Source organism: Mustela nivalis (assembly GCF_964662115.1).
Source record: "Mustela nivalis genome assembly, chromosome: 4".
Lineage (NCBI taxonomy): Eukaryota > Metazoa > Chordata > Mammalia > Carnivora > Mustelidae > Mustela > Mustela nivalis.
This window is the reverse complement of record NC_139023.1, coordinates 44,958,811-45,247,168: the sequence shown is the minus strand read 5'-3', so window position 1 is coordinate 45,247,168 and position 288,358 is coordinate 44,958,811. Positions and strand designations below refer to the sequence as shown.

Sequence of the window (288,358 nt, the reverse complement as noted above, 5' to 3'; positions counted from 1 at the left end):
ATATATATATATAATTCACTGAAGAGATCTATAGCGAGTAATTTCCACAATTAAGAAGTCATTGTCATCTCTGATAAAAGACCTAAGAGAGAGGCTCAAATAAATAATCTTAGTAGGGTAAAAAGCATTGCTTTCTCACCTGGCATCAGAATTTTCTTAGATAAAAAAGTTTTTTGTTTTTTTGTTTTTTTTTTTAAGTAAAATGTCTTGCCATTTCACTTTGAGTCTAGATATTGATGTTTAAAAGATATTATCTGGGGGCGTCTGGGTGGCTCAGTGGGTTAAAGCCTCCACCTTCAGCTCAAGTCATGATCCCAGGATCCTGGGACTGAGCCCCACATCTGGCTGTCTGCTCCGCAGGGAGCCTGGTTCCTCCTCTCTCTCTCTCTGCCTCTCTGCCTACTTGTGATCTCTGTCTGTCAAATACATAAATAAAATCTTAAAAAAAATAAAAAGAATAAAAGATATTATCTGGAAATAAGTAGTAAAATAAAAGTATAGTCTAAAGACCATAAATTTGACGTTGGAAGATATGGAGAATGAGGAAAGGAAATTGAATTTGACAAATGGAAACCATAGACTATTACTGGAATTTGGAGTCTAGAATGATGGGAACATGGTCAAAAAAGAAATATTCATTAGTAAATTGGTGTATGCCTTTAGAAATGGGAATTTTTAAATATTGCATTTAAATCTATTTTGTTTTAATGCAATCTTGCCCTTCTGTCAATTTTTCTTTTCTTTTTTTTTTTTTTTTTTTTTAGATTTTATTTATTTATTTGACACAGAGAGAGAGATCACAAGTAGGCAGAGAGAGAAGAGGAAACAGGCTCCCCACTGAGCAGAGAGCCAGATGTGGGGCTCAATCCCAGGACCCTGGGATCATGACCTGAGCCAAAGGCAGAGGCTCAACCCACTGAGCCACCCAGGCGCTCCCCTCTGTCAATTTCTTAAACAGTATTAAATTCCATGTGCATGAATTTCAGGTGTGCACATTTTTATCTTTTTTTTTAAATTTTTTAAATTAAAAAATTTAAAAAGTGGAGGTAATCAAAGTAAACGATATTCCGCTTCTAAAACTGAAACTAGAGAAACAAGACTATCTGCAGAATTAGAGATATGTATGAAGTCAAGTATTTGGTGGTTAAGTGAAAAAGGCATGTTTATTCTAACAGGGTGATTTAAGTCGACTTTGTTTAAATAGGAAATAAATGTATAACCTCACCTGGCATTTGAATTTTATTACTGAAACATGAGGAACAATATAAATACCATCAAAGAGGTAAAAAAAAAAAAATTCTATGAGATCCAGTGAACAGAAAATTGAATTCAGAATAGTTCAAGCACTTGGTCATATTCAAGAGAGTATTTGAAGATGATTTAGCATGCTTCAAAGTGAAGGAAAACATTCCAGAAAGAAAATCACGTTAAAAAGATTATTGAATTCCTTTGGCCTTCAATACATTGTGTCTGGGAGAAGTAATCTAAATACCACACTAAGAAGGGGTGTCTGAGTGGCTCAGTTGGTTAAGCATATGCCTTTGGCTCAGGCCCTGATCTCAGGTTCCCGGGACTGGTTATATCATAGAGCTCCCTGCTCAGCAGGGAGTCCGCTTCTCCCTTTCCCTTTGCCCCTTCCCCCACTCATGTGTTCTCTCTTTCTCAGTCTCTCTTAATCTTAAATATATATTAAAAAACAAACAAACAAACAAAACAAAACAGAAGAAACCCTACACTGAAAAGATGGAAGATGCTTTGAATAGGGATATTCAATAGAGACAATCCATATCAGTGTGCAGAACAGATCCTGAAATTGTGGGAGAAATATCCACTTTATGAATATATCACCTTTATCAAGATTTGTTAGGGCCTTAAATAAGAGATCCTTCAATCATTTGATATTCCCTATTACCTAGATAATTGTTTGGATTGGTAATATATTTTTGAAAAAGGAATAGTAGCTAGTTTATAAAATCTATGCATTTATCTTATCAAAAGAGACCATCAAAATATTTGTAGAAGTGTTCATGATTTTTGCAAAGAAGGATACATTTGAAAGTCCCCAGGAAGTAGTAGTAGGTAATATTAGTCTCTGTGGCTTGAAGAGGTCACAAAGATCATAGTGCTACAGATAAAAAATAAAAGAGGTCATGGAAATAAGCCTGAGAGACTTCAAAATTTAAAGATAAGAAAGAGGAAGAGAATCTAGTAAAGGAGATTGAAGTTCTCTCCTGTAGGTTACAGTTATTTAAATTTACTGAGACTTAAGTTCCTTATGTATAAAATATAACCTACTTCAAACAGATATTAAGATAATTCAATTATTTAGCTTTTGAAAAAGTGACTGTAATATAGTAAGCAGTCAATAAATGTAAGTTAACTTGAATGAGCCCCAGAAGTCTGTAATCTTATATTATTATATAGTTTCTTAAGTGATTTTGATGAATAGCTAGCCATGCACTGTATCAAATATCACACCACACACTTATATCAAATATGGCTACTTTAAAAAATGCATTTTGAGCAATTTAGATAATTGACTAGTTTTCCATTCTGATATTCGGGAAACACAAGTGTGGAATAGTGTTTCACAAAAATTACTTAACTCCATTTATTTTGTATCAAATTCATGAGTGTCTTATATGTTCTTTCATTTAAATTTCCCTATCTCTGTCCCACCCTATTTTTATTGTATTCTCCTAATTCTGGTTTACACCTAAGTACACTACTCATTTCAAACCCAATTTTGTGGGGATTTACCTTTGTATGTATAAATCTGTAAATTTTCCACAAAGTAAAAAAAAGGTTAAGACAACCCAAAATTGACTTAATGTTGAGTGGATGAGATATTTCTAAATTTTTCTTCAAGTTCAAATTTACAGTATGTAGAACAGAGATTTAAGTATTATAAGCATTGCTGTGGACAATAATTAGCTATTTCTGTTCCTCTGGATAAAAAATATATGTACATAAGTAAATCATAGAAAAAAAATCCATACATCAATTAGCAAATAATATATTTTTTTTAATCTTCCATAATGTTTCTAGCTCATTGGTAATAAAAGGCAACAGATTGTTCTTACAATGTTTATGAAAACTTTAAGTCAAATATAAATTTGATTTAACTTCTTATTCCTGTATGTAGAAAAGTAACCTTATAATAGGTAATTTTATAATAGAAAATACTGATATGAATGTGAAGAGTGGCATTGACATCGCTACAATAAAATTCATTATTATTATTCTTATGCAAATTACTTTGAGTTGTAGAGTTTTTCATATGAAATTCTTTCACTATTTATAGATACAGATCATGAAGTTGTTTTTTTTTTTTTTTTAAGATTTTATTTATTTATTTGACAGAGATCATAGGTAGGCAGAGAGGCAGGCAGAGAGGAGGAAGCAGGACCCAAGCTGAAGGCAGAGGCTTAACCCCCTGAGCCACCCAGGCGCCCCCAGATCATGAAGTTTAACAAATTACATTGTGTTTTATTTTCACATTATTATAGCTGTGAATTCTCTCTCTTCTTGCAGATTTTATGCTTATCAAGGGCAGGGAAATTTTCATACTACTTTTATATTTCTCACTAAATATGTGATAATGTTCTGTGCACAACAAACCATTTAAAAATAATTGATTAGATCATTTTAAATTATCATATGTACCTGAAATTTTATTCTTCATTTTATATGAGTGTTTGGGAGAAATATTAGAAGACCATGATTATGAACAAAATAAGAATTTGAAAGTCAAAATAGATATTTGATTAATTTTAAAATCCAGTCTATTCAAACAAATCATAAATGTAATTACTTTTATTTGCTCAGTGTAACAAGAGTGTATGTATATATCTGCATTTAATAATTATTTGGAGAGAAAAGAAAGAATGTGATCAAATTGAAAATTCAAATCAATTCAGTGGCCAATGACATTTTTAGATCGTATTATATACATTATGGAAGAAATATGAAAAAAAATCTTGTAATTTTCAACACATACATTTAGTTAATATTATTTGACATTACTTTTGGTAGATTAAAAAACATATGAAGCATTATGTTAACCATTTAGAGCAAATTATTTAACAGAGAACAAGGCAGATGCAGGCATCTAAATAGTAACCAAATTCATCTCAGATTATTTAAAACCAGATGTACCTATAATAACATGACCATAGATACAACCAGGATAATAATTATGGTTTAAAATATTTTAATGATTACAGAAGTAAAATTAAAGTACTGAGTTACCAAATAAGTAAATAAATAAATAAGGCAAGGTCAATTTTGTGAGAGAAAAGTTGAAATAGGAAAAACTTTTGTCAAGTGCTAAGCTTAAATTAGCTTTTGAGTGATGACAATTGTACACAGCTGAACAAACAGTTCAGGGAGAAGAAGTATTCTAGACAGAGATGGTCTAGGCTAGAAACATGACAAAATAGTGCATGATGAGCATGATGAGCGAGAGGATTGTCAATGTAGTCTGGTCATCTGAAATTTTCTGAGCTGAGAAAACACATATAGCAAATAGTATTGTTGTTGTTCTTGTTTTTCTTTTTATTTCTCTTTTTCCTACTCAGAATAGATGTAGGATATGACTAAATCAGTGCCTGATCATATCTCAAACCCACTACTTACATTGAGCTTCAACTTTTTTTTCATTTTTCTGTGTGTGGGTTTTTTTTTTTTTTTAATCATTCCTAATCTTCTCTCTAACTATTCATAATGGTATATTTTTTGGGTCATCTGTCCAGCTTTTGATTCGTAAGGGTCCTATCACCTCCTTGGCTCCAAGTACTACAGTCCTTTGGGACTCTACACTTATGCCTCGTCTAGCCTTAAAGTTAGAGCAGTCAGGGAAAGGATAAATACCAAGATGCTGTTGAAAATATAATTTTGAGTTCATAGAATAGATGATAGAACTGATACCTTACATAATTTATAATTTATTTGCCCCATAAATTTAATGGGGATCCCAATTTCAATATTTATCATTGTTTCAATTCTTCATAAAAATATCCAGGAAAATCTAATTTCTGAACCATAGAATACATATTTAGAATTACTCATATCTCAATTAGCATAAAATTTCTTACAGGAGCAATAAGCAATGAGTGAATATTTGTTTAGAAGGGTGAGATAAGACAATTTTGATGCCATACAATTATAAATATGCTTCATAATTATAAATTTTAAATATAAAAATAATAAAGAAATAAAATTTAAACTTCTTCATAATACTTTCATTTTATTTTTATTTAGAAATTTAGCATTTTGCTAGAAGATAAAGTTCTTTGTTCTAGTTTTGAAATTAAGAACTTTGTGATTTATATATTACATGTATGTAGAGGTGAGTTCCTTTAAAGTTTGTCCATCATGTATATAAAATCTCTTTGGTTTAGGAAGCAGAAAACAAGGCCAAATGTTTAAAAAAATAACTTTTTTTTTGTTGTTAAATAGCTAAATTCAAAGTTTGAAGCTGAAAATCCAGTAAATTGAGAATTCAGTGGGGTTGTTCTGGGCATAACAGCACATTAGACAAGGCCAAAATTTGATCTGAAAGAGGAAAAACCAAATGGTCACATAGAAAAATGTTTAAGATTAGAGTTTCAGTAAAGAAAGAGAGTGAAAGAGGGACTTTTTTTGTTTGGTTGGTTCAAGTTTTTATTCACATTCCAGTTAGTTAACATATAGTGTAATACTAGTTTCAGGTATAGAATTTGGTGACTCATCACTTACATATAAAGGAGGGACACTTATTTTTTCTTTTAGATTTTATTTATTTGAGAGTGAGGGAAAAAGAGCAAGAGCAAGGGGTGGAAGATGGGGAAACAGACTCCCTGGGAGTCTGATGTAGGACTTGATCCCAGGACCCTGAGCCACCCAGGTTCCCCAAGGAGGCCATTTACAAGAGATACTGACAAATCAAAACCAAAATGAGATACTAACTCACACCTGTCAGAATGGCTAAAATTCACAGCACAGGAAATAACAGGTATTGGTGAGAATGCAGAGAAAGAGGAACTTTCTTACACTATTGATGGGAGTAGTGCAGCAACTCTGGAGAAGAGCATGGAGTTTCCTCAAAAAGTTAAAAGGTTTACAAACACCCTGATGTTATAGCATTATCAATGATAGCCAAATTACTGAAAGAATCCAAAAATCCATAAAATAATGAATTGATAAAGAAAATGTGGTATAGGGATGCCTGGATGGCTCAGTCGGTTAAGTGTCTGCCTTCGGCTCAGGTCATGATCCCAGGATCGTGGGATAGAGTCCCACATTGGGATCCTTGATCAGCAGGACCATGCTTCTCCCTCGGCCTGCTGCTCCTCCTGTTTGTGCTCTCTCTTTCTCTCTCTTTGAAAAATAAATGAATAAAATATTTTTAAAAAGATGTGGTATAGATCCACAATGTAATATTATTCAGCCATCAAAAATGAAATCTTACCTGCAATGATGCGAATGGAGCTAGACAGTATTATGCTTAGCAAAGTCAGTCAAAGAAAGACAAATACTATATGATTTCACTTATATGTAGAATTTAAGAAACAAAATAGATGAACATAGGGGAAAGAAAAAAAAAAGAAGAAAAAGAGAGAGAGAAGGCAGCAAGCTTATAGTTAAGAGAGATTCTGAACTATAGAGAACAAACCAAGGGTTGCTGGAGGGGAGGTGCTAAATGGGTGATGGGGATTAAGGAGGGTACTTTTGATGAACACTTGGTGTTATATATAAGTGATAAATCATTAAATTTTACACCTGAAACTATATGTTAACTAACTGGAATTTAAATAAAAATTTGAAACAGAAAACTTAAAATATACTGACAAAAATTTTTCAAAGCTGATTAAACTTTCAGCTACACATTCAAGATTATTTATACTATGTAAGATAAATGCAAAGAAAATGTACCATAACATGCTATAATAAAAGTGATAACCTGGGGCACCTGGGTGGTGCTGTCAGTTAAGCATCAGGCTCCTGGTTTTGGCACAGGTCATGATCTCAGGGTCATGAGATCAAACTCTACATTGGGTTCCATGCTTAGAGTCTGCATAAGTCTTTCTCTCCCTCTGCCTATTCATGCTCCCTCTGTCTCTGTCTCTCTCTCTCTCAAATAAATAAATAAATAAATAAATCTTAAAATTAAAAAAAAAAAAAAGGTCATAGCCATTCTCCCAAGGGGGGGAAGAAAAAAGAAAAAATTAAAAAAAAATAAAAACTGATTACTTTTAAAAACACAATAATACACCTACAGAAGACATTAAAATAAACAGTAGAGGCCAGTAGAAAATTGAATGACTCCTTCAAGAAGCTACAGGAAAACAAAAACAAAAAATAGTTGCTGCCAACTCAGAATCCTACCCCAAAATAAATTCTTCATAAACACTATAATTAAAACATTTTTAGAAAAAAGAAAGAATTTGTTACCATCACTTAAGGAAATTATTTTATTTGTGAAAAAGAAAGTAAAGCCAGATGAAAACTCAGAGAGGTAAGAATGAAGAAGGAAAAAAATATAAAAATATGAATTGAATATTCATTAAAGGTAATAATGGCTATATAAAAATAGCAATAATAATATTGTGTGGGTCTATAACACATATATGTTATTATATATATTATATATAGTTATTGCATTATATATATTTATTGCATATACATAATTATATATATTTATTGCATTAAAGTAGCAAGGTAAGTTGAGCTAAAATATTTTAATGAGAAGTATTTAAATTATTAACTTATATTAAACTTTTGATAAGTAAAGAATTCTGTTATAATGTCTGGGATTGCCATTAAAATAACAGTTAATAAGAAATAATAAAAGCATAATTTATTAAGGAGAAAAATAACTGAACATATTCGTGTATAAGCCAAAGTTTTGCAAAGCAGCAGGAAGAAAAACCAAACAAACAAACCAGATTATAGATATAGGTAGGTATACATAAGATATAGATCTACCTTCCTCCTCTATTATAGGTGAGAGCAGAAATGTGAGAGAGAGACGTTGTCATTTATAGATTACAGATCACAGAGAACTGGCTTTTGTCATGATGCTGAGAAACCATACAATCTGCTATCTGTGAACTGGAGGCAAGCAGAAAAGTCAATGATACAGTTCTAGTCTACGTCCAAAAGCTTGAGAATCAGGGAAATGACTGGTGTACTTCCCAGTCTAAGTGCAGGATAAGACTGAATCTCAAATCAAGCATTGAGGTAGAATGTGAATTCACTGTTTCTGTTCTATCCAGGCCCTCAACAGTTGTGATAACGCTCATCCACTTCGAGGACAGCAGTCTGCTTTACTTGGTCCATTGATTCAAATACAAATCTATTCCTGAAACACCCTGTTGCAAACACCCCAAAATCATGTTCAACTAGATATTTGGACATCCTGTGGCCCAATGAAGTTGGTCCATAAAAGTAACCATCACAATTTTTAACTGAAATAACTATGATGGTGAAACTGGGAAAGATTATTGAGTGAGGGAGATGAGGAGAGCAAAGCAGTGTCCAAAAGGATGGAACTTCATTTCTTTAGTTTAGAGAAACTATGGTTGTGTGTAGATCTCCTTTTTATGGAAATTATTTTTAAATATTTTGTTCTGCTTCTGCCAACATGAGTTTTCTGAAGTGAATTGCATAGGTCTTGGGTCTGGGCATGGCATCCTTGAGCGATTTCAAGTCACTTAACAGGAGATGATTGGAGTGCTCTGTATCATCTTTTATTTTATTAGTGCTTTTATTTTTTCTCGTGTCTTTAAATCAATTGTGAAATGGATTTCAGAATGTGAAATTCTAGAATTGTAAAAGACAGAGAAGGGGTAAGTATAAGACATGGTTTTCACCTACAGCATCTTCTAGGTTTGTTGCTTCATATAATGTATGCAGACTTATGACATGTAATAAACTGTATACATTTGTGCATTTCTGTTTGAATGGTTAATTTATAGAAGCCTTTGGAAAAGATGTTGACACTATGCAAAATGAACTTTAACTGGACTTCTAACCACTAGAAATGGTAACTTCACTTTTAACACACATTCCCTTAAGAAAACAAATACAATTTTTTTTTATAAATACAATTTTGAAATATGAAACATGCATTCTATTATGGCCAGTACAGATTTATAATAGAAATGGTGTTAAAATCACCTAAATGCCTAAGTATACTTGAATACTTAGTGTTTCAATAAAATATTATGAAGTCTTTTAATGTGATTTTTAAAATATGGCATAATAATATGAAAATGCTTATGCTAGGTGAAATTAAGAAAGCAGCATATAAAATTTCCCAGGTGGTATGGTCATCGCTATGTACATATTGTATGAGATTAGAAGAAAAATCAACACATAATAGTGTCTTTATATAGGCATTCTTAAAATGGTTGATTTTATTTCTCTTTCTGATGTTTAGTATTTTACATTTATTATCCTTTTATGGAAAAATATATATCGAGTTATTCAATCTTAAATCCTCCGAGGAGAAACACAGATTAAAAAATGTATTTAGACATTTTGATAAATGAATAAAAATCAGGACTCTGATGTGAGGTCTGGTTTTGAACCTGACTTCTCCCTTCAAACACTCTGAGACTTAGGGAAAATTATTTTACCTGCTGAATGTTAAGTTTCCTCATCTAAAAATGTCTGTTAGAATAATGTCTAATTTATAGGATTATTGAAAGAACTAGATGGGATAATGTATGTAAATCCCAGAGCACAGTATTAAATTGCCTCAAAACAAAAACCTGGCTGTAATGTAACCAATGACGCTAATAAATATTCATAATTATGCTTCCAACTGGATGAAAAACATAAATTCCCTGAATCCAATTTGTAACTTATAAAAAAACAAATATGTAATTTCTTACATATTAGACCTAGTGAAAAGTAAGTAAACAAAGGGGCAAACATTTTTGAAAAATCTAAGGATCCATCTTGGTTTAAAAAATGAATAATGGAAAAACAGTAAGTGAAAATAACTCAAAGTTTTCCATTCTAGATAAGGTAAGCAACTACAATGTGTTCTACCATGAAATGTTGCTCAAATAACCCTACAACAGTTCTAGTCCACAGATTTCTAATCCTGCAGGTAGTTTTGAGAACTGGCTTAAGAATTCCAAGTAGAATTCAATAGAGAAATGCAAGTTCTTTGAACTATATGTTTAAAGTTGTAGCTCCATATCTGGTCATTTAAACATTTATGCTTTAGAAAGAGTCCTTTGATCTGATTATGCCTTTATCTGATTATGCCTACATGGATAAAATCTTTTATGAACCATTGAAGTTGGTTCATGGTTCTTCCCTTACTGAGCAAAGAGGACCTCAAGGGGAAGAGGGTGGTACCTAAGGGAGATGGTCAGGTGAATTGGACAGAAATTCAAGAATCCAGACAGAGCAACCTAACTCTATTTGTTGTTAAAATTGAACTTTCATGTAACAATTTCCTTTGAAGGGATGTTCTTGTATCAAAATTGCTTTAAAACCACAACTTAAACCAATGGCCCCCACTCTGTGCATTAGAGACACTAGGGAGCAGACTTATTTCTAGGAGTTTGAAATCCATGAACATACTAAGGGTTGCCTGAAGACTAAAATAAAACTCATGTGGTCTACGTATGTGTAATATATTTTAAAAAATTATTGAGATATAACTGACAAAATAAGATATTTAAAGTGTACATGTAATGATTTGATATACATACACATAGTGAAAAATCTCCTTACATCTGGTCAGTTTACACATCTGCCATTATACATATGTGTGTCTATATATATGAATATATTTGTCAAATGTCTCTAGATGATACTATTTAGTAAAACATTTATTTATATAGATTTTGGTCAATAGATATTTTTATAATTAATTGTAACAAAGCATAACTATTGTAAAGTAAAGGTTGTAAAATATATTTTTTAAAATTTTATTTATTTGACAGAGAGAGAGATCACAAGTAGGCAGAGAAGCAGGCAGAGAGAGAACAGGAAGCATGCTTCCCACTGAGCAGAGGGCCTGATGTGGTGCTCAATTCCATGACCCTGAGATCATGACATGAGCCAAAAGCAGAGGCTTAACCCACTGAGCCACCCGGGCACCCCATGTGAAACAATTTTTTGTAAGGGGAAGATCTATATATACACTCTTATACTATATTCCAAAATCAGTATATATTTTTAAATTAAATTTTATTTTTTTAGTGTTCCAAGATTCATTGTTTATGTATGCATGTTTATGCTACAGGCAGTATGTCCCCTCCTTCATACCTACCACCAGGCTCACCCATCCCTCCACTCCTCTTCCCTCTAAAACCCTCAGTTTGTTTCTCAGAGTCCAGTCTCTCATGTTTCACCTCCCCCTTAAATTTCCCCCTATTCACTTTTCCTTTCCTTCTCTTAATGTCCTCCATGTTATTCCTTATGCTCCACAAGTAAGTGAAACCGTATGATAATTGACTTTCTTTGCTTGACTTACTTCACTCAGCATAATCTCTTCTAGTCCTGTCCATGTTGATACAAAAGTTGGGTATTCATCCTTTCTGATGGCTGAGAAATATCCCATTATATATATGGATCATATCTTCTTTACCCATTCATCTGTGGAAAGGCATCTTGGCTCTTTCTACAGGTTGGTGATTGTGGTCATTGCTGCTATGAACATTGGGGTACAAATGGCCCTTATTTTCACTACATCTCTATCTTTGTGGTAAATACCGAGTAGTGCAATTGCAGGGTCATAAGGTAGCTCTATTTTTAATTCCTTGAGGAATCTCCACACTGTTTTCCAAAGTGGCTGCACCAACTTTCATTCCCACCAACAGTGTAAGAGGGTTCCCCTTTCTCCACATACTCTCCAACATTTGTTGTTTCCTGTCTTGTTAATCTTTGCCATTCTAACTGGTGTAAGTTGGTATCTCAATGTGGTTTTGATTTGAATTTCCCTGATGGCTAATGATGGTGAACACTTTTTCATGTGTTTGCTACACATTTGTATGTCTTCTTTGGAGAAGTGTCTGTTCAAGTCTTCTGTCCACTTTTTGACATGATTATCTTTTTTTGGAGTGTTGAATTTGAGGAGTTTTTTTTATTGTTGTTTTGTTGTTTTTTAAAAATAGGTCTTGGATATCAGCCCTTTGTTTGTAGTGTTGTTTGCAAATATCTTCTTCTATTCTGTGTATGGAACCAGAAAAGACTCCAAATCGCTAAGGAAATTTTGAAAAAGAAAAACAACACTAGGGGCATCACATTGCCTGACTTAAAGCTTTATTACAAAGCTGTGATCACCAAGACAGCATGGTACTGGCACAAAAACAGACATATAGACCAATGGAACAAAGTGAAGAGCCTAGATATAGATCTTCAGCTCTATGGTCAAATAATCTTTGACAAAGCAGGACAAAATATCCAGTGGAAAAAAGACAGTCTGTTCAATAAATGGTGTTGGGAAAATTGGACAGCTATGTATAAAAGAATGAAACTTGACCATTCTCTTACACCATACACAAAGATAAACTCAATATGAACAAAAGACCGCAATGTGAGACAGGAATCAATCAAAATCCTAGAGGAAAATATAGGCAGTAACCTCTTTGACATAGGCAGTAACCTCTTTGACATTGGCCACAGCAACGTCTTTCAAATCATGTCTCCAAAATCAATATATTCTAATGTGTTTTTATCTGAAGATGGTCTTTGTTTCTTATTGATAATGCTATTTTATCTTGGTCATAGGGAGAGGGCAGAGTTGGGATGTCTGTAAGTGATACATCTGGAAGAAGGAATGGCAGTTCTCTTGTTTCAGGTTTCAAGTTATTGACTTACATTAGTTTATATTCCTATTCACCTTACCTTTTCTAATACATGCACAAAACCACACATATATTTATGTACCAAACTCTCCCATGAATTTCAGTATCTATCAATGTGTCCCAAGGTCATAAATATATATTAACCAAACTAGTTTCTAACCAAACTAGTTAGAAAACTTAAAGTATTAAAAAAAATTAATTGGATAAAAAGAGAATAAAGGAAAAACTTCTGACCCGATTTGGTCTATAACTTAAGTTATGAAAAATGGACATTGAGACAGGGACCAAATGAAAAGTTAGTCTTTTTATCCAGAAGGCTCACTTCCACTTTCTTGCCAGTCAATGCTTTCTCAAGGACTTGGTCCTCTATGCGCTTTACTGCAGTCTTTTTTCATATGATTTAAATCATAATCTGGGCCATAGCTTCTAAGGTAATAGTTAAATCCCATATTTAAGACTATAAAAAGTTTTTTGGCATTGGATAATCCCTCACAAATCTATAGCAGGATGCATTAAAAATGAGACAAATAGCTAAAACAATCTCTTAGCCTTGAGATCATTCTAAATGTACATGTTTTATGATCCAGCTTTTAGCAAATATAGCCAGGGGACATTTCCTTGGCATTTTAAGAGCTTGCAGTCAGAGAGGCAATCAAGCCAGTTTCTATCTGGTGGATAATTTGAAGGTATGAAACTTGATGGTAGACTATAGTAACACACCTTTGTTTTCCTGCCTGGCATAGTTATTTTAAAACTAACAACCGTGCCCAATATTTTGTTTAGCAGGGGAATTTAGAAGGTCCATCCTTCATTAGTGTCAATACTAGAAGTCCTAATGACTCCTAGCTTTTTAAAAGTTAAGAATATGAATGATATTTGGTTGTTTTTTCTAACTTTTAAAATTCCAACCTGGATATACCTTGGGCACTTTTGTTAAGAAGCAAACTTTAAGCAAAATAAATAGTTTTAACTCACATTTCTAAAACAAACAAACAAACAAACAACAACAACAACAAAAAACCTCTGTAAAAAGTTCCATTAAAAAAAAAATTCAAGTAGTTTCTTTTAAAAGTGACTCAATGAAAACATTAGAAAATAAAATAATGAGATTTTATAATAGATGGAAAATGTCCCTAATTGATATACTAATTAATCATACCAGTTCACAATGTAAAATACTTTATTTTTCTTTCAGAAAAACAATTATTTTATCAACCATAATTTCTGTTCTTTTATCTAATTATAATTCATCAGCAAAATATGCTTATTTCTAAGTCAGCTGAAATAAAAAATATTGGAAAATATGTTTGAAAAAGAACTGGTATCCAGAGGTAAACACATTTGATGGCTCTGTGAAAATAATTGATTTATTATGCTCATTTTTTTTCAAATTATTATTATTACTATTATTTTTTAGTTGTGCACTCTGGTGCTTTAACAGACACTGAAAATAATTGCTATATATCTGTCCTTAAGAAGAGTTATTTTTTTGTAAGAAACATCTTTTTTTATCTCTACTTTCTTATGCATGTAAAATATTAAATACCTATATACTATTTATTAAAATTCAGAAAGAAAGCAGAGAATAAGATAGACTATATTCATCTCCCATTGCAGCTATAATGAATCACTACAAACACAGTTACTGAAAAAGCACATGAATTTACGTTTTTACATTTCTGGAGTTTAGAAGTCTAAAATGGATCTTTTGAGACTAAATTCAAGGTGTCAACAGGGTGGAGTCTCTGCATCTCTGCAAGAGAATCTGTTTTCTTTGTTGTTGTTGCTGTTATTGTTGTTTTGTGTTTTCCATATCCTAAAAGAGCCTGCATTCATTCCTTGACTGGGGAGCCAGATTCAGCAATCACATTCCTCAGACTTCTGCTTTTATTGTCACATCTTCCCTGACTCTGTGTCTCTTCCCTCCTTTCACTTATAATAACCCCTGATTACACTGATGAAGCTCAGATAATATAGAGTAACATATATTTCAAAATCCTGGACTTAATCCACAACATTTACTTTTCCTGTTAAGGTAAATAAATATTGACAGGTCTTGGCAATTAGAACATCAGCATATTTGGGGAGGGCCATTATTTGCCCTACAAAGTGATAGGGAAAAAAAATATTTGAGAAATAGCTGAAAACATCTAAAATTTCATTAAGGACATTAATCTTCACCCCCCAGAAACTTAACAAAGTCCAAGAAGGATAAATACAAAGAGATCTATATCTAGACATTGTAAGGGCCTACTTAGCCAGAGGGAGTCATTTTGTTGTTTATGCAGTAAACTTAGATTGATCCTGCCCCTCCCAGTGGAACTTACTTAAAAACAAGTCTGGGAAACCAGTGCCAGGTAGCAAAGCCCAGATACAAGGGCGGATCAGGCCAGATGGAGCCATTCAACAGTGGGGCATGCATACTGTCTCCCTAGCTACCAAGGAGAGTGGGCCCTGCCTTTTGGGTGCCAATTCTGATCAAGATGATAGGCTAGTTCAAATATCTACTAGGGTAAATTGTTATTCAATTGGCCACCTGGGTATGACCTAGCATGACTGTGCAGCTTTCTCTGTGTGTTACAATCTCATTGGCCACCTGTGTGTGGCCAGGCCCAACCACATGGCCTTTGCTCTATAAAAGTTAGACTGTTAGGCTGGGAGGGGTCACTTCTTTGTAAGAGATGGCCCCCGCTGGTCGGTTTGATTCTCAATGCTTGGTGCGAAATAAAGCTTTGCTTGACCTTCACTTTGCATCAGCCTCGCTCCTGTGATCACGGACCCATTATTGGGAGACCTAACAGACATCCCACTATGAAAATGCTGAAAGACAGACAGAAAGCTTGAAAGGAATGAGAGAAGAATAATCAGACTGGATTTACTTATTTCTTTTTCCTTTTCTTTCTTTAAAAAAAAAAAGATTTATTTATTCATTTTAGAGAGAAAGAGAGCACACAAGCAGGGGGAGAGCCAAGGAATCTCAAACAGACTCCCTGCTGAACATGGAGCCCAGAGAGGGACTCCATCTCACCACCCTGAGATCACGACCTGAACTGAAATGAAGAGTAAGCTGTTTAACCAACTGAACCACCCAGGTGACCCTATCAGATTGGATTTAAAAAAGAAAAAGAAAAAGAAAATTTCTGGATGCCTGGGTGGCTCAGTCTGTTGTCTGCCTTCAGCTCTGAGGTCATGATCTGAGTCCCACATCAGGGACTCAGCAGGGAGCCTGTTTCTCCCTCTGCCTGCTGTTCCCCCTGCTTGTGCTCTCTCTTTCTGTCTCTCTCTGACAAATAAATCAATAAAATCTTAAAAATAAAAGTTCCAACTATATTCTGTCTTCAGGAGACACACCTTATATTCAAAGAAATAAGTTTAAAGTAAAACAAAATGAAACAAAAAGACAGAAAAAGATGTAACATACAAACAGCAGACATTAGAAAGTTAGACTGGCTATACTAATTTAAAAGAGAATAGGTTTCAAAGAAAACAATGTTGCTAGAAATAAGGAGGGACATTTGATAATGATAAAAAGTTAATCCATCAGGTAGCTATAGCAATTACAAGCATGTATCACTTAACACCACAGTCCCAAAATATATGAAACAAAAACTGAAAAACCTGAAGAAAAAAATAGGCAATTCAACAATAGTAGAGACTTCAATATTCAGTTCTCAATTATGCATAGAAACATGGACAGAAATGATAATAAGATTTCAATGATATTAATCAATATCCTAACAGATTAATAGAATATTCCATCAACAAAGACTTGATGTATATTTTTCCAAGTGCACATCAATCTTCTGTAAGTTATACCATGTGCAAGACCACAATTTTTCATAAAATAAATTTATTAAAATTATACTTAGTGTATCCTCTCAACAAAATGAAATGAAATTTAAAAATCAATACAGAAAATGGGAAATGAACAAATATGTGGAAATAAACAATTTATGAATAAATAACCATTGAGTTAAATTATAAATTACTAGGGAAATTAAAAATTACCTTCAGATGAGTTAAAAAATACAGATGTGTATAAGGGATACAAAATAAGGCAGCGCTTAGTTGGAAATTCATAACTATAAAAGCTGCACTAAAATCGTCTTAAATAACAAGTTTTCACCTCAATTCACTAGTGGAAAAAAGTTAGAGAAAATTAAATCTAAAGCAAGCAGAAGAAAAGAAATTATCAAGGTCAGAGCAGAAATCATTTAAATTAGAGAAAAGAAAAACAATGATGAATACTGACAAAACCAAAGTTGATTATCCCTCAACTCTACAGTCAACTAATCTTTGACAAAGCAGGAAAGAATGTCCAATGGAAAAAAGACAGCCTCTTCAATAAATGGTGCTGGGAAAATTGGACAGCCACATGCAGAAAAATAAAATTGGACCATTTCCTTAACCACACACAAAAATAGACTCAAAATGGATGAAGGACCTCAATGTGCAAAAGGAATCCATCAAAATCCTTGAGGAGAACACAGGCAGCAACCTCTTCAACCTCAGCCGCAGCAACATCTTCCTAGGAACAACACCAAAGGCAAGGGAAGCAAGGGAAAAAAATGAACTATTGGGATTTCATCAAGATCAAAAGCTTTTGCACAGCAAAGGAAACAGTTAACAAAATCAAAAGACAACTGACAGAATGGGAGAAGATATTTGCAAACGACATATCAGATAAAGGACTAGTGTCCAGAATCTATAAAGAACTTAGCAAACTCAACACCAAAAGAACACATAATCCAATCAAGAAATGGGCAGAGGACATGAACAGACATTTCTGCAAAGAAGACATCCAGATGGCCAACAGACAGATGAAAAAGTGCTCCATATCAGTCGGCATCAGGGAAATACAAATCAAAACCACAATGAGATATCACCTCACACCAGTCAGAATGGCTAAAATCAACAAGTCAGGAAATGACAGATGCTGGCAAGGATGCGGAGAAAGGGGAACCCTCCTACACTGTTGGTGGGAATGCAAGCTGGTGCAACCACTCTGGAAAACAGCATGGAGGTTCCTCAAAATGTTGAAAATAGAACTGCCCTATGACCCAGCAATTGCACTATTGGGTATTTACCCTAAAGATACAAACGTAGTGATCCAAAGGGGCACGTGCACCCGAATGTTTATAGCAGCAATGTCCACAATAGCCAAACTATGGAAAGAACCTAGATGTCCATCAACAGATGAATGGATCAAGAAGATGTGGTATATATACACAATGGAATACTATGCAGCAATCAAAAGAAATGAAATCTTGCCATTTGCAACAACATGGATGGAACTAGAGTGTATCATGCTTAGCGAAATAAGTCAAGCAGAGAAAGACAACTATCATATGATCTCCCTGATATGAGGAAGTGGTGATGCAACATGGGGGCTTAAATGGGTAGGAGTAGAATCAATGAAACAAGATGGGATTGGGAGGGAGACAAACCATAAGTGACTCTTAATCTCACAAAACAAACTGAGGGTTGCTGGGGGGAGGGGGGTTGGGAGAAGGGGGGTGGGGTTTTGGACTTTGGGTAGGGTATGTGCTTTGGTGAGTGCTGTGAAGTGTGTAAACCTGGCGATTCACAGACCTGTACCCCTGAGGATAAAAATATATGTTTATTAAAAATTAAAAATTAAAACCAAAGTTGATTAGAATGGTTTTAAATAGAAGTGGCAAGTTCACTTCTATTCACAACAATTGGTTGAAAATATGGGTCAGATATATTGCATTTGTGTAGTATCTTCTTCTTCCAAAACAAAATATATGAAGGGTAAAATGTTTATCATAGTTCTCATCTTAAAGATGAAAAGACTGAGATTTGGGCAAATTAATATACTGAAGTTCCTGAAAGAATATATCTGTAGGTTCTAATATTCATTTAACATGATTTTAACTATTATGTATTTCTACATAAAAATCTATGCCGATTAAAATTCATTGGTGCTCTTTCATTTATATGCCTCTAATCTTAATGTTTCACTCTGACTTTCATAACTTTTTTAATGGAAAACTAAAAGCCGGGGTCAGAAAAATTGAAAAGGAGCATGGTGAAGTGCATTTAATTGCAAATAAGTGTCCTATACTGATAGATGATCAATTAATAGCTAAGTGATCAATCATTCCTTTTCCTCTTGAGATATAATTGATACATAACATATTAGTTTCAGGTGTACAAGGCAAAGATTCAGAATTTGTATGCACTGCAAAATGATTAGCACAATAAGTATAGTTTCCATCCATCTCCACACAAAGTTATAATTTTTTTCTTATGTTGAGAACTTTTAATGTTTACTTTTTAAGCAACTTCCAAATATGCGAATCCTTATTACTGACTACAGTTACTGTGTTATACATTATATCCCATGACCTACTAATTTTATAACTGGAAGTTTGTTTCTTTTGACCCCCTTTACCCACCCCAACCTCCCTCTCTTCTGGCACCACCAATTTGTTCTTTGTATCTAATGAGTTTTGTTTTGTTATGTTTAGTTTGTTCATTTGTTTGTTTAGATTCCGCATATAAGTGAAATCATATGTTAGTTGTCTTTCTCTGATTTATCACTCAGAAGATCCTCAAGGTTCATACATGTTAAAGATGGCAAAGATTTCATTCATTTTTATGACCAAGTGGTAGTCCATTCCACCTATATAATACATTTTTTCTTTTCTTAGTTGGGAGGTTTTTGGTTACAGATTCAATTTCCTTACTAGTAATTGTTCTATTCAGATATTCTGTTTCTTCATGATTTAGTAGTAGAAGATTTTATGTTCCTAGAAGTTTATTCATTTTTTTCTAGGTTGTCCAATTTGTTGGCATATAACTGGTTAACATACATGACCTTTATCTTACGACTTCTGCAGTATTAGTTGTGACTTCTTTTATTTCTGTTTTTATTTTTTAATTTTCTCTTTTTTTCCTAATGAGTCTAGATAAAAGTTTGTCAGGTTTTTTTTATCCTTTTAAAGAACTAGCTCTTAGTTTCATTATCTTCTTTATTGTTTTTTGAAGTCTATTTTTTTTTAATTTCTACTCCTAACTTCATTATTTCTTCTACTAATCTTGAGCTTCATTTTTTTTTCTAGTTCCTGTAGATGCAAAGTTAGATAGTTTACCTAGGATTTTTCTTGTTTCTTGAGGTAGTTCTGTAATACTATGAACTTTCCTCTTAGAATTGTAGCTAAATCTCATGGATTTTGGTATACTGTATTTCCATTTTCTTTATTTACTCATTAGTTGCTCAGTGGCATGTTGTTTAATCTCTACACATTAGTGATTTTTTTCCTGTTTTCTCCTTATAACTGATTTCTGGTTTCACATAATTATGGTCAAAAAAGATAATATAATTTCAATCTTCCTAAATTTATTGTGACTTGTTTTGTGGCCTAACATATGATCTATTCTGGAAAATATTTTATGTGTACTTGAGAAAAATATGTACTCTGCTATTTTAGAATGGAATGTTTTATATGTATCTATTAATTCCATCTGTTCTCATTTTTCATTTAAGGTCAATGTTTCCTTTTTGACTTTCTGTCAGGATGGTCTATCCATTGATGTAGTTAGCGTATTAAAGTCTCCTACTATTACCATATTATTGTCAATTTCTTCATTTAAGTATGTTAATATTTGGTTTATATATTTAGCTGTATCTATGTTTGGTTCATAAATTTTTTTTGGTTCATAAATATTATGATCTTCTTGTTATATATCTCCTTGTTGGATTGACCCTTTTGTCGTTATGTAATGACTATTTTTGTCTTTTATTACAGTCTTTATTCTAACTTCTATTTTGTCTGATATGAGCATGGCTACCCCACCTTTCTTTTGGTTTCTGTTTGTGTGAAAAACTTTTTTCATTCTCCCACTTTCAGTCCATGTGTCCTTATCTGAAATAAATCTCTTGTAGGTGGCATCTAGATGTTTATTATTATCATTATGGTCATCAACATTATTATTTTATCTGTTCAGTCACTCTATGTCTTTTGAATGGTGAATATAGTCCACTTGTATTTAAATAATAATTGATAGATGCGTACTAATTAGCATTTGTTCATTATTTTCTGACTGTTTTGTAGTTCTTCTCTATTCCTTTCTTATTCTCTCCCTTTCTTCCCTTCTGGTTTAATGATTTTCTTTGGTGTTATGCTCAGATTCTTTTCTCATTATCTTTTTGTGTCTACTATAGGTTTTTGCTTTGTGATTTCCAAGAGTCTCACATGTAAAAGACTTTTATACGTCGATAGCCAGTTAAATTTGAGTGTATTCTGCATTTTTATAACTTGAATGTATTCCGTATTTTTACTCTTCCCACATTTTATATTTTTCATGTCATACATATTTTACATGTTTTTTTATTTTGTGTTTTCCTTATCTAATTACTATATATACAATTATTTTTTGCTACTTTTATATTTTAACCTTTATAATAGCTCTAACAGTGATTAATCCACTCCATAATATATTTACCTTATTTTAGTGAGATTTTTATTTTCATATGTTTTCTTCTTACTAATCAGTAAGAAGGCCTGGTTACTAACCAGTTTAAGGCCTGGTTAGTGGTGATGAATTGCTTTAGCTTTTGCTTGTATGGAAAGCTTTATCTCTCAATTCTTTTTTATTTTTTTTAAGATTTTATTTGTTTATTTGACAGAGAAAGACACAATGAAAGAGGGAACACAGCAGGGAGAGTGGGAGAGGGAGAAGCAGGTCTCCCACAGAGCAGGGAGCCAATGCAGGGCTCAATCCTGGGACCCTAGGACTATGACCTGAGCCGAAGGCAGACACTTAATGACTGAGCCACCCCGGTGCCTCTCTCCTTCAATTCTTAATAATAGCCATGCTGGGTAGAGTATATTAGTTGAAATATTTTTCCTTTAGTACTTTGAATATATCATGCCACTTCCTTCTGAACGTTTAGTACTTTGGATATATCATGCCACTTTCTTCTGACCTGCAATGTTTTTGCTTAAAAATCTGCTTATAGACTTCGGGGGAGGGGGCTAACAAGCTGCTTTTCTCTTGCTGCTTTTAAGGTTCTTTATTTTTGACATTTTAATTATAATATATCTTTGTGTGGATTTCTTTTTTTTTTTTTAAGATTTATGTATTTGACAGACAAACATCATAAGTAGGCAGAGAGAGGGGAAGGGAAGCAGGCTCCCTGCTGAGCAGGAAGCTGGATGCAGGGCTCAATCACAGGACCCTGAGATCATGACCTGAGTGGAAGGAGAGGCTTTTAACCCATTGAGCCCCCCCAGGGGCTTCTTGGTGTGGATTTCTTTGAGGTCATCTTATTTAGAAGTATCTGAGCTTCCTGGATCTAGATGTGTTTCTTCTCCCAGGTAAGGGAAATTTTCAGCTATTATTTTTCCAAATAACTTTTCTACCTTTTTCTCCCTCTTCTTCTTTGGGGACTCCTTTCAGTAAATGTCAACCACTTGAAACCCATATAGGCTCTTTAAGTTATCTTTACTTTTTTATTTATTGTTGTTTTGTTTGGTTTGGTCCCTGCTCTGTCTAGGTGAGTTTCCTTGCTTTGTCTTCCAGCTTGCTGGTCTGTTTTCCTGCTTCATCAAATCTGCTGTTGAAACTGTCTAGTGTATTTTTCAGTTCAGTTATTATATTCTGCAGCTCTATGACTACTGTTTGCTGTTTGGCACTTCCTTATATTTTCTTTCTCTTTGTTGAAGTTCTCACTGTGTTCACCCATTCTTCTCCTGAGTTTGGTGAACATCTTTATGACCTTTACCTTGAACTCTTTAATAGGTAAATTAATTATAATCATTTTATTAAGGTATTTTTTTCTGAGGTTTTATCTTGCTCTTTCAGTTGGAACATATTCCTTTGCTCCCTCATTTTACTTAAGTCTGTGTTTATTTCAATGTATCAGGCAAAACAGCTACTTTTCCTTGCACTGAATGAGTGGCCTTTTGTAGGAAATGAAATTTCATACTTTGCCTTTCCTTCTGGTTGTCCTTGAAACTCTGTGATTGTCTAAGCAATCTGATTTATTCTTGATAGGTCCCAGTTGTTGCTGGTGTGCCAAGACCAGCCAGTATTCTAAAGTCAGAGATCTCAGTCAGCACCTAGATTGAGGTGCTTAGAAACCAGACCTGTGGGTAACAGCTTTTAAAGTATGCTTATATATGTCATTCTCTCCAGACTGCAATTCTAAAACCCTGCTTGACCCCAGACCCGTAATATGAACTGTCCTCTTGGCAACAGTTGCAGAATCAGGTCTCCAGGTAAGTGTACATACTCCTTTTTGGAAGTACCAGGGAGTTGTAGCAAGGCCAAGAGAGAGAACAAAGATAGCCTACATTTCCTGGGAGCACCTCCATGGCCTATGGATTTGTAGCGAAACTGAAGCTTGCCCTTCAGGCTAAAGGTCCGGATAAATGGCCTTTTTCATAGGTGGACTAGAGGTATGTTTCAACACAGTGTGGGCTGTGTCCTTTGGCCTGAAAACTACTAATGTTTGTCACTCTGATTGTTTCAATTCCTTGAGGTCTGGAAATGCAAACCTCACTATCAGAGCCAGGTGCTCAATGGTTACCCCTGTATAAAGTGCACACCAGTCAGCATTAGCAAGGTAGCAGGGGAGTGTAGGGCCAATACATGCCGATAGGTTTCAGAAGGGGAGTGGGAGGGTACAGGACATGCCATTTTAATGGAACAGGTTTAGTGGAACAAGGGAGAGGATTGAGATGCATGTACCTGTCTGTGCTTGAACGTAAGGGTAGAGTGAAAAAAAAAAAAGAGAGAGAGAGAGAGAAAGATAGTGTCCAACACCTCTACCTTTGGGCAGAGTTCCAACAAGCCCTGGCCCCTTGGGCAGATGCTTTAAGATTAGTCAACAAATCCCTTTCATGTATGGTACTTTTCAAACTGCTGGTTTTTTGCTGGGATCCTGAAGTGAATGAATCTGTGTCCAAGCCCTTTAAGAATGAAATTTCAGTTCCCTACAGCTCTTTGGGTCTCCTAGACATAAGCCCTATTTATTTTTCAAAGTCAGAGCTTTAGGTACTCATTTCCCTGGTGCAAGTGCCAAGGCTTATACCTGATGTGAGACTCAAACTGCTCATTCAGAAACTATTTCTGAGATCCCTCTAGATTGTTAATTGCAATGCTGGAGGAGGAGTTCTGATGAGACTGTGTCTCTGTCTCTCCTACCTATCTTGATATGACCTTTTTATTTTTTACTGTGGCAGGAATTGTTTCATAGGTAGCTATATATTTGATGTGTCTGTGGGAGGAGGTGAATGAAGCCTCTTCTATGCCACCACCTTGAAATGCCACCACCTTGAAACCACATGTCCAATTATATGATAGTTTATGTAGAAAATCCCTATGCATTATCTTATTTCACTTTAAACAAAATGATATCAGAAATTTTATTTTGATCCTTTGTGTCATACAACATCAAAAAGATCATTTGTAATTATTTTTGTACTGAATTGCTTATTATTGCTATAACTGTAACACATGCATGGGATTATGATAAGGCTCAAAAACAAAGAAAAGCATTATAAATAAGTGTTAAAGTGTAAGGTAGAAGAACAAGTGGGGAACAATTTTGCAAAGCATGAAGACAAAAAATTTAAAATGACCATCTCCAATAAGAAAGTAATAAGTTGGAAGAATGGCCAGAAACACGGATAATGATGAGTCCTTATTTTAGTTATTCACATTTTATGTAAATTCATGACTAATCAACAAAATGTAAATGTTGGAAATCTTTCTGATTTTTAGGAGAACACTTTTCTTTTAAAATATTTATGCATCCATTTAGCAAATATTTATTGCACTCCTATGGCTCATGTATTCTTTCATTCAACAAATATGTACTGATCAACTATTATGTGTTAAGTATTATGCTAGACATAAAAAAAGAAAGCATTAAAAAAACCTGTATTGGGGCGCCTGGGTGGCTCAGTGGGTTGGGTCTCTGCCTTCAGCTCAGGTCATGATCTCAGGGTCCTGGGATCGAGTCCCGCGTCGGGCTCTCTGCTTGGCGGGGAGCCTGCTTCCTCCTTTCTCTCTCTGCCTGCCTCTCTGCCCGCTTAGTCTCCCTCTGTCAAATAGATAAATAAAATCTTTAAAAAACAAACAAACAAACAAAAACCCTGTCTTCTGCTGTGGAATTTAAACCATAGTGAGGAATAGAGACATTGAAGTATCTAGTTATAGAAAAAAGAATGATGAACTTTAGTGCAATGAATTGAAGTTTAGTGCACTAATCCAAACTGAGTTCTGTTTTTTGTCTCTTCATTAATAGGTATATTTATTATTCCAGGAAACCTGGAAGAAGTAGGTGAAAGTGAAAAGAACTCACAAGGTGGTGTGCATTGTTAAATTGGTAGAGTGACACAAAGAGCATAGGTCTTCCATTTTCTTTTTGTAAAACTTTAACTCCTTAACTCAGGGCTGACTTAACAACAGTTGAGAGATTGGGCATGATTCAGTCCTAGATTTTTGTCATTTATCATTTGTCACAGGCCTATTTTAAAGCATCTGTTTACCTGTTAGTAAGTAACTGACTATTTGTCAGAAGATTAGGAACAGTTGACACTAATCATATGTTGCCTGGTAAATGCCTTTGCATTTGTTAGAAGCATAGCTCATTCTATAAGTTTTTATTTTAAATACACCTATAGAGTCATACAAAAAGGTTGAGATTGGTGTAGAAAATTTATCACAGCAATGGAGTTAACTAAATAAACTAAACTGAACCATAAGGAGATAAATGGATTCAAATAAATGCACACTCAGTATAATTGACTCTGTGATAACATATCACTCTGAATATTGGATTAAGGATTTAATTCTGTAGCCATATTGTATGGGATTACATACCAATGCTATCATTTACTACCAATATCTGGTATTTATTACCACATCTGGAAACTACTACTCAACCTCTGTGTCACTCATTTTCCTCTTCTTCAAATGGACCACTAGTATGAACTACATATGAGGTAGTTGTGAGGATAAAATGTGATTGTATCTAACAGATAGTTGCTGTTGTTTTGCTTCTGCAATTTTTGCTTTAAAGAAGGTAGCTTTAATGATGCAGCCACAATACTACCTTCTGAATAGGCATTTCCAGTCCTGGGGCATATTTGTTTTTTTCACTGGCTTAAGCCTGAAAAACCCATCTCCTGTGAAATACAAGTGGAGAATAATCCTTAACAGGTTCCTAAACTTGGTCTGTTATTGATGATCCTGAAAACCGTGACCTTAATTGCCTGGTGAGGACCAGTGTATCTGCCATTTGTCCCACAAACATTGATTATTTCCTCAGCTGTTAAAGGTTCAAGATCTTGAGCACCATTTGTTTTTGAGTTTATATATATATTTATATTATATTATATATATATAAATATGTAATATATAAATATATAGTATGTAAATATATAAATATATATCAATGAAATTTATATATATATTTGAGAATATATATTATATATATAAAATATAAACAAATGAAATTTTTTTACACATATGTATAAACATTAGATAACATATATTTCTCATACTTAACTTATCTCTAGTGTTCTATACTTTTGGGAAGATTGAATTGATTTTTTTTAAACAGTTGTACTTTTTTTTTTTTTTTTTAAATTAAGTCCTTTCCAACTCTACCACATGCAAGCATAGTATTGTTTGCTGGAACTGTTTGCTTTTCTTCTTTTAAATTTTTTCTCTACTTTCTCAGCCTTTTCTATATCTAACATTATTCTCTAGATATTGTCTAGATAATTTTCTCATAGTGAGTTGTATGGAATCTATGGTCTTTGAATCAAGTGAACCCATTTAATCCTTAAATTTAAGAATAAAACTGAGGTAAGACATTTAGATATGTGATTTTAAAATATAACACCAGTATCTTCAAATGAAAGTTTGAACTTATAAGGAGGCAAAAATCACCTCAGCATCCTAAAACAGAACACAATTTGAACAATTTGAAGGTGATAAACTGGACATAAAAGGAGAGGAAACCAAGATTTTAACTATACAAAGAAGAGAGTTGGAAATTAGCACTTTTAATTAACCAGGCTAAGATTCTACCCTTTCAGGGAAAAAAAGGAAACAGAAAAAAATAGTAAAAACTGTCTACAAACAAAATAAGACAGCAAAGAATCTAGTCCACCTCATTCTGGGCCCTGAATGGAACTCTGCCCTTCTGAGACTTAGTATGTTCAAGCATTTCTATCTCTCCCCTTTCTCCCATCCCCTTCTTCATGGCTGCCTTGCCACCTCTTCCTGCTGCATTTGTCTCCATTGCTTCTGATTACATGTACATACAACTTGGAATTTATGTGGGGTTTTTTTGTTTTTTTTTTTTTAATATATAATTTTTTTATTTTTTATAAACATATATTTTTATCCCCAGGGGTACACGGTCTGTGAATCACCAGGTTTACACACTTCACAGCACTCACCAAAGCACATACCCTACCCAATGTCCATAACCCTACCCCCCTTCTCCCAACCCCCCTCCCCCCAGCAACCCTCAGTTTGTTTTGTGAGATTAAGAGTCACTTATGGTTTGTCTCCCTCCCAATCCCATCTTGTTTCATTGATTCTTCTCCTACCCAATTAAGCCCCCATGTTGCATCACCACTTCCTCATATCAGGGAGATCATATGATAGTTGTCTTTCTCTGCTTGACTTATTTCGCTAAGCATGATACACTCTAGTTCCATCCATGTTGTTGCAAATGGCAAGATTTCATTTCTTTTGATGGCTGCATAGTATTCCATTGTGTATATATACCACATCTTCTTGATCCATTCATCTGTTGATGGACATCTACGTTCTTTCCATAGTTTGGCTATTGTGGACATTGCTGCTATAAACATTGTCTCCCAGCTAGCTCCAGAAGTTTTATTCTCCTTATCCTTCTGACTATGTTCCTGGAAAAAAGGTGAGAAGAAGCAAAACTAAGCTGCTGACATGTGCCTATCAGAATAAGACACTAACCAGGATCTTCAGTGATAAAGAGCCCAACCTAGCCAGAAATCAAATCCTTCTCTAATCGTATCTGCAGTTTCTTCCTGCCACTCTAGCATTTTCTCCTTCTTTAGACTCCATTGTGTATGTGTGTGTATGTGTATATGTGTATGTGTTTGCCTAGCTTTGTTGTCTCTCAACCACATTTTGAGGTTTCTTTTGCCTCCATATTTGGAAGCCAGGCCAGTGCCTTGGATTAGGTTGTAATGTCATAATCTATGTAAAAGGCCCAGTGCCCCACTTGTCAAAGTGAAGATTTGGGGGACTAAATACTTAAAAAAATGATCAAAAGTTTGCTTCTTGGGACATCTTAGAACAACTCATGCCAGATGTACCTCATTTCCCTTATTAATAATGGTAGTAGACTATCATTTACTAGTGCTCCCTAACCTTTTAAATTCAGATAAAAATGACAAGAGTTGTTCATCCATGCCAGGATGCACTTTGGGCTGAGTTAAGTTGCATCCACCACACATTTTTTTTTCCCCCTTGGGAGTACACTGGAAATAGACAGAAAAAAAAAAAAGTTTGGGGAAACTCTGTCACAGAATAAATGAATCTGAAGTTCAGTAAGGAGTTTGCAGAATAGTTATACAATAAATTGTTTTAATTAGTTGGTGTATTCGAAATGTCTTGAATAAGTGACTTAAGATCATCCTTTAAAACTTTCAGTTTTGACCTAACCATTTATTTCTTCTGTGAACAAATAGTTCATAAAGGAAAAAATAATTTTTTGTAAGAATTTGAAGGTTAGGGTGAGATAGTTTCACAAAAAGAGATTTTTTTTAAGTCTCTGAGAATAAAACTTAGAAAATAATCTGCACTGAGAATAAAGCAAGTGAGAATATAGATATGTAAATTATGCCATTCAGTATACATTTGCTAATCATTAAGAGACTGGCAAGTTCACTCCCTCATAGAATTTGCTTGCTAATGAGGGAGAAGAGAAAATGTTCAGATAAAAACGATTTATAAGTAAACACAATTTATAAGTACCAAATAATAACCTCTACTCTGCACCTCATATTACTCAAAATTTATTTTATAATGTCTGAGAACATTTTACATTTTCACATTAATAATACTTTCTGTTAGTTATTTTTCTACTTTGTTTTTAATTTTGGTCTTTTCAGTGATTAAATGAGTTGACTTTATCTAACAAAACTTAGAATGAGAGAAATTTTACTTCCAGCTTATATCCAAAGTAGTTATTTTTTGTTCTGATATTTGTTGTTTTCTTTTCTTTCTCTTCTCTTTTCTTCTTTTCTTTTCTTTTTTTAAGAGTAGTTTTAGGTGTTCAAGTCCTGTTTCTTGCATCTACTTGCTAGGTAGGCCCATCTTATCTCTTATATACCTAATTCAAGATAAGCAAAGAACCATTTTCCAGAGATTTTCCCTGGAAAAACCCTGAATTGACCCTTAGACATTACATCTAATTTTAGAAGTTCTGACTTTCTTGAAAAAAAGATTAAGTCGTATACAATTAATTCTTAGAATATTTTCATACTGATCATATGAAAATATAGATATGAGATTCATAGTCATTTGTTCTTCAACCAGAAACTTTACAGTACAAGAATGCAGCCATGAATAAGATTACATATTGCTTTCACCTTCTAGAAGCAAGGAAGACCCAGTTTTATATGATATCCAATTTAATCTAAAAGAAAAAAAATAACTCTAAAGTTTGATACCTTTAATAGTGTAGTAATTATAAATTAGTAGACTTATGAAGAACTTAGAGGATAGCTATTTATGAAGAACTCCTTAATAGCTTGCAGATTCTAGAATGATTTCTAAGAAACATGGAAGCTGGAAATCTATTACCAAGGGCAGTTTCTCCCTTTAACCTCAGCTCACTTGACACACACTCACACACACACACACACACACACACACCCCTGCAGGCACACAACACACATGAACTCATGCTGAAATAAATAGTATATAGAGACATGAAAAGAAAAAAAAATGAAAGAACAGATTTCCTTGCTGAGAAAAGAAAAAGTTACTCTTAAATTATTATTTTTATATTTTGAATGAACTTTTAATGCTCTCTTATAAAATTAGTATATATTTATTATAGAAATTCAAGTAATGCAGAAAATTTCACTGAAGAAATTAAAGTGAGTTTATAATCAAAACAGGAAGTATAAATTAGAAGACTTGTCTCTGGTATATGCATATCCACATGTATAAACACATGAATATGAATTTAAATTAGACACTGCCAAATTTACCAATATTTAGAGGTATTTTTCATGTTCATGATTAAATATTCTCTGCATTTTACACTTATGTCTACCAGTTTATCCTATAGATAATCACATTTTTTAAAATTATTTATTTATTTATTTGACAGAGAGAGATCACAGCAGACAGAGAGAGAGAGAGAGGGAAGCAGGATCCCCGCCAAGCAGAGAGCCCGATGCGGAACTCGATTCCAGGACCCTGAGATCACGACCCGAGCCGAAGGCAGCAGCTCAATCCACTGAGCCACCCAGGTGCCCCTAGATAATCACATTTTTAAGCACTTTTTTATTGCCAAATTTTAAATTCTTTCTAATACTTGTCCTATTTAAATAACCTTGTTGTAATTATGTTTGTATCTTTATGGTTACTATGAAATAAAAAAATCCTAAATGTAGAATAAATGGGAAAAAGACTCTTTCCTTAATGTAAACTGGAAAGTTTATTTGAAGGGATCCTGAAATATTACCCCATTCTGCACTAGCTGTAGCAGCAGAGAAAGAACTGCTGATTTTTCCTTGCACTTGCTATTATTGGAACTTATGACTGTTTTTATTTTTGCAAATGGGATAGGAAATATCTGTTGGCATCTGTATATCCACTTTGTAAATTGTCTGTTAATTTTTTTTGCCCAAATTTATCAGTGTCTTTGTCTCTTTTTGATTTCTAATTCTCCTTACTATTAGGTATATTAAGCATGATATGCATAAGTGAAGTAAATGCTCAATTTTGAAAACTTGCTTTCATACTCTCTCTATACTATTTCTTAATATGCACACTTAAATATCAACATGACCAAATGTTGCAGAATGTTCTTTTAGGCATTGTGCAAAAAGTCTCCCCTGTTATATAAGATAAATGCACAACTCTATTTTGGGCTAGTTTTTTAATTATAGTTTTGTTCTTTTTAAAATTTTTTGTTATTTTAATCACTTGGTGATATCAGGGAAAGTGCACTTCTTAGTCTCCATCTCCTATTTCACCCATGTCCCCATCCATCTCCCCTCTAGTAAACTTCAGTTTCTTCTGTACAGTTAAGAGTTGGCTTCTTGGAGCGCCTGGGTGGCTCAGTGGGTTAAGCCGCTGCCTTCGGCTCAGGTCAGGATCTCAGGGTCCTGGGATCGAGTCCCGCATCGGCTCTCTGCTCAGCGGGAAGCCTGCTTCCCTCTCTCTCTCTGCCTGCCTCTCTGACTACTTGTGATTTCTCTCTGTCAAATAAATAAAAAAAAATCTTAAAAAAAAAAAAAAAGAGTTGGCTTCTTGGTTTATTTCTTTCTCTCTTTTTTATTCCTTTGTTTATTTGTTTGTTTCTTAAATTTAAGTGAAATCATGGTATTTGTTTTCCTCTGACTTATTTCACTTAGCATTATGTATATGTATATAGATGCACATGTATGTATATGTACATATGTGCATATATGTATATGTGCCTGTGTGTGTGTGTGTGTATCACTTCTTTATCCATGCATCAGTAGATGGACTCTTGCTTTGCTTCCTATCTTGGCTATTGTAAATAATGCTGCTGTAAACATAGGGGTGCATATATCCCTTTGAATTAGTGTTTTGTGTTTTGAGGGTAAATAGCCAGTAGTGCAACTGCTGGATCATATGAGAGTCCTATTTTTAAGTTTTTGAGGAACTTCCATACTGTTTTTCACAGTAACTGCTCCAGTTTGCATTTCTACCAACAGTACAAGATGGTTCCTTTTTCTCTATATCCTTCCTAGCACCTGTTGTTTCTTGTATTTTTTATTTTAGCCATTGTGACAGGTTTGAGGTAATAGATCATTGTAATTTTGATTTGCATTTTCCTGATCATGAGTGATGAACATCTTTTCAAGTGTCTGTGGACCATCTGCATATCTTCTTGGGAGAAATGTCTGTTCATGCCTTCTGCCCATTTTTATTTATTTTTTTTAAGGATGTTAAGTATTATAAGTTCTTTATATATTTTAAGTATTAACTTTTTATCAGATATGTTATTTGTAAATATCTTCTCCCATTCCATAGGTTGCCTTTCAGTTTTCTTGACTATTTCCTTTGCTATGCAGAAGGTTTTTATTTTGATGTAGCCCCAATAGTCTATTTTTTGTTGTTGTTTGCCTTAGGGAACCTATGTAGAAAAAAGTTGCTATGGCCAGTGTCAGAGAATGTAATGTTATTCTTTTACATTTGAAAAGTTTGCTTCTGAAGGGTAAATTTTTACTAAATTTTATATGAAAAAACAAGCCAAATGTCCACATGTCATTTGGTTAATTTCTACGTTTTCACACAATTTTGAAACACCATTATTTTCTGTACAAATAAACACATATAAACAAAGTTATATACACATTCTTTCATACACAATCTTTTTATGTTTAGTTTTATTTTATTAACATATAATGTATTATTTGTCCCAGGGATACAGGTCTGTGAATCATCAGACTTACACATTTCATAGCACTCACCATATCACATACCCTCCCCAATGTCTATAAACCAACAACCCTCTCCATATCACCCCTCCTTCCAGAAACCTTCAGTTTGTTTTGTGAGATTAAGAGTCTCTTATGGTTTTCTCCCTCCTGATCCTTTCTTGTTTCTTTTTTCTTTTCCTATTCCCCAAGCCCCTCACTCTGCCTCTCAAATTCCTCATATCAGTGAGATCATATGATAATTATCTTTCTCTGAGTGACTTATTTCGCTAAGCATAATACCCTCTAGTACCATCCACATCGTTGCAAATGACAAGATTTCATTTTTTGATGGCTGCATAGTATTCCATTATGCACACACACACACACACACACACACACACATATACATACCACATCATCTTTATCATTCATCTGTTGATGGACATCTAGATTCTTTCCATTATTTGGTCATTGTGGACATTGCTGCTATAAACATTCAGGTGCATGTGCCCCTTTGGATCACTATGTTTGTATCTTTAGGGTAAATACCCAGTAGTGCAATTGCTGCATCGTAGGGTAGCTCTATTTTCAACTTTTTGAGGAACCTCCACACTGTTTTCCAGAGTGGTTGCACCAGCTTATAATTCCCACCAACAGTGTAAGAGGGTTCCACTTTCTCTGTATCCTTACCACCATCTGTCATTTCCTGACTTGTTAATTTTAGCCACCTGGTGTGAGGTGGTATCTCATTGTGGTTTTGATTTGTTTTTCCCTGATGCTGAATGATGTGGAGCATTTTTTCATGTGTCTGTTGGCCATCTGGATGTCTTCTTTGCAGAAATGTCTGTTCATGTCCTCTTCTGCCCATTTCTTCATTGGATTATTTGTTCATTGGGTGTTGAGTTTGATAAGCTCTTTATAGATTTTGGATACTAGTCCTTTATCTGACATGTAATGTGCAAATATCTTCTCCGATTCTGTCAGTTGTCTTTTGGTTTTGTTAACTGTTTCCTTTGCTGTGCAAAATCTTTTGATCTTGATGAAGACCCAACAGATCATTCTTGCCCTTGCTTCCTTGCCTTTGGCGATGTTTCTAGGAAGAAGTTACACAGCTGAGGTCGGAGAGGTTGCTGCCTGTGTTCTCCTCAAGGATTTTAATAGATTCCTGTCTCACATTGAGGTCTTTCATCCATTTTGAGTGTATTTTTGTGTGTGGTGTAAGCAAGTGGTCTGGTTTCATTCTTCTGAAACTGGTTGTCCAATTTTCCCAACACCATTTGTTGAAGGGACTGTCTTTTTTCCATTGGGAAGTCCTTCCTGCTTTTTTGAGGATTAATTGACCGTAGAGTTGAGGGTCTATTTCTGGGCTCTCTGTTCTGTTCCATTGATCATGTGTCTGTTTTTGTGCCAGTACCATACTGTCTTAATGATTACAGCTTTGTAATAGAACTTGAAGTCTAGAACTATGATGCCACCAACTTTGGCCTTTATTTCAACATTCCTCCTACTGTTCAGGGTGTTTCCTGGTTCCATATAAATTTTAAGATTATTTGTTCTATTTCTTTGAAAAAAGTGAATGGGATTTTGATAGGGATTGCATTAAATGTGCAGATTGCTTTGTTAGCATAGACATTTTCACAATATTTGTTCTTCTGATCCATGAGTATGGAACGTTTTTCCATTTCTTTGTGTCTTCCTCAATTTCTTTCATGAGTACTTTGTAGTTTTCTGAGTAAAGATTCTTTGCCTCTCTGATTAGGTTTATTCCTAATCTTATAGTTTTGGGTGCAATTTTAAATGGAATTGACTCCTTAATTTCTCTTTCTTCTGTTTTGCTGGTGGTGTATAGAAATGCAACTGATTTCTGTGCATTGATTTTTTATATCCTGACACTTTACTAAATTCCTATACAAATTCTAGCAGTTTTGGAGTGGAGTCTTTTGGGTTTTCCACATAAAGTATCATATCACCTGCAAAGAGTGAGAGTTTGACTTTTCTTTGCTGATTTGGATGCCTTTAATTTCTTTTTGTTGTCTAATTGCTGAGGCTAGCACTTCTAGTACAATGTTGAATAGCAGTGTTGATAGTGGACATCCTTGCCATGTTCCTGACCTTAGGGGAAAAGCTTTCCCCCATTGATAATGAAATTTACTGTGGATTTTTCATAGATGTCTTTGTTGATATTGAGGTATGTACCCTCTATCCCTACACTTTGAAGAGTTTTGATCAAATAAGAATGCTATACTTTGTCAAATGCTTTTTCAGCATCTATTGAGATTATCATATAGTTCTTGTTCTTTCTTTTCTTAGTGTGTTGTATGACATTGATTGCTTTGCAGATGTTGGACCAACCTTGAAGCCCAGGAATAAATCCCACTTGGTTGTGGAGAATAATCCTTTTAATGTATTGTTGGATCCTATTGGCTAGTATTTTGGTGAGAATTTTTGCATCTGTGTTCATCAAGGATATATAATTCTTTCTGATGGGGTCCTTGTCTGGTTTTAGGATCAAGGTAATGCTGGCCTCATAAAATTAGTTTGGAAGTTTTCCTTCCATTTCTACTTTTTGGAACAGTTTCAGGAGAATAGCTATTAATTCTTCTTTAAATGCTTGGTAGAATTCCCCTGGGAAGCTGTGTGGTCATGGGCTCTTGTTTTTTTGGAGATTATTGATTACTGCTTCAATCTCCTTACTGGTTATGGGTCTGTTCAGGTTTTCTATTTCTGCCTGGTTCAGTTGTGGTAGTTTATACATCTCTAGGAATGTATCCCCTTTTTCCAGATTATCAAATTTGCTGGCATGTAGTTGCTCATAATATGTTCCTATAATTGTTTGTATTTCTTTGGTGTCGGTTGTGATCTCTCCTTTTTCATTCATGATTTTATTTTTGGGGGTCCTTTCTCTTTTCCTTTTGATAAGTCTGGCCAGGGGTTTATCAAACTTACTAATTCTTTCAAAGAACCAGCTCCTAGTTTCGTTGATTTGTTCTAATGTTATTTTGGTTTCCATTTCATTGATTTCTGCTCTGATCTTTATTACTTCTCTTCTCCTGCTGGGTTTGGGCTTTCTTTGCTGTTCTTTCCCCAGCTTCTTTAGGTGTAGCGTTAGGTTGTAACTTGAGACTTTTCTTTTTTCGTGAGAACAACTTGTATCACTATATACATTCCTCTCAGGACTGCCTTTGCTGTGTCCCACAGATTTTGAACAGTTGTGTTTTCATTTTCATTTTTTTCCATGATTTTTTTCAATTCTTTTTTAACTTCCTGGTTGACCCATTCATTCTTTAGTATGATGTTCTTTAGCCTCCATGTATTTGTATTCTTTCCTAATTTCCTCTTGTGATTGAGTTCTAGCTTCAGATCATTGTGGTCTGAAAATATGCAGGGAATGATCCCAGTCTTTTGGTACCAGTTGAGACCTGATTTGTGACTCAGAATGTGATCTATTCTGGAGAGTGGTTCATGTGCACTAGAAAAAAATATGTACTCTGTTGCTTTGGGATGGAATGTTCTGAACATATCTGTGGTGTCCATCTGGTCCAGTGTGTCATTTAAGGCCTTAATTTCCTTGTTGATCTTTTGCTTCAATGATCTGTGCATTTCAGTGAGGGGTTGTTAAAGTCACCTACTAATATTGTATTATTGTCAATGTGTTTCTTTGATTTTGTTATTAATTAGTTTTGATAATTGTCTGCCCAAGGTGGAATTGCATCACCCTTGCCAGGGGCCAGTCTAAGTAATCTGCTCAGGATTGCTCTTGGTAGCTTTTGTTCCCTGAATGCTTTCCATAGAGCTCTTTCAGAAAGTGGTTGATTTTCTGTTCCTAGAATTGCTGCTCTTCTTTTCTTCTATCTCTTGGTGAGTTTGTGCGTGTTCAGAATGGTTTGATAACTATCTAGCTAAACTCCTGGGACCCGATGCCATTTCAGTCTGCTACTCGTCCACCATCTTCACACATAATCTTTTAAGAATCTTGCCATTCTATTTAAAAATCTACTTATGTATTCTTCACCATGTAATGTAGTTTAATATGCTATTATATCCAGATCATACAAATCCCTTCTCACTGTTGTTCACTTTTATAGTTTTCTTGAAAATTGTGATGGAAATATTTTCTCACATTAATTCAAATGTCACTTAGCTTAGTTACAATAGGATATTGGGGTATTTAATTAGACTATATTAAATTTAGATATTAGTCTGTGGACAACTCATATCTTATAGATGTTTCCTAGAACAGTTTACCACAATGACTTATGAATCAGAAAATAGGTCTCAAATGCCATTGAAGATTCTTTGGTATCTATATGGATGATCTATTTTTTTCTCTTTTACCTTCACCTACTGATATAATGAATATCATTGTTCATATTATCTAACATACCTAAGTTAAATACTGTAATAATGTAAATAATGTAATATTTATAATATTTTATTATAAATAATGTAATATTTGGAAATTATATATATTATTTTTAAATATATATACATATATATGTATATATATACTATGTATTACTATATATAGTCTATATACTATATATATAGTAATATATATATAGTAAAATAAGGAAGGATGTGGTTGTCTTCCTTACTAGACAAAATCTAGGTTTCAATTTTGGTTTTTTTTTGGCAATATTTGTCTGTACATGAGACCCTCCCAATCAGTCTTTAATCCTCACAACTCCACAAAAATAGCTTTCATGATATTATAAATAATACCAAGAGCCAAATCCTTCAGAACTCATATGACAATTTTATGTCCTTATTTTAACATCTTAGCTGCATTTTAGAGAAAATTACATTTCCATTATGCTCCACTTAATTGGACTTCAATCACATTGGCTTCCCATTATCTGTCTTTTCTTACTATCTTTCTTCTTCAACTAGAATTCTAATTATTAAAGTGCTAAAGGTTTCTATTCTTCCTTTCACTGTTCTGTTTTCAGTGATTTTATGCAGTCTCAAGATTTCATATACTTATGTCTTTCCAGTTTACTTCCCAAGCCCTGAACTTCACCCTTAGTTTTAGAAGCACATAATGCTATACTATCTAAGATACTATTGTATTTTGTTTATCACATGTTTTATTTAGGAATTTCAAAATCTCTGTATCCTTAGTATCAGTTTCTGAGTCTTCCCATGTTATATTTAGCATGTTTGTTATTGGGAATGTATTAACTTACTGAAAAAAAGTTATTTCTTTTATGCTCTGAAGAAGTAGAAGGATTATGGGATTTAGCTGTTAAATAAAGCTAGTATATTTTTAATAAATAAGTAACTGTCCAGAAAATATGAATTGGTAAAATTTTCTTAAGGGAAGGATAAAATATGAAAATAGCATTTAATTATGGGATAAAGTATGATGAAAATTTCTTTCCAAAAAATTTTCATCAAATTTTAAGAATTAAATATTAAAATTTAAAATTTTAATATTTAATTATAATGTATTAGCCTACCCATATTATTTTATCCACTTTAATCTGTGATTGCTTTCTAAAAGATCTGGCTAACAGGTATGGAAAAGTTTACAAGGCAATTTGAACAATGTCAAGGAGATGAACCATTATCTTGTTGGTTTTAAGAAGTCCGTGAAAATTATTTAGTGTCAGAATGATAAACAGATCTGCACATTACAAATTCTCCCTCACTCCACAGTGAGTTTAAGGGTGGACTACTACAAAAAATAATAATCTTTTCAGGTGAAAGTTAGAATTGTCTGTACATTGGCATTGGGTAGGTAAGGAGAATTTTAATTTCAGAAATAATAATATATACAATTTAGTAAAAACAACTTTGTGCTAGGCACTGCTTAAAGTGCTTTATCTCTATTATCTCACTTAGTCCACCTGAATGGCTGCTTTATTATTGTTTCCAATTCGTAGATGAACAGAGGAAAGCAGAGGCATTTAGGTCATATTTCTCAGACCACATAGTTTTTAGATAGTGCATACAGTATTTGAATCCAATCAACTTGCCCCTGAGACATTGGTATGAGAGCTCTAAAATTACAGCTTTCCAATATATCTAACCTGGAGATGTAGGAGGATATGCAAGCCATAAATGTAGGAGTGGGGAATATTTAATCATTAAGAAATATTGAGTATTTTTGTCATGTTAATGCAGTCTAGAATTTCAAGCTTATTCTTCTTGCAAGATGGAGGAACGAACCTTCAAAGTCATAGAATTTAATAAGAGAAGACTCATTATTGGTGTCTGGGTGGCTCAGTGGGTTAAAGCCTCTGTCTTAGGCCCAGGTCATGATCCCAGGATCCTGGGATTGAGCCCTGCATTGGACTCTCTGCTAAGCAGGGAGCCTGCCTCTCCCTCTCTCTCTGCCTGCCTCTCTGCTTACTTGTGATTTCTGTCTGTCAAATAAATAAATAAAATCTTTTAAAAAAAGAGAGAGAGAGAGAGAGAGAAGACTCATTACATTTTCAGTTGTGGATCTTGGGTTATTTGGGAAAAGTGTCCATCAGGCTATTAGGTATACTACTCTGATTTTAGGAGAGAAACTCATCCAGGGTATATAATTTATGGAGGTGTTATGATTTAAAGTGATAGCTGAATTTGTGGAAACATATGAATTCCCATGAGAAAGAATTTAGTCTTATATGAAAAAATAACTGTAAATTGCTTTCCTAGCAAAGAGAGACACGTAAAAAGGATTGTAGAAATGCAACCTACTAGGTATAACATTATGAGAAAACTAAAAGATCTTGATAAATTATATAGAAGAATAACGAGGAAGAAAGATATACAGTAGTACAGCTGAGAGGAGTATTCTAAGGCCAGAACTAAAAAAGTATACATTAAACAAGGAAAACAGAAAATTTGTCCTGACCTTGAAAAGAGAAGTTCAAAGGAAACAAAACAAAACTAAACTAAAACTAAAGCCATTTAATTATTATAAGAAATAAATAATATTAAGAGAAGTCTTTATTTGTAGAAGACATGATTTTATATCTATATCTATCTAATATCTAGAAAACACTAAAAACTTTATAGAAAAACTGTTGGAACTAATAAATGAATGAAACTTACAATTTAAAAAATCAGCATACAAATATCAGTTGTATTTTGTATGCTAACCAACTATTTGAAAAGAAACTCAAGAAAACAATCTCATTTAGAAAAGCACTCAAAAGAATAAATTACTGAGTAATAAACTTAACTTTGGGAATGAAAAGTTCCAAACTATGTTTTGCTAACTGAACAGAATATAAATAAATAAATATCACAAAATGTTGATGAAAAGAATTAAAGAAGACACAAATAAAAGAAAACACATTTAAGTTTATGGATTGGAAGGGTTAATATTGTTAAAATATTAATATTTCTCAAAGTGATCTACAGATGCAATGCCATCCCTGCCAAAATCCCAACAGCATTTTCTCCAGGAATAGAAAAAAAAAAAAAAAGAAAAGAAAAAACAGTTCACAATTCATATAAAAGACAATAGACCATGAATAGTCAAAGGCGGGGGGGATAAATAACAAAGCTGGAAACATTACATTTTATGAATTCAAATTGTATTATAAATCTATATTAATCAAAGCAGTATGGCATTGGCATAAAGAAAAACCTATAGAGCAATGAAGCAGAGCAGAGCCTGAAAATAAATCCACGCATATACAATAGACTGATTTTAACAATGATTTCTTGGATACTACATCAAAGCCTAGCAGAAAAATCCAAAAATCATCATGTAGGACTACATCAAACTAAAAACTTCAGCATAGCAAAGGAAATAATCAATAGAGTGAAAGGCAACAACAAAATGAGAGAGCATACTGGTGAGCCATATATCTGACAAACAGTTAATCTGTGAAATATGCTAGGAACTCCTACAACTCATTAGCAATAAATCCAGTATCCCAACTAAAATTGGATAAGGACTTGAAGAGGCATTTCTCCAAATAAGATATACAAATAGCCACCATGTATATGAAAAGATGCTCTTCATTGACTAAGGAAATGAGTTCAAAATCATGAGATTTCATCTAATACTTGTCAGGAGGACTGTTACTTAAAAAAAAAAAAAAAAAAGAAGAAGAAGAACATGTGGGGGACAAGATGGCAGGGAAGTAGGAGGAGGCGCCTTTTTAACTGGTACCCCAAAGTGCGCTGATTACCTACCAAGGAACTCTGATCACCCATGAAATCAGCCCGAGATCAGAATTATACATGTCTGGATCTCTACAGAGGCAGAAGACGCCAGTGGGCAGGGACCTCGAATCTGAACGTGCTCTGCCAGCTGCAAAGGGGGAACTCATCTGGGCTCTGCAGCCAGACTGAGGCTTCTCTCTGAGAGGGAGGTCAGGGTGCAGTCTGTTTTCCTCTAAAACTACAAAAACCATCCAAAGCCGTCAAGGTGAGAGGAAAAAAAAAAAAAGTGAACAAACATAAAAACCGCCAGAGAACAAAAGCCTGAAAACAAAACAAAACAAAACAAAAAAACAGTTTCCTCAGAGCCCACCCCTTGAGGGGGGCGGGGGGACTTAAGTCAGGGAACATCACTGACTGAAAACCCACGTGGCAGGCCCCTCCCCCAGAAAACAAACCAAGGAAGAAGGAAAAAAAAAAAAAAGACTGCAAGAGAATAACCACCACTACTTCATAGGACAACTTTTATTTTCAACTCGTTCCCACTATTCTGGTTCATTTTTTTTTTTTAACCTTCTAACCTGAACTTTTTGATATATACACCTGTGTTTTTCTTTTACATTTCTATTTTTTGAATTTCTTTTTTTAATTTTAGTTTAGTTTAGTCTAGTTTATTCCTTTTTATTTTTATTTTCTAATATTCATAGAGAGTTAAACTTCAAAGTAATCCCTTTTCCCCAATCAATATTACTCCTATAGGTAAACCAATTTTTATCTTAGGAAAGTTGAGTCCTTTAACAAAGATATCAAGATATATCCAGGAAGAATCAAAATAACCTTCCTCACTCACACTGAGAATTTATAACCACTCTCCCATCTTTTTCTTCCACCACTGTTTCTGTGTTTTTGTGTTTGTCCTGATAGTATATAAATCTTATACTTGGGGTTCTTTTTGATGAGGTTCTTCCTTTATTTGTATATATATATATATTTTCGTGGCATATGCTTTTATCAGTCTTTTTGTTTGTCTGTTTTTGTTTATATACTTCATAAATCGTACATTGGAGCCCATTTGGGCTGAACCTTCTCTTTCATCTTCCCTTTCTTTCCTGTCTCTCTCTCTCTCTTTTTTTTTTCTTTCCTTTTGTCTCTCGTTCAGGTGGGGAATCCTGATTGCTCAGAAGTGTTCCAGGGTGCACCTTGACTGCACCACGGTCGATACATCCAGCTACATCTGTTCAGTCATCTCTCACCAAAATGACTAGGAGGAGGAATGCCCAACAGAAGAAAAACACAGAGGATGGAACTTCTGGAACAGAGCTAATGGCTATCAACATAGACAATATGTCAGAAAGAGAATTCAGGCCAACAATTATCCAGGCAATAACTAGGTTGGAGAAAGCCATGGATGACCAAACAGAATTGATTAGGGCCTAACTGAAAGCGACCAGACAGGATGTTCACAATGTTAGGGCTGAGCTGAAAGCTACCAGGGATGAACTTCACAATGCTCTCAATGAGTTCCAATCTAATATAAATTCTCTCAAAGCTAGGGTAACTGAGACAAAAGATAGAATTAGTGATCTAGAGGACAAACAGATAGAGAGAAAAAGGATCAGGAGGAAGCCTGGAACAAACAGCTTAGAAACCACGAAAACAGAATCAGGGAAATAAATGATGCCATGAAACATTCCAATGTCAGAATTATTGGAATCCCTGAAGGGGAAGAGAAAGAAAGAAGTCTAGAGGATATAGTCGAACAAGTTCTTCATGAAAATTTTCCCAATCTTGCGAATGGAATGAGCATTCATGTTCTAGAGGCTGAAAGGTCTCCACCCAAAATTATACATTCCAAAAAAAAAAAAAAAAAAAGGCACCTGATAGTCAAATTAAGGAATCATAATTGTAGGTATAATCTCTTGAAAGCCGCTAGGACAAAGAGGCTCCTTACTTACAGAGGAAAGCCCATCAGAATAACGTCAGACCTGTCCACAGAGACCTAGCAAACCAGAAAGGGCTGGCAAGACATATTCAGGGCATAAAATGAGAAGAACTTGCAGCCAAGAATACTTTATCCAGCAAGACTGACATTCAAAATGGATGGAGAGATAAAGAGTTTCCAAGACCAGCAAGGCTTAAAAGACTATACAAACACCAAGCCGACACTGTGGGAAATATTAAGGAGGGTTCTATGAAAGAGGAAATACTAAGAATAGCATTGAACAGAAATATAGAGACAATCCACAGAAAGAAAGACTTCAAAGGTAACACGATGTCAATATAAACGTATCTATCAATAATCACTCTCAATGTGAATAACCTAAATGCGCCCATAAAATGGCACAGAATTGCAGATTGGATAAAACGACAGGACCCATCCATATGTGGTCTACAAGAGACTTATTTTGAATCTAAGATACACCCAGACTGAAAGTGAAGCGATGGAGAAGCATCTTTCATGCCAATGGGCCTCAAAAGAAGGCTGGGGTAGCGATTCTCATATCAGATAAATTAGATTTTAAACTAAAGACTGTATTCAGAGATACAGAAGGACACTACATCATTCTTAAAGGGACTATCCACCAAGATGATCTAACAATTGTAAATATCTATGCCCCCAACATAGGAGCAGCCAACTACATAAGAAAATTGTTAATCAAGATAAAGAATCATATTGATATGAATACACTAATAGTAGGAGATCTTAACAAGCCTCTCAGAAATAGACAGATCATCGAAGCAGAAAATCAATAAAGAAACAAGAGCATTGAATGACACACTGGACCAGATGGACCTCATAGATATATACAGAACATTCCACCCTAAAACAACAGAATACTCATTCTTCTCAAGTGCACATGGAACCTTCCCAAGAATAGACCACATACTGGGTCACAAATCAGGACTCAACTGATACCAAAAGACTGAAATGATTCCCTACATATTCTCAGATCACAATGCTTTGAGACTGGAGCTCAATCACAAGGAAAAGTTCCAAAGGAACTGAAACACCTGGAAGCTAAAGACAACCTTGCTTAAGAATGCTCGGATCAACCAGGAGATCAAAGAAGAACTGAAACAATTCATGGAAACCAATAAGAACGAAGACACTTCAGTCCAAAACCTATGGGATACAGCAAAGGCGGTCCTAAAGGAAATACATAGCCATCCAAGCCGCCCTCAAAAAAATTGAAAAATCCAGAATAAACCAGCTGTCTCTACACCTTAAAGAACTGGAGAATCAACAAAAAATCAAATCAACTCCACACACAGGAAGGGAAATAATCAAGATTAGAGCTGAGATCAATGAGGTAGAAACCAGAGATACAGTAGAACGTATCAAGGAAACTAGAAGCTGGTTTTTTGAAAGAATCAACAAGATTGATAAACCACTGGCCACACTAATCCAAAAGAAAAGAGAGAAAGCCCAAATTCATAAAATTATGAATGAAAAGGGAGAGATCACAACAAACACCAAGGAAGTAGAAACAATCATCAGAATTTATTATCAACAGTTATATGCCAATAAGCTTAGCAACCTAGATGAAATGGATGCATTCCTGGAAAACTATAAACTCCCAAAATTAAACCAGGAAGAAATTGACAACTTGAATAGACCGATATCTAGCAACAAGATTGAAGCAGTGATCAAAAACCTCCCAAAAAACAAGAGCCCAGGACCTGAAGGATTCCCTGGGGAATTCTACCAAACTTTGAAAGAAGAAATAGCACCTATTCTCCTGAAGCTGTTTCAAAAAATTGAAGCAGAAGGAAAACTTCCAGACTCTTTCTATGAAGCCAGCATTACCCTGATCCCCAAACCAGGCAAAGACCCTACCAAAAAGGAGAATTTCAAACCAATATCACTGATGAATATGGATGCTAAGACTCTCAAAAAGATCCTAGCAAATAGGATCCAACAGCACATTAAAAAGATTATCCACCATGACCAGGTGGAATTCATCCCTGGGCTACAAGGATGGTTCAACATTCACAAATCAATCAATATGATAAAACAAATTAATAAGAGAAGAGAGAAGAACCACATGGTCCTCTCAATCGATGCAGAAAAAGCATTTGACAAAATCCAGCATCCATTCCTGAATAAAATGCTTCAAAGTATAGGGATAGAGGGAACATTCCTGAACTTCATCAAATCTATCTATGAAAGACCCACAGCAAATATCATCCTCAATGGGAAAAAGCTTGCAGCCTTCCCATTGAGATCGGGAGCACGACAAGGATGCCCACTCTCACCACTCTTGTTCAACATAATATTAGAGGTTCTAGCAACAGCAATCAGACAACAAAGAGAAATAAAAGGTATCCAAACTGGCAATGAAGAAGTCAAACTCTCTCTTTTCACAGATGACATGATTCTTTATATGGAAAACCCCAAAGACTCCACCCCCAAACTATTAGAACTCATACAGCAATTCAGCAAGTGGCAGGATACAAAGTCAATGTACAGAAATCAGTGGCTTTCTTATACACTAACAATGAAAATACAGAAAGGGAAATTAGAGAATAGATTCCATTTACTAAAGCACCAAGAACCATAAGATACCTGGGAATAAACCTAACCAAAGAGGTAAAGGATCTGTATTTGAGGAACTACAGAACACTCATGAAAGAAATTGAAGAAGACACAAAAAGATGAAAGACCATTTCATGCTCTTGGATCGGAAGAATAAACATTGTTAAAATGTCTATACTGCCTAGAGCAATCTCTACTTTTAATGCCATTCCTATCAAAATTCTACTGGTATTCTTTAAAGAGCTGGAGAAAATAATCCAAAAGTTTGTATAGAACCAGAAGAGACACCGAATTGCTAAGGAAATGTTGAAAACAAAAATAAAACTGGAGGCATCACGCTACCTGATTTCAAGCTTTACTACAAAGCTGTGATCACCAAGACAGCATGGTACTGGCATAAAAAAAGACACATAGACCAGTGGAACAGAGTAGAGAGCCCAGATATAGACCCTCAACTCTATGGGCAAATAATCTTCGACAAAGCAGGAAAAAATATACAGTGGAAAAAGGACAGTCTCTTCAATAAATGGTGCTGGGAAAACTGGGCAGCTATATATAGAAGAATGAAACTTGACCATTCTCTTACACCGTACACAAAGATAAACTCAAAATGGATAAAAGACCTCAACGTGAGATAGGAATCCATCAGAATCCTAGAGGAGAACATAGTCAGTAATCTCTTCGATATCAGCCACAGCAACTTCTTTCAAGATATGTCTCCAAAGGCAGAGGAAACAAAAGTGAAAATAAATGTTTGGGACTTCATCAAAATCAAAAGCTTCTGCACAGCAAAGGAAACAGTCAAGAAAACAAAGAGGCAACCCACGGAATGGGAGAAGATACTTGCAAATGACAGTACAGACAAAAGGTTGATATCCAGGATCTATAATGAACTCCTCAAACTCAACACACACAAAAGAGACAAGCATATCAAAAAATGGGCAGAAGATATGAACAGAGACTTCTCCAATCAAGACATACAAATGGCTATCAGACACATGAAAAAATGTTCATCATCACTAACCCTCAGGGAGATTCAAATTAAAACCACATTGAGATATCACCTTACACCAGTTAGAATGGCCAAAATTAACAAGACAGGAAACAACATGTGTTGGAGGGGATGTGGAGAAAGGGGAACCCTCTTACACTGTTGGTGGGAATGTAAGTTGGTGCAGCCTCTTTGGAGAACAGTGTGGAGATTCCTCAAGAAATTAAAAATAGAACTTCCCTATGACCCTGCAATTGCACTCCTAGGTATTTACCCCAGAGATACAGATGTCGTGAAAAGAAGGGCCATCTATACCCCAATGTTTATAGCAGCAATGGCCATGTTCGCCAAACTGTGGAAAGAACCAAGATGCCCTTAAATGGACGAATGGATAAGGAAGATGTGGTCCATATACACTATGGAGTATTATGCCTCCATCAGAAAGGATGAATACCCAACTTTTGTAGCAACATGGATGGGACTGGAAGAGATTATGCTGAGTGAAATCAGTTAAGCAGAGAGAGTCAATTATCATATGGTTTCACTTATTTGTGGAGTATAACAAATGTCATGGAGGACATGGGGAGTTAGAGAAGGGAGTTGGGGGAAGTTGGAGGGGGAGTTGGGGAGTTGGGGGAAGATGGAGGGGGAGGTGAACCATGAGAGACTATGGACTCTGAAAAACAATCTGAGGGGTTTGAATTGACGGGTGGGTGGGAGGTTGGGGTACCAGGTGGTGGGTATTATATAGGGCACGGATTGCATGGAGCACTGGGTGTGGTGAAAAAATAATGAATACTATTATGCCAAAAATAAGCCTGGGTGGCTCAGTGGTTTAAGCCTTTATTTTCGGCTCAGGTCATGATCTCAGGGTCCTGGGGATGGAGCCTCGCATTGGGCTCTCTGCTCAGCAGGGAGCTTTCTTGCCCCACCTCTTCTGTCTGCCTCTCTGCCTGCTTGTGTTCTCTGTCTGTCAAATAAGTAATTAAATAAAATCTTAAAAAAAATAAAATAAAAAAGAAAAAGAAAAAGAAAAGAAAAGCCACCAAGTGTTTCCTAGAATAACTAGAATCCAGATTTTCCAAATTGGAATGCTTGCACACTGTTAACGGGGATGCAAAATGGTGCGGCTTCTATAGACAACAGCATACAGATTCTTCACAAAATTAAAAATAGAACAAGCATATAATCCAACAATCTTTCTTCTATTTATCCAACAGAACTGAAGTCAGGATCTCAGATTTTTTTGCACCCCATATTCATTGCAGCATTATTCATAATAACCAAGATTTCTAATGTCTAATGACAAATGAAAAACAATTGACAATTGTCTGTGTCAAAACCAGCTAACAAACATTACCCCCCAGATGTAACAGAAGAATATTGTATATAAATTGGTTTAAAACTATGGATTTTTGGAGATGACTTATTTCATGTAAGAACTAGATGTGAAAAACAAGGAAATTGTTGAGTTGTTGGTGATAAGATACAAATAAAAATAAGATAAGATATAAATAAAAGCTATTTTTGGAACGGAAGCATCAGGCCTGGAGATTTATTGTATTTATTAAGTTCAAACATCTTGAAATACATAATTAAGAAGTATTTAACAAAATCCAGAAAAATAAGAAGAAAAAAATGACACTCGAGATAGGAAGCCATCATGAAAATTTCTTTCCAAGAATTGTTAAAAACAACAAACAGCAAGTTACTGAAAAGAACCAGGTATCATGGACTGAGTTTTGGTTTAATGTCTATGCTTTGTTTGTTTTAAGAGAAAACAAAAAAATACTAAGGTTTGGGTTCACTAGCTGATTTTATGAGCTGGAGCCTGTGATATTTCAAGTATCTGTACTTAATGTCATTTTATTGTTCTTTCTAGTTGATACATTATTATCTACAGCATTTCTCAGATTCATAATATGTGCTGGGCTGGTTTTTAACTGCTTCCAGTCCATTTAATGTTAAAATGTCATACACATGGCAACAATCACAAACAAATAAGCAAAAAGCTATCACACAGTATTTTACATATTAATTTATATACCAAATTGCTTATTAGCTTGATTGATTCATTCATTTATTCTATAAATATTCATTGAGTTCATAGTGTTCCTGTACTATTCTAGGTGTCAGCAATACTGTTCTGAGCAAAAATCTTAAAACTTTATTCTCTTACTTTTATATTCTAGAGAAGAAATAGATGGATAAAGATAAAATAGAGAAGTAATTACAGGGGACATGAAGAAAACTTAAGAAGGTGAAAGGATACAGAGTGATGGGATACTTTACTTGAGAGTTTAAGAGCAGGTGACCAAAGGCATGGGTGCTGACTATTATACGAAGGTCACCAAGAGTAAGAATCAGAGGGGCTCAGAACGAAGGCCAGGATGAGTGTAAAGTGGATGTGTAAGAACAGTGAGGACTTAGGATCATAGGGACTGAAGGGTGAGCCAGGGACCACTCACTCCATGCAGAACCTTGCAGCAATTTTAGGGAATTTGTCTTTTATTCAGCTGTGATGGAACGAATACAAAAATAGTGTAAAGAGGAAAGACTTTATAATTACCTATCTTCTTGGATTCCATGGATTCTATAGGTGTCGATTAGATGTCTGAATATTAATACGTATAGTCTCATGTTCTTGTAAATGAGAATGTTGAAGTATTATCTGCACAAATAATAATTTAAAACCTGATTTTTTTGGTGAACTTATGGAAATTGAAATAGAGTTGTATTAATTTGGGTTGAATTACAGAGCTTCCCTACTTCGTCTATTTACCACTTTGCTGCCACATCTGCCATTTGAATTATCTAAGTAAGAGACTGGCATCAACTCCTAACAAAATTAGCATATCATCCATGGCACTTCCAGAGCTCAGTTTTTTGAATACTGTCACTGGGAGTGGTTTAAGAAGTGTATTCAAAGAAGAAAACTTATTTTGCTTTCTCTCCTTTAATCTTCATAAGATTCCGTAATAACTAAAGAATAACATGAAACTGAAAAGAAATTGAAAAGAATATTGGATTTAGCAAGCTGAAAGTCTCCCCTGGACTCCAAAAGCTTGAAAAGTTTTCCTTAGTTTTTACTTTTATTGTGACTATATGAGGGCAAAGAATCACCAAGTACTGCTTTTTTATCCCTCTTTTTTTTTCTTTGACTAACACTCTTTATAAAGCATTTTGTGATATATAGTATGTGTGTTCCTATATAAAAATAAATGGTATTGCAGCTGGGATGCTTTTTTTCTTTTGATGTATTTTATGGAATTTCTAAAAAGGTTCCAATGAATAGCAGATGAGTTATATCTCATAACAGATAGGTGAGGGTATATTCTCTCCTTGAACTAAAGGCATAACTTCTCTTAATCTTACTATGAGTTATATTTACAATATATACTTAAAAATGTGTCAGTCAGTGTGCAATAATATGGAACAAAATTCACAGTTGATGAAGAAGGTAAGTATCGTACTACAAGAGATAAGCAATAAGGATAGACTCTTGTAGTTGTTTTATACCAGAATATGCATTTGTGTGTTTGGCTGTTCTAAAGAGCTGACATTAGAACTGAATTATTTTCTTTAAAGAACAGCAGAAACCACATTATTAATTTATCCTTCTTTGGAATACATCTCAAATATACCACTACATGAATAACTTAGAACAGATTTGAAATTTTGCAGATATGATAGTCCACTTTAACTTCTTAAAAAGATGTAAGTGAACTTTTTTCCTGCTAAAATCATCTGATTACTTTTCATTCCATAGACAAATTTTTACTGATGGGATATAGAAGTGCCTGCTTACACTAATTTATTTTCTTTACTGTATTAACATATCACCCGAAATTCCCTTTCTCAAGTTTTTCTTTCAACAAAATATTGTGCCTCTAGAAGTCTCCTTTAATGTAAGATTAATGTAAAATCTTAAGTCATTACTTAATCTGTTAAATGATATTGCATATGAAAATGAAAAGTGGAATTTAAGAATCAACCTTGAATATAGACAGTGGAACTCAGAAAAACTGCATTGTCATAGGAGGAGAAGAGAGGTTGGATCATAAAATAAAAGCAAGGGAAGGAAAGAAGTAAGGTGGGAAGGAGTGGCTCCAAGTGAGACATTGCTGGTACATTTTTAGTCAATGAAGGACTAACATTATGTTTTTATATTTTCTATTCACTCAAACATTATTACACTAAGTATAACATTTGGTATATTTGCAGGTATACATGTGGGTATGTTGATGCTGGAACTTGCTTGTCCCATATCTCTCTTTTTCTATCTAAAGGAATGTTTACTATGCAATTAGTTTCCTTCACTCCCAGATATTAATCAATGAACTGATAAGAATGAACTGGTAGAGTGGGCCAAGCTAAGTCTTCAAAATGAGATCTATGGACCCCTGAGTATATATGAAAACTTAACAAAGGGCTTTTTGATTGCAGCCCTATAGAAAATTTTTTTTGTTGCATTATTCTTTGTTGGAAGGTGCTGTCTTGTACATGGGATATTTAATAACAGCCTGATCTCCATCCACTAGACTCCACCCCAAGCTGAGATGCACAGAATGTGTCCTGGGATGGAGATATTTTCTCCCATGTAGAACCACTGTTTTAGGAAAGCCAACTTTTCGGTTCTCCACTTCCCCATGAACTTTTTCCTGTAACAGATATTGCCAGAAACTTGGTGTGTTAACAAAGCATCCTTTAACAAGGCAACACAAACTCCCAGTTGAGCTTCATGATTCAAACATATTTCTGAAAATTCTGAAGCTTGATGTTAAATGTTGTGTATTTTGACCTGTGTGAAGACATTCTAAATTAAAAGATAAATGACAGAAATAATGACAGGTTTTATTTAACAGAGTCACTTTTTTCATTTGGCTTCACTAAGGGAAAAAAGAAAAAAAAAAAGAGGAAGAAAGGGAAATAAGACATTGCTCCTCTGAGATCAAAGCAGAAAAACTGATATTAAATATACAAAGGTGATGGTGGCATGTTGTTTTATCAAGAAGATAAATATTAAAAGAAGCAAGACATAATCTAATCATTTTTAAAAATTATATTGTAGAAATTATTATTTTAAGAAGACTTATTTATTTGTTAGAGAGAGAGAAAGAGGGCAGGGGGAGAAGCAGAGGAAGAAGGAAAGAAAGAATCTCTAACGCACTTCTCACTGAGAGGGAAGCCTGACACGGGGCTCGATACCACCACCCTGAGATTATGGCCGGAGTTGAAATCAAGAGTCAGATGCTTAACCAACTGAGTCACCCAGGTGCCCCAAAGTGATTTCTTTAAAAAATATTACAGTGAAGCATCATTTGTCCAAAATTATTTTAGGGATATCTTGAAGCAAATTTTAACTATGATTTGAATTATGCCTACCAATAATCCTAGCTATTTTGAATATGAAACATACACACAAGACATTGACATGCAAGCTGCTGAGTTATACCAAGAAACTAGTAATAGGTTCAAAGTGAGAATTACCATTCTTGTGTCCCACAGAATACTATTTTCCACTGATTAAATAGAAAAGTTTATAATAATTAAATGTAGCATTTTTTAAAATTAATTTATTTATTTTCGGCATAACAGGATTCATTATTTTTTCACCACACCCAGTGCTCCATGCAATCCGTGCCCTATATAATACCCACCACCTGGTACCCCAACCTCCCACCCCCCTGCCACTTCAAACCCCTCAGATTGTTTTTCAGAGTCCATAGTCTCTCATGATTCACCTCCCCTTCCAATTTACCCCAACTCCCTTCTCCTCTCTAACTCCCCATGTCCTCTGTGTTATTTGTTATACTCCACAAATAAGTGAAACCATATGATAATTGACTCTCTCTGCTTAACTGATTTCACTCAGCATAATCTCTTCCAGTCCCATTCATGTTGCTACAAAAGTTGGGTATTCATCCTTTCTGATGGAGGCATAATACTCCATAGTGTATATGGACCACATCTTACTTATCTATTTGTCCGTTGAAGGGCATCTTGGTTCTTTCCATAGTTTGGTGACCGTGGCCATTGCTGCTATAAACATTGGGGTACAGATGGCCCTTCTTTTCACTACATCTGTATCTCTGGGGTAAATATCCAGGAGTGCAATTGCAGGGTCATAGGGAAGTTCTATTTTTAATTTCTTGAGGAATCTCCACACTGTTCTCCAAAGAGGCTTCATTTTTAAAGAGGACTATGAGTCCTAAAAAAATTAGAGTTTATTATGAATCATAATTTGTATTATCATTTGTAATTAAAAAAATAAGGAAGAATCTGAACCTGAATTTGTAATTAAAAAAATAAGGAAGAATCATGTGCATGCATGTATATGTGTATTAGAATTTTAAAATCTCAAAAATAGCTTTGTTATGATAAACTTCCAGTAAATCATGCACTTTTCTTTCTCAAATAAAATGATTACCCTTTTGAAATCAGGCTTTGAGAATTTTATTTCTCTTTATTCTGTCATGAGAAAGATTTCTCCTTTTTTGGAAAAGAAAATAATATACTATAATTCCTGGAAGGAAATTGTATTTGGTAAAACTTGACTATTAATCATAATTTGAGGATTTTCTAGCAGCAGGAGCTGAATAATTCTGACTGCTAGTCCACTGTTAAAAGAAAACAGACATTCTGGAATAATGAGCCTGTGTGAAATTCTGATGTTGGTGATACAGTATTAGCATCAACATTTTCCTCTGTGACACAAAGCATTGATCCTTTTGGGGCCTGCTAATTGCCCAGCTGGAGCTTTTGGTTCCTGCATAACTGAATTTAATGATAAATCAGACTTGTATTTGCTTTCGAGGGACTTTCAGTCTAGTTAGTAAATCACAAAGGTCAACACCAGATCTTGGTTAAGGATTGTAAGACTTATGACAACATAGTTTAGAAAAAAAAAAAATCACAGAATAAAGAAATTACTTTTAGTTTACAGGAAAGAAAAGAATTACACAGAAAGGAAGACGCAGTGTGGAGTTTACTGAATTTGAACTGAATTGAATGGTGAAGAGGTAGTTCATAATGAAAGACAGAAAAAGAATAAGCTCCACACCAAGCAATAGCATGAACAAATAAATGATAAGGAGAAATCACCATCACATACATCAAAGAGGAAATAGGTCAGGAGAAAAATTTTATTAAAATATATATTGAGGAGCACCTGGGTGGCTCAGTGGGTTAAAGCCTCTGCCTTCAGCTCCGGCTGTGTTCCTAGGGTCCTGGGATCCAGCCCCACATCGGGCTCTCTGCTGGGCGGGGAGACTGCTTCCTCCTCTCTCTCTGCCTGCCTCTCTGCCTACTTGTGATCTCTGTCTGTTAAATAAATAAATAAAATATTTTAAAAAATAAAAAATATATATATATTAAAATGATAATACTATAGGGACATTGTGAGTTGGTGAAATAAATAGTATTTTCTATTTAAGAACAACTTATCTTTATCTTATTGTTTTGCATTCATTAAAAAGTCATGTGTTTTTTATTAATAATTTTTGAGTTGGTCCATATGAGAAAGCCTTATGAGACATCAGATTTAATTTGCATATGAATAAACAGAAGCATTCACATGTCATATATAATTTCATACACTAACGAATAAAGCAACATATCATTAGTACCTCACCTTGTCTCCTATCCTCCAATACCCATTCCTCACTTGTTAAAAAACAATGTGATAACTTTTTATTCTTTAAAGAATCGATAGGGATTGAGATTATTATGTTTTCTAAAATTAATTTTTAAAAGAGTATGGTGCATTTGTCTTAAGAATATCTTTCTTATTTTGAGATAACATTATATAAAAAATCCTAGACAATTATTCAGTCTTTTACTTGCTACTTTAGCATGTAGTTGCCTGCTACAGTATTTCATAAAGAAAACATTTTAAAACATTCTTTATAAACAGGGTATTTCTGTACGAATTTGTCAGCTCAGGATGGGGTATTTTTTTAATCCCAGTTCATTGTTGAAAAGACACTTATTCTTATAATGTATTTCATAATAGTAGATAGGACATCTCTTTTGTCTTGGGTATGTAAGTAGTGAGCTCTCTCCTTCCTAATAGATCATTGTAGGGCCTATATAACAGTCCTGAGAGAAGACAAAAACGTGTGAGAGATATGACATTAATAAGAACTCTGAGAAAGAATCTCCTCCCCTTGGTGATATTCCCCTTATTAATTTGAGAGATTTTTCAGATTAACAGTTAAAAAAAAACACAAAAATAATTGTTTTTATGACTTGAGTGTGTCCATTGAAATGAGATAAGCTCTTTATTATTATGCATATGTGTGTAAGATCATAGATCTATGTTTCCATACCATAAATAAGATTTGGATCTAAAAAAATCAAAGAGGGAATAATAAGCCTAAGATTAATGTATTAAAATATAATAAAATGAATCTTCTCACATTTTTTATATGCACAGAATATTTTGAATACTTAAAGTTTAAGTATATTAAGCTAACCAGAACAGGTTTCCATATCAGTTTATATTTTTTAATATTGATGTTGAATTTAGCAGAGAAATAAACTGTATTACTAACATATTATTATTTGTCCCACATAAAAGAGATGGGTAGAAAGACAAATACCATATGATCTCCCTCATATGTGGAATTTAAGAAACAAAACAAAACAAAACAAAACAGATGAACTGATAGGAAGGGGGGAAAGAAAAAAAAAAAAAGAGGAGGAAAGAAGCCATAGAGACTCTTAAAGATAGAGAACAAACTGAGTTGATGGAGTAATGTGACTGGGGGATGGGTAGATGAGTAATGGGTATTAAGGAGGGCACTTGATGTATTCAGTCCTGCATGTTGTATATAAGTGATGAATCACTGAATTCTACTCCAGAAACCAATATGGCACTGTATGTTGACTAAAATTTGAATTAAAAAAAAGCAAGAAAAAAAGAGATCGGTAATTATATGGCCATATATGTTTAAGATCTTTATGATCCCCATTACATGACATTGTTATATGGTAAATGGCATATATCTATGTTCTTTTTTTATTTTCTTGTTCAAGATTTCAAATATAAATATATAGCTCCAAATGTACAGATTAATTTTTGTGTATCTAGACTCTGGGAGGACATAAATCATGGCTTTTGCCTTCATATTAAGAATCTTATTGGAATGTTTGTGATATAGCAAGTATTAAATAAGAGTTGTTCTGGAAATTTATATCAGAGAATAGACTGAAGAACAAAATGCAGTATTAGAACATAATGTCATATATTTCTTTTTTAAAAGCACATATTTCTAAATGCACAATTTAACAAGGTAGATATGTACATGTCTAAATTGAATGTATTTCAAAGTAGGTCTTGGGGTGCCTGGGTGGCTCAGTGGGTGAAAGCCTCTGCCTTCAGCTCAGGTCATGATCCCAGGGTCCTGGGATCGAGCCCCGCGTCGGGCTCTCTGCTCAGCAGGGAGCCTGCTTCCTCCTCTCTCGGCCTGCCTTTCTGCCTACTTGTGATCTCTGTCTGTTGGATAAATAAATAAAATCTTAAAAAAAAATAGGTCTTGAAATTATTACAAGAAGAGAAAGATAAATCAATAGATAAAATGGGTAACGACAAACTGTTTTAATAATTGGTAGATCAACCAGATTTTTGAAACAAATATGAAAATAGATGTTTTCAAATACATAGTTGCCATATCAGATCTAAATATCAATTATGGACTTCAGTATCCAATAATTAGAAAACATAAGTGTTTTAAAATTTCAGAACACATATATTCTATAAAATACTAGACTCCAATGAAGTTTAAAAATATCAAGAATTTAAATCAAATGCTTCAATCTTAAAGTGATTAAATTCAAAGGCATTCATAATAAATTTATCCAAAAAATAGTGGTGGAAATCTCTGGAGACATAATGGAAATAAACATACTAGAAATAAAAGTGAAAAATCTTAAGTTGAAAGTTGATAATGTGCTAAAGAGGAAATGAGAAAAAAACTTGGCTCTAGAAATGTTAGGATGATATTTTAAAATGTACAAGAAAAGAGTAAAGCAATTTTAAAATAATATTTCAAGAGACACATAATATTATTTACAAAGGAACAAGGGTTAGATCTATATCATATTTCTTTTTAAGATTTATTTATTTATTATAGAGAGAGTGAATGAGTGCAAGCAGGGTGGCAGGGCAGAGGGAAAGGGAGAAGATCTCAAGCAGATTTTTCCTTGATCTTAGAGCCCAAGGTGGGGCTCAATCCCTAAACCCTGAGATCATGACCTGAGCTGAAATCAAGAGCTGGATGCTTAGCCAACTGAGCCACCCAGGTGCCCCAGCATCAGATTTTTAAAAACCATACAACTGACTATAAGAAGAGAATGGAATAATATTTTTTTCAAATATTAGAGAAATAGTACATAGAATTTAGCATTTTTATCTAATTATATAAGCAAATCTAATAATGTTTAAAAATACAAAATACTATGCTCTTATCAATCTTACCCTATATATACAAAGGAGATATCATACTTAAAAATCTATACATAGATAAAAGATACATATGATAAATTTTACAACAAATCCATCATAAAAACAGTCAGGATATCAGAAACAAGAGGGAACTTATTTACACAATAAATATTATTTTTTAAAAATCAACAAATATGGGACACCTGGGTGGCTCAGTGGGTTAAGCCTCTTCCTTCAGCTCAGGTAATGATCTCAAGGTCCAGGGATCAAGTTCTGTATCAGGATCTCTGCTCAGCAGGGAGCCTGCTTCTTCCTCTCTCTCTCTCTCTGCCTGCTTCTCTGCCTACTTGTGATCTCTGCCTCTGTCAAAGAAATAAATAAAATATTTTTTAAAAATCAACAAAAATTATTCTAAATGGGTCAATGTAAAGCATCTCCAATTTGAAATCAAGAATAATAGAAGGAAGCACATTTTCATAATTTAAATAAACTCTTTGGTGGCCCTAGCACACATCATAATATGCCAAAAAGGAATAAGATACATGACGATGGAAAGAAAAGAGTAAACTGACATTGTTTGTATTATATATGATGATATATTTAGGAAAAAAGAAGTAGACGCATTGTTATACAAAATTGTAGAGTATATCCAGATAGCAGATAATAATATAAAAAATTCAAATGAATTTCTTTTATATGAACAACAAACAACGAAAATAATTTGTTATCATTTAATGTAATATCACAGAATGTCAAGTAACTAAGAATAAGTCAAACAAAATGTGTGCTGGATTTTACTAAAAATTCAATAAAAGTTTATTAAAATATCTTCTACCTATACTAAAGGAGAACCTGTTTTCAGTATAAAGTAATACGTCATCATGAGAATGTCAACTCTTCTGAAATAAAGTTATTAATTACATATAAAATGAAAGACTTGCCAATTTGTTTTATACAACCAGTATTTCCCTAATGCCACAATCTGACAAAGATATTGAAAAAAATTATAAAGTAATATTTTTCATAGATATAGACATCATGGATTTTATTCAGTAATATATCTCAAAAATTCAAAGCTGACATATCATTTAAAACCAGTTAAATTAATTAACTATATTAACAGAATAAAGGAATAAATCATGCAAACAACTCAACTTAATGATCATCCACTTGTGATAAAACTTCTAAGCTAAGTACAAGTATATATTGATTCTTTCTCAGTCTAATAAAAATCATCTCTGATGAATCTTACAAATAACATTATATCTAATTATAAAAGACTGAATTCTTTCTCAACAGAAAAATGCAGATACCACCTTTCAAAACTTCTTTTCAGCTTTGTATTGGATGTCCTATCTAGTGCAAGAAAGCAAGAAAAAAAAAGATAGAAAGATTGGAAATAAGTTAAATTGCCAATATTCTTAGACTAGATTTTTTTTAATGTTGAAAAACCCTATGGAATCTAACAAAACAAGCCCAAATTCTACTAGTTCTGAGGAACAAATATAGTAAGTTCCCAGGACATGGGGTCTATATAAAAAATTGATAGTATCTCCAAACACTGGCTATAAAAACTAGGAAATGAAATTAAATGTTCATTTTCAATCGTGCCAACAAACCTGAAAGACTTGGGAAAAATTTAAGAGTGAAAGACATCTATTCTGCAAACTTCAATACAATTTCTGAGACTAAAATAAAGAAATGCAAATAAGTGAAGAAATACGGTCACCTAGAGAAACTAGAACACTCAATGTTGTTAAAATGAGAGCTCTCTCAGGTCACCTGGGTGGCTCAGTGGGTTAAAGCCTCTGCCTTCAGCTTGGGTCATGATCCCAGGGTCCTAGAATCGAGCCCCACATTGGTCTCTCTGCTCTGCAGGCGGCCTGCTTCCTCCTCTCTCTCTCTCTGCCTACCTCTCAGCCTACTTGTGATCTCTGTCAAATAAATAAATAAAATCTTTAAAAAAAAATGAGAGCTCTCTCAAATGGGTCTATGCAGTCACCAAAATCTAAATCAAAATCTCATCAGACTTCAACATCCACAAATCAATCAATGTGATACAACACATCAATAAAAGAAAGAACAAGAACCATATGATACTCTCAATAGATGCTGAAAAAGCATTTGACAAAGTACAGCATCCCTTCCTGATCAAAACTCTTCAAAGTGTAGGGATAGAGGGCACATACCTCAATATTATCAAAGCCATCTATGAAAAACCCACTGCAAATATCATTCTCAATGGAGAAAAACTGAAAGCTAGAACTTACTAGAAGTTCTAGCCTCAGCAATCAGACAACAAAAGGAAATTAAAGGCATCCATATCAGCAAAGAAGAAGTCAAACTATCACTCTTCACAGATGATATGATACTATATGTGGAAAACCCAAAAGACTCCACTCCAAAACTGCTAGAACTTGTACAGGAATTCAGTAAAGTGTCAGGATATAAAATCAATGCACAGAAATCAGTTGCATTTCTCTACACCAACAACAAGACAGAAGAAAGAGAAATTAAGGAGTCAATCCCATTTACAATTGCACCCCAAACCATAAGATACCTAGGAATAAACCTAACCAAAGAGGCACAGAATCTATACTCAGAAAACTATAAAGTACTCATGAAAGAAATTGAGAAAGACACAAAGAAATGAAAAAATGTTCCATGCTCCTGGATTGGAAGAATAAATATTGTGAAAATGTCTATGCTACCTAAAGCAATCTACACATTTAATGCAATTCCTATCAAAGTACCACCCATCTTTTTCAAAGAAATGGAACAAATAATTCTAAAATTTATATGGAACTAGAAAAGACCTCGAATAGCCAAAGGGATATTGAAAAAGAAAGCCAAAGTTGGTGGCATCACAATTCCGGACTTAAAGCTCTATTACAAAGTTTTCATCATCAAGACAGCATGGTACTGGAACAAAAACAGACATAGATCAATGGAACAGAATAGAGAGTGCAGAAATAGACCCTCAACTCTATGGTCAACTAATCTTCGACAAAGCAGGAAAGAATGTCCAATGGAAAAAAGACAGCCTCGTCAATAAATGGTGTTGGGAAATTGGACAACCACATGCAGAAAAATGAAATTGGACCATTTCCTTACACCACCCACAAAAATAGACTCAAAATGGATGAAGGACCTCAATGTGCGAAAGGAATCCATCAAAATCCTTGAGGAGAACATAGGCAGCAACCTCTTCAACCTCTGCCGCAGCAACATCTTCCTAGGAACATTACCAAAGGCAAGGGAAGCAAGGGGAGAAATGAACTATTGGGATTTCATCAAGATCAAAAGCTTTTGCACAGCAAAGTAAACAGTTAACAAAACCAAAAGACAACTGACAGAATGGGAGAAGATATTTGCAAACGACATATCAGATAAAGGACTAGCATCCAAAATCTATAAAGAACTTAGCAAACTCAACACCCAAAGAACAAATAATCCAATCAAGAAATGGGCAGAGGACATGAACAGACATTTCTGCAAAGAAGACATCCAGATGGCCAACAGACACATGAAAAAGTGCTCCATATCCCTCGGCATCAGGGAAATACAAATCAAAACCACAATGAGATATCACCTCACACCAGTCAGAATGGCTAAAATCAACAAGTCAGGAAATGACAGATGCTGGCGAGGATGCGGAGAAAGGGGAACCCTCCTACACTGTTGGTGGGAATGCAAGCTGGTGCAACCACTCTGGAAAAGCATGGAGGTTCCTCAAAATGTTGAAAATAGAACTGCCCTATGACCCAGCAATTGCACTACTGGGTATTTACCCTAAAGATACATATGTAGTGATCCAAAGGGGCATCTGCACCCAAATGTTTATAGCAGCAATGTCCACAATAGCCAAACTATGGAAAGAACCTAGATGTCCATCAACAGATGAATGGATCAAGAAGATGTGGTATATATACACAATGGAATACTATGCAGCCATCAAAAGAAATGAAATCTTCCTATTTGTGACAACGTGGATGGAACTAGAGCGTATCATGCTTAGCTAAATAAGTCAAGTGGAGAAAGACAACTATCATGTGATCTCCCTGATATGAAGAAGTGGTGATCCAACATGGGGGCTTAAGGGGGTAGGAGAGGAATAATGAAACAAGATAGGATTGGGAGGGAGACAAACCATAAGTGACTCTTAATCTCACAAAACAAACTGAGGGTTGCTGAGGGAAGTGGGGTTGGGAGAAGGGAAGTGGGGTTATGGACACTGGGGAGGGTATGTGCTTTGGTGAGTGCTGTGAAGTGTGTAAACCTGGCGATTCACAGACCTGTACCCCTGGGGATAAAAATATATTATATGTTTATTAAAAAAAATAAATTACATTAAAAAAATCTGATCAGACTTTTGGTAGAAGTGATGAGATAATTCTAAATTAATAAATGCAAAATATTTAAACTGGTCTAAACAATTTTGAAACAAAATAGTATACGATTGGAAAATGTACACTACCAGATTTCACAGCTCACAGTAAAGCTACAGACACAGCAGTAGTGGAATAAATATAGATAAATAGATCAATGGAAGAGAATAGAGCATCTAGATGTAAACTAACAATAATAAGTTCAATTGATTTTTCAATAAAAGTTCCAAAGCAATTCAGTGGGAAATGCAAAGACTTTTCAAACTTAGGTGGTAGAAAAACTGGATATTCATATCCAAAAAAGTCAATCAATCTTTTTTTTTTTTAAAGATTTTATTTATTTATTTGACAGAGAGAAATCACAAGTAGTCGGAGAGGCAGGCAGAGAGAGAGAGAGAGGGAAGCAGGCTCCCCGCTGAGCAGAGAGCCCGATGCGGGACTCGATCCCAGGACCCTGAGATCATGACCTGAGCCGAAGGCAGCGGCTTAACCCACTGAGCCACCCAGGCGCCCCAAAAGTCAATCAATCTTGATATATATTTAATATCTCACAGAAACCTAACTCAAAATGAATCAGGAGCTAAGTGTAAAAGTTGAAACTATAAAGTTTAAATTATAGCTAATGGCTCAAAGTTGACCTGAGGATAAGTGAACTCAGAATAAAACAATTACCACAAATATATTATAAAGTATGTTTCAATATTAGAAACTTCTGATCATCAAAAGACACCATTAAAAAATTAGTAGACAAGCCACATATTGTAAACATACATCATCTGATAACAGACATAGCCAGAATATATTTTAAAAATCTACAACTCAAAATTCACAAACAGTCCAATAAATAAATGGGTGAAAGGCTTAAACAAACATATCTAAAGGAAAATGTTTAAATGAACAAAAAGCTTATGAAAACGTGTTTGACATTATGAGGTAACAGGGAAATACAAATTATAATTACTATGAGACACAATTATATTTTCACTGTAATGACAATTTTTAAATTAATCTCTTGACCAAACATGGGACTCAAACTCATGACTCAGATCAAGAGGCCCACATTCTACTGACTGAACAAGAAAGGTGCCCTACTAATGACCAAATTTTTTAAAATAGTCTCAATTCCAAATATTGGCATGGATGCTGAAAAACATAAATTCTCACAGATTGCTGGTTGTACTTTAAAGAGCACAGCTATGCTGTAAAATATTTGGCAGTTTACTATAAAGTTGAACATACAGCTCTCATTTGACCTAACAGTTATACCTTCCAGGACATAAGCAAGAAAAAGAAAATGTATTCCCACCAAAATAAGATGCATTCTTTAGAGGAGATTTATTTATAATATCTCAAAACTGGAAATAACACAAAATTCTATCAAAAGGGAAATAGATGCATACTCGACTCTATATTCATACAATGGGATATTGTTTAGCTAAACAAATGATTCTCAACAACTGTATAAATCTCAAAGACATTTTGATGAACAAAATAAACTAGAAACAAAGAATACATGTGACATGATTTCTTTTAGAGGAAGTTTTAAAGTAGGCAAATCTAATCTATAGTGAAATAAAATCTGAACTGTGGTTGCTTCTGGGTCAGAGTAAATAGGGAGTTGTGACCAACAACTGACTCATATAAGGGGGCATTTAGGTTTGAGGGAGTCAATATATGATATTCATTGAATGGGTATATTCACTTAAAATGCATTAAATCATAGTCTCAGTTTGTGAATATCAATATATAAAATTTACCTTGTAAAAGAAATAAATCTAGTTAGTATATTGAAGAAGATCAGGTTTCTTACTATTAAGACAGATTTTCGAAACTGGGAAAGGAAAATTGGTATGTACTATGTAATGTTAGCTTGGAACTAGAAATGTCAGTATGTATGCATATCATATATAAATATGGGGATAGGAAGAGACAGTAAAAAGAACAAGAAAAAAAAGAATAAGTACACTTATTCCTTATTCAGATTTTGGTTTTGTTTTTGTTTTTTCCTCATGTTAAAAGGATGGAGGGCTTTTTGGAGAAATTATTATTTCTAGAACTGGAAAATGCAATATAGATCCAGAACATACTATTGCAAAACACAAGGGGAACTCAAAGAATCATGAATATATGTCAACGTGACACTAGCCAGTTTGACAGAACTCCTACAGCTATATTTGGGACTATTTAAGTCTCAAAAAAATGAAAGGAGTGGATTAAGAACTATTACATAAAATAATCAATGAGTGCATGGTGAGATTTTATTTATATATATATATATATATAATATATATATTCTGATTAACAACATTGAGTTATTCATATAATCATATATATTTTATATATAATATATATGATGTATATATAATATATAATTATATAATTTTATATATATATATATAAGATATATATCCTTTACAATATAATAACAAATCATAGTAGGAGTGATAAATCACCAATAGATACTAAAGCTAAATGGTAAATGTTTGACCAGGTACAGGAGGCTTACCAAGTCTCAAAATATCTCCCCACAGGCTACTTACTAGTTTCAAGAGAAAAAAAAATAGTAATACCAACACTGAGAAACATATGGAATACCATCTGAACCATGACATCAAACCTAGCATCACCAAAATTGGGACAAAAAACATCGTGTATCAAATAAGATGCTTTGTAAAAGAAAGAGCTTCACCCAATGAATATAATCATGAAGAAGCATCAGAAAGAAATAAATTGGGAGACAGTTTACAAAATAACTTGTCTTCTTCAGAAAGGGTAAAGTCAATAAACATAAAGAGAGGCTGCCACTAATGAGATGTGACAACTGAGTGCATTGTGTGATCTGTATTTGATCCTGGAAAAGGAATATAAATTGCTAAGAAGGACATTATTGTGAAAATGAATTATATCTGAATATTGTCTGTGGATAAGATGATTTCCTAATTTTTAAAACTGAATTGTGATTTGGTAAGAATGTGTTCTTTTTCTTAAGAAATACATATTATTTAAGTTTAAGGAGGTGCATTGCTTCCAACTTATTATGGTTCAGAAAAATAGTACTATTTATATACGTATAAACTTAAAATACAGAAGTAATGGCAAAGTGAATGGTCCTAAATCTAACAATTATTGAATCTGAAAAAGGCATATAAAGGGATATAAGACATCCTGGTATAATTCTAGAAAGTTTATTGTAGGTTCGAAACTATTTCAAAATATAACCTACAACAAAAAAAGGAAAGAAAGAAAAAAAGGGAGGGAGGGAGAAAGAAAAAAAAGAAGGAAAGAAGGAAGGAAGGAAGGAAGGAGGAAAGAAAGAAAAAGAAGGAGAGGAAAGGAAAGAAAGAAGAATCTGGTATAATATTTAAGCCCCTTCTCCGCCCCCCACCCTCGCAGAGTCAGCAGTGCTCCCCCAGCTGCTGCCTACTTACACACATACACACTTGACAAGGTACTTAATGTGTAATCCTTTTGTCTAGATAAAACAAAGATCCTCAGGTTAGGGAAAGCAAGACCTAAGTTTTCATGAGTGCCATGGTACAAAGTTAGGAATAAGAGTTTACCTTATGAAGGTGGAGACTCCATGATCATCCCTTCAATACCAGCCTACTTCCTCACTTCTCTTTAAAATATTAAAACAAACTGAGGGTTGCTGGGGGGAGGGGGTTTGGGAGAAGGGGGTGGGATTATGGACATTGGGGAGGGTATGTGCTTTGGTGAGTGCTGTGAAGTGTGTAAACCTGGTGATTCACAGACCTGTACCCCTGGGGATAAAAATATATGTTTATAAAAAATAAAAAATTTAAAAAAAATATTAGCATTCAGGTGAAAGTGTAAATCTAATCCTTCATCAAAAGTGAAATGACAAAATAAGGAATTGGTAAGCGGAGCAGTCTCTACCATAACCTCAAAATTTTGTTTGAATTTGAGCACTGTAAGGATGGTTAAGCTTTTCCCCATCCCTCTCCAATTCAATTAATAGCAACTGTATTCCTGCCGTTTTCTCAGGTCAAAACCTTCAGTGACTCAAGATTGTTCCCTACAACACATGTAATTCATCCATGCAGTCTATGAGTTTCAGGCTTTTTCACTTGTCCTCTTGGACTAAATTGCTCTCTCCTATTATTTCTTACCGCTTTCAAAATTTTGGAAAAATCTCTCTTTTTAACATAATGCTTCCCTGTCCTATTAGAATTGCAGCTCTTTTTCACTTTTGAGAAATGTGTGTAACTTATCTTATCATGCTTTTTTTTTTTTAATTTTATTTATTTATTTATTTATTTATTTTTTAAACAAAGAGGGAGGTAAACTATAAGAGACTCTCTCTTTTTTTTTAAGATTTTATTTATTTATTTGACAGAGAGATAGAGTACAAGCAAGCAGAGAAGCAGGCAGAGAGAGAGGAGGGGAAGCAGGCTCACCGATGAGCAGAGAGTCTGATGTGGGGCTCGATCCCAGGATCCTGGGATCATGACCTGAGCCGAAGGCAGAGGCTTTAACCCACTGAGCCACCCAGGTGCCCCTTATTTATTTATTTTTTGACAGACAAAGATCACAAGTAGGCAGAGAGGCAGGCAGAGAGAGAGGAGGAAGCAGGCTCCCTGCTGAGCAGAGAGCCCGACGTGGGGTTCGATTCCAGGACCCCAAAATCATGACCCGAGCTGAAGGCAGAGGCTTTAACCCACTGAGCCACCCAGGTACCCCTATCTTATCGTTCTTTTATTAATTTTTTTTTTACCTTATAAGATGTCATGTATATATTTCTTATGTGAATTTAGGCTCTAAAGAGACTGAGACTGTTGATGGCTCTGATAGCTAATGTTTCCTGATTATACAGAATAATTCTGTTGACACAGTACATCCCTACTAAGTATTTGTGGAATAAATGTTTCTTTTTTGACTACAGAATTGTCATTTAAGTAACACCTATTCTGTTTGAATCTAAACCATTAGAGTCACTGAAAAATAAGGTTTTTAAGAAATGTTTATAGCTTCAATAACCTTTTCAGTTTTCAGGTGTAGCTCTGATTTATTTAGCATTTTTGTATTTGCTAAAGTTCGTGCCAAATACTTCATATTTAATTAATCCTCAAAACAACTTTATGTTATCATAGCAATTTTATATATCAAACAAATCTAGACTCACAGAGGTTAAGCAAATTGCCCAAGGATGTAAAGTCAGTAAGCAAAAAAGCTTTTAACTTTTTTAGGGATAAGTTTTGCATACAAAAATTAGAAAATTGTAAGTTTGAAGCTAAATTAATTGTTGCAAAATGAATACATTCCTGGAAGCACACCCTACGACAAAAGAAAGAATCCAACAAAAAGAGCTTATGACCCCTTGTGTCTGATGCAATCTATACAACTTGTCTCCACTCGAAAGACAAACACTAGCTTCTAATACTATAGTATACTTTTCCCTATTTTTGAAGTTCACATCATTGTAATCATATTGTATGTATTGTTTTGTGCCTTGATTATTTCAGTTAGCACTACACTTTTATCACTGAACAGTATTCTGTTGTAGGGACACCTGTGTGGTTCAGTGGGCTAAGTGACCACTGTTGATTTCGGCTCAGGCCATGATCTCAGGGTTCCCGGATCCAGCCCCGCATCAGGTTCTGCACTCAGTGGGGACTCTGCTTGAGGGTTTCTGCCCTTCTCTTTCTCCCCTTCCCCCAACTTGCAGACACTCTCTCACTCTCTTTCTCAAATAAATAAATAAACCTTTTAAAACATAGTATTCTAAAAAAAAAAATAGTATTCTATTGTATGGATGTACCACTAGTTGTTTATTCATTCACTGACTGAAAAAAAAAATCTTGGATTTTTCCAGTTTTGGAAATGATGAATAAATATGATAAATGTTTGCCTATAGGTTTCAGTGCAGACATAGATTTTCAAATCATTGGGCAATTATCTAGCATCACAGCTGGATCAAACTGACATTTTAAGAAACTAATAAATTATATTCCAAAGTTGTTATTAATTTTTATTTTTTTTTAATTCCTACTCACAATAAATGTGAGCTCTGGTTGCTCTACATCACCTCCAGCAGCTTCTGTTGTTAGCCTTGAATTATGCTTATTCTGTATATTGGTATCTCATAGTTGTCTCAATTTGCATTTTTCTAAAGATAAATGTTGCTGAGTATCCTTCCATGTACTTATTTAGGATCTGTATATCTTCTTTGGTGAAGTATTTGTTCAGATCTTTTGCCAATCTTTTAATGGGTGACTTTTCTTTTGGAGAAGATTAATTAATCCTGTTAATTATGACTCAGTTTCTTTAATAGAAATTGAATTCTTTTAATATATATTAATATATAGTAATGTAAGAATCTTTTAATTCTTAGCCATTGAACTTTGTGTGAGTTTTGGTAGTTTGTATCTTTCAAGGATTACTACATTTCAGAAAATTAAGACATCTTGTGGGCATAGATTTGTTGATAGTATTACTAATATGTTGTCTATAGGATTGATTTAACGTCCATTGACTACCCTTTTAACTTTAAACATTTGTAATTTATGTATATATTTTTTAAATTCTGGGTTAGCCTGGTTACTAGATTCTTATAAGCTTCATTGATCTTTTTAAAGAACCAACTTTAGATTTTATTCAACTTCAATATATTTCAATTTTGCTGATTTCTGCTCTGATTTTTATTATTTCTTTTCTTCTGCTCCTTTAACATTTTGTAGCAGCACTCACTACCTCTGATAATCTTCCTTATTCTAAGGTTTGCTTTGTCTGAAATTAATAGTTACACCAGCTTCCTTTTTATTAAATGCATTGTGCATTCTTTTACTTTCCATTCCATTTAGCCCATCTGAATCTTTATAATTAAAGTGGGTTTCTTGTAGACAATGTATAGTTTGGACCTTTTCTTTTTATCCATTCTAACAATATCTGCCTTTTGATAGATGCAGATATTCACAATTGTAAGGATTATTGATATAGTTGGATTAATATCAATGTTTATTTTATTTTCTATTCATTGCACTTACTCTGTTCTTTTTTTTAATATAAATTCAATCAGCCAAGGTATGCTATATCATTCGTTTTTGATATAATGTTCAATGACTCCCCAGTTGAGTATAATACCCAGTGCTCATCACATCATGTGCCCTCCTTAAGGCCCCTCCCTCATGTACTCCATTCTGCTCCCCACAATCTTCAATTTGTTTTCTGGAGTCAGGAGTCTCATATGGTTTGTCTCCCTCTCTGATTTCTGCCTTACACCAGTCAGAATGGCTAAAATCAACAAGACAGGGAACAATAAATGCTGGCTAGGATGTGGAGAAAGGGTAACCCTCTTACACCGTTGGTGAGAATGCAAGCTGGTATAACCACTCTGGAAAACATATAGAGGTTCCTCAGGACATTAAAAATAGAGCTATTCTTTGTGGTTTTTTGTTTTGCTTAAGTTCTTTTTTCCTCCTCCAGATTTAAATGAAGATTTTATGTGATTCTAATTTATTTCCTCTACCAGAAATTATGTTTTGAAAAATAAAATTAGTAAGTGCTCTGGAGTTTTCAATATACATTTGTAATTAATCTAACTCAAAGTAGTGACTTGGAATTTGGTTTATATAGAATCCTCAACAAAAGACAATAAGTTTGAAGAGAAAGGACAGTTTTAGGCTTCCAAGGACAGAAAATTATGGGAAAGTAACCATAAGGCAGGAAACTAATGGAGCAAGATGTTTGCAGATTCCTCTAGTAGCACCTCTAGGCACTTAAGAGGGTGTCTCCAGTAAAAGGAGATTTCATATCCTGCCTTTAGGCAGAAAAGGGAAGGGTAGAGACAACTTTTCTTATGTTTGTTGCTTCTTAATTGTCTTGAGCTCAAAATAATTTTTATGTCAAAAAGGCATATTTTGAGCTGACATATTGTGGTTTCCTTTGGTTCCTTCTCTGATTTTTTTTTTTTCCAAATCCAAATTTGTGACCTGGATCACTTTCTTTCTTCCTGATGAATTGCTTTTAACATTTCTTGCAGAACAGATTTTCCAGTGATTAATTTCTTTATCTGTTCATCTAAAGAAGTCATTATTTCTCCTTTACATTTGGAAGTTAATTTTATTGGATATAGATTTCTAGTTTGGTGGTATTCTTTCATCACTCTAAATACTGCACTACACTCGATTTTCATGGTTTTTGATAAGGACTCTGATATAATTTTTATCCTTGTTCCCTTATAAGTAAGATGTCTTGACACCCTGGCTTGTTTCCTGATTTTTTCTCTGTCTTTGGTCATCTTCAGTTTGAATAGGATATGTCTAGTTCATTTTGTTGTTGCTTGGGACATTTATTTTTGTTGGCATTATCTAAGCTTCCTTGATCCATGGTTTGGTGTCTGTCATTAGTTTAAGGCACCCTTCAGTTTTGTTTTTCTTAAAAATATATATATTATATATATATTATGTTATATATATATTATATTATATATAGTTTATATATTATATATTTTTAAATATATTATATATTTATATTTTATATATATTATATTATGTTTTCTTAATACCTCTAGCATTTGGTGTGCCTGGGTGGCTCAGTAGGTTAAAGCCTCTGCCTTCAGCTCAGGTCATGATCCCAGGTCCTGGGATCGAGCCCCACATTGGGCTCTCTGCTCAGCAGGGAGCCTGCTTCCTTCTCTCTCTCTGCCTGCCTCTCTGCCTACTTGTGATCTCTGTCTGTCAAATGAATAAATAAAATCTTTTAAAATATATATATCTAGCATTTCCTTTTAATTTTTCTTACAGTTTCCTTCTTTCTGTGTACATTGCCCATCTGCTGTTGTATGCTGGTTACTTTTACTATTTGATCACTTAACATTTCAATCCTAGTTGTTTTAAAATTTCTGTGTGATTATTACATTTTAAAATATCTCATTCTGATTTTGATGATTGCTATTTTTCTTCAGACTGTTTTTTCCTTTCCCTTTTGTCACGTCTTAAAATTTTTTGATAAAAGGCAGACGTTGTATTAGGTAATAGGAACTGAGGTAAATAAACCTTTAAGTGTGAGGATTAATGTTTCTTTGACTGTGAACAGGGATATTTAATGTTTGCCAGAGCTATATGTGTAAGAGGCTTCAAATTCTTCTGTTGTCGCTCCACATCACTACCTGCTTCTTACGGAAATGAACTGTGTTGTAGCTCTTTCAGCTAAAACTCACAACATCCTGGAACTTTGCTGGTATAGTGATAATGCATGGGAGACAGAGCATTCTATAAATAGTTTTATGAAATTTCAAACATTAGTGGGCTTGTGTCTAAGGGTTGTTACTTTTGCAAGTCTTTCACTGACGCTGTAGCTTTTTTTTCCATGCCCCCTCTATTCATACCAGATTCCATCATTCTAAATGTATGTCCTTGATATTCACACCCCTTATTACTATGTCCCTTCCCTAGATAAGACAGAAGGATGTTGGGTTGGAGGAAGTTATTTCCTATATTGGGATAAGGCTCTTGCAAAATGTTTTCCTCTGTAGAATAGACCTTTGCTATGAAAAATGCTCTGGGCCCATTGCAATTATCACTCTTCTCCTGCCTTGGCCAAGAGAAATTGAGATCTCTCTTGTTATGGACTGCCTCTCCCCCTGAAAAAAATCTCTAAGTCACTTTTATGGGCACTGAGCTGGGTGGTAGCCTCTGTGTTTCTGGACTTGCCTCATTTAGTATGGAACATGTATCCTAGGAGAGAGCAGGGGTGAGGGATCAGGTATTCTCAACCTGCCATGCATGACTATGGTAGAGACTCCAATCTGATGTGTGTGCCGGAGGGAAAGGGGGTTGGTAAAGGAAGGGGACCTCTGACCGCTCCTGTACTCAGAAAGTCAGTTTGTTCCATTCAGAGTTTGAAAGGATGAGAAAGGCTGATGATTTCCATCTCCTGGTGAGAGAATATAACCCTTGATTGTGAGCTGAGGGGAGATGAATTTCAGTTTTCGTGTCTATATCATTCTAGAGTAGATTTAATTCAAGTTGAATTAGATGGAGAAAAGGTAGAAATAGATCATTGGTCAAATGCCAAAAACTCATGGTATTCTTACCATGCTTTAGATTTTCTTGAATACATTATTCCTTTACTGTAAGCTATTAGCACAAATCCCAGTCTTTAAATGAGTTTTTGAAATAACTTTCATTAGTTGTGCTTGTTTTGGTGTGGAATGTTTTCAGGGAACTCTTCATGCTGTCATACTAGAAGCAAAACACCTCCACACCTATTTTGTACCATTCATATTGAATAGAGTATATATACTCACTACAGAAGATTGGTGATAACATGCCATGGAACAATGAACTCTGGCCTTGAAGCCACATACATACTAGAAGCTAAATAACTCTGATGAGTACTGCCTGAGCAGCCTGGGGAAAATTACTGTCCTAGGGCAAACTTAGCAAAACGAGCACAGAGATCTCGAAAAGGTTTTGTCTATTAATTCCATTTTATTTATTTATTTGTTTGTTTGTTTGTTTATATTTCAGTCACTATATATCATCGGCCTCTAAATATCTCTTATTTTCATTTAAACATTTCAAAGCCTTTAATTAAAATAACTAAAATTAAAAATGAAACACTGTTCTATACCACGCCTACCTCCTTATAAATTCACCAGCATGTAGATTCTTCAAAATTAAAATTTTCTTACTAATTAAATAACACTTGCACACACAGTAGATCATTTCCTGGGACATGTATTCAAAGGGTGGGCTGAGAGGAAGGAAGAGATGAAGCAGAATGGAATATGACTGCATACCTCCAGAACAGCATTTCCCCCAAACTTTTGCATGCATAATAATCATCTAGGGAACTTATTAAATAGCAGATTCTTTTATCCAATCACCAGAGATTTTGACTCAGTAAAGCTAGGATGGGTCCTTGTAATTTGAATTTTTAAAAAGCATCTCTAAAAAAAAAAAAAAAAAAAAACAAGCATCTCAAGTGATTTTGATGGAGGTGCTATAAGAAACACATTTTGAGACGTCTAGAAGCATTGAGGTTCTAATCACAGTGACTGAAATGTCAGACAGGATACTGAGGAGGAGCATGAGGGATTTTATACAAGAGCCAAAAATAGAACAGGTGTACCTGCTCATAATGGTTCAGTAATACCCTGTTCAAAACATTCTAAGTGCCTAAAACTCACGCTGACTACCTCCACATTTTAGTGATTCTACCCTCTGCATTTAGAAGTTATGATACATAAGGGTTTGATTTGCTTAGAAAGAGTAGAAAAGTGGTGGAGAGAGGTAGAGAATGGTTCTGCAATTGGTTTTAATATCCTATGGATAAAAACAAAGGTGAAATGAAGCAAATTAAAGTTCAGGGTTAGGAACTTTTTAAAAACTCAGATATACTCTGTACAGGCTGCAGATGTATAATTTAAGTTTCTCAAAGTAGTTTTGCTTTTAAAATGTGTCATTTTGAAGAGCATTTTTAATCAGTAGTTTATTAAAACAATATTCCACTTGACATACTTTATTTCTGGAATTTTAAATTTTAATGTGACACATATTAATCTATATTATAGTACCAATGATAATAAAATGCTCCACATGTGACATTTTCTTATTTCATTATGTGTTATTGCACAAGATAATTTCTTATATGCTTTATATTTAAAGCACCATAAGCACAAAATGAATGCTACTCTAAAATTTATAAAAAGTATGACATCTTTTGCCATTGATGTCTCTGGTTTTACAGTAGCATCTGTGATGACAGAAATAAGAAATTACATGACAGTTTAATGTTTGGTGCAATGTATGTGTCTGTAGATTTGAATTTCTCCAATGAGAAACTTCCAGGGAATTAGAATGTAAAGCATATGTTCAACTACATAATTTCCAAGTTATAGAATCTCTCTTAGGATAAGAGAGAAATATAAACACACGTGCACGCAAACAGTTGTCTGTGAACACACAAACACAACATGCTTCAATTGTCGGTGGAACTCTTTGCAAGTCATTTGTTTTGTTTTCCAAGAGTTACTCATTCCAACTTGAACAACTAAAAAAACTCATCTTTTTTTTTTTAAAGATTTTATTTATTTATTTGACAGAGAGATCACAAGTAGGTAGAGAGGCAAGCAGAGAGAGAGAGAGAGAGGAGGAAGCAGGCTCCCTTCTGAGCAGAGAGCCCGATGCGGGGCTCGATCCCAGGACCCTGAGATCATGACCTGAGCTGAAGGCAGAGGCTTAATCCACTGAACCACCTAGTCGCCCTAAAACTCATCTTTTTTTGATTGGGTGACATATTGTGACAATTTGGTAGACATAGAAACTGAGTTGTGGATTAAACAAGAACAAATTATGAAGAAGGACTGTATTTTGGGATGCTATCCATCTATTATTATCCAAGAGGGAAAAAGGAATGTGGCCTTTTGGGAATAGAAGACGTACAAATCCTCCTCGATCTTGCCACTAATTTCTAACTCTTGTTGTCTCTGTTGTTGATACCAATAATTTTAATAATATCCACAGAAATGTTAAAGTCACATTTCTTTCTTTTTTTTTTTTTTTAATTTTTGATAGTGAGAGAGAGAGTGCTAGTAATGGAGGGACAGAAGGAGAGAGAGAAAAAGAGTCACAAGCAGACTCTGTGCTGATCATGGAGCCCAATGTGGAACTCAGTCTCACGATTCTGAGATCATGACCTGAGCTGAAATTGAGTGTGACTCTTAAATTACTGATCCACCCAGGCATTCCTTAATGTCACATTTCTACTTGCAAAGCATTCCTATTTTGTTTTCTCTTTTGAATTAACTCTTCACATAGGTCCCTCTTTCACTTGTTCTTTTTCTCTCCTACAACACACACACACACACACACACACACACACACACACACACACACACACCCATATCCTCGCTCGCATTACTTGTACTCATTCGCTGCATCTCAGGTTAGTGCCCTTCTCTTTAGACAGCTTCTGTTTCCTGTTGAAGACTGGATTAGTTCTTTAGCGGGTACTTCAGTAGCACTATCACACTCCATCATAGTATATATGTGTCTATCGCTTGTCTTCTCTACGAGATCATTAACAGCTTGGTAGCAGAGAATGTAGCCAGTTGCTTGGCATATCCATGGTATTTAGTAGTTTATTTTAATTTCATACAATAACTATATATAGTATAGGTTACTTGTCAATGATCATGAAATGAAAGCATTTGCCCAAGCTGACTTAGCCAGTAGTTAGTGGAAGAAAGCCCTGAAAACAGACTTCATGGTTTTGTGTGTGTGTGTGTGTGCTTTGTTTTTGTTTTTTTTGTTTTGTTTTGTTGACAGAGATGGGGAGAGAGAGAGAAAGAGAGAACACAAGCAGGCAGAGCAGTAGGCAGACGGAGAAAGACAAGCAGGCTTGATTACATCTCAATTCTCCTCTCTGAGAGAAGCACCCATTCCATTGATCTCCTGAACCTATTGCTTCATATCTGGGAAGTTGTCTATATGCATTATTGTACTTAGAGAATATCTGATAAAGGCCACATTTGGGAGACCTAGGGTAATTCTCAGTTGTATGCAGCATGCTGTTTTAAACCCTCAACTCTCATAAAATTTTATGCTTTTAGTTTTGGTTTCTTTAGTAGTATAGTTGGTTTCTGTATATTTGATTCTATCAGTTCCCATTGATTCCTGTCAACTTGATGTGCAGACATCCATATCTACAGTTATTTTCCAGAGATTCTTAGACTTGATATTTTTCTATGTTTCATTACCTTCAGGCTTCTGTTTTCTCTTAACCAAATCATAAGTAACTAGGACCACTTATGTTGGAGAGCAGTTGCATTCTTACTCTGCCTTTTCTGAGCTGTTTTGTCTAACCAGGAGTATCTAATAGATATCAAGCTCATTAAAGGGTTTTGCTAATGGTTGTAAAATCACTACTCTGTACTTAATCTTTGCTCAAAGACCAACTAGAATTTGCTTTTGATGTGAAAGACCTATTTCATTTTATCTTTATTGTTTCGGATAAAGAAACATTTGTCTTTCCAACCCAAAAGATTCTTAAATTCATGAACTATACTTTTTTGTTGCTTGCTTCAAAACAACTAATTCTTTTCTGGGCTCACTTTCTAATAATACTTCCCACATACAGCCTACAATGAATGTCAAATACTTTCAACATTCTGTTCTGGAACATCTTCCCTCAAAATGTAAGTTCATTAAGGTGACAGTTTTACCAAATATTTCACCAATATAGAATTTTCATCAACATCTTTCCAGGTTCTGATAACAGTTTCATTCCTGTGTCCCTCCTGTTCCTTAAACTGATACCAAATATTTTAGTATTTGCACGAGATCAGTAACCTGATTCTGGTATCAATTACTGTACCAGTCAGAATGGCCTTGATTGTGCTGAAGTAATAACCTATCATCAATGGTTATGGCTAGCAAAACAACATATGTTTATTGATTTATGATGTCATCTTATATCCATGGTAAATCTGCTACAGGCTGTGCTCTGTATCCTTATTTCACATCTCAGATGGAGAGAAAAGTCACCACCATTGTTAATGGTAGGAACAGAAGGAAAAACAAGCTGAGGTCTTGTGCCAGCAATTTAATGCTTGGCCTGCAAGTGACACTTCCCATCTGCTCAAATGTGTTGACTAGAATGAGTTCTATGGCCCCACATAATCAGAGCACCCAGAAGTGCAATTAATCCAGGTGTCCAAAAGGGGGAGAATGATAATGAAATAATTGGTGAAGATTCTATTACAGTTACAAAGTAGGATTTATCTCAGCCATGTAAACATGGTTTAGCTGTAAAAAAGTCCATCAGTGTATCAGTTAGCACTCTGTATAGAAGACAGAAGACTTTCTCCTTTCCAAATTAAAAATGTTCTAATATTGGAAATTGGAAGCTTTTACAGTTTTGGAAGGACTTATGCACTTAAGGTCAGAGAATGCTCCACCCCAAATCGCAGGCAATACTATTGGATCAGGCGATTTTCACCAAGTTACTGATGATCTACTACAGCAAATCTAAAGAACTGTTAAGAAGCTCTTTTATTTAACTTAGGATGCATTAAGTAACACTCAAGAATCTTATCTGAAAGTTGTTCACCATACTAGCATGTGTCTGTCCACAAATACCTACTCAGAATAATGGTCTCTCCTCTTGTGGCATCCAGATGTCCTATGAAATCATCATCAGCTTTTAACTTAGTGAAAGCTAGATGAAGAAGATACTGGAACTTAATATTTTCTAGTTTCTCCTTTGTGAAGCAGAAGAGATCATAGAATGGCACACTAGTGATACTTCATAGACAACAGATAACTCAGCATGTGAATAAAACTATATGATCCTATCACTAGATACAGAAAAAAGTATTAATAAATATTAACATTCATTCACAATGTAAAAAAAAAAAAAAAACCTTAGTCAATGAGGAGAGGAAGAAACCTCATAAATACAGCTTACCTATCAGAAATTCATAGCAGACGTCATTCCTAACAATGAAAAAGTAGAAACTCTCACATCAAATAAGAACAAGAGAGCATATTTACTGTCATAATAATTCAACAGTTGCCCTATGGGCCTTAAACATAAATGCCTTCATGGGCTAGTGATAAAATCTAAATATCTGTGAATTCCAAGGTTGTCAGTCTACTAAACATTTTTACTCAGATGATTAGTGACTATCTGGTATTTAACATGTGAAAAGTAAATTTTTAAATTTTCTTCTAACCCTGTTTCTCCCACTGCTCTAACAAGTTGTGCCAACACTTAAAGTCTTAAAATAACATTTATTTATTTATATTTTTCCCCCATGACTTTGTTAGTTGACTAATCTCAGCTGGATATTTTCACTTAAAAACTTTCATGTGGTTTCAGAAAGATAGTGTTTGAGAAGGAGGCATTTGATGGCTTCTTCTTTCATATATTTGTGGCACCTAATTGGAGTAGTTGCCATTTATGGGCTTTTTGGTTTCTCTCTTTCCATATGTTCTCTCTATATGACTTCCTTACATTCAAGAGGTGTCTATGTAGTTGGACATCTTACATGATGACTGGCAACTCCAAGATAAGTGTCCCAAAAGTCTCAAGTGGGAGTTATATTATTATCTCGGCTGAGAATTTCCAAACACCACTTCCATCACACTTTAACATTCAGTCCAGTCACAGAGATTTGCCCAAACTCAAAGGAAGAAGACTTAGAGCCCACCTCTTAAGATTAGAGATAACAAAATATTTGTTTCATTTTGAATCTATTTCACCCACAGTCCTTTCTATCTTAATATACCATAGCTCCAGGCAAATCCAGATATACTTTATCATTTTATCCTCATACAATTTACTATTCTTTAAATTTCCAGTATTAACAGACCATGTTAGTTTAGTTTCAGGTGTATAATATAGCGATTCAACAATTCTATACATTACTTAGTACTCATCATGATAAGTCATACACTTTATCATTGTAAGTTTACACTTTATACGATCCACAACTGAGATAACCTATCCTTTTTTGGGAGTCAATTTGACTACTGGGACCATCAGTTAAGCCCATTGAGTTTACCTTTGAAATAGACCGCTCTATTTTCAGCTCTTCTACAAGTAACACCTTGGTCCCAGCAAGCATATTTGCTCAAATTATAATAGCCTAAACATAGATGATCATTATGCAATCTATGTAGTCCACCCAACAGAGTCAGTCTTCTGAAATTTAATTATGCCTAGTAACTAAATAACTTCTATAGTTTTCCATCTCAGACAAAAGCCAAAGCTCTCAAATATAAGATCCCAAGTTATCTAGCTGCTTGATAGTTTTCTGAACTATCTTTCCATTGTTTCCCTTCTTCATGAGGCTTTACTCATATTTGCCTCTATGTGTTTCCTAAAACACACCAATCCATTCTCACCTTAGAGCCTTTTGCACTAATCTCTGCGCATGTGTCTTGTTCCAGTTATCACTACACCTTTCAAGTCTCTACCTCTTCGTTTATAGTACTATAGTCCTTCTTACTTGTTGACTATAAAAAAAAAGTCCAATACATACTGAACATTGCATATGTATATGTTGAAGTCCCTTATTCTGAGAAAAAGTTCAATTAAAAAAATAGAATTAATTGGGGTGCCTCGGTAGCTCAGTGGGTTAAAACTCTCTGCCTTTGGCTCAGGTCATGGTCCCAGGGTCCTGGGATCAAACCACCATCTGGCTTTCTGCTCAGCAGGGAGCCTACTTCCCTTCCTCTCTGTTTGCCTGCCTCTCTGTCTACTTGTGATCTCTGTCTGTCAAATAAATAAAAATTTTTTAAAAGTTAAAAAATTAAAAAAATACAATTAATTGACCCATAAGTCTTTTTTTTTTCAAAGATGTGCTTTCTGACTGGCACTGATATGAGTAAGAGTGTTCTCTTTGTCATACTAAATTTTTAAATCTTATATTTTAATTATTTTACTAAAAATTTTACCTTTGAAGCAATAATTATTTCAAAATATGTGTTTAAATTCTCAAGTTATTAATTTTTAATTAACTTAAAAATATATGGTGTTAATGTATCACTATTAGAGAATTCAAACTTTCTATATATCTTTTTTCAATTATACAATATATAATATAAATATATAAAATAGATACTGATGATTTTTTTGGAAACTTAAACACTGTAATTTTTAAATGTATAACTCAATATAGGATATAAATGTCACTTTATATATATATAGGTATGTTATTAAAATCATGACCATCTTATTATTACATGATGAGATAAATTTCCAAACTCAGTTCGCTGATCTTATTACAATTGTACTGGCAATTTCATCTATGTTTCTAAAATCATTAGCTTCTGTAATTATCCATAAGTGAGTAATCAGTTTGTGATTTGTACTTTATTCAATACAATAACAATAAAAAATAGTTCATTCCACTTTGTACTGTACTAATATAATACTTGTTTTTCACTAGTCTTAGGATGATAATTATTTTTGCTTAACATATTCAGAAAGTGAAAGCAAAGAGACATTTTTTAACATGTATTGTTTTTCCTAATAGAATTAATATAATTTTAATTCATAATCTGTATAAAATGTATAAATGAACAAAGAGAAAGGCATCATCCATAATCACAGCACATGTTCATTAAAATATTAAATTTTAGTGTATTTTTCCAAAAATATGTGTGCATATATGTCTATGTATATATATACATAGAAAGTTAAGATATGTATTTAATAGTTTCTATTACATATTTTATTTTCATGAATTTTATACCATTTTTAGTATGTAAAAACTTGTGAGGAATGAATAATATTGTGTTGTACTACTGGGTTTTCATACTTTGTAGTTATTTACTAAATTATTCCTCTAATATTAGACAGTGGGCCTAGTCTCCGAATTTTGCTACCATAAATAATGCTGCAATAAACATTCTTATGCATAATTCATTGCTCACTTCTCTGATTATTTCCTTAGGATGTATTCCTAAAATGGAATAATTGGGTCAAAGAGTATGGGTATTTTAATGATTAGGATAAATGTTGCCAAGTTGCCCTCTAGAAAGTTTCCATACATTTGTATTCCCATAAGCAGCACATTAGAGTACCCATTTGCATTTCTCTAATTATAAGTTATGTTGAATATTTTAATGCATTTATTAACCATTTAGAGTTGTTGATATTATTTTCATGGGTGGAGCTGCTCCAAGTGGTAATTTGTTTGTTGGTTATTTTTCTTAATTATTGAGGTATTAATTTTCTAAGTTACATAGATATCATATTATTTTCTAGTTTACCATTTGACTGTTAAACTATTTATAATTTCAAGATATATATAACTTGTAACGTATGCATACTCAAATTTTCTCATTTTTTCTTTCTCTTATTTTAACTTCCTCTGGTTAATAATTATTTCCATATCATGAGATTGTATATTTACCTATGTTTTCTTCTTGTTAATATCCACTTCTAGTATTTTTATTTTACCATACTAACATATACATATATATTTTAATTTTCTCTGTAACCTATTATTTATGAGTCTAGTATTTCACTTACAGAATTTATGGTGACATATATTTATCATACTGTGAGTTAAGGAGTGAGCAGGGGAGGAGCAACATGTCTTAATGTATGGCCTTATAAGTTCAAAACTGTAACTTCCATTGTTATATTCAATAAATATTTCTTAAGTTTCTGACTCCATTTTTGTCCAGGAAGTATTTGTTGGAAGTTAGACTGAGTATGGTTGGTATTTTCAAAGTATGACCATTCTCAGAATGTTACTGACCTTTTTAGGCAGACAAAATTGTGTATGACAATAAATGGGTTGTTAAAAATCTGCAGAAGAGAAGATAAGACTTTCAACAACTTAAGTGTAGAATGACATGATTTTACTTCATTATTGGCAAGCCCCATACTGTTCCAATATCTACTTGAAATCAAATTATATTTCTTCTTTTTAAGCACCTATATGTCAAACAACAGCTTCCCTTAGCTCTTTTCTGTACATTGAGTCTTACAAAAATTCTTTAAATATGACCAGTGCCTAACAGTGGGTCTAATCTCCTATAAGAACATAAAATGTTATTGATAGATGAAAAAACTGAGAGATTAAAATGTGAAGGACAATCACAATAAACTGGCTTCATTTTATGTTAACTGTGAAAACTTCCATACTTTCAATCCATTACTGTTATTGTTTTACCAATGTCTGTGAATTACCTGACATTAACAATTAATTCCCACATATTTTAGCAGTCTCCCTGATCTGCAGCTTCATTTTCTGTGATTTCAGTTACCCATGATCAACTGTGGTCTGGAAGTAAATGATCTTCCTTCTGAAGTATCATCAGAAGGTCCATAGTAGCCCTATTGCTATGCCACAGTGCCTGCATCCATCACCTCACTTCAGCCCATCACATGGGCATTTTATCATCTCACATCACCTCAAGAAGGGTGGTATAGTACATTAAGACATTTTGAGAGAGAGAGAGACTACATTCACATAACTTTTATTAAAATATAGTTATTATTCTATTTTATTATTAGCTATTATTAATTTCTTCCTGTACCTAATTATAAATTAATCTTCGTCATAGTTCTGTATATATAGAGAAAATATAGTATATGTAGGGTTCAGTAATATCTATGATCTTAGATATCTACTGGGAGCCTTGGAACGTATCTCTTCTGGATCAGTAGAGGTGGTAGGGGGGCTACTGTAGAGAAAAAAATAATATTCAGATAAATGCATAATGTTTATAAATTGAACAGTGAAAATCCAGCATAATAGTTGGAATAAATTTTCTGAGATGGCATTGTCAAAGACAGAATGATGGTAAAGTTTTAATTGTCTAATTCAAGATTACTGACTAGTTCAAATGTTGCCAGATAATGGCAAATGTAAGAACATTTTATTTTGCGCCACAATTAAGAAAGTTTCTATTAGTCATGGTTGTTCAGAGAAACAGAACTGTATATAACTACATCCATCTATCTATCTATCTATCTATCTATCTAACATCTATCTACCATCTATATATAATTGGCTACAAAAAATTAGTTTATTAGATTATGATGACTGGCAAGACCAAATCTGCAGTGTGGGCCAGCAAGCTCAGGAAATAATTCCCTATCATGGGTGAAATGTCACAAAGTATGTGAAAGGATAAAGCAGAGTGTGTGGTCCTGGAGGTCTCAATGCAACATATTTGAATGTAATTATCTAAAGGGGAGAAGAGGATACAGAGAGGAAAGAGGGTAAAATTTTCTTCCCCTTTAAAATGAACAACCATAATGAATGATTCTGAAATAATTTCTGTTTGAATAGCTTCTTAATTTATGAGTGTATGACAGAGTCATTGATATACTTCTGTTTACTCATAGAATTTTTCCACATCTCACTCCTGTAAAGACTGCCCTTGGTGGTCTTTAATTCAAGTGAAAGTTGTACCAGAGCCCAGAGCTTTAGATTTTTTCACATCTGTGCACCTTCAAAACCTAGGAAAAAAAAATAATAAGATGTATTTTACTTGTTACAAACTTAAAAGGTGAGATGAGCAATAATGGCTTATGCTCTATTACACAATTCCAAATAAAAGACTTATCTTTCTACTTTGGTAAAGCAATCTATGTTGTAAGTATCCAAGATTGCCTCAGCATCTGGTGTTTCACAATCTTTTGGATAGACCTTGAACATTTTCCCATGTATAGATTTGCTTTGTGTTAAGTCGCCATACCAAAAAGATGGCATAGTTTGGGTCCTATTTTAAGATATAAGGTCTGAAAAAATATCATCAAGGATTTCCTTTTTCATCAAGATGTATAATTTGGCAGATAGCTCACTAATTGGTCTTTATAGGGGTTACTGTCTTCAGGGTTGCCAATTGATTGAGCTGTTTAACTCTCAAATATAATGGGAATGTCACATCATATGAAATTACTTGCCAACTCTCGGATAATTTTATGGACTCTATAGCTGACATCCATCTAAAGCGACCTGGACACAAACATCTAATATTTTGTGAAAACAACATTCAAAAGTTTATCATGTTTATTTTTAAATGGTTAACAGAGGAAAAAAAAAAAAAAACTCTGTTTGCCTCTTAGACACATTATGGAAATACACTGACTGTAGAAAGACCTACTGATCTTAGAAATTTATGAAATTGTGAATTTTTCAAAGTTCACAAACTTTTATTAATTAATGTCAGCTGTTTATAGTATATACTCTCATTCCATACGATTTGAAAGATCTATGAATCTCTACAAAAATTCTATGCTTCCATGAGCATGCCACAAAAATAGTTATTTTATGATGATTTTGTTGAAATCTTTTTTTCTTGTGGAACATGGAGTCAGAGCTATAACTTTATAAACTGCAATAAAGGCATCACTGGAGAATATTCATTATTTGCTTTATTGGTCTTATTTCCTGTTTAAAAATCATTAGGTAACTGAAGAGCTATTAACATATGTATTTCCCTTTTTAATGATGTATATTACTGATTTTAACAGGAATCACTTAGTAAGGCAAATGCAAATAATCTCACGAGGAATTAAGATTGAATATACAGCCAAGAAGCCAAAGGTTAAAGACACAAACGAACCTAGGCAAACACATGTTCACCCTCTCATTGAGGTCACCATTTCCATCTTTATATTTGGAAGCAGGGACAATAAACCTTCTGAGGAGCTGTTTTACATGAGAGTGAATAAAAATGGTGAATTTTTTTTTAAAGATTTTATTTATTTATTTGAAAGACGGAGATCACAAGTAGGCAGAGAGGCAGGCAGAGAGAGAGAGAGAGGGAAGCAGGCTTCCTGCGGAGCAGGGAGCCCGATGCGGGGCTCGATCCCAGGACCCTGAGATCATGACCCGAGCCAAAGGCAGCAGCCCAAACCACTGAGCCACCCAGGCACCCCTAAAAATGGTGAATTTTCTTTAAAAAAAGTAATGTGACAGCAGTTGAAGACCCAGAAAAAAGGGTGTCTGCCTTAAAATATTCTAATGCAGAATGAGCAAAATAACATCCAAGTAAATAGGTCAAATGTATAAAAATATATTGTGTCTCCCTGAAAAAAATGCAGTCATGTTAAAGAATGTTCACCCAATTTCATGGGGTTCATAGACTCTCAGAACCCCTGAATTAATGAATTTCAGCTTATTACTCTTTTGTTATGTTACTTCTTGCATGCTGCACAAGAATTGAAAATTGAAGAATTGAAAATTAAGAATTTAGTGCTATGCTAGAGAAACACACCGTCTTGAAAGTTATTTTATTTTATTTTTTTTCACTATTGCAGACTGACCAGAGTATCAAAATGAGGAAAAGAAGCCAAGGAATTTGAATAAGGGTTTAGACATGATATCAAAGCATAAAAACATTCCAAATAAGAGTGTAAGAACAAAAGAAAGAAACAAACAAATAAAAGAAAAGGAAAGGAAAGCGTATAAGAGCAGCGAATATATAGACCAATGGAACACAACAGGAAACTCAGAAACTCTCCAACAACATATGAAAAATCTATTTACAATATCTAATAACAGGCTTTAATTCCATTCCCTTCCCCTCTGAATAACTATTGGTTAAAACTCTCTTCGTTAAATAGTTGTTCTTTTCCTGATGATACACGTATCACCTATCATCTATTGGATTTCTACATATGTGTAGACCTATTTCCCTTCCCTCTGTCAATTATTCTATCCTTATGCCAACCCCATGCTATGTTACTTAAGAGTCAACCTGATAATTTGGTAGTGTATCTCTGCTTTCTTGGTCTTCTTTCAAGCTATCTTAGTTGTATCCTTTTTAAAAAATAAAGTGTATGGCACTTTATTAAATGTCACAAATATACATTTGGGGATATTTATTGGAGATATTTTATTGATCACTTAGAGTATTCTATGATTAGCTGGGGGAAGTGACACTATATAACATGAGGCCTTCTGAACATGGGATATCTCTCCATTTTCTGAGGTCTTCTCTAATGCCGTTTATTACAGTTTTCATTATTCATCATGAATAATATTTGTACATGCTAAATGTGTTGTCAAATAAAATATAGCTTTATTCCTATTGTAAGTTATATCATCTAACCAGTTGTTCATATATTTGCTGCTCAAATTAAGAAATAAAATTGGCTTTTTAAGTCATATCCAGTGAGCCTTCTAATATTCTCAGTTATGTGTAATAAATTGGTCACATATCTATTTGTGTTTCCCTGTAGAAAATAACTGATGACAAGTAATGACAGTTTTATTTTCCTCTTTCAATTTCCTATGTATTTAATTAATTTTTTTTTATTGGAACATGTAAAGCCTTCAGTGCAAAACCAAATATAAGTGGAGACAAAGGAAATTATTCTGTTTTAAAGAAACGCTTTTAGTGTTAAACTACTTAAGTTGTTGTCAAATAATATTTTAAGTTGTATAGGTACTATTCATCAAATTTAAAAGTTTATTTTATGTGTTCAATAAAGGTTGACTTATTGATTGTCTTCTATGTGTGAGAAACTGTTCTAGGTGCCTGAAATCCATCAATAAAGGCAAATTCTCTGTCTTCATACAACTTACATTCCAGAGTTCCTAGATCACTAATACTGTTTGTTTCTCCTAATTATGAATACTTACTAAACTCTATGAAAACATTTTTTGTATCTATTGATATGATCATATTTCCCCCTTCAATCTCATAAAGGACTTAATGATATTTAAAAATACAATATTTATACATCTTCGCATATATAAGAGAATCCCAGCATGGTTGAATTTTGAATTTTTAAAACTACATAGCAAAATTCAACTTGCTAATATAATGAAATTAAGAAAATATATGATCATAGGATCACAAAGGGATCTTCCTGCATCATTTCAATGCAGTCCCAAATCCACTGGTACCTCATGATAGTTGTTTTATTCTCAGGTTTAAGTGTGTGTGTATGTGTGTGCATGTATGTAATTTCTGACATTGAAAAATGACAAACTCTTGAATTTCCAGGATAATACCTAACATTTCCAAAATGGCCTGGCTTGTTAAAGCTATTATTGGCCTAATTCAAAGTCTTGACTTGGGAAAACTCTATGAACAGAAAGGCCTGATCCCTATATTCCTGGAAATGATTTTTACCCCATAGAAAATCCTCAAAGTAGGATTGTGTGCTATTTGTTCAATAAGCCATTTTCCTTTGCATTTTCTTCTTCTTTGCTAAGATACAGTTTTAACTTTCATTAATTTTTTTTCAGATTTTATTTATTTATTTGGGTGAGAGAAGGAGAGGGAGCATGTGGGAAGAGAAGGGCAGAGGAAGAGGGAGAAACAAACTTTCCACTGTGTGCAGAGTCCTATATAGGGCTTCACACAGGCTCAAAGTGGGGTTCAATCCCAGGACGCTGAGATCATGACTTGAGCTGAAGTTAGACACCTAAGTGAGCCATCCAGACACCTCAAATTTAATCTTCTTTTGTTCACAAAGGAAGGGAGTTTACACTGTAGGATGGAACTTACCAATTGCCTTGTTTTCTAATCTGTATTATTTCAAGTTTTATTGGATTTACGTAGGGTGTATGCATCTATATTCATTAATCAAAGAGGCATATAATTGTGATTTCTCACACTTTTTTTGTCCAGTATTGGTAATAGAGGTTATATATTAACTTCATAAAATGAGAAGCAGAGTGTTCATTCTTTTTCTGAAAAAAGATCAAATTGATACCTATCTTGAAAATCTGGCAGAAATATTCCTTACAGCCAGGTCTTGTTTCCCTTGCAGAAATATGTTAAAATATGACTTCAATATGTTGGATACAAATAGCAATATTATTATCGTAAGTCAGATTAAATGCTAGCAAGTTTGATTTTCTTTTTAACTATTTTTATTTTATGTAATTTATAATATTTACTGCCATATGTTATTGATAGCATTCTCCTATTATCCTTATGATGTCTACTAAACTGTAGCTATGATTTCCTTCTCAGTCAAATGCAACTGATTTGTGAATTTTTATTTCCCCCTTGGTCAGTGTTTCCAGAGGTTTGTCCATTGTTTTTGGTCCAGCTGGAAAAAAAAAAAAATCAACTTTGCCTTGGTTAATCCTTCCTGTACTTTTTATTTGTTTGTTTGTAGATTTATTTATTTACTTTTGAGGAGAAAAAAGACACACATATGCATGAGCACCTATGAGGAGGGGTGGAGGGAGAAGGAAGAATTCCAAGCTGACTCTACACTGAGGGCAGAGCCAGAAATGGGATACCATCCCTGAGATCATGATCTGAGAGGAAACCAAGAGTTGCATGCTTAACTCACTGGGTCACCCATGTTCCCCATGTGCTTTTTAAATTTCATATTGCATTGACTTCTAATTTTATCTGTATTATTGTTCTTTACAATTATTCAGTATTTACTATTCATGCAATGTTACCAGTACTTCCATTCTGTTCCACCAAATAGAAACTTGAAGTTACCTTTGATTCCTCCTCATGAACCCTACACAGGCTTACTTTTATCTTACAAACATCTCTCAAATCTATTTACTGTCACCTCTCACACAAGGAACTTCATAAATGCTGTTTCTTTGCAATGACTTTTCTCATTCACTATGTCAACTTCTCTTCAACTCCTAAAACTCCTCACATCTAAATTATTTCTTCATAGCATTTATCACAATCATAATTTCTCATGCTTTTGTGATTTATTTGAAAAATCCCTTTTCACTAGACTCACATCTCCAGGGGAACAGGAACCTAGTCTGTCTTTCTCACCAATAGGATCCCAGATCTTAGTAATTAGCAGTTGTATATTTAATGAATAAATAAAACAAAATAGAGACAAATGAACTCAGCTACCAGAAAAAATTTAAGGAGACTTAGGTTTTGACTCTATGATATACATTTTGATTCAGATAAACAAAAGAGAAAATATACTCACTTGGAATGTAGTTTATCATCAGTCTGTTGGCAGAAATATTGCAAAGAAGATTCAAGAACTGATATAGGTCTGTTCATGTCCTCTGCCCATTTCTTGATTGGATTATTTGTTCTTTGGGTGTTGAGTTTGCTAAGTTCTTTATAGATTCTGGACACTAGTCCTTTATCTGATATGTCATTTGCAAAAAAAAAAAAAAACTGATATAGGTTACATGATTGGTTTTATGGTTGTTCAAATTTAGAAGTACTAGGATTAGGGCTAAGTAAAAATAATAATAAATTCTAAAGGAAAAGGAAATAGAGGCATTTATAGACTTAAGAGTGGTTCAGTTCATTCCATTCAGAACACTTGATATGAACTGTATTTTGTCATCTTGATAAAGTAGTTATAAGCAGTTTATATGTGTTGAGTGAAATGTGTAATCCTTTAGTACTTCTATTAATTTATTTTACTTTTTTTTCTGATTCAAGCAATGCAATCATTAAGTAGATGACAAATGATAAACTATTAATATGGCCTGTATGGTTTGGTTGTGTATTTTGTAAAATTAAAAAAAAATGCCATTAAAAATATCAAAAGTGATACAACCAGAAAACTAAACATACTCTACCTCATGAAAACAGCAGAGTATAATTTTTGTTTTATTTTATTATTACTATTATAATATAATATTTATTCTTGTCATTTTCAGGGTGGTTGAAAAATAAAGTTGAGAGAAAGAGTCAGAGTAGAGCTCATAACGAATAGTGGGAATGATGGATAACATTTAGAAAATCTTGGGATATTTGTTTTGGTTTCATGCTTTCTGCTGCAACCTTTGGGAAGAGTCTTTAAAACTCTCGCAGGCATCATGTTGCAAGTGAAATAAACTCCTGTGCTTTAAACTGTGAATGAAATTTTTAGTCAGGCAGCTTCTCTGGGAAAAATCAATAAACCCTTTTAATAATGTGGGTCAAGCTATTTCCACACCAAGGTTTAGAGAAAATAATGTTACCTTAAAGAAATATTCTTTTTTTCTTTTTCTTTTCTTTTTTTTCTATTCTGAAAGTATTTGAAATAACATGCTGGCTCTTCAAACATCCATGGATGCTTTCTCCATATTAAATGTCTGTCCCTTGGACTAGAGAAATAAAATTTGCCAATACAGCAACACACTTTATTTATGAAAAGAAGTGAAGAGTATAGATCAGGTAATCATCCTACATGCAAATATTGAGCTAATAACTCAATGAATAACCAATGATATTTTCTTTTTTTTTAGAAGCAGAGAATGTGACTTCATTTTGTGAAAGTGCCCCAAGTTTTATTTCCCACGTAGAACTTAGTCTTTCAACAGGAGAAATTATCATTACATTTTGAGCCCTAAGTCATGGATGAATCATATTTCTGTAATTTCATTTAGTGAAACCATTTATTTTCTTGAAGTCCATGCACAATTGGTAATTCCATGAAACTAATTCCATGGGCCACTGCTCCCATAGAAAATATGACCCAGAGAGAAGGAGACATGTAAACAATTACAATAAGATTCTTTACTGAAGACTAGGGAAGGACACTCAATAAAAGATGAATGTTGTGAAGACAGAATTGGAAAGTATATTGTGGAATAGCTTTGTAAGTGATTGGCTCAAGGGGATAATTAGGATGAAAAAGTCTAAAGATATTCTAGATGGCTTTCACAGTTTTAGCCTGAATTGTATTCTTGGACTTTTTCTTTTTTTTAACTAATCAACTTCCCTGGAAAATTAGATCTAACTACCAAAATACATACTTTAAAATGGTTTTAATATTTGATTATTTTGTTGGAATATAAACTCAGTGAGAAATAGGGAAATTATAGTTCTTGCCATAGCTCTGTGTCTCACACTCATTTTAAACCAACAAATATTGAATAAAAGAATTAAGCTCAAGTATCAAATTTTTATTTTATTTTTATTTATTTATTTGAGAGAGAGAGAGAGCATGCACATGAGCTGTGGGGAGGAGTAGAGGGAGGGAGAAGCAGACTCCTTGCTAAGCAGGGAGCCTATTCCCGGCTTGATCCCAGGACCCTGAGATCATGATCTAAGCTGAAGGCAGAGGGGTAACTGACTGAGCCACCCAGGTGGCTCAAATTACCAAAGTTTTAACAGAAAAGTAACTGATTAAAATGCTCTAATTTATGAAAGTATATAATTGTTGTGATGATTTTATTTCTTTGCAAGACCCCTATATATTGTATGGGGGACTTGTATTTTTTATATATTTTGTATATAATGTGTAAGTCAGCAAATAAATCTATAAATTACAGAAATATTTAGATGCCTTCTCACAAAAAAAACACAAACACAGACAAAAATCATAACTTATGAATCCAGTCTCATAGTTGTTTCAAGAAGTCACCACTTCTGGTATAATATTGATAAAAACCAAATTTGATTATTATAAATGTAAATAGTAGTTTACATTTGGAGTATTTGTTCTGTTTCTAGTATTATTCTAGAATTTTATGTCTATCATCTTAATTTAATACTTAAACAAAAATATAATTTGATATTATTATTCCCATGTTGTAGATGAGAAAAGTGAGATACAAATAACTTAATTAACTACCTATCTGTAGTTACCAGATATTTATTGACTGAACTATGACTTGGGAGAAGGGAGAGGAGAAGTGAGTTGAAGTAAATCAGAAGGGGAGACAACCATGAGAGACTGTGGACTCAGAAACAAAGTGAGGGTTTTGTAGGGGAGGGGAGTGGTGGTTGGGTGAACCTGGTGGTGGGTATTAAGGAGGGCACGTATTGCATGGAACACTGGCTGTGGTGCATAAACAATGAATTTTGGAACACTGAAAAAATAAAATTAAATTTAAAAAAATAGAGTGGTGGATTCTAAAGTTTGTACTTGGCCTTATTGCATTAGATAAACTTCTAATTAAATTTTAATGATGATTAAAATGATGATCATGATGACAATAGTGATAAGTAGGTTATGTTTACTAAGCATTTTTTGTGAGGACTATCCAAAGTGCTAGGTTGTTTATTTTTTTTTTTTTTATTTTGCATGATTTGTCAAATTAAGAACTCACAAAAGTCTTAAAAGAGTGTTACTCTTACTATATTCACTTTACTATACTTTACTAATGAAGATACTGAGATACAGTGTGTTTACATTTACACATCTAGTGAAGGTGAAACCCAAAAGTTTAGTTTGGTTGGAGTTAAGTAAATATATGTATGCTCCTGGGAGATTAAAAGTACTCTTTTTTAATTATTTTCTTATTTTTAAATTAACATATAAAAGTTTTCTTAAAACTGCACAAAAATACTATATTGTATCCTACAATCAAGTGTTACCTTGGTAAAGGTATTGCTTGATATGAACATCAAAGTCATAACACTTTAAAAAAAAAAAAGGCGGGGCACCTGGGTGGCTCAGTGGGTTAAGCCATTGCCTTCGGCTCAGGTCATGATCTCAGGGTCCTGGGATCGAGCGGGGTCCCTGCTCAGCGGGGAGCCTGCTTCCGCCTCTCTCTCTCTGCCTGCCTTTCTGCCTACTTGTGATCTCTGTCTGTCAAATAAATAAATAAAATCTTTAAAAATAAAAGTCATAACACTTTTTAAATGGAAAGTAGCCAGTGCTCTCTGAGGATAAATATTCCATAATCAGTTCTTTCCAATGTCTCATCCCTCTACATGCACACACACACACATAGGCACAAACACAAGACAACCATAAGCACACACATGTACAAGCCATGATCAACAAGAAATATCAGAGAGGGCAGGGCAGAAAACAGACCTCTGAATTGCGCCACAAAACCATAATCCTCAGAGAGACATAGAAGATATAAAAAGGTCCACAATTTATGGAAGTTCCTTCATTAAGGGGAGTCTCTTTCTCTCCTTCTTAAATCTTGTGTCTCCTCTCCTTAAATTTATTATTTCCTTGTGACTTGCCTGGACAGCAAAATCAACATTGTGGGTGAGTTCCAAACCTGGGTCTCAATAGGCTTTTATTTCCATTCTTCCTCTTGGTATCACTGCCTAGAATTCAGCTGAGCTAGGGAGAAACTGAACTGAGCTGTCAAGTACAGGACTCGCTGATGAAGACAATAAGCTAAAATGATAATAAGAGTCAAGCTTGCAATCACTCCCGGCAGTAGTATAAGGAAGAGGCTAAACTGGACAAAATATGGACACTTCTCATTTCCCAGAAGGGAAGGTGTAAGGGGAGAGAGTCAGGTAGGCAGTAGAAATGTTTGGGATCATTTCACTCCTTGTGACCCCAAACAAAATGTTCCTCCAGTTTTTCTGGGACTAGGGGCAAGAGGAAGGGAAAATATTGACGAGTGAATTCTAGAAAAGTGTTAAGTACCAAGTCAAAATGGAAAAGATAACCTTAGAGTAACCACTTCCAATCCTCTGGTATAAGATGCAGAGACCTCTGTGCATAATCTCTGTGAAAGAGGCCTCTAATAGAAGCTCCTGGACTAGGAACACTGATCAGCATAAGAGCGTGGTGGGTCTGTGTCCTTGACTGCACCCCCCTTCGGGGGCAATACATTGGCTGTTCATGAAGTCCAGTGTGAAAAAAGAAGGTTCTCCCCTTGAGGCCTGACAGGAAAAACCTTTGAGGTGGCCTATGGTGGCACCTGAAAAATCACACACAGATTTTTAGCCAGGAGCTGAACTCCTCAATCTCTGTCACTGATGGCAATTAAGTAAATCCAAGGTAGACCAGTAACAGATGAGAAATTCTGGTAAGCATAAAGGCTGCAGACTAAATTAATGCCTGAGTGAGTGCCGCTGAAATCAGCTAAGTCTGACCCAAATCAGTAGAACATTCCAACTGAGCCCAGCCTAAATTATCAACCCATAGAATAAATTACATATATGTATATAGTTTTAACCCATTCAGTTTTTGTTTGCTTTGGTTTGTTAACATACACAGGAAAGGAGTGCCTGGGTGGCTGGGTTGGTGGTTGGTTGGGCATACAACTTTTGATTTTGGATCAAATCATGATGTCAAGGTCATGAGATCAAGCCCCACATCAGGCTCTATGCCTGATTCTCTCTTTCCCTCTCCTTCTGCCCAATCATCTGCTCATGTGCACTATCTATAAAACAAACCAACCAATCCAACAAACAAAAACAGACAAAAAACATACACACACAAGCTAACTGACACAATTATTAACCAAAAACCTTTAAATAAAATCCACTAATATATTGGAAACCACCTAATCATACTGTTATCTAGGGATTTTTGGTTTTATATTCCCAAAGCTATTTCAAAATCAGTGCTACTATGCCTGTCATTTACTTGCATTTCTGTGGTTATTACTTATTTCAGCATCACTTTAGACACTCTCTCAATTTTGCTGTGAGATTCTCACATTTAATTTCTGTAAGTTTCCCACTTACCATGAAACTTTCCTTGCCTTATTTTGATCTTTATGTCCCAAAGAAAGAAATAAGATAAATAGTAAGACATTCTACAATATGTATTTACAAAGTTATAACATATTGTTCCAAATTTTCATAAATATATAAATATTTTACACACATGTCAAATAATTTTTGAAAGATTTTATTTATTTACTTGACAGAGATCACAAGTAGGCAGAGAGGCAGGCAGAGAGAGATGGGGAAGCAGGATTCCCACTGAGCAGAGAGCCCGACATGGGGCTTGATCCTTGAACTGAAGGTAGGGGCTTTAACCCACTCAGCCACCCAGGCACCCCAATGTCAAATAATTTTAAAGATGAAAAAACTAGAAAAAAAAATTCACAGGTTTCTGGAAAAATCAAATTCTCTTTCTTGGTATGAGAAAACTGAGATCAAAAGAGAAATGATAAATCTTCAAAATTAGTAAGTGGAAAAACTGTGACTTAAACCTTAGTCTTCTGAACATAAGTCAGTCAAAAAGGAAACCAAGCTACAAGAAATACACAAACATTTATTTGGAGTCTCAGAATTGTAATTTGGGGAACATGCATTTGACAGCAACACAAAACTGTGCCATCCACTCCCAGAGGGAGGAAAAAAACCAAACAAACAAGGGGTTTCTAAATTATTTTAAAAAAATAAGATTTTCATTCATTTATTTGACAGACAGAGATCACAAGTAGTCAGAGAGGTAGGCAGAGAGAGAGGAAGGGAAGCAGGCTCCCGGCTGAGCAGAGAGCCCGATGTGGGGATTGATCCCAGGACTCTGGAATCATGACCTGATGACCCTAAGGCAGACGTTTTAACCCACTGAGTCACCCAGGCGCCCCCAAGGGGTTTTATAGACAAGAGAATGTTTGTATGTGTTATATATGTATATATGTGTATATATATATATATATATATATATATATATATATGTAAAATTCTATCAGTGTTCATGGCAGAAAACTAATCTTGGCTAAATATACATGGTTACTAAGGTTATCACTAAGTAAAGTCTCTTACTATAGCAAGTTGCAAGCGTTTGGGCTCAATCTTTGGAATATTTGTGGTTTGGCTCAGTTTAAAAGATGATGATTTCTCTGGATGAAGATGTGAATTAAGTTCTGCCTCTTTACTGGCCTCTTGGCTCACCTTTAAAACCCCTTGACATAGTGACCTCATTTCACTTGAACTTTTACAGATATATCAGCACTCTTTCAGAATGTATAATTATGATGGTAGCGCGGGGCACCTGGATGGCTCAGAGGGTTAAAGCCTCTGCCTTCGGCTCAGGTTGTGATCTCAGGATCCTGGGATCGAGTCCCACATCGGGCTCTCTGCTCGGCGGGGAGCCTGCTTCCTCCTCTCTCTCTCTGCCTGCCTCTCTGCCTACTTGTGATCTCTCTCTCTCTGTCAAATAAATAAATAAAATCTTTAAAAAAAAATTATGATGGTAGCGCATTTTCAATGTAAGTTGTTAGGTGTTCTTACACTGTGGCTATGAGAGAGTTATGATAGAATTGGATGGAATTCAGTGGAAATGACAAGATCATCCATTACTCTATTGATTACCCATTATTCTGAATCCACTTACTCTGCAAATTTGGAGGTGTTCATAGAATAACAATATCTATAGATTATCTGTGCTTAATCCTCCTTACAGTACCCATATTTAGTGTAATCTTGGTAAGTTCTTTATCTTTTTTCGCTATAGTTATTTTTACTTATAAACTGGAAGTGAATTTAGTACAGATCTCCTAGGGTCATTGTGATGATTACCTGTGATGACATATATAGAAAGACAGGCTGTAAAAAGTATTCAATAAAACGTGTAAGCCTTGGGGCGCCTGGGTGGCTCAGTGGTTTAAGCCTCTGCCTTCGGCTCGGGTCATGATCTCAGGGTCCTGGGATCGAGCCCCGCATCGGGCTCTCTGCTCAGCAGGGAGTCTGCTTCCCTTCCTCTCTCTCTGCCTGCCTCTCTGCCTACTTGTGATCTCTGTCAAATAAATAAATAAAATCTTTAAAAAAAAAAAAAGAAAAGAAAAAAAAAAAAAGAAACGTGTAAGCCTGATGATTTACAGACCTGTACCCCTGGGACAAATAGTAGATTATATGTTAGTAAAATAATTAAAAAAAGAAAAAAAAAAAAAAGATTCCAGGGAAACACACAGAGAGTTTTAGAAGGGAGGGACATGGGGGGATGGGTAGGCCTGGTGGTGGGTATTAAGGAGGACATGGATTGCATGGAGCCCTGGGTGTTATATGCACACAATGAATCATGGAACACTACATCAAAAACAAATGATGTACTGTATGGTGACTAACATAACACAATAAAAATAATTAAAATATTAATAATAAAATAAGAAGTATTCTATGTTTTCTTCATCCTTCTTGCTGTTTCTTCTTGACTATCGAGATCAGTCTATAAGGTTCTTGAGGATGGGACTTCCTTCCATTCAGTTTTAAGTTCCCAAAGTCCTTGTCAAATGTCACATGCTCCATAGATATTTGCAGGAGAAGCAAGAGGAGAAAGAATGGGGAAGAAAAGAAGTTGGTGGGGTTGGAGAGGAAGCAACTGAAAAAGGAAGAGGAGAGGAAAAGAGAAAGGAAAGAAGAATTGAGTCCAGGATGATTTCATGAGAAACATCAACATGTTTATCAAGTGCTTAAAGTCAGTTAGTAAGAATATTGTAAGCCATTGATGAAGTAATTGAAGATAAAGAGAAAGAAATCCATATATCGTAAATGCCTATGATTGTTGTTAAGTAGTTATCTGACGTTACCAATGGGAGTAAAAAAATAATAGCCACCATCCTCTTAGCTCTTCTGTTTGGGCATAAGATATAAAGCAATGTATACTGATGTGATTTTCAAGAAAAATGGGTAGGTCAGAAGATACATCCTTCACTCCGCCCCAAATTCTTACTTTATTTACTCAGTTTATGTTGCATGCCCAATCACTAAAATTACTGCTGCCTACACAGCCACTACCTTTCTCAGTTTTGACAGGGATCATTTTACTAATCTTTTCAAAAAAAATAAAACCTTGGTTTGGGATTCTATTTTTTTCTGTTTGTTTTTTTTTTTAAAGATTTTATTTATTTATTTGACAGACAGAGATCACAAGTAGGCAGAGAGGCAGGCAGAGAGAGAGAGAGGGAAGCAGGCTTCCTGCGGAGCAGAGAGCCCGATGCGGGGCTTGATCCCAGGACCCTGAGATCATGACCTGAGCCAAAGGCAGCAGCCCAAACCACTGAGCCACCCAGGTGCCCCTTATTTTCTGTTTATTAATTTATGCCATTTATTACTATTTTTCCCTTTTCTCTCAAATTAATCTGTTGTTATTTTACTGGCCTCTTTTAGTGGATGTTGGGACAAATGATTTTAAATTTTTCTTCTCTTTAAATATATGTATTTAAAGCAAGTATTTTTGTGTGTGTGTTTATGCCCATAATGCCTTTCTACAGTTAGAGTGTATTGGTATTTCCTTTCATTCCCAGCACTTGCTGGTTTTAATTATGATTAAGCCTTTAATATAATTGTAACTGACTTCACTCCTGGGTTAGTTAGAAATGTATCACTTAGTTCCCAAATATTTATAAAAGAATTTGAAACTACATATTTATTATTGGTTTTTTAGTTAAGTCTTCTGGTGTCAGAGATCACGGTCTAATGATCGCGGTTTTTTAAAAATGTTGTACCCCTGGGGATAAAAATATATGTTTATAAAAAATAAAAAGTTAAAAAAAAAATGTTGGAGACACTATATATGACTCAGCATGAGTCCATTTTTCAAAATATTTTATGTGCATTTTAAAATAAAATATCTTAGCTGTTACTGGGTACAGTCGTTTAATTCTCCTGCTAATTCAATGAGGAAAATATTTGAATTATCCTATTCTCATTTTGCAAGAGAGAACATTGAAGCAGATAGGTTAAATATTTTCCCCAAATTCATATAGCTTGTAAACAATGAAACTCCCAGGGAATTAGGTCCAGAATATGTCCTCTTAAACCTAAACTATATTGTTTTATTTGTTATATAATAGTAATACAGATATTGTATTGAAGGTTAAAGTAGAAATAAAAGAAAACTTTTAGGTTAGGCTATACGAAGACTCAGTGGTAAAATTATATGTAATCATGGGAAGAAGAATTAAATTTTCCCCCTGTGTGACACCAAGTGGTATGTTAAGAGTAATAAAAGAAGTTGCAAAGAAATAAAAAGAAATCGCACTAAAAACATTCCAACATACAGAGCTACCCAGAGAAAATAAACTTCGTTAAGAATCATGAAACTCCCCTAACCTAAAACTTTCAGAAGAGCTGAAGGACCACTAAGTGTAGTAAAGAGAGTACCAAAAGCAATTGTGGTTATAGGTCACATACATTTTAGCCACTATCAGCAGTATCTCCTATAGTCTGGAGATTCTATGACTATCGATACTGGCACATTAGCTAATATTTCATATTCTCACTGATCTCTTCTATTGCCCCTGAAATATTAGTTTTTCCAGGGAAATAATATTTGAGTTGGTAGCATAATCGTACATCATCTAAAGTTGCATTTTTATCAAATGTTAAGTACAAGAACGATTGTGTTTATGTGCTGCTTCTTAGTCAATATTAAAAACTATAAAAATGATTAAACCTTAGGAAAAAGAGTCCCTGAGAAAGATGAAAAACAACATATACCTAAAAAAAAAAAAACAAAGCTGAGGAAAAATATGAAGGAAGTATTAAATATTAGCAACAAAACAAAAACTCATAAAGAAATACTAAAATAATTTATCTTCTGCTTACCCACCTCCTTTCCCTTAATTACAAATAATTCATACTGTAACAAGATTTAGAAATAAGGGTTCATTATCTGAAAAGGTTGGCAAGCTTCTGACAAAGGCAAATTCAAGGTGAATTATGTACCCCAATAGTTGATACCACAAGAATATTAAGGGTTTAGAGGTAAAGCAAATGAATTTGCTTCCAGTAATCACCTATAACAGGTCACAAGTAGCTATCAATTCTCTATATAACTCTTTTTGCTTCACAGCACCTTGCCTCAAAAGAGAACAGGAAAAATTTCTGTGTGTTTAAGGTTGGGGGCAGGGGGCAAGATAGATGTGGTGATGGAGACTCAGAAGGTATGACAAACTACCAGACTTGAGGAATCATGGAGGTGCAAAGCTCATTAATGTGCCCTGTACAATTCTTCCTGTTTAGTCTCCTCATATCTGGCCAAATTTCACCATCTCAATTGATCAGGATATAAATGCTATTACCAACACTTAGCTCAATATCATGGCCAGCCACAGGGTTTATTCATTGTCTTAAATGGGAGCAAGCAATTATCACCCAATGGTTTCAATGCATACCAAAATCATGGCTGGATGGATAGCTCTGGTGGTCTTATGGCTAGTTAGCTGTGTAGTCTTGACTTAGCCATTTTAATAAGCCCAGATTTAAGAAAAAAAAGAAGAAAGAAGAAAGAAAGAAAGAAAGAAAGAAAGAAAGAAAGAAAGAAAGAAAGAAAGAAAGAAAGAAAGAAAGAAAAAGGAAAAAGAAAGAAAGAAAGAAAAGAAAGAAATCAAAAGAAAATCCTCATTTTGGTGAACTGAAAACTTGAAGCCCACTCTTCATGTCAGCTTAGAGCTACCCTGTAACTGGTAACTAACACTGATCCTGAAAAAGATGTCAGGAACACAATCATACATGTTTGTGTGGTCTAACCCTCTGTAAATAAACTGTTTTCACATTTGCTACCCAGACTTTTGAGAGAGAGATAGAGAGAATAATAATATGAAAAATTCATTGTCAACAATTGCAATTTTTTAATCTTTGCATTTATTGCATTAAAATTTTCAGTTCTGGGATCAAAGAGGTTACTTGGGGGTTAAAAAAAAAACAGAGGTTAAAAAAATAGAAATTATGGGCGCCTGGGTGGCTCAGTGGGTTAAGCCGCTGCCTTCGGCTCAGGTCATGATCTCAGAGTCCTGGGATCGAGTCCCGCATCGGGCTCCCTGCTCAGCAGAGAGCCTGCTTCCCTCTCTCTCTCTGCCTGCCTCTCCATCTACTTGTGATTTCTCTCTGTCAAATAAATAAATAAATAAATAAATAAATAAATAAATATTTACATAATTGAAGAGTGTGTCGATATAACTATAAAGCATTGCAACCTCACACTACATTATTCAAATATATTTTCTTGATATACTGAAATAGTAGTCTCCTTGTATTTGAGTACTCCTTTGGTAAAGGTACAGGAGACTCTGACAAACTTAAGAATCTCTAGCACGTTAATCAGCAAGGAAAAGACTTAAGATATAGTGGCTTATAATGAGATGCAGTGGAGGAATTTAAAAGAATTTACCTTAGGAATATACTAAGTGATTTCAAATCACTGAAGTTCCTTTGTACGGAGGGGATGACCTTGTTTTGGCTGAGATTGGAAAAGCCATGATCAGTCGGCAAATAGTCCACAGACCTAGATCTTGGTTTAGAATAAGGAAGAGCTAAATATCAGAACTCCCTGAAAATACAAGTCACCAGAAGCTGAAGCTTAATGACAACTAATTAGATGAAGTTGTGCTGCTGTGGGTTGTAGGTTGAACCAGGTTTCCATTATTATCCTGTTTAACTCCAAATTTTTCAAAGGAATGTTTCATAATGGGACTGGAATTAATGTAGCTAAATCTAGCCAAAGCACAACCTCGAAGTATATAAATAGCATTTCACTTCCCTGAACTCAATGCACAAGTTAAAAAGAAAAACACAACTCTGGAATAGACTTGTTAAAAAATAGCACTATATAAAGACGTAAGACTTGTACTTTGCTTTCATAAAAGAAGAAAGTAAAATATGATTCTTTCTAAGCTTCATAGAGCTGCAGAAGTTTATAAACACTTTTTGACAATTAAGTTAATGATGTTAGTATTTACTCAGTTTATATAAGAGGGACATAAAACTGAATGAGTTCAAAAACCACAGATTTTTGGGAGAGGATAAATCACTCAACTTGTAGCCATGGCTTTTGAAATGTAAAGGTTAAATTTGAATTTTGAGGTTCCTGTATTACCATGTAGAGATGAGGATATATTTTTGCAGGTAAAGGGATCTTGTGAAAGTTACTGAAAGTCATGGTTGGTTATTCATCAAGACACTTAGGACTGTGCTCAGTGCTCAGGACTGCTCACTTCCTGCTACCAGGTCAGGTGAAAATAATTGCTCAGTGAGTAATCAGAACAATTAGAAAGCCAAAGGAAATTTGTTAAACTGCAACTTAATCACAATCCTACATGTTGTATTTGGGAAAACTAAATAACTTAACTTCAACTTCTTACTTTAAAAAATGCACATAGTAATAGTCCCTGTCTACAATAAATTCTAAATACTAAATAAAATAATTCGAGTAAGCACACAGTGCTTATTATCTTCATTATTAATAATGCAACTGCTCTTATAACATAATTCAGTATTGACTATAACAAAAGTACTCCCTAACCTCATTTAAATGTCTGTCAGGTCTATCTACTAATCTTCAAATAACTAATAATAATGAGAACATGGATAGAAATGTGGTTCTTGGAAAGGAAAACAGCAACCCTTAAATTTACAGATTATAGGTCTCTCTCCTTGTTTGAAGCCATCAGAAACAGAACTATAGTAGTCAGTTGATAAATATTTATTGAATGAACATTAAATAAATGAATTCAGTGTTCTTTACAGCTATGTTTTAAATAAATAAAACATAGTCTCATCATGCAAATAATCTGAGAAAAAAACAGCTAAATTATATATTTTAAATTGAATAACTCATTTTAGTTTTCACATTGCTTTATTATAAATTTTTAGGTCATAACAATTTTAAATACAATTTTATATTATAATCAGCATTCAGTGACAATAAAGAGATAAATACAAGGATTTTGTATTCATTCTATTTTGTTTCATTTTGTTGTTGTCTTTGTCATGGGAGGATCGTTTATCAAGCTTTGCTTAAATAATAATGCCAAAATCTCACTAGCTTATAACAACACACATTAAATTCTCATCCCTGCACCTGTGGATCAGCTGCAAAATCTCTGCTCCAGGCTATAGGTTTGGTTCAGGTCTGCTCATATATCCTCATCTACCTACCCAGGCAGAAGGGCAGCTGCTTCCTGGAGTGTCCTCGTCTTGCTGCAGGTGAGACTGGCCAAGAGCTTAGCAATACTGAGTAACAGCCCACACTAGAGATATGCCATGGTCACTCACACTTTATTCACTCAAAGCAAGTCATAAAGCCAACCAAAATATCGATAGGTTGATAAACATATTCTTCCCACGCAGGCCAGGGAACAGGTATATATTTATTCTGTTTAATAATCACCTATTAGTGTTACATTTTATAGGCTCTCTGTGCTATCTCAATAATGCAATAGTTCACAACTTTGAAAAGATGTTTTTTAGTGACTGAAATAGGAAAATAGTCTTGGTATTAAATTATTATAAAAAGGGCCTTATTCAAGTGATCTCTTTTGTGTCATGTTATATTTAGTAAGGCGTGGGACTGAAAAATAACATCATAGAATTAATATGAGAATATTATAATATGAAATGTGTTACTTTTCATCTCGAACCCCAAAACTCATTTGACATGAAATTACAACATAAGCTTTTTTCAATTTTAATTTTTAAAGTTTAGACTAAATAGTAGTGAGAAATTTTGATCATTAGTTTTGATACTTTGTAGTACTTAACAATTAAAAATCAGAATATCTGGGCAGTGGAGTGTTACAAGGCTAAGAATCTTAACTAAGAAGTTCACTGCCAGGGGTGCCTGTGTGGCTCAGTGGGTTAAGCTGCTGCTTTCGGCTCAGGTCATGATCTCAGGGTCCTGGGATCAAGTTCTGCATCAGGATCTCTGCTCAGCAGGGAGCCTGCTTCCCTCTCTCTCTCTGTCTCTGCCTACTTGTGATCTCTCTCTGTCAAATAAATAAATACAATCTTTAAAAAAAAAAAAATTCACTGCCAGATGTGTTGTACTATGTCCCTCCAAACCACATGATGGATTCTAAGTAGTATTTGTGTGAGAATAATAGTTAGACTCTAAGAAGTAACAAGTAGGGACACAAATACCAAAATATAAATAAATTCCTCAATATTTTTAATCTTTAAATATCTGGTAACTTACTTACATAATATTTAGAATTATTAGATTTTCAATCTGTAAATTTTCTACTTATAGTATGCCCTCTATGTCATGTATGTCATACATGTATGTCATATATGTCATGTACAGATTTGTTATATTATGCCAGTACCTTTTGTAACATTATAATATATAACTATATCATATATAATTTTGAATATACTCTCTGCTCCTAAACAAGTAACTGAAAACTTTTAGTAGTTTATTAATGAACGACAAATACTATTAATTTGCTTTTTTTCTGTTATGAGAATTTAAGTCAATGTCTTATTTGAAAATATAAATATTAATGATTTATTATGTATTAATAGGGATTTTAGCAACTTCATTTGTAGAGTAATTGGATAATAAAAATTAAAGATGAGAGAGAAAGAGAAATTCCTTGAAATAGTTTAAATGAATATTAGAGGAACTTTTCAAAATAAGCCTGTCACAATGTAAGTTTTGCTTCAGGGATAGATTTAATGACTTTTATCATGTCCTCTAATTTAATCCTTTGTTTTAATACTTGATGTGTTGAAAGAGAAGTTGGACAGGATTGATGATCTTGGGATCCAAATATGTAAGATGAGGTTCTCACGTTCAATACTGCTTTTGGTAGAACTGAATGAATACTTCCTTAAACTCTGATTGACATTTAAGAGATGAGAGTGCATTCAGGTATAGGAGTTATGCTGTATAAATAAAAATAGGATTGATATAAAACTGCAATCATGGTGGAGTTTGACATCAAGGCCATGCCTAGACAAACAAAAATAATTTCACAACAGTCTTGAAGGGGCTACTATTTCTACAATCTTAATAGTCCATTTGACTTTCTATAATAAGAAGAATTATTTAATAATCAAATAAAGCAATATAACAGTATAAACTGTATGATAACTGACAACTAGTTTTGACTTAATTGTTTAGGTAAGACTCCATAACTCTTAATGGCTTGAGAGCATTTAATACACATTTTTTTCTTCCTAATGTCAGTGTTTGTTGCATGACCTTAGTCTAGGTTTTGCTCCAAAATGATTGGGTTGAGAAACCTGAGAAACACAATTGTCAAAATTATGAAACAAGATGGGATTGGGAGGGAGACAAACCATAAGTGACTCTTAATCTCACAAAACAAACTGAGGGTTGCTGGGGGGAGGGGGTTTGGGAGAAGGGGGTGGGATTATGGACATTGGGGAGGGTATGTGCTTTGGTGAGTGCTGTGAAGTGTGTAAACCTGGTGATTCACAGACCTGTACCCCTGGGGATAAAAATATATGTTTATAAAAAATAAAAAGTTAAAAAAAAAAATAATCATAGTAAAGTTCCACAGCACAGTAAAAAAAAAAAAAAAAAAAAAAATTATGAAAATCATAAATCAAAATCGCAATTGTCAAAATAAGAAACCTGAGAAACACAATTGTCAAAGTTACTGTAAAAGGGTATTTCATCATATATCAGGAGAATAAAAAGGGGGAACACATGAAAAAATGCAATTAAATACCAAATATAACATTTCAATACCAGTAAATTCTTATGGATGTTTTAGCTTCTATGTTATTCATTTTTAGATTTTAATTATTCAAAGGATACCCATTTAATACCATATCAATATGAGAATACTAGTATGAAGTTTACTTAATTTTTTGTGTTTTGTTTTGTTTTATTTCAGAAAGCAATGTATCTGGATTAAGCTCTATTTTTTCTTTCACTGTTATTTGTATTTTAAATTATTGGACAGACACTGATTTTTGCTGGCATTTTACCACATTGAAGTAGCGACAAAAAAAAAAAAAATATATATATATATATATATATATATATATATATATATATACTTTTTCTCTGTGACTTCTCTATATAGAAAGGAGGCAGTAATAGTAAAATTGCTCAAATATTTACCTCTTCCTTCTATTATTAGGTTATACTTCTCCACCCTGTTGATGTAAAATTTGCTCATATAATTTGTTTAGTCATTGATTTTGAGGAAAACAGCATGTGGTTTTCTCATGGATGTTTTTAACAGTCATTATGCATTCACACATTTCTTTTTTTCCATTGGCCACAATTAATGCATGACCCAAAGAGGGCCTGCTTTTGGAGCTCAGATCCAAGTATGAATAAGACAAAGCAAGACTTCGACCACTATTTGTACAAGCGAAATATAAACCTTATTGTTGTAAATCAAGAAGATTTAGGGATTGTTTGTCACTAAACATAACTAACTAAAACAGCATTGATACAGAAGCATGACTATTTTGGCTCGTCTGAGATATTTAAAATAAATTTAAATTCATCTTCCTACCAGATATTAGTAGTCAACAACTTTTAAAAAAATGATTGGATTTCATGGAATTTCTAGTGTAAGATGATGAGTTGGGAGGGACCTGAACTCATTTCTCTCTATGAACACACAGAATCTCCAGCTACACATGGACAAACTCCCTCTAAAAGAAATCCAGAAACTAGCTGATTGACTTCTATACTTTGGGAGAAAGAGAAAATACTCACATTGGAATGGGTGTTGACACAGTATCAGCTACTGGGAACCAGGAACAAAGAAAGAGGTTTGAATAACCACAAAGGTTTGAGAGACAGCTAAAAGATCCAGATGAGATGAAAGATAACGTTCATCTTCAATGCACGACCACTCCACCAAGGCTGGCAGAGGAGGCTGTACTGTCTAATGCATAGAAACGGACAAAGAGAGTCAAGGAACATAAAGAAATAGAGGAATATATTCCAGGTGAAGGAATAAAATAAAATCCAAGAAAAAAAATTTTAATAAAATGGAGATTTGTGATTTACCTGATATAGAGTTCAAAATAATGGTCACAAATGTATTTATTGAGATTAGAAAAACAAGAAATGAACAGAGTGAGAGTTTCAACAAAAAGAAAATTTAAGAATCTGTAAAATAGACATGGCAGAGTTGAAGAATACAGTAACTGAACTAAAAAATCCAATAGAGGCTGTCCATATCAATTAGATTAAACAGAAGAAAAGATCACCAATCACAAAGATCAGGAGATATGGTGGTGGAATTCATCCAATCAATCAGAGGAGCAAAAAGAAAAAAAAAAAATGAAAAGAGTGAAGACAGCTTAAGAGGCCGACATGACAGCAACAAACAGACCAATAGTCACGTTATAGAGATCCCAGAAGGAAAGGAGAGAGACAAAGGAGCAGAAAGCTTATTCAAAGAAATAGTGGTTGAAAAGCTTCCTAATCTGAAGAAAGAAATACACATCCAGATCCAGAAGGACCAGAGAGTTACAAATAAGATGATTCTAAAGAGAATCACACTGAAACACATTACAATTAAATTGTCAAAAGTTAGACAAGGAAAGAATTTAAAAGCAGCAAGAGAAACAATTTGTTACATGCAAGAAAACTCCCATAAGATTGTCAACAGATTTTTCTGCAGAGACTTGTAGGCCAGAAAGAAGTGGATATCTTCAAAGTTTTGAAAAACAACATAAAAAACTGTCAATCAAGAATACCCTACCTGACAAAGTTGTTCTTCAAAACTGAAGGAGAGATGATTCTAATTATATGAGAGTTTTTCAAGCAAAAGCTGAAGGAGCTCATCATCACTAGACCAGCCTTACAAGAAATGCTAAAGGAACTTCTTCAAGATAAAATAAAAGGATGCTAGTTAGAACAGGTAAGTATATGAAAGTATGAATCTCACCAGTAAAGGTAAGTACATATAGGTAAAGGTAAATTCAGAATACTCTAATATTGTAATGGTGATGGATAAATCACTTATAAATCCAGTATAAAGATACAAAGACAAAATTATAAAAAAAAAACATAATTTTTTTAAGTTATAAGGTTAAAATAGGCTGTTATGAGGTGTTTTATGTAAGCTTCATTGTAAGTACAAAACAAAATTTATAGTAGATATACAAAAGAAAAAAGAATGGTATCTGAGTATACCACTATGCGAAATCATCAAATTACAAAGGGGAAGTGCAAAAGAAGAAAAAAATAAATTACAAAACAATTAACAAATTGGTAATACCTATTATGATAATTTTAAATGTAAATGAAATGATTCTCCAATCAATAGACAGAGTGACTTAATGGATACAAAACAAAAACAAAAAATCAAGACCCAATTATATGCTGCCTACAGAAGACTGACTTCAGATTTAAGGACACACAGATAAAAACTAAAAGATTTAAGAAAATTTTTAAAATAAAAAGTAGGCATCTTACAAAATATAAATATAGCTGCACCAAAGCCATAAACAAAAATAAAGAGGAAAAAGACTGTTGAAAGGACAGGACACATATGTAAAATTTGTGGTATTACTATATAAAATCATTGCATCAATAGAGACATATATCATAGTGGGTTAATCATGTAAATTCATCAGTAGATCATGTAAATTCCATACTTGAAAAGACATGAAGAATTTGAAAGAAAAATTAACATAAAAATATCCACTTCACCAATGCATACATATATGATATATAAAATACATATACATATTTAAAATGGCAATATTTCCTGCCCAATTGATGTCCAGTTATTAAGTTAATATTACACAAATTTTGTGGGGTCCAGTAAATGTGACCATTTTATTAAGATGTTAGGAATATACTAAGATTCTAATTATATGAGGGTGATTAAAGATTATAAAGCCTTAAAATTGTTTGCAGTAGTATTTTTCCTTTACTCTTGACTTTATTTTTGGAGCAGTTTTAGGTTCACAGAAAAACTGAGCACAAGATCCAGTGATTTCCTATATACTTCTGCAGCCCCCTCCCCCTCAAATCACAGCCTCCCTAATCATCAATGTGCCTCACCAGAGTGGTACATTTGTTACAGTTGATTAACCTACATTGATGTATCCCTCAAAATAGTTTGTATTATATAGTTCATTCTTGCTGTTTTACATTCTATGTATTTGGTACCAAATGTACAGTAACATGTATCCATCATTATATGATCATATAGAGAAGTTTCATTGCCCTAAATTTCCTCTGTGCTCCATCTATTTATTCCTCCTCCTTCCTAACCCCCAATTCTGGACAACCACTGGACTTCTTACTCTCTCTGTAATTTTGCCTGCTTCAAATATCATATAGCTAAAGTCATAGTATATAGATCTCTAGATTGGCTACTTTCACCTAGTAATAAGCATGTTGGTTTTCTCCAGGTCTTTCCATAACTCACTTTTTTTTTAGTGCTGAATAATATTCTATTGTCTGACTGCACCACACTTTATTTATCCATTTCACCTACAAAGTTATTTATAATTCCCAAAACTTGGAAGCAAGCGAGATGTCAAACAGTTAAAAATGTTCATGTGCAGGTTTTTATGTAGACAAAAGTTTTTGGCACCTTTGGGTAAATACCAAAGAGCACAATTGCTGGGTTGTATGGTAAGAATATGGATAGTTTTGTAATAAATCTATCTTTTTGTAAAAATAAACTATCTTCCAAAATGGGTATGCCATTTTTCATTCCCACCCACAATAAATGAGAATTCTTGTTCCACACACTTGCTAGTAATTGGTGGTGTCGGTGACCTGAATTTTGGCCTTTCTAATAAATGTGTAGTAATATATCATTGTTTTAATTTGTTTTTGCTGGTTGGCATATGTTGTAAGGATCTTTCTTTTTTAAAAACAATATTTTATTTATTTATTTGACAGAGAGAGAGATCACAAGGAGGCAGAGAGGCAGGCAAAGAGGCCCATGCTGAGCAGTTAGCCTGATGCGAGGCTCATCTCAGAACCTGAGCTGAAGGCAGAGGCTTAACCCACTGAGCCACCCAGGCACCCCTATAAGCATCTTTACTTATGCTTATTTTCCATCTGTATATATAGTTTGGTGAGGTATTTGTTAAAGACCTTGGCCCATTATTTAGTTGGGTTGTAATTGTTAAATTTTAGGTGTTCTTTGTATGTTTTGCAAAACAATCCTTAATCAGAGGTGTCTTTTGCAAATATTTTCTCCCAGTCTCAGGTTTTTCTTCTTATTTTTCTGCAAAGTAGAAATCTTTAATTTAAGAAAGCCCAGTGTATTGATCATTTCTTTTATAGATTGTACTTTGGTGTTTTAGTTAAAAAATCATTTCCGTACCCAAGGCCATTTAGGATTTAGGACCTATCTTTTGTGATTTCCTAGGAGTTTTATAGTTTTGCCTTTTACCTTTAGACCCTATAATCCATTTTCAGTTAATTTTTGTGTAGGACCTAAGGTCTGCAGCCAGAATTTTTTTTTTTTTTCATGTACATGTCAAGTTGTTCCAGCATCATTTGTTGAAGAGGTATCTTTACTTCATTGTATTGGCTTTGCTCTTCAGCCTAAGTTATTTTGGGGTGTCTATTTATTTTTATTAATATCTATTTCTGTGCTTTATATTCTTTTCTATCAATTTATTTGTCTATTCTTTTGCCAATACCACATTGTCTTGATTACCATAACTTTATAGTAAGTCTTGAAATTGTGTAGCTTCAGTCCTCCAACTTTGGTCTTGTCCTTTAATATTATGTTGGATATTCTGTCTTCGGCCCTTCATATAACATTTAAAAACATTTTTTTGACACCCACAAAGTAACTTGGTATGATTTTGATTAGGATTGAAATGAACCAACAGATCAATTTGGGCAGAAATCACATATTGAACATATTGAAACTTCCTTTCTATAAACACAGAATTTCTCTCCATTTATGTGGTTCTTCTTTAATTGCATTCATCAGACTCTCATAATTTCCCTCCCAGAAATTTTATATATTTTGTTAGATTTATACCCAAGTATTCATTTTGGGGGGTGCTGATATAAAAGGTATTTTGCTTTTAATTTCAAATTCTACTTGTTCACTGTTGTATACAATAAAGCAAATGACTTTTGTATATTAATTTTGTATTTTGTAACCTTGCTCTAATTGCTTATTCTAGGAGGGATTTTATCAATTCATTAGAATTTTCTACATAGATGATCAGGTCATCTATAAACAGATAAAATTTCTTCCTTCTGAATCTATATGCCTTTTTTTTTCTTGTCTTATTACATTAACAAGTCCTTCCAGATTTTCTTACATTATTTTATACAGCCATTTGATTTTTATCATTTGAAGATATATGGAATAACCTGGATCAATGTTTTATTTGAATATACTGAGCCATAGAGTTGTTTACAGATTTGATCAAAACCATAGAGGTACATCTTATGTGTTGGTATTGAGCCAATGCATATGAGAAATTATTTCTAATGTAATATATTTTGCTAGAAAGAGGGTTAACTATTGTTAGATTTTAATTTCAATTATAATTATCTTTTCATGAATTCAGATAAAATTCTTATCTCTATTTATATATTCATAGATCTTCTACTATGTTATATTTTACTTTCTTCAAGTTTTTATCTAAAGAATAGCTCAGAAATTTAATAAATCTGGATAACTGTCAAACAGATATCTCAACTTTAGAAAGTTCCATCACAGTGAAATCAAATCTAGAAAGACAGTGCAAAGGCATAAACTTTATTCTGTCTTTGTATTTTGTTGTTGTTGTTTTTGCTTTTCTGTTGTTGTTTTTTTTTTTTTTTTGTAATATAGAACATTAATTCTAACTTACTGATACACATAGGTGTAATCCAAAACAGTCTTGCTCTTTCCTTATTTTGTTTTATTCTTTAATTTTTCTTTGTAGACAACATAATACATATATCATAATTTTATACAAACAGGGATATTCATGACTACTGCATTTTTTTCCATTTATTATAAAATTGCCTCCTGACATAAAGTTTAACTAAAAGAATTTTGTTTGGGGGAGCAGTTGAGAAATCTGAGTTTAATTCCAGCTGCATGGCTTTGGAGTAGAAAATTAACTTCTGAAACTGTTCTGCATGTATACAGAAACATTATAGTGTTTGTCATATCTTCCTCAAATGTTCAGAGTAAATAAAAGGATTTTTAAAATGTAGGACTGTTAGTATAAAAATGTTCAGAATTCAACATTCCAATTGTTAGACATTTTTTAGGAAAAATTAGTAAGATCTCTCACTCCTTAACTAAATGAAAAAATAACTAAGGTTATCCCAGGAGTATATTAAAAGCAGCACTATCTGAAGTATTTGCCTGGCTATGCCATAGTTATTAATAGTATGCAGTAAGCTACTTATGTTAACGGGAAGATAAGTGCTTTTAAATGATAATGAAGTTAATGAGACAACAGGGAATTAAAAAAGAAAATCATATGATGATGTGATTTAAAACATTAAGTAAATAATGGAAGTTGGAATGATATGTAAATCTCCTAGTTAATTTCTAGGTAGGTCATGTATAAGAAAGAAACCTCCATGAGATGACACCAAGTAGAGAAGAAACATTCTTCACAATCATTTGATCTCCACTGGCCATTTCAATTCTATTTGTTGTATCACTTGTTCAATAGCATATTTAATATTCGTTACATGTGTAGAAAGCTAAATACAGAAATATAGGATTAACCTTGATAACTTGAACCCCATGTAGCCTAATATGCATTCTCCTTTTGGTTGAATATCACCTCTTCACTGGATCATGCACTTTGAACTTAGTCCCAGTTGTCTTGCTATTTGTCTTCTTTTCACTAATTATTAACTTCAGATACTTAACTAATTGTTATATTTACTTGTATAATATTCAATTGTCTCAATAGATTGTAAGTACCGTGACTGAAGAGTCACTTCAGTTTTCTTTATGATCTTTAGTCCAGTGTATAGGATGGTATTTGGAACAAGCAGGCACCAAATAAATGCATATGGAATTAAACAAAAAAATGGTCTTACAACCCTACGATTTTAGATATTTTTTAGGTACTATTAGCTCATCCATTTTTAAGTAACTATTTATTGAATATATACTAGGCAATTAGACTATATCTGTAAATAAAGCATGTAAAAACTCCTACCTTACTGTATTTGCATTGCCTAAGGGGAAAGAGACTATGACAATAATAAGCAATAAATAAATAATTTTATCATTTGTTAGAAAGCAATAAGTGCTTATGGGAGAAAAGGACATATAGATTAGCATAATAAGAATTAGAAATTTCGGACCAAGGTCCAGGGCAGGTTACTGTATTAAAAGATAGAAATGCTAGGTTCATTCCCAGGATTTTCTACTGACTAGCTTCATGACTTCATTTTTCTAAGATACTTCTGTATAATTAGATATTTAAAGATTTACTCTGAGGTACTTCCAACTATGCTATTCTATGACTCTAGGTCCAAGTTAAGCAACTCTTTTAAAGAGAATAAATCAATTCCATTAATAATTGTTACAACCTAAAAATATAAATGGGGACATCAGATTAAATTTCTTTTAAATTGGCTTTATTAATATATGAACAAACATGTTTGCTATTGTTTGTGATTCAGCACTCATGTTGTTCATTACTCAGAATCTCTGCATATGAAAATATAAGCTTACTGTGTCAGAATTTCTGGAGTTTTTTAAAATAATATACTGCTAAACACAAAGGAAATCTTTTCACCATAGAACATGAGTAAAGTAAACATTTTATAATGCTATATAATATAACACTATGTTATATTTATGATGGTATATAATGCCAGGTTTGTTTGTTTGTTTGGAACACAAAATTGTGATGTAAAAAATGTTAGGCATTCACAGTCTGGATTTCATGTGCTGGATGTATTGCCTGTCTACACTTTTCCAGGTGGTTCTTCAAACTAACACTTAACTACTTAAGAATTTCAAATATGACAAATAGCTCTTTGAAGTTGACTTTTGTGTGTGTGTCAGAGAAACACAAGATGGAACATAAATAAAAACAACTCACAGAAACAAGGTTTAAGATCTGACATTTCTAAGCAGCAGATTTCTTCTGTCCTCAGGGAGATAAACAAAACTATTGAAAACCCCATTAGGTATATTTATAGCCCAGGTTTAATGTCTGGGATGTAAACGAAGACACCAGACTGCCAGCTACCAACTTGGGATGGAAGAAAACAGCTTCTCAGAGTGAATGTTTTCATCCTTTTCTCATCAATATTCCAAAGACATGGCACCTTAATCTCTTATACAGTGCAGGAGGAGCCTTCTTTCAGATTACTTTCCATGAAAAATTTTATTTATTATTAATTTTTTTTTATGAAATGTCTGGAGAAAATTTGCTAACCAGCTTTCCGTTATACTTACTGATTCTTGAATAGGGGCAGAGAGGGCCAGGAAGGCAGTGTTCAGATCTTTACATGGCTCCTGAAATGAAAAAGAAACATGTGAATCAATAACTAATCCTGAAGGAATTGTACCAATGAGCTGTTCTTGGAAGGACAATTACAGCTACTGGGAGGTATGTGAAAGCCAAAAAGATCTGATGAGATGTTTCAAATAATCATTGTGATAGTCTCTGCAATAGACTTTTTCATATAGTGTCAAGGGGTCCAGCTGGTATGTATTATGAACTGAACGTTTGTGTCCCTGAAGACTCATATGCTGAAATTCCAATCACTAGTACAGCTATATTTGCAGGAATTGAGGAGAGAAGAGGTGATAAGGGTGGGGCCCTCATCCAATGGGATTAATGTCTTTGTAAGAAGAGACGCCTGAGAGCTCCCTCTCTCTGTCTCCATGCACAGAAAGACGAGGTCATGTGGGTGCCCAGTGAGATGGGAGCCACCGATAAGCCAAGAGAGGAGGCCTGAGAATGAAGCTTTCTTTGCCAGCACCTTGATCTCGGACTTCCAGCCTCAAGAAATGTACGAACTAGATTGTTTAAAGTTGGGTTTGGCCAGGAAACTCTGAGACAGCAAATGAAAAGATTAATCCAGACACCAAAATAGGGGATCAGACGGTCTAGTGGGAAAAAGTCACAAGCCAAGGTCTGTGTCCTCGTTTATTTTGAGTTTGATCAATGCACCAAGTACAAGAGCAAAACAAGAAGGAATGTGTAGCTTTAGTGATCAGGACGATAATAATATACAGGGCAGTGTGAGATAGGACCAAACAGTTCTCATGACATGTGGACAAGGTAAGAGGTACACGAAGTACATGACCACTGCAGGTACCTGTTTTTCTTTAAAATTTAAACATTTACTCCCTAGGTGAGAGCCTTGAGCCACAGTTAGAATCCTCCAAAACTTCAAAGGAGGCCCAGCGTTCCGGGCACTCCTCCTCTGCTTTTCAAGTAGTCTCATCCAGGGAGGCATATACCAATCAGACTTTGTCTATCCAAGCACAATGACTGCCCACAGTTTAAGTCACCCAGTTGTGGCATCTTGCTGTGGCAGCCCAAGAAGACTAAGATAGTATAATGAGATGTAGGGAGAACAATGTCAGTGCTATAGAAGCAAACTTTCTAGAAGTTTCTTGAAACTTTCTAGAAACTTCCTTGAAGTCAGAATTGACTGTTTTGAGGGAAACCCTGAGTTCATTGTCATTAGTGGTCAAGAAAAAAATATCAGAGCTCCTTGAGTTGCTTTTTGATGTGGGTAGGCATCTGGTATCAACTACATAATTGTATTAAATCATAGAGTTCTATCCCAAAGTCGGATAAAATTCTTGAATTCTGTGGACTGAATTGATAATATGGACCAGGAAATATATTTATAACACAAATGTTAATCACTATAATTGTGTGGTTTTAAAATGTAAGAAGAAAAAAGAAAAAAAAATAGTAAAAGAGACTTAGGAAAAGTGAGACTTCCAGTGTTGACGAAGGAGATGGTACTAAAAGAAAGTAAAAGTGACACTGAAATGGGGAGAGGAAAACACAAACAAAAACTATAAGATATTTGGTGAAGGAGGCAGGATTGTCTGGATTTCTTTGAGATGGCTAATTAACAACTGACCACAGTAATGGTTGAGAAAAAATTACTATTACTTTTATTTTGCTGTGTCACGCACACGCACACACACACACATGCACAGATATTTCTGTTTCATGACACCCCTTAAGGTGTGCACCACCCAGGCAACCCTTAAGGGTGGTGCAGTAAATTAAAGGACCGACTCTTGGTTTTGGCTCAGGTTGTGGTCTGAGGGTAGTGAGATCGAGCCCTGCCATTAAGATCTGTCCTCAGTGGGGAGTCTCCCTGAGATTCTCTCTCTTTCCCTCTGCCCCTCCCCACCTCTCTAAAAATAAGTAAATAAATATTTAAAGCATCCTGTAAGAAAGTGATCAAATCCCATGGATATAAGCAGATTATAAGACACTGATCCCAAATTAGAAATGGTTTTTATTTATTTGTTTATTTAAGATTTTATTCCTTTATTTGACAGAGAGAGACAGTGAGAGAGGTAACACAAGCAGGGGAGTGGGAGTGGGAGAAATAGGCTTCCCATTGAGCAGGGAGGCTGACGCAGCGCTCGATCCCAGGACCCTGGGTTCATGACCTGAGCAGAAGGCAGACGCTTCCTAACTGAGCCACGCAGGTGCTCCTAGAAATGGTTTTTAAATATTTCTAATAATCACTGAAGCAGAAGAGATTCCCTTAAATATATTTGGTCACTTTTAAACACTGACTCTATAAGTAATAGTCTTACACATGCCCAAGCAGTAATACACTTTTTCTGTGTTTTCGAAATTCACTAGAAATTTAACAAAATTTTTCTCTTCTATCAAACCTTCTTTTTTTATGGAGCTGCTCGTTGGAATCATTATCTTTATGCTGAATTAGTATTTGTCTCAGGAACACTTTTAATATAGCAAGAAAAATAGCCTAGAGAATTCTACTACCCTGTGGATTAAACAGTCCAAGAATCTTGATAAGTAAGCAAAATTCACATTCAGGCACAATTTACATATTTATTAGTCTTTGTATAAGCAGATACCTTTAAGTCTCAACTTATGTACAGGTTGCCAGTTACTTAAAATTCTTTGCAGCTGTTACGTGACAACTAAGAAATAAAATATTTGACCTTTTGTTTAGAAAGCTGTGAATAAGAATATAGCGTAACAAGACATTTTTCAGCTGAGATGTTTAACAGGCAAAATTTGGTTAAAAGGAATGTTTGGCAAAGGTTTTTACATTCTGTCTTTACATTGGCAAAGGCAGAAATGAGAGGACTGGTTTCTATAGATTCTATATGCCAAGCCTTTAGCAAGTGAATGTGAAATCTGGTATAGAAGACTATCTAGTGTACTTTTCCATTTAAGAGAGCAAAGTATTTTTTTTTTTTAATTACTACATTTGTCTGTGAGCAAAACTAACTAGGTTTTTGAAGGTTTGAGTTTTTCGTTTTTGGTCTTCTAATGATCAGATTCATCAGGACTGTTTCAATCATTATCTGCAATTTCGATTTACAATTTTACATTCCTCTGATACAGGTTTCACCTTGCTGCCATGGAAGTCTTTAAAAACAAAACAAAACACAAATTTAATTGTTTAATCGCCAATTTCAAGCAAGTCAATATCACCCATGGGAAAAACCCCACACTCTTCAACCCATTCTATAACTGTGTGTCTGTGAGAGAGAGAGAGAGAGAGAGAGAGAAAATCTGCTCATGTTTGTTTGTTCCCTCTCTCAGAAGCTGCTTTCTATTCAGGCTAGCACACTTGTTCTTACAAAGTGCCACATTGTTTCATATTACTTTTTTTTTTTGCCTCAGACACCATAATTCCTGCTTCCTAAACCCCTTCCCTTCCTTCACCATGAATAGCCTAGAATATTATATTTGCCTTTTGAATTTTATTTCAAAGGCCCATTTATTGTTTTAGTAGGTATATTGAACACCTTCCTTCTGCAAAGTAAAATTATTCAAACCAATATGTCACCCTGCTAAACTTAGTAAAGTTTTCTATCATAATACCTCTAGCATTTTATTACATTGATTTATTTTCATTGTCTAGTTTCCTCTTCAAAACCAGTGACTCTCAAAAGTTGAGGATTATATAAGAATATTCATGTTAGAATTTGAAGAATATAAATAAAAATGAGAAGGACTGCATAATGTATTGAGAAGAAAACAAAGTATAAAATAAAGATGTATACTCGCTAAAAAAAGAATATTCATGTTAGAAAGAAAAAAGAATATTCATGTTAGTAGAAGGTGATAGGCATGGGGGAGGGAACCAAACTCAGGTTTAATTTTCTTCACTAAGACATGTGTCCCTTGTGTGAAATCAATGTGAACCAAGGACAGGGTCTTTGTTTCTCTTTATAACCAGTACTCAGCAAAACGCCTAGAAATCATAAGCTACATGAAAATACTTTCTGCGCAAGTGAATATTTGCTTTCTCATGAGAAGTTTACAAAAATATCTTGAGTGTGTGCAAACATTTTATTTTTTTCCTCTTTTGTTGAAATTTGAAGTTGTGAGAGGGAAAATAATCTCTACATTAATTTGCATAAACATGGAGGAAAGGCTTGTCTGTGATTATAACTTAAATTATACATAACTTTATTTTATATATGTGCAGGTTTATATAATGTATATTCATTGACCTGGTAGATTCTGAACTCTCAAAGGGTGGAGCCATGTCTATTTTACTTATCTTCATATTTTCCAATTTTTAGCAGAACATCACATAGTTGCTCAACAAATGCTTGTGGATTAAATGAATGCATTTGTGGGTATGGGTGAGAAAATTATTTTACAAGCTGCGTATATGTTCATCAGATGTTCTAGGAATGGAGACAACATTCATCTTTGGAAACACAGCTTCCATTATTAAAGAGATGAAAGCAAGCCCACACACATGTATAAACATGCATACATACACACACACACTCAAATATGCCTTTGGAGTATGCTGAGGCAGAGCCCCTGGTCTAGGTTTTTGATCCAGAGAGAAGAGATAAATTGCTCTGCATAATAAAATAAACTGATTTCTGTTGTTTTACCATCAAGACTGTGATTTCAAGGGATTTTTGCTTATCTTTGTTTTGAAAGCCCTGAGTATAATTTTTATCATTTGATGCTTGCTCCATAAATTCCCATTATCTTGAACTAAATTTTACTGATTTGAACTGATTCAGGATCCAACAAACAGCAACATCAATCCCTTATGTATGTCTAAGTGTATATTTGCATTATCATGTAACTAAAAAACAAAAACAAAAACAAAACAAAACAAAAAAGAAATGAAGAAAACTCTTGATATACCAAACCATAAAGGCTTACCTAACAGCAGAAGTGTTACAACCAAAAGATTATTTTCATATATGGATTGAAATTGTTTGGAAAGCTGCAAAACAGTAGCCTCCTGTGAATTGCCATGGGCCAACTTTGGCTCTTAAACAGTTTATAAACATCATCACATTTTATCTTAGAAGTCAATTTTATTCCTACTTTACAGATAAGAAAATTGAGGTCCATAAAGTCTAAGAGTCTGTCACAAGAAGGCAGGTGTAGCAGTTTTCCCAATAACATATCATAGTTCCTTTCTCCTAGACTGGTAATATCTGCTGGGTTGAAAATAAAAACACAAATTTAGTGCCTGGACATTGATGAAGACCTTCTTTCTTCTGCTATTAAAAATATATATTGCCTGTAATAGAAGAGCCGACAGGATTTTTAAACCATTTATGTACATTTATTTTGTTTATGTTTGACTGAATATTTGTATTGAATTTTGAATAATGAAAGTACAATTGTGCTCTAGATGTGTTTAACATTTCTATAGGGTAATTGCTTCTTCATAAAATATGAAGATGTTTCAGAAATTCTGATCGCTATTCTTTCTCCAATTAGTCATGCCCCAACAGATGTTTGCAAAATGATAAAACTGGCTTCACAAACCTCATTAACATTAGTATTTGAGAAATTACTGCCTTTAATATATCTAAGGATAAAGCACAGCTAATTGCTATATCATACAAAATTTCTAGACACTCCAAAAATCTTACAACTTTAGGAAAATAGTGAGCAGTATGCCCAGAAAGGCAAAACTTAGTCCTTTTTTTTTTTGGTAATGTTTAATATGAAGTATATAACTTTTCTCCTCAAATAACTAAATAACTTCATTCTTAAGTACTTCTTTCTTTCCCTTTCTCTCTCACTCTCATATCTTCATACAGAATTTAATTATAAATTCTGCTTATAACTAATTTAGTTATAATAAATAGTTTATTTAGTTATAATAAATGAATATGACCTTTTACATCTTATATATTTATACACCTTAATCCTAAGGGTTACAAAATAACACTTAGCAAACAGCTTGACTGGTTAAAATTAGAGCCCTGTGTTATGTCTTAATGGTAAAGTAATTCTAATAAGAGCTTAATCACTTATTAATGTTAAGAGTTTTATTTTTCTTTTAATGAATACAACCTTGTAAGCAAGATAATGTCTGCTGAACAATTTATAATCACTGATCAGACAGTGTGCTTAATCAATAATATCATATATGACTATGTCAACTCCATCTGTTACTGACAGCAAAGAAGGAGACCAATGAAGCTTCTGGCCTGGAGTTTACACGATCATGTTTGGTAGTAACACGAACTGGAACAAGCCTCATCTTATCCCGTGTTTCGATCAGTTAACCTTATTCTACAGCCGTTTTTCTCACTGATTTAAACAGACCTAGTAGATATTCTTGTTATTTCAGTCATCTTAAATTGCATGTTAGCTTACCAAGGAAGTTTTAGGATGGCTGAAACCAAACTGAATGAGTCACAAAAGAGTCAATTTGCATCTCAGTAGGGCTACACATAGAAGTGTGAAGGGCATGCATCTCACTTATCTGTAAGTATCTTCGGTCAGACTAAATACTTTGAACCAGAACTGTTCTGGTGGCAAGTAATGAGTCAATAGCTTTTGAAACAGTATCATACAACAGAAGGCTTTTTCATGGTCTGCTCTCAAGCAATCAAATGTATCAGCAGATAGATAGCTAGAAATTTATGTCACACTCTGAATAAAGTGCAACGAATTTAAACATCTCTACATGTGTCATCTGTTTGTTTGTTTGCTGCAATTATCTAACTAAAAGAGAAGGATTTGGCCTGAATTATCCTGATGATTAAATCAGTTATATTGTTAATCCTTGTCTCTGGATACAAGTTCTTAAGTGGGGCTGTTTTGCTTCCAGGGGAAACGAGGCAACATCTGTAGAAATTTCTGGATTATCACTACTGGGGGGATGCTAGTGGCATTTAGTGGGTAGAGACCAGGAATATTGCTGTTTATTCTATAGAGAGTAGGAGAGTCTGCCCTCCTCTTCCCAACCAAGAATTATCTGGCCAAGAATCTCAACAGCTTTGAGGCTGAGATACCATGATGTAGATAGTGTGAACAGAAAGTAAAATGTTACCTTTCTGACATAGTGTCATTCATTTGAGGACAATGTTGCCAGATTTAGAAAATGAAAATAAGGGATGCCAATTAAATTTTTATTTCAAATAAATACCATTTTTTTTTTTTTTTTTTTTTTGGTGTAAATGTGTCACATGCACTATTTGGAATGCCATTACACTAAAGTAGTACTAGTTATTTACCTGAAATTAACATTTAACTGTGTATCCTGTATTTATTTATTTATTTACTTACTTTTTTTTTTTAAGATTATTTATTTAGATGTTTGACGGTGTGGGGGGGCAGGCACAAGCAGGAGGAGAGGCAGGCAGAGGTGGAGGGAGAGAGAGAAGCAGACTCTCAGCCAAGGAAGGAGCCAAATGTGGGGCTCGATCCCACGACCCTGAGATCATGACCCGAGCCAAAGGCAGGTGACTGACCCATCCAGGTGCCCTGTATCCTGTATTTAATCTTGCACCCTATCTATAGAGGAGCCAATAATTATAGATAATGGGTTTTTATGCACTAGTATAGATCTTGCCATTTTGTCTGTCAGTGTTGCATCGCACACATCTCAGCCATATATATGTCTCACTTAGACATAAGACAACCTGAGATACTGTTTTGGAGCAGAAAATAATTGGTAAGGGAAGAGAATGGCCAATTGGAATTAGCAAAATTAGGGAAAATTATTAAAATCAGCAAATTTTTTAGGACACAGGAGTGTCTTAGATATTCAGATAACTTTCAAAAATATTCAGATAACATTCATCGGAAGTGAGTGGTTCAATTGAATGATGAGGATTCATCATGAATTATGATGAATCTTCATTCTAAGAGGTTTTATGGGAGTTTGTGATATGCACACTGTTATTAAATTTATATGATCATAACAAATGACTTTACAGCAGAATAACCCCTCCTTCAGTAATTATTATATAAAAATGAGATAGATGATAAATATTAGTTGAAACCTCCAGACCACATTAGGATCCTAGAAGAGTTGTTCTCAGCACTTGTTCTATGAAACAAATATCCATACCTTCCTGGTTGATGGAGTTTTACTTGTAACTGTTAAGAGATTATTTTTCTCTATTCATGACTGAAACAGAATTCCTTGGCTTTTGGGGAGAGTTGGATCTGGATAGTTCTAAGCTATGTTCCTCTTGGAAAACTGCCTTGAAGAGATTTGGCTCAATTTCAGTGATTTGTCCCAAAGGCATTCAGTGATAGTTGATTACATGGTGTGAAGTCTGGTCCTCTTTCTTCTGCAGAACAATTTGGATGGGCCATTGCAAGCTCTAAGACCCCAGAAAATCAGCAAAATTATCCTTCACAATGGTATTGTAATCCAATACTACTTTCTACTCATTCTGACTTCCTTTCCTTCACCACAGAGCTGATCCCAAGGGACTTCTTAATAAACCTCTGGCTTGCAAATATCCATCTCAGAGTATGTTTCCCCTATGGCCAAATTAGGGGTCAGATGGGTTGTTTGTTGCCAAAGACCCTAACTAGTAAAATGTGGAAATGTGTATATTTTTGCTTTAAGTTTTTTAGAAATATGTGCCTGTTTGCATACATACACAGGTACACATATAAGCACATGTATGTTTTTGCTTGCATGTCAAAGAATGAGACACTTGTCTGTTTTTATTGTGAGCCTAGAAAAAAGGTTTGGGCAGGTCTTTGTTTGTCCTGTCTGTGTAACAGACAATGGAGAATTTTAAACTTCATTGGATTTCCCAGTAAATCAAACCATTCTTCTTGTGCATTAACCACATGCTTAAAATATCTTACCAGACACTGTGTAAAGTCCAAGCCGTGGATGACTCAAATTATAACTGGGAGGAAAAAAAATGTATATATTTTTCATCTTATTATTAGTTTTTTTTTTTTGTTTTGTTTTTTTTATTTTATTTATTTGACAGAGAGAAATCACAAGTAGGCAGAGAGGCAGGCAAAGAGAGAGCAGGAAGCAGGCTCCCTGCTGAGCAGAGAGCCCGATGTGGGACTCGATCCCAGGACCCTGAGATCATGACCTGAGCCGAAGGCAGCGGCTTAACCCACTGAGCCACCCAGGCGCCCTTATTATTAGTTTTATTTGTAATAATGCATTTATTCTGTATTATGATTAACAGGTACTTTTTCTCATTGTATTCTCATAAAACCATGTGAGCTGGCAAGTATTACCATTTTCCTTTACTGAAGAATGAACCGAGACTTGGTTACATTGATTATCTTGCCTAAGATCGCCCGCGTGAAAAGTCCCAGAACCAGGTAGCTCCAGTGCCTGGTCTTACACAGAACAAGCCACTTTAGGAATGAGTTTTCAGCCAGCCTTGGAACTTTAGACCCGAATCTGCTACAGGATTGTGGGACATTTTTGTGCAGAGAGTGATGAGGATGAGATATCTGGAGGTTTAAAGGAGAAAATAAAACAAGGAGGCTTTGAAAGACTTAATTCTATGGCCAAATGTGACATCTGCAATGTTGTAGTGTTGGCAGCACCTGACATACAGTAGCTCAGTACATAAATCAAGACAGAAAACTTGAAGCACAGAATCTGCCATAACTAGAGATTATCTGTGGGTCCAGTTGCCTAATGGGCCTCAACAACTATTTGTAGAAATTATTAATGAATAAATCTATAGAGGATGTACAGATTCAGCCTGATCTGGCCATCTAGTAAAGTCATAAATGTTTCAGTTTTTGGAAGAATCAGTCTTAATATATGTGAGGTATTTCCTTGGCATTGATGATGTGAGTCTATTGGTAATGGTCTTCGCTTGAGTCTCAAATGCACAGGGAGTATGCTGCTAAGCTGGGTGTAAGGAAGAGATGTTAGAAATAGATTTATATTATTGGGATATCGTTGGGGAGGACACTCAGTGCTCACGTATCCAACATCCTGCCTGAGAATAGACCCTCTAAGTGCTACAATAGAGCACTTTCTATACACATGGATTTGTCTTGCCATCACCTCCATGCCTTCATCAAAATAAATCTAAGTATTAACAAACTCACTGACCTGTTCTTTTGATTTACTTTGATTCAACCATAAGATTCTTGAAGGCAACTATAAATCTTGAAGATAATATTTAAGTATGCTATCCCTTTCATATGTTAGTCAATTAGTAAATCTCATTAAGAAGGCCTACAGGCACTGAACTTGGTATTGAATAATTGGAAAAATTCAGATAGTAGAGGCTACTGGAATAGGTATTCATGATGGCCAAATGCACAAGTAGGTTTGACCTATACTAAAAATGGCATAGGAAATTATCAGATAGAAATCATGCAGATGGGAAAGATTTGAGGGAGACAAAATTTAATTAGGGAAATGGAGACCATATTATAGAGGATTTTGATTGTCAGAGAGAGGGTTCAACATAGTTGGCCAAGAGACCCAAAATAGTTATTGGACAGAGAAGAGACCATATTAATTAGAAAACATGTGACCATGCAAGGGAGTTTAAGAAAAAAAAATCATTTGTTTTTGTTGTTGTTGTTGTTGTTTTAAGATAGATTTACTTGTTTGTTTATTTATTTATTTAATTTATTTATTTTACAGACCGAGAAAGAGGTACAGCAAGAGAAGGAACACATGCAGGGGGAGTGGGAGAGGGAGAAGCAGGCTTCCCACTGATCAGAGAGCCTGATGTGGGGCTTGATCCCAGGGTCCTGGGATCATGACCTGAGCCAAAGGCAGGTGGTTAACCGACTGAGCCACCCAAGTACCCCCATCATTGGTTTTTAAGTAAAATCAGAAAAGAGACAAGAAATAACAGCATAGAACATGTAAATACTATGGAAGTCATTGTTATTTCTGAGGACTGCATTTTATAACATTGAAAAAGCACAATTTTTTTTCTGTTCTTTAGCATTAAATTCTAAATTTTTCTTCACCCTTTTGGAAAACTACAATTCAGTTCAATGAGATTGATTACAATTTTGCAAAGTGTATAAAATCTGCAAAAATATAGAATATACCTCTGACTAATACATCTTCAAAGATAAATCAGAAGAAAGACATGAGACATAGTTATTTAAGGTCCTGAAATGGTTCCAAGGTCCTTAGATTGTCAAATATGAAGCTACCCAATATTTTCTGATTTATGCTCAATTTTTCAAAAAATGTATTTTTGCCTCATGGTTAAGAAAACAAAAACTATGTATTTACAGTGATGTCCATTACAATGAGGCTTCAATGATGTGAGATCAAAGTCCCCTTTCATTTTTAGCAGAAAAAAGGCAGATCTGAGATAAGGAGTTCATCTAGTTTATGTTTCGAGGCAATCATATAACTGTTAATTTTGGTTAGTGTAATATTTTGTTGACAATTAAGTCTTAACAATTTATACCATATCCATATAATTTAAAATTTTTCTCTCCAAATGGGTACTCCTGCTTATCTGATGTTTCTTCTCAACACACAGGTATCTATAGCTATTAATCAAAACACCTCTCTCTCCGATTCAAGTACTAACCAGGCTTGACCCTTCTTAATCCTTTGAGATCAGATGAAATTGAGCATATTTAGAGGGGTATGGCCTTAAATGATGAGCGTTGAGTAGTAAATGGATCCATTGAATTACTATATTGTACATCTGAAACTAATATAATACCATATATTAACTACACTGGAAATAAAAAAAAATTCTCTCATGACTTACACTGTGCTCTTTGCTCAATATACCCTATGCAATTCTATGCATAGATGACATGGTGGTGAATTATCTGAGTATAATCTTAAATCTCCGAAGTTTTCTCTTGAGACAAATCATTGAAGAATGCCCTACACATCCTCTATCCTTTATCACCCTGTCCACATTTAAGTCATTTCAGTACCATTATCAAATATTACCTGACTCAAGACACACTTCTTACATCACTTTCTTCAGAATAAATTTCTCATTTATATTTACCTCACTCCTATAGCTCTTTGTCTGAATATTTGTTGTACTATTTATATAAACCTGCTTTATATTATTAGCAATTTATAAATAATTACTTCATCTATTACCTTATGAGTCCCTGTGATATTAGAGAAGTGGTGATAGCAGATTGATTTTTAATTTATCACAGTGTCTTAGACATCCAACTTGAACATACAAAGCTATCAATAAATCTTTACTGAATTAAATAAAATGTCTTAAAGTCAATTCTAATAATTCTGTTTTGAGAAAAAATATTGATTTTGACAAAAATCCTGTCATAGATATGATTTCAAGAAAAATTATATATGGTGGACAGCAACAGATCCAAATATAATTTCTGTCACTTGATTTGTAACCTTGGCAAAGTTACTTTAGGGACGCAAAACACTGACACTGGATCCGGCTTATTTTTGTTATTTTCCATTTGTTAATATGTGATGTTTAGAAATGACCACCTGTATATATTAGTTTTGCTATTGAAAAAATTAGAAAAAACACAATATCTATTTTTCCTTTCTTCATAGATCAACATGAATACCAGAATGAGTGTAACCACAGTACTCTTATATTTGAAGTTATTGTTAGTACTGTTTCTATTTCATGATCTACTGTGTTAGATTAATACTCCTTGCCTTATCCAAGGAGTATTAACATAATAATTAATATAACAATGATCTCTGAGTGTTTTATAATATGTAAATCATGCTTATGTATATTATCTCAATCCTCATAGTAAACTTGAAAAGTTGACTTTATTTACATACTTAAAAAGCTGGTTATAAATTTTTTTTCTGAAATCTTGTCTGTGTGTATGTGTGTGTGTGTATATGTGTGATTTGTGTTTCCTTCCTTTTGCCATAAAAAATGTATATGGTAACTTCTTTTAATTTTAGTTGTTTTTTTTTTAATCCTTAAACATGATACAAATAGTATAGAAACATAACATATAAATAGAAAATATTTATCACATAATTCCTACTTCACACAAAAAAATAAATAGAATGAGTTAGCATCTCAACATAATAGTGAATGGTCATATTTTAGATATTATTATTAAGAAACAACTACTGGACATCTCTTGTGTTTGAGTAACTAGACGTTCTCATATGTATAAAATAACACCTCAATACTGCTCGTGAATATCATCAGAAAACTGCACATTTGCATAAACATATCTTACTAAAAATGTTAGTGTTAATTTTGCTCAAAACTGAAGAATAATTCTAAACCTTTAGGCTTATTCCATATGACATGACATAAACTCAGTAGGGACTCTTCTATTTTCCCATATGACACTGTTAATGGTCTTTGACAAAAGTTTTCAAACACAGTCCAAATGATATTCTTTATTTAGCAAAACTGATCACTCATTGCGTAAAACCCTTAATTTCTGAAATATTTAATGCTTTTTTTTTTCCAACTGGCAAATCAACTTTTAAAATTCTCTTTCTCTGGCTTCTAGGTTCCTTACAAATATCAATCTTATCTTCTATGTTATTGTTCTGGTCTTTCTCATATGGTCATCCCCAACCTAGAAATATTCATTCCAAATGGCCCTGTCTCCAAAACCTTCTTTCTTTCATTTTGTCTGACTCTATTTTGAATCTATTCCTATAGTTGAATTTGTATTCTTTGCATATGTGTTATCAACTTTTATAATCCAAAAAGACTCTCTTAAAGTTTAGGTTTGTAATTTCAACTATTAGGTATTACCTCAAATTTGCCCCAATGGAATATTTATCTAAATACATCAAAAAATATATTACTTCTGCTTCAAAAAGGCTACTGCCTTTTCAATCCTGATTTCTGTTAATTATACGAACATTACCCTACATATCTTCAATAACATTTCTAATAAATCCTTGACATCAACATCTAATGTTCCCCCGTGATAGGAACTGATCTAATTATGTAGATTCTGTCTCCATACTGTATCATGCATTTATTCACTCTTCCATGAATTTTTCTCATCCATTCATCATCCATTAATATTTATTATTCCTTTTTTTCCCATTTAAATAAATCTCATTTACTATATTATGAGACAGAATTACAACAGGTTTCTATACCTCTTTTTGATTGTTATTTGGAACCATCTTAAACCCAATAAACAAATAAATAAATGTTATTAAATAATGATGTTTTTAAACTAACAATAGAAAATAATAACAATCTATAGCATAAAACATATTTCATACCACTTTCAGCAATATCTAATTGATACTGGTCACTTAGGCAGCATGACCAGGACCTAGCAGGCCACCCAGTCCAATATCAACTGTCAGGAGCCTATCTAAGGGCTCAGTGTTGGAACATGATACCAAAGAGAACACTGACGCCAGCAAGCCCAATTGCATCCCCCAGCAGTCACCACTTGTGCCCCCAGCCATCAACATTCCCAGCTTGATCCTCTCATCACCTCATTTTCATGTGCCATGCTGCCTCTAGTCCATCTGTGTTATAATTGTGGCCATAGCACCATCTTAGCTACAGCCCCATCATGTCCTTGGCCCCAGTGGCTCTCATGGTCTGACTGCCCCCTGGCTCAGCTATCACTTCCATGCTGCTTACCATACACTCACCCAAGATCATTGTGGTGCACATGACTCCACTGGCCCCTTACCATGGCACCTTGTCCTCCCCTATGATTGTGCCAACAGCCTTTTTCCCTGCTTCACCTTTGTCACTGGTCCCAGCCCCAGGTGCAAAGCCCACTGTCCAACGCTGCCTCCCATGGAAGGCGCACAGAGAAGAGCCTCATGCCTGAGGAGGAGTTCGTGCACAAAGACAAGGCTGGTGTTCTTCAAAATCCAGGTGCCTACATGCAGGATAAGACAGAATGGAAACTGAAAGGGCAGGCTCTACTCTTCAGCCTCCTGCTCACAGATCAGTTCTCTAGCATCACGGAGAAGATTTCTGAAGCTGCAGGCATGCTTGCAGAGAAGGAGAAGCTGTCTTATGAAGGCATCTTCACAAAGGATAGCAACTTGGTGGCTTACTTCAACATGGCCAATGGTGCAGTCATCTGCTGACCCTCGAGGAGAGGGGTAAGCAAAAGAAGTAGGTGAGAGAAAGCTGCTGTCGTGTCCCAGTTGTTTTGATTCTCTTGTCCCCATGCTCTGCCCCAGACCCAGGAGACCCTGCCTCCAAATTTATTTCCCTCTTACTAAGTTTGGAAATTCAAATTGTCCCACACAGTTTCCTCCCCAGTCCCTCCTTTCATTGATAAGAAAGCAGGCTTTCTAAGGACTCTGCTTCCCAGTAGTGTCAAGAATGCCTTTGCATTAGGATCTTGATTTGAGGGGATTCATTTCTTGGCAGCCCATTAGGAAATGTGAGCCCAGGAGTATCTTGCAGGATTGCGTCATAGTGCCAAGTGGCAGATGGTTGATGAAATATGATTATTATGGTCACTGAGCATTTTGTATCTTGCCATGAGATGTCTAATAAACCTCTTGAACCCTTCTTGTATAAACAAAATAAAACATGTCATTCTCTAATTGACAAACTTAATGATTTCCTGTTACTTTTCAGCTTAACATAAAAGTCTTACATTGGCAACTCATGGTCTGTAACACTGAGTTAATTTATCTGACCAAATTTGTTTCCTAGCTCACTTGTATATATAATCTATGTTCCTACAAAAGTAGATCATTCACTGTTCCCTGAACAACTCTTGTGAGTCTGTGGTCCTAACAGTGCTCTCTCTATTTTTTTTATTTTTTATAAACATATATTTTTATCCCCAGGGGTACCAGATGAATGGATCAAGAAGATGTGGTATATATACACAACAGTGCTCTCTCTAATTCATCGCCACCACCCATCTGCGTCTGTCAAAGCTTATCTCAAATGCCATCCTCTTCAAAGATTGCTTTTGGACTTCCGTTAACACTACCTCTCTTCCTAGATAGTCCTATAAATCCTTATTTTTATATTTCTCTCTGAATTCATTATAATCAAGGATTTCAAACTGAAATTTCAGGAGCTGAATGTTCCCTCAGAGGTGCTCCAGGCATGTGACTTGCTTCTTTAACTTAGCATAATGTTTCAAAGTTCATCCATGTTGTAGTTGTAGTTAATTCGTTCCATTTTATTGCAAAATAATATGCTATTTGGGGAATATATACCTTATTTTCTATTTATCAGTTAATAGACATTTGGGTTCTTCCCATTTTTGACGGTTAATTTTGAGAATCATCTTTGAGATTTGTCCAGACTCCTGCATTAGGGCCAGGGAGAAGAGGATGTGGGTATAGGTTCAAAAAAAAATTTTTTTTAATTGAAGTAAGCATGACATTTATTTTGGAAGACAATGTTTCTATTCCTTGAGAAACTTCTTTTTATTGAGAAGACATTCTTTTATTTTAGTTATTTTGCACACTCATTTAGCAGGAATGCATTTATATTGCAAACTTGTTAAGAGCAGGAATTATATTGTATTCCCTTTTGCTTCCTACACCCTCCTAGCATCAAACACAACCCCCGAAGGAGGAAAATAACAGAATGTTATATAATCTGTCTATTTTCAGTGAGAAAATTTTCAGTGACTAGGAGAAAAAAAATATATTTCTAAGTACGGATCATGATCCATCTAGGAGAGCTGAGTTGAATCAAAAGACCTTTGTTTTTCAGACTTCACACAAAATTGATGCAAACAGTAAGTGAGTTAAAATACCAAAGGCTCTTGGAACAGTGTCTTATCTTGTACACAGTAAGAAGTGTATGTGTTAGCTATTATCGTGTTGAACCTATATTTCTACTTAAATAAAGTTAATGTATACTTATACAGTATATTCTATGTTCATTTATCTGTTTGTATTTGTCATCTTTATCCTCCCATCATCTAAGTCCCTTTCCTATGCTTGAGAAACTCTCACCTGGTAAGGACAAAAAGATGACTTCTAATATAGCAGAGAAAAAAGGCTTTGTATTTACACATTCTGCTTGGGCAGGCATGTAATGCAAGCTTAAACAATCAGATGAGTCACTCAGTGGTCTGAAACCTGAGCTAATGATATAAACAAGGGAAGTGGAGAATCTCTTTGGATAGTGGAACCAATGACAGAAGTCCTTGTATATAATATCCAAGGAGAGCTGGTAGTGGCAGGGAAGACTGTAGTGGTAAGCATGAAGAGCCTCAAATTTATGAATTCATTCAGCTTGGTTCTGGTAGCCTGGCCATCTCTTCTTCCTGATCTTTTTCAGAGCCTATTTCTCTAGTTACCCCAGTGATAAGGTGAACCACCAAATGTGTACTTAAATAATATTTGCATAGCAACTTCATTGAGATATAATTCACATACCATGCAGTTCACTGCCTTAAAGCATATAATTCAATGGTTTTTAGTATATTCACAGAATTGTGCAATAACCATCACATCAATTTTACAGTAGTTTCCATCACCTCAAAAAGAAATCCTGTACCTAATAGCAATCACCTTCGTCGGTTTCTCCCAACTCTAATGCCTCTAGCCTTAGGCATCCACGAAAGCTACTTTCTGTCTCTATGGATTTGTTTATCTTGAATATTCTGTGCTATTTTGTGACTTGCTTCTTTAACTTAGCATAATGTTTCAAAGTTCATCCATGTTGTAGTTGTAGTTAATTCGTTCCATTTTATTGCAAAATAATATGCTATTTGGGGAATATATACCTTATTTTCTATTTATCAGTTAATAGACATTTGGGTTCTTCCCATTTTTGACGGTTAATTTTGAGAATCATCTTTGAGATTTGTCCAGACTCCAAGAGGGCTCATCTCAGCTGCTTTTTACCCCTGTTTTGTCTGGTCAGCTAGCTAGCTTATAGCTTAGTTTGCTACACTGATAGAGTTGCCAAATTCCTTTTAATTGCTTATCACCAAAACCTCTCCTGTTTTTGAGATGCCCTTAGATTTTAATTCTCATATTCTGTTGAGAATAAGGTTAATTCTTTTTGAGAGAACTTGAGAATTCTTTGTTCTTTGGCCCCATCTCTCTTGCATGAGCAGAATCTCTGAGATAAGAACAACAGCAATGGTATACTGCTCTCAAAATGACACCCCCCATACCAGCAGGGTGTTCAGGGTGGGTGGCAGCCTCTGATATTCTCTGCTTTCTTCTCTCACAATTTAATTGCCACCCTGAGAGTTTTCTGGGTGTCCTCCAGCTCCAGGGTTCTAGACCTGTTAAGCCTGGGATAGAACCTCCATTGTAGGAGCCCCTAACCTCTCAGAAACATTCACTTGGAGCTCAGCTTCTACTATACAGAGATGAAGGGCCATGGAAAATGCTGGCGTACTGCCACTCTCAAGTTGGCACCATATCCCTTGTTGGGAACCGGGGGTGAAGAAAGTTTCCATCTTCTTAGCAACACATGCCCAGACTGGTGTTTCCCTCATGCTGAGCTCTACGGTGGGGGAAGGTGATGGGGTGAGTGGGATGTACTTGACTGCCACTGAGTCTTGCTATTCTTACCAAGATTTCGTTTCTTCACTTATTATATGCCTTTGGGACCATTTTGAAAGACTTTCTTTCTTTCTTTCTTTTTTTTTTTTCATGATTTTCACCATTTATGGTTATTTCACTGGGGAGCAGTTTTGCAGAGCTCTTCATACTGCTATTTTGAAGTCATACTCCTCCATATCTTATCAATAAATCCCCTTCCTACTTATACAATCCAAATTTAGTTTCATTTGTTGTTGTTGGTATCTCAGAATACTAGCTAGTATCCCACTGAAGCTCTGTAATCAGATATCCAGATAGAAAGACCCACTGTGGGAGCAGCCTGTATTTCTCACTCTTGAAAAACATGAAAATAGGACTTAAATGCATGTAGAGAATTTAATGAAATTTCACCTGAACCTGCAAAATTTAAGCTCTTTTGATTGCTTTTCTCAGTGACATAGTTTAAACTTATAAAAATGACTATATTTAAAAAAAAATTCTCTTAGCCCTTTTACTCTGCAAGTGAATTTATGTAATCTATCCTTAGTTGTATTGAAACTCTTTTTGATGAGGTCAAAATTCAAATGGAATTTTTTCTCAAATTTAACATAGATGGGTATCTGCCTATAATTAAAATCATTTGAGTTAAACTGCATTTAAAATTCTCTAATCCCTTTGAACACATCAGCCCTTAAGTTTGAAAAATATTGTGTAGAAATATCTCTTATATGACAGTTAACATTTATGAAGAATAAAGAAAATGTAATACCATGAGTATTTGTTTATTTCCATATTACAACTCTCATGCCTTAAAATGCCAGGTTTTTCTAAAGAGGACATTGAGGACAAGGTACTTGGGAAATGTTTTCTTAGTGAACAAAATTTGAAGTTAATTGTGAGAAGATTTTGAGGTAGTCTGGGGCACCTGGGTGGTTCAGTTGGTGAAGCAACTGCCTTCTGCTCAGGTCATGATCCTGGAGTCCCTGGATTGGGGCCCACATTGGGCTCACTACTTGGCAGGGAGTCTGATCCTCCCTCTGACCTCTCCCCCCTCATGCTCTCTCTAGCTCAAATAAATAAAATAAAATATACCTGAAATAGTCTGTATTTTCTTCTGATAAAATCATCTTGCTATATAAATGCACACTCATTCTGAACAAAGGATCTGGGTAGAGTGTGAATGTAAAGGGCGGATGCATCTGTCTGTCAACGTTCATCCATCTAGTAACATGTGTCAGAACCCCTTTCCTTTTTAAGGCAGTATAACATTCCATTGCTTATATATGCCGTAGTCTACTTACCATTCACTTGCTGATGGGTTGCTTCCATATTTTAGTTACTGTGAATAATGGATGTTGCTATAAATATGAATATACAAGTGCCTCTTTGAGACCTTGCTTTCCATTCTTTTGAGTATATACCTGGAAATGAAATTGCTAGATTATATAGTAGTTCTCTATTTAATCTTTTGAGAAATCACCAAACTGTTTCTCACAGAAGCTGCACCATTTTGAGTTCTCTCCAGCAGTGTATTAGGGATTCAACTTCTCCACATCCTCAACAAAACTTGTTTTTTTCTGTTTTTGATTTTCATTTTGTTTTATTTTCTTCTTATAGAAGCCATCCTAATAGGTGCAAGGTGGTATCTTCCTGTGGTTTTGTCTTTCATTTCTATAATGATTAATTATAAGCATCTTTTCATATCCTTATTGGCCAGTTGTTATCTTCTTTGGAGATATGTCTATTCCCACATTATAGTATCTTGCATGTGTATAACTCTCTACAAGTGAAGAAATGACTACTTAAAATTCTAGTCCTGATTTTCTGAACAATAGAGTTGTAGAAAAACTTTCCATTACTGGTCTTTACAAGCCAAGAGAAGAAGAAAAATGCATTATTCAATATAGAAGTCTTATATGTAACTCTTATTTGTTTACAGTCTGGGAAACTAGAGGAAACATTGATTGGGAGGCAGAGACCTGGGACCTAGCATTTTTCCCACGCTCATATTTTGAGCATGTCACATCCTCTTTGAGTTTCAACTTCATCATTTGCAAACTTAAATTTTTTACTTTCAGGTTTTTTTAGACCAAATAACTGTAATTCTGCCTTTTTAATATTCCAGTTAGTGCTTACTTTTAAATCAACCAGTTCTTAGTAATAAAGAAAATTATGAAATAAGTAGTATATATGTAGTAAAAATATATGTATGTATGTTTATTATATGTGTGTGTATATATAACATATATATAAAGCATATATATATAATCCTAGCCTTCTCATTTTCTTTTTGTGTATTTAATCTCTCTATTACTTATGTAAAAAAGAACTGCATTTCTTAATTACTTGATCACCATCTTGAGAAGTTCAGCCTGATACAGACTACTAACAAAGGAAAAAACTAAACTTTAAATAAATTATTCTAAATTTACCAAACTTTTCTAGAAGGGAAATGACCATGGATTTTTGCCAGAATATTCTTCAGTGCTCTGTAATGATCTGAAAATGCCCTGTGCCACTAATCAATTCACAAAATAGCACTTTGCACTATTGTAAGAAAGGCATTTTTCTCTTTGTTTGTTTGGTTTTTTTCTTAAAGATTTTATGAGAGCACAAGTGGTGGGAGGGTCAGAGGGAGAAGCAGACTCCCTGCTGAGTGGAGAGCCTAATGTAGGGCTAAATCCTGGCACTCATGGGATCATGACCTGAGCTTAAGGCAGATGCTTAACTGACTGAGCCACCCAGATGCCCCCACAAACGTATTTCTATAAAACTGCACTTCAGTTATTTAATGAGTTCATGCATATTTGTTAGATTTTTGTTTTATCTTTTTACAAAAGAAAACAAAATTATTCAACCACTGCTTATCATATCAAATTTTTTTGTGTAAATTATTGCCCGAAGAATGTCTAAATATGCAGACTTTATTAATATTACTGAGCAGTTTTAAGGGAATTACTCTGCTTAAAACATCCTGTTTAGATCATAAATTGTGCAATGTGCCATGAATTTTATATATTTAAATATCCAGCTAATTTTTGTGTTGATTATAGTCATGTAATGTTCTTTACTTCCTGGTCTTTTTTCAAAGTCTGTTAATGTAGAAAGATAGTTTTTAAATAATTATCATGCCGAGCATGTTCCATTAGCAGGATCAAGGTGTTCTGCAGCTGTAATTGAATAATGAGTCTCTTCCGAATTTGTAGAAAAAAATAACCTAATGGAGATTTTTTTTTAAATGTGTTTTTTTCCCAAATACATTTGTCTTAGAACATTGACTCTTATTTCATCTTATTTATATTACATCTGTATAAAATGATATTGAGTATGCCACAAAATTGTCTATGTGGAATTTAAAGGTACACTGAGTATCTCAGTATTTCGATGGTGGTCCACAAAATGCACTGTGACTTACAGCTCCTAGACCCATTGAATAATTTTAAGAATCACTGATCTAAGTCCAAGAACTTAAGGAAAACAAAGGAAAATTATAAATATGGAAAGATGAAATTAATATTCCTGGCTAATAAACCTCTTTGAGTTTAACATGTGCTAAGCCATTTAGTATAGTGTCACTATACTACATGTTTATTGAGTACCTTTAGCAATTTCACAGTAGGAATTTTTTTTTTTAAAGAACTCTCCATCCAAACAAGTGGATATTAAAGCTTAGTCTCTCCTTATTTGGATGAAAATGCTCCTCATGAAGAACCTTAAAACATTTACAAAAGCTCATTTACCAAAAGCAATGGCAGTTCAAATACTGTACCAAATTTTACTTTAATATTTACATTAAAAATACTTTGTTTCTATAGCCATAATGTTGCAGAGGAAGAGATAAAAATTTACTTTCAGTGCTAAGGATAAGAATCTCTGTTTCCAGGATACAGAATTACAATTGAGAGAGAGAGAGGAGAAAGAGAGAGAAGGAGGATGGAAGAAAGGGATGAAGGAAGGAAGGGGAAGAAAGACAGGTGTATAGAAGAACACAGGATGGAAGTTCTAGTATAAGAGTCATTATTAGCAATATTACATAATAATGTCTTAATTTTAAAAATTTTTGTTCAGATTTTCACCATTTTTTTCTTTATTAACTTGATTTTGACCCAGTACTGAAACGAATTTAAGAAGATAATGTCATTATTTGCATAATCAAGAAATAGAACATTCTTTCCTCCTTATGTCACTATGCATGCCAAAGATATACTTTGGAAAGCAGACATCTCTAAAAATCTCCTTACAATAGGGAATGCCAATAACATTAAACATATTTCTGTGTTTGTTTGACATCTAAAATAAAGGCTTCTTTTCAAATCTGGCCTAAGAATTTTTGATAAATTTACTGTTGCTATCTTACAATTAATTTTATTATTAATTAGTAATTTTACTATTAATCAACTCTACCACTTATCCTATCATAGGTTTAAAGTAATTTTAGGTGAAATTGTTCACCTCCTTAACAACAGTTTATGTGTATATTTCTTAGATTTTATCTGAACTTGGTCAAGGATACTTTTGCTTTCCATATGACATAATCTCCCTATGATTGGGAAATTTACAAAGCTAATTACCCAAACTTACAAAGTCTCTTAGGTAAAATAAGCCATTGTCATGGACCTACAGCCCATGAGGAGACTATAGTAACTGAAACTATCTTCCATGAGATAGTTCTTCTAGGGAAGAAGCAGAGATCTTCCCTACACTGTAACCTTTACTATACAGCACGATACAGCTACAGAAAGTCATCGCTGTCTTGCTAAGATGTATTGGTTTTGGTCATGGTGCAACAAGAACAATCTGGAAGAGATTAAAATCTGTTTTAAGAAAAATGATGTTAGAGTCCTAAGAAAAACATCCATGAAGCTATTTGACAATTCAATGTTTGAAGGACCAAAATCAGTCACTACCCACATTATTCTTTACGGATAGATTTCCTGCCCCAAAATCCTAACAGGGATCCAGGTTTTCATTAGTTAAAGAGAAACATTATAAAGTGCTACATGTATATATAAAGTGCTCAAACAGTATCCAGTGTACACTTTGTATAATGCTGAAAAACAAGTATCAAACTATCAGGTAAAGATGTAAATTGCTTTAAGACATTGCTACTTGGTCTCCAAAATATTAATATGGTTATTAGCAAGTAGTCATTTTACATGCAGGACCATGTTTTCCCTGCCAATTACTTTTCCCATCTGCTTTGCTAAATTTTGTACAGTTTTGTTAATATTTTCTCCACTTTTTCGGCATTCATTGTACTTTAATAGACAAAATAAGGACTAAATATAGAATCACAGTGAAAACATGCTCAGGTGAGAACAATATGGCAGAGAAAGGCTTATCTGGTATATTTTGATACAATGCCTACAATCTGCAAAACACACTTTCCAACTGCCAAGAATTCTCGAGTTTTTCAAATTTTCTATATGTAAGTATAACATTCTACCAATTATACCTAAAATGTAAGTCAAGAGTTTTCTTTCCTATCATTTTGATAAAAATGCAGTTTTATAGGAAATGCATTTTGGGGAAGTAGATGTAAGTATTTTCTACTTGAACATTGTATTGAGACATGTACCTAAGAGAAAATTTGGAGTTTTAAATCCCAGAGATGCTTTATCGGGAAAATGTTTAGTTATAGAGTCTTCAGAGGTCTGTCCAAATTCTTATTTGGCAACAGAAAATTAGCTGATTCTTTTTAGCTTACATATAGTAGAGCCCTCATAAAATTCTAAGTTTTCTCTGCAAGGTGAAGGTCACGAAGACATTTATTTTGTAACTGAAACAGGCAAGGATACAATCTTAAAATATTTGTTCCATATTTCAGAATTCTCAGGTATTTTTTTTGAACAAATGCATTTATGTTGCAGTTGTTTAAACTTACTGCCCATCCTTTACATAATTGGTAAAAGAAATACTGGATACCACTGCTTCAAATTTTTAATCAATGTTAATGTTATGGCAAATTCACACATTTTGACTTCACTAAGAGCAGAAACTTCTCTATTGTAGGATTTTAGCCTTATTCCATGATTAATTATTGTGCTATAGCAACACAATAGCTGTTTAGTTTAATTAGCTGTATGGTTTTACAGACAGCTGAATCGAGACCTTCATTTTTCTGCCTAGGATTTATGCCCTTAGAGAGGCAAGCTTTTTCCAGATGAAAGTATTTCTGGCCATCTCAAGAAAAAGAAGATCGAGCCAAGTAAGAACATAAAATGCACATAAAACATTTAATAATTTAATCTTAAAATCTTCAAATGATGATCGAATGAGTGATAGAACTATGTTAACCTTAATTAATAAAGACATTAATTGAATTTTAATTTGAGCAAAACAGTTATGTTAGTTGTATTAGGCACAGCATTCATCTATATTTAGGGATGTTTGAGAGAGGGAAAAAAACACAAGTTTTGAATATGCTTTTGGAAAATAGTTATCTATCTATCAAGTATCTTTATTGATGACCTTTTATTGATCATGTATAAGTTACTAAAATAATGCATAAATTATTCTCAGTTCCACAAGTTATTATATATATGAATGGTGATAGAAAGATTATATAAAAACAAACTAATGCTTACAAATATACAGATTATGTGTAACTATATTATACACACATACACACATTATACACACATATATATGTGATCTCCATATGTTATACATTGTAAATAATCTATAATCATACTGATTTAAACATTAGATTAAGTTTTTATATCATAATTTCATAACCATTCAGTGCTTCTGAAACTTTTGAGTTGAGACCTCCTTTGAAAAAAGTGATGACAGCAATAGACCCTGTTCTCCTTCAGTGTGTTTATGGTTTTAAGTTATTCAAAAATCTTCAACCTCCCCATTTCCAAAGCACATCTATAGAAACTTCAGATTAGTACCTTCCTTGTTGAATCACTTGGGATGCAGGATACAGAGTTTATGGTGTTTCAGGAGTAGGTGTTGGAGATGGCATCGTGCTTCTCAGCATTGAGGTTTTGTCACTCGGTTTCCCTGTAGTGTGTCCATAAGGACTTAATCTTGGTCTGTAGTGCCACCTTCCAAAAATATATGGCAAAATCAATACTTGTCTTATGCAAACTTAAAAGGGCATAAAATAAAAATTTCCTCCTACAGGCTCCACTCAAGATTTATAATGAATTCTTTTTTAAAACCAGAAACCCTTCCATTCTTTTCCATAACATTGCTAACCAAGGTCACTCTGATTTTCCTTCCTTGCTCTATTAATATTATTTGCTTGGTTATTGTTTTTATTGTACATTAAACAGAACATGTTTAAGTCAATTTGTACTCTTAGATAACTTAAAAATCAGGGTGTGGGCAGTTTCTTAATGTTTTATCCCCGTATCTGATCTTTGTCTTGCTCTAAAATGCATTCTTTTGTTCTCCCAGCATATTCACTTTCCCCCTTGTCGGTTATTTGCATGGATTTAAAGCATTTCAGCCTCTTGCCAAATCTCTTTTTATCTTAGTTTTTCTCAACCTTAATCTATTTTCCTGTACTAAGTCTGTAATTCTGCCTCCACATTCTTTTATTCCCCATGAACTTATCTCTAATCACAGGCATTTTTTTTCCTGCATAAAACCTCCAATACCCTGTGTTACTATTCATTCTGCATGGTTCTCACAGATTCAGTAGATCAGCATTTATATTAGCATTCTGGACCACACAGACCCATTTTCCCAACCAGCAGCTCTTCCTATAGGTTTCTCAGCCAAATAAGAGAGAGTGTCTGTACTGAAGTTTGTCACTATTAATATGTTATTTTTTTAGTCATTTGCAGACAATATCATTTGCCACAGGAATAATAAAAATCAAAAGAACAAATTGGACTAGATTGCAACAATTTGCTCCTTTCCCACCTGAAACATGTGAATAAAGGCCTTGTTGTTTAAAGAAATACATAAAGCAACAATCCAACTCTGACTTTATTTCTTCATTCTGGTTTTAGTGGCTTCAGGTTTACCCTCCTGACTGAATTCTCATAGTAGCAACATGCACGGTATATATATGTATACGTATACCTATATATGTATACGTATACGTATACATATGTATGTATTTTTTAACCTTTTCCTCTTTCTTTTTTTCTTTCTTTCTTTTGTTTTTTCTTTTTTCCTTAGGACTTTGAGTTTCACCTCATTGCCTAACCTCTCTCCTTTCTCTAAGGAGCAGAGTTCTGAAAACAAAATCCAGCTTGTTAAAATTAGAATCATATATCCTAATGGCAGGGTTTCTTATAAGATAATTCCTTGCTCTTACATCTGCTGGAACTCTGCTGTAGGACCCATGGGGAGATGCTGCAGTGTTCCATTGATGTTCCCAGTGCCACCACTTTGCTGTAGGAGTGTGTCTCGCCTCTCATCCCAGCTACCTCAGAGTATGGGTGGCTTATGTGGACTTTTCACATTTCCTCTGGCTGTTTCCCCATAGCCTATGCAGTTATAGGGAGGAGGATAAATCCCAAGCACTCTGACTCATCCCCTGGCATACTGAATTTAACGGACTGCGGGTTGTAAATACGGCCATATGGATACAGGCTATGTCTCCACTTTTCCTATCTTACATTATTGATATGTGTGCCCCTAATGCTTTCCTTAGTCAGTTATCTCCCTCCCTTGATTCTCTCTGTTGGCTTTACCATCTCAGTGGCTTTCTATTTCATTTTTCTTCTCATCTGACTTGGGCTTTAGTGAGTCATTCATTCATTGGTTAGTGCATTCATTCATTCATTCATTCATTCAGTAAATGTTTAACAAACACAGCTGCCTGCACTGTGGGGGAGTACTGAGGATGCAAAAGGAAATAACACAAATGACTCTCACTGGTGAAACAGACTATACAAGGTAAATATATAAGAATTACAGTAATTTATTATTACAACAGGTGTGGAGAAAGAAATAAAATTCAAGATGTGATGGAACATAGAGAATGATGAAAGTGGGGAAGGAAGCCACCTGAGAGTGTATGGGTAGAACAATTCTGCCTACAGATGTCTTTTTTTAAATTTTTTAAAAGATTTTACTTATTTATTGGACAAGAGAGAGAGATCACCAGTAGGCAGAGCAGCAGGCAGAGAGAGAGAGAGAGGGAGGGAAGCAGGCTCCCTGCTGAGCAGAGAGCCTGATGCAGGGCTTGATCCCAGGACCCTGAGATCCTGACCTGAGCCGAAGGCAGAGGTTTAGCCCACTGAGCCACCCAGGTGCCCCCCTACAGATGTCTTAAAATAAAAAAAAAACTTCAACGAAGGGTAAATTGAAATATACATGAGATCAGTGTTCTAGAAAAGGTAAGAGAAAGCAAGGGCCCTGTGGTGGAAAAGAGGAGAATTGTTAGAAGAATAGGAAAACCTGAGGGGCGAAGCAAAGTTGTAGCATTGCAGCATGGGAACACAATGCAGATGTTATAAAGATGTTGTAAAGACCTTATGAAATATGAACATGTACAGTATTTTTTAATGATGCTAGGAATCAAAAGAGAGTTATAAACTGGAAGTTCAGTTGGCTGGCTTATGTTTATAACAATTATAGCTGATGAGGTAGTCCAAGGGAGAAATGATGATGTCTTAGACCTGAGTAGTGCTAATGATATTAACAGAAATCGATATTTGGGTGTATTTGTAGGTTTAGCTGATATGTTGTCCTATGGTTCTTTGGGACTTGTCATTCATCCTTCAATGTTACTTGATAATTTTTACATCTTCATAAGATAACCAAATGTTTTACTTTATGTGTAGAATGATCCCAGTTAGGTGTTCAAGTTGTTTCCAGTGACCTGTTTTGTCTGGGCCTAATATAATTATTTAGGAGGGAAGAACAATATTCATGTAGAGCTATTATTAGCAATGGGAAAATCAAATGATAGGCCAATGGGAGATTTGTTTGGTGACAAGAATCCATGACTTAGATTTTACTGCTATTTGTATTATACCAACATTTTAAAGAAGATGTAAGTGAATATTGTTAAATAATAATAGATAGCCTTGAAAATGACTATAAAATATTTGTCTCTGATATGAAAGATGCTATTGGGGAATCCATTTTAAATATTGCTTTTTTCAATCAAAATAAAGAAAATGTCCCAAGATGTAAAACATGTTCCCTCATGATTCCTTATTATAGAATATAGTATGTAAAAGTTCAGCACAGAGATCAAGGCTCTTCAAAATCTACCCTGCTCACCTTTATTGGTTGTTATTCCTAACACATGGTTTATGCTTTTGCCACATATTTTTTAAAAATATTTTATTTATTTATTTGTGTGAGAGAGTGAGCTGGTAAGAGAGGGTGAGAGGTAGGACAACATATCAGCTAACTCCCTGAGTGGGGAGTCTAATGCAGGATTCGATATTGGGACTCCAAGATCATGACCTGAGCCAAAGGTAGACAATTAGCCCACTGAGCCACCCAGGGGCCCATGCCACACTTGATTTTTAAATTATTCTTTCAATACCTCCCCCCCCCCCCGGTAAATTACTTATCCTTGCTATTGTCCTTACTTCGAATGTTTTCTTCTTGTTTAGCCAAGTCTAAAATTACTACATCAAGTACCTCTACAAATATAAACTCTGTGAAAATTACCGAGGTCGCCGATGACCTTTCCTCCTACATTCCCATAGCACTTACTACACATGTTTATTTATTTATTTTTTAAAGATTTTATTACTCTATGAAAGAGAGAGAGAGAGAGAGCCAAGCATAGATAGGGGAAGGAGCAGACGGGGAGGAAGAAGCAGATCCCCCACTGAGCAGGGAGCCTGATGTGGGGCTGGATCCCATGACCCTGGGACAGTGACCTGAGCTGAAGTCAGATAGATGCTAACCAGCTGAGCCACCCAGGCACCCCATATACATGCTCAGTTTGGCAGAGTCTAATTTTTATATAGACACGTTTGTATCTCTTTCTCTTCCACTGTTTAGAAGTTGCTCCTCCGAGCCACTGATACTCACTTTTTTCCTTTGCACATTGACTGTACAGAGCAGGAGGCTACCAATAAATAGGTGGCGAACTGAATAAAACCCTACTTCACCTTACCGTAATCTAACCACAAACCACAATAATTAAATTAACGTACAGTCTGGGCGAGATACAGGAACCACTGTGCTCTGGTTTCCCTGAGGTGACCCCTCAAGGCAGGCTCCACTTGTAATTCCATAGGGACCATAGTGATGTTTCCATGACATGCGTACATTGTCTTGGTTTCACAAAATAGTGGGTTGCATGCTTTCTACATTTGATCATCACAGAGGCCAAGACCCATAGCAGCTATTTTGCTAGTCGTTCTCCTGCATCATCTCAGCTAATCCCACAACGTCGGTTTATGTGGGTAGTAGCTAATTCCATGCTGGAAAGAGAAAGGGGTTAAGCAACTTTCTTATGCTCTCATAGCAGGGAAATATCATTCTGGATGCGTTTGACCCCAGAGTACATTTTCCTCTGCAATTCCACTGACCAGGAGAAACGCATCATCTTAGAAAGCGATAGGCAGGCATATTAAGTCTCTGTTGCCCACACTAAGAAACAGGGAAGCCCGCGTATACTACTTACCTGCAAACCTGCGGTGTTCAGTAGGTGTTAAAAGGTTTGCTGTTGGCCAACCACTAAGGGGCAGTGATACACAACAATCCGCTCACTGTGGCTCTGAGCAGTGAGTCATGGCAGCTGCGAGTCCATTGCAAGGAAAAGAATTGAATCCTCTTGGTTTTATTTCTCAGTAGAGAACTGGAGCAGAAACAAAGCAAAACACTTTGTCTCCCTCCAGGATCTAGTTATACCTTTTACTAAGACAAACACATCACATTCAATTCTTTTCTCCCACGGCTGATGAGAGAGAAATACATTCAAAGAAGCAGCCAGAGCCGCCAGATTACTCTCACACAAAAATAAACGGTAGCTTTGTTTACAGAACTCTTTCTCATTTTTGCCCACCGCCCCGCGATCATAGAGGCAAGCAAGTTAACATCTAGCCTGAGAAGATATTCTCTTTTCATGGCTGGCGTTTAAGATTTCAAATGGGCTGTAATGTCTGAATGCTCGGCCTCCAGCAATTAGTGTCCTGGTAGCTAATGTTCTCTGAGCTCTATCAGATCCAGGCACTTTGCATAATATCCTCAGATACTGCTTTTACACTAGGCAAGCTTTGGATGCAGGGAAATTGCTGGTATAAAGGTTAGGGGGGGAATCCTCGCACTAAAGTTGACATGCTGTATTGATCGAGCTCGAAATCCAGCCATTCCTGAGACAGATGGGGGAGCTCTGAGACTCTCAATCCAAAAATCGCATCAGCGGCTGCTGATGCCTCTGCATATGCTGACAATAGCTACAGTCTGAAAAGCAGGGTTTACACGCCTGAAATAAATTGTTTTGATTAGAACCTTTAGGAGAGAAAGTCATAAGGTACGGTTTTATTGACTACTTGCCAAACAACACAGACCCATGCACTGTAAGCTTGTTTTGCTCGTGTAAGTCAAGCACCGACTAGGCTTTTATTTTCTCGGGGTGTAATATATTATCATTTACTCTGAATTATTGTGCACATGGCATACGACGAAGCAGAATTAATTCTCAAGTATTGCTGACCTCTGTGTCCATGTCTGTTTGTTTATTACCTTATTTCCTTGCTGCAGGTGTATCCTGCTAATTTTGTGTAATGGAGACTGCTTTGATGACTTACTAATCTATTAAGAGTTGTGGCCCACAAAGTGAGTTCAAAAAGCTGCCAGTGGACTCCGAAGAAACAAATTGTAGAGAGAATAATCATATAACTAGCTGTATTAATAATGCCTTCTCTCCTTTTTCTACCCTTCTTCCCTGAAGCGTATTTTTTTCTCCTGCAGAGAGCTTCCTCTTAAGCTGTTGCTGTTTTTCAAAAACAAGACAATTCAGTGCAATCAACCAAGCAAAATTTGGACAAATCGTTGTAAAATGCAAAATTAGAAGCCAGCTTTTTTTTATTTTTTCCTCCTGAAGCTGGACCCGTGTTATATTTTCCCTCAAGAAAGGAATTGATTGTGATCCTCTTTTCCTGACTCCATGCAAGGAGATTACACTTCTTTCTTACTTTCTTAGCCTGTTTATGCAGGTTTCAGAGTTGGCTATTATAGATAGAATTTAGTAGACACAAGGTTTATTGTATTACTACCTGTAATGACACTATCTTGCATCTAGTGCACCTGCATGAAATCAGCATCTTGGCTGAGAGAGAAAATTGTGTGTGCATGTCTCCATACGCAGACTTTTTTGAGAACTAATAAAATGAAAGACAGGAAACCATATATTATATCATCTATTTTATTATGGACACTGTATTCCATGTTTTACATGTATCATTTCATTTTATGTCAAATCACCAAAAAAAAAAAAAAATACAACTAACAAATATATACTGCTATACCTATTAAGGGTAAACTTTGGCTCATCAGTCTTTTGGTATTTACTAATCCCACTACAGTCTAACGTTGTGTCAGTTTAATTAATCAATTAATAAAGTGAATGTAGAACATAATGACTTCCCTCTAGGATTTTATCATCCATTCAAGAGATATGAATCACTGCATTTCATTGTTAGCTATGAAATGCTAAATGTCAAATGATTATTAAAGCAATGTAATAAGATATCAATAAGGGCCAGATATTACTGTTCAAACAGAACAATAATTTATTTCATATAATAAATGCCTATTTAAAAAAGGACATGTAGTAATTAAAATGGCAACCCCAGTATATATGGCTAACATTTGACCAATAGGTCTCCACGTTTCATAAATTGTTCTTAATATGTGCTGACACCACCAGATTCTAAAGTGGTGAGATCCAGGGTCTCAATTTTTAATAACTCATTTGAATGACAAGTTGCCTAGCTTTCAATTTATATGCTGCAGGAGAGCTAAAGGTAGAATTAAATCTGCTAGAATCTGCACCTCGGATTTTGGGGGTTAGCTCTGAAATATAGGACCACAAATTCTGAATTTCATCGTGCAATTTGCCTTATCAGAAACTCACAAATGCTAATTGCAGAATGCCTGTCATTTTGCTAAAATACACCAACACAGTATTGCTGTAATGCATGCCATGGAGATTCTTGTTATCGTTATTACGAAAAAAATAAAAAGATTTTTACATGAAATTTCTTTTTTGTTAAGATTTATTTGACAGAGACAGTGAGAGAGGGAATACAAGCAGGGGGAGTGGGAGAGGGGGAAGCAGGCTTCTCGCTGAGCAGGGAGCCCGATGCAGGGCTTGATCCCAGAGTCCTGGAATCATGACCTGATCCGAAGGCAGACACTTAATGACTCAGCCACCCAGGCGCCCCTACTTGAAATTTCTAAACATATCTCTATATGCCAGAAATACCAGGTGTGATTTTATGGGGTTCACTTGCCTAGACAACGTCTCTCATTCAGTTATGCCCTGAGAATGTGGGGCTGTTGGATGAAGCAGGAATATGTAGCTCAAGCACACTACAAGGGTTAAATGCTGTCCCTCTGCTGTCAAGCATCCGGTAGGGTCATAAGCACTGCAGTAAATGGAGCATCATTTATTACCTCTGTCTCTTTCACTGTGTTTTTGAGAGGAAGTATTGGCACTTAGTTTGCAACAGATTTGATCTTCTGTTCTCTGAGGAAATGCTGTCACTGGTATTATTTACTCTCTGAGCAACAAATCCTCATAAATTATAATGGTTCTCCAGACAGCCATTTGCAAATTTAATCAGGGATGATTTCCTTGCCTTTTTCAATTAGCCCCAAATTATATTCAGGCTCTGTAATATACTAAGTCCTCTTCTATATTTATTCTGGAAATAGGACTACAACAAGCTTCCAATCTAAAAGAAAGTGTACAGATTAAAATACATCTACCTTATAGCCTATTTTAAAAACACTATATATATATATATATATATATATATATATATATATCTGAATGATACTTCTTTTGTTTTAAAGTACTTAAGTACTGCAAAAGATTCTAGGTCACCTTTGTACCAAAACATTTTATTGCTTCCCAAAGACAACACACACCACCCAAATAACCAATAATCAAAGAATGTTCACATAAACTTATCCCTGTAACACAGACTTTGAAGACAGATGGACCTAAATTTGCATTCTGCTAGGCATATGACCATTCACTAGGCATATGACCATGAGAATATTTTAGCTTCTCTAAGATTCCGTTTCTTCAAATGTAAAATGGAATAATACTAATACATCTCTCACACAATTATTAAATTAAATGATATAACAGATATAAATAATGTAGAGAAATTTAGACAAAGTGTTCAATAAATGATAGCTATTATAGATAGCTCACCTCACCTCTCTTTTTTAAATGAGATAACCAGGGTAACCTGAAAGAATTTAAATAACTACCAAGGATCATATGAAGAGTTGGGGTAGCCTCGGGTATTGAACATGTGTCTCCGGTTTGGGATCACTTTTTATTAAACTCTTTGCAGCAGCTGAGTTCAACACCCAGCTATAGATAATTCCCCGAGCAGTTTATTCACTGTTTAGTGAAGGTCCCACCATTTTTTTCAAATAATGGTGTAGAGGAGGAGGAGGAGTGGTCCCTCACCTCTGGATATTGCCCTTGAGATTTCAATTACATTTTTTTTTAAAGATTTTTTTTTCAATTTATTGGTTTGACAGAGAAATCACAAGTAGGCAGAGAGGAAGGCAGAGACAGAGAGGGAAGCAGGCTCCCTGCTGAGCAGAGAGCCTGATTCGGGGCTCGATCCCAGGACCCTGAGATCATAATCTGAGCTGAAGGCAGAAGCTTAACCCACTGAGCCACCCAGGTGTCCTCAATGACAATTTAAAGTTTATTTCAAACTGTTCTTACATTTGGACCTGGTACTGTTGGACACTGAGGCAGGATGGAGTTGAGCGGACTCAAAAACCAGGACTCAAGTCTGAACTGATGTTAATAAACTAAGTAAAGCATCGAGCAAGGGGCAAGTGTAGGGTAGCCTCTATCGATTGAAAGAATAACATTTCTCTTCAAGAGATGGAACATGAGGAGATGGTTATAGCTGGAAGTTGTATTTGATCTATTTTTTTTTTTTTTTTTTTGCATTCTTCTTATAAAGTTATTCTGGGAGTTAATAATGAGAGACACCAAAGAAATATGTGAAGAGGCAACCTGAAAGCTAAGCACACAGTAGCATACAGCTACATAAATACATTTCTTTTTAAACAATTAGATTAAATACTAGTAGAAATTGCAACAGGCAGACAATAACAATTTTTTTAAAAAATAAAGACAATAATCTATAATTTTTGTGTCAGCATCACCCCAAACCTTAGCATTGTAAAGATTTAGCAAACCAAATAGATAATTTTTTTAAAGATTTTATTTATTTATTTGCCAGACAGAGATCACAAGCAGGCAGAGAGGCAGGTGGGCGGGGAGGGGGTGTTGGGATAGCAAGCTTCCCGCTGAGCAGAGAGCCCGATGCGGGCCTTGATCCCAGGATCTAGGATCAGGAAGGCAGAGGCTTTAACCTACTGAGCCACCCAGGCGCCCCTAGGTAATTTAAAAGAAAAATAAGCCCAAGTCAAGGAAATATTAACAATAAAAAAAATGTTTGCCAAAAAAGAAATCTTGTAGTTTTAACATGCCCAGTACTACATAGGATTAAATTGAGCCAAACAGCAAAATAATTGCATTCTACTCCTGTCATTAATTTTGGCTTTGAGATTACATTATATTGTGATCCTTTTTTTTTTGATTAGGAAAGAAATTCAACATTCAATCCTTTTCTAAATCAGAAAAGATCCAAAGTATACAGACTTTTAAGCTCTGGAGTCATTTTATTAATCTATGAAAAACCTGTTTTTGTAAGTACGTATTTGTATATGTGGGTTGATGAATACTGGTAGGTATCAAAAATGGTATGTGGAAATAGAAATATATATATATATATATATATATATAGAGAGAGAGAGAGAGAGAGAGAGAGAGAATTAGAATCTTTAAGTCATCCTAATAAATAACACTTCTCTTCCTTCCCCAGATTTTTTAAATTAATATCTTTTTAAAAAAGATTCATTTATTTATTTGAGAGAGAGTGAGTGGGAGGAAGGGCAGGGCAAGAGGATGAAAGAGAATCTCAAGGGGAGCAGATTCCCCACTAAGGTTGGAACTGCCAGAATTTGTCTTGGTATGAACCATTTCAAAAGGATCTTTAATATGTCTTTGTTTAATATATTAATAAATAAAACATCAAGTGAACTGGTTTCCTTTATAGCCACGAGATATTGCTCTTCTTAAGAACATATATTTAGGTACATGCATTTTGACTCTCCACACTTTTTAATCTTTGTATTGTATTTATTATATTTCATTTTACACTTAAGCTGACCTTATCACCACCACCCCCTCATATCTGGAGAAAATGAGCGAAAGAGGAAAAAATTTTCAGATTCCCTTAACTCCCTCTTGTATTTTTTGTCCTTCAAGTATAGAATGATACATTATCTGCAGGCCAAGTGCTTTGAGTTCATTTCCCATTTATAAAAATCCAAGCATGCAAATATCCCTGTGCTCTCAGAAATGCAAGCTCAATTTAAGCTATGTCACTGAGGAACAAAAGCAATTAAATTAGCCTTCCCTGTTCTCCTTGATGCCTTTCTCCTGACCATACCACTTTACTGATAATTTGTCTCAAAAATCATGTCAAGAGAGCTCAAGATCAAACTCTTATGGTCCTCACTACCATAAGCCTCACTTCACCTCTGGAAGGAAAAGGTTTGGGTGAGACTGACTTCCCTATTTGCTTTCCACTCTGATGAAAACTTTCCTCAGGGGCCCTGGCTCTCTTCATTGACACTAATGTGCTCTCATTCCAAACTTAAACTTTCATTTCCACTTTAAAAGTCTTGATGTGACCTTCGCTGTGGAAGCATAATGATTAGAATTAACAAACACACCTAATATTACTGTCAGTTTACTTTTGCTGATGATTTCCCTTGTCCGTCTTATAATTTTAAACCTGGAAAGGAGCTAACCACCCCCCCAATAAATAAATAATAAAATAAAATAAAATAAAATCACTGTCATTTCATGACTAACATGCAATCATTTGGTGACTAATACAAATTCAGTGAATAGCCTGAATGGGAAAGTTACTTCCTGAGAATTTGGGAATAGTAACTAAGTCCTAATTAATGTAATAAATAAAGGCAAGAATATAATTTTAAAATCCAGGGTGATAATCACAAATAATCTTAAAAGTCTATTCTGAGTGCTTTGCACTTATAAAGAATCATAGTCCAGATTATGTATACATTATTATATGTAGACAGCCCATACCCAAATACCCAATATTAGCATTTGTTGATTGATTTAACATTTTTCTGGTGACTGATTTTTTTTTCATCTTCCCTAAACATTTTGATGAAATAGATTTATCCCATCTCTCAGTCAGATTACTTGCATGTATTCTCTGACATCTCAGAAGTAATCATAAAATATGGAAAATATAGAAGCAATTATAAAATATGGAAAATATAACCAAACCCATCAAGACATACCCCTTCATAGCAAAACTAAGCAAATGCACAAAGATAAAATACACATAGTGAAGTTAGTCTGTGGATTTCTGGATGGGAAACTGGTTGTTTTTATTATATGATTTTATGTGATTATATTTTTCCTTTTAAGAATATCAGAGGCAATGTCTCTTGAATGATAATGGAAAACCATCATTAACAAATTGAGAATCTATAGACATACGATGGGAAAAATGTGAATAAAATGCTAAGCATTGCTTTGAGTTGGATCAAGGAATACTGATATGCTTAACTGTCACTTTTTTAAAAAACCTTTTTGAACCAACCTGTGCAAAATAGCAGGAAGAAATGTCAACCAAGACACACTGTCCATCAGACTATGGCACAGTACAAGCATCTGGTAAATATATTAAAGTCCCAGAGGAAATCACTTGGAGCATTGACACTTTATATTTTTATACTTATGCTAAAGGCAAAAAGTTAAATGCAATTGTGCCCATATACATTTATATATCTTTTTACAAAGAGCTAAATTATTTGGGAGATGATGAAGCTGAATGACCCAGCGAGTAGTAGGACGTATTTAATGATGTTATAAGGGAGAAGAATGGCCTTCTCTACAGAATCACACTACTGTATTGGACCTCCTCTCCCTTTCTTGCTCAAAGGGGCTGTTCCTAGTGACACCGGGAATAGCTAACAGTTCTGCTAACTGTACACAGTTGGAGAAGAAACATAGCTAAATTCTTCTGCCCTGTCTTCAGAGGAGGTCATTCTTTCAAGCAGTAGCTTTAGCAATTCAGTTCAATTTGGAGGAAATGAGTTTTTGTTACTTGACTACCTGTTCTCAGAAATACCTTTAGCTTGTCAATAGGAAAGGTCCACTTGGGGTTCAGTCAATGCATAAAGGAGGTTTTTCAGTCACAAGAGATTCTTACCTTTCAATAGAGCTACTTTCCCACCTTTCCTTTCCCAGGCTATCCCCAGGCTTTCTCTTACAGTTGTATTGTTTGAAAACCATTACCCTTAGTAATGGTATGAGGATTGTGATCTAAAACTTGACTGTAACCATTTCAAAGTGCTAAAGTTAGTGGTAATGCCACCTCAGAGACTAAAGGAACACCAACTGAATTGAAATGTTCTCTTGTTAATGGAAAAGAAAAATAAAAAACCAAAAAAAAAAAAAAAAAGCCTTCTACAACTTCAGGGAGAGTGAGCAAGAATGATTCTCACAATGCCAAGAACAGCAGGGAGCTCTCCTATACGTACACTGAAATAATCATGTCTTGGTCATGTTGGGTATGAATTTCTATTAAGAGGTAACTTGGGTCTTTGTGCTGTAGGCTTTTGGGCTCTCAGGAGGAATAAAAAGGCCTCCCTGGGAAAACCGGGTACCATTAGATAAAGGATATCTAAATGGCCTGGGGTGGAAATATGACACATTTCCTAATATGTCAGAACAGAATCAGAATCTGACATTAGCCTCCAAATGGCACTAATTCAGAAACCCATTTTTAATCAACTTGGCTATTTCCATATGTCTATTTTTATAGTTCTTGCCTGTCACCCTAATTTAAAGTCACTTTGACAAGGGTGCTATTTTGGGCTTCCATTTCTAGTCCGTCTCTATGTCTCTGTGTTTTCTGACTTTTTAACTTAAGTTGTAATCCCAGCTAGATATGAGAATAATAAGGATGCTAGATTGTGCCTTATTCACAGTTGGAATTCAGGAAATGCCAACTATTTCTTATAAATATATAATTTGTTTCATTCCTGTAATTAATCGTGACCTCACGAATAAAATAGTAGCTTTTCTGACTCTAGATCAAAAGTCAGTATTCTGAGAGATCAGATCTCTTGTTAGAGTGGCATAGATGCTTTAGATGTTCAATGAATATTAATCGATGGTGATGGAAATATTAATGAATAGTAGAAAGTGATACTGTAAAAATGCAGTAGATAATATCTTTTTAAGTTAAAATTTAGGGATGGAAAAAGTCCACACACACACACACTTTCTGTTTTTGTTTTTGTTTTTTTTAAATAAACTAATTTTCGGATACAGAGAGTCATGTAAGGACTGGGAGTTTCTATTCCTTTTTGAAAAATCTCTTCCTATAATTTTTACCAGTCTGTTTCTAAAACAAGCCAGCTTTAAATTGTATTGTCAAAAGGGTAAATTTCTGTACATCAATGAAGCTGTTGCATTAAGTTCAATAGCCATTCTTTTAAAATGAATAGTTTACTAGAGCTGTATCCACTTTCCAATTTTCAAAAATGTATATAGGTAAATTTCTCATTTTTATTTATGGTGCCCTGGAAAAAATAATTGCTGAGTTACAAGGCACAATAGCTATGTTTCAGATTTACAGCACATGCATATATCTTTCAGGATGCAGAACTCTTGCACAGTGTGATATGCATTGGGCATGCATCAAAAAGAATTTCCAAACTGTGTATTGGCATGTGGAAGGGAGGTCGGATTATCACTGATATCAAGATATTAATTATTCAGTTTCACTGCCATGCATTATGAATAATGTATACAGCATTTAATGGCAAAACAGCAGTTCCCATCAGCATGCAATACTCTATCAAGTATAGGGACACCACGGCATTAATAATATAATTAATTGGTCCTGGGTCCTAGTATGAAGGCTTCATCTTCATCAGGACTAGTAAGACAAACCTGGGTTTTCATATGCTTCTGCTGTTGGCCTAGCAGGTAGCACGAGATAGGATATAGCTAACAAGGCCAAGTGGATTCATTCTGTGGGGAGAGAGAACTTAGAAAAGTTTTAACAGTGATATGTGGCAAATTGAGGTAGAGAAAATGAACTTTCTTTTCTTTATCCTTTTTTTTTTTTTTTTTTTTTTTTTTTTTAGTTTTTAAATGCTCTCACATTGTACCAGTAGAAGTTTGCCAGCATTTACTTAGCATCAGAAAATCAGACAGGAATGGCTATAAGCTCAGAATCTGGGGCAATTCAGAGCTTGTTTTGAATCCTGCTCTGGAATTCAGGAAAAGTTATTTCTCTAATATTTTCTTCACTTGAATAAAATGTTGAAAATTGCACCTGAACTAATAGATTGCTATGAGGTCTAAATTAGATAACTCTTGAGAACAAAATATGGACTAGAATTATTATTTTTTTATTGTTACTGAAGGTGGACCTTCTGCATGTCTATCAGGGTACGAGAGAACACCCAAAAGAAAAAGGAACACCCAAAAGGGAAACATTTCTTAAAAATAAGGGGATAAAAAGCACAGTTTATGACTTTAAAGTAAACCCAATACAATCAATTAAGAGTGAATTCTAATTTATTAAAGGCCTATAAGGATATGATGAAATAAACTATTTTTTTCTGGCTTGACTCATTGGCACAAACATCATAAGAAAAATGGTGACAGAGAAATCTCAAGTTTCAGGCAAAGCAGTTTAAGACTCCCTCCCCAGGACACATCTCTGGGGAAATTAACAACAGGAGGGAAACATGGACTCCAGGAACTAATCAATCAAACAATAACAATAAAATATGAGTTACAATACAAGACAATCCCAGGAAGACAAATGCTGTCTTGGACGAGGGTATTCAATGCATGGCTACAATCTGGAAAAGAAGACATCTACAGACAAGAGCGATTGAAGACAACATTTCAGGTTCCATTCCTGTCTTGGCTCCTGGTGACCTTACTCCTTCAGAACAAAACCCTAACATGAGAGCCTAGACCGTCCATGCTAGGGTCTGCAAGGTTACTCATATCTGTGCATGGGAGAAGCCTGAAGCTGATGAAAACAGGTGTGAATTGAATACCTCTTGGACCTGGGCCTCACTACTTCAGCCCCAACCATAAGACTTTCCTTTTCCTGATGAACTGGCCAAAAATGGGAATGATTAAATTGGCTGAGATCGTCACAGAAGGAAAAAAAAAGAAAGAAAGAAAAGAAAAGAGAAAGAAAAAAAAATGTCTGACCGAATCCATGCTCAACCCATGTTAGCAGACCATATCTGATAACTGGAAGGCAAGTGGAGCCCACAAGTCAAAACCTCAATATCTGCAGAGGACAAGCACCATAAAAGAAACTGACCAGCAGGAAGATTTGAATCAGCGTTATTGCAATAGACAATCATTTTTAAAAAGAAAATAAAGGAAAATACTAGAAAATAAAATAAATAATTTTAAATATTATATATAAAAATACATTGGTTGAAATAAATGCAGACCACATGCAGATCATAACAGTAAGGATACAATAAAGAAAACATCAGTGGGCTGGAATATCAGGTTGAAGAACTCCTAGATGATTTCAGAGAAGGATAAAGGTAGAAAATACATAAGGAAGCCTAAGATATATAAGGCCAAACTATAAAAATTAATAGTATTTTCTATACCAGCGATAAATAACTAAGACATATCACAAAGCCCTAGTAATAAAAACAGCGCCATTTGGTTGCAGAACAGATAAATAGATAAAATTGATTAAAGGACTTAGAGACAGAACCATATGTATGTGGACATAAAATGCCATAAATATGTTACTACAAATTTTAAGGACAAGGGCATGTTGTTAAAACTGCAAAAGTCCGCTCACAATATGAAGAAAACTAAAGCTGTATGTATCTTTATGTAACACCAGGTAGCTCCTATTAGATGAGTTACCTAAATAAGAAAAATAAAACTATAAAAGCAGTAGAAGGAAATATGAAAAATATCTCCTCCCCAAGGAGAAGGGATTCTTATGCAAAACTTCTCATCAAAAAGCTCTTTAAAAAGAATTAATTGCATTACATCACAATTAACAACTTCTGCCAGTGAATAACACTACAGACAAAATTAGAGGGAGGCTAGAAGAGGGGTTTGTATATACATATCCAAAACTGGCAATGATTGGATACAACGTCCCTTGAAAGTATACACACACAAAACATCAGAACAAAACAAAACACACAAAAAACAAGAAGGTCCTGTAAATCAACATGAATAAAACAAGATGGGACCGGGGAGGGAGACAAACTATAATAGAATCTTAATCTCAGGAAACAAACTGAAAGTTGCTGGTGGGTGGGGTGGGGAGGGATAGGGTGGCTGGGTGATGGACATTGGGGAAGGTATAAGCTATGGTGAGTGCTGTGAATTGTGTAAGACTGTTGATTCACAGACCTGTACCCTGAAGCAAATAATGCAGTATATGTTAAAAAAAAAAAAAAAAAAGAAAAAGAAGAAGAAGAAGAAGAAGATGAAGAAGAATGATACGGCTATTCCAATGATCAAATGAGCAAAACGTATGAACTGTCATATACAGAAGAAAAATACTGCGGTGCTGGTAAGCATATGAAGAAATGCACAGTCAATCCAAGTCAGAAGCATGAAAATGCAAGTAACAACGAGATATGAGATAGGAGCTTATACTTCTCTGGCAAAACTTTAAAAGGCTGGTATTTGGATACAGCAACTCTTATGCTGGTGGTGGCGCTGTAGACTGTGGGTCTATTCTGGACAAGAACCTGCCAGGACACACTTGAATTACACATATATTTTGTCCTAGCAATTCTGCTCCTGGGAATCCATAATGCAGAATTTCTTACACAGGTCCAGAGGAGGCATTTATCAGGATGTTCAGTACAGTGTTCTGAGTGGTGGTAAAGAATTACAGGCAATCGAGGTGCCTATCCCCTAAAAAGCAGATGGAGAAATGTAGTAGACACACATCATCTAGCAGTAGAAGCAAGGAATAAACACACACACACATAACACAACATGGCTGGATCTTATAAACACAGCTTTGAGTTAAAACAACAACAACAATAGAATAGAACTTCTTTTTTTTTTTTTTAAGATTTTTATTTATTTATTTGACAGAGAGAGATCACAAGTAGACAGAGAGGCAGGCAGAGAGAGAGAGGAAGGGAAGCAGGCTCCCCCCGCCCCCCCGAGCAGAGAGCCCGATGCGGGACTCGATCCCAAGACCCCAAGATCATGACCTGAGCCGAAGGCAGCGGCTTAACCCACTGAGCAACCCAGGCGCCCCTAGAATAGAACTTCTAAAACCAAAACAAAACAAAACAAAAAACCCAGGAGATACAAAGCACAATATTACTTATGTAAATTTAGAAACTGCTTGCATGCATAATCAATGCATGTTTTAAAAGGACACAAACAAAGATGCCTAATAAACATATTAGAATTTTAAGGAGAAATGGAAGAAAACTGTCTAGGAAATGAAACAAGGAAGTAAGGAAGAGAGGGAGGAAGGAAGGCCAAAGGGACCAGGGAAGGAGCTCAGAGAGAGGAAGAAGCAAACCAAAGAAGAGAAGGGACTTGAGTGTCTCCACAATGGTAAGGTACCACGAGTGGTATTAGCTCAATTTTCTTAATTTGAGGTTTAAAAAAAATGAACCAATAATTTGTAGGAGAACACCCCTCCTTTCAATGAATGTTGCATGTGCACAAATGTATGTGCTATTTTGTACAAATAAACCCTAGAGTTATGCATAAGTAAACAGAGGAATGATGAAGAAAAAGATGAAATCATACATTTTCTTCCTAAAATCTCAAAGAACTTAGTTTAATTTGTATGACATTTAATAGCACATTATCTGACAAATAATACATGTAGTACATGTTTGATATGGTATCCATTAATTAAATTCTTTATGCCATAATTATTTTAAAAGAAAAAAATCAGTTTATTTGTTCTTCTGAAAAAGACAGAGTAACACTTCAGGATCCATAGCTGGGCATCTGTCACCCCATGTTTGGTGGGTAAGACTCCTCCTGGTCTCTCGGATATGGCACAAGCAACAGAACCAAAGCTAAATGGGTCTGTAGCTGAGTCCTCAGGGGTACGATTTAAAAATCGGACTGAATCTGGGATTCACTTGATTCTGCTTTGGGCTGGCTTGGGTCTGGTGGAAGGCCTCGAGTGTATATCAAATAAGGGCTAATTGTTCAAAAATCAAAATCAAAAATTGTTCAGAAATCAAAAAGGCCACAAATATTAGTGGACAGGGTCAAGCATTTAAAGGTTGTTAGAGCCCTCATCACCTCAAGAGGATTCCTGTGATAGGTCATCATAGATTTTAGTTTGACTCTGGGAAGCCCAGAGTCCTAGCTAAAAGAAATTTGATGTTTTATATCCGAAGAGTTTAACTCACCACTTCTGGCATGGCTATTGCTTTATGTTTAAGAACTGTAGCCCCAGAAGCTGCAGATTATCTAGAAAAATGACAAAATTTTACTAAAAATAACTTAAAGATATCATGGCCATCTTGGGGAACATTCCAATTAGATAAGATCACTCATTTAAGAAATTCACTTGAGAGCCTGGTTTCCCAGGTTGAATAAACAGAATGGAATGCCTACTTTAATTGGTATGCAGAAACTTCCAAAAGACTTCAAGATTCCAAAATAGCTTCATTAAAAGGCTCGTTACAAAAGGCTAATGGAAATTTAAATACACAAGAGGTACCTAAAACAAAAGATCATAGGACTAATGTGACTCCTACTGCCTGCCCCCCTATTCTTTTTCACCTGAGTGCTCAAGTTTTACTAATTCTTTGTCTGAGCTGCCTTTCCACTCCAAAGAGACTATTATTAGACAGTTACTTTTTAAAATAAAACTACCTGAGGTTACAGATGAACTTCAGATATCCTTCATCCCTTGGTCAAAAATGGAATTAAGAGTCCTAGTTAAAGAATTTCCTAAACCTAAGGCAGAACCCCAAAAAGTTTTTTGAAGAATTTAGAGCTATTATGGGGCCTATGATCCTGGGTTGCCAGATCTTTGTCAGCTTGTACACATGTTGGGAGGAGTTGGTGGAGTCCACAAATGGTTGCAGGAAGCAAGATGGCAAAACCCGGAGGATGATTTCCAAGATCCTTGGTCTTCTACATCTCAGAGACCAGAAAAAAGCTCACATAGCAGCAGTTGAACTTTTACAAGCCATTTTTAGAGTTTTCCCTGCCCACCCTGATGGTCTATTTTTCAAACATGCAAACAGACATACAAAAATGAATTCATGCCATTCTTTAAATCCCATTTGGAAATCCTTTTTCTATGGCATTCACGGTTCCATACAATAAATAAGGTCACACAGCCTGCTCCAGCTGCCTTCTTTGTAAATAGATTATCTCTTAAGATCAATGGATTGATAAAAAGGAAAATAAAAAAAAAGGAGGCTACAGTTCTGCTGGAACTCATGACTTAGCTGAGCATTTTGAAAGAACCCTGGAGCAAGATTGAAAGCAAAAATCTGCCCAAGAATGAGCTTTCCTGCTATAAAAGCTCCAAGGCCAAAGACCCAAAACAACACCTGGGCTTCCTGCACTGCACCCTCCGCAAGGGTCCATCATCAAAACACTAGTCCCTAGATACTTGACAGGAGTCTGAGGGGTTCTCACACCTTAGATGGATTCATCTTCCAGAAAACTATCACCAATAATGCCCTTAAACAACCAAGGGGAAACGAAAATGAAAATTTGACAAATTTTAGTTGATACCAGAGCTACACTTGCTACTTTAAATTTCACCCTTGTAAAGCAACATACACTTTGGAATAAAAAGAAAATTTCCATAGTGGGGGTATCTAATTAAGTTCAGGGATAATTTTTTTTAAAAATATTTATTTATTTTAGAGAGAGAATGTGTGTGTGAATGGGGGTATGGACAGAAGGAGAGGGAGAGAGAGATTCTTCAAGCAGACTCCCTATTGAGCAGGGAGCCCAACATGAAAAGTGGAAACAAAGGTGCAAATAGATTTAAATAAACCTCCTTCTAAATCACCTCCATGTCCACTAAAGCCTGAGGCCATCCAGGGCTTCATATCTGTGATGGTGGACTTCACTGCCCAGGGACCAATCTTTCCCACTCTGCAACACTCAGATCTTGCCAGTCAGGAAACTCAACAGGTAGAGACAGAGTTTTGTCCAGGTCCTGAGAGCTATTAACAGAATAGTCAGTCCTGGAGCATCTGGGTGGCTCAGTTGGTTAAGCATCTGCTTAAGCTCAGGTCATGATCTCCGTGTCCCGGGACTGACCCCTGCATTGGGGTCCCTGTTCAGCAAGAAGTCTGCTTCTCTCTCCCCCTCTTCCCCTTCCCTCTGTTCATGTTCTCGCTCTCTCAAATAAATAAATAAATTCTTAAACAGATAAACACAAAAATAGTCATTCCTATTTTTCGATTGCTCTAAACTCAAACACTCTTCTGTCACAAGTTCCGTCAAACTCAAAATGGTTCACTGGTGTAGACCTTTGTTCAACCTTTTTTTAGTATCCCTGTAGACCCCAACAGCCAATATTCATTTGCCTTTACTTGGAACAATTGACAATATACCTGGACAGTTTTGCCTCCAGGGATCATTGAGGTCCTTTCTTATTTTCCTCAAGTACTTCACTGAGATTTAAGTGCCCTCCAGATCCCTGGGAAATCAATTTTTGTACAATATGTAGATGACCTTTTGCTGTGCTCAGTTACCAAAGAGGCACCCATACAAGAGTTTGCTTATTTGCTGCAACAGTTAGCTGAAAAAAGACACAAAGTCTTCAAGAAAAAAACTGCAATTATCTCTAGACACTATTCATTACCTGGGTCATGATTGAAATACTGAAGGAACTCAGTAATCTTCAAAAGAATTAAACTAATCCAGAAATTTTCTAGACCCACAACTAAATAACAGCTTTGTAGATTTCCAGGCTTGACTGGTTATTGCAGACCATGTGTTCCTTATTTCTACCTAACTATTTATCTAACTATTCAAAATCTTTCACGATGTTTATGCACAAAAGGGATAAGTTAGCCCTGGGAATGCTCATGCAAGAACATGGTAATAAGCATAGGCTTATTGCCAATTACAGCCTACAAGTTGCTTCAGTTGCTCATGTGTATTTCAGCTGTCTTAAGGTTCTATGCCTGCAGCTGCTAAGTCAGTGAAAGCTCCAGCAGATTTGACCCTAGGAAATGATGTTTATTTACAAACTACACACTCTGTCCAAAGCCACCTTAACTCTGAATTAACTCAACATTCCTCTGCAAGTAGACTAACTTCTTTGGGGTTCTTCTGCTTTTGCCACCTAACCTACATCTTAAATGTTGTAACGTCCTTAATCCCAGTATTATCACCCTTGTCTGAGGCAGGCCAGCCCCATGACAACAAGGCAATTGCATCCCATTTTGTGACATTTCAGACTTATCTACAAGACACCCCTAAACTACTCCTAATCTAATTTTGTTTGTGGATGGGTCATATGTAGAAATGAAAAAAGGAGTTTTTAGGATGGTCGTGCTCTTACTACCCAATGTGACTCAACTGAAAGGAGAACTAACTACTCTCAAGCTAAGTTCTCCCAAAAAGCAGAGCTCCATTGTCTTAATGAGCATGCGAGGTATCAGAAGGCAAAACCATTATACTGATGGCAGGTATACCTTTCAGGTTGTCCATGATTTGGGGATGCTATGGAGACAAACAGGTGATTTCTGTTTTGTTTTGTTTTTTTTTTCCTTCCTCTGAGACCCCAGTCAAAACTGGGCAGCAAATGAATAATTTCCTTACTGCATTTCTCTTCTCTTTTGAGATTGCTGACTTTAAAATTGAGGCTTGTATGCAACGACTGAACCTCAGTATCAGCATATGGAATTCTAATATATATCTGGTAGGAATATAAACTATTACAACCCTTTGGAACAAAAGTTTTACAATTTCTTAAATATAGCCATTCTGTTTCTAAGAGTGTGGAAAGCCTATGTGTATGTAAAGACTTGCACACACGTTCATAGCCTCTTTCTTTTGATAAATGTTTAATTGTTGCTGCATACAACAAAATGGATACATTTTAAAATCGTTATGGTGAGTGAAAGAAGTTCAACAAAAGAGAGTACATATTGTAGTACAGCCACATTTATGTAAAATCCTAAAAAATACAAACTAATCTATCTTGGATAAAAGCAGATTAATTGTTACCTGGGAAAGAGGTGTTCATGGGATGGTAAATGTGCAGGGAGGACAAGAGAGAGGCATCACAAAGGGGAATGAGCAAACTTTTGTGAGTGACATGTTCATTATCCTGATTTCCATGGTGGCTTCATGGGTGCATTTGTATATCAAATCTTACGAGTTATACCTTTAAATGTGTATAATGTATTATATGTCAATTGTACCTCAATAAAGTTGCATTAGAAAAAATGCATTGGAACAATATAAAGGTACATTTGAAGAAAATCATCCAGTAGTGTCAAGAGGGATCTTTTTTTTTTTTTTTTAAAGATTTTATTTATTTATTTGACAGACAGAGATCACAAGTAGGCAGAGAGGCAGGCAGAGAGAGAAGAGGAAGCAGGCTCCCCGCTGAGCAGAGAGCCCGATGTGGGGCTCGATCCCAGGACCCTGGGATCATGACCTGAGCCGAAAGCAGAGGCTTTAACCCACTGAGCCACCCAGGCGCCCCAAGAGGGATCTTTTTTTAAGGAAACATTCCTTTTCAGATTTTTTTCTTAAATATTCATTTATTTACTTTAGAGAGAAAGAGAGAGAGCACAAGCTGGAGGCGCAGAGGGAGAGGGAAAGAGAGATTCTCAAGCAAACTCTGGTGAGCATGGAGCAGGACATGGGGCTTGATCTCATTACCTGAAACCGAGTCAGACATTTAACCCACTGTGCTTCCCAGGCCCCCAGGAGAGATCTTTATGGAATTAAAACCAAAACAACATAATTAAACCTGAGTGAAACGTCTAAAATTCAGTGTGGGCTTGTTTTGGTACCCATGCAGGTCAATGTCTCAAAAGCCTGGAGTCCCCCATTAGCTCTTTCTCTGCAGAGGTCATCAGGACATAAAGCTCGTGGCCTATACTGGTATTTTACTACCTGTATTCTCTCACTCCTAAAGTCCTGCAACCACAGGCTGTATTAGATACAAATGTATGCAATAAGGCTCATTTTCCACAAGGAAGAAATACCTTAATTTCAACCTAATTGTTTTAAAAAACAGTCTAATTTGACCTATATATCTCCTTTCTATTTGACAGAAAATTCATCTTTGGCCATGGGCGGCAGGAAAAAAAAAAAAAAGTATCCTAATAGTTGCCTGTAGTTCCTGATCATCAGAATCCACTGTTGTCTCCAAGAAGCCTACAGAATCATTTCATAGGATTCCTTTAGTCCTCTCTGCTCTGTTGAATCTCTGACTCATGTATCTTTACCAAGGCTGGGAATCATGATATTGTTCCACTTAGATTTCTTGAAACTGTCCTGGGAATTTTCTACAGATCAAATTAAGGAGCCCCACTGCTTGTACTAGCCATAGAACGATACTCCACTTTGCTTTCTCCAGTTTCCAGATTTTGTTTTTCGCCTGAAAGAAACCCTCCCTTTCTGTTCATGTTGCTTTCCAGTCTCTTTCCTCTGGGGAGCCTAGACTGATTGCTTCAGTGGATTTTGGTTTTAGGAAACAAATGCCAAATAAGGAGAGTGTCATGCAGACAACTTCTGCTTTTTCTTCCTGCCAAAAATGCCTCAGTGAAGAAAAGGCAGCTCAGAGACTGTTACCCGCAAAACAGAAGAAAGGAGAGGAAAAATTACAAGGAGAAAGATAAATTGATGTCTCTAACATTTCACAAGAACAAAAAAGTTGAATTTCCGAACTGTTTTGCTGCCATTTGCTAAAATCTCTCTAGTAGCCAATCTATTGAACAAAATCAAATGAATCCAACAGGCCTCCCAGAGCATTACATGGTTCTACATCATGATCAAGACCAGTAGAACCAGTTAGAATGGAAGTGAGAATCTACCAGGTAACAACTCTAAGGTCAGCCTGTGAGAATTCACACGAATGTGAGTCTGTGTGTGTGTATGTGTGTTTAAGGGAGGGAGACAGACAGAAACCTAAACTCTTTGTGCATGAAACAAAATTACATTAATTATTTTACATTTATTTAAATTATTTTCTCACATACTGTACTACTTAGTTTCACTTCAGTCTTTGTAAGAAAATATTTTAATTTTAGTATCTTTTTAAAAAATCAGGTTTAGGAAGTGAAATGACTTGCCAAAAAAGATGTGATTTATGTGACAGGTGGGATTTGAAAACCGGTTTCTTTCTCTCATTTAAATCTCTTAATATCCTAGTGTTATCAACAGTATTGAATTCAGATTCTGGCTTGACAATTTTGCATGTCAGATGTCTTTTTCTTTTCTATAAAATGGGGATAACCAGTTAGGGAGCCACCATACTTACATGCCTACATAATACAAAAAGATTGACAAACCAATTTGTCCTAACTTGGTCAATTCCTCTGCTCTTCCTGAAGAAATTATAAAAGTATTGCCAAACTATTTTGATGGTATATATCCTTAAAATTTTTTAAATATTTTGTCTATTAGGTATAATTCCAGACTTAATATAATGGAATAACTACATTTACATGAGACAAATTGTGAAGATCTTTCTAAAAGAAGTTATCCACATGCTGTTGTTGTTAACTATTTTACGGGTAAACTCTTGTTATGAACAATTTTTAATAAATAAGCAAGAACTATATATGCAGATGCAAAGTGATTTACACTCTAAGATGCCTAATGCAGCCGAGTAGTGTAATTGATTTCTTCCATTTCTTTCTCCAGACCTGCTTTCTACCTCCTACTCTCTCCTTTTTGCCCTGAGAAGGTGACCCATGGGAACTGCATAACCAGTACACCCAGGACCTCAGGGTTGGTTTTGTTGGGGTGGGTTTGCTGGATCCCTCTTAGAGAAGAGAGAAAGAGAGTGACCTCAAGGTCCTTATTCATCTTGCTGTCTACCACTAAGACCAACCTAGGTTGTCTGTGCCTTAAAAGACAGCCTGTCCTATAAGATTGTTCCTCTTTCAGGCATTGGATAGCTTTCCTTTTTCCTAATCCCTCAGCCTTGGTAGTGATAACTGTTCTGCCACTAAGAGTCAAGAATCTTGCTTGATCCCTTTCTTTCAGTTTTCTATACTCATCCATACCTTTGTAATTAATTTCTGTGTAAATAAATCTTCTTCAAATGACCTTAATTTGAATGTACCATCAGTTTCTTGTTTGGGCCCTGACTGATACAAATTATTATATAAACTTTCAGAAATTTTCTTACAGGTAAAAGCTTATATCCAAATATATAAACTTTTTTTCTTCACAATTACTAGCATTCTCTGCATACTTTAAAAAAATAATAATGTATCTTGCAGATTTTTTTCCATATTAGCACAATAGAGATTTACCATGTTAAAATAAAGTAGGTTTTAAATAGTATAAACTTTGGAAGCTTTCAAAAGAAACCTAAATGTTATGTATAATAGAAATGCTTATGGTCACAGAAATAGTTTCATCCACCATCTTTTTGTTTGTCTCCCACATTTTCATCATCTATTAAATGAGAACTTAACATCACCCTGGGATTGATAATTATTCAACTTTTGAAAACAAGTCATTTTTCCTTTTAATCCCTTGTGTCAATGATTTTTTCAAAGTAGGTCCTTTCATAGACAGTTCGTAAATATAGCGTATTTACTACCTCAGTAAAAAGTGTGTATCACTTGAAAGTGAAAAATATCAAGGAGCAGTATAGCTATAGGTAGGCTTCATTACTACTAGAATGAAGGTTGAAATGTATAAAATCAGCACACTGAATACCTTAAATTTATACAATGGTATATGCCAATTATATCTGAATAAAAATTTTTCCAATAAAAAATTTCAAAATATAATTTATTTATTTATTTATTTATTTTTAAAGATTTTATTTATTTATTTGACAGAGAGAAATCACAAGCAGATGGAGAGGCAGGCAGAGAGAGAGAGAGGGAAGCAGGCTCCCTGCTGAGCAGAGAGCCCGATGCGGGACTCGATCCCAGGACCCTGAGATCATGACCTGAGCCGAAGGCAGCGGCTTAACCCACTGAGCCACCCAGGCGCCCTCAAAATATAATTTAGATTGAAGCTTATGAAGCCACTGTTTATGTCACTGATAATAAGTCTTTTCCACATACTAGTTTATCTTCTGGACACACTTAGGAGCAATTGTAGAGCTTGGGAGGGAGTAAGAGCATCTTTTTGACTCTGAGATTGAGTTAGTAGGGTGTGTGTCTCCTTTGTTCAACTTTCAGGCATCTGCCACTATCATCTAACTCATTTAGCTACACCTCACTTATGTTAATCAGGTTCATGGAACTTCTGAATAAACCCTCACAGGTTTTCAGTGTCTTGACATCTTCTTCACTTCCATTGATATATTTATTATCAGAATGTTCTAATAAAATCATTGGTATGCCTTTACAACTATAAATATTCTGTTGAAGTGTTAAATAACATTAGCAAAGGAAATACAGTATCTTGAAATCTAAGAGGAATAATATAACTCTGAGCAAAAATTATACTTTCACAGAAAATAAAACCATATGGCCAAGTGAGAACCACTTTTCCTTGTTTACATCATCTTATTATTAAATATTCCGTATGCTATTGTCTGGGCGACTGGAACCACATTATGTTTAAACAGATTCAAACTATTCATTTATTCAAACTGACAAAACAGAACAATTGTTTATTTCCCAAAAAAGCATACCATTTTCTCCATGGCACTTTTTTTCTCTGTGGATTCCATCAGTTTTTGGCTAGGAAGTGTGTTCTCTCTGCCCTGGAGGAGTCTGCTTTCTTTTGGTTGGCAATTAGCCCTTTCTCAGTGTTTATTTCAGCACTAAGACTCAGGAGTCTTGTGGAACCCATCTCTAAGCTCATATAATTTCTTTTACTATTTTAAAGCTACATTAGTCTTTTAAAGCCAAAGAAGAATGGGCCTTCTCTGCGAATTTCAGTCCTGAACTATACTATTAAAAAGAACACTGTAATTTCCTACAAAATTACATTAAAACACTGATACAGTCTTCACTAAGATTAGAATTAAATATTCAATAGAAATGACAAAATCATGTTTTCAAATAAGTAATCTAACAATTGAAGACCTATACAATTACTAAAAACAATTCAAGTGATACTTAGATAAAAAAGAGCATTAGGTGATATACACATTAATTCTATCAGAGGTTCCAGTGTATTTCAATATTCACACATGTTAAGTAAAATATGTAGTTATAGTATATCTTAACTTAGACCTACATTTATGATGGTGCACTGGGAATAATGATGCTGTCCCCACCCAAATATCATCAGACCCTAATCTCTGAGAGCTGTGTTACATATCATATTCAGATATTATTAAGGTTACTGACATTGAAATTGGGAGATTATTCTGGTTTATCCAAGTGAACCTGAAGTAATCACATGGGTTCTTAAAAAGCAGGAGATGAGAGCAAAAGGGATGAGTTAGAGAGACGCAGCAGAAAGGGGAGACAGAGAGAAGATTCAAAGCACAACAAGGACCGGGCCATGATCACTGGCTTTGAACACGGAGGAAGAGACCTCCCAGGAAGTTTGAGAAAGCATCCCAGCAGATAACCAACAAAGAAACAGGGACCTAATTCCTACAACTACACGGAGCTCAATCTGCCAGCTCCATGAATTACCCCAGAAAAACACTCTCCAGAACCATCAAAAAGGAAGGCAAGTCCTGCCTACACTTTCATTTAGACCTTGTAAGATAGGGACTTTGTAAGACCAGGACAGGCAAGCCAAGTCCACTGACTACAGAACTGTGAGGTACTAAACTGATGTTGCTTAACCCACTGACTTTGTGGAGATTTGCTAAGGCAGCAGAAGAGAAGTAATACAGTAGCTGTGTTTTGCTTGTGACACTTTTGCTGGTTCAGAGCCTTCTAAATGACCTGATCAATGTTCTTTTAAATCATTTTATTTTATTGTTCTAACTGTATCTATTTTCAACAGGTAGAAGGAGGCCAAGAAGAAAGAGGTATTACTACACAATTAAGGCATTTTCCCTAACTTTGTAAAAAATGATTTGAATTATAATACCCAGGATTATGTGTGAACCATAATTCATGATAGTGAATATGGTTCATTGTGGATATGGTTCATTTTTCACATATGGTTCAGTGTTTGAACCATAATACCCAGTTTCAAAGTTTTCACAAATATATGGATGGTAACTAATTGAATGCACTAATTTGCTATGGCTACAGAGTACAACAAACTGGATGGCTTAACCAACAAAAATGCATTGCCTCACAGTTCTGGAGACTAGCAGGGCTATCTATGTTCTTTTCTGGAAGAATCTGTTTCCATTCTTTTTTCAGCTACTACAGAACATCCTCGCTCCTTACCTCCTGGCCTCCATCTTCAAAAGCCAACAATACTGCATGACCTTGTGATTAAAGTGGACCCACCAAAATAATACAGAATAATCTCTCTATTTTAGGGTCAGTTGATTAGTGAACTTAACACCTTAATTTCCCATGTGTCATGTAACCTAACGTTCCCATGTTCTGGGAATTAGGACATAGACATCTTTGTGGGGTCTTACTATACATATTTAGGCACTAAGGACTCATGGAGTAACAGTCAAGATAATTGGTTTTGAAGTACAGAAAAATGGGGCTCGTATTCTGCTTCTTTTACTCTATGACCTTGGTCATGTATTAGTATATTTTGAGCCTCAAATTTCCCAGCTGCAAAATAGAGGCAAGAGGAGCCACATTGTAGAGATCTTTGGAAATTAAATTAATGTAAAGTGTTTAGAAAAGTGTTAATACTCTAACAGTACAAAACATGATTATTATTGTAAGTGTTGAACAAGAAAGGGAGATATCACTAGACTCCTGGCTCAGAGGAAAAGAAGACAGTGACCATGATGAGGGATAAAAACAAGGACTCTCCTAACTCTTTGGAATATGAATACTCAAAGAGCAAGAGAGACAGAAAAAATGCCCCTTCATTACCAATCTTTTCATTTAGGAATGCCTACCAGGTGAGAGCCTCTAGGTTTAGTGATTTCTTTGGTGAGTTAGGTTGAAAAAAAGACCACCCCTAGTAAAAGTAAAAATTGATTTAAAGGATATTTGGTAGTGTCTAGTAAAGTTGAAAAATGCCCAATCTGTTAGTTTTCTAAGGCTACCATAACAAAGCACAAGTACTTTGAATGGCTTAAAAAACAGAAATTTATTGACTCGCAGGTCTGAAGGCTAGAACAAGAGCAAGATATTGTCGAGGTTGTTTCTTCTGGAGAATCATGAGGGAGAATATATTCCATGTCTCTTCTCTAGCTTCAGGTGATATACTGGCATTTTCAGATGTTCCTTGGCTTATAGAAGCATCATTGCTATCTCTGCCTTCATCTTTGCATGATTCTTTCCATGTGTGCATGTTTCTGTGTCCAAATTTCCCCTTTTTATAAAGACACCAGTCAGATTAGGGTCTGCCCTAATGACGTCATCTTAATTTGATTTCTCCAAATAAGGTCACATTCTGAGATACTTGGGGTGGGGAATTAAACATACAAATTTTAGAGGGACACAATTAAACCATTAATAATCAAACTCATTAACAGATTCCTTTTTCTTTTTATTTTTAAAGATTTTATTTATTTATTTGACAGACAGAGATTAAAAGGAGGCAGGGAGACAGGCAGAGAGAGGAAGGGAAGGAGGCTCCCTGCTGAGCAGAGAACCCGATGCGGGGCTCAATCCCAGGACCCTGAGATCATGACCTGAGCCAAAGGCAGAGGCTTTAACCCACTGAGCCACCCAGGTGGCCCAACAGATTCCTTTTTAAGAATGCAGTAGTTCCCCCTTTATCCACAGGGGATATATTCCAAGAGCCCCAGTGAATACTTGAAACTGCTGATAGTACCAAACCCTATATATGCTGTTTTTTTTTTTTTTTCCCATATGTGCAAAGCTATGATAAAGTATAATCTATAAATTAGGTGCAGTAAGATGAAAGTTACTAAAGTATACAATAAAACAACTATAACAATATAATAAAAGCTATGTGAATATGGTCTTTTTCTTTCTCTTTCTCTCTAAATATTTTAGTGTAATGTACTCACCCTTCCCGTGAGAATGTGAAATGATAAAATGCCTACTTATGAGATGAAGTGAGGTGAATGATGTAGGCATTAGTGACATGGCATTAACTTACAATTGACCTTCTGACAGTATGTCCGAGGGGAAATCATCTCTTTCTGGACTGTGGTTGACCACAGGCAACTGAAAGCATGGAAAGCAAAGTCATAGATAAGATGTAGATAAATAATAGATAATTGTAACAGAACATAAGCATAATGATTTCCATTGCTACATTGCTACTATGGTTTTCATGGTAAACTACTGAGGGAAATGTCTGTTATGCTCATGGATAATTTTTTTAATTTTAATTTTTAATTAATCAATTTATTTATTTATTTTGAGAGAGACAGAGAGAGAGTGCAAGAACACGTGCACATTAGAAAGGGTGAGGAGAGGCAGAGGGAGAGGAAAAGAATCTTAAGTGGACACTGTCTACACTGAACGTGGAGTCCACTGTAGGGCTCCATCTCACCACTCCGAGAATGTGGCTTGAGGCAAGATCAAGAGTCAGACACTCAACTGTATGAGTCACCCAGGCACCCCGATGATTACTTTTAAGTTTATATGTACCATATACTATCATGCAACATTCAAAATTCTCAAATTTATACATTTTAATGTGTCTCATTTACCAAAACACAGTGTAAGTGGAAAGAGCCAGTTACAGTAGGAGCATTTAAATGCAATTTTTAAAAGTATACAAAGAAGTGACATGTATTACTTATGTAAACATAACCACATTTTAAAATTTGAAGAAACAAAAAAAGGAATAAATCCATGAAAACCAGTATGTATCCAGATAGACGGGAGGTGAACTGATGACAGAAAACACAAACAAACCTGTTTTACCTATAATGCTTTATTTCTTTGTTTTAAAAGGTCTGAACCACTAAAAAATTATATTGGTAATTCTAATATAATCATTTGGTATCTTTGTCGTTATATTATTTATTTACTTTTCTGAATTTTTTAACCTAAGAAAATTTTATAGAAGGAGAAAAAATTGCAACAACAACTCCAAACTTGGAATTATTACTTTAATGTTTCTCAATTGGCATGGTACCCATGGATAAGCCACAGCAAATGAGCAGGCTCTTAATACCCTCATTTCTATCTTAAAGCTACCAGATGTTTGTGAAAACACTAGGTAGGCACGTTTGCATTTTATTTTGCATAAATATACATACAGATTTGCTTAATCTGCATACTACTTCTGGTTTTACATGGAGCATATAAGGAAAAATAAAATGCTACAACTTTTGCAACAGAATTAAAAGTACACCTTCCAAATCCAAAATTATAACAATTTTAGAAGAATCCCATCGCAAGTGTTGCAATGTATGTCTCCTGATAACAGAACTGGGGGAAGACAATGAAGGGATTATCTGGGGGAAGTTAGGAGGAAGGGTGATGTAGTGACTGAGCTACAGTTAGTACACCCATCTAACTGGGTGCTAAACCTGTCAGTGTTCTCATCTATTAAAAAAAAAAGGCTAATAAAGATATATACATCTTAAAGTTATAGACAATCCTCTAGAGATGGTTTATGTTAGGAACCTGGCACACAGTAACTTGGAAAAAAAAGGGAAAAAAATGTTGAAGTATGTATTTTTCTGACATACCAGTGTATCATTTTCTGGACTGTGGGATGGAGTTGCCTAACAAATACCTTGAGGACTGTCAAATAAAAAACAGATTTGAATGTAGATAAGAAGTTATTTAACTCAGATAGATTATTGCACAATGAGGAAAGTGACTCATAATAGGGAGGACTTTGCTAGGGAGATTCTATGCTTATCTTAAAGGTTAAACAGAAGAGACTTGTGTTTGTGTAAGGAGTAAAGTAGGCTAAAAAGGGATGTGTGGGAAGAAGGATGAACAGATGGTATGATCTCATAGTTGATCTAGTAATGTTTTTCCCTGAGGGCAGTCAGTTTTCAGGAGTGCCCATCTAAGAGGGGTTGTTCTTAATTCCAATACTTTCTTAAGTTCAAGGACAAGTCAAGATCCAAAGACCTGTGGGGAAGAAAGAAGACTGACTAAAATTTGGCCAAGTTAGAAGATATTTTGTCCAGATTGCTCAGGTCAGATAACAAGAGTTAAACCATCAAAATAACTTACAGTAGAAGCTGATTAACACAAATATGGGTGTAACTAATTATAATTTGGAAAATGCTTTTCTTTTAGAAAATAATTTTATATGCATTTTGCTAAAAAGCAAACACAAGTTAATTAACATAGATTTGGTCATAAGCAAATAACACTAGCTTTATTAAAGAAAATTTATAAAGAAAATTAAAGAAAGTAATTTTTTTCTTAAATGTTTGCTCCAAAATTACTGGCTTAACATTTATTATAGTGATTTTAGTGGAGACTTGCTAAAGATACACTGGGATTATTTAATTTCACTTCATGCCACTTAAAATTTTGCCCTCTTTCTATCTCAGATGTTTGTGTCTGATTGTTAGGTTTATCATTGTCATGTTTTATCTTTTTAAATGTTAGCATATCATCCCTTTGCCAATATAGGGATAGAAGGAGAAAGAAAGCTGCTTTTGGAAAACATAAGCCTTCATTTAAACAGGAAGAAACTTAGTTAAGAAAGTAGTGAATAGAATAGTTATAGAAGCATAACTAAGGTAAATGGAGCTACACAAATTTGTTTGGGGATATTTTTCTTTCTCTCTCAGGCATGAACTCAAAATATTTAACTCACTGTATCTTATTTTGCTTTTAAATTTTATTTTAAAACTAAAAATATTTTAAATATCAATGGAAATAATCACTAATGTATGAACCAAGGAGTTATTGAATTTTATAAAATATGTAAATAAACTCCATGCAAATGAAATTTCCCAGTATAAACAAAATAGGGGACAATCATTCATTCTCCTATTACAAAACAGCTCTATGAAGTTAGAAAAAACTAAACAGGAAAATACAAAAAAGAATTAAAAGTACTAGAAATATATATACATAGATATATAATATGTATACACATATATATGTATATACACACACGTAATCTGAAAGTTCCTTTTAGAAAAAAATCATAAAGTTATTTTATAGATTTTTATTAAATATAAACTGGATTCACACTGTCTCCTTTTCCTATTTTAAGATTCTGAAATTCAAGCTCTGTATTATTCATGTCTTCTCTATCTTCATTATTAGCTCAGAATAGACCTATGTGATTATATAATTTTTAACAAGCTATTTACCCTTAAAGTCTTGTTGTAAAAAACTATTATACCACATTTGAATCTCAAACTTGGGATTGCTAATGGTTTACACTGAAAGAAGTCTGAAGCATGGTCCTCCCTTTCTCTATTTGAATGATCTTTCTTTCATTAATAACTTGGATTTTTTCATTTGTCAGTTAGTTTCTTTGTTTAAAAAAAAAAAAGAAATAATAGCAATAACAGAGCAAAAGCAATGAAACTAAGAAAAAACTCCAGCATCTATATTCAGGTTACTTGACACACATATTCCTTATCATTCCCTTTTTTAATGTAGAAACCTCTATAGCTCTAGGTCTCTTTGAATAAGCAAAACAGAACTGAAAGTGAGCTTAGAGGTTTTCTCCTAAGTGAGAAGTGTATATAAGTATGATAGGCAATGAGGCCTTTGAAGCTCTTGATGACACTCTATAAATAATCTGGCTGAATTAAAAGTATCTTGAATAAGTAGTAAAACGCTCAATGTGGAAACAGCCACCTTGAGAGTCCTAGACAAATCTCTCAAAGTCTCTCTACCTCAGAGTGCCTAGGCAAGCTTCAGAGACTGGCAAATGCCTTATAGATTTGTTTCTAAAAGATCTGTACATGGGAAGATTAGCTTAATGCAGGAAGTGGAAAGTGGGTCATATTCATTTTTTCATGGTAGTTCAACACCTTCTGTATGTCAGACACTAATAGGTGCTTTATATCCTAACTAGTTCAGTCTATTTAAATGCGAGAGACAACTATACCAAAAGAAACCTCCAGTTTCTGTGAAATTATGTAATACAATACTAGTAATAAATATATAATACAATATGAATACAAGCAGAGTACTAAGGAAACACAAGACGAGGATCCAACATGCCCTTAAGAATCAGGGATTATTTCCTGGCTGGGATGGTGCTTTAGGGAAAGCGTAGAACAATACAGGTGGGTAGACTTTCAGTTACTAGAAGTAACTTCCTTTGTCATTTTCTTAATTATTTCTATGGCTACCATTATATGATAAATATGGCATTTGTAATTTTATTATGCTTAAATCCAGCTATTGAGGACTGACCCTAAAGTCCCAAATCCGAAAATACCAAATTCTCCTAGAATTGACTGAAAACCCAATGAAGCTAGTTTAAATAATAAGGGGAAGTAATTTCAGAGTATCATACATACTTTAGAGTTTTTAATTTTTGCAATCCTTTGTTTAGCTCTATGCTTTGACTCTGTTTTGCTTTATCTTCTGATACTGCCTTTTTTTTCCTTTTCTTTTTCTTTTCTTTTCTTTTCTTTTTTTTTTTTTTTTTTGAATATGAAACTTTCAGAATCAGGTGGTTTTTCCTGAGGCAGTGAAATAACTTGCACTGCTCTAGTCCACACATTTGTAAGGCAAACCATTCAGAAGAAAAATTACCTCACTCCAAACATCAACTACGAATCCTGGACAACAAAGTGAATGTTCTAAGTTGGACCAATCCCTTTTGATGGAGAAATGCACAGAGAGATTACATTAATTTTAGGCTAGTACCATCCGTGAAATAATCACATGGCTCTAGAGCAGGACCTGGAGTGAGATGCATTCTGAGTGTATGGGAGGGAGAGTGGTGTCTTTCCCATGGAAGAACCTAGACAACTGCCCAACATCTGCACTGAAACTTCTCTTTACTCTTCTCTACTAATTTTATATTCAATACCTATCAAACTATATTTTCTAAGTTTGGTATGTGGAAACTAATATGCTAATTTGGTATATGTGAACTAGAAGGCTTTGAAAGATCTCCAGGTGTATCACTTAGAAACATCTATGGACTTCAATTCTTAGGTGTTTTGTGTTTTTCATCACCACTAAGCAATTCTCCAATTCTCAGCAGACACTGACTGGGTGTCCTATAATCTTACTCAATTCTGATACTATCTGCCTACAGACATGAGCTCCCACAATTTGAAGACATGGTCCAACAAGATTGCCACCCCCCACCACATTTCAGCACCAATCACACACCCAGATTGTCACATATGCTTCTCAGCAACTGGTTATATATAAACGAGAGGTTCCCATGACCTCCTCCTTGGGTGTGCTTAATGTGTTTGAGCAGCTCACAAAACTCAAGAGCAACACTTACTTACATTTAACAACTTTCTGTAAAGGGTATTATAAAGAATAGTCAGAGGAAGAGGTACATAGGATGAGGTCCAGAAGCCACAGAACTGAGGTGCCACCTTCCCAGCAGGTGGACACATCAGTCTAAAAGGGCATCAAGTCTCCTTGTTCAGAGTTTTTATAAAGCTTAATCTGTAGCCCAACTCCTCCTCTTCCCAGAGTCAGGGGGGAGCTGAACGTTCTAACCATCTAATCATTTGGTCTTTTTGGTCACCAGCCCCATCCTGAAGCCACCTAGAGATTCTACCCTGCGACACCTTGTTACCATAAACTCAGATGTACCCAAAAGTGACTCCTTATGAATAACAGACACTCCTGATCTCTCAGGAAATTTGAAGGGTTTTAGGAGTTCTGTACCAGGAACAGGAGACAAAGACCTAACATTATTTATAATACCAAAATATGAATATTTAATTTTAGGCAATTAGCTTCTAATATGAAGGTATACATTCCAACACTGACACCTTCATTAGGCTTTCGAAGGCTGGCACAAACTTAGCAACTTAACACATTTTTTTTTTTTTCAATTTAACTTTGTGTCTGTAGTTGTAAGTAGGACATGTGTCTAAATAGGCTAAACTAAATGTGTCAGCAGAACTACTATGCTCCTTCTGAGGGCTCTAAGGAAGAATCTATTTTCTGCTCAATTGGACTGTTAGCAGAATTATTTCCTTGTAGTTGTAGGACTGAGGTCCCCAGTTTCTTCCTGATTGTAACCTGAGACATGTTCCCAACTTCTAGAGCCCACCACATTCCTTGGCTCATGCCCTTTTCCTCCATTTTCAAAGCAGTAATGATCAGATCTACCTCTCTTCAAATCTTTCTGATCAGGAATAATATGATCTAATGTGACTAAATAGGGCTTACCCAAATAAACCAGAATAATCCCCCCATCTAAAAGTTCCTGAATTGTATTATATCTGCAAAGTCTCTTTTGCTATATTTAAAGATTTGGAAAATTAGGACATGGATATTTTTGGGGATCATTATGTTGCTTACCATAAAACACACTAATCTCCCATCATTTATTTCCAGAGTGATCCCCTTAAAATTATTATAGTTACTGTATTGTTTTCCAAATAAACAGAATGAATGGAAAGCATGTGTCATGTTTGGTAGAGTGTCTTATCTTCCTTGTCTTGCTAGTCTGACCATGTGACTGAGCATGGAGACTTTAGGTCGTGTGGTATCTATTTGACCTCCAAGGGGCAAGAGTCTGAGACTGGTCATGTGGTCAGTCAACTATGCTTATTTGGTGGAGCCCCAATAAATATCTGGACATCAAAGCTTAGGTGAGCTTTCATGATTGACAATACTCTGTATATAATCACGCGTCCTTAATGAAAAAATAACACTCTCCATAGTTCCACAGAGAGAAAACAACTGAAAGTTCCATAACTGGCACTTTCCTAGACTCGACTGTATTTGTTCTTCCCTTGATGGATAAGGTATCCTCTGGCTATAATAAACCATAACCATGAGTATCATACTTTTTAGTAAGGTTTATGAGTCATTCTAGAAAATTAATGAAACTTAGGGTTGTGTTAGTAACCCCCCTAATGACTTGTAGTTGATGTCAGAAGTAAGAGCAATTTTTTGGACTTCCTCTAATTTTTCAGCTTTCCACTGATAATTTGTATATTTCTTAATCTGGTATTTTACCATCTGGTTTCTCTATCTAACCCCAATCTGGTTTCTAAGCTTTTCCCAGATATGTACCTTCTACTTGGGCAAAATGCTTCAGTGATGCCAACTCCTCCCTGCTGTGTATATGATTACAGTAATGTCCCATACTGTTCATACCTTTTTTTTTTTTTTTTTTAAGTCCACATCTTCTTGTAGTGATTAGGGTTTACCCTCTTATTTGCTAATGGACAACAGATATGATATAAGGAGAGCCTTAACAAGTGCTAACTGATCAAGATTTTCTTCTGCTGCTCTTAAAACCCTTGTGTTTCCACGTAAACAGCCTGCTGGATGATGAGAGGCATGTGGTGACCCAGTTGCCCCCGTGACCCCAGCTGACAGCCTTTCAACCAGCAGACCTGTTAATGAGGGCATACAAGATTATACAGTAGTCAGCTGATCTGCTAGATTAATACAGGTACATGGCAAGCCCAGCTGACATAATTACTCAAAGCTCAAGAAGGGATCAGAATTTATTAGTACTGATACATGAAAAAAGGACTTATAAGGGAAGAAGAGTATAAGGGGGGATAGTCCATTTTGGGGTCATGTTATCTGCATATTATGCAAGGAATGGAAGAAGAAGTAGCTTATCTCAGACCCACTGAATGAACGGAACTTGTATTGACTAGAAAATATATGGCTCCTTGAATAAAAAGAGTACTGGATAAATGAGTTACTTATCCATTATAGTTGTTCGCACTTTCAGCACGAGCTTTGTAATTCATAAGGTACACTATACTGAAACATTATCTCAAGGCAGACATATTAAGAAAATAGATTGTTTAAAGAGGTCCAGTGATATTCCAACTAGATGCACACTCTAATCTGTCATTTCTTTTTTCTGACTCCTCTAAATATGGGACATAGTTATAACCCTTTAGAGAACAATAGTAGAGTAGTGGTTTCTTGCCACTATTTTCTTGGACTATTTCTTGGACTATTACACGAGAAATAGTAAGGTAGATATAATACATTAATATGTACATGGGTTTTATCTACTGCCCTCTGCAAAATATTTAAAGTTTATGCTTAAAATTATAACACAAAAGTTTCTAAAACTGAATATTCGACAACTGCATGAGATCAAAGCCTTCCAAAATCCATATGTTGAATCCTTACACCCAAGATGACTATATTTGGAGATAGTACCTTTAAAGAGGTAATTAAAATTAGAGTAGATCGTAAGAGTTGACACCTAATCAAACAGGACTGGTATCCTGAAAGGAAGAGGAACTATAGATCTCTCTCCCTCATCCCACATATACACAGCAACAAGACAACCAACTTCAATGTAAGAAGAGAGGACTCACCAAACACCAACTCTGCTGCTACCTTGATCTTAGATTTCCAGCCTCCAGAACCGTGTGGAAGTTAATTTCTGTTGTTGAAGCCACAGCCTGAGCAGACTAATAACACTCCCTGTTGGTTAAAATGGGTCTTTATAATTTCTGCATCACGGGTTCATGTTTGTTACTCATCCTGTTTTACTTCATTGTTGTTAGGAACTGTATGATGCTTGTCTTCCTAGAACTTTAATTAGAGATTGTAAATCATTTTAATTAGACCTTTTAATGAAATATTGAATAATGGAAATTTCATTATCGGCACATCTTTTAAAACGATAATTAAGGATTCAGTAATCTTTCAATAATATTTATGCTTGTTTTATGTGCTTAAAATAAACTAAATAATAAGCATTATTTTTTAAATTCCATGTACATTCTGAATATTTGGGTTTAGACTCGGGAACTGAATATTTGGGTTTAGACTTAGAAAACTGGAGGGCAAATTGCAATGAAGGCAAATTTCTATGTAAGTTTCATTAGGTCTGCATGGTTTTGCTTTGCATGCCCTTATAAATTAATATTATTGCATAGGTGAAAGAGCAATCGGACCTTGCAAACTATGGACTTGGGGTGATTATGATGTATCAATATAGTTTATCAATTATAAGAAAGGGATCACGGGGGGCCTGGGTGGTGCAGTGGGTTAAAGCCTCTGCCTTCGGCTCAGGTCATGTTCTCAGGGTCCTGGGATCGAGCCCAGCATCAGGCTCTCTGCTCAGCAAGGTGCCTGTTTCCTCCCTCTCTCTGTCTGCCTCTCTGCCTACTTGTGATCTCTGTCTGTCAAATAAATAAAATCTTAAAAAAAATATATATATATATATATATATAATAAAGGTATCACTTTGGTGAGGAGTGGGCTATGCATGAATGGAGGCAGGGGGATGTGGGAAATCTCTGTACCTTCCTTTCAATTATTTTACTGTGAATCTAAAACTGCTCTAAAAAGTAAAGTTTTATATATATATATAATTACAACCTAATTTTTTAATTCAAAATTCCACAAAAAGCAACTGACAGTTTTATAGCAATGATAGTATATGTTGATGATGTCAAATTTTCATAAATCAAAATTAAAAACATCATAAGCCATGGGGGGGAATGGATGCTATAGTTATTACCATACAAAAGAGTGGATAAGCTATTATTCCTAAAGATGTTTTGTTATTTTGTTCATTCAAAAACGTGTTAGGCACCAATGAAATGGAATCTTCTGTTTCAAAAATGTAAATTTCTGAAGTACCTGAGAAGATCTTAGTGGGAAAAATGATGAAATAAGTTAAAAAATAATTTCCTGCTCAGAATGATTAGAAATTAATTATGAATTAATGAGAATGGTTCATAATTTGAATGAAGGGCATGGAAATATCTGGAGACAAAGAAATAGTTTATTCATGACTCAGTGTAGTAAACAGGCCTCTATGAGGAGAAGAAATCTCCAAGCTGGTCAGTATGTCAGGACAACAAATGAAATATGGGAAATTTATAATTAAAGAGACTTTCTGGGATGCTGGGGTGGCTCAGTTGGTTAAACCGCTGCCTTTAGCTCATGCTATGATCCCAGTGTCCTGGGATCGAGTCCCACATCTGGCTCCTTGTTCCGCAGGGAACCTGCTTCTCTCTCCGCCTTGCCTGCCACTTTTCCTGTTTGTGCGTGCTCTCTATCTCTCACAAATAAATAAATAAAATTCAAAAAAAAAAAAAAAAAGGAGAGAGAGAGACAGAGAGACTCTTTCTTTTCAGAGGAAAGAAACCAATAGGCAGCAAAGTTATATATACTGACAGAAAAAGTAAAATTCTGCCTATGTTTTTGGCTGATTAGGTAATAGGAATTATGTGGAAATCTGATATAAAATGACACAACAATTTTCAACCCAAGGTTGTGTTAACATTCTTGATAAAAGGAAGACTTACTCTATTGGGAGCCAATGTTCCCTATGTAGAGTAAATTTTTCTCTTCACTTTTGTAGCATCCTGTGTATAAATTCTTACAGCTTCTACCACATTGCATTGACATAATCTTTTTAAATGCCTATCCTCTGCTTAAGGTCAAATTCACCAAACACCGATGAGTAGGCTTTATTTCATTGTCTCTCCAGTACTGGGCACATGATCTAACATCTAACATGTGCTCTGTCAGTGTATACAGATGTAAACTATAAATTCATCCCATGATTAACTAAAGGACTATTTCCCCCCAGTGGAAATGATACAGAGAAATGTTACCTTCATAGGATTTTGAAGATACTAGAGTTAAATAATGTAAGCATCTAAAATCCAAATAATGTTAGAGAAAAGTAGTCAATCTACCCTTTCTTTTAAAATATTTTAAAAATATTTTCTAGTCATGCTATTTTATAGTTTTATATTACTATTTTTTAAATCATTTTTTTTTAGGGGTGCCTGGTGGCTCAGTGGGCTAAGCTGCTGCCTTCGGCTCAGGTCATGATCTCAGGTTCCTGGGATCGAGTCCCGCATCGGGCTCTCTGCTCAGCAGGGAGCCTGCTTCCTTCTCTCTCTCTTGCCTGCCTCTCAGTGTCCTTGTAATTTCTCTCTGTCAAATAAATAAATAAAATCTTTAAAAAAAATAAAAATAAATCATTTTTTTAAAATTTTAAAATTCTGAATGAACTTCTGCATTAACAATTGATTTAATTGTTAACTTTTTATGTATGCTTGCCTGCAAACAAGCATAAATCTCTACTTGCATTCTCAGCTTTTGGCACTTACTATCCTGTTGTTAATATGTTGAATGAATCATCAATGAGCTGAAGTACTTAAATGTCAGGATCAAGTACTTCGATGGCATTAATTAAAATTTTAAAAAATCTCAGATCATGTAATTTGTTTTGCTTCTAATTTGTTCTGAGATGCAAACAAATCCACTTAATTTTCATAATCTAAATTATAAGTGAATGGAAAACTACATAATATGACTATATCTAAAAATTTAGAAGACATTTATTGATATGTAAAATTAAATACACTGTAAGTAGAGAAATGGCTGCTACTATTATGAAATGGAATATGCTATAAAATGATTTAAAATGTTTTTATTGCTGTTGAAGATCTTTAAATGACATTCAAGGTAGTTGAATATATTTTATTACTAAGATAATACTTTTATAGTTCTGCTTTGGACTAAAGAGAAATTGTTGGATGAGTCAGATGTACACTGGCTGGATTCTTATTTTTAGGAAAGGTTGCAATACATATACACTGCTGACATATGTTAAAGACCTTTTAATTTGAATATTTTATTTTGCATTGTGGAATTCCTCTTCCTGTACAGAAAAATCAATCTATTTTTAGGGAAAGGGACTGGTTTCTACTAATCAATTCTCAGTATATTACTTCTGGGAGCATGGCACATAGATGGATTTGTTGGGTTTGAAAAACAAACCAGCAGATGACATACTTAAAAGAGGATGTAAATGTATATTCCTTTATCGCTCATCCAATAAGTAAGTTTCTTAGTATACCAGGCAAAGTCCATCCAGGTTCTGTTAAAAAAGATAAAATATATTAAAATAGAAAGATAAAAAGAAGCAAAATGAAAAACTCACTACATTTTAATCCAAACCTCTTCAATTTATAAAATGTCCTTGTTTTTCATAGAAAGGTGAAATCTGTTTTCCCTTTTCATTTCTTTTTATTCATTAAATATTCATTTGTTTGCTTGTATAACTTTACTTTCTTTATTGTGAATTACTTTAAATATGTATTTTAAAAATTCCTAACAAATATTTAAATATATAAAAATTCATAATACACAGCAAGCCCTCTATATTATTATTTCAGAATATTATATATATAATACATATACATATATATGTGTGTGTGTATTAATTGAAACAAAACCTACAAATATAGGAAGAAAAGGCCAGTGGGACACCCTTCATCATACTATTACCTCTCTCCCTTTCTCCCCAGAATTAACCATATCCTACATTGGTTATTATTTAATAGGCCAAAACTTATTAATGTAAACAATATTTGCTGAGTGCCCATTATACACCAAAGATTCCCAAAGACACTAAATGGAAAGCAGAGTACAGCATTTACAAAATTTACAAATAGCACATATTTATGCCTCCATACAAATATATAGTATTGTCTTCATGTTTTTGAAATATTTTAAATGATGACAGAAACACACACACACACATATTATATTTTCAGTAACTTACAAAATTTTTACTAAATATAAAGTTTTTGAGAAAATCCATATTAAAACATTTACCTTTTGTTAACTAATGTCATGGGTTATACTGAATTCCCATGTATACCTTACTGAAAGAAGATGCTATATGTATCCACATATTCTATATTTCTGCTTTTCTGTTGATAATTTGTTTCTTTTGTTATGAAAATGATGTTTGTTGCCATGAGCATTCTTAAACACCTCTTACAAACTCATAAACTTTAGTTTTGTTAGGCTAGATATCTAGGAGAAAAAGTACTGGCTCAAGGGAGATACACATCTTCTATATTAGATGATATAGATAAAGTGCTCATCAAAGTGTTTATACCAATTTACTCTCCAAATAACAGTGAGGGGTTTTGCTCCAACATATCTTTGGCATCAATTATTAATGCCAGTTTTTCCCTTTTTAAATTTTGACCTATAAAATACTGTCTCAATGTGATTTTGAATTGTGTTTTCTGAATTATAAGTGATATGAGAATTTTTAATATGTTTGTTATATTATCTATGATCAGCTACTCCTCTTGCCTATTTTGATAATTATTTTTTTTAATTATTTGTGTTGTTAGTATCTTGCTAACATAAGAACATAAATATATTGTCTAAGATTTTTAAGAGATTAAAATATCAGTAGTTTTGAAACTTTGTTGTTGAAATAAATAGCAACTGGAGGTTTACAGGTATGGGAAACTAACAAGTACAGGAAAAGAGTGAATCTGGTTATATATATTTGCCTATGTATATATTTTGTTAGTGGTAGAGAACAGACATAATAGCATGGGGGAATTCGTTTACTAGTCAGTTTTAACACATGTCTAAGCCTCAATTCTAGAACTATTGTTTATATTTCTCTTTTTCCACTTGTAATTTTTGTTACTTTGTTATATTTTACATTTTACAGTCTTAAGCATTTCCTAAAACTACAGTGAAGAGGAAAACTAATAAATTAAACAATCATGTATGTATGTATTATACATACACTCATATCTGTATTTCCCATCCACCCCTTTTTTACTTGCCTTCAAAGGGACCATGTTGTTGCGGAAAGCCATACTACCCAGGAATATATATGGACCAGATAGGTTATATTAATCCAGTTTTATTATTATCTTGCTATTTTATTAATCTCATCCTGGGATGGGTATCATAATAGTGATGAGGGTCTCTTAGCTGCTAATTAGCAAGGGACAGCTTAAATTATATCTAAAATAGGCTGATTTCTGGCTCTGTTGAGAATAATGACTTTCTGAAATTTTTTTTTTTTAATTTCATAGCATACTTGTTATAACATTTCAAAAATGTTTTTCCTGGTTTTGAAATTAAATCCTTTACTAGCATGATTATATTTTAAATGATCTTTCAGCTTCTAAACTTATTCTTTACAAATCTATATTGTGATTAAATACCCAGGCAAAAGGTGTGAGAACAAAACCGTTAATTGTGTACGGATATTGGCGGTTTCTTAATTATACAACTGGTGAAACCAGAGGAACGGTTTGATGTTTTCTTTTCTTTTGTAGAGAAATTTTGAGAATCACAACCAGTAACTGTCTTTGCAAAACAAAGAACTGATTACATGTTTAGTCAATAAATAAAGAATGGCTGGTTACACATTATGTTTTGTTCATTTATTTTCCCACCTGCATTTACAAGGTTTCTTTTGAAACAGCAGTCAAATGAGATAGTCTCCGGATAGAGAATAGAGAAAACAGTGTTTTCTTGTTTTCATAATGGCCCAGCACTGCAGAGTACCAGGTACAAGCAGGCTCTAATTGCAAGGAGGTGAGGGCACAAAGAACATGTTTCCTATGGTGAAGGTTATGATCTACTTTAGGAAGGATTTAACATGAGAAGGGCTGCCCTGTATGTGGGCCCGGGGCGGGGGACAGACAGCAAAAGGAGGCAGAGGAAGTCTGCTAGGAAAATGTGCCAGAGAAAAGTAAGAAGTCAATGATCTTTATATTTGTTCCTTTCTCAAGGATTGTATCTATTACCACCTTACTTGCATTTCTGCTAAATTTTCTGGGGCATTCATGCAAGGAAATCAGGTATACCAAAGCACATGGACCTAATCCAGAAACGTGCCTACCCTAAGAACAGGACCTCACACCAGCTCCCACACTCGCTAGACACCAGAAAGAAGTTCAGTCGGCTCTCCTCGCTTCGCCTGGGCTCGGGTATCAGAGTATTCGCATCTGGGAAGAAAGCCTCCCAAATGAGCCCAGAATGAGCCCAGAATGGCTCATTTGCCGCAAAGTGAACAGTGCTGGAGTATTAGGTTGGAATATCTCCCGGTTTTCTGCTAATGACTGAGTTGTTGTCCCTCTCGGCTCTCCACAGCCGTGGTCATTTGAAGGTGGATTAAGAAGCCAAAGGTCACTTTATCAAACTGATGTGAGTCCCACCACGAGTCTGTGGTTTCTAGGTGGAATAATGAAGCTCAGTATTGCAGGTCCTGAGAAAGACCTGGGAAACGAGGTCCCTGTGCCCGCCTGCCAGGGAGCCAGTCGCTTACTTTTTTCTGGTTTGGAGGACGGTGACAAACAAACAAACAACAGAAACTAAACTAAACTAAACTAAACAACAACAACAACAATAAAAACCAAAGTCCTCACAGCAACAAAACCAAACATGAACCTAGTTAAGCAGACTAAGCAGGCACACACATACGCATCTACCGACCTGTTTCCTTTTCTGTTTATTATGACTTATCTTCAGGAAATATTTTTCAAGGTGATTCAAAGCTGAGGAAAGAAAAGTGCACACACGTCCCCAAACTAATGGAACATGGTCAGCATCTTCGCAGAATATTTTCAGCATTCTTATCATAAAAAAGAGAGAAAATAACAATCTGAATCTTTTGTTGCCATTTTTTTTAAAGATTTTATTTATTTATTTGACAGAGAGAAATCACAAGTAGACGGAGATGCAGGCAGAGAGAGAGAGAGAGGGAAGCAGGCTCCCTGCTGAGCAGAGAGCCCGATGCGGGACTCGATCCCAGGACCCTGAGATCATGACCTGAGCCGAAGGCAGTGGCTTAACCCACGGAGCCACCCAGGCGCCCACCGTTTCTTTTTTTTTTTTAATTTTGTTTTGTTTTCTTTTCTTTTCTTGCCTCTTTCCCCTTTGGAGAGTAGACTTGTACCTTTTGTGCTATAAATTCTATAAGGAGAATCCTACATATTTGTTCCAGTGTAATATAAAAATTTGATAGTGTTTCATTAGATTTTTATATTTGCATATACACACATACACATATATACACATATGTGTATATGTGTGTAACCACTAACTCTACACTGAATAAATATAATGGTATATCTATAAAATTAAAGGTTTGGGTTTGCACTGGATTAGTTCATATAGATAGTATATTGAAAATTGATTTTCTGGAGTAAATACCATTGTACCATAGAGGCTTGTGAAACTGGATTCTGAGATTTCAAATAGAGGCATTTTTCTACATTTCTGTAAGAACCAAAGATTTTCATTGTGATTCGAATGAGAATGACAAAGGTAACTTAGGGTTTCCTTCTTTGATTTTTGTAGGGAGTTTTCATTACCACTGCTTTAAAGATCCCCCTTTCTATAAATCTGACAATAGATTATTCACCTTAAATCTAGGAAGCCTAACCATTTGGAGATTGAAACTCCTGCATCTGTCTGTCTTGGAATCACTGTGAGAGGAGTCAAAAGGCCAGACACTATCTCATTGGGAAAGAAAAATTATCATGTCTGAGTACCAGGGATAATGATTCTAAACATGGACAGGTCTAATTCATTCATCACTTCAGTGATGGCCAAGTGACATGTGCTGGGCAGGTTCTGCCTCTACAGCTGGGATGTCAGCTCTTTGGAAAAACATGGCAATGTGCATCTGTTGAAGATAAATGATGCAAACTTTTGGGGGAATGAATGGATTTTCAGAGAGGAACATTTCAGAAAACTTTGGGGTTATATTACTTTCTTTTTTCTTAATTTTTTAATTCTCTTAGTCCAACAAAAGCCACTCACACCCCACCCACCACCCTCAGTCATAGCTATTCTTGATATTAATTTTTATATATTTTTATTTAAAATATTACTGCAAAGATCATATTTTATCTCCTTTGGCAATTGCATTTGCATTTTTTGTAGAGGGCTATTGGAAACAAATGGGAAAAAAACGGATTTAAACAAAGATTTACGAATATATATAATAAAAAGAAGTGAATCTCAGAAATGTAAAATAAGTTATGTAATATCTCTTATTTGCAGCCTCCCACTAAAGGAATAGATTAAATGCTAATGACAGATCCAACAAAAGTGAGATACCACATTGCTGTTGCCAAGCCTCTGGTGTTACCCGAATGACTACCTTTCACACCATTATCATTGTACAACCATCTCTAAAGGTGTATTTCTGTACCACTTTCAGTCTCAGAAAATTGATACTCAAAAAAAAAAAGAAGGGGCTTGACAAAATCACACACAAACCTGGATCTTTTATATGGTCTAATAAAATAGGATGATGTGTTTTATATGTAGTGAATTTTGGTATCTTCTTGGTCAATCACAAAATAAATCCTCCAGCACTGTCCTGGAATCCTAAATTGAGAATTAGGCTGTGACAGTGATGAATAAACTTATATATAAGTGAGGAATAGACACACCAGATAAAACCAAACTTCTAAAGCCAAAGTAGTAACTTCAAAAGATACAAAAAATACAATATATATTTTCCTTTTATATTTGTAGAAATAAAAAAGCTGATTTTAATTGATATTATTAAATATAATTCTAATGTATGGATGTGTTTTTTTTTTTTTCCAAATATAAGAACCCTTCAGTGGCTAATGTACAAAAAGGAGTTGAAATACTAGCAGAAAAACAACTTTCAGGGAAAAACTTGTTTTATGGAAATACAGCTCATTAATGGACTTTCATGAACTATATTCTTTAGATTTCATCACCAATGTAAACCATTTCCATAGTTTTACTACAGGAATATAGTCAGTTAATATTTTCAATTCATCTAACATGTCTTTGTCTAGTATCTACTATCTGTCTGGAACAGTAGAATACACTGGGTATGCAGCAATAAACAGAATATAAGTCCTACTTTAAGTTTAACTGGAAATGATTTTCACTTAATATGAAAAAAATTTGCTAACATTTTAGCAAATGATTTATAAAATACTTTTACGATCATTAATAAATTGAGACTTCCTATGACCTATGAAAAAGTGTAAGTATTTACTAACATTATTTCCAATTTCATGTGAAGAAATCAAGCTCCAAAAGCTTAAATAAATTTACAATTTTTTTGGCTGGTAAATAGTGGAGTTTGGACTTACCTGTAATTTTATACTCACTGTAGCATGCTTTGCAGATGCTTTATGAAATATAAAGAAATGCTTGTTTACTTTCTAGATGTGCACGTTTTCACTCTCTATTCTTCCTTTAGCAGAAAGTCCAAGTAATATCTTCCATGCTGACATGTAAGTAGCTATGCATTTAATAGGACTTTAATTAACCAATACGTGGAATTATTCCCAGAATCACGGGGTAAGGAGGGATTGCACTGTCTGGTCTCACTCACGTTCTCCAGATAAGTAAAAACATCAATAGTCCTAAATCCGAACAATTTATCCTTATTTTTTTAGGCTTCAGCAGAACTTTTAGCTGCTTATTGTAGGATTTAGTCATCCTAGGAAAGAAAAAAATAGTTTTTCTAGACAAAATATTTCCTAGTTACAACGGAAATCCATTTTTTCCTAACTTCAAGTTAAGAATGATTGATAAGATCCTATTAAAATGTTCCCCATCTCTCTAGAGCCAGGTAGGTTTCATCTCTGACCATTTCAAATGTCATAACTTATTTTCTTTGACTCTTAATATTTATAGTATTTCATAAAAATCTACATTACATAAATAGGGTAGTATGATTTAGATCTTATTTTGCATTCATTAGAGTTTCATTTCCTTATTTTGTTAATTGTAAATTTATTAGGGCTTTGTCTTTCGCTGTATCCATCTTTAGCTAATTGCATATTACTAACAGTTGTTTTATTTGGTTGGTTTCTCAAGTAGATTATATAGAGGCTAAAATCCAGAATTATATTTCATTTCCCATTTTTTCATTTCACTTCAGGCTAAGGTCAGTTACAAACAATGGTTAATGAGGATATCTTAGAGGCAATGCCCCATTCTAACTAACGAACTCAATTGAAGCTATTCTCCATAGTTTCAATTAGCAGGGCTTAAGCAGGGCTGTGTGGATGTTAATAGAATTGTGGGGATAGTGAAAGATCTTCTGTACAGGAAATAGTTGTCATCCATTGATTGTCTATTTTGACTAAAATTTTGACTATTTTAGTCAAAATAGACAATTATAGATGTCCAAAAATAGAAAGCTATTTTAGCACTACATGTGGAGATCCAGTGATGTGGAAAAAAGTATGATAGAAAGAAAAAAAAAACTGAATTTTGTTCTTGATTTTATTTCTAATTAGACTTGGATATTTGCTAAATCTGTGTAGGTTTTTCAAAATTCAGTTTCCACACCTGCAAAATAAATAAGATCACTTAATATTTATTCACTTCCCACCAGAATATTCAATAAATTTATGTTATCTTAAAAATAAATGCAATTATGGGGCACCTGGGTGGCTCAGTGGGTTAAGCCTCTGCCTTCAGCTCAGGTCATGATCTCAGGATCCTGGGATCGAGCTCCACATTAGGTTCTCTGCTGAGTGGGGAGTCTGTTTCCCGCTCCCCTACCTGCCTCTCTGCCTACTTGTGATCTCTCTCTCTCTCTCTGTCAAATAAATAAATAAAATCTTAAGAAAAAAAAATGCAATTAGGTTTTCTGCTTTTCTCCTTTTTTTTCTTTAATCTATCATGATATATTAATTTCAGTCTTTCCCATTTCTCTTTGCATATGTCACCATACAATCCTGAATTTAACAATGTTTGGTATTCACTCCACACTACTCCAGTTTGACCCATCAGGGCTGAGCCAATAGGACATAAGAAAACAAAAGGGTGAGGGGTTCCTGGGTGGCTCAGTCAGTTAAGCTTTGCCTTAGGGTCTGGTCATGATCTTTGGGTCCTGGGATGGAGCCCCTTGTAGGGGGATAGAGCCCCCTGTCAGGCTCTCTGCTCAGCAGTGAGTCGGCTTCTCCTTCTCCCTTTCCCTCTGCCCCTAACCCACACTCCTGCTCTCTCTGTCTTTCAAATAAATAAAATCATGAAAAGAAAACATAAGGGTAAGAAAATCAGAGTGAGGTCAAGTAATTGGAAATGTTTTCTATGAGACTGGCTTGTAAGAAATTAGATGTAGAAATGCAGGACATGTAGTCAGTGATATAACATGCCATTTTATTTTTAAATTATTTTTAAAATGCTATTATTTGTTTGTTTGTTTGTTTGTTTAGAAAGAAAGAGGGAGAGAGAAGGAACCAAACAGGGAAAGGGGCAGAGGGAGAGAGGGGGAGAGAATCTCAGGCAGACTCCATGCTGACCTTAGAGCTGGCCAGGGAGTTTACTGTCAGGACCCAGAGATCATGACCTGAGCCGAAATCAAGAGTAAGATGCCCAACTGATTGAACCACCCAGATGCCCCATAATGTGTCATTTTGAAGAGTTTGGATTTAATTCTCAAGAAACAGAAAACCATTGAAGAATATTAAAGAGGGGAAATGGTATGATAGAATTTGGATTTTGAAAAGCTGACTTAGGACTTCCCATTTCACATCTGGCACATAAAGAGCTTGAAAGTCACCACTCCATCTTAACAACAACTGAAAAGCAGAACAGACTGAAAAATCCACAGCTCTTCTTAGATCCTTAAGAGAAGTGATATAATAGGGCAAACTGCTGACCCTGAATTTGAGCAAAGACACAAACAGATACAGAGAAGCAAAACTTACCAGTGCAGCAACACAGCAGCAAAAACTTATACATGTACCAATGCCAGGATAGCAAAACTGAAGCTATAATTAATGAATCGGTGGAAACAGCCTGGAAAAGCCTATGAGTCTAAAACTCCAGGTGAACCTAGTCCCCACACCTCGAGGAACTCCACCAGGTCCTTGAAGAGAGTATCAGAAAGATTCGCTCATGTTTCTGTCAAGGAGAGTGGAAAAGTCACTATTTGAAAACATTGTGCATTTTGTTTCTCTTTACAGGTCTGGTCACAAGAAAAAGTATTTTAACCAGAGCTTAACCTCTTCACCTGCTGGGAGTTTTTTCACAGCCTAACCTGCCTGGGGGAAGGGCAATACCCAATTCCACCTTCTCTAGCTATCCCATCACCACCTAAGGTAGTGGTGGTGAGAAACAGAGCGCTTGGAGAGTTCACAGCGCAGAGACACAGACATACTAAATTATTAAGCCTGAATCACAGGGCTACAGAGCACTCCCTTCTTCCTCACCCCTTTCTACTATATTATTAAGGCCTTTTTACAGAAGTTCCTTTTACCTAATGCATGTCTAGCTGTCAAAAAAATAAAAAATCACAAGGTATACAAAATGAAAAAACAAAACAAAAATAGTTTGAAGAGACAGAACAAGCATCAAAACCAGACTCAGATATGGCATAAATGTCAGAATTATCAGAATTGGAAGCCTATCACGCTTTACAGGTGATTCTGATGCACACTTACATTTGAGAACCACTGGTCTAGAGGACTGATTTGGATACTAAATTTTCTGATGTGATTTTTCCATTCTGCTTTTTTTTTTCTTTTTTTTAAACTCACAACTCTACGCACCACAGACTTCAAATAATTCTCTTTATTCTACTCCCGTAATCCTTACCTCTGCAAAGTTACCTTAAGTCTGCTAAGAGGTATATGATGTCTATGTTTTAAGTTCCTTCATGGTCTAGCATAATGATGTTAAGGATGAAGGTAAGTCTTTAATGAAAGAAAAGTTAATAACTTGACTCATCTACTAGCTAAAGCTGGTTATGCAGACAACTTCTCTGCAGACAGTGACCTGGATAGAACACTACTTACTAGATGATGTTAAGTGTCAATGTGATGACCTCTAAGTTTCAATGGACCAGAGATGACTCCCTTTTATTCAGAGATATTTTGTCCCATTTAAGACAATCTAAATCAGAAACTCCTATCCTGTCTCTTGCTGTTATATAGCAGATGTACAGAAGAGAGGAGAGAAAATCAATCTGGTTTATTGGCATGTTGCTGTTTAGTATCAGCTCTGGGAAAAAGTTTGATGGAAGATGAGCTGTGAGTGTTTGATAAGCACTAAAGGTCCTGATTAAATGGTAGGTACATTTCATTCATTAGGCTTGACTGAATGTAATGTAAGGTATCATAGGAAAAAAATGATCTTTCCAGCCAATTCCACCTTGTTCTCAAATTCCCAAATGAGTATGTACTTGGACCTTGCACAGCACTTGTTCTTCTCCCGAATTCACTTTTGTGATGAAAACCCTGAACCATCTAATTACCAAAGAAAGCTGCTTTGTGTCAGAAAGTGTATATGGGCCATCTATAACTGTGCATACCTCCCAAACAAAAAACAAAATTTGTGTTCACACCACGATTTCTTCTTATTTATCTAACATGAAAACAGAATCTCAACTTGATATCCTAGCCTCTGTGGAAGCTAAATACATATAAGTAAAAATTTTTAATTTTAAGTTGACTTTATGCCCAGCATGGAGCCCAACTTGGGATTTGAATTCATAATCCTTTTTTTTTTTTTAAGATTTTATTTATTTATTTGAGATCGAGTGAGAGTGAGAGAGAGAGGGCACAAACAGGGAGAGCAGCAGGCAGAGGGAGAAGCAGACTTCCCGCTGAGCAGGGAGCCCGGGATCATGACCTGAGCCAAAGGTAGACACTTAACCAACTGAGCCACTCAGGAACCCCCTGAACCCACAGTCCTGAGATGAGAGCTGAGCTAAGATCAAGAGTCATTCACTTAACTGACTGAGCTACCCAGGCACTCCTAAAATTGTATAATTTGTTTAGAATTTAATATGTTTGTTCTGCTGTTCTCAGCAGTTTTTTTATGTATTTAATCTATACGATGTTTTAGTAAGAGATATCCAGTTACTGACTGATGAAAAACTGAGGCTCAGAGACCTTGATTAATTTTCAACAGGTCACACAACTAGTAAAGACCAATAAAAAAAACAAACAAGATGGGGCGTCTGGGTGGCTCAGAGGGTTAAGCCTCTGCCTTCGGCTCAGGTCATGATCTCAGGGTCCTGGGATCGAGTCCCACATTGGGCTCTCTGCTCAGCGGGGAGCCTGCTTCCTCTTCTCTCTCTCTCTCTGCCTGCTTGCCTCTCTACCTGCTTGTGATCTCTGTCTGTCAAATAAATAAATACAATCTTTGAAAAAAAAAAAAAAAAAAAAACCAAGCAAACAAACAGACACATTCATTGTGGCAGAAAACCTGATTTCTTAACCACATTCCAGACCCTAGGTAAACGTTTATTCTTCAGACCTTTTAGTGGATACAGCCAGTTGCCTGCATGCAATTTTGAAACTTCAAATTATTTTGCTGTGGAAGCCGTGGTTTGTTTTTTTTTTTTTTTTTTTTTTTTTTTGCTTCCAAGTAACAATTTTATTTAGTGTTCCCTTACTGGTCAAGTCTCCTGTGAATTTCCTATTTACTTCTTTGGCCAGGAAGAGAGGGGTGTTTGCTAACCTGCTTGTACAGCCCATGAGTTGACCTTTCAGTTTCCCTTCTGGTCTTGCTTGTTGGAGATTGTCCACTTCCCACCTGCTTTTGTTTGTACTCTCTGAACCACTGTTTGCATTTAATTTTAAAATGTCTCCTTCTATTAGCTCCTCGGGTTTTCAAGTCTTTTTTATGCCACTTTCTTTTATACCTTTCATACTTTCTATTCATATAAAACTTTTTTTAATATATTCTAGAGCATGAGAGAAGATGCCAACTGGGAGTTTACTCAATGAAGAAGAAAAAGAAGAAAAATTAAAGTGGACAGAAATGTCAAAAAGATTGAAATACAAAAAATACTGGATTGATACCTGAAGAACTTCTTAAACAGAAGTAAAAGAAATAAAGTAAAAGTGAGAAAAATACCATAGCAAAGAGTTTTGAGACAACAGTTGCCTGGGTAAAGTTGTTATAGCTTCACCACTGAGTCCTAGAAACATAACTTGTGGATCTGTCTCCACATAAATAGGAGAGAAAAATCTGAAATGACTTTGTGTTTAAATGAGAAAATAAAACAAGTATATGTATGCACAAGCATCGGTTTTTAATTTTTAAAAAATTTTTTATAATCCTGTAAATGGGAATTTGACTTTAATAGTTCTTTCCCTAATACTCCATGTATTGGGTGGACCCTTGATCAGAGAAGATGCAATATGAGAAACACGTGTTCTCATTTACTGAGGTAATGAGGGATGATAGGGCTCATTTCTGTCTCAGAATGAACTAACCCAGACCAAAATTACATGATCAATTTCCAGACTTCGCTTTTCAGTTTTGTACCTTTCTTTTCTTTATTTCTATTAATGGAAATACCAGTAACTTTCTGTTTAATGTTTTCTCTTTTAACAAAATTCTTTTGGTCCTAACATTATTAAAAATATTAAAATGTCATTAAAATCTATATTGAGTGTTTATTGTTTATTTTATAGATATAATGACCTATATAGATATTTAGATAAAGGTATATAGGTATAATGATCCAGTGCCCTTTTGTAATTTGGGGTATATAGTATTTTAGGGCCCACTATATAATGAGAAGGAACAGACTGTGTTAAGTATTGTATATTTGTCATGTCGTTTAATTGAAACAACAATCCCATATAGTAGCTATTGTTATGAAAGTCCTAAAACTTTGGAATACTTGCCAAGTTGTAGATAGTGAACACTTAAAAATTTAGATTCAGATTCAGATTCAGATCACTCTAGTTTTTTTTTTTTTTTTTTTTAAGATTTTATTTATTTATTTGACAGTCAGAGATTACAAGTAGGCAGAAAGGCAGGCAGAGAGAGAGGAGGAAGCAGGTTCCCGGATGAGCAGAGAGCCCGATGAGGAGCTCAATCTCAGGACCCCAAGATCATGACCTGTGCCTAAGGCAGAGACTTTAACCCACTGAGCCACCCAGGCACCCCAGGTCACTCTAGTTTTGAAGCAAGAACTTTTTACCAGAGGTAGATTCAGGTTATGAAAAATCTGGGGCATGTACAATTTAGAGGAAACTAATTTAAAAAATTAAATTGATATCCAGGATCTATAAAGAACTCTTCAAACCCAACACACATAAAACAGACAATCATATTAAAAAAATGGGCAGAAGATATGAACAGACACTTCTCCAATGAAGACATACAAATGGCTATCAGACACTTGAAAAAATGTTCCTCATCACTAGCCATCAGGAAGATTCAAATTAAAACCACATTGAGATACCACCTTACACCAGTTAGAATGGACAAAATTAAGAAGACAGGAAACAACATGTGTTGGAGAGGATGTGGAGGAAGGCAAACCTTCTTACACTGTTGGTGGGAATGCAAGTTGGTGCAGCCACTTTGGAAAACAGTGTGGAGATTCCTCAAGAAATTAAAAATAGAGGCACCTGGGTGGCTCAGTGTGTTAAAGCCTCTGCCTTCAGCTAGGTCATGATCCCAGATTCCTGGGATCGAGCCCCGCATCGGGCTCTCTGCTCAGCAGGGAGCCTGCTTCCCTACCTCTCTCTGCCTGCCTTTCTGCCTACTTGTGGTCTCTGTCAAATAAATATTCATATTATAGAGATTATCTATTGTCCTTTTCTATAGAGAGAATAGTAAGATAACTCAGTCCACTATCAAGGTTGATCATATATATTTTTTATTAAAAAATATTTGAGCTTCACAACTTGCTATTGTTATATTATTGTACTAGGGCTACGATTACAAAATACCACAGATTGGATGACTCGACCAACAGAAATTTATTTCTCACAGTTCTGGAAGGTGAAAGCCCACAATCATTGTGTTATCTCATGGCATTTTTTCTGTATGCACACATTTCTGGTATCTCTTCTTATAAAGCACCCTGTTCTATTGGTAAATTCACCTGTATGAACTCGTTTAATCTTAATTGCCTTCTTATAGGCCCTATCTCCAACTATAGTCACAATGAGGGTAAGACTTAAACCTATAAATATTTTTGGGAGGGGACATAATTTCAATCAATAAAATTGATATTGTCACGCAAATATTTCAGGTTATCAATTTTGAAAAATTTTTGTCAAGTTTCTTGCATACACGAAAATTACACAAAGATTCTTCTTTCATAGTACTGTAAGAAATGTGTGCTCTATGAAAATAAATTCTATTAAATTGTACTTCCATAATTTTTATCAAAAACTAAAAATTAATAATTGATGGTATATTTACAGTTACATACCTCATGTTATCAAGTAGACCACAGATAGAAGATATATTAAATATATACTATATATTAAATACAGCATATTATATAAATATAACATTATATTAAATTTAAATTTATTAAATAACAAATAAGAAAATTAAAAAATAGTTTATATAGGACAGTCATAAGAGCTCTAAAGTTTACTCATAGGAAAGCTACAACCTAATTTTAATTGCACACTGGTCCACATTTTTATACCTTATTGGTGGAACACTGTCTATCTCATTTCATCTCATTCTCTTCTCACCCATGGCTTGAAATTATTTAATCACCTTCCTATTTTTTTTTTTCTTCCTCAAACACATAAATGTCATATCCACCCCTAAGCTTTTTTCACTGGTTAGTTTTTCCATCTAGTATATTCTTCTTCTAGATCTTCATATAATATTGCAATATGACTCTAGACTGCTTCTAGGAAAATTGGTATAACAAGGACCCAATTTACTTACTTCCTAAAAGAACACTAATACTTCATGTAAAACATACAAAAGTGTTTTAGATATAGAACAGTATAAGATAGTGATCACTTAGACAAGAAGACATGAAGTGATCCCTAAAATTGCCATAACTTCCTAACTGGAGCGAGATTTCTGGCAATGGTTGAGGGAGGAATTTCTCAGTTAGAGCCTAATGATCTCCCTGAGCTAGAATTTGGATATGGAAACCTAGAGAAGGCAAAGCAGCTAGAATTTATAAGGGAGAGTGTCAGAGAAGAAAATGCTTCATAGAGATAGTTCTGGAGATATCTTCTGGATTTACAGAGAATCCACTGTAAGTTTTCAACTGAGCCCAGATCAGTTCATGTGGATAAGAGAACTAACCAATGGTTTGGAAAATCTACCAAAAAAGCCTGACAGTAGAATCCCAGAAATTGCATAGGTCTGAATATAATTTATGTTCCTACCAGGCAAAGTTGAAAATATCATAATTTATGGGCCATTGAGTAGAGTATTCAAAAGCTTACTACCAAAACAAAAACAAAAACACCTTATTACCTTAACAGTATGACAAAATCAGCCTTAGAACTAAAGGCTACTCTGGTTATAGCTAACAAAATTTAAAAAGCAAGTCTTAAATGGATCAAACATTTTCTAACTAAATTTGATTAACTAAATATATTATGGAGTAAAACTAAAAAAACCTATAGGAATATAAAAATATCCTGCATCAACATAGTAAAATTCACAGTACTTGTGACTCAGTCAATAATTACTATAAGAAATAAAAGAAGAAAATATATGCCGTATTAAGGGAAAAAAATCCATAGAAAGAAATATACCTGGAAGTTAAATAAATGATAGAAATGGCAGAAAAGCATATTAAAAGTTAAAACTGTATCCCATGTGTCAATAAGGAAGAGAAAAATTAAACACTTTAAGAAAAAAAAAAGAAGAAGAAATGATGAAACAAATTGAACTTCTAGAGAGGAAAATCATGCCTGAGATTAAAAAAAAAAAGAAATACAGCGCTTGAATGAAATGGTTAGGAGTTTAGACATCGTAAAGAAACAAAATATTGCATGTGAAAACAAAACAATAGAAGGTATTCAAAACAAAATACAGAGAGTAAAGAGGCTTAAAAAATAAATAATCAACAAACTGAGAAAAAAACTTCATGAGTATTAATGCATTTATTTGAAGTTCCCAAGGGAAAGATTGAAAAAGAAAAAATATATATGAAGATATAATGGCTGAATGTCTTCCAAATTTGGTTGAAAGTATAATCTCATACACCTAGTAAATTCAACATACCCTTAGCGCAAGAAAAAAAAATGCGTAGAAATAAGAAAATATTAAACATTGATAGAGGTAAACACATACACGCGCACACACACACACACCATGTACAGAGAGACAAATATGAGGATGACAACAGATTTCTTGTCATAATGCTAATCAAAAGACAGTAATACAATTTAAAAAGAGAAAAAAAAATTAAGCCCAGAATTCCGTAACTGGCAAAAATATATTTCAAAGATGAAGGGAAAATAAAAACATTTTCAGACATAGAAAAACTGAAGTAATAACTATAGTCTAACATGAAAAATGTTATGGGAAATCTTTCAGGAAAGTTATGAGATGGTAATTTGCATTCTTTACAAAGTAAAAAAGGACACTAGAAAGAAAAGACATGGTGAAGAAAATAGTAAATAAATTGCTACACAGAAAACATTGTCTTACATACTTAGTTTTTAAAAAAATGACCTACTAAAGCAAAATAATAATCCTGTATTATAGGGTTTAAGATATGTAGATTTAAAACATAAAAATCAATATAACAAGCCCCCAAAATGAGGAAGCCTTACAGGGTTTTTATTACACATTTAGTATGCATGTACTTGAAGGTTAGCTTCATGAAGTTAGAGATCTATATTCTGAAATGTAAGGCAAACAGTAAAAGGAACAATATAAAGAGACAACTAATAAACCAATAGAGAAGATAAACCCACAAATATCAATTAAGCCAAAAGAAGGCAGAAAAAGAAGACGATAAGAATAACAACAGCAAAATACACGTGACAAGTAGAACACAAAGATGGTATACTAAACTCCAACCACACCTAGAATCACATTAAATATAAATGGTCTAGGGGCACCTGGGTGGTTGAATCTGTTGGGTGGCTGGCTCTTGGTTTCAGCTCAGGACATGGTCTTCCAGTGGTGAGATGGAGCCTTGGGTAGGGCTCCGTGCTTAGAGCAGGATTTGCTTCAGATTCTCTCCCCCTTGCCCTCAAATAAACAAATAAAATCTTTGAAAATAAATAAATAAATGATCTTGTCATATTATTTTAAAGGCAGAGTTGTTAAAATTGATTTTTAAAAAAAGTAAGACCCAAGTCTTTGTTTTCTACAAGAAGCAAACATATATAAAGACACAGATAGTTAAAAATAATTCATTTAAAAAGCATTAGCATGCTAACACTAGTCAAAAGGAAGGTGAAATGGCTAAAATAATATCAGATGAAGTAGATTTCAGAAGCCTATTATAAGGGATTAAAAAGAAAAAACCTCAAACTCATACTTACAAAACTAAAACCAAAACACCTCAAATCGGTCAGAAGACAAAATGCTTTTAAATGTTTTGAACCTAATAAAAGGATTTCAAAATACTTGAAGAAGAAATTTATAGAATTATAAGATTAGGTAAATCCACAGGCAGAGCAAGAAATGTCAATAGCCCCTTCTCAATAACTGATGGAAAAATTAAAAAAAAAAAAGCAGTGACATAGAAAACTTAAACAACACTACTAATGAACTTCACTTAATTAACATTTATAAAAGACTTCATTCACCTACAACAAAACACGCATTTTCAGTTGAACATGGAGCACAAAGCAGCAAAAATTATATAGTAACCACAATGAAAGTCACAATGGATTTTAAAAGATTTAAACACAAAAATATAATCTTTATCACAACACAGAGTTGAAATCAGTAACAGTTAGATCTCTGGGAAATTCCCAAATATTTAGAAATTCAATAACCACAACTTTGAGTTGTATGTCAAAGGACAAATTAAAGATGAAATTGGGAAAAAATTTTAAGCTGAAGAGAAAATAAAAACAGAACATGTCAAATTATATGATATCAGCTAAATCAGTACTAACAGAAAATTGCATGGCTCTTAACATCCGTATTAGAAAATAATCAATAATTAGAAAATAATCAGTAAACCCAGCCTATTTTCAAGGTTCATTTCTATTACAGCACATATTATACTTCATTTCTTCTCATGACTAAATAATGTTCCACTGAGTTGGCATACAGCATTTTGCTTATAATTTATCAGTTTATAAACATTTGAATTACTTTTTCCTTTTGTTATTATAAATTTGTTGTTACAAACATTTATGTACAAGTTTTGTTATTTGAATGCCCAGTTTTCAATTCTGGTCAGTATATATGCAGTAGGAAAATGGCTAGGTCACATGGTAATCTATGTTTGCCTTTTTGAGAAACAACTACTCTGCTTTCCACAGAAGTTGTACCATTTTGCATTTCCCACTAGCAAAGTACAGAGGTTACAATTTCTGTACATTCTTGTAAATTTTTATTGAAACTGGGATATTGATTAGTGTGGCAACTATGGAAATTATAGTCTCACCCTCTTCAGACTTCACTATTTCTGCTCTTTGTGGATTGTTGTGTGGTGAGTCTTCTAGCTATTTTTTATGATGTCTATATTCTTTGCATATGTGACTGTTAAAGTCCCCTGTTCCATTGCATTGATGGTCAACTAGAGATTTGACACAGATTTCTTGAAACACTTAAAGCAACATACAAACCACCACCACAACAAAACCTCCTTTCTGTCTTTGTAGATTGCCTCTGGATTTGAACACCACCTCTCTGCTTAGCCAGGCAGTTTATAATTCTGTCTTATCTTTTACTTTCTACAGATTCCCCCAAGTATCTCTGTCCTCTCCTCTTTTCCCCAGAACTTTTAATCTGTCTACTGCTTACCCTGTTACTCTTTTTTTTTGGTCGCTATGGATGATACATCTGCTTAAAAGCTTTTGACCATGAAGCTCCTCGGCTCAGTTTACTTTTGTTTTGTGGACTTCTCCTACTCTACCATTTTCAGAGATGTCACTGTTGGTATTTGTCATTTTTCACTGAACACAATCCCCTTTACCAATGTTATTGTGTACATTGATATACACAATTTATTCTAATTGTTAAGTCATGTTTTATGCTATGGATGTACAATTCACTTAACCAATCAATCATTAAATGAACTTTGTGTTCTTTTTCCACACTGGGCTATTTGAAATAAAGACACTGTGAAAATCTGTTTACAAATTTTAAGTAAATATAATTCTACTTTACTCTGGAATAAATACTCAAGATTGTGACTTCTGGATGGTATGATAGATGAAGGCTTAAGAAAATGCCAAACTGTTTTTCAGACTTGCTGCATTATAAATGATCAAATTTCTTTGCATCTTCACCTGTATTTGATGTTGACAAGGTTTTTTCTTTTAATCATTCTAATAGATGTGTAGTCATATCTCATTGTGGTTTAATTTACATTTACATTTCCCTAATGGGTAATGAAATTGAACATATTTCCATTTATTTATTTGCTATATGTACATTTTTGTTCAGTGAAATTTCAGTTTATGTCTGTGGTCCATTTTCTAGTTGTATTGTTTCATTTTATCTATCTATTCTATCTATCTATCTATATACACCCACACACATTATATATATATATATATATATATATATATATATATATCCTATATACTAGTCTTTGTCCTTTGTTGGAAATGTGGTTTACAAGTACATTTTCATAGTCTTTAATTTGATTTTCATTCTCTTACTAGGATCTTTTGTAGAGCAAAGTAATTTAATTTCAATGAAGTCCAATTTATCAAGTTTTTCTTTTATATATCATGCAATGGATGAGAAATTTAAGACTTTATTGCTCAGCTTTAGATTCTGAAGAATTTTCTCCTAGGTAATTGCTGCAAAATGTAATAGCTTTACATTTAAAGTCATGATCTAATTTGAGTTTGTTTTTGAATAGTATACAAAGTTAGAGATTTTATTTGTTTGCTTTGTTTTACTTTGCTAACAGATTCTGATTATCATCACCCTTTTTTAAGACCATTCTTTCTCCATTAAATTACTTACACAACTTCATAAAAATCAGTAGAGCATGCCTGTGTAGATCTATTTTGGGGTTCTTTATTCTCCATTGATCTATGTATACAGATCCCTATGGGAATACTACATTGTATTGAATACTGTAGTAGGACTTAATAACTTATAGAGTGATTCCTCCTATTTATTCTTCTTTCTCAATATTGTGTTAGCTATTCTAGGGCCTGTGCCATTCCATATAAACTTTAGAATAAGGTTGTCTCTGCCTTCACCAGCACTTGCTGGTATTTGATGGGAATTGCATTACATGTATAGACTAATTAGGAAAGAACTGACATCTTTACTATATTGAATTACATATGTTGTGATTTGTCTAATTTTTCACTGGTTTCCACAATTAGAAAATGTTTTCACATAGGTAGAAATTTGGTTTTATATAGTAACTTAATCTTCAACAAAGATTATGCAAATTTATGCATAAGGAAATTATCTCAGGAATACAATTTTGGCAGTTTGGTAGGGACAGATGTTCTCTTTTTAGAATTTGACTTATTTAAAAGAAAGATAATAGGGGCAAAAAGATATTTTATGTCTGACGCAAAAGCCATATAATTCTTTAGCTCATGGATCAGAAATTCCTCCATTTATACTTGACATAACACTTTGTCCTCTAACAATGCTATCAAAGTTTCTTTCAATAATTAGAATTGACTTACTCCCTCACTCCTCCATTTTGCTTTATGTAATTGTATTTAAAACAATTCTGGCTATGCACACATAGCTCCATTGAAATTTATTTTATACTTGTTAGCATCATCATTTCCTACATGTAGCTACAGTGCAAACAATTTTAAATTCATGAAACTGCTTAATATTTTTCTGCCAAAAATGATTTCTTTTTCTTCCAAATTGTAGTTTATGTTCCTAAATAGGTGAAAGAGAAGTACTCGGCACACCCTGAAGTGGGTACTTGACCTGAATTGATCAAGTCTGTTGGAAGGAAACAACTTAAATGCTTGGAAATTGTTATTTCTCTCTTTCTCTCTATGTAACTCTGTCTCTCACTCTCTCATTCTTTTCTACAGAACAAGAGACTTAGTGGACTCAGCTGATTCAGTAAGCCTACTTGTGACAATAAAGGACAAGATGACATAATAAGAAAGGAACCTAGAAATATGATGTGATGAACAAATCCTGAATATGTGATACTCTGTATTCCTTGTTATGTGAAATTAAAAATTTCCTAATTTTTTTTTAAGATTTTATTTATTTGACAGACAGAGATCACAAATAGGCAAACAGAGAAAGGAAGGGAAGCAGGCTACCTGCTGAGCAGAGAGCCCAATCCCAGATCCTGGGATCATGACCTGAGCTGAAGATAGAGACTTTAACCCACTGAGCCACACAGGCACCCTAAATTTCCTAATTGTTAAACCAGTTCCAGAAGGAGTTTTATAACATTCACAATGAATGCTAATAATTAAGAATTCTTATAAAATGCTTATATGTCATTGAGGAAAAGAAAAATATTTCAAGAGGGAAAGGATAAGGAACACAAGTGCAATACATATAGGGAGAAGCATAAATAACCAGTGAGTTGTTAAAATTTGTCTCAATTTTAAAATTAAAATATTACATCATTTCTTTATAAATTTTAATTTTTTATCATTTAATATAACCCTTTCTTAAAGAAAAAAATGGATGTAATTGTGAATATGTGCATATTAAATGACTTGATTTTCATGACTAAATTTGAGGATATTTAAAGGCTTTTTTTTATGTTCATGAACTTTCTAAATATTTACCAGTACAAATAACATTTTTGTACAAATAGATATAATGAGAGTTATTTCTGAAGTATAAGTAAATGTAACAGGAACAAAATATTAAATGTGTGCATTATAATTATGCTATTTTGAGCCATTTTTTTTCTCACAACATGAATTAGCTATATCAAGAATTCCTAGTTCTCCCTCTGTCCCCACCTCCAACCCCACTTTTTCTCTTTTACTCCCTCCCTCTCTCAAATAAATAAAATTTTAGAAATAAAAGAATTTCTAACATTGTTATCAATAATGTATGCATGTAACAGTCAATAATTGTTCTTTTATTTACAGAAATAAAAATGTTTCCCCTTACACAGGAAAAAAAATGTTTCCCCTTACACGAGACCTGTTTGCATAGTGAGCGCCATGACTTATTTATAAACTATATCTCTTTGTTTCTTTTTATATGCCTATATTAATGCATCTATATATCTATATATCTATATATTTCTATATCTCTATGTAAAGCATCAGATATATAGTTAGAATTATTGTCGGAGAGAAAATTTGTTTGGAAATTTACCATATCCAAGCATGTCATGAATAATGAATAATACATCAGACTCTGAACACAATAAAGTGCATGAGAACCCAGAATAAGTGTGTGACCTTGGTGTACATGTGCAAGTGTATGTATTAAATTATCATTTATTTGTGCAGGGCTATTTTATAAAATCAGGCATGTTCTCATAATCCAATTTTTAGTTAATAAAGATTAGATCTTTTTTAAAAGATTTTATTTATTCTTTTGACATTCACTTATTTATTCATTTGAGAGAGAGCACAAGCAGGGTGAGCACAGGCAGAGAGAGAAAAAGAAGCAGGAGAGAGCTTCTGAGCTCTCTGAGCAGAGAGCCCAACATGGAGCTTGACCCCAGGACCCTGGGATCATGACCTGAGCTAAAGATAGAGGCTTAACTGAGACCCCCAGGCACCCTTAAAGATTGATCTTGATCTTATTTTGATTTGTTTGATGTTTGTTACACGTACTCTATGAGTAATCTCCTTAAGGAATATAGATGGTTGGTTATTTCTGTTTACTATGAAATCCTAAATCTTATTTATTCATTTACTTATTTATACCTTTGGGGATGACATATTAGGTAGGTAAGAGGATGTTGGATCAGCTCGCTATACACTCTATATTTTGTAAACACCTTATGTTAGGATGATAACTTGTTAAAACCACAATCAGAAAGAATGAATTTAAATAACCTGCTTTAGCTTTGACATTTCAAGAAAACTAAATATATCTGAAAAAGAAGTAGGGCCTTTTGATAATATCTTCAAACAACAAATAGTCTTGAAGTATATTTTATAGATTTTATTAATTTATAGATTTTATAGACCATATTATACAACCATAAACTTATGAAAGAACTTGAAGTTAACACTTAAAAAATTACCTTGGAGAGGTGCCTGAGTGTCTCAGTCCATTGAGCAACCTGCTCTTGGGTTGAGCTCAGATCATGATGTCAGGATTATGGAATTGAACCTTGTGTCCCTCTCTGCATACAGCAAGGAGTTTGTTTGCGATTCTCTTTCTCGTCTGCTGTCCCTCCCCAACTTGTTTGTGTGTGCAGACACACTCTCTCTCTCAAATAAATAAACTCTTTTAAAAAATTACCTTGGAAGAAAGTAAATGAAATCTAAAATCACATACTGTTTAAACTTAAAAAAGGAGATTATTATGTCAAAAGTATAAAATAGAACTAAAACTTCATTTGGAGGAAAATTAAGAGTCTTGAATGATTTCATTTTTTTAAAAAAAGAAACTACAGATAGTAACATCAATAATAATTTAAATAAAGTGAATAATAATTTAAAAATATAAGTAAAATGGGAATAGAAGTTACTAATTAAATGTGTGAAGTCAGTATAACAGGAAAGTTACAAATATTAAATATCGAAACTGTTACAGATTTTAGGAACAGACTGTGAATGTCTTCTCACCAATATTATTTAAAATAAGACAGAAAGAAAAGAAAATAAACAATAAAAAATCATACAGAAGAATTGTAAAAAAGTTACATAATTGCAGAATAAGAAAATTCAAGATATTTAAAGACAAATGGTTCTCTCTTAAGAGATAGGTAAGAAAATATATACAAATGAATAGTTTTTTTTATTATTATAGCACCTTATTTGTTTCTAAATGAAATGGAGAAAATATCCTACTTATTATAAACAACTGTAAGCATGTAGAAATAAATTAAAAACAAAAGTTAGTTACTTGCATGAATCACACTAATTTTACTGAAGAACACAAAACTTAATCTGGAAGAAATGCATAATGCTCTAGAGTGAACAAAATGTCAAAATACTTGTTTTCATGAATCAATCTATGCATTAAATGTATTTCCAATAAAAATTTGTTCTTAAAACTGGATAAAATAATTTAAGAATGCATGTGGTAAAGGATAGTCACTTGAGAACTGCCAAGTTGTTTCATATTGTTTTATTTTTAGAGAGAGACAGAGTAAAGCAAGTTGGGTGGGGAAGGTCAAAGGGAGAGAGAGAGTCTTTTGATTTTTCATGATTTTATTTATTCATCTGAGAAAGAGAGATAGCATAGACGTGGTGGGGGAGAGGCAGAGGTAGAAGCAGACTTCCCGCTGGGCAGGGTCCCTGACGCAGGGCTCAATCCCAGGACCCTGGGATCACGACCTGAACTGAAGGCAGACAATTAATTGACTGAGACACCTAGGTCCCTAGTTCCCTGAGAGAGAGAATCCTTACACAGTCTCCACATTCAGTGTAATTTGATCTCATGGTTCTGAATTCATGGCCTGACTGGAAATCAACAGTTGGATGCTTAACTGACTGAGCCACCCAGGCATCCCAGAATTGTCAAGTATGTTTTGGAAAGAGAAGACAAGTGAGAAGCAATTTGAGTAGCACATATAAAATTATGCCATGATCTACTATAACAGTTAGTAGAACAAGTATTAGATTAGTGTAAAAGAATGAAGCATAGAAACAGATTTTTGTAATCAACTATATATAAAAACTAAATATGTATATATTTTCTGTTGGATAAATTACTCATGTAAAATAGAATATCTCTAGTATTATCAAACAAGCAAACCAAGAACAATACAGAAAATACTGATTGACAAGGAAACCAAGGAAAATCACCCATAACCTGTAGTGACAACTAATTTAGAAACAAAGATTTCTAAGCAACTTAATTTTTAATAATCCTCTGAGACCTTCTGAGACCAGCTGTGTTAACTCTGTTGCCAAATCAAAGACAGAGAAGCAGGTTGGGGGAGTGTGGATAAGAAGAGTGGGAAATACTGAGAATAATTTTAACACCTTTCGGTGAGTCCCATGGCCCTTGATATATGAAAGAAAGAGGCTTGAAAAGTAAATGTTTCAGTGGTGGTGGTGTTCGAAAGATCTCACCTCCAGAATAAAGAGAAGCTCTGTTACCGGAAATATCCCCTACAGAACTGATCGTGAAAGAAAGGGAAAAAAAAAAAAAATCGCAACTGAAATAAGATAGCACCTGTGAATCAGAAGGAAGCATATATTAGTTTCTAAAAATCATCCCTCACTAAAGAGAATCAGATCTCCTTGGAGAAATGGCTATTTCCTAAGCCAGGAAAGGAAAGTACTAGCTACTGGCAACTCTTATGTCAAAAATCAAGGAAGAACTACAAATATAATAGGAAAATTCACCAAAAAACAAAGAGGTCCAGCCTAAAAGGCTTCCCGTGGGCTAACTCTGGTACATTAAATAACAACACTATTAGTAATTTATTATTATCATTTTTTATAATTGATAATAGAATCATAAATAAATAGAAATGCCAGAGTTGATAACATCTCCACCAGGAGTAGATTTCATTTCAAGAAACCACTTTCTTTGCCCACCTGTTTGAAGAAACTCCTCATGTGTTCAAGTTTTATCATGATATTGTGGCAATGTAAATACAATAATTATGAAAAAGTTTGAAATATTGTGCAAATTACCAGTATGTGACACACAAATGAAGTGAACAAATGTCATTGGATAAATGGTGCTGGTAGACTTGTTCAACACAGGGTTGCAACAAGCCTTTACTTTGTAAAAAAAAAACAGAGTATCTACAAAACACAGTAGAATGAAGTGCCATAAAACAAGGCTTGATTGCAGTGAAGAATAATGTTGGTCATAAAATAGTAATAATAATGAGTCCTGTGTGTGTGTGTGTGTGTGTGTGTAAGAAACCGAGAAAAATACGGAGAGAGAGAGATGGATGCTAAACCCAAGGATTAAGGTGTTTCAGAAAAGATAGAAATTTGAATAGTGCCAGAAGATACTCCACAATTTGTCTGGGAATTGCAAAGGGAAACAATAAGAAGGCTTTTCCCTTCCTGGTGGTCATTTTCTTTAAAAAGCAATGAAATTTAGCATCTGTAACACTTGAATCCTGATTTAGGGGAAAAAAAAAACAAAAACAAATGAACATATATTTTGAGGATAAAAGGAAAAAACAACAAAGATTAATAGTAGATGATATCAAGAAATAATTATTGATTTTCTTTATTTTTAAGGTTTTATTTATTAATTTATTTATTTGAAAGAGAGAGAGAGCCCAGCGGGGAGCAGAGGACTAGATACAAGCAGCTGTTCCGCTGAGCATGGAGCTCGATCCCTCAACCTTGAGATTATGACCTGGGCTGAAATCAAGAGCTAAACACTTAACAGACTGAGCCACCAGGAGCCCCGGGAGTTAACTGTTCCTTCGGGTTGTGAAATGGAACTGACCGAATAAACTACTAAAAATTTCTTTATTTTTATAAGATGCATGTATTCTGGGTAAAAAGTCAAGATTTCTATAATTTACTTTTAAATAGTTTAGCAAATACAACATAGAGAAATGGGTAGAGAAAATATAGTAAAATATTAAGAGTTATTGATTGTAGATCTTTCTTGCAAGAATGATCTTTGTATCATTATTTTTTACTTTAGGGTATACAGATTTTTTTCATAGTAAGTGTTAGAAAAATTAACATATACATAGAAAACTAAGAAAAATACTGATATATTTTTAACTTAGAAAAATTAAATATTAGGAAAATCAAGGTAAAAATGGTCACATATTATTGTAGAAGTTATTTCTATATTAAAGAAAATTAAACATAAACATAATAAACCAGGGATTAAATTCACAAACACAAAGAAAAAATTGAAAATCCATTAAAATACAGATTTCAGTAAAAAGAAACATATTTTACGAATTGGAAGCACACACACAAAAGAAAAGAGTCAAAAATCATATTAGAAAACTGATCATTGCTGGTTTTTAGAGCAATGAAATTAAAACAATAAAAAATGACTTTAAAAAAAAAACTTAGCAACTATTTTAAGATTGATAACATTTGCTGCTTTTAAACATATGAGGGTAAAACAGATTTATGCATTGTTGGTAAGAGTGTATATTAGAAGAAAATTTTGGGAAAAGACTATATCAGTATCTATTAAAGGTAGATTTTGCTACTGAATGTACCAACAAACAAACGAAAACACTGTCAGATTAGGGTTTTTATACAAGGATATTCCCTGAAGCAAGTTATCTAATTGGAAACAACTTGAATGTCAAATAATAAAGAATTGTTAAATAAATTGTGCTACATCTGTGTTTAGAAAGAAAATGAAGCAACTTAACAAATTCGTTTGTTATTCACATATTGACCTACAATTATGTCTATAACACATGATTTGGTGGTGGATTATTCTGGTTTTATAAAATATAAAAAGGAAAACAGAAAAAATGAACCATATGCGTATGTTTATATATAGGTATATCTGTATCTGTATCATCTATAGGTAGAGTTATCTTTGACCAAGGTTAAAAAAGACTATAGCTTGAAAGGAGACACCCAAATGGCTAACACTGTTAACCATACCCCAAGGAAGCAGGAGATAGAAGAAGAGGGAAAGCTAAGACAATTGACAATTTACAAATATCTATTCTTTGAATTGTTGCAAACATGTATTCTTTCTCTGATTAAAAAATAATAGCACTGGTTTTGCATGCCTGGGTGGGTTAAGCCTCTGCCTTCAGCTCAGGTCATGATGTCAGGGTCCTGAGATCAAGCCCCAAATCGGGCTCTCTACTTAGGACAGGGAGCCTGCTTCCCCCTCTCTCTCTGCCTGCCTCTCTGCTTACTTGTGATCTCTCTGTCAAATAAATAAATAAATAAAATCTTTAAAAATAATAATAATAATAACAGAGTCTAAAAAATACCTCAACAAAAGCAACAAAAGAAATTACTACTGAATGAATTATATCTATTCAGGCACAAATTATTATTTTCTCATGTGCAGAAGTTTGACTACAGGCGTATTGCAAAGAGAAAGGATGTATGAATCTTTTCATGTAAAATTAATGATGTAGTATAATGTGTGGTCCTTTTACTTTAAAGAAAGGTATCACAATGTGATACTTTATTACTATGCCATTTTAATTGCTGCAGCTCTGTGTGCTTTATTGTGAATACTTTTAGTTTTGAGTTTTTGACCCTAGGCAATTTCATTATGAGGTAGGGTTCCTTTTCATAGATTAGAAAATGTTACAAATCAAAAGGATAAATTATAAACACAATAGATTATAACTCAAACTCTTAAGCTTCCTTATATTTTTCTCTTTATTCTGGTGGAACAAAGTGAAGACTCCGTAAGCTGGTGTAAAGTGAATAAATGAAAGAAAGTGCTGCAATTTTTCTTAGAAAGAAGTTTAGGGGATACTGTCACTTCAATTAGTAAATTAGAGAAATCAGGAAGCAAATTGTGTCTTTAAGGCTAAAACATAAAATGTTATCCAGGGCCTAGAAAAACATAATATTATAATATCTTATAAGAACTTAATAGTATTTATGATTTATAGGATTAGTAGACCTCAAATCCTCCAGTCCAAACATTAGAACAGTATTGTAAGAATAATAATTATATGGAAACCTCATCTGAGGCTTTCTTATTCCCGTTTGTTATTTTTGTCTTTCTAGACCCTGCAGAGTAGTGAATCTGTTCTATAAAACTACTTCTGTCCACCAAGTTAGTAAACTCTGCTTGGGTTTTGTTTTCCTCTTGGGTGTCCTAAGACACAAGATTCATATCTCCCTTTTGAAGTCACCATCTGACTTGGCATCTCACCCATCAGACTGTGAAACCTCGAGAGTAGTAATCATATAATTAATCTTTGTAACTTCAGGAGTGAGCAAAGCATATAACCTATATCAGGTGTTGAATACTGTTGGCTGCATTCAGTGGATTGATATACATGACATTGGACGCGCTAAAGGCAATTATGAAATTGAATGGGATATCTTAAATTAAGTGTGATGATTTATATTTTCCTTGGAAGGACGAACTTACTCTCACTTGATGGCAATGACCCTAGAATGTAACTGTCCCATGTTGTAAAAGGATTATCTCATGTCTATTCCTCTCTCATCAATTATCTTTTGATCTTTTTACCTCTTAATTTATAGCCCATGTAATAAATGATGGAACTCTGTCATATTTACACCATCGTATCTGTCTACAGATCAATCTGCCTTGTCCTCTTTACATTGGATGAAATGTCCTCATTTCTGTCAAAGACCATCTCTTTAATTCACTTAGAATCTCATACATATTTGTCTTTTCAGAAGTTTCATTAATATGATCATAATCTACTATGAATTATTAATTTCTCCCCCTTTACTGAATCATGTTGCTTGTGTTGGCTTCTACTGTACAATTTTTTACAAGTATGTCTTAAACATTAGAAACTTATTACCTAACAATTCTGGAGATCAAAAGTCCATAACCAATTTTACTTGACTACAATCAAATAAAACCAAAATAAAATCTGGAGTTTTTAGGAAAAAATCTGATTTTCTGTCTTTTTTCTGGTTCTGGAGATGGCTCATATTCCTTGCCTCATGGCCACATGATTCCGATCTGTTTTCAGTCACATTTTCTTCTAGGGCTCTGACTGTGTTTGCTCAGGTTGCTATAACAAAATACTATAGACTGGGTGGCTTGGAAACAACAGCCTTTTTTTTTTTTTCCTTATAGTTTTGGAGGTTGAAAAGTCCAAGAAAAATATGCCAGCCTCCGGGTTGATAAATGGCTGTCTTTTCCCTGTGTCCTTACACAATAGAAGGTGTGAGGTATCGCTCTCGGTCCTCTTATATATAGTCACTAATTTTATACATTAGAGTACCATACTGATGACTTCATCACTTCTCAAAGACCCTACCTCCAAATAACCATCATATTTGGCCTTAGGGTTTAATACATGATTCTGGGGAGAACTTAAACACATAGCTTGACACTGCCCTGCCCTCTCCCTATTCACATCCTCCTGGCATATAAAATTGATTCATTCCATCCTAATCGCTTCAAAAATCTTATCTCTTTACAGCCTCGGCTATAATGTAGAAATCCAAAATCTCATATAATTACATCTTAATCAGATATGGGTGAAATTCCAGGTATGACCCATCCTGATACAAACTCTTCTAGCTGTGAACCATAAAACCAAACTGTTATGTGCTTCCCACATATAATGATGATACAGGCTGAGGATAGACATTCCCATTCCAAGAGGGAGAAATTGGAAAGAAGAAAGGGAGGGCAAGTCCCACATAAGTTGAAAGCCTAATGGAGCAAATCTTACTAAACCTTAACGTTTAAGAATAAACTTTTTAGACTTGGTACTCTGTCCTGTGGACACACTGGGGCTACAGTCCTGCTTCTGAGTTGGAATGACATGCCTTCAGCTCTTCCAGGAAACAGTTCTGCCTCCATTGCTCTCTCCAGCTGGGATCATGCAGGTGACTCTGCCCGATGGCTCTGTGATGAATCCATTCTTTAGATTCTAGATGAAGGCAGAGATGCACCTGCACACATGCCCCTATCCTTGCACTGTGTGTGCCATCAGACACAGTGCTGCAGATGCCCCCAGCGTTTGCTGCTTGTGCCATCTGGAGGGGATGACCTCTGTAGCCGGTGCTGCCTGGGAGCCTACGGGAATCACCCGTAGGACAGTTTAGGTCTGCTGCACCTCTGTGCAGGTAGAGGTCCATGATGGGAGATGTTGCCAGGCAATGTGCCCCAGGCAGTGTGCTCCTGGGTAGCCCCTCTGAAACCCTCTACCTCAAGACCACTCTTCCATTGTCTTAGAGAATTGCTCTTAGATTCAGTTGAGAGTGCTTATCCATGCTAATTTTCTCATTAAATGGTCTCTTGGTCAAATCATTTGTGTTCTTTCCCTAAAAAGGCCTTCTCATTGTTTGTAATATGAAAAGGCTGAGAATGTTCTCAATCTTTAAGACCTATTTCCATTTTGATTAATAATTCACCTGTAAGTCATTTCTCTCTTCTTATATTTTAGTATACATAGTCAGGAGGAGCCAAGCTGTATCTAAAACACTTTGCTTAGAAATAGCCTCAGCTAAATATCTGATATCATTCCTCAACAGTTCTACTTTCTGCAACACATGGGGACATAAACACAATTCAACCAAGTTCTTGGCCACTTTATAACATAGATGAGCTTTTCTCCAGTTTCCAATAACATAGTTCCCATTTCCATTTGAAACTTCATCTGTGGCCTTCACTGTCCATACTTCTATAAGCATTCTATTCAGGATTATTTAGGTGTTCCTTGAAAGGCTGAAGACTTCACAGCTCTCACCTATTCCTTCTGCATCACCAAATTTCTTTCACAGCAAGGTAGACTTGTGCCCTAAATTCTTCCAGCACTGCCCATTACTCAGTTCCAAAACCACTTTCAGGTTTTAAGGTGTTTGTTACAGCAAGACTTCACTTCTCAAAGGCAATTTTTATCATAGTTTGTTCAAGGCTGCTTTAACAAAAATATCATTGATGTGTTTAGAGAGAGAGAGAGAGTTCACTGATTGGGAGTTTGCAGAGGAAGAGTAACAATCTGAAGCAGGCTCCATAATTAATTCAGAGCCCAAAGCAGGGTTCAATCTCAGGACCCTGAGGTTATGACCTGAGGAGAAATCAAGAGTTGGACAGTTAACCGACAGAGCCACCCAGGTTACCTCTAGGTGGTGGCATTTAAACAATAGAAATTTATTTCTTACAGTTTTGGAATCTGGAAAGTCCAAGATAAATGTGCTGGCAGGTTTGGTATTTGATGAGAGCCTGTTTCTAGTTCATAGAAACAGTCTTCTTGCTATGACCTTACAGGATGGAAGGGGTAACTGAACCATCTGGAGACCTAATACCTTCCAAAGGCCCCACCTCTTAATATCACCACATTGGACTTTAGAATTTAATATATGAATTTGGGGGGCAGGTCACAAACATTCAGTATATAACACTGACACTCCTACTTCCCTCTTATAAGAACATTTGCAAGTACACAGGGCCCACTGATATAATCCAGACTAATCTCCTAAAATTCTTACTACATCTACAAAACCCCTATGTCATTGAATTAACATATTCATAGGGGATTAGGGTGTTGTAAGGGTTCTCCAGAGAAACAGAATTAAGTGTAGTATGTGTGTGTATGTGTGTACATGCATATTATCTATATATGTATATGCAGAAAAGGAATTGGCTCACATGGTTATGGAGTCTGAGAGTGCCAAAACCTGCAGTTGGCCAACTGGAGACTGAGGATAGCCAATGGTATAGTTGCAGCTGCTGTCTGAAGACTGGAGAGCTAAGGCAGCAGATGGTGCCAGATCTAGTCTGCGTCCAAATTTAAAGGCAGGCGATGACCCATGTCCCAGCTCAACGACAAGCAGAGAGAAGAAATTCTCTCATATTCAACATTCTGTTCTAGGCAGGCTCTCAGCAGATTGGGTGAGGCTGTCCCCCACTGGGGAGTGCAATTCATTTTATTCAGGTCTACCAATTCAAATATTAATCTTACCAGATAATGCCCTCACAGACACACCCAGAATACCACTTACCTAAATATCTTGACAACCCATGGCTCTGTCAGTTAGCACATAAAATTAACCATCATAGATGTGTGCATGTTTGGGGGGCCATTTTTCAGGCTCCTGCAATTCCTGTATGCATAAAACAGGCTCTAGTAGAATTCTCTGAACCTAAGGCTTATCTTGCTTTATTGTGCTTTGTTTTATTGTGCTTCACAGATATTGCTTTTTTTAATATATTGAAATGTTGTGACAAACTACATTGAGCAGGTTTATCAGTGCCAATTTTTCCAACATTTCCAGCATTTGCTCACTTCGTGTCTGTGCCACATTTTGGTCATTCTCACAATAATCTAAACTTTTTCTAGCTGCATGGAGAATATTCGCGATTCATGGCAAAAGGTCAAAACACCAACATTAACAGGAATGTCAAAGTTGGTGATTCTGACTTTCGTGTATGACATTGGTCAAGGCTTCAATGGAAGAAGTGACTGAAGGTGTGGTGGAAATAGCAAGAGACCTGGAATGAGAAGTGGAGCCTGAAGATGGGACTGAATGGCTGCCTTCTCATGATAAAACTCAGAGGAATGAAGAGTCCCTTCTTAAAGATGAGCAAGGAAAGTGGTTTCTTGAGATGGAATCTACTGCTGGTGAAGACACTGTGAGAATTGTTGAAATGACAATGGAGGATTGAGAATATGACATAAGCTTATTTGATAAAACAGGGACATGTCTTTTTTTTTTTTAAAGATTTTTTAAATTTTATTTTAAAATTTGTTTGACAGACAGAGATCACAAGTAGGCAGAGAGGCCAGCAGAGAGAGAGGAAGGGAAGCAGGCTCCCGCCTCATGCGGGGCTCGATCCCAGGACCCTGTAATCATGACCTGAGCCAAAGGCAGAGGCTTTAACCCACTGAGCCTTCCAGGCGCCCCATGCAGGGGAAAGTCTTGAGAAGACTGACTCCAATTTTGAAAGAAGTTCTACCCTAGGTAAAATATTGCTAAATAGCACTGCATGCAACAGAGAAATCATTCATGAAGGAAAGAAATCAATTAATGTGACAAACTTTATTGTCTTATTTTAAGTAATTGCACAGCCACCCCAATTTTTAGCAACCACCCTGCCCAGACAGCCGCCAGCAACATAGAGGCAACACCCTCTGCCAGCAAAAGGATTATAACTTACTGAAAGATGGTTAGCATTTTTAGCAATAAACTGTTTCCTTAAATTATTTTATTATTTATTTGTTTGCTTATTTGTTTATTTATAGTGCAGGGAAAAGGGGCAGAGGGAGGAGAGAGACAGACTTAATCCCACTCCATGCCTAGTGCAGAGTCTTTTCGAGCTCGATCTCAAGACCTGAGATCACAACCTGACTGGGAATCAAGAGTCAGATGTTCAATAGACTGAGCCACCCAGGTGCCCAAGCAATGAACTATTTTTAAAATTAAGGTGCGGGCGCTTGGGTGGTTCAGCGCATTAAGTGACTGCCAGGAGCTCAGGTCATAATTTCAGCCCCTGGGATCCATCCTCAGATGGAGCCCCAGCAGGGAGCCTGCTGTGCTCTCTCCCGCAGCTCCCCCTGCTTGTGTTCTTCTCTCTCTCTCTTGAATGAATAAATAAAATCTTTAAAAAAATAATAAAATTAATGTACGTACGTTGGTTTTTAAACATTACAGTATTGCATACTTCAAAGATTACAGTATAATATAAACATAACTTTCATAGGCACGAGTGAACCAAAAATTCATTTGACCCAGTTTATTGTGGTCTTCTGGAACTGAACCCAATATCTCCAAGGTATGCCTATAGTTTTCTATAGGAAAACTGGAGCCACCTTCTTTCCCATATTTCTCTACTTTAGTTTATATGCAAACTTTTGGAAGAATTCTGTGTATTTTCTGAAGCTTTAAAACTGAATCTCCTCTAAGCCCTCAGTCAGAGGCATTTGGACCCCTCCATTTTATTTCATCTTCTATCAAGGTAAAAAAAGCCTTCAGTGTCACCATATGTAATGACCACCTCTTTATTCTGATCTTACTAGACATCACAAAGTCTGTCTCAAGCTCTCCCTTTGGTCTTTATAAAGTCAATTTCTCATCATTCAAGTTCCAGTTTGAACGTATCATTGAAGATGTCTTCTCTAACCATTTATAATTAACCCCCAGGCTTCAGTTTTATTTTCTTCAGGATCCTTTTCATTTCTGAAATTATCTTATTATTTACTTGCTTGCATAGTCCTTATATTCTGCCTCCTCCTCTGCTAGAATGGAAGATACATAAAAAGGGAATGTATCTATCTTCATACTCTGCTATTCTAAATGTCAAAATCAGTGCCTGACAAAAATAACTGAATGAGTAAATGATGCACTTTCTATTGTAATTTGCAAAATATCACTATCAAATTTTATGTAATGGATCTGCAAAAAATAGAATTGTAGTAACCAAAAGATACTGATCTACTTTACAAGGATGTTGCATTTCACTACGACTAAGACTAAATAAATAAAGAATTGGTTCCAGAAAAGATTTTATGCAAAATTAAAAACAGACACCAATGATGAATAGAAATAGAATGGTTAATGGCAAATAATTACATACACACACACACACAAATACATGTATATGTACACATGTATATGTATGCATACAATACATTCATATATATGCATATATGTGTATATATATGTTTGATATTTTAAAAATTAAAAAATGGTGAATATAATCTAATACCATCTCAAAACAGTTTTCTGAGATTAACTTCAAATTTGTTTACCATTGAAGAGAAATTGGTTGTTTGTAATTGCTTTCAGAATAATATCCATTAAGGGTTAAGATTATCATAAAGTAAAATTTCACTTAAGTTTTCTGAAAGTTCAGGTTATAAAATGACCACTGTTATTTATTTTTTTAAGATGTTATTTATTTATTTGACACGGAGGGAGGGATCATAAGTAGGCAAAGAGGCAGGCAGAAAGAGAAAGGGGGAGGCAGGATCCCTGCTAAGCAGATAGAGCCCCATGTGGGGCTCGATCCCAGGACCCTGAGATCATGACCGGAGCTGAAGGCTGAGGCTTAACCTTCTGAGCCACCCAGGTACCCCATAAAATGACCAGTTTTTTTTTAATTAAAATAAATTTTTCAGGGCGCCTGGGTGGCTCAGTGGGTTAAGCCGCTGCCTTCGGCTCAGGTCATGATCTCAGGGTCCTGGGATCGAGTCCCGCATCGGGCTCTCTGCTCAGCAGGGAGCCTGCTTCCCTCTCTCTCTCTCTGCCTGCCTCTCCGACTACTTGTGATTTCTCTCTGTCAAATAAATAAAATCTTTAAAAAAATAAATAAATAAATAAATAAATTTTTCATATTTTTAAAATAGATATTCAAATTGTCAAGAGAAATTTGTGTCTGATCTTCTGTATGTTAAACTCATAATGAGAATTTCCTCAGTTAACAAGGCCAACAGTGAAAAGCCAAAGTTTAAATTGTTGCCCTGACATACTGACCATTATAATGGGCAAAGAAGAATGTATGCCTCTGAATCTTGTCACATAAAGTCTTTTTAAACACTCTACCTTACAGAATTTCTAGGAAAAAATTTAATTTGTGCCTTACACATTATAATTTGGAAAATATTGAAGGAAGGAAGTAATCCAGTCAAAGTTATCTGAAACAGCAGGAGAAAAGTAAAATAGTTAAAAACAGGGCTATACTCTACAAAGAATAATTTTGACTTAACATGAAATATAGTTTAATATTGTAAATGTCAATAATACATTTTTTTTTGTAAAAAGTACAAGCAGGTGGTGTGGATTTCATGTGCATCTTTTCTAAGAAGATACACTGGTTTATACAGTTAATTCTCCAAATATGGCCTACTGACCTCTAGGGACCCCAAGGCCCCTTCAAAGGGTATGCAAGATGACATCAAAACTATTTTCATCATAGTAGTAAGATGTAATTTCGTTCTGTCCCTGTGTTGACTTTTGCCCTGATGACACATAAGCAATTAGTGGGTAAAGCCTCCTGGTTCCTTAACACACATTAAACCAGCAGTACTAGATTGTGCTGGTCAACACTCCATTCACTGCCACAGAAGAAACACATCCTGGCAGGCACATCACACACACATACACAATACATGCTGACCAGTTACCCTTTCAGAATTTTCTTTAAGAAAAACAGTAAAAGTTTTTTTTATAAGACCTTAACCCCTAGGGTATTCTGTGAGATGAAATGGTAAATACAGATAACAACATTTCTGTTGCTGACCAAACTACATTTCTTATTCAATGAAAATTGCAATGTGATTGCACTGCAGGCTGCACTGGTCACTTTTTGTATGGAATACCATTTTTGGAAAATCCAACCAGATAAGCACAATGTGGCTATTCAGCTTTGGGTGTTTGGCAGACATTACCTCATAAATGAACAACACAGTGAGTCTGTGGCTTCTGGGAGAAGAACTGATAGTATTTATTGCTGAGGAGGAAAAACTCACATCTTCCTGTTTGTCTCCTTTATACTGATAGTACGACTGCCACCCTCAAAAACATTTCTGGATGCCAGGCCTGTGTGGATTCTTTTACAGCAAGCAATTCTCTGTGACACTAAGTGGGTGTCCTTCAATTTAACCCAATTCTGACAGTACCTACCTGGGGATACCATCAGATCCCACATGGTTGGGGCTTAGTCTCATGAGACTGTCCCCACTTCAGATACTAATCACAAGTAGTGGGTCCCCTGGTTACCCACAAATGCTGTCTGACTTGGCTGCAAATCAGAGATTCCCTTGACCTCTCGTCCTTGGGTTCTATTATTTGCTAGAACAGCTCACAGAACTCAGGGAAACACAGAACTCAGGAAAACACTTAGCAATAAAGGACAATACAAATAAAATACATGATAATACAAATAAGCATCCAGATGCAGAGGTATATAGAGAAAGGTCTGGGAGGGTCCCTGCGGAGTTGGGGTAAGCCACCTTCATAGTACACGGTTGTGTTCACCAATATGAAATCTCTCCAAAGCCCACACTACTGGGATTTCAGGGAGGCTTCATCACAGAGGCATGACCAATTATTAACTCCATTTCTAGCCCCTCTTCTTTCTCTGGAGAATAGGGTTGGGACTAGAAATACCAAGCTTCTAATGATGGCTTGGTCTTTCTGCTGACTAGCTCCAATCCAGGAGCCCACTCAGATTTGCCTCATTAGAACAAAAGGCATTCATATCATCCAGGAAATTCTATGGGATTTGGGAGCTCTGTGTCAAACATCAATATCAAAGACCAAGTATTAAAAAAAAGATATTCTTAGTGCTCTAATCACATGGGTAATTACAAGGGTTTTAGGAGCTTTGTACTAGGAACCAGGGTAAAAAACTAAATGCTGTAGTAAAAGAGTCTCCTAGCATTTCTATATACAAGTGTTCTAGGATCTGTGTGTCAGGAACCAAGGGCATAGGCAAAAATAAATAAATAAATACACACACACACACACACACACACACTTTAATATTTCACAGTTACCTGTGATAAAATTCAACATTTCTTTTTTTTTTCTTTTTTTTTTTTATATTTTATTTATTTATTTGAGAGAGAGACAGTGAGAGAGAGCATGAGCGAGGAGAAGGTCAGAGGGAGAAGCAGACTCCCCATGGAGCTGGGAGCCCGATGCGGGACTCGATCCAGGGACTCCAGGATCATGACCTGAGCCGAAGGCAGTCGTCCAACCAACTGAGCCACCCAGGCATCCCAAAATTCAACATTTCAAGCAAGAATTCAACTTATATTTGCTTCTCTGAGCTTGACAGCATCCCAGACTTAAAAGATTTTCAGGTGAGTTCAATGGTGATACAAATGATTTTTATATTGTCTAATAAAGTGTGTCCTTTTTTGTTGAAAATCAATATAATTCAGTGACAAATGAACATTGTTACAAATTCACATATGGGTAAAATATCAATTTTAAGTTCCAAATAATATATTTTAATGTCACATGATATGATTGTGTGTGCGCGTGTGTGTATGTGTGTGTGTGTGCTTTCAGACTCCACATGGCAACTTTAAAAAACAAAACAATTGGTGCCTGGGTGGCTCAGTGGGTTAAAGCCTCTGCCTTCAACTCAGGTCATGATCCCAGTGTCCTGGGATCCAGTCCCGCTTCGGGCTCTCTGCTCAGCAGGGAGCCTGCTTCTCTGTTTCTCTCTGTCTGCCTCTCTGCCTACTTATGATCTCTGTCAAATAAATAAATAAAATCTTTAAAAATAAATAAATAAATAAATAAATAACAAAACAGAACAAGAGGACCAAAATGGATTCAATTATATTAAGTCCATGTCACCAAGTTAAGATTTAATTACTTCAGCTCCCCCACATATGGAATCTTAAACCAATCAGGAATCACCTGATTAGCACTGGTTAGGTAATCTGTCTGATCGAGCCCTGCCTCCCCTAAAGAGAAGTAATTTTGGAATAACTAATTTTTTTTTTTTTTTTTTTTTTTGCCTAGTATAGATTTGCCCTTCCTGCTCCTTTCTGCCTATGAAAGTCTGTCACTATGTACAGCTCCACAAAGCTGCCTTCTATCGGTTAGATGGGATGCTGCTGGATTTAAGTCAAATTTTGCTCAAATAAACTAAACAGTTTTAATGTGCCTCAGTTTACCTTTTTATACAGTGGCCTTAAAATATTGTTGGATAGTTTTAGTAGAATGTAAAAGAAGAACATGGGGTGCCTGGGTGGCTTTTTTCGTTGAGCGTCCAGCTCTTGGTTTTGGCTCAGATCTTAGTTTGAGGGCGTGGGCTTGAGTCCCTCAACAACTCATGTTCAGTGTGGAGTCGGATTGGGGTTTTCTCTCTCTCCCTTCTGCCCTCTTCCTACTCATGTGCTCTCTCTCTCTCTTTCTCTCAAAAATAAATTAATTAATGAAATCTTACTAAAGAACATCCACAATTATCTAGATTGCTATTAAAATATTCATCTGTTTTCAAAATCTTTTGTATGTGAGGCTTCATTTTCTTTTGATGCTTCAACTCAAACATATCACTCCATATTGAATGCAGATGCAGATATAAGAATCCAGCTTTCTTCTATGAAGCCAGAAATTAGGAAGATATATAAAAATGTAGGACAGTATCACTCTTTTTACTATTTTTGCTTTGGAAAATACAGTTATATGTTATAAAATGTGTTTATACTATTTACATAGCATCTAATGGGTTTACTATTATTATTTATAAAGAATCAGCAAATATATATTTTAAATTTGAAATCATTTGAATTTTAAATTTTAAATCAGTTTTAATTCTAGTCTGGTAAAATCAATAAATATAACACATATGAATAAAAGCTCTTTGGGGTCTTCAATAATTTTAAAGAATGTAAATAGTTCCTGAGAACAAAATGCTTGAGGAACATTTGTCCATAGTAGTATTTTTAAAATTCCTTTGAAGTTTGATTTTTTTCCTAAACATAATCTTCCTTGAATTTTAACAAATGAAAGATAGATATTAACTTCAACTCAAAAGATATACTCAGTATCAATAGATGTATATTTAATTATCTATAATATAGTTATATATATAATGTATTTATCTGTAAAATACAACTTTATATAGAAAAAAAGTAGATATAAAGATACTGGGTTATGTGGATATATCTCATATACCCTTGTTTGAAAATGGTTAGGTTGATTTGATACCTGTAAATTTTCATGGATTATATGAACTAATATGTACACTAGATGCATTTCATTGCTGGATCATATTGATATTTAAAGTCACTGTGGATACAAAAATAAATTATTCCACATCCACCTGCTTGTAAATAGTTTCACCAAGTTGTATGTAGGCAGAATAAAGCTGAGTACAGACAAAACACTGATGTAGAAGTTACAAAATTACTTCTTAAACACCAATACAACATACTTTCACTTAATTAAATATTAGTACATTAAAGGATGAAGTTGGTCAAGTGATTGATTTTTAATAAATATGAAATTCTTTCTACTTTTACTTATCTTTTAAATGTGGATCACATTTTTGTGGAGGAAATACAGTATGTATTATTTTCACATCCTAGATGTTTAAGTTCTTAGTCGGGCTGCAAGTTTCTCACCAGAGGATTGTAAATGTGTAGGATTCTGAGCATGAATGACAAAGCATACACACAGAGGCATGTAAGCAGGTGATGTGTGGTACAGGGCTAGGTGATGCTGTCTGTTGGCTCACGGAGGATTTTGCTCCACTGATTTGATGGCAGGTTGGTCCAGGTCACATTTTAACAAGTTTCATTTCTGCTAACAGTTGTGTTATCATCCTCTAGAGCTTTCTTCTCTGCGCAGCGTTTTCCAGAGGATGTGTATGTAGGCAAGTGTGTATGTATAAAATGCTACTTTTTCACAGTGCTGAGTATTGAATAAGCAAGGTCACTTTCAAAAGCAGTCCCTTTAGTATTGATAGAGCTGTCTCCTCTGGCTTGTTTCTCTCAAAATGTTGGTTAATGGATGGCTACAGGTGATTTTTAAAATAGAAGCATTAGTCAGGGATTAGAGCATCATAGCCTCCCTTACCTGTGTGAGAAGACGCCAGTCTGATGTATGATTGATGGTCTGGTACAACGTTAGGAGACTCTCTCGTGCTTTGTATGCAATGTCTTTGGCCACATGAGAAATAAAATCAATATGAGAGGCAATACAGTTGTAGCCTAGGTCTATTAGAATAACTTGTTGACCCAATTATTTTAAATAGCCTTCATGTAACAAATGCCACAAAGCAACACTAATAGTCCAATTTTCTAGTCTTGAGAATAGCAGTCCTGTGGTAGGTGAAACTGTGTGTCTTAAGGTTGGAATGGCAAGAGCTAAGCTAATTCACTCTTCAGAGGAGCCATTTAGGGAAGTTTCTTCTCCCAACTGGTGGAATTGCCCCCCTGCTCATATAGTAAAGTGTATATTAAAATGCCATCAGTACCTTGGAATGTGACCTTATTTGGAAATGAGTTCCTTTCAGATGAAATTAGTAAAGTTAAGACCACTGGAGTAAGGTGGCCCCTAATCTAATACACCTGGTGTCCTTATAAGTGAAGAGAGGGCCATGTAAAGTCACAGACACACACAGGAGAAGATGAGAGGGGGACATGGGAGGAAAGCTATGTAAATACCAAGGCAAAGATTGGAGTGATACATCTACAAGGCAAGGAACACCAAGGATTGCCAGCTGTCACTGAGCCAGCCACAGGAGAGGGCATGCAACAGCTTCTCTCCCTCAGAACCTTCAGAAGGAATCAACCCTGCTGACATCTTGATTTCTCATTTCTAGCCTCCAGAGTTCTGAAGGAATACATTTCTGTGGTTTTAAGGCACCCAGTTTGTGGTATTTTGTTATGGCAGTCCTAGGAAATACGTATACCTGCGGAAGCTAAGATGGTTGCTGTGGAAAAAAAGAAAAGGGGCACGTAACATATCAAAGCCATCTTCAGCAAGTTATGATATTGGTAGAATCTTTACACGTGCCAAAGCAGAGAGAGTCATATGGAGAGTCCTTGAAAGAGCTCAGATTATAATCTGGATTAAAATTCCCAAGTATTAACCATATCCCACTTTCATTTACATATATTATCTTAGCATTTACATATAAAGTGTGATGCAAACAGGCCACAGAGAACCTTAATGCCACTGGTCAATTCATTAAGTGATGGAATACGTAGTCTCCATAGACCGACAGGAGAAATAAGTGGTGAGAAAAATAGCCCAAATGAATTTCAAATGGATGGCCTTTTACAACATGAACCACAATAACTGTGACACCAGAAGTGATAGATAATGAGAAATGTATTCAGTTTTTCAAAGGAATGGATGGTCTCCCATATGCATTCTCCAGCAAGTCATCAGCCAACACTGTGGCCATGCTGGGGAGAGCCCCTTCTCTTGGCAGAGATTTTGCCTTAAACTCTGCCATTTTCTGATTGGTGCTTGCATGAGAGGGCACATCTTTGAGGGAATGGGGAAAACTGAAAATATTCAGAAACTGGAAGTCTATTTCCACTGGAAATTTCCTGAAAAGCTACAAAAGTAGAAGATTACATTTAACTTGAGGAACATCTGTGATCTTATCACTAGAATGGTGCTTGACTTACAAAAGTTTTTTAAACAAATTAAAAAAAAATTAGTTTTTTGATTTATGCAATATTCTTAAATGAAATAAAGCTGTATTTTTTCCTGCTTTGTGATTTAATTTTCCTAATGTTATTCTGAGATGATGGTTTTTATTATGAATGATTATTTCAATCTCTCTATTTTTTTGTAGTAGGGTTGGTTCTTTGTTTAATGTTATTTTCAGCACTTTGATGAAGAAAATCTCACAATTCTCTGAGAATATAGTGTGGAGATGATTTTTAAAATACATGTATATCTTGTAGAAAATATGGGCATCCCATTCTTAAATACCTCATATTCTAAATATTAGAAAATGTGTCATAACAAAACGTTTAATGATAGATGGACAGACACCTCATTAATCAAAACAGTCCCTCCCCTTCCCATTCCTTTAGATAGGTGAGCAGACTGAATGGCAAGAGCAGGGCATATAAAATAGTGATTGATTACCCATCGTGAAGTAGGGTGGAGAACCGGGACATTTCCTCATATGATTCCAATTCATATTTAATGCAAATTTAATTATCTGCAGGGCACTGGTTGGCTCAGTTGGTTAAACATCTGCCTTTGGCTTAGGTCATGTTCCCAGGGTCTTGGGATCAAGCTCTGCCTCATAGACCTCACTGCTCACCAAGGAACATACTTCTCTCCCTGTTCATGCTCTCTCCCTCTCTCTCTCTATGAAATAAATAAAATCTTAAAAAATTTAATTATCTGCAATTTATAAAATTCAATGAAGTTAAGTGACATATCAAGGGTATGCAGAAAACCATGGCAAATGAAACCCAAAGTTTCCTGTTTCTCCATGCTATGATCATTAAAAAAACAAAAATTGAAAAGTAAAATAAAGTGTCTAACAAAATAACGTTTTCTTTTTTAAATATTCTTCCATATATAAATGCCCTCTTACTAATATTTAAGTAATCATAAACATCGCATCTGTTTTAGTTTTGGTTTTCTGCTTTTCCTTTTTGCTGATATACTATCATTAATCTACCTATATACCCAAAATGAAATATTCATTCTATTTGCAATGTTCTTTTATTTAAAGAAGTGTTTCATATATGTAGTAGTATGATTCTACATAGCATTTCTTGATGGTTGAGATTATCATGACAAAAACATAATCCCAGTTCATACTATTTCCAAAATCATACCACTAATTTACAAAAGTATGAGTTCTAAATCCATTTTGCTAAAGAACCTCTGGTATTGAATTAATATACATATATTTTTAAGTTTTAAGAATGATATTATATTTCTTAATTCTCTTTATGATTTTTTTTATTTTTTTAAAAATTTCTTATTTCTTTTCAGCGTAACAGTATTCATTGTTTTTGCACCACACCCAGTGCTCCATGCAATCCATGCCCTCCCTAATACCCCCAACCTTCCACCTCCCGCCCCTTCAAAACCCTCAGATTGTTTTTCAGAGTCCATAGTCTCTCATGATTCACCTCCCATGAGAGACTATGGACTCTGAAAAACAATTAAGTAGGCAAAATGCAAGTTATAAAGGATTCTATAAATAATCTGTTTAAGATTATTAAATAATCTGTTTAAGATTATTAAATAATCTGTTTAAGATTATTTATAGAATCCTTTATAACTTGCATTTTACCTACTTAATTTTTTCCCTATGTATTTTGGGTTTTGATTTTTTATTTATTGGGCACTTAACGTTTTCCTGACAGTATATATGTACCAGTTGTGGTACAATTATTTTATATTACCTATCACATAAATGGAATTCTTAAAATTACCTCGTAAGAGAAGTGTTATTTTCTATAGAGTTATATCTCAAAATGAGATGTGATATCCTAACCAGCATTTGAGTTCAACTTTGTGTGATTATCAACTCTTTTTGCATTTTCTACTCTTAAAGCCTCCTTCCTTATCTATCTATGCAAATCAAATATCTAGGTTGGCCTTGAAGGTCCCAGAGATCCCTCAGAAATTTATACACACAGTTATCAACGTCCCAAACAGTCATTAATAAATCTAGGATCTCTGAAACATAAATATCAATAGAAATTTTGGATTGTAATTTTGTGATAACATCAATCCTGTTTTCTTTCATTAAGAAAAATTTTTGAAGTTAATGTTAAGTTATTGTCTGAGGGGAAAACAATGCACTGTGTTCCTGATATATGAACTAGCAGGAGTGTATGCACCACATATTTGTAACTGACAGTGCCTATGGCTCCATTAGGTCTGATTCATCAGTCATGTCATCTTCTGAAAGTACTAGAAATAGCAACAAAGCTGGAGTGCCTTTTGAGATGTCCTTTCACACTTCCATAAGGTTATTGTACATCCATTAATATAGATGACAAAAGAAATGTCATCTGGGTTGAATGAATGGATTCCAAGACACTAAAAGCCCCATTGTCTCAGGTGAAGGGGCAAATGAGCAGCCTTGGGAGATGAAAATTTCCAATTCTATCTTATGTAGTCACACATGATGCACATTGTCCTTACAGATTTGTGAGAAAGGATCATCAACCAGCAAACAACACGACATATATAGCTGGATCTTGAAGTTAACCCACATTAGTCTTCATCTGTTTTTAACTGATGGTCTCTATTTTGTAATAAATGTCAATGACCTAAAACTGTGAAGCCACAGTGGGCTCCCAAGGCCATGATAGGACCCAAATAATGTCATGCTTATAAGGAGGTAGAAAAGATGTCAGAATTCTGTATGTGACAGTAATGCAAAGTTGATAGGACAGAAATGGTATGCTCGTTGGGAGACATGCTTGGTCAAATCAACTTTGATAAAACAAGAATAAAATTGGAAATGGGAAAGTGTGGGATATTTAATGTCAAAGAACCTAATAAATAATCTCAAAAGCAGTTATAAATAGAAATACATGAAGTAAATAGAGAGGTTGAAGGAGATACGCAATGAATATTTGTAGTTTTTATTTCTTGTTAAATATGGGGGAAAAAAAATCTGTACTATGGGAAGGATTTGGAAAACCAAGGGCCTCTGCTACTAAGTCAGTTTTTGTCTAAGCTAGTTTATGACTCATCTCTCGAGCTGTCTGAAAATTCAAAATTCAGGACCCTCATTAGAACTAATGAATTTGAATTATTGAGGATGAAGTCTAGAAAACTGGATTTGAAGCAAGTTTATAGTTGATTCTTATTGAGATGCACTGAGATTGACCAACCACTGGATGGGTGATCTCAAGTTCTACTAGCTCAGTCATTTCTTTCTGCTCCTACCTTCTGTCCCTGCCCCAGAATTCACCATTTCCTGCATTCTACAGTGTTCATAACAAAGAAGTTGAGGTATTCTTCTACAGGTCTACAGTTAAATAAATATGAGGTCTACAATTAAATATAGCTAAACAGTTAAATATGCTCCAGAGATTTCTGAACAAAGTCAAGTCACTGTGATCATGAGAAATATACAAAAATATAAAGCAGTCAACATATCTTAAAAAATAAAAGGTTGTCTTTGTAAAGATTGTATATGACTTAAATTTTCACAGAATTATCACAGAGCATTGAAAATTAAGTGATATGTAAATAAAATCTTTTAAAAAAGGTGGGGGGCGCCTGGGTGGCTCAGTGGGTTAAGCCGCTGCATTCAGCTCAGGTCATGATCTCAGGGTCCTGGGATCAAGTCCCGCATGGGGCTCTCTGCTCAGCAGGGAGCCTTCTTCTCTCTCTCTCTCTGCCTGCCTCTCTGCTTACTTGTGATCTCTCTCTGTCAAATGAATAAATAAAATCTTTAAAAAAAAAAAAAAGAAAATTAAGTGATATGATGTTAACAAGTAGCTTTAGTAGGGAATAGGTTAAATGAAACCTCTGAATAAAATGGAGGTAAATTTTCCCCTGGTAATTCTGGAGTCAAAGAGGGTTAATAGATATGAGGTAAATAGATCAATATGTGAAATTTGAATTTCATTAAGTTGGGATCCAGAAACAAGATTTGCAAATAATTTGTAAACAGAAGTCTCTTCCTGATGGGTAGGGTTCATGTTAAGCCCTTTGAAAAAAATCTAACATCCAGCGTCATCACAAAAAGTTCTCTCAGTGTTGCTCTTCTAAAACCTCCAACTTCAGTTTTCAAACTAGCTTTAGAAAATAATTTCATAGTCAGTTTCCATCTGCATTCTGAAAACAAAATGTAAAATAATATTTTATAGAAATACTGCTTTCAAGGGGCACCTGGGTGCCTCAGTGGGTTAAAGCCCCTGCCTTCAGCTCAGGTCGTGATCCCAGAGTCCTGGCAGGGAGCCCCACATCTGGCTCTCTGCTCAGCAGGAAGCCTGCTTCCCCATCTCTCTATCTGCCTGCCTCTCTGCCTACTTGTGATCTCTGTCTGTCAAATAAATAAATAAATATCTTAAAAAAAAAAAAGAAAGATAAGAAATACTGCTTTCAGCTTCAGATGAGACTGTTGGGAACCAGACCTTACATTTTAGTTATCTTTTTGTTAACATCCAAACTCGAAAACAATAAAATAACAACTAAAATTCAAAGGTCAACACATTTTTATTATTTATATGAATTTTAAAAATGATAGCTAACATTAATCAATTATATGCTAATAATGACAAACATTTATTTTCAGTCACCATTCCAGGTAATTATCATGCACTGCCATTTAATTTAATGTAATGAAGTATATAATAAGGTTGCTCTTCATTATTTGGGCACTTCACAATATCCTTTCTGTTACTTGATTGTTATATCTTTGGTCTCTAAGGCAAAAAAAAAAAAAAAAATCTGGTGAATATGCAAAGTCACAATACATGGGGACTGTAGTAAGGGAACTGATCAACAGGGAAGGATTGTGTTTACTGTGACTGTGGATTTGATGTATCCTTCCTCTTGTGCAAAGTGCTGGTATGAAGGAGGCATTCACAAGTTCATGACATAGACCCTTCAGAATTGGTAGGGATGCACCTTGACTATCTGATTCCTTTACATATCCTTGCATTTGCAACAAGTGATAATCGAAAATGTCTTTTAATCACCTTCAATAATGGACTTTTCTTAAACATTCATAATTAACATCTCTGATACAACTAGAGAATGACAATGTGTCAACACTTCCCCGGGGGATCACGTGGAAATCCCAAATGTCATTTTCATCCCTCTCACCTTCCATTGAGTTGGAAGGCAAATAGAAGGCAGGAGGACTGAGTCAACTGGAGGAGTAGTTAAAAATTCAGACTCTGGAATTATGTGTTAAAACTTTAAATATTATAGACACATTTACTTAATTTCTAATACTGTTGTTGCTTATAATTAAATAAGATGTTTTCCATGAACCACGCATTACAGCAAATATATTGTTTATACAGATTAAATTTTCATCAAAAGGGATGCCTGGGTGGCTCAGTTGGTTAAGCAGCTGCCTTTGGCTCAGGTCATGATCCCAGCGTCCTGGGATCCAGTCCCGCATCGGGCTCCTTGCTCGGCCGGGAGCCTGCTTCTCCCTCTGCCTCTGCCTGCCATTCTGTCTGCCTGTGCTTGCTCTCTCGCCCACTCTCTCTGATAAAGAAATAAAATCTTAAAATAAATAAATAAATTTTCATCAAAAAAAAAAAAAATTCAGACTCTGGAACAACCTACCAGGTTTTGAATCTTGGCTTTGTCATTTAGTAGCTGCATGACACTGTGAAAATCATTTAATCTATCTCTATTTTCTCATGTACGACAGAGGTATGAGATGATTAATTTTATATATCAATTTGACCAGACTTTGTTACTTGGTTGTTTGGTCAAACACAGTCTAGATGTTGCCATGAAGGTATATGCTTCATTATCTTTATATGAATGTATATGAATTTATATGCTTTCACTATCTTTATTTATCTTATAACAGGAAAGAGAAAAACACCAGAAGTTTTTTTTTTAAGATTTTATTTATTTTGTTTTAGAGAGAGAAAAAGAGTGCATGAATGGGAGGAGGTGCAAAGCGAGTGGGAGAAAAAGAGTCCCAACAGACTCCATGCTGAGCACAGAGTCCCATATGGGACTCAATCTCATGACCCTGAAATCATGACCTGAGCCGAAATCAAGAATAGGCTGCTTAACTGACTGAGGTACTCAGGAGTCCCAAGGCTTTCATATTATATAGACATAGGATGAAATTTTAGTAACTCATATAATACAGTGTCTTTAAAAAAATACATTCCTAAGCCTCTATTTTATTCATTTGTAAAATGGTTATCATGATCTCTCTCACATGGTGATGCCATTGTGAGGTGATTGGTCCACACTGTACACTTAAAATTGATGGTACTACGTTAGTTTTTATTTATAAATAGCCAGGGTATTCTAAATTGTCTTGCATTAACAGAGGACAATTAAACTGACTGCATAAATTTCACATTCAGGATCTTTTGTGCTAACTCACAATTTTTAGGTAAAGTAAAATTTCCAAGGACCATTAAGTGAGATGTATATGACAGATACTTTTATTAATGATATTAGGTGTCATTAGAATTGGAATTGACAGCTTTACAATATAGAAACAAAGCATTATTTTTAAAAAAATTCAATTTAATCTTTGGCTCAAATAACCTGCTTAGTATGTTACCAGTCACTCATCGGCATACATTTGAAAACAGATTTGTGCTACAAATGTCTTTCAAATATGCTAGCTTTATATAGAAGGAGTACTCCACCTTTTCATTCAAAAATCAATGCACTTTACCATGGTTTCATTAACATAACATCTTTAGTAGTAATAGGAACTGATTTTTACGGAGATGTACATCCAAGCATTTTAACAGAGCAGAAAATATCCCATAAGACTTATTGCCTCATTTAACATTTACATTTGCATAGCACTTTGCATCTATTAAAAGCACAGCAATCATTTTTATTAGTTAACAGTGACTAAGGTCAATATTATTTCTCCCATTTTCCAGAAAAAATATTTAAGTGTGGAGAAATTAAGTGATTTCAGCCATGCAAGGAAAAAAAAAAAAGTTGTGATTTGCAAGTTCCACTGTCAGGTTTAAAGATACTGATAGATTATTACACTCACAAATTGCCAATCAAATATTTGTCTCATTTTCACAAGAAAATGCGGGGGGGGGTGGATTTCCAAAGATTACAGGTATACTCTTCCTTTTATAGACATATCTTTTTGAAGAGAAATAAATTTTATAAAAAACTACAACCCATCCCCCCCTTCAGCCACTCTGGAAAAGAGCATGGAGGTTCCTCAAAATGTTGAAAATAGAACTGCCCTATGACCCAGCAATTGCATTATTGGGTATTTACCCTAAAGATACAAATGTAGTGATCCAAAGGGGCACATGCACCCGAATGTTTATAGCAGCAATGTCCACAATAGCCAAACTATGGAAAGAACCTAGATGTCCATCAACAGATGAATGGATCAAGAAGACATGGTATATATACACAATGGAATACTATGCAGCCATCAAAAGAAATGAAATCTTGCCATTTGCGACAACATGGATGGAACTAGAGCGTATCATGCTTAGCGAAATAAGTCAAGCAGAGAAAGACAACTATCCTATCATCTCCCTGATATGAGGAAGTGGTGATGCAACATGGAGGCTTAAGTGGGTAGGAGAAGAATAAATGAAACAAGATGGGATTGGGAGGGAGACAAACCATAAGTGACTCTTAATCTCACAAAACAAACTGGGGGTTGCTGGGGGGAGGGGGTTTGGGAGAAGGGGGTGGGATTATGGACATTGGGGAGGGTATGTGCTTTGGTGAGTGCTGTGAAGTTTGTAAACCTGGTGATTCACAGACCTGTACCCCTGGGGATAAAAACATATGTTTATAAAAAATAAAAAATTAAAAAAAAAAAAAACTACAACCCAAGCTATTGAATATTCTATAGTTATATCTTTCTTAGATCTTTTCTCTCTTACCATACAGATCATTCCTAAGATTTTCTAGATTCAGTAAGAAATTAAGAAATACAAAGAAAAATAGGGGAATAAAATGGTTGAACTGTTAACTAAAACGTGATGTAGTTCAATACATATTCTAAGTTTTTAAAATAATTTTAATTGCTTAATTTCACAGTGAATTCTAGCAAAATATACTTTCTAAATGAGTATCCAAAATCTCTTTTTGATAGGGAGTAAGAAAATGATTAGCCCAAGATTGGTTTTGGTAGAGTATCAAAACCAGGTGTAAAATTTTAAGTGAAAACCATAATTCCCACAGATATTTCCTGATATCTACTTATTGATTTATCTATCTATCATTACTCTTAAGCTATAGTATAATGGAAGATAGTATAATATTTCTATATCTGTAGTATAATGGAAGATAGCTATAGATCTTAGAAGTAACATGTACTATAAATATTATTAAAATGCAGAGGCAGAATTTCTAAAACTATTTATTTATTTATTTATTTATTTATTTATTTTTTAAAAGATTTCTATTTATTTATTTGATAGAGAGAGATCACAAGTAGGCAGAAGGCAGGCAGAGAGAGAGGGAAGCAGGCTCCCCGCTGAGCAGAGAGCCCGATGCGGGGCTCGATCCCAGGACCCTGAGATCATGATCTGAGCTGAAGGCAGAGGCTTAAACCACTGAGCCACCCAGGCGCCCCCTAAAACTATTTAATACTCTTGTGATGGCAGTGTAGATTTCTCTTACTTATATAAAAATTATTTAAAGTCACTCATACACTTGAGTACTGACTATGGTGTCTGAAAAATACATAGGTAACAGTAAATAAAATTATTGTGAAAATTGAGTTATTGTATGCAAAGGCATGTTGGAAACAGCTTTAATATAATCAATTTTTTCCCTTACAATATTTATTTTTTGTGTCTTCACTATCTTGCAAGAGTAAAGCCAACACTCTGGGCACTAGGAATACTGATGAAAATCTGTTTTTAGGAATGATGTATATAGAAAAAGCAACAAATTCTTTAAAGACAAATTAACACCATAATTTTCATTTTAGACTATGTGATTTCCCTTTTCCTTTATCTCTAGATTTGATCTTTCAAAATGTGGAAGCTAGTAGTTTTTCTTACTTTTGGATCTCCCAGAAAAACTTTCATTCATAGTGGGGAAAAGTGATGAGGAAACCAATAGAATAACCAATTGGTCTTGGGCTATTCAATGCACTAGAATTTCCATTCCCCCCAACTGCAATATAGAAATAATGACACCTTCCACAGCTTCAAAGAGGGTTACTACAAAGTCAATAAAATGGATTAATATCCAAACTCCATATGCAACATCAAAAAAAAAAAAATGACAGACTCAGCTTGATGACATAGAGTCCAGTGGGCTTTCTTTGGACTGTGAATTCTAATTTTTCTTTTTTAAAAGAAATTTTGATTTTAAGTTTTCTTAGTATTTTGTTTTTCCTTCAGGAAGAAGTAAAGAACTCTTTTTGTTGCTTTTATTTAAATTCCAGTTTGTTAACATAGAGTGTAATATTAGTTTCAGGTATACAATATAAAATGATTCAACACTTCCAACATTTTGTGCTCATCACAGGTGCACTCCTGAATCTCCGTCACCCGTTTAGCCCATCCCCCACTACCTCCTTCTCAGTGTGTTCTCTATAGTTAAGAGTCTGCTTCTTAGTTTGTTTCTCTCTCTCTCTCTCTCTCTCTTCTTCCTATGCTAATTTGTTTTGTTTCTTAAATTCCACGTGAAATCATACAGTGTTTTCCTTTCTCTAACTGACTTACGTCACTTAGCATTATATTCTCTGGCTCCATCCACATCATTGCAAATGGCAAGATTTCATTCTTTTCAATGGCTAATATTTCATTGTATATACAACATTTCATTGTATATAGAACATTTTTTTAATCCATTCATCATTTGGAGATGGACATTTGGGCTGTTTTCCATAATACAGCTATTGTAGATAACATTACTATAAACACTAGGTTGCATGTATCCTTTTGAATTAGTATTTTTGTATTCTCTGGGTAAGTACCTAATAGCGCAATTCCTGGATTGTAGTGTAGTTCTATTTTTAAACTTTTAAGTAAAGAACTTCTAAAAAGATTAAAATATTTGTATTCCCACTAAAATGTATTTTCTTTATATTGCCCAAACCATCAAAGACTTATATAATCCCCACTGCTAAAGGCTAATCTGTTGATTTGGTGTCCAATCAGCTGATGTTTAGAAATAAAGCTGGGAAGGAAAACAAGAACAGAACAATAAAAATTGAACAGCCATATATTTTATACTAAATTTTTTTTCTTTTACAAAAAGAAGCTACCAAATGATGTTAATTAGGAAAGTGGTATAGACTTTTGTGTAACCTTGGAGAGAAAATTGCAAAGGAGCAAGACTAAAGCATCAAGAAAATGTTGCATTGATCACATGAGAGATAATAGTAGCTTAATCTAGGCCATCAGCATGGAACTTGAAGAGAAGAAAATAATAATTAAAAATAGGGAAAAGGTAGATTGGACAGTACTTACTGACTGGTTGCCTGTGGGAAGGAAAGATGAGGAAATAGTCAAGAATAATGTTCAAGCTTCAGATGTGGGTCACTAGTAGTGTTTTTCATGGAGTGAGGGTCAGAGGAAGATCAGGTTTAAAGGAGGTAGAGTTAATGCACTCAGTTTGGGACTTGCATAAATTGAGGTGCCCATAGAATAACAAGTGGAGTTGACTAGTATAGGTGTCTAAATCTGAATATATATATTATGTATGTACATATATATGTGTATATACACACATTCAAGATTAAGAGAGAAACATGGATTGGATCGATAGAATTAGGGATTATAATTTTATGGAGATTATCTTTAGTCTCAATAGTAAAGAAAATTATTCAACAAATTTTCTTTGATTGTCAGTTATGTATAAGCCTTGATCAAGGTGTGTCTACACTATAATAAAAAACAAACTATGGATATGATTTTCACTTTCATGATTCTACCACTTCACCCAGGATGAGAATGTACGGTAAAAGACGAAGACTCACAGTAGAGATATTAATGGCCAAAATTTTGATATGTCCAGAAAAAAAATAGCTGAAAGTTGTCTGGCATACCATTCTTTTTACATTGTATATTTTTTTACTTTCTGTCTGCTTTTAAGGGAATTAAGTCATTATCTTTTAGATTGAACTTTTAGAGACCCTGTTAATTTACTGTATTTTTAAAATTAATCATGCAGGGTTGCCTGGGTGGCTCAGTCAGTTAAGCGTCTGCCCTTGGCTCGGGTTATGATTCCAGGGTTCTGGGATCCAGTCCTGCAACAGGCTCCTTGCACAGCGAAGAACCTCCTTCTCCCCCTACTTGTGCTCTCTCTATCTTTCTCCCTAATATGTAAATAAAATCTTTAAAAAAAAATTACTCATTCATCCATTCTGGTTTTTTTTTTTTGTTTTTTTTTTTAACTTTTTATTTTTTATAAACATATATTTTTATCCCCAGGGGTACAGGTCTGTGAATCACCAGGTTTACACACTTCACAGCACTCACCAAAGCACATACCCTCCCCAATGTCCATAATCCCACCCCCTTCTCCCAAATCCCCTCCCCCCAGCAACCCTCAGTTTGTTTTGTGAGATTAAGAGTCACTTATGGTTTGTCTCCCTCCCAATCCCATCTTGTTTCATTTATTCTTCTCCTACCCACTTAAGCCTCCATGTTGCATCACCACTTCCTGGTTTGTTTTTTTTTTTGTTTTTGTTTTAGTTTTAGTTTTTTTTCCAACAAGCATTATTGAGTGCCTCTAAGTTTCATTTCGGGCATTGTTCTAGGTGCTGAAGATACAAAGACAAATAAAACACATTGTCTAAAGTTGATATATGCAGTTCTTCCTCTGTTGAAATTACATAATCCATTACACTTTTTTTTTTTTCTATCATCATGGAGATTTTGGAAGCGGAAAAATTAGTCATATGTAGGCTATGTTTGAATGATGGGAATAATGACAATAGAGCAGAATATTTCTGAAGAACAAGGAGGCCTGAGATAGCCATTACTGCTAATTCAACCCTATTTCTCACTCTTCTACTCCATGCTCATGGAAGTTCTGCTGTCTTTCACTCCACTTGAAGTGAGGCAGAACTGTGCAGTTTGACGTGGCCAATGAAATGTGGTCTTTAAGTGTTAGTCCACAGTTTGACATGCTGTCTCTGTCAGCAGTGTTCCACACAGTGAAGATTCCATCACCTTGACTCTAAGTCAAATGAAGAAAAATGAAGACTCCTCTGCTTACTCAAGTTGAAGATATACCATGAGAAAAACAAGTCTTCCTTGCTTTAAACTACTAAGACTGTGGAGTTTGGGGACTCTTGGGTGGCTCAGTCAGTTGAACATCTCACTTGGGCTCAGGTCCTGACTTCAAGATCCTGGGATGTAGCTCCATGTTGGGCTCCCTACTTAGCAGGTATCTGCTTGTCCCCCTCTCACTGTCCCTCTCCCTGCTTATTCTCTCTTTATCTCTCTTTCTCTTTCAAAAAAATAAATAAAATCTTTAAAAAATCATGGAGGTCGTTTGCTGTAGTAACATATTTCAGTCTATCCTGATAGATATAGGAACAAAAGTACAAATCTAAACAACAAATTTCCACTCCAAGAAGGACCTTAGTTCTGTAGTTTTGACTGATAATTATTCTGCTTATGATATAGGAAAAAGGAGGCAGAAATAAGATAAAGAGGGGCATGAGGATGAAAATCTTTCATTTCTTGTATACTTTCCAATTGATGATTGACTCCAGAGATGTGCTATGTCCTCCTAGCCAGTGTATATTGAGCTAACAGCATTCCAATTTGCCTGTGACTTAATGGGAACTTGAGGAACACTAAATTGAAATGTCGCTAGAATTATTTGACTGACATCCTCCAGAGAGGGAGCTTCACTGAATAACTAGGTTAAGTTTTTTTACTGATTAAGTCTTTGAAGCATTATAAAAGAAAAAGTTGATAGAAAGATTATCCCCCATATGCATTCATTCAATGAGCACAACATGTCTTGACAAACAAGACATTATACCCATTTTTGCTTCAGAAATTTGAAGGCACAGGTACAAATGTTTGATTTTCTTGCTGTAACAATTTGACAAATCCATGTTTATTTGACTCTGATATAAACTACCAGTCAAGAGTCTCTTGAGAACTGGATAACATCAGAGAAAATGAAGTGTTTATTTCATTAGCTTTTTGATATGTATTACTATTTCCTGTTTCAACCTGCAGGCCAATTCACCTCAATGTGCTTGGCAATTTAAATATCACCTCTGCACATATAATAAGAAAGCAATATCCTTAATAGTGAGTGATGGCAGAGATAATTTAAAAGGAGCAGTGAGTACAGAACATTAAAGCTATACTCATTAACTTTATACCAGGGCAGTGTAGAGCAACTCACTGATGTTTCATCTTTTTATTCTGGCATGTGGATGACAGCAGATCTCTGGTAGTTGAAATCAGGATAGCAGGAAAGAGAATAAGAAGCCTGGATGATCCATTAGAATAGTTGATGAGAAGTTCAAAGTTCTATTTTACAAAATGTTAGAATCTTCAAGACCAGTGATTTTCAACAATAAATGAGTTGGCTTCCAGGGGACAGTTGGAGATATTTTAGGTTACTATGACTGGAGGGCTGATATAGGTCCATTGGTATCTAGTGTGTAGCCCAAAATAACAATATTGTCAATTGAGGAATCCCATTTTAGACCAGCTTCCCCATTTTACAGATACTATATCTAAGGCTTGTTTATCTATACCAAAATATTTACTAAGTATCTATGACTATCCAGACCCTATATTAAGTAAAAGGGCCACAAAAATGAAAACAGTAAAAATTTTACCTGCAGGGGGTTGGGATAAAAGGGGAAGAAGGAGATATTGTGACACATACACACTTTCAGCAAAAATACCAAGTGAAAACTACTTGGAATGTTTGAAGCCTGAAATTTCCCTGTGCTCATGTTCATGTCTCCCTTATTTCATGAGGCCTGACTTCTAATAGTCTAATATATTAATTGGAAGAACAAACAAAATAAATGTATAATCATGCATTAAAATAATAAAATCCAAAGTGCCAGTTGTCAACTTCTTTTTATAGAACAATAATGGATTCCAAGCACATCACTAAATGTTGGGCATACTGGAGTTAATAAAAGGGGCAAAAATCCCTACTACAATGCAACTTATGTTTTGGGGAGGAGAAACATAAAAACAAAGTAACTTGGTAAAATTTTAGCATTCAGCGTACTTATTTTTTAAAAAGATTTCATTTATTCATTTGAGAGAGAGAGAGAGCAAGTGTGAGACAGTATGAGCCAGGGGAAGGGGATGCAGGAGAGGGAGAAGCAGACTTCCTACTGAGCAGGGAGCCCAGCGTGGGGCTGATCCCAGGACTCTGGGATCATGACCTGAGCCAAAACCAGACCCTTAACCGACTGAGCCTCCCAGTACCCCACATTTAAGGCACTTATCATAAAGAATATAATGTTGAAGAGGAAGAGAGGTTATTTTTTTAAATTTTTTTATTTTTTATAAACATATATTTTTATCCCCAGGGGTACAGGTCTGTGAATCACCAGGTTTACACACTTCACAGCACTCACCAAAGCACATACCCTCCCCAATGTCCATAATCCCACCCCCTTCTCCCAAACCCCCTCCCCCCAGCAACCCTCAGTTTGTTTTGTGAGATTAAGAGTCACTTATGGTTTGTTTCCCTCCCAAGCCCATCTTGTTTCATTTATTCTTCTCCTACCCACTTAAGCCTCCATGTTGCATCACCACTTCCTCATATCAGGGAGATCATAGGATAGTTGTCTTTCTCTGCTTGACTTATTTCGCTAAGCATGATACGCTCTAGTTCCATCCATGTTGTCGCATATGGCAAGAAGAGAAGTTATTTGCTAAAGGATTGATTTATAGTAAATATTTCCACTAAAATATTACCTGGACTATCCATGAAAATTGTCAGAACAATTTTTATCTATAACAGAATATTTAACCTTAAAAGAGAAAAAAAAAAAAACACAAATGAACAAAAAAGATGGTGGTAGGGAGTTCTGGGATGGAAGCAGAATTAAAATCCTAAATGCTGTGGTCAAGGAGACATGTGAGCAAAAGCCAGAAGAGGCAGAGGTAGTGACCCAAGTAGATACTGGGGTAACAGGTGGGAGGTAATATTCCAAGAAGGTACCATCAGTGCTATTCAAGGGAACTAATGTGCCTGCAGTGGAATAAACAACAGAAATGGAATAGGACTCGTTTTCTGAGAGAGAGTGGGGCTGGAGTTAGGAGGTAGAGTTAGAATATCACAGCTTATTGGGAAAATTTTGGTTTACACTCAAAGTAAAATGGGGAACCATTGGGATTCTTCAGTAGCCAAGTGAAGGATCTTACCCATGCTATAACAGAATAATTCTGACTAACTGTGTTGAGACAGTAAGACAGGGGGATTGAGAAGAGTGTGAATGGAGGGCCAGAGGGGAAGAGGTGAGAGCAGTTGGGAGGCTAGCTCCATAATCCCTTGATTGATGATGGAGACTTAGGTCAGAGGAAGATCAGAAGCAGGAGAGATCATGAGAATTGTTCACCTTCTGCCTACATTCTGATAAAGTTGAAAGTAAAGCTTAGAGAATTTTCAAGGTGATGGAAATGTAAAGTGTGAAAGGAAAAGAGAATCATGGATGACTCTAAGGGTTTGGTCTGGAACACTTGTAGGATAAGAGTTTCAATTTGTTGAGAGAGTGAAAGTTACTGGAGGAGCAGGTTGAGCTGGGTATGGGAGAGTACTACCAGGAGCTCAGATTCAAAAAATAATTGATGTTACATTATTTACCTAAAAGATTGCAATATGACTGGAACGAGAGTTGAAAAAATATTAAGCATATAAACAGCCAGACTTTTTACAGTAGATGAGCTTGTATGCTTATAATTCTCTCTTCACCTTTTACTTATTTGACCCCAACTGTCTCTTATGCATTTTTTTCAGAATAGATTAATTCTCACCTATGTCTTTTACTGTGCATTTTTTGCACCTCTGTAGATTGAGTCCCTGAAGGCTTCATACAATATAATCACATGACCACTTCATGGTTCATCACATTGGGAGGTTATAAATACTGATTAGGCCATAACCAAAATGCTTCACAGGTTCTGACAATACATATTCTTTAACAGTAGCCCCAGAATTCTCCAGTTTGGGGGTAAAATAATCTGATAGCTGGAATACTGTATTTTTGTAAAGATACAAATAATTAAAAACCTTTTACCATAATATCTGAAAACATCTCTAATAGCAAAATAATTTCATGAATTTAGAAACATCTATCAACTAAAAGGAACACATTATACTGCAGATAAGAAATTATGTAAATTGAATATCAATAACTATACGGTCATGTACTACTTTGAAAAGAGTTTACAAAAAATCTGTTTGTTATGTTTCATTCCCACTGTGTCTGAGATCATGTATAAGCCTGTTTTTTATCTTGGCTTTGTTTTTTTCTTTTCTTTTATCAGGACTACATGAATGCTTAGAGAAAACTGTAGTTTAAGAAAAAAAATCCTTAAATCATTTGAGTCTTTCCTAATCCACAGGAAATATATAAAATTAGTATCTCTTATAACTTGTATTTTGCTTATTGGTCTTCGTGTTTTACATGATGGTTAGGTTGAATAGATGTATGCACAGTTTATACAACTTATACTCTTGGGGTCTATAGTCCCTTTCTGATCATGCTAAAAGCTACATTCCCCTACTTCACAGTGTCTTGTGCTTAAGTGTATGATTGCACTTCTGAGTTCATCATCTCAGAATGAATGTAGATGGAAAGGAGAGAGGAATTAGCTTTGCATACAGAACTCAAGAACTTTAAAGGATATAAAATGTCCTCTGCAGGCTAGAATTAAAGTATTCTGTCTAGCATGTTTTGTTGAATTATTGATTCTCTCTCCTATTTTTCTATCTCATGTTTCACAGGCATAAGCTGATCTGTGTATTAGAACCTTTAATGACAGACCCTCATGAAGAAATATGGAGAGAGCAGATGAGATTTACTAGAGGTTTACCATGTGAGAATATGCTTCAAAAGCAGTTCAGGGATGCACATTACATACCACAGTAGGTTTTTAAAAGCATCTGACAAACCACAGAATTATACGTTAACATTTCAAGTCAACATAAGTTTTCTTCTGAGTACCTGGGGCTGCTAAGATCTTATATAGAGAGCCTGGCTTTGTATCCATTGGTAGGGAAGACAAACTTGGGGAAATTTGCAAGAAGATTCTGCAGTGTACAAACCTACTTTAACATTGATGTAGGAGAAGCTTAAAGCTCTTTATCCTATTTTTTGTCTACTTTAATTTTGAGAGAAGTATGCATGGGTTCTGTTCCTTCAGGGCAGTCCATTTGTTTTTAGGAGATATTTTCAGTAACACATTGGACTATAAGCTCATCTTCTCAGCACCTGAACACACCTCCATATTTAGAGTTGTATCTGTTATATCTTAGATGTAGTGAAGAATTATTAATCAGGTAGAAGAGAGAAAGAACTGGAGGAGAGAGAGAGAGAGATTCAGAGAGACTTAGAGACAGAGAATATGTTGGGAAATGTCTATGGAAGAAATAGAGCATGGATTATAAAGAGGAAGTGAGTTTGTATAAACCTTTATACATTCTTTTTTTTTTTTTCAAGATTTTATTTATTTGTTTGACAGAGAGAGAAAGATCATAAGTAAGCAGAGAGGCAGACAGAAAGAGGGAAGCAGGCTCCCCCCTGAGCAGAGAACCTGATGCAGGGCTTGATCCCAGGACTCTGAGATCATGACCGGAACTGAAGGCAGATGCTTAACCCACTGAGCCACCCAGGTGCCCATATCTTTATACATTCTTGAGTGCCCATCACACTTCACCAAAAAATTAAAGCTTGAGATTTTTCCTGACAATCTGAATCCTTACTGGCATTATTTCATGCTGTGCTCAGTGCTCTGGGGAATCCAACAGTGTGACAGTAACACTGTAAATGACAATGAGTGGGAATCAGGCAACTTCACTTGGTTCTATACTTGAGTATCTAGGAGTACCAGAAAACTCCTGCTTTACTAGATTTGACAGTCATGGTGCAGGGGGTCTAAGGATTAAATTCAATTCTCACTCTAGAACTGAGAAGAGTGCCATAGAATCCTTCACAGTTAACAGTAAGAAAATAAATCCAAGATAATGCAATAAATTTGACAATATCTAACAAAATCAAACCACAAGGGGAAAAATCTTCAAGAGCAGCAAAACATCATGTGTCAACATAGCTCTATTTGTTATGGACTTTCTTGAGGCTGTTAATGTCTAGTCGTCACTAGCAAGTAATGATTATATGGTGTTGGAATACATAAAGTTGAAGAGAAATGAGTACTGGCTAAGGAAGAGAGAGAGTTCATATACAAACTCTAAAATTACATATATTTTTTTACCACTACAGTGTTATGCTTGATGATAATGTGCCACAGAAAAAATTTTCTATTCCTTATATATTGAAACTTAACATTATTTGGATAGAAAGATTAGCATATGGCATGGGTGATTGATATATTTAATATCCTTACCTGATTAGGTTAAATTTCCATTAATGATATCTTAAAACTATTTGGTAATTGGAACTTACTCCCTTCTGGTGTATCTTGTTACATAACATTCTATAGTAAATCTCTTCTTTAGAATTGAAACAGTCTCCATTTAGTTCATGTCACAAATCCATCCATGTCTTCAGCAATCGGTCCAGTATCCTTAAAGTAGAGGAAAATATATTATGACTTGAAATTCATTTCTCTTCTAATTCACCAATTGCTTATCTACAAGGCATCTGGTACATAGCGGTTGCATACTGCATGTCCAAAATGCAAGAATGAACATATGTTTAATATCTTATTGATGCTCATAACATTCATATTTGTTGTGGGATGAAACTAGTCTGTAACTCAGTGTTGACATCACAAAACTACTTTCTGTATTTGCTTCAAGTACCCTACAAAATGAAAATGCCGCTTACTTAAATCATCAATTCATGATACATTTAACCTAGCCAGATTAAAAATTTCAACACTCACATCAAAACTTAGGCATGAATATTGCTTTAAGCATTTATAACAGCTTAAATCAGATGATGGTTCAAGTCTTTTTAAATGTCCATTTTTCTATTAATTTATTATTATTACTAAAGAAAAATGCTGATCTGTATTTTATTTTATTTTTTTATTTTAAAATTTTTTTTAATTTTTTATTTTTTTATAAACATCTATTTTTATCCCCAGGGGTACAGGTCTGTGAATCGCCAGGTTTACACACTTCACAGCACTCACCAAAGCACATACCCTCCCCCATGTCCATAACCACACCCCCCTTCTATGAAACAAATATTTTTAGAGATAGCATAATCAGAAATTGAAGCCATTCTGAGCTCACGGATGCAAAGTGCCTTTTTTAGAAGCCCCATTCACAATTCCAGGCTAGAGAACAAAATTGTCACAGATCTGGCCTCTGGTGAATTGTTGGCTATGTGCAGAGGATTTACTGCAATTACCCATGCTGTGATTCAGATTAAGCCACTTGCAGCTTCAATTCACAAGCACTTATGAACATTTTCACTCAGAGTTACTTAAAAGAGTCCCTTAAACTTCAGACTGTTGTGTTGGATAATCACAGCAGTCCATTTACTTTAAATGCTGGATAAAGCAAATGTTAATATAAACTTTACCAAACTACACACATGCAAAATAAAATTATTTTGCTCCTGGAAGTTTAGTAAACACCTGCTTTTACCTCAATCAAGTGAAGTTGATTTTGATAAGAATAATAATGTATATTCAAACAGGTAAGGTCTAAATGTTTATATTACTGCTCATCTCACGGGAAAATAATTGAGTTCCAATTCTTAAGAAGGAATTCTGTGATTCGAGCCCCCTCAAAATGAAAGAACGGACAAATGAATGAATGAATAAATGAATGAATACATATTCATATAGTCCTGGGATTAATCCGAGGTTTTCTTTCTTCAATTCTGAAGTCAGATGCCATTTTTTAAAAAGATTTACTTATTTTAGAGAGAGACTGAGAGAGTGGGGGAGAGAGGCAGAAGGAGAGAGTCTTAAGCAGATTCTATGCTGAGCACAGAGCCCAACTAGGGAGTCAATCCCAGGATCCTGAGCTCATGACCTTAGTCAAAACCAGGAGTCTGATGCCCAACCAACTATACCACTCAGGTACCCAAATACTATGTCCTTTTCTGACATTTCCATCCTCTTTTTTATTTTTATTCTTTTTTTTATTCCTAAAGGTTTTTTTTTCAGTGTTCCAAGATTCATTGTTTAGGCACCATACCCAGTGCTCCATGCAGTACGTGCCCTCCTTAATACCCACCACACCCAACTCCTCACCCCAACCCCTTCAAAACCCTCAGTTTGTTTCTCAGTGTTCACAGTCTCTCATGGTTTGTCTTCACCTCCGACCTCTTCTGTTTCAACAACCCCAGGTAGCTAATTCCCCCCCATACACAAATGCTTTGACTCCACACTTGCTGTCTTCTCTCCTAACCTCTCTCTACCTGTGGACTCCATCAACAGCATCTATATTGCCATTGTAACCAACTGTGTACAGAAACCTTCCCTATGACAAAGTTTCTAACATTTGCTGTTAAAATGAAGAGAGTACTAAACTGCGGTCCTGTGCTGCAGTCTCTAGGGTAGATCCCAACATTTTTATTTATGATCCATGGGTCTCACAAGTATATGATACAGATTGTTTAGTTTTTAGGGTATAGCATGAGTGTATAGGGGCTGGGTTGAATAAAAAGACAGGAGCAGATGCTATAACTCGCTCTTGCCTCACTTATGTACCTAGACGTCTGTATGCAGCCTGAGACTTCTTTGCCCATTAAAGTGTGAATTTCCAAGCTTAACAATGACATGGGAACATGTACCTCCCCTATGGGTAGGCGGAATGAAATTAGGAATAGCATAATCTTATAGAGGAGAGAGCAGATGATCGTAAATAGCATTGCAATCCACGAAGCTTTGTAAATCAGAAGAAAGAGTTTTGACTCTTTTTAGTATGGTTGAAAATTGCAGAATTGTTTTAAAATAGAGAATTAATTTAATCTATTTTATAGTTTTAAAGATCTGGTGGTAGCTATGTGAAGACGAGATTGCACATAATTGAGAAGCAATGTAAAAGAAATCCATTTAAAAGCTCTTCATGAGGGGATGGCAAAGGATTGTTCTCATATAAGAAGACACAGAAAAATGAATGAAATGGGGTATGAATGAAATGTGGTATGGTTTGGAGGTATGTCAACAGGAATCACATAGATATGCATGAATTAAGAAAATGGGATGACTCAAAGTTTGGTGCTTTCAGGGCTCTTCCTTAAGGTAAAAAGGATAACTAGGATTTAAAGTGGGTCTTCCCATTCTATTTATATCCCCCCATAAGAATAAATGCTTGTCAAATTTTCTGTGTTTATGATATTTGATGATTTTAAAGAAAGTGATGTTTGATTCTATGGCAGCATGTCATATACAACTTTCATTTTTTTCCCAAAACACATAATATAATTTTTTTTTAAATTTTTTATTTTTTATAAACATATTTTTATCCCCAGGGGTACAGGTCTGTGAATCACCAGGTTTACACACTTCACAGCACTCACCAAAGCACATACCCTCCCCAATGTCCAAAACACATAATATAATTTTTATATATTGTTAAAATGTTTCCTTTTACCATTGTTCTTTTCTTTAAAAAAATTAAGCAAATGCAAGTTTTTTTGTCTTTTTGAAAGTTATCTGTACATAAACTTGTATTTTTATTATTATTTACTTTTCTCTCCTGCTCTTTCTCAAACTGCCTTTTCTGTGTTTTCTTACTTGAACTTCTAGTCTGGAGGCACGTTAACCTTTTAGTCCGTTCTCTTCTCATCTCATTTCTGTCCTCCTCTTCCCACCTGCCGCAGTGCTTGCTTTTGTGTCCTTGACATCTTGTTTTCACATCCTTACTAGACTTCTTTCAATTAAATACTCTACTAACATAATCGGTTTTGAGTTAAGTCCAATTTAAGAGAACTGGGACAAGGAAGTCCACCTAATTATCTCTATTCTAGAGAAAATGGGAGTTTGCAAGTTTTCAGAGAAAAGTTCACTTCCTAATTTTCAGATGTGGCCAGTCAATTTCTAGCCTGATAAAATACAGAGGAATAATTTCACTGAGAGAAAGGATGGTAAGCTGAATACTACAATATCACACCCATCTTTCTTGCATTGCTTTCCCTTCTCTGTTTCTACTTTATTGCATGGACTAAACTTATAAATACCAACATCAAATAACAGTGATTATTTATAACATTTATGCCATTCATTTCCTCCAGTTAGTTTGGTGGACTCTTTTGCCTATTTCATAAGTATGCATTTAGCCCTCTCATTCCTCTGTGTTATTATGATTTTAGGAAAAAGAAAATTGGATTCAAAAGTCAATTTAGAAAGTATTGCTTTAAATATACACACCCCAGGGGCGCCTGGATGGCTCAGTGGGTTGAGACTCTGCCTTCACCTCAGGTCATGATCTCAGGGTCCTGGGATGGAGCCCAGCACTGGGGAATCTCTGCTCAGCAGGGAACCTGCTTCCCCCCTCTCTCTGCCTGCCTCTCTGCCTACTTGTGATCTCTGTCTGTCAAATAAATAAATAATCTTAAAAAAATACACACCCCATATCACAGTATTGAATAAATCCCATCTATTTATTTTTAAATAAAATTTTATTTAGTTACTTGAGTGAGAAAGAGAGCAAAAGCGCAAAAGAGGGTGCATGGGTAGAGGGAGAGGGAGAAGCAGAGGAGAGTATGATTCAGGGTTCCATCCCAGGGCTCTGGGATCATGACTAAGCCCAAGGCAGAGGCTTACCTGATTGAACCACCCAGGCATCCCCAAATGCATCTATTTCTAATATTAAAAAATCTGGCTAAAATATATTTATTCATTGAAAAACATTTTATTGAGTTCCTACTAAAAAAGTCACTGTACTAGGCACTACTGATTCAAAAATCAATAGAATGGACATACTCCTATTTGTAATTGACTCTTAAAGTTAAAAACAAAACAAAACAAAACAAAAAAGTCACCACTCCTGTCATGCTGCTCGCAGCTTCGTAGGTGTAAAGACATATCCAGGCCTTTGAGTCTCTTCCTTTGTGAGTTTCTAAATATACCCACAAATCCAGAAGACTGAAAGTGCAGATCTCCTCCAGGCACTGTCAAAGAGAACAGAGAAGTCTTAATTTAATATCCAAGGAGGTACTAGATACTCATTATCCTTTGAAGCTTGGCTCACTGAACACTTTTTACAATGAAATCCTTTCACTTATCTTGCCATCTGAACCAGATAAAATTTCCCTGCATACTTAATGCCTTTAGATGGGCAATACCAAAGGGGAATAATAATGTAAATAACCACTACTGAAATTTCTCCATTTCCCTATAAAATATTGTCATAAAGAATTATGCTCTACGTTATTTGAAAAATAGATTATTTCCCTTCCTGCATATAACTCAGCTTTGGAAGATGATGTGGTTAATATATTTCCATTTGGGTTTTTCCTAACATTGAGGACAATGATGATCTGTTATTTTCAGAACAGTAACAGCCAAAAGGAGGTAAAACACATTTTCTAGCATTCTACTGTTTGATTGCTTTTTTAAAAGGAGATTTTCCATTAACTTTAATTAAATATTTAATAGAGATTGTAGCCAGAAAACATAATTTCCCACTGAAATTAAATTACTTTCCCCAAAGAAAACAGTGTGGGTGTCTAACAGGGTGGGTCGGATCCTCCATAGAATTCTGTCTCCTTTTTTCACAGAGTAATTACTGATCTGTTATTAACACTCCAGGAAACTTTTTTTTTTTTTTTTTTTTTTTTGTGATTTACATTTCTAGATCACTCTCTCCTTTGTGTGCAACTACACTAAACACAGGATTTATCCCTTGTTCAGCATGTGCAGGAACAGATGCTTTAGCTACTAATTCTTTGTCTCATTTGGAGCATTAAAAAATGAAAGGCTAGTTCCTGCACAGATCAAGACCATCCCCTCAGCGGCAGAGTCTTTTACATACATTGAAGAGATGGAATTTGAGAGCCTTTCTGTGTCCGGGGGTTGAACAGAGGAGGTGCGGATTCTTACCTCTGACCTGGGTTCTCCTACAGGTCTTTCAAGCCTTTCTCAAATAGCACTGCTCTCATAGTCTCCAGTTGCTGTCAATTCATTAAATGCTGATTTAGGTTTTTATGGCAACATTTGTCTCATATGAGAGTTACCGTAAAGTTCATCATTAAACCTTATAATTTTTAGTGCTGTATATAATTTATGGTTCCATTTTAAAATCAAATCCACCATGATAAATTGTCTTAAGACTTTGAAGATACATCATGTAGTTAGCTTTTTCTTACAGCATCATTTATAAAGACGGGATATGACTTTATGCTTGAAGAATATATTTTATTTAGAGCACAACAATGCTTTGATGGATTTGTCATAAATTACCTCCAAAGAAGAGTATCTCTGAGTAATAACATACACAAATGACCTATATCCATACACAATGGCACCATGATCATTTTGGAAACGTGATAGACATTCAAGAAAAGTAATTGAGCACAGTGTTCTTCTACTTAACTTGAAGGGTATCAGTTGCTGTATGAATGGTCTTCCATGTTTTGGTCTTATTAACCTTTCATGTCTAAACTGAAATTCTGAAACAGAGACCTTCTGAGGCATATTATAGCACACTTCTTCTAAGGGATTAATCGTTTCACCTCTAGATAACTATAATATACATGTGATTATTCACCTATTCTTTATTATTATCCCCATGCCTAAATCCATCCTTCAAAATACTGTTAAAATTGGGGTGCCTGGGTGGTTCAGTGGATTAAGCCTCTGCCTTCAGTTCAGGTCATGATCTCAGAGTCCTGGGATCAAGCCCCACATCAGGCTCTCTGCTCAACGGGGAGCCTGCTTCCCTCCATCTCTGTGCCTGCCTCTTTGCCTACTTGTGATCTATTTCTCTGTCAAATAAATAAATAAAATATTAAAAAATACTGTTAGAATAAGCTATGTATGTCAAAAGTATGATTATGAACCCCTAATACTTGTTAGAATATTCTAGTAGCTTACCATTGCTTATAGGATAAGGTTCAACATTTTTTTAAAAGATTTTATTCATTTCTTTGAGAGAGAGAGAGAAGCAGGCACCCCACTGGGCAGAGAAAGAGCCTGTGGGGTCTTGATCCCTGGACTCTGAGATCATCACCTGAGCCAAAGGCAGATGCTTAAATGACAGAGCCACCAAGTACCTCCAGGATAAGAATTTTTCTTAATAGGTATCATTATTCTCTTCCAAATCAAAGTCCATCTTGTTATAGATTACACTTAACAGTCCAACAATATTATTTTGTTTCTTACTTCATTATTTTACATATGTCACTTTTCCCATAAATCCTCTTGTACACCAGCTCTCTGGAAACTTGTGCTCTGTACTGGGTGAGTGAAGCTGGACCTGGTCCCTGACATTATGGTTCTCACAGTCTGCTGGGGAGATAGCTATTAATCAAAAAAGTGAATAAATATAAAATTGTATTGTGACAAGTGGCATAAAAGGGAGGAACATGGTGATATTTATGCTAGTGGTATAGGAATTTAATCAAATCACAGAAATTAAAGGAAAGCATCTCAAGGAAGAATTCCTGAGCAAAGGTTTGAAAGATACTGATGCTTTCTTTGCAGGGAGAAAAGGAGGACATTATAAAGAGAGAGAACACTTCTTCCAGGTTGTCATTGATTTCCGTGAGCTTTTTCCTCTTCCTGAAGTTATTTGTCCTTCACACACTTTTCCACCTTCACCTGATTCAGAATTGACATCTAGAAAATTTCCCTTACCCCTTTCTTATCAAACCAGTTCACTTCCTTTGTGTTCCTCCCCAAATAACACCTTGTCCACATTACATCATTTCTGTATTGAGGGGAGGGAAGAGGAGGTAGAACTCAAATTGCTGCCAAAATAGACACTTTTGTTTCTATTAAAAATCTACCTATTCATTAAGGCCAAGTTAAATAAATAAATATATATATATATATATATATATATATATATATATATATATAACTTTATAAAGTTACTCTTGATTTTCTAAACCAGGTATATTTTCTTCCTACTTGAAACTCCAAGTATTTAGACTTATTTTATTGGTTTACTCCCTTCTATTGTATGTATTTTCTTTCTTTCTTTCTTTCTTTCTTTCTTTCTTTCTTTCTTTCTTTCTTTCTTTCTCTTTCTTTCTTTTTTTTTTTTTTTACATCTACTCAACTCTAAGTGATTTCAAAAGCATAGAAGGTATGTTCCAAGTTTACTTATTACTGAATTCAGCATTTTATATATTTTTTATTGAACTCATAAGATAAAATAAAATTCTCTCTATTTCAGCTGGCTTTATGTCAAAGTCTCTGTATCCCTTTATTGATCTCTGTAACTTTTGCCTGTTGGAAGTGAAAATGTAAATACAAAGCATAAAAGTTGCAGGACATATTCTCATGGCTTGTTTCCTAGACAGGGTTTTTCAGTGTTGTCACTACTGGTATCATTGTGGGCCAGGTAATGTTTTTGGTGTGGGGCTAGGGGCTGCATTACTGGATGTTTAGCAGCATCTCTGTCTCTACTGTGTACCAGTAGCACCTCTTCCCCACATTCCTGGTTATGACAACCAAAAATGTTTCTAGTCTTTTTTTTTTTTGTTAAGATTTTATTTATTCATTTGAGAGAAAAACAGAGAAGCAGGGGAGAGGCAGACTCCCAGCCAAGCTGGGAGCCCGACATGGGATTCGATCCTAGGACCTGCAGATCATGGTCAGAGCTGAAGGCAGATGCTCAACCATCTGAACCACCCAGGTGCCCCCGTTTCTTGTCTTATTTGCCTAATGTATCAGGTGAAAACTGTTACTTTTAACTATGAAAAAGTCTCAATTTCTGCAAATAGAAACTGGGAACTCAGAATTTTCATGAGATTTTAATGTTCATAGAATGCCTGCAAGCCTGACACAAAGTAGCTGTTCAATGTTTACTATTATGACTGTTACAATTCTGTTTATTTCCCATATTGTTCCCAGTGAGACCTATTATCATACTGTCCTTTTAGGCCAAATCTCCAGTAACTTGAGGGAATTATTTTTAAAGGTTTGAAATTTTTTTGTTGTTAGTGGTGGTGGGTTTTGGGAGAGCATGGAGTGTCAAACTAGCTCCGCCAAATTTTATCCTCATGTAATGTGATTTCAATTATTTTCCAAAAAAAAAAAGTTATGACTTTAGATTTTCCTCTATCAACTGCCCAGTCACACTGACAGTGAAATTTTGAAATAGAGTTCCATTGACTTGATATTTCAAAATGTGGGAGAGATTAGAATCATTAGCAAGCCATATTCATGTTCTCTTTCTTCTGGATCATTTATTTAAAAAAAAAAAAAGTTAAATAAAGCAAAACATTTACCCAAGTACCAGTTGTAACTCTTAAACAATTTGTAACATGGAAACTTGTGTAACAATGCTTAAAACAATAACTGATTCCCTCTACCCACATTTGTATAAAATTCCTCAAGGAAATACTGCAAGTATTTATTTTTAAAGCAAATATTTTTCCAGAAAGATGTTTATGTTAACATAGTCTTTTCTAGTCTAAGATTTATAGAATTCTCTAATTTTAAACCAATCACCCAATTGTGTTCTATAATGTTTACTTAAAATTGCACAATGACCACATGATTACATATGTACTATTTTCATCTATCTGAAATGTCTGCATTGTTTCACAATTTCTTTTTTAAAAACTTACATGATTTATTGTAGATTTCTAATACTTTTCTTCACAAAATCAATGCAAAATCAGTAGTATAGTTTCCTTACTATTTTCAAACCCAACAATTAGTGTTAATGATATCTAGACTGCTTTTGTTTAGATGTGAAGAATGTAATTTTTAAACATATGCTCCCAACTTGCTGGAAAATGTAATTTAATAAACCTATATTGGTATTAGACATATGTTCTGCTAATTACTAATTATGGACTCACTTTAAATGTATGCAAATTAAAGTTTCTACTTTTATTGTAGATACTTAAATCTCTTAATCTGTATGTTAATAGTACACTTTCATTCATATGTACAATTAAACATTTTCAGTTATATATATATATTTTTTTTTTTCTTATCTGCTTCCAGGCTGCTCAAGATAAAATATTAATTAAGATTAAGAAAAATACAAGCAAAGATGTACTATAGATGAAAAGAAATGAAGACAAAAGTATAGAAGTCTTAAGCTATGAAAAATATTCCAGATCATTTAGATCCTATCCACTCACTAGCAAATGAAACAATAAAGAGTGTACACAACTTCCTGATCACCACTATTTGGGTGTTGTCTTAGTCTCTTAAATTCTAGATCAATGATATTCCTAATGCATCACTGAATCAAAAAATTTTAGAGGTGCAAAGGTTTTCTACAAATCATCTAATCTACCTCTCTTCTTACTTTGAGAGTTTTTTTTTTTTATAAATTTTTTATTTTTTTTATAAACATATATTTTTATCCCCAGGGGTACCGGTCTGTGAATCACCAGGTTTACACACTTCACAGCACTCACCAAAGCACATACCCTCCCCAATGTCCATAATCCCACCCACTTCTCCCAAACCCCCTCCCCCCAGCAACCCTCAGTTTGTTTTGTGAGATTAAGAGTCACTTATGGTTTGTCTCCCTCCCAAGCCCATCTTGTTTCATTGATTCTTCTCCTACCCACTTAAGTCCCCATGTTGCATCACCACTTTCTCATATCAGGGAGATCATATGATAGTTGTCTTTCTCTCCTTGACTTATTTCGCTAAGCATGACACGCTCTAGTTCCATCCATGTTGTCAGAAATGGCAAGATTTCATTTCTTTTGATGGCTGCATAGTATTCCATTGTGTATATATACCATGTCTTCTTGATCCATTCATCTGTTGATGGACATCTAGGTTCTTTCCATAGTTTGGCTATTGTGGACATTGCTGCTATAAACATTCGGGTGCATGTGCCCCTTTGGATCACTACGTTTGTATCTTTAGGGTAAATACCCAATAGTGCAATTGCTGGGTCATAGGGCAGTTCTATTTTCAACATTTTGAGGAACCTCCATGCTGTTTTCCACAGTGGTTGCACCAGCTTGCATTCCCACCAACAGTGTAGGAGGGTTCCCCTTTCTCCGCATCCTTGCCAGCATCTGTCAATTCCTGACTTGTTGATTTTAGCCATTCTGACTGGTGTGAGGTGATATCTCATTGTGGTTTTGATTTGTATTTCCCTGATGCCGAGTGATATGGAGCACTTTTTCATGTGTCTGTTGGCCATCTGGATGTCTTCTTTGCAGAAATGTCTGTTCATGTCCTCTGCCCATTTCTTGATTGGATTATTTGTTCTTTGGTTGTTGAGTTTGCTAAGTTCTTTATAGATTCTGGACACTAGTCTTTTATCTGATATGTCGTTTGCAAATATCTTCTCCCATTCTGTCAGTTGTCTTTTGATTTTGTTAACTGTTTCCTTTGCTGTACAAAAGCTTTTGATCTTGATGAAATCCCAATAGTTCATTTCTGCCCTTGCTTCCCTTGCCTTTGGCGTTGTTCCTAGGAAGATGTTGCTGCGGCAGAGGTCGAAGAGGTTGCTGCCTGTGTTCTCCTCAAGGATTTTGATGGATTCCTTTCGCACATTGGGGTCCTTCATCCATTTTGAGTCTATTTTTGTGTGTGGTGTAAGGAAATGGTCCAATTTCATTTTTCTGCTTGTGGCTGTCCAATTTTCCCAGCACCATTTATTGAAGAGGCTGTCTTTTTTCCATTGGACATTCTTTCCTGCTTTGTCGAAGATTAGTTGGCCATAGATTTGAGGGTCTATTTCTGGGCTCTCTATTCTGTTCCATTGATCTATGTGTCTGTTTTTGTGCCAGTACCATGCTGTCTTGATGATGACAGCTTTGTAATAGAGCTTGAAGTCCGGAATTGTGATGCCACCAACGTTGGCTTTCTTTTTTAATATCCCTTTGGCTATTCGAGGTCTTTTCTGGTTCCATATAAATTTTAGAATTCTTTGTTCCATTTCTTTGAAAAAGATGGATGGTACTTTGATGGGAATTGCATTAAATGTGTAGATTGCTTTAAGGTAGCATAGACATTTTCACAATATTTATTCTTCCAATCCAGGAGCATGGAACATTTTTCCATTTCTTTGTGTCTTCCTCAATTTCTTTCATGAGTACTTTATAGTTTTCTGAGTATAGATTCTGTGTCTCTTTGGTTAGGTTTATTCCTAGGTATCTTATGGTTTTGGATGCAATTGTAAATGGGATTGACTCCTTAATATCTCTTTCTTCTGTCTTGCTGTTGGTGTAGAGAGATGCAACTGATTTCTGTGCATTGATTTTATATCCTGACACTTTACTGAATTCCTGTATAAGTTCTAGCAGTTTTGGAGTGGAGTCTTTTGGGTTTTCCACATATAGTATCATATCATCTGCGAAGAGTGATAATTTGACTTCTTCTTTGCCGATTTGGATGCCTTTAATTTCCTTTTGTTGTCTGATTGCTGAGGCTAGTACTATGTTGAATAGCAGTGGTGATAATGGACATCCCTGCCGTGTTCCTGACCTTAGCGGAAAAGCTTTCAGTTTTTCTCCATTGAGAATGATATTTGCGGTGGGTTTTTCATAGATGGCTTTGATGATATTGAGGTATGTGCCCTCTATCCCTACACTTTGAAGAGTTTTGATCAGGAAGGGATGCTGTACTTTGTCAAATGCTTTTTCAGCATCTATTGAGAGTATCATATGGTTCTTGTTCTTTCTTTTATTGATGTGTTGTATCACATTGACTGATTTGCGGATGTTGAACCAACCTTGCAGCCCTGGAATAAATCCCACTTGGTCGTGGTGAATAATCTTTTTAATGTACTGTTGAATCCTATTGGCTAGTATTTTGTTGAGTATTTTCGCATCTGTGTTCATCAAGGATATTGGTCTATAGCTCTCTGTTTTGGTGGGATCCTTGTCTGGTTTTGGGATCAAGGTGATGCTGGCCTCATAATGTGAGTTTGGAAGTTTTCCTTCCATTTCTATCTTTTGGAACAATTTCAGGAGAATAGGAATTAGTTCTTCTTTAAATGTTTGGTAGAATTCCCCTGGGAAGCCGTCTGGCCCTGGACTTTTGTTTGTTTGAAGATTTTTAATGACTGTTTCAATCTCCTTACTGGTTATGGGTCTGTTCAGGCTTTCTATTTCTTCCTGGTTCAGTTGTGGTAGTTTATATGTTTCTAGGAATGCATCCATTTCTTCCCTCACTGAAATGGACAGATCATCCAAGCAAAAGATCAGCAAGGAAATAAAGGCCTTAAACGACACACTGGACCAGATGGACATCACAGATATATTCATAACATTTCATCCCAAAGCAACAGAATACACATTCTTCTCTAGTGCACATGGAACATTCTCCAGAATAGATCACATCCTTGGTCCTAAATCAGGACTCAACCAGTATCAAAAGATTGGGATCATTCCCTGCATATTTTCAGACCACAATGCTCTAAAGCTAAAACTCAACCACAAAAGGAAGTTTGAAAAGAACCCAAGTACATGGAGACTAAACAGCATCCTTCTAAAGAATGATTGGGTCAACCGGGAAATTAAAGAAGAATTGAAAAAAATCATGGAAACAAATGATAATGAAAATACAACAGTTCAAAACCTGTGGGACACAACAAAGGCAGTCCTGAGAGGAAAATATATAGCGGTACAAGCCTTTCTCAAGAAACAAGAAAGGTCTCAGGTACACAACCTAACCCTACACCTAAAGGAGCTGGAGAAAGAACAAGAAAGAAACCCTAAGCCCAGCAGGAGAAGAGAAATCATAAAGATCAGAGCAGAAATCAATGAAATAGAAACCAAAAAAACAATAGAACAAATCAACGAAACTAGGAGCTGGTTCTTTGAAAGAATTAATAAAATTGATAAACCCCTGGCCCTACTTATCAAAAAGAAAAGAGAAAGGACCCAAATAAATAAAATCATGAATGAAAGAGGAGAGATCACAACTAACACCAAAGAAATACAAAATATTATAAGAACATACAATAAGCAACTCTACGCCAATAAATTTGACTTTGAGAGCTTTTTAAAGGACAGATAATTTCTCTCTCTCTGAAGGTGATGAGTCAATCTTTCTATTTGTTCAATGTGTATTTTTTTTTAGTTGTTTGACATATCTTACATATGCCGCCAATTTCTTTATAAATTTTGTCACTGACTTTAGTTTTGTTCTCTAGTTCAATATAGGACTATTCGTCAAATGTTAAAAACAACAATCAGAATAAATTTCTAAAGTTGCTTTAGTTGCTTTAAATACACCAATTTCAGTGGTTCAGCCAGGTAATTTCTTTCTTTTTTTTTTTTTTAAGATTTTATTTATTTATTTGACAGAGAGAAATCACAAGTAGATGGAGAGGCAGGCAGAGAGAAAGAGAGGGAAGCAGGCTGAGCAGAGAGCCCGATGCGGGACTCGATCCCAGGACTCTGAGATCATGACCTGAGCTGAAGGCAGCGGCTTAACCACTGAGCCACCCAGGCGCCCCCAGCCAGGTAATTTCTTAATAAGAATATTCTAATTTGCCATTATTTCTTCTCTTTCTCCAAAAGGGCCATACCTGGAATTAAATGCAAATTTTCGGGCATTGTCAAACATTTGAGACATTGCTGCCTTTGTTGTGAATATTGCAACTGTACTCATGAATTCAATTTGACCATTTTATTAACTTGGGGAAAGTCAGTTGAGTTAATTCAATAATATTCATAGAGATTGTAATCTATACTAGCCATTGCACTAAATGTGGAAGTTAAAAGATGAGTAAGGCATGATCTTGCTTTCACATATACAGTAAGATTACCTAATGTAAGTCAAAGCTAATCAGGAGGAGAAGGAAATAATTCTTATTGGACATTGCAGCAAGAATAAGGATTTAGGATCTGATCTAAACTTTTGCAGAGACATATGATTTCTCAAGAAGAAATATAAGTGAAAAAGCTATTCTGTGTTGTAGAAATAAAGCATATATAAAGAAAGAAGGATAAACATTAATGATTTATTTTGTGAACTCTAAATAATTATCTATTTTCAGATCATAGATTATAAAAACATACAAGGGTAGGGAAAAATAAAAGGTATCTTTTAATGTGAATATATTTAGAAATCTTTTTGTTAAAAGTTTCAGAAAATGCAATCTGGGGGGCGGAGAAAGAAAGGGAAAGAGACAAAAAATATTGGTAGTTCATGGATTTTTTTCGCTTGAGGAAGCACTTTACCAAGGGGCTTTCATAAATCCAACAGGGCTGGTGTCTCTACTTCTCCCAATTCTATTCTCTTCTTTGTTACTAGAATCTATTTGATAGCAAAATGGCTGACAAGAGTTCAGCCCTACATCTCTTCACTGCCAAGCCAACATGAAAGGAAGTCCCTACATTTGAGCAGTTTAAACAAAAGTTTGGGTACTGACTCTCACTGGCCCACATTGAGTTCAATTCCTCTCTCTGGACCAAACCTAGTATTTCTGGAATAGAGTACACTATTTTAGCCAGACGTAATCTCACAAAGTATCAACTTCACCTAAAACATAGAAGTAGAATGTTGGGATAAGTTTATCTCCCCTACCCCCTTGCCACCCCCAACATGAAGTTTCTGACGGCAGGAGAAAGAAAAAAAGAGAGAGAAAGAGAGAAGACCAAAGGTATAAAGGGAGAGGAAATGTACATTAGAAGATATAATTTTATCTGAGAGTATACCAAAATCAATTCTGTTTCATGTGCAGCTATTTATTCACTGATCACAAGGTTATCATTATCCATTATTTATAATCCTTGCAAATTCTCTGGAGGGTTTGTAGTATCAATCCATTTTATCATTGAAGAAAATTAAATCTGTCAAAGTGTACTTGTGGAGTGGTTAAATTAGATCCAGACAACTTTAAAAATAAAACTGATATCTTTTCTGTACATCTTAATGTTTTTGCAAAATAATAATAATATTTATTTAAAGTAATCTTTAGGGGCGCCTGGGTGGCTCAGTGTGTTAGGCCTCTGCCTTTGGCTCGGGTCATGATCTTGGGGTCCTGGGATCAAGCCTTGAGTTGGGCTCTCTGCTCAGCAGGGAGCCTGCTTTCTCCTCTCTCTCTACCTGCCTCTCTGCCTACTTGTGATCTCTGTCTGTCAAATAAATAAATAAAATCTTAAAAAAATAATAAATAAAGTAATATTTAGCTCTACCTTCCAAGGAATGAATGAACACTGGCTACACATTGGAATCAACTGAGAAATTTTTAAAAATACTGAGTTCTGGTTCACACTAGGAGATACTGATTTCACTCAGTACGTGATAAGGCATTAGGGTTTCTAAACCTGCTCATGTGATCCAAATGTGCCACTAAGCTTAAAAACCAAGCATATTTTCATCAAGTACAAAAAGCAAAGCAAACACAGGAATCTCACTCTAATTTGCATCTCAGATTTATGAGATATTTTTTAATTTTTAAAATTTTTAGAGAGAGAGATAAAAAAGCATGCACATGAAGGGGGGAAGGTGGGGGAGTAAAATCTTAAGCAGTCTCCATGCCCAGTACAGCGTCCCACAAGGGGCTCAATCTCAGGACCCTGAGATTGTGATCTGAGTTGAAATTGAGAGTCTGATGCTTCACTGACTGAGCTACCCAGGTACTTCTTATGAGATTTTATATTAACAGCAAAATGTCAAAGTCATGATATCAAAATCAGATAGAGACTGTATTTCCTTTTATGTCCCTGTTTAGTCTTAAAGAATGGCTCTTACAAGTCATCACCATTATTAAAATCTATACTTGTGGGGATTTTTTTGTTTGTTTTTGTTTTTGTTTTTGTTTTTTTGCATGGTTTATTTACTAAGCAAAGTTGAGTTAAATGGAAAAGACACGGTCACCACTATATAAAGATTTCTCTTTCTGAGCCTTAAAACAGTTCCTCCTTCAAAAACGTAGTGGTTGACTGAAACAAATCTGAGAAGAAACAGGAAGTAGAAACAAAGGCTCTTTTTATCCTCTGTGCTTTTCTGAGCCCTGTTGACCAGGCTGCTCTCCTTTCTGCGTGCATCCGTAATGCACAGAGCGGGAATCTTTCAGCATCCTCATAGACCCTGGAGCTCTGTGTCATCAGTTCCCATCACACACAATCCTCAGATCCTTGGTAGAAGTTGGCTCTGAGAAGAGAGAGATAATTATCTCCCACAGTCTGAAATAGTGTGGCATTGTATTTCCCACCTAAATTAAAAGGCTGATGAGCTTACACAAACTCAGTGATGTCAAATCTAGTTGGTAAGGAACTTAGCAAAGGGATAAAGTCAGACTTGGAGATCAGTACACATTTTTTTTTATCATGGGCAGAGTAATGTATAAAACTCCTTGAGTGAATACCTAAAAGCCATTTAAACCGTTGCTGAAGGAAAAAAAAAAATAGGGCTAGGGTAAAAATGAGCCAATTTTATTCTCAGAGCAGTGTCATACTTCACTAGAATAGAGTTTCAGAGTATCTTCTCTAAATGTATTAAAATGTATGCTACTATATGGTATATTAAATGATATTCATAGTCTCATATAAATTCTTATAATAAACTACAATAAATGTTAAGGTTTAATGCATTTCCTCTTTTCTCTGTAGATGCTATTTCTACAAAGAATTCATTCAAACCTTTTCTAAGGTGTATAAGACCCTCTTTAAATATTTAGTAGAGTGTCACTTCTTTCTGAGTCTGATAAAAGTAAGACTTTTCTTTATCCTTTAAACATAAAAGAAACAGTATCACTGACATCATTCTCTCCCTTAGAAGAGTGTTTTCAAATTATCAAAATGAAAAACCCTTTCTTCTCTAACTGAACTTAATTCTGCTGACCCTGAAAACAGTGTCAATCACATGCAACATTTTCATATCATAAAAAAGTTTCCATAGACTGTAATTATTTTCATTCTCCAGAGGGAGGATTGTGTGGTCTAAAGTATTAAGAAAGCCTTCAACTTTTTAAACATTACATATCCATTGAAAATACTCGAGGAAATGTAATTCAAAATGCATTTTGAAGGACAATGTGAAGAATGACAAATCATTTGGAGGATTCACAATTCCCTTTATGTGACCTGCAGTTATGGATTGAGATCATAACACAGACCAGGACCGGAACCAGGCACCAAAGCCCCAGATAGAGTCCTGAATACAAAATAAGAGAATTTGCACATTATTTCATGAGACAGGGAGATTATGGATATTTCTTTGTGTGGTTTGTGTGTTTGTGTATGTATATGTGTGGTGGTGGTGTTGCTATTGTTGTTAAGAAGATGACACTAATTATTTATATCTTAAAATATCATTCTATTATCTTGGTGGTTAGTAGCTTGGAGAGAAACTACTATGAGAATGAGAATTCTTGGTAAAATAGTTTGGACCTCCCAAGGACACTACATTCTCACAACAGGTTATTTTTACATTATATGATTGCTTATTTTCTTAAATTTTTATACAGAAAGTATCTTCAAGTTTTTGTGGCAATATTAATATTCAATAACCTCAATCTACAGAGTCTCTACATGGGGAAAAACAGTGTGGTATAGTGAAATGTATAAGAAAAAATATTTTAAATATTCAAAACTTATTAAAATACTGTTTATGTATTTAAAGTTACCCTCTCATATCAGGACATAGAGAGTTATGTACTTCCTTGAACACAGACTGCTCACAGGCTGTCTCTGGGAAGAGACACAAATAAGGTACATTTCACTAGGTAAAGAAGATAGTTAATGTAACTGCTCTCAAGAAACACATTATCAAATCTGGGGGTCATCATATGAGGAGAATGGACCCATTTCAGCTATAAGATCTGGAAGGGCAATTGCCATTCACAGCACTGGACCAATCCCACTAGGAATTATATATGGAGTAATTGTGAAAAAATTGTGAAATTTGTGAAAAAAGAGACCTCATGGGGGGATAATATAGAGAGAAGCTATATATTGATTAAATCATTCAACACATATGTAGTCTCAAATATGTGCCTGGCCATGAGCTGATACTTAAATATATTAAAATAGAGGACAAAAATGATGCTCATGGAATTCATATCAAGAAAGGAAGCTCAAAATCTTATTTCCTAAAAGAATTAGTAATAGCAGCTCCAGTAGACATTGCATACCCTGCTAATATAAATATTCTTCCTGCTATAAAGAAATTGAAGTCTTGTTTTGTTTTAGAAATTGAATATATCTAACAGAGGAATATGATAAATAGAACATATACTTTTCTTCCTTGGACCCACTTCATATAACAACAAAGTGATTTTTAAAAAAGGTCTAAAACTGCAAGGACAGAGAAAAAGGAAGAGGTGAACACAGCAACGCTGTAAATTTATGTATACTGTCAAGAAAAACTGCACCAGACAAGGTTAAAGAGGCAGGAAAGTTTTTATTCAAGCTCATTGTCATAGGGGAGACAGAGTGAACTTGAGTCCACTGAAACAAGAGGTGGGAGAGTGTTTAAGCACTGTGAGCCAGTGGACAAGTACTGGCAGTGTTAGTGGGGAGGTTGGTCAACGTAATTAGGCCATCTTTATTTGCCAGTCAGCACTTTCTGACTTCCCATAGAGAATGAAGGATAAAGACCTTGCCTTCCACTATGATTACCTTTCAAAGAGAAGGCCTCTAGGTCCTTGAGAAAATCATTCCTGGATTATAAAACTGGCAAAAGGCTAGGAGAAGATTTGCATTTCAAAAGAGCAGAGAAAGAATTTACAATTGCAAGTTTTCTAAAGGAAATATTCTAAGAAAATGAAGGTCAAGGGCCTAGAGTCAGGAAGAAATTCGTCTCAAGTTTAATTAAGCTGAGGGGATAGTTAAGGCCATTTCAGGTAATATCTATATATGTATACTTGGTTTATTTATTTATTCATTTATTTTAAAAGTAAGTGAAGAAAAGACAATGTAAGAAAGGAGATTATAGACAAATTTATGAGTAAAATTAGGTTTAAAATCCTAGATAGTAATTACTATTTAGCAAACCAAATCCAGCACCATATAAAAAAAGAAGGAATGTATGGCAGAATGGATCCAATATCTGCTTTAAAATTATGTAGTGCTATTAAGTTAGAGGTGTTTAAAACAGTGGATAAATTGATATCTTTGGACCACTGTTTTTCATCTGTAAAATAGGGATAGGTTTGCTTTCCTTGAATGGCTGTTTCAAGGATTAAGTACTGCGTATTATATAGTGTCTAACATAGTGCATGGTTAAAAAAAAAAAAGAAAGAAAGAAAAAACATCTCAGTAAATAGTTCTTAATTATAATATGATTTCATGAGTAAAATATGATGAAAGCTTGAAAAATGTATTTTTCAAAAATATATTTATATATATAAAATATATTTTTCAAGTTTCATCATATTTTACATATATATATATAAACTCAAATACACAGAGATGTGAGAGAATACAGTATATTTGGAGAAGCACAGACTGATGTAGCTATAAATAGAGTAAGAACAATTTAGGGTTGGCAAGAACAGGTGTCTGTAAAGGTAGGACAGAACTCAACTAATAAAGGGTAACATATTCTGTACTTAGGAAATTTTGTAATTTATCATGTGTGTGTTAGAAATTCATTGAGATTTAAGCAAGATGATAACATGGTGAGATTCAAATGTGGAAAAAAAAACTTTCTGACAGTAGTCTGGAGGGTAAGGGCAGCAAAATTGGAGCCTTAAACAGTGCATTAGACCATGATAGGCAATTATTAGAACCCATTGAATGAATGAATGAATAATAAATGAGGTCATGATGTAGTAATAACATATTCATTTAAAAAGTTGTTACAAGCCTATTAGGTGCCACATCATTGGAAGAAGTTGGGAATATCATCAGGAATAATATACAGACTCTTCCCTTAAGGCATTTACATTTGTGACTCCATATCTAGAAAAGGATCCAATGAAAGTATGGGGGGAAGCTTCCCACCACTTGTCAAAACTGAACTCAAGGAGTAGAAGAGGGAGTAATAATATGGCAAATTTTAAAAATATATACTTCATATGTTTGCCTGTTTAAACCATATTCCATTTCTGGTCCATTCTCCTTTCTCTTTTTTCCTTGCAAATATAATTGATAGAGTGGAGAGGGTGATAAGAGGAAGGATATTGACAGCCTAGTGTAACATATTTTCAGATAGAACAGTTTCCTTAATAGTCATGTATTTAATAACTTCAAGTTTTCAATATGACTTTATTTTCTTGAAATACAGTGTAATATAAACCAAAGCAAATATAAAAGAGGTATTCTAGTATAAGCAAGTGGTTCACACTTTTTTGCCAACATCATTTGTTATGTTTCCCATACCATGACCTTGGATCTAATGATGATCCCAATGAAGATTATTAAGGGGTTAACTCAGTTGCTCACATATTTATACATTTAAAAAGCCTCTACACATTTGTTATATGTGGTAATAGCAAGGGATATGACAATAGGTCAGTTTCTTAAAGGAACAAACAATATATTTCCTGTCTTAGAGTATTCCTGGAATATTCCCTATATCTGAGGAATATATGAGGCAGGATTTATTCAAAAAAATGTGTGTAACATCACAAGACCAGCAAACAACAAATGTCCTTCTGTTAGTAATAGTAATGTGTAATAAAAGTGCTGTATGTACCAATTTTAAGATAATTAAATGGTTTTCTCAAGATCACACTGTTAATAAGTAATAGATTTGAATTTCACTCAAAACAAATGTGTTATTTCTTTCTAATTATTAGAACATCATTTTACTCACAAATAATAAATGATTATTTGCTTGCTTAAAATTTACTTTTTAGGGGCACTATATAACTTTATACTGGTATTATAAGGCAGAATTTGGTTTCATGTAGATATAAGTATACCTTGAGGCAAGCTTGTATCGTTTTTGTAAAATACAGAGGCGTATTTAAAATAATTTATACTATGCTGATGTTAGGTGAGTATATTGTAATTGAGATTATGTAATACAATAACATAATTTTGTTAGGTGCATTATTGATGGCATGAAGAACTATCATGGTGAAAGAGGACACATATTTTTACTAGGCAGGAGGACAGAACTAGTTACAAGGAAGCAGATTTCAACTCAACCTAAGCCACTGTCTAAATTAAGAATTTCCTGATAACTGAGATAGTTGCCCGATTAAAAAGATAAGCAGAGAACTTTTAAGCTGAGAGTTCTAGCATTGTTTTGTGAAGGTGAGAGAAACAATTTGTGTTTAGGGAGCTTTGGATCTGTTCCCAAATGGAGCATAATGACAAAGCTGGAAAATAGGAGAGTTCTCCATGTCATACTCCTTAACTGTTAGTTCATGGCAAGTTTATTCATTTTCTTCATTGCAAAGTCGCAAGATGTGAAATAGGGCAATTAAGAAGAGGTTGTGACGAGAGTCTGAGAGTGAGCAAACTACATATTGAAAGCAGTTAACTGGAAGGAGGAAAAAATGTGAGGAATGAGGTAAGCAGATGCAGACATCTGGATAATGTTGATTGGCAGTTTAATGGCTCTTGTCTTCCCCAAATGAGGTATCCAATGATTGTCTCTATTCTTTCTTATCATAATGGTGTATACAATATGGAAATTTTAAAGAGGGGGAATCTAGCAAGAAGACCGGGGAGGGCACTAAGTACCCAGCCACCACGTACAAATGCTGACTGAATAGGTTCAACATAGACGGCAAGTCTATTTATATTGTGCATCCTAGATATTTAAATCCCGGGGTCTTGAACCAGTCTGATCACTGTTTCTCACAGTATGCAATACATTGATAGTATTTCAACTTTTGCTTTGTTTATATGTGCAGTGATTCCCGTGGTGAAAGTTATTTTCCCTAGCAAAGTGTGTAGCTGCTTTTTTAACATCCAGCCCATCCATATCTGTGCGTGGGCATTCAATCCAAATATATCTAAATCTGAAATTCAACCTGCCCCAACCAAAATATAAAACCCAACAACTGTTCTTCAGTGTCTTATGTTTCACTGTCTGGTACCAATAAGCCCCACATTTGCCCAACCCCAAATCACCCCAGGCATCTGATCTGTGTCCTTTGCTAAAGTCCCAGTATTTCATCAGCAAACACATCTAACCTGGACTTAGGCAGGTCCTGCTGAGTGAATAGTTTCAGGATGAAAAGTATAACCTGGAAAAGCTTTTAATCTTTCAGATATTCTTAACTATTCAAAGGACAGAGGTCAAAGTCCTCATTTTGTACACAAATGCAGTTTCCAAACCATCTTTCAGATATTGTGTTTCGTGGTAGCAATGCATTATGGTACATGTAATAGTTTTAAGTCAATTCACCATTTTCAATTTAAATACTTATTTCGGTCTCACAATACACATTAAAAAAAAAAACTTCAGTAACAGTTTATACGTATTTTTCTTTAGTTGTATTAAAATAAGCATATACTTTAAAATTCTGCTCAACATATACTTAAAATCAAATAGTGTATGTATGACAAGTACCTGGAAGCATGAGAACATAAGACACTTTAACATTGTGCTTTGTCTTCCTACTCACTTGTTTCCTTCTCCACCTCCATCACAGCATACTGAACTACCTGGATTTCCCTCATGATTCCAGATTAATTTGCACCTGAAGGTTTTTTATTGAGTTGCAGTTCCTCATGAGCTTGTCTGTGTCTTCAACACTGACTCATCTTCAAAGACCCAGCATCTGGGTGCTATGCTATGCTGTATAAATTGTCTCTTGACTTGCTTTATTCAGGTTAATACAGAAGATTTGACATCTCTTGATCTGTCCACATGCTTTTAAAAGATTTTATTTTTTTATCTGAGAGAGGTGGGGAGATAGGAAGAGAGAATACAAGCAAGGTGGGGGAGAGGGAGAAGTTGACTCCCCACTGAGCAGAGACCTGGATCCCAGGACCCCGGGATCATGACCTGAGATGAAGCCAGACACTCAACCAACTGAGCCACCCAGCTACTCCTGACTTGTCCACATTTTAAACTGGTCCTCTTATGTTAGTAATTGTAAGGGCCAACCTACCCAGAGCGACTTCATCTAGGTTAAAAAGCTGTTTTGTTGTTTGTGCAGTAAAACTTAAACTGACCCTGCCCCCACTCCAAAGGAACTTACTTAAAAGCAAGTCTAGGAAACCAGTAAAATACGGTCGACCAGTCCCTGATAACAGAGTCCAAATACAAGTACAGTTCAGGACAGATGGAGATGACAGAGCCCAGAATACAAGGACAAGTCAGGCCAGGTGGAGACATCCAATCAGTAAAGCACACATACTATCTCCCTAACCACCAAAGAATGTAATAGACGACCCCAACCAGTCAGTTTGGGTGCCAAACGTGGGCGCCAATTCTGACAAAAGTGATAGGCTAGTTCAAACAGGTACTATAAGGTAAATTGTAATTCAATTGGCCACCCACATGTGACCTAACTATGCAACTTTCTCTGTGTGTTACAATTTCATTGGCCACCTGTACGTGGCCAGGCTAAACCACATGACCTTTACGCTATAAAACCTAGTCTGTGAGCCTGAGGGTTGTCACTCTCTCCATAAGAGACGACCCCAACCAGTCAGTTTGATTCCCAGTACTGGCGTGAAATAAAGCTTGGCTTGACCTTGGCTTTGTATCAGTCTCTCTCCTTTGAAAATGGATCCCATCAGTAATCATGGTATCTGTGACACATTTTTAGAGTTACTTTTGTCAATTTTTAATAGAGGCACAGCAGATACAGTAGTTAGGGCATTTGGATCTAGAATCAGATTTTTTTTTTTTTTAAGATTTTATTTATTTATTTGACAGACAGAGATCACAAGTAGGCAGAGAGGCAGGCAGAGAGAGAGGAAGGGAAGCAGTCTCCCCGCTGAGCAGAGAGCCCGATGCGGAGCTTGATCCCAGGACCCTGGGATCATGACCTGAGCCAAAGGCAGAGGCTTAACCCACTGAGCCACCCAGGCGCCCCTCAGATGGTGTGGTTTTAATTCCCGGTTCTGACACCTACTAGCACACAGAGGAGCTATCTTACTTCCCAGGTGTTCAGTTCATCATAGGTCAAAACTTGTTTCATAGACTATGTGAGTTAATACATGCAATGAATTCACCATGTACCAATTTCACAATAAGCCAGTACTATGGCTAATAACAATAATAATATTTTTAAATTTTTAAATATTTTATTAATATAACACTACAAATGCCAAGAGATCTTATTTTACATAGGTCTTATTGAGTAATCCACAATCTGCCTACTCATCTAGCACTTAGTAGGTGCTTATTTCATGTTTACTTAAAGAATGAAATAATGGTTCCATTCACTTAACATTTAGTTACAATAAAGCAACAAATGGTCAGCTTTTCTTATATATTTTTTAAAAGATTTTAGTTATTTATTTGAGAGAGAGAGAGTGTGTGTGTGTGTGTGTGTGTGTGTGCATGAGTCTTGGGGTCCTGGGGAGAAGGAGAAGCAAACTCCTGGCTGAGCAGAGAGCCCAATGCAGGGCTCCATCCCAGGACCCTGAGATCATGACCTGAGCTGAAGGCAGAGGCTTAACCCACTAAGCCACCCAGGGACCCCTTCTTGAATATTTTTATATCATACCTATGTTTATGTCTAAACCTTTTGAAAAATAATATCTTAACTTGCAACTAAAGTATACCCACATTTATCTTTAAGTTCCTGAAGATAATTGAGAAGACTAATTGAATTAATTCAGCTTCAAGCTAAATCTGTGCTTAAATTTGAGATCAAGGCACTAATCTCTAAAGAGATAATACAGACACACAGAAATATAGGAACACAGAGATGATGTTTGATTATGTGTTTTCTGGCTAGGTATAACGATAATATCAGATGACTGAAGAAAGGGCACGAGTTACTTTGACTAATGAAACATTTTTACTTCAATGATTCAGATGAGTCACTTAAAAATAATGATGCATCTGTTTGTGGATCAATTTTTTTAAGGTTTTATTTATTTATTTGAGAGAGAGATAGAGCTCCAAGGGCAAGCAAGCGGGAGAAGAAGAGCCCCCACTGAGCAGAGAGCCCTATGTGGGGCTCAATTCCAGGACCCTGAAATCATGACCTGAGCAGAAGGCAGACACTTAACTGACTGAGCTATCCAGGCACCCATCTGTGGATCAATTTTAACCTCAGTGGTTTTTGGTTTTGTTTTTTTCCACTTAACAGCACAGAAAAATACGTTTGATCAAATTCAGTTTTGTGCTTTTCTTTCCTGTTTGAGGTCTATGTCACTTGCTGAATTACATTCAAGTTGGTATACTGTTTGTTGAAATTTTCACTCCACTGACTGAGTTCAAATGGTCATAACACACTAATAACCTGATTCCTGTTCTACAACTGACCCTGTCGCTCTGAACTAATGAAGGTAAATTATAAAACAATAAATAAATAAGAAGCAATTACCCTTGGGTGATATAAGTACTGCTTTTAATTACTTTAAAGTAAGCTTTTTAGAGCCAACACTATGAACTCATTGTTTGATAAACATGCTGGAAAAATAAGAGCTCTCGTTTTGGCTTTTTATAAATTTATGAGGTTACATTAATGGAAGCCTTTAGTCATACAAAGCCTGCTATAATGGAGTTGTGTCATTCTGGGGGTAACTGTATAATGATAGCAATAACTCAATGGAAATAAAATGTATTTATTCAAATTGCTTATCTTGCTGCTAGAGAACACAAGATACAATAAGAACTTTGATGAGTACATCTTATAAATCCTGATCCTGAAGTCTATTTATTCAGTCTGTAGAAATACAACTGTATTAACAAAGTAGATGTATAATGTATTTTAATGAAAATAGAAGAGCTCTCATGGGATCATTCAGTTTTGGTGATATGGATCAAGGGCTATATTCACTTTGGTATTTTCCAACCCCTTGCACCAAATTCCTCAGTGCTGATGCAGTATTTGTCATAGTCAAAGAAAGATGATCAAATAAGCAACCCGTTCAGAATATTGCTTACCATATTTTGAGAGGGAGAGAGAAGTGGAAGGAAGGACAGAGAGAGAGAGAATCTTAAGCAGGTTCCATGGACCTAGCATGCCTAGCATGGACCACGATGCAGGACATGATCTCAAAACCCCGAGACCATAAACTGAACCAAAATCAAGAGTCAGACTTTTAACCAACTGAGCCACCTAACCACCCCACTTACCATCTTTTTTAAGGTTGACTAGTATTTCATTGTGTGTGTGTGTGTGTGTGTGTGTGTGTGCGCGTGTGTGTGTTATATACCATTTTCTTTGTCCATTCACTTGTCAGTAAATATTTCTAAAATAATCAATTTCACAAAATCCAAGATTGAAATTGTGGTTACCAAGGCCTGGGGAAAGGGAGAAATGGACAGTTATTAAATAGACATAAAGTTTTAGCTAAGTATTGTAGACAAACTCTAGGGATATGTTGTATAGCATTGTAGCTATTGTCAGTGTAATGTATTGCTTGTTTCAACTTTGTTGAAGAGGATAGATTTCACATGTTAACATATGTTCTTACCATAATAAAATAAAAGGGACAAGAATGTCGCTCACCAGGTGCACTTCCCTAGAGACCACAGTTCTGACTGCAGATCGATCTGCCAGCTATCAGGTCTTCCCAAAGAGTGCCCTTTGAAACCCTACTCCAGGGTTTACTTCGGGGTGGAAATAGGTATAGATATAATGTGCTTGAAAATAACTTAACCTTTTAATCCTTTGGCAATCTAGTGCACATTAGTAAGTTAATGATTTTATAAAGCTCTGTATTTATCTTTTCATTTATTATTCAATACATATTAACAGGTGTTAATGAGCCAGTAATGGAACCTTGAATAAAACAGGAATGGTTATCTCCTTTACAGATTTTTTTTTAATTGAAGGGGGAATATGAACAAATAAGATATTCCAGTGGCAATAGTGTTGTGTTCAAAGTTAAGAATTGAGAAAGGAGGGGTGCCTGGGTGGCTCAGTCATTTAGCACCTTCCTTCAGCTCGGGTCATGATCCTGATGTCCTGGGATGGAGCCCCACATTAGGCTCCCTGCTCAGCAGGGAGTCTGCTTTCCCTCTCTAACTCCCTTGTGCTTGTCTCCCCTCTTTTGCTATCTCTCTCCATCATAAATAGATAAAATCTTTTTTAAAAGGAATTGAAAAGGGACGAAAAATACTTCGGAATACTATTATGTAAAGGTTGATTAGGAAAGAATCTAAGAAAAGGAGACAACTGAGAAATCTGCAGGCCGTGAAGAAGCAAGTCACACATTTATTAGGAAATGAGCATCTCCAGCAAGGAAAGGAGTACAAAGGTCTTGTTATAGGAAGCTACTTAGAATGCTTATGAAATGAGTCAGCCAGTCAGCCAGGAGTGGTGTGAATAAGAGATGAACTCAGAAATTTAGCAGAGATCACATATGCCACAGCAGGATTTTTTTTTTTAAAGATTTTATTTATTTATTTGACAGACAGAGATCACAAGTAGGCAGAGAGGCAGGCAGAGAGAGAGGAGGAAGCAGGCTCCCTGCTGAGCAGAGAGCCTGATGCGGGGGCTCGATCCCAGGACCCCGGGATAATGACCTGAGCCAAAGGCAGAGGCTTTAACCCACTGAGCCACCCAGGCGCCCCCACAGCAGGAATTTGGCTTCTATTGAGGGCATCTGAACATATGAATGCCATGATTTCATTTTCATTTTCAAAGGATATTCTGGCTGAAGAGTGGAGAATAGATTTTAGCAGAGCAAAGGTGGAAACCAAAAGATCAATTAAAAAAAAAAACTGCAGTAATCTAATAAAAAAATAATGATGGCTAGGGACTGGGCAGTGCTGACTGATGTGGTGGGCTTCTGTATGTATAAAATATGTAGACATAGCCAATAAAACGTCATTGGTAGGTTGGCTGGGATGAGATGCACAAGAAATATTCATTGGCCTGATAAGTGGGAAAAATAATAAATTGCCAATTGCAAAGATGAGGAAGACAATGGAAAGGGAAAGAAGGTATTTATTTTGTGAAGCATCATATGTTCTTTTTGGAAAATATAAAATCAAAGCTACTTATCATATACATAAGTGAGAATGTTACAATGTTATTGGATATAGCGATCTGAAGATCAGGCTATGTAAAGATGAACCCTGGATCAAATGAAGAGTGAAAATAGATGGTGAAAGGAAGTCCAATAATTGAACTCATAGAGATGAGGAGGAGCTTGTAAAGGATATTAAGGTGTAAGAGACACAGATACTGAACTTGAAGTGAAAGAAAATAGCATCCTGGAACTCAAAGGAAGAAAATGATTTAAGAATTATGTTGTCATCTATGTGAGCTGGTCTCAGTGAAGAGCTCAAATTGGATATGGAGAAGAATTGAAAAAGGATTTGGCAACAGGAATATTTTCAAAGACTTTGGCAAAAGCCTTTTGGGGAAGGTTAATGTTTGGAAGCATGACAAGAGAGGGCTTAATAGATGGCAGGAAGACAAGAACTGGAGAACGTGAGTAAAAACAACTTTCATTCAGACATTACACCTATTCAGTGTAGAACAAGGTGATGGATTACTTTATTTATTTTCTTTAAAGATTCAGAGCAATGAGTTTGAGATTGTGAATAAGCGATTGTGGTTATTGAGCGCAGAGTGGACTGTTGGCTTGGAAATGGATAGATTTCATGTACTCCATCACCGGAGTGCTTGTGTGGCTCAGTGGGTTAAGCCTCTGCCTTCAGCTCAGGTCATGATCTCAGGGTCCTGGGATTGAGCCTGGCATTGGGTGCTCTGCTCAGCAGGGGGCCTGCTTCCTCCTCTCTTTCTGCCTGTCTCTCTGCCTACTTATGATCTCTCTCTCTCTGTCAAATAAATAAATAAATAAAAATCTTTAAAGAAAATAAAGTAATCCATCACCTTGTTCTACACTGAATAAGTGTAATGTTTACTGTTAGAACATTCTGGATTCTACTTGTATATATCATACATACAGTACAAATCTCTAACACTTAAGGTTATGAGATAATTGCACTAATTAATAACTTGTTTTACACTAGCATATTTTGGAAAATATATTATCTGAATTGACTAGGTAACTGAGAAAAATCATGTATGTATTTATTTTTAATAAGTAATAAGGCCACTTTATTTCAATGGACTATAACATATTGCATAAGCTTTGAGATTATTTATCAAGTATATAGCCCTAAGTAAATATATCAACTCTGAATTTCCAGCATTTATTCACTGCTCAAAGCAATCTTTTTTTCTTGAAGGTTCTCCTTATCTTCTTGCTGTCGATTACACCTGGCCATCTCCTATTAACACTGATTTCCCCCCAATGACCTCTCCAAAGCAATCTGTTTATTCTACCACTCTCTCCTTATGTGAGGTCTTCAGATGGTGAACCTTTCCTCCTTGTCCACTAATGCTGGTCTTTCCCTTCTACCTCCTCCAAAAGCTCAAGCCATGTGGGATATAGACACTCAGAGCATTCCACTCAGGGTTCTTCGTTGCTATTACTGCTCACATCCAAGTTGCTTTTTTCACTTAAATCACTGCTTTCCCCCTCACTACCCGAGCTGTTGGCTGTTTCAGAATCCAAATGGTACACACAACACTGGTCTCTCCTATCCTTCACTCTTTAGCTCTAGCAATATTGCTTTGTTTTTTGTTTGTTTTATTCAGTTTTCTTTTGCTTTACTTTGGTTCCACCTTAGCCACCACTAGAACTTATCATGAAAAACAATCCGTTTTCAAACACTTCAGTCTGTTCATTAACTCCACTCTTAGCTCACTTATAGTTTCCTTTCACCAAGAATTCTTCGACTTATCAAGATTCACATTTTATTTTCTTACTCTATGTTTTATCTCACACATATGATCACTTTCTTCCAAATCCATGTGAATTTATGTTTCCACTCTTCAATTGTCCTTTGAAGTTCCCTTATTTACCCATCACTTGTCCAAATCACTTACCTTACAAAACTCCAGTTCTGGTTTTACTCAAGTACCACTTTATCATTTTCCTGAACAAATGCAGTTGAGTATTATGGGAGAAATATGACACAATGAGGATGGCTGGACTCACTTCAAATTTGTGGTTACAAATCTCAGACACTACCTCAACGGTGTCCATCAATACTTCCATTCTTCCCTGGTAAAATCAATCGCTCCCTTGCCAAGATTACATATTCATAATTTCTTCTGGTGTCAAACTTATACTTCCTTTCACTCATTCTCAGAAGGCTACCCCATCATAGAAATCATAAAAAAATTGATGTGATTTTAAGAGAAGTATTTTATCAACATACTACCAGTTTAATCAAGCCAGTTAACTTTGTGTTAGCTAAAATAATATGCTCTATTAACATTAAAATGGAAGATATATCCCATCTCTTCAAGAAAAATCTAAGTCCCTCCCCATAGTATCTACCTTTTATTCCCTCTCCTCTTGCTTTGTTAATAATCTTTAGGCAACCATATCTCTTTTCCCTATACCACTAGTATATCTTTTTTTTTTAATTTATAATTTTTTTATTTTTTATAAACATATATTTTTATCCCCAGGGGTACAGGTCTGTGAATCACCAGGTTTACACACTTCACAGCACTCACCAAAGCACATACCCTCCCCAATGTCCATAATCCCACCCCCTTCTCCCAAACCCCTCCGCCCAGCAACCCTCAGTTTGTTTTGTGAGATTAAGAGTCACTTATGGTTTATCTTTTTAAAGAATGAATCCTGTGGTCCTGTAAATATGAATTAATTTTATCCATCAGAGGAATAAAATACACAAATGATGGCAATAAAAATAAAAGAGTAAGTCTTTTGACTCTCACACTCCATACAAATGCTGCCCCATTTTCCTCAGCTGCTTTAAAGAGAAACTGCTCAAAATACAGAGTACCCAAAGATAGCTCTCCTACAGAATGTTCCCGAAGTCTGTAAACACTGGAAATAGAACATACCTTTCATATTCTTTTCAAGTAGACAATTGGACTTCTGGTATTAGATTTAGAAGCAGCATGATTGAAAATACCTCTACAGGTACAGGTTAAAAGAGTGAAAAGATTACTGGAAAATGTAACTTGCATTTTATTTTACTTATTTTATTATTTTATTATATCTTTAAAATATTTTATTTATTTATTTTAAAGAGAGAGAGAGAAAAAGCACAAATAGGGGGAGTGACAGAAGGAGAGGGAGAAGTAGGCTCCCCACTGAGCAGGAAACAAGATGTGGGTTGAAGTTTGATCCCAGGGACTTGATCCCAGGACCCTGGGATTATGACTTAAGCCAAAGGCAGATGCTTAACTGGCTGAGCCACCCAGGCATCCCAACTAACATCTTAAAAATAATTTTACTCCATGCTTTCCTCTTTTCAGGGTCACCTATAGTAGTCTAAACTCATTCATTTGTTTCCACTTTTTCACCCCCATTCTCTTATCATCTTGTTCTATTTGAGTATTTGCTCTACCTCACACTGTGCTATTTTTGTTAAAGTCATCAAAACTTGTGATGAATTTTCTGATTTTCTTTTACTTCACCTCCTGATAACTTAATTTATGATATTCTATCCATTCTTCCTTGTTAGTACTTTCAATTCTTTGTTTTAGGGAAATGTCGATTTCTAGAATTTCCCGTGACTTCACTATCCGCTCCTTCTTCTTCTTTTTCCTTTTTTTTTTTAAATTAACATATAATGTATTATTTGTCCCAGGGGTACAGGTCTGTAAATCATCAGTCTTACAGAATTCACGGCACTCACCATAGCACATACCCTCCCCAAAGTCCATCACTCAGCCACCCTATTCCTAGCTCCCCACCCCCCAGCAACCCTCAGTTTGTTTCATGAGATTAAGAGTCCCTTATGGTTTTTCTCCCTCCCTGTTCTCATCTTGTTTCATTTGTTCCTTCCTTCCCTCCACAACCCCCCACCTTGCCTCTCAAATTCTTCATATCAGAGATATCATTTGATAATTTTCTTTCTCTGATGACTTATTTTGTTTAACATAATTCCCTCTAGTTCCATCCATGTCATTGCAAATGACAAGATTTTGGGGGGTTTGATGGCTGTATAGTATTGTACTTTAAATATATACTAGATCTTCTTTATCCATACATCTGTTGATGGACATCTAGGTTCTTTCCATAGTTTGGCTATTGTTGTCCACTACTTTTTAGTCTTATATACAAGTTTCTTCTTTTCTAAAAATCAGTGTGTTCTGGGGACCTTGCTTGAGCACTCTTCTATTTTCACTCTATGCTTTCAACCTATGTGTTCTCTTTCCTTTCTATGTGTTTGATATTGTTATCTTCCAGATAGCCACTCCTGACCTAGACATCTTCTATGATCTACTTCTATTTTGGTGTCTACAACTGGCCATCATAATAGGGATAGATCCTAGCTCCCTAAAAACCTTTCTTATCTTAGTATAGGCTACAACTCTTCTCACCTGTGTCAGTCAGAAACCTATAAATTATCTTGAACTCCTCTTTTTCCTTCACACACTATATCTATTCCATTGGTAAATTTTTGATTTCACTGCAAAAATGTATCCTAAAGATGAATATCAAGAATATTCTAAAGACAGATGACAAATTCATTCTTCTTTTTATCGATGCCTCTACAGCCACCATCATCAGGTCTCACCTGGACTATTTCAAACTCTAAATGGTCTCACAGTTTTCATTTTTGTTCCACTATAACATATCCAATATTGAATAGTGAGTGTGATTATTCTCAGGTACAAATGAGCTGACATCAAGTTCCTACAATGGCTCATAACGTATTAACATATTATAATATACTATAACATATAACATATTAACATATTACAATATACTATAACATATTAACATATTAATAATATTAACATATTAACATAATTATACTATAACATATTAACAGAACTGATCATTTAAATCAAGGCCTAGACAGTCCTGCAACATCTGTTCTAAGTTTACTTGTTCTCTTTTCACTCTTTCCTTTATTGCCTTTACTACGTTTTCTTATTTATTTATTTATTTGTTTATTACCTCAAATATTCCAAGTTTATTTCTGGGTTAGGTTTCCACCTTTGTTAGTCCATAAGCTTTGAATGTTCTTTCCCTGATCTTATGAATGTTTTCATCTTCTCATCATTTTGACTTTTTTCCCTAGTGTCAGTTCCTCAGAAAGCTCTTTCCTAAAGATCGAGGGGTATCCTCTGAGGCTCTTTGGGGCTTTCTGGGGAGTGACATCTTCTCTAGTACTCTGCCCCACCAGTGCTAAGTGCCCTAACCACCTCAGCCTCATATGTTTCCTTAATCCAGTGAGAACACTCGACTCTATTTGAGTTTCTCCTCCCTGGATGGCATCATATAAACTCCCTCCAAGCCACACACATAGAAACAATAGTGTTTACCTGGCCTGACGACCAATAGTGATTACCTGGCCTATCTCATTTCAAAGAATGTAGTTCTGCACTGCCTATACCCCCTGTCATTTTTTGTTTTCTAAATTTGCCTAGTTTTCTATCTGTTTAAATCTGTAAGGTAAATCTGGTTCCTATTACTTCAGAAACCTCCTAATGGTTTTTAGGCACATGTGTTTTTTTTGCTTTTTGAGTTTTTTTTTTCAAGATTTTATTTATTTATTTGATAGAAGAAACAGTGAGAGAGGGAACATAAGCAGGGGGAGTGGGAGAGGGAGCAGCAGGCTTCCCGCTAAGCAGGGAGCCCTATGCGGGTCTCCAACTCAGCACCCTGGGATCATGACCTGAGACTCAGGCAGACACTTAATGACTGAGACACACAGGCTCCCCTAGACACGTGTGCTTAAGGACTTGGTATGCCACTCAGTTTCTTACTAGAAGAATTATAAGAAAAAGAACTTAATAGGCATGGGATTTATATGTTTTGACGTATATAAGCTATTTCACATAATTGTTATAGATTTATATTATTCTATTATTCCTATATTATGTTATTATGTTAAACTTTCCTGTTCTTACAACTAGATGTATGATTAATTGAAACTTTAACACCTATTTAATAAGAAATAAACAACACTTAATTATGTGACTTCTCAACTTTCTTCTTAGACAGATGGAAAGACTTGGCCTAGGCTGAGAGTCCTTCATCTTTCTTTGCTTTTTTGTTTCTCACACTTTTTCTGTTGACATGGGAAATTATCAAGTGCTATGATCTTAAAATACTGTCCTGAAGGTGAAAGAAAAAGTTCTATTTTTTTAAATGTAGAAACCTATCTATAAAAAAACAAACAAAAAAAAAAACCCTTTTTTTTTTTATTAAGGAAGAAACTTAATTTTCCAAGTATGTACATGTATGTGTGTTTATATGTATCATATAATTATTTTGTATTTATTTAAAGAAAATAGAAAGTAATTTTATTTTTCTAACCTAACAATTTTAATTATATCTCTTTTATCATAGAATTTTAATCATCTCTCTTTTATCATAGAATTTGATGAAAACCGGGGTGCGTGGGTGGCTCAGTTGGTTAAGTGTCTGCCTTCAGTTCAGGCCATGATCTCCAGGTCCTGGGATTGAGCCCCTGCTCAATTATTGGGCTCACTGCTGAGCAGGGAGGCCTCTTACCCCTCACCCTCCGTGTGTTGCTCCCCCTGCTTGTGCTCTCTCTCTCTCTTTCTAATAAATAAATAAAATCTCAATAAAAAAAGAACTTGATGAAAACTAACCCTTTCAACTTAAAATAAATTGAGTTGCTATTTTGTCCTAATAGGCATTATCTTCAAAATACATTTATATGAAGTTGCAAATGTGGCTTTATATATTTGTTTAACTAAATATATATTATATTAATATCCATGTATGTTAATATACACATATCTTCCTAATAATAAATTTCCATGTCTGTGGGTTGGTTCATATATAATAGGCAAGTCTATAAGTATAGTTTCTTTCCATTTAAAATATTTGTGTGCATTTCAATAAAAATCAGATTTATGTGCTAATTATAAAAATATGTTTTATAAAAATATACTTTTTTGAACTTTATACAAAAACCATATTTATTTCCACCATCTTTAGATAGGTTGACAACTTAGGATCAACTGTAGAGTAAAACAATTTCTTATCATAATCTTTTATTTAGCAATGCACAATTATTACAGTTATCTATTCTAGAAAATAAATTAGATTCTTGGATGGTGATAGTTTGAATAAAAAGCACATCAATGTCCCAAAGGTGGACTAAGACACATTGAAATATGGTACATTGGAATAGGTGATGGTGTGTTAGATGGAGAGAGTGAATGGCCTCTTCTTCTGAAATATAAATAGATTCCAATATAACAAAGGGTTCTCCTAAAATGAATCAAAGGAATAAATAGCTATAATTTATTCCTATGGTTCAGGAGGGAGGTCAGTTCTCAAAATAAGCATGGAAGTAACAGTCTAAACCATGTCCAGATTCCTGCTCTCCTAGATTCCTTCCCCCACACTGATAACGGAGAATAGGTAAGCAAGCACACGTGTGTAGGCATGGTCTGTTAGATGCCTTAGTGATTGCAGGAATAGAATTAAGGTTGTTTAATATTTCTACAATTAAGGGAGACGTACAGGTAAGCAATGTAATAGAATGATTCTGGATAGAATCATAGATAGAATCATAGATTCTATGATTCTATGATAGAATCATAGATTCTGTTTAGAATCTATTCCAATCAATCTGGATAGGAAGAAGGATGCACATTTTAATAAAACAGGTTTCTTGAATATGCTAAGTCAAGTGGTGAAAAAACTTGACTTACTATAACAATGCTTTCATCTTTAAGGAGTCTACACTTTGGTTAACATAATTATTATCTCTTTTAGCAACAGAAAGAATAAATTAAAATTTTAAGGCTACAGCTGCACTGATCAAAATAATTTTTTTTGATTTTACAACTCAATCTTCTGTTTTTATTTTTTATTTTTTATTTTATTTTTTTTTAATTTTTTATTTTTTATAAACATATATTTTTATCCCCAGGGGTACAGGTCTGTGAATCACCAGGTTTACACACTTCACAGCACTCACCAAAGCACATACCCTCCCCAATGTCCATAATCCCATCCCCTTCTCCCAAATCCCCTCCCCCCAGCAATCCTCAGTTTGTTTTGTGAGATTAAGAGTCACTTATGGTTTGTCTCCCTCCCAATCCCATCTTGTTTCATTTATTCTTCTCCTACCCACTTAAGCCTCCATGTTGCATCACCACTTCCTCATGTCAGGGAGATCATATGATAGTTGTCTTTCTCTGCTTGACTTATTTCGCTAAGCATGATACGCTCTAGTTCCATCCATGTTGTTGCAAATGGCAAGATTTCATTTCTTTTGATGGCTGCATAGTATTCCATTGTGTATATATACCATGTCTTCTTGATCCATTCATCTGTTGATGGACATCTAGGTTCTTTCCATAGTTTGGCTATTGTGGACATTGCTGCTATAAACATTCGGGTGCATGTGCCCCTTTGGATCACTACATTTGTATCTTTAGGGTAAATACCCAATAGTGTAATTGCTGGGTCATAGGGCAGTTCTATTTTCAACATTTTGAGGAACCTCCATGTTGTTTTCCAGAGTGGCTGCACCAGCTTGCATTCCCACCAACAGTGTAGGAGGGTTCCCCTTTCTCCGCATCCTCGCCAGCATCTGTCATTTCCTGACTTGTTGATTTTAGCCATTCTGACTGGTGTGAGGTGATATCTCATTGTGGTTTTGATTTGTATTTCCCTGATGCCGAGTGATATGGAGCACTTTTTCATGTGTCTGTTGGCCATCTGGATGTCTTCTTTGCAGAAATGTCTGTTCATGTCCTCTGCCCATTTCTTGATTGGATTATTTGTTTTTTAGGTGTTGAGTTTGCTAAGTTCTTTATAGATTCTGGACACTAGTCCTTTATCTGATATGTCGTTTGCAAATATCTTCTCCCATTCTGTCAGTTGTCTTTTGATTTTGTTAACTGTTTCCTTTGCTGTGCAAAAGCTTTTGATCTTGATGAAATCCCAATAGTTCATTTTTTCCCTTGCTTCCCTTGCCTTTTGCGTTGTTCCTAGGAAGATGTTGCTGCGGCAGAGGTCGAAGAGGTTGCTGCCTGTGTTCTCCTCAAGGATTTTGATGGATTCCTTTCGCACATTGAGGTCCTTCATCCATTTTGAGTCTATTTTTGTGTGTGGTGTAAGGAAATGGTCCAATTTCATTTTTCTGCATGTGGCTGTCCAATTTTCCCAGCACCATTTATTGAAGAGGCTGTCTTTTTTCCATTGGACATTCTTTCCTGCTTTGTCGAAGATTAGTTGACCATAGATTTGAGGGTCTATTTCTGGGCTCTCTATTCTGTTCCATTGATCTATGTGTCTGTTTTTGTGCCAGTACCATGCTGTCTTGATGATGACAGCTTTGTAATAGAGCTTGAAGTCCGGAATTGTGATGCCACCGTTGGCTTTCTTTTTCAATATCCCTTTGGCTATTCAAGGTCTTTTCTGGTTCCATATAAATTTTAGAATTATTTGTTCCATTTCTTTGAAAAAGATGGATGGTACTTTGATGGGAATTGCATTAAATGTGTAGATTGCTTTAGGTAGCATAGACATTTTCACAATATTTATTCTTCCAATCCAGGAGCATGGAACATTTTTCCATTTCTTTGTGTCTTCCGCAATTTCTTTCATGAGTACTTTATAGTTTTCTGAGTATAGATTCTGTGTCTCTTTGGTTAGGTTTATTCCTAGGTATCTTATGGTTTTGGATGCAATTGTAAATGGGATTGACTCCTTAATTTCTCTTTCTTCTGTCTTGCTGTTGGTGTAGAGAAATGCAACTGATTTCTGTGCATTGATTTTATATCCTGACACTTTACTGAATTCCTGTATAAGTTCTAGCAGTTTTGGAGTGGAGTCTTTTGAGTTTTCCACATATAGTATCATATCATCTGCGAAGAGTGATAATTTGACTTCTTCTTTGCCGATTTGGATGCCTTTAATTTCCTTTTGTTGTCTGATTGCTGAGGCTAGGACCTCTAGTACTATGTTGAATAGCAGTGGTGATAATGGACATCCCTGCCGTGTTCCTGACCTTAGCGGAAAAGCTTTCAGTTTTTCTCCATTGAGAATGATATTTGCGGTGGGTTTTTCATAGATGGCTTTGATGATATTGAGGTATGTGCCCTCTATCCCTACACTTTGAAGAGTTTTGATCAGGAAGGGATGCTGTACTTTGTCAAATGCTTTTTCAGCATCTATGGAGAGTATCATATGGTTCTTGTTCTTTCTTTTATTGATGTGTTGTATCACATTGACTGATTTGCGGATGTTGAACCAACCTTGCAGCCCTGGATTAAATCCCTCAATCTTCTGTTTTTAAATTGATCAAACATCCATCCAACTATAGAATTTTTAAACAATATTAAGTAACTTTTTAAAGAGGTGCTTGCAGTTTCTTGACTTTTGAAGATTTATACTTAATTTTTATTAAAAATTAAAAATTGAGCTAGTCTTAATGAGATATAAAACAACTTTTAAAACTTTAAAGAAGGCATTGAAATAAAACTTATAAAAAACCTCATTGTGATTGCTAATAAAATGTTTCTGAGTGCTCGCTTCAGCAGCACATATACTAAAATGTTTCTGTAACAGCCAGTCAATCAGTCAATCAGTCCCTCAGTGAACAACACCATGCTGCATAAATAACAGAGCTAGTTCTTATTATCTGGTTTACTGCCCAAAAGTAAGCATTTGAGCCAGCATTTATTCAGCCTGTTCTATTCAGCCTAGTCTCTGCTTTGTCATCTTGTGGCTTAGGGGTTTCTGGGGATTTATTTGTGTAAGTATGTGGCAGGGGGAGGGCTCTGTGTAAAGCGTCTTCAGATCCTGGGTTTTGACACCTTAATTGTCTTTATCTTTTCATTACCATTCTGTCTAGACAGTCTCTCCAGAATGCTGCTCTATTACCCAGATGGCTGTTCTGTCTCATAGTCTCTCTTGTTCCCAGGATCCTGAGTGCCGCCATGGTCCATCACTTCCCCTTTAATAGAGTCTTGGAATGAGGTGTGTCCTCATGTGGAAAGATGGGAAGAGCCGCCTGCTGCAGCTGAAGGCCTCTGGCAGCTGTTGGGTCTTGATCTTGCGGCTCAGCTGCAGAGTCAAGAGTGTCAGGAATGTTTATGGCTGCAGAGGCTCCTCTCCAGGCCTGAGCATGACCAGGCCGCTGGAGCTGCTTGGGCCTCTGGAGTCCTCCATCCAGTGATGCTAAAGATGGAAGATAGGATAGTGTTTCTCGAGGGGAACAAATTTGCATTAAGTCACAAAACTTCCAGGACACAAAGGTAAAAAATCTAGGGTCACAGGTCATAGGAGAATTCACAAAGTATTTCAAGTTTATGGGTTACATAACATTGTAAGTATCTGTTCCACTCAGGTGACCCCTTCACTGCTTTCTCCCATCTTTGGGGTGCTATCCTGGAAAGCCCTGTGTGCCTTCCTACATTGCTTAACATGACATGCTGGCAGACCATGGTTGACTGGAACAGCGGCAAGCCCCTGCGTGAGCTGGAAGACTTTCCCAGGAAAATGACCTTATGACCATTTTATGGCACCATTGTTCTGTAAGACTATACCTGCAAGATGTGATTTTGAGAGCCATGGGTGAGGACTTAACTTCAGTCCCCATGGGGACTAAATGGGAGAGACATTCCTTTTGCCAGGAAGGGAAGATGACGCTGAAGTCCATAGATGAGAAGATGGAAGACAAAGAGGAGGACTTTAGAAGTTTGTAAATAACTGTGGAAACCTAGAGCCTCTATCACTCACTGCTCCTTATGTTTCGACCTATTATAGCTTCAAGCCTTTTAACATTTCTTCAAAAATTTTCCTCAAAAAGTCTTTCATAGTGTGTTCTTCCAGTGCATAAATATCCAAACCCTAAAATCCAAGCTTGTTCATTACGAGTTTTCTAATCACATGTTAAGTTCTTCCTGTGGCTCCAATATATTTTTTTCTGTGTACTCCACTAGATAACTCTATACCCTTAAATTATCCTTTACTCCTTAAATTAGCTCGGGGTGATTTTTTTGGGTCTGCATTTACATATTATGTTACAAACAAATACAGCCTTTATTTGCATAAATATATGCCTATAAATGTATGTATATACATATCAACATATATAACTATGTGTATGTATAACTTTATAACTTATCAAGGAGTTTTGATTAATCATAATTTACAAGTCTACATTATGACTGTCTATATGCTGAAGTATATGTTTATTTAGAACACAGTTGATCTTGATAGTGACAGAATGATTTAGTTCATCATTATTACTAATTTTTTGAAAATGGGTGGGATTTTTTTTATTTCTTTTTTTTTTTAAGATTTTATTTATTTATTTGACAGACAGAGATCACAAGTAGGCAGAGAAGCACGTAGAGAGAGAGGAGGAAGCAGGCTCCCTGTTGAGCAGAGAGATCCCGATGTGGGGCTTGATCCCAGGACTCTGAGATCATGACCTGAGCTGAAGGCAGAGGCTTTAACCCATTGAGCCACCCAGGTGCCCTGGGTGGAACTTTTAAATGGTAGCATCCCAATCACAGGCATAAAAACGTGTTCCACAGAGTGTTGTCACTTTTCAGCATCATGATGATTTAGAAGAGGTAATAAAGAAGACCTATTTTCTAGTTACAAAATATTTTATTTTCAAGGTGGTTACTACAAAAAAAAAAAAAATACATCTTTATTTTCCAAGGTTAAAAACCTAAGATATATTCAAGATTCAAATGAATCAGAGTAATTCCAAACATCCTCAGTATAGCTTGAGGAAAAGGATTTCTATTGTGTTTCTTGACTGGTGTTTCTATATTGTCTGTGTGGTGATGGTGACTCCTGGCAGACTGCATACTCATCAAACAAATATACCCATGCTGCCGAGGGAATCCCGCCATTTCTCAGGGAAATCGCAAGGTGCTATGTCCATAAAGCTCTTGTTTCTGGAAACATCCCTGCAGTTATGCTCTTCTCTTAGTAAGAATCAGGGACCAGGTAGAGATTAGGAGAAGTACATGGACGGAAAGCAACAATCTTAGGATAATGGCAGGAAACTATGAGAAAATTAGAGCAATCTATCCTTCTTGCCTTTATAATGGTGTTTGAGAAAGCAAGTGGACACTGATCCTATTCTGCTATGACGATACTGAGGTCATTGTGGTAAGTTGCCTCTGATATGGGCACAGTAACATACTGAGTTTCAGTCATTGAGTGCCCACCTTGACGTGGGATACTTCAACCTTGGAGGGAGGACAGAGTTGGCATGCATGTGTTTTTTGGTGTGTGTGGTTTTTTTTTTTTTTTTTTTTGGGTTTTGTTTTTTGTTTTCCATTTATTTCCCTATGTGGCATTTTGATACTTTGTGTTTCAGCAAATGTACTTCTTCTTACCCTACTCCTACGTAACTGTGAGAGAAGGCGTTTAATAATTACACCTTGCCTTCCTGTGCTGAAACTGTCTGGGAGCTCACTTTAGATTTTATTTATTTATTTGACAGAGAGAGATCCCAAGTAGGCAAAGAGGCAGGCAGAGAGAAAGGAGGAAGCAGGCTCCCTACTGAGCAGAGACCCGGATGTGGGGCTAGCTCCTAGGACCCTGAGATCATGACCTGAGCTGAAGACAGAGGCTTACCCCACTGAGCCACCCAGGTGCCCCTCCGAGCTCACTTCTAATACACTTCTTTTACATTAAATTCCCCCAAAGAGGTTTTGCTACAATACAAAGTAAAAATGTATGTGAATTCCATTTAATAATTCTGCATTTAAAATTGTCATTGCTATTCATAAGTGAAATGTGGTCTTTAATTTTAATATACTGTGTCACCTTTTTCAGGTCTTGGAATCACTTTATTATCTTTTCAAAAAATATTTCAGAAGTTTTCCTAAATTTCCTATTCTTGGTAATTGTTTAAAATAATTTATTTCTTAAAGGCTTAAAAGTGCTTTTGAATCTACTAGGAAACCTGGAAAATTTTTGTGAGGGGTCCTTTTTGCCTTGTCTCTGTTTCTTTTTATATGGAAATTAGTTGTTTTCTAACTCCACTAAGTTCAGTCACTCCTCTTATGGTTGTGCCCATAAGATACTTTTAATGTACCACTTTTATGTACTTTATTTTCTACTAAAATTACCGATTTGATTCAGATTTTATTTTTTTATTTATTATGTTCAGTCAGCGAGTATAGAGTACATCATTAGGTCTTGGTGTAGTGTTCAGATTTCCAAATAAATTTGCTTATAAATGTATTATTATTATTATTTAAATTTCTTTTAGTTTCTTATTTGGATATTTGTATTTTCTACGTTTTAAAAATTAAATTATTTTTAAACATTTTATTTTAAGATTTTTGTTTATTCACTTGTTTGAGAGAAAGAGACATGCGCACATGCGCAGGCAGGAGCTGGGGAGAGGAGAAGCAGAAGAAACAGGCTCCCCACTGAGCAGGGAGCCCCGTGCCAGATCCCAGGACCCTGAGATCATGAGCTGAGCTAAAGGCAGCTGCTTAACCAACTGAGGCATCCTAAAAATTATTTAATGGCATAATTTTTTTTTTTTTTTTTTGTTAAAAGCACAATTTATTTCTTACTTTTTCTTTGCTAACTCAGTAAATTTGGCTTTTATCTTTAATTATCTCATCTGTTTCAGTTTTTTTAGTTTTTTTTTTTTTAATCTTTCTGTATGCAATTGTCTACTTCATTTGCTATTTTTCTTGATAAAGGTATTTAATGCCACTTTCCCTAAGCACTGCTTTGGTTATATTGTGAAGAGTTTAATATATTATGATATTATTCTAAATTTATAATAATTCTTTCAATTTCAATTCACATTTCACCTTTGATCCAAAATATTTTTAAATAAAATTTTGTGGTTGTTTGGGTTTTGTTTCCTGGAGAAAGATACTTTTTGTTTTTTGATATTGTTACCAATTTCTAACATTACATTGTGGCCAAATTAACATTTGTGTGTAATTACTGGTTTAGTTTTTGAGTTAAGTTTGTCTGTATTTTAATATGTAATTAATTTATTGCCTCCTTGATCTGCCAGAATAAGACAAGCATGTTAAAGCCTCATATTAAATATTTCCCCTTCTGTGTCTTTTTGATTCTGAGGTTGGTAAGATCTCAGTTAGTCGCAGGAGTTTCAAGAAGAAATGTGTGACTAAAGCCCAGTTTGAATAACAAATTATATGGTTGAACTGCTCCCCTGGAAAGCCACACTTCAGGGTAGGAGCCAAGGAGCTGAAGTTTACTGCTAAATTTGGGTATGGGTGTCATGCCTGCTTTTGAGAGATAATCATTTTCAGTGTGATGCAGATGGTTTAAAATATACAATAAGAATAGCTTAGTAGAAAGATGTTACATATCCCATCTGAGGAATTTATTACAAAGCAAAAATCCATTTTTAGAAAATGAAAAATTATTAAATCAAATAAGAGGTATGCTTTTTTGAGTGCAAAACAGACTTTTTTGCAATAAAATTAATATTTAAGTAGCTTGTTTTTTTAAGTTACTCATTTTATATTTCTTCTGAGTTCACTTTACTTTAGGGCAACAATAATAATGATAGTTTACGCTCTGCAGTCTTCTCATATGCCAGATGCTTTTCTAAGCAGTGCACATGTATTAATTAATTTAATCCTTAAAATCCTTTGAGGCAATGCAATCTAAATAAATTATTATCTTTTTAATAAATGAGATTCCAGTATTAATGAACAGATATGTATAATATTTAGTGCATCTTACTAGCATAAATTAATAAACTTTGAGTTATAAAAATTAGGCTTTTGCATATATTTCTTTCTGAATATATTTCCTATTTCTTTATGTTTTAAGCCATTAATTTATTTTTACTCTATAATTTAACCCAACACGAAATGCATATACATGATAAGATCTATGCTTTAAATTTGTCACACATCTCATTATTTATACACTAACTTTCATCATATGAGTGAAGGGTTGAGTTAATCACACAGTATTCATGCCACACTGATATCTTTGAACTATTATATGATGAAGGGTATGAATGTTATCATTTCTTTAGGGAAAAATATGTAACTATATACTGTTGTCTATTCTATGTAAATACAACGTTTTTTCTTTTGCAAAAAATCTTTTTTTGGATGAGGTAGGAAAGAAAAGTTTGTTTGAGCACTTAGTTGCCACAAACCATGTACCTGAGGTCCTACTAATTTGTTTTAGCAGGGACACTATATCTGAACATCTGACACTGTGGTTAAAATTTGTCCTGACTCTTGTATAACTTGCAATAGTCTGCAGTCATCTCCTAAGCTCTAACTAGATTCAGCAGGGCACTTTCTGTTGGGGGAAGGGGATGTCTTGGGCTGGTGGTGGTGGTACATCATGATGTTTTAGAGCTCTTGGCAAAAATTCAGTTCATACTGATAATGTCCTTCCCTGAGAAAATTACTAAAGTACCTTAGGGTAAGACCTGGAAAAAAATTACCAATTTATTTGACGTAATTTGGGGGGGCTTTTCTCCATACATATATATATGGCCAATGTGCATTGGTTTCTGGATCTGAAAACTGCCTTGAATTTTGAAAACTCTACATGAGGCTATGGATTTTATTGGGGTGACTGGTCTTTACCTCCCAGACATCCACCACTGATTCCTTCTGCTATCACAACCTGAGTGTTAACATCACTTTATACCTATTTCTTTTGTACTTCAGGATGTTGTAACCTATTAACTGTCTTTGTAAATCTACATATCAGGCCACTTGAAGGCCATACTGGACTTGGTAGCCTTTGCAGTAATTGTGCCCCTGGTGTCTCATGGTTAAGTGTTACCTCTTGTTTTGGGATTCTTTCTCCATAGTCATCAGAATACTAAGTTCTTCAACAATATTTTATCTTACCCTCAGGGCTGGCTATAGAAGAACTACAACTGAATCATTTTATGATATCCTCTCAACTGTATTTCTCATGAACTTGGCAAATGGTATGCTGTGGACTTCTCATGAAACATAATCATCTACTGGATGTTCTGGATGTGGACAGCTTATCTTCACTACCATGCCCATACTGTCAAGCCTTTAAATCCCCTACCACCTTCTGTGGGAATTTCGGCATTTCAATTTTGCTCAGTATGCTCGCTTTTTCAAATCTTTCAGCACCAATTGTATTAAGAAAGTGGTACCATCCTTGGAGCTCTTGCCAAGGCTTTTGATCCAGTATTTTAAAAGAATGCTCTTAAATTGATAAACACCTCTCTATCCAATTTTCTGATCTCGCCTTCTTGGTCACTCTCAAGATCCAGTGCGAAGTGTATTTCTCCATTCTGTGTCATGAAAGAGACTTGTGACATTTATTTATTTATTATTTATTTATTTATCTTCTGACCTTTACTAATCCCTTCTAAAGTTCTACTTTTACATGGTGGTTATGTGTTCATCTGACTGGAGATTTTCATTTCACTCAGACTTAACTCTCAAAATGTATTTTAAAATCAGGATACAACTCAAAGCAAAATGACTTGACCAGATATTATGGATCAAAATGGGCACCTTAAAATCATAGGCTGAAGACCTTAGCTACCGATCCCCTGGGATGTGAATGTCTTTGGAGCTAGAATCTTAAAGATACAATTAAGTAAAAATGAGTTCTTTAGGGTTGGCTTTCATCAGAGATGACTCTTGTCTTTATAAGAAGTTGATATTTGATACTGACAGTTACAGAGGGAAGACCAGGTGAGGACACCATCCACACAATGAGAAGAGGCTTCAGGAGAAACCAAAGTTGCCCACACCTAGATCAGAGACTTCTGGCCTCCAGAACTGTGAATAATCAATTTATGTTGTTGAAGGCACTTAGTCTGGGGTGTTTAATTTCAGTAAACTTAGAACACTATAGACCAGGAATGAAATATCCTGATTTTGTTAGAATCTATTTCAATTTATTGAACATGTAATTGGTTTTTTCTTTTGTTTTTGAGCTAGAAGATACATTTGCTCCAACCTTCTCTCCAACTGTCACCTGACTTAAGTGACTGATCAAAGAAGTACATCAAAATACTGATTCTTTTCTTGAAACTTAAAGTAAACTTTTTTTTTTACATTATCTTACCATTATATCGTGAAAGATGGTCTTTTAAAGTATGAAGGAAAGAAGAGATAAATAGGGTCATGTAAAGAAAATAATATGGAAAATATGAAATTTATATTGATGTGAATTACTAGTTAACAAATAGTTTATCAGCACCGTACAACTTAAAGCAAGGGTACACACAAAGATGCAAGTAAACTTTACTGAACTCTGAAGATTTAACAAGATTATACATTAACTGGGCTTTAATCTATGAAATTTTAATATTGATATATAATGTGTGTCTCTCTGTATATGTGTGTATCTCAGAATCATAAGATTGTTCTGTAGTCATAATGTACTAAGGAAAATCAAATTAAGGTTTAACTTAAATGTGGGATCCTGAAAATATGCTGGAAAGATAGAAAATTTAGAGATTACCTCTTCTCTAAAAAGTTTTTAAAACATTGTTGTATAGTTAGAATATATACCCCAGCTATGTCGTCTCTGTTTTCTTTTCTTTTATCTTTAAGATTTAATTTATTTGTTTGACAGAGAAAGTGAGAGAGCACTA

The 288,358-nt window shown here is 35.0% G+C and overlaps 1 long non-coding RNA gene across 2 annotated transcripts; it reads right to left on the bottom strand.

Moving 5' to 3' along the window:
• Positions 1–56,700: 56,700 nt before the first annotated feature.
• Positions 56,701–168,179, bottom strand: LOC309863504. 2 transcript variants are annotated; one of them, XR_014311088.1, is made up of 4 exons: positions 168,104–168,173; positions 137,406–137,561; positions 131,808–131,927; positions 126,829–127,112 (listed from the first exon to the last, which is right to left on the bottom strand). It is a non-coding gene; the product is annotated as an uncharacterized lncRNA (long non-coding RNA). The 2 variants fall into 2 exon arrangements; XR_014311087.1 differs by lacking the exons at positions 126,829–127,112; positions 131,808–131,927; positions 137,406–137,561 and adding exons at positions 56,701–56,928; positions 112,094–112,153 and having other exon boundaries at positions 168,104–168,179.
• Between the last annotated feature and the right edge of the window lie 120,179 nt (positions 168,180–288,358).